This window comes from Phoxinus phoxinus, assembly GCF_949152265.1.
Source record: "Phoxinus phoxinus genome assembly, chromosome: 4".
NCBI lineage: Eukaryota > Metazoa > Chordata > Actinopteri > Cypriniformes > Leuciscidae > Phoxinus > Phoxinus phoxinus.
Window position 1 is genome coordinate 30,820,379 of NC_136879.1, and position 232,171 is coordinate 31,052,549.

A 232,171-nucleotide genomic window follows, 5' to 3' on the forward strand; every position below is an offset into this window, starting at 1 on the left:
CAACTTAATTAAAATCGTTCAAAATTGAGTTGGCCCAACTTAATTTTGGAAAATTAAAATACAAATATTATTTATTGAGTAGGGCCAACTTAATTTTGAACGATTTAAATTGAGTTGGGCCAACTTAATTTTGGAAAATTTAAATTCTAAATATTAATTATTGAGTTGGGCCAACTTAATTTAAATCGTTCAAAATTAAGTTGGCCCAACTTAATTTTGGAAAATTTTAATTCCAAATATTATTTATTGAGTAGGGCCAACTTAATTTAAATTGTTCAAAATTGAGTTGGGCCAACTTAATTTTGGAAAATTTTAATTCTAAATATTAATTATTGAGTTGGGCCAACTTAATTTAAATCGTTCAAAATTGAGTTGGCCCAACTTAATTTTGGAATTTTTTAATTCTAAATATTATTTATTGAGTAGGGCCAACTTAATTTAAATTGTTCAAAATTGAGTTGGGCCAACTTAATTTTGGAACATTTTAATTCCAAATATTAATTATTGAGTTTGGCCAACTTAATTTAAATCGTTCAAAATTGAGTTGGCCCAACTTAATTTTGGAAAATTAAAATACAAATATTATTTATTGAGTAGGGCCAACTTAATTTTGAACGATTTAAATTGAGTTGGGCCAACTTAATTTTGGAAAATTTATAATTCTGATTATTAATTATTGAGTTGGCCCAACTTAAATTTGGAAAATTAAAATACAAATATTATTTATTGAGTTGGGCCAACTTAATTTGAACAATTTAAATTCTAAAAAATAATTATTGAGTTGTGCCAAATTAATTTTAACAACTTAAATTGAGTTGGGCCAACTTAATTTTGGAAAATCAAAATTCTGAATATTCATTATAGAGTTGGGTCAACTTAATTGAGTTTAGCCAACTTAATTGAATTGAGTTAGGCCAAATTAATTTTGGAAAATTTAAATTCTAAAAAATAATTATTGAGTTGGGTCAACTTAATTTAATTGAGTCAGGCCAACTTAATTTAAATTGTTCAAAATTAAGTTGGCCCAACTCAAATATTAATATTTAGAATTTAAATATTCCAAAATTAGAGGACTCCATTCAGAAGACTGGAGTAATGATGTTAAAAATTCAGCTTTGCCATCACATGAATAAATTATTTTTTTATTCTTTATCAAATAAATAGCCTTGGTGATGTGCATAAGAGACATCTTACCAACCACAAACTTTTGAACTGTTGTTTTTCATGTTAACATATGTCTTGCTGTGAACGTGCCTTTAGTTAGGAAATAAATCATCACTCTTCTTCACCCTGTAAAAGCATATCTGGTTTTCCTTTGTAGCAAATACAGCAGTATATTTTGCAAAGCACATAATCGGAGACTCAGATAACAGGGTACAATTGATCTGTTTAATAAAAGCTGTATTTCTACAGTTTCAGACAACATAGATGCCCTTGGTAAAACACACATTGATTAAAACATTTTGTCACTGAAAGTCAAGGGATCATGAACCTTCAGGCTGCATCGAACGTGATCATATCGTGTTGGGCTGTGATAGGCTGGTTTATTAGGAGAGGGAAAGTTGCAAATGGAAGGGCAAGTACATTCTAATGTTCCACAGGTACATGTGCTCTTTCCTAGTCTTCTCTAATGGATCATCTGTACACAATTCTGCTCACACCTGGATAAGGGAGTCCTACAACTACAGATAGGCATGGATTTTGTATAACAAAGTGGCAGGAAGGACATCAGCCTTCTCTTTCTGTACAGTAAAAGGCTTTGTAGGCTCACAGGGGGCCGTTATTAAAAATAAAAACACAGGCAGAGTGCAGGAGAGAGGGAGTGAGGTGTTCAAAACATGTACAAGGGAAAGTAGACTACCCGAAGTCATGCTTTCAGTTCTTCAGTATCCTGAAACTGGCCACTGCATCTGGGAAGAGCAGTTACACAAACATTGTCCTGAGCACAGTGGACGAATGGGGAAAAGCAGAGCCTGGCAGTGGGCCGCACTCTCTCCCATTTACCTGCAACATCCACGTCCCGCACAGTCAATGTATTGTCGTACACAAGATATTCATGGGCGTTAGTCAAGAGCTGCCATGCAAAGTGAGGTCTCGAGTCTTACGCGAGACCTCGAAGAACCTGTGGAAGATGTCCTATTACCTCACAACAAAAAACTAAATAAAAAAAAACTAAAAACTAAAAACAAGGAAATCTTGTGCTCTTCATTTGAGAGGCAGGGATGGCGGCGGCAGCATCTACCTTCTTCAATCAAGCTGTGCTCGCTCGCATTCACTCCAAAATAAAAACACACATGTAGAATGTACAAGTATTTACAGCTCACGCACGTCAGTTAAAAAAAGCTACAGTATTAATATGAACATAAAAACGTTTCAGTACGGCTGAATCAAAAGGTAAGTAACGACTCAAGTATTTTGACCATTATGTCTGATTCACCATGAGGCTGTTATGAGACGCCACTGTCCGACCTGATGCTCACGGGCCTTCCAGACACTCATTTTCAGAGGATTATAGATATGGAAATGAGAAGGACCTGGAGCCGCACACTGATCTTGGAGACGGATGGAAGGATCATTATCTCCACCTTCTCCCAGATGTTCTAGGACAAGTGTCTTCCACATCTGCCTCAATAAAGTGCATTTGCTTCAAAACTGATTTTGTAAATACTACAGATTCCTCTTAAGTTCAACCATGGGACTGTGTATGTGTGGTACCAGTAATTACAGTCCAACATTGGGCTGCACATCCGCCCCATGTCGTCTTTCAACACTATCATCAATAACACTAAAACCAATAAATAATCAGAGCAATAGAGTGCAGTATAAAACAATAAGATGAACTGATTTGCATCGACGTTCATTGCTGGGCCTTTGAAGATTCCCAGTCCAAAATGCTTTCGGTTTATGTAAAAAAGAGAAGTGATAAAACCAGAAGATGGATCTCAATGCAGGTCCAACGGCTTTTTTTTATACTATAAAGTCTCTGTTTAGTTTTCATCTTTGGTAGTGAACTTGTGCATGTCCTTCTCAAAATGTTGTCTGCAAAAAAAAACTTAATACTTGGTCTGTTGCTTGTGATTGAAAGGAATCAAAAGGAACTGAAAGTGCTTTGACTGCTACAAAACAAAAACAAGGGATTTGTTTAGTCTTTTTTGTAGTTTGAGAAGATGATGGTCCCTGGAGTGAAAGTCTTTATTCGTACAGGGTAACGGTGCAGTAACACAAAGCTGAGATCCTCCGGTCCACACTTGCCTTGTCTGTGCAAAGGAAACACAAAGAGAAAAGATGTAAGAAGCAGTAAACAAAGACACACAAACGACATGTTTTAACAATTCTGGATCTAAAGGATTCCAGCAGTGTTGTTTTAGTATTATTTATATACTATTACGAATCGGTGTGTGTTTAATATAAATATATATTTTTTATAATATCAGTTTGCATTTGAATTTCCAGTTCCTTATCAATCCTATTAACGATTCTTTCAGAACTTTTGACAAACCGCCAGCCTATATTTGATCTAAACTGTATGCTAAACAAAAATAATAAATACAAATAGTAGTGTAACAATAAAACAAAATGTATTACAAAAATACTCTGTTCTTGAAGTGTCTCTTTTAGTATTCATTGTCATTTGAACATCCAGTTAGAAGTTCAACTTGTTAGGTTACACTTTGTTGTTCAATTCCAACAGTTAATTTCAAGTCTTTTTGACCAATTCATTAAACTAGAATCATAAGAGAACCAGATCATAAGAGTAATTTGAAAGTGAATCAAACTATATTGGTCACGTCAGCAAAAAAAAAAAAAAAACTATCATAATGAAATGGACATCATCAAATTCATTAGATTTTTTTTTTAACCCTCTGGTGCTGTTTGCTCATTTTGACTGAAAAATGTTATGTATAAAAAAAAATAAAGTTTACTTCATTGGAATGGTACGAAACTTGGTAAAGGTTTTGGTACATGCTATGTGAAGACACACAAAACAAATAGAAATGAATAGGAGACGAATTTCATCTAGTGGAAACATTTGGTACTGCACACAAACAGTCTTACTGAAAGCTCTCTTTCTATATAAAGCTCAAATATGGAACACAACTTGTTTAGATTTATGGCTTTGATTTTTGAGTAAAACAGAGTAAAACATGTTTTGTAAAATATACATTTCATATAAAAATGTTTTTTGCATTTTTCATAATAATAAACTTACACTTCTATAACTTCATTTTATTTTAACTTTTTTTTTTTTTTTCACTTCAGCAATAATCTGCCAAGCGTCTTCTTTAAAAAGAGACCAAACTTAAGTCAATGTGCTCCAAAGCATTCAGGTCTTTAATTTTCAGGTCTATGCTCAAAAAGTGGTTAACAGGTAATAAATGGATCATAACAATTCCATAAATATAATTTAGTACCATGAAATCCCCTAAAAATACAAAGTATGAAATAAAAAACTTTATTGAACTAAAATGTAGTACATTAATTTCATTAAAAAAAAAACCCTGTCATTTTTGACAGTCACATGAGCAGCACCAGAGGATTAAACCGGATTTTTACATTCACTCACATTTGATGACGTTCTCTACATCAGCTGGGTCCTGGAGGATCTTGGAAAGGCCTTCCAGCAGCATGGATGCCTTGTTGTAGCGATATGCGATGTCCTCTGTCTGCTGAAACATCTCGTCTAGTGCGGCCGACTGCACCTGTAACACACACAAACACAAACATGACACCAATGTTAGCCACTCATAAAATCACGCAGCAAAACTCAAAGTAAGGATGCCATGACCGTCCTCACTCACCAACTCTACAGCGTGGTTATAAATGAGCTTCTCAGCTGTAACGCTGTTGATCTCGTCCACAAATCGCTGCTTGTCAGAGAAGAAGTGGTTGAGTTTGTCCGTGAGGCGGCGGCAGAGGGAAATGCAGCTCTTGTAGCGCTCGTTCAGACTCTTGACCACTGAAGTTCAGAGAGAAGGTACGTTATTCGTTACATCAGTGATTCTCAACCTTTTTGACTCACAACATTTGAAGGTCCCCCAAGATATTTCTGGTGCTTCTGCTGTAACAACAAATCTGCTCATTTTCAAACTTTATTTACAGAAACTAGCAGTCACAATATATTTACATAATAAAAAAAAATAATAAAAAAAATAATAATATATATATATATATATATATATATATATATATATATATATATATATAAATATACGTACATTTCGTAACTCCAGAAGTTTCAATAACAATGGTCTTTTACTCAAGACTTTCGTTTTTTACTGACAAATAGCCATTTTTACCCCCAAAAAATATTCTAGAGCTTGATATAACTAGAACATTTTATATCAATTTTAAAAATGCCCATGACTTCTTAGGATTTGATTCATTTTCATGACTTTCATGGTCCTTAAATAAATGACAGTTGCTAAAAATACGATGTTAAATATTGATTGGTATTGTTTTTAACTTATTCATATTTTAGTTTTGTCTTATTTTAAATCATCCATTAAAATCATTTTAACTAAATATCATAAATTTTACTACACAGTTTTCACTATTTTTATATTTACTATTGTTTTAAAATCCATTAGTCCACTACCCTGGAAATCCAGAGTTTTATCAAAGAACAGAAGACGGCGCTCGAATCGTTCCTTTGCAAGAAGGATGTTTTTACGTTGTGTTATCCAATTGCGTGCAGTGAAATGCATGCTTGGTGCCGCCCCTCGAGTTGGGGCGATTTTCATTACTCGATGCCAGATTTTTTTGATAATGAGAGCCCTGCACACCCAAGTCCTAATAATAATTTTAGGGCTCAGGGAAAGTGTTTGAGTCTGTAACAATTCAACCTCACGTATACATACACACTTTTTGTCATCCGAGTCATGAGATGTATCAGCTCACCTTGTTTGACGGCCGAGGAAGGATTGAGCTTGGCAGACTTGATCTGAGCTTTGGCCAGGTGCAGCGAGGAGGCCAGCAGCTGTGCGGCTTTCATATACAACACCAGCTGCTCCACCTGCCTGTGTGAGATGATGATCAAAACATTATATACTGTCTCATTGTTAAAGGTCCCGTGTGTTTGTGCGCACTGCTCTTACCCCCACTCTTTACTGAGCTGACTGATCTGGTCCACCACCACGCTGTCCTGAGGAGGATAGAGAGAGGCGGCGGACGCACCCAGATCAGGTCCTCCGGCCCGTAGAGAAGCGATCTCCAGCACACAATCCGTAAAGGACAGCATCATCCGCAGGTGCATCAGGGTGTCTGTGTGCTCACGCTGCCAAACACACACATAAACCTGTTAGTGTTTCCCAAGAAAAGCTTTATCCCGTACAGACTGTTCTCTGTGTGTAACAGGATGAATTGATGTGCTTTAACTCAAACCCTGAGCTATGTGACCAGTATACAGGATTGAGCAACTAGATCACCAGTGTTATTTTAGTATTATTAATATACTATTATATTTTTTTTATTTTTATATTTTCAGTTTTTATTTTAATTTTATTTTAAGTTTTAGTAATTTTGCTTTACACTTACCTTTTTTTTTTTATTACTTATTTCTATTTAGCTTTTATTTTTTACTTCAGTTTTAGTTGAGTGATTTTAGCGCTTGAACTTACACCATATTTTATTGCAAACTTGTTTTCCAATCAAATATTTATATATATATTTTTTCATCTTTGTTTTAATAGTTTTAGTTAACAATAACAACACTGCTAGGTGACGTGTCTGGTCTGAGTAACCTAGTCACAGGACTTTAGTTGGCCAATATTAGAGTTTTTATTTAAAAAAAATATTTATTGGTATTGGCCAAATATTGAAAATATAATTGTTCATTCTCATTTCCCTTATTTTAATATTTTGATTACCCTTACAAATCTAACACTCATTTAAAGTTCATTATTTAGTTAACACTGGTTCACCCAAAAATTAAAAAAACATAATAAATTACTCACTCTCGTGTCGTTCCAAACCCAAAAGACTTTTGTTTATCTTCACAACACAAATGAAGATATTTGAATGAAATAGGAGCGATTTCTGTCCCACTATTGACCGCTACGCAACTACCACTTTCATGCTGTAAAAAGTTCATAAAAAGATCTTAAAACTAATCCAAATTTTCTGAAGAGAATCGATCGCATTATATGATGAACAGATTTAATTTAATCTTTTGTTCACATTTAAACATGGATCAGCAAAGATAAACAGAAGCTCATCCGTACTTGCTTGAAGTGCGAGAACAAACCTCATTGGTTCTTGTGGAAGCTCAAACGTGCTGCGAAACATGGTTCTTGCACATCAAACAAACATGCTTAAACCATTACATTCATATGGATTAGTTTTACGATCTCTTTATGAACTTCTTGAAGTTGTGCAATGGAGGGATAGGAAAGATCTTCATTTGTGTTTCGAAGATGAACAAAAGTCTTGTTGCAGGTTTTGAATGAGGGTGAGTAATTTTCATTTTTGGGTGACTTATCCATTTAAATGTAATATTTAGCGAACCTCAAAATTAATATCCGTTTTTCATAATCCACATTACAATGTTGTGATGCCTAAATTCACTTGTAGTTTAAAAAAATAACAAATTTTTAGCTTTTATTTGTAATTTATTTAGAAAAAATAGTGTCGAATTATAATATTTGGTCTTGGTCCTTTCCCAGTCCCACTATCCTCTCTTTGCCCCGCTAATGTTCTCTTAAAATAAAGGCAAAAAAAGCCCACAGCATAATTTGAATATATGAGATTTATCAGTTATTGGTCATTACATGAAAACCATTATTAGATTATCTGTATTTTAATATCTGTGCATATGAGATCTGATATATTATGAGTCAATGTCTTTGAATTTGAATACACAGTGGTGCGAGCCCTACTCTACATGTTAGCGTTCTCACCTCCATCAGCGTCTCCTCCGGCAGTTCTGGCGCTTCAAAGGTGATGAATCCATCCAAGCTGGGCGGGGAGGTGCCGTAAGGGACGTAGCGCAGGCTGCTGGGAGCCGCGTCCACTCCTGGCGACGAGCTGCCGATGGTCATGCCTGGGGGAGAACCCATGTACACCTTACCGCTGGTGGAGCACAGCGAGCCGGCAGAGCTGTTGGAACCTACTGCGGACACATAGACACAGAAATCAGCTTTAGCGACTACTTGAGTTAAGAGTCTATTAGCTTTAGGTTAAACTTTGAAAACAGGGGCAGTGACACGGCATTAAACATGTAGTGAGGCAGCTGAAGCAGTGGTGTATGGGGGCGGGTTTACGAGGCGAAGCCCCTCACCTGAGGTGGTGCGCGGGCGGGAGGCGAGATGGCTGCAGGTGGGAGGGGTGCTGCTGTTTGGGGGCGAGCCCACAGTGAACACAACGTTGCGGGGACTCGCCCCGCCCGCTGCCAAACCGCATATCCCTGCCGGGGCTGGGAAGGGATGCACACACAGGGGTCACTCACAGACTAACACATACAAACACTGGCAGCCAATCACAGCACTTCATGCAAGCCAGAAGCTTTCAGGAGAAGCTCAAATGATGTCAATGGGGTTGCATTTAGCAGAAATAATATTGGTATGAAAAACTGGACTAATAAAAAACTATAACAAAACGAGAAAAGGCGGCCACCTGTGTCCATTGGCCTCTCTGTGTTCAGGCTGTCTGTGCTGCCCTTGTACGGCTGTCCTCCCAAAGTGATCCGTACCGGCTGCTCAGACAGTCTGCCAGCACTTACAGACCTGAGGAAACAAACAAGTTCAGCTTGATTTCAAATGCATATGGAACTTATAATACAGGAGTCAATGACATGACACTTCTTTCTTGTCCAAATCTATTCCTTTTCAAATACATAAAAAATGCAAACAATGATGACATCAATACAATCCTTCTTTGATTGTTTATTCATTTTTGTTTTGTGATATTTGTGTGGGGCATAAAGTCATAAATGTCAGTGTCCTGATATATAATAATGTTATGATAAGTACTGTTATGAAATTTAAAAAGCCTGAAACGAAAAATATTAATTATTATGTATGTTTCTTTAAAAAAAGAATAAATAAGCAGTAGTTCTGGTGAAATATTATAAATGATAAATAAACACAGCAAATAAAATTCATGTGGTGTGACCAACATGCAGGGGGAAAAAACATAAAACAGGGAATGATATCATAGAAAGGAGATTTTCTAGGTCAATAAGTCTATAAAATCAATACATTTTTGTGACAAGGCAAGGTCAGAAGTTGTAAAATGTTGTACACAAGTTGTACACGAATGTTTAAAATATAGGGTCAGTGTTTTTGAGAGAAGGCTCTTATACTCACAATTATTTGATTAAAATAGTAAAACAGTAACTACAGTAAAAACTGTAATATTGTGAAATATTAGAATTTAAAATGACTGTTTTCTGTTTTATTTTATTCTGTTTTATTTAAAATTGTATTTTATTTCTGTGATGGCAAATCATTTCAGCATCATTACTCCAGTCTTCAGTGTCACATGATCCTTCAGAAATCATTATAATACGCTGATTTGCAGCTCAAGAAACTTTTCATTATCAATGTTGAAAACAGTTGTGAGTTGTGTCAATTTTTTTCAGAATTATTTGATAATTAGAAAGTTGAAAATATACTTGCTGAATAACAGTATTAATTTCTATAAAAATAAAAACAATTTAACTGACCCCAAACTTTTGAACAGTAGAGTATATTATTATGCATATTTTTATGCATTATGCATCAACTGTTGTAAAATATATCAAAACTTTTGCCAACCTGCCAAAGGAAGTCTTGCTGGCCTCTGGAGCAGGCTGATGGCTGCTGGGATACGCCGAGCAGTGATGAGCACAGAGGTCACGTCCATCCATCAGCATCCTGATTGGTGCGGGGCTGTCGGCTATACCCTGCTGTGAGGCCAGAGCCAGGAGGTTGCACGACGCTTGAGTTTTAGGGATTTTGAATGGAGCGCTCACCTAAATGAGAAGAAATGTGATTAGTAATGTCAAAAGCTCTTGATCTAGACCAAAAAGATTACCAGACACCTCCTGCAGCTTACCTTAGTGGGCGAGCCGATGATGGTGGGCAGCGGCGACTTTGTTAGCCAGTCAGAGGTGCGAGGGGAGGAGCCAAGGTGCTTAGTTGGGGAGGTGCCTAGGTTGCCGGGACGCCCGAGCTGAGGGGAGTGGCTGGTGGGGTAGGCGGATGAGGTGGGGTGGACTGGGTCAGACATCTGCTTGTGTAGCTTCTGCTTGTTCTGATAGATGTCAGTCAGTGTGGGCGCACTCTGAAGACGAGTGCCCAGTAACTGAGAGGATGGCACAGGGGAACCTAAAACATAAAAAGTGTCCTTGTTTTAAAAAACATCATTTAAAGTCGCAATGAATGAAATTAACAACAGATCTTTTCTTCCACATAGTGACATACATACGAGTGTAACGGACCATCGAAAAATAAATAAATGTAGGGCGGGATTATTTCCATCAGCTAATGATTGGATTTTGAGATGTGGGCATTGCACTCAAAATTGAAGGCAGATGAACCTTTAGAGAAAGGGGCGGGGTTAAAGCAGACTAAATGATTGGAGAAGACCTGTATACATCACCAGAGAGAAGTCTGTTGCATTCACCACAAGGTCCAGTTTTTAGGTTTCTCTTTAAGGTATAAGGTATATGTAATTGCGCATTTAGGTGCCGAGTAATATTAATTAACAACATGTACTTAAGGTTAGGGTTTGATTTAGGTTAGTTGCATGTGATTATGCATTATTTACTGTTATTATAATAGAAACTACATGCAACGTGTAACAAGAACAGTGTAAAACACCATTTTTAAAAATGAAAAATACGTATGGATGAATTTAGCTTACAATGAGATCTATAACATTCATTTCTGAAATAGATAGGGTGAATTTTCATTATAACATTTTGCTTCTGGCTCATCAGATGCTACATGATTCAACCACTAGGTGCCACTGCAGTTTATATATTTAAGATGTGCGCCATGAGACTTCAGTGAACTGAAAGAATAAAACAAGGTCAGTGAGTTTGTCTGCAGTTTAGACACGATCATTGAGTTCACAGTTTTGATGGTTTATAGGTCTGAAGAGGTTTCACACAAAAGCTCACGAGTCGAACAGTTTGTTACTACAACATGCATTGTTCCTGATGGCTTGTTGAGTTCTCAGCCATAACGACCAGCTGTCTCCATGGAGATTAAAATAACAGACATGCTGTGACCCACCGGGAGAAAGCCACTGTGGCTACTGCTTGTGGGACTGTTAATGGTGCCACTTTGAAGAGGAAACAGCAGTGCTGTGAGTTTTTTGGTGTCCACCTTTGACATATAAACTCACCGCCCGAGGAGCTGCGACTGCGGGCCTCGTGGCTCTGGGGGTGTCCGCAGCAGCAGTGGCCAAGCTGCTCAGGAATAGTGCCCACTGGGGAACAATTACACAGAAACAGACAGACACACATTAAATGGGCACGTCTGGATACGTCAGACTTTAAAAATACAGTTTCCCAGTAAACATTAAACTGGAATGACAGCGGCAACTTACCCAGTGGAGAGGGAGAGTAGGGCCGGGAACTGCCCGTAGAGAGACGTCGCCCAACAGTTTGGACCGTATCTGCAGGGCTTGGTGACCCAGACACCATTTTAGGGAAGCCCATGGGGCTTGTGTTGGAGCGCCGCACTGTGCCTGACCTGTAGAAATAAAAAAATAAAAACATGGTAACACTTTCGTTTAGGGTCCAATTCTCGCTATTAACTAGTTGCTTATTATCATGCATATTACTAGGACATTGGCTGTTTATTAGTACTTATAAAGCACATAGTAATGTCCTGACAATATTCTACATCCCTCAATCCTTCCCAATACTAAACTTAACTACCTAATTAACTATTAATAAGCAGAAATTAGGAGTTTATTAAGGCAAACTTCGTAGTTAATAGTTTGTTAATATAATTGAATAGAATGAGAATTGGATCCAAAGTGTGGCCAAAAACATCATACTGTAGTAGTATTTGACAACCGTACAATTGTATTTCACTGAAACCTTTTCTTAGCACAAATGACACTTTTCATAACCAACAATTATGCAATCATGTTAAACCAACTGGCCTCGATGTGATTTTATTGGATATAAGGTGTAGTTTATCACATTAACTATGAATTAAGTTGATCAAAAGTGACAGTAGAGACAGAAGATTTCTATTTCAAATACATGCTGTTCTTTGAACTTTAAATTCATCAAAGGATCCTGAAACTAAGGTCTAAGAACTGTTTCTTAAGCAGCAAATCAGCATATTAGAATGTTTTCTTAAGGATCATGTGACACTTAAGACTAGGAGTAATGATGCTTAAAAATGTCAGCTTTGCCATCACAGGAATAAATTACATTTTAAAATAAAATAAAATGTATTTAAAATTGCAATAATATTTCACAATATTACTGTTTTTACTGTATTTTTGATCAAATAAATACAGCATAAAATAATTCTTACTTAAATCTTTAAAGCACAAATAATCTATAAAAATAACATTGTTATTTTTGTTTCGGTAACACTTTACAATAAGGTTTCATTAGTTAACATTAGTTATTATTAATAAATGCAGCTTTGTTGAGCAAAATAGACTTGTTTTACCAAACCCAAACATTTCATGCATTTTACTTTTTTACAATTTGCAGGACGTTCTGTCATCAGCGTTGTTAGGGTAAGAGTTCCTCGCATTTCCTTTAACTTAAAGTGAGATACTCAATATTCAAATTGAATTGAATTGACCTAAACAATTCATAAATGAGCTTAGTGACACAGAAAATCACTCCTGTCAAAATTTGGTAAGCTCAAAAATGTTAAATAGTTCAGTGCACTGGCACCTGGAAGACAGTTATGACTCAACGATCAGGTCTGAATTGGTGCCCGGGGCCACTTCACCATCACCGTGCCGGAGCTGACTAACAGGGTAGTATAATGTGAACCAGCCTGGCCCTGGGCACAAGGACAGCAAGGCTGCTGTGATGAGATTAATCACTTTTTGAGACCCAGGGCAGGTCAGAGTGAAGTAGTCTAAGCAGCTGCTGAGGTCTGGCGTGACTAATAGGGGACAAGCAACAGTCAAAATCTCCAGACTCTACTAAACACCTGCCTGAAGACCCTAAACCCATCTGTTCTCAAAGACCACTTAGAAAATTCTCAGCTATACAAGTGAGCAAGTTTAGGAAACAGATGCAAATTCGAGAGTGACAAGAAATCTTTACATAGCATCATAAAGACATGAATATGCCGCATACAGTAAGTAGCAGAGTTAAACATTCCCGTTGTTGTTCGTCTTACCTGGGAGAGCCATAGAGTGTTGTGGTTGGGCTGCTGGAGAGGTTCTGTTTGATCCGCTGGTAGTTTCGTACCTGTGTGGGCACAGGTATTGGCGTGGTCTCGCTTCGTGGCGACACCATTGGCGTATGTCCGGTGGATGGCTGGGGTGGCCTGAGAAACCCAGAAAACAAGGTTTCAATCCAGTCAGAATGCTTTTCCAAACCCATTTAGGCCATAAAACCTCGACAAAATCCTCAAGATCAAAGTCTCATTCAACATGCGATCGCTAAATGTAAAGTGCGAGACGTTTCCAAATTTGTGAAACGAGTTCAGCAAAAGCAGTTTCTGCTCAAAGGGCATGGCCGAACCACATGGGGCGGAGCTACAGTGTAAACACAAAGCCCTGACCAATCAGTAAGGAGGAGGGAGGAGTCGTGGGCGGTGCTTTTTAGGCAGTGACACGTGCTTGGTCCACCTACCTTCACCAGTCACAGACAAAGAAAACAAAACAGCTCGTTCTTATTTTATCAGGAACACAATGTTTTTTTCACAGATGTCATGACTGGGTCAAGTGCGCGCACTGTGCAAAGGTCTGATAAGAAGGAAGGGGAGCTAAAAGGGAGAAAGGAAGCTGCACATTTCTGTTTGAGCTCCAGTCTCCTCCTGGATTATGTAATGAGGGAGGGAGGAGTGTGGGCTACACGTGAGCAGTTAACCAGGCAGCACAACTGCACACAAAGAGAGTTTCTTTGTTTGACTCAGAGTCAGTTCAGCATGGCACAACAAACCAAACAGGACATAAATGATGAGGCTATATACGATAATATATCTATATGTATTATATATAACACTACTGTTCAAAAGTTTGGGGTCAGCAAGGAATTGAATACAGACAAAAATTAGACTTTTTAAATTGGTCAAAAGTGACAGTAAAGACATTTATAATGTTACAAAAATGTATATTTAAAAAAAATAATGCTGTTCTTTTGAATTTTCTATTCATTAAATAATCCTGAAAAAAAATCTATCACTGTTTCCACAAAAATATTAAGCAGCACAACTGTTTTCAACATTGCCAATAGATTGATTTCTGAAGGATTGTGTGACACTGAAGACTGGACTAATGATGCTGAAAATTCAGCTTTGCCATATATACAAATTGAATAAATACAAATTGTAAACATATTAAAACAATTATTTTAAATTGTGACAATATTTACCAGTATTACTGTTTTTACTGTATTTTTTTAGTGTTTTATTTTTTAATTTATTTAAACAAAATAGTATGAATTTTAATATTTGCCATTTATTGGTTATCTGTTTTTATTTGGGTGCACCTCTAATATAATTTTTTTTTTTAAAGAAGAAGTTAGTGTATATGTGTGAAAAAGAATAAGCAGACAGAGAGGAGACGGTGAAGGTGGAGTACGCCTCGCTTGTACAAGAGAGGGAAACAGAAAAGCCACAGAGCAGAAGGAAGTGACTCGGAGGAGATGCACCGACTCTCACAACAGCAAAACAGCTTCTGTTTTACATGAGGTAACAGACAAAAAATGAACAGCATATGAATGTTTTAACTGTCAACTGAATGATCCACTGCATAACTGCACAATAACAAGGGTCAAGTCACAAAACAGCCGATGCGATGGATGTTTATTTCTGCACCTCTGGACAAAAATAGAGGTCGGTTCACAAGTAAACGGTGTGGAAAGAGTTTTAGATCACATGCAGATGGTAAGAAATGACAACAGGGTGTCTATTCTTAGGGCAGGAGCACAAACACACACACATTCGCTCCCACAGGACTCATTCACTAGCCATGTGATTCACCTCTCAGCTTCCTCCTGCAATAACAGATACACCACCCAGAGTCACACAACCGTGAACTCGCCCTGGCTTTCACCTCCATGATTAAATAGTTTGGGAGTAGAAGGCACCAAAAATATCTCCAATGACATCAACGAAACAAACAGATCAGTGTGCTAATGCGTAACTCCATATTTCCATGATGCAAACAGCCAAAAAGGATCAAGATTATTTAACCATTGTCAATATTCCTGTCCGCATGTCGGACTTGACAGTGAACTGTGTATCTTTGGCCTACTAAACCTTGTTTAACATTTGACGCAAGTAAACATGCATGTGTGAAGGTTTGAGGTTTGAAAGCATTGTAATGCATTGTGCGTGAACCATATCAGTGATGTCACACTCACCCTCCACACAGAAGGAATTCACTGGACGGCCTGCGGCCCACTGCCCCCATTGGAAGGTCATCTAAGGAGAAGAGAAAGAAAGTCATGAGAACTACAAATACACACAGTCTCACAAACACCAGCAAATCACAGCTTGTGAGAACGCGAATCAGCGCTGGAAGGCTTTCATAGCGCTGACTCAGCAGACGCCTCTCTATACTCTAAAACACACACGCAAACAGCTCCAGCAGCTGCTCAAATCTAGTGTGTGTGTGTGGTTCAGGTATATGTTATGGGGACAAAATGCCCTCGCAAAGCTGGCAATTGCCAAAATCCTTGTCTTTGTGGAGACATTTTTTGGTCGCCATGAGGAAAACAACTTACAAAATAACACTAAATTATGTTAAAAAAAATTTTTTTAAAAAGGCTGATATTTCTCTGATATCAAATATTTCTTGAATATTTTTATATTTTGTACGATTTATTAAAAAAGGCTTATTTCTGAAACGTTTTCCAGTTAAAACATTTTTTACATACTAAACCATTCTTAAAATAACTGTTTTTAGATTTACTTTCAGAAAATATGTGTTTTTCTTGTTTTCACCTTAAAACTCAAATTTAGCTAGATTTAGGATTCAAATTACATTTACAACATTTTTAAAGTATATTGTTTTACTTATAGAAGAAAAATAAATTTTAATTATATTATCTCACATTAATGGTCAATACAGTTGAAAAAAAACTTTTTGCTTCTCAAATAAATTGATCTTGTTTTAAGTATGTTTTGATTTTTGAACAGAAAAAAAGAGACATGTGCTGATTATTAAATGATTTTTGCCGTGTAAGCGTGTGACATGTTCTGTGAAGTAATGTGACTCACAGGACTGCTCCCCGGAGAGATGTGGCACCAGCACAAAGTCGTCCGTGTCACAGGAGGAGTTCTTGCTGCTGGTGCTGCCGCCCGACTCTTTGGACAGCTGCAGGTAGTTGGGAGGGCCGAGAGGTGGAGAGGACAGCACGTCCTCAGGGAGAGTCTGCATGTCTGGCAGGGACTGCAAAACAGAGGTGGAGGTAAACGCTGGATTACCTTGAGCTGAGTCAGTGCTATTAAACTTCTCAATGCTGCAATCATCTCATGCAACACCCTAGTTTAGCATTCAGCACTGACAAAGTAAGGTGCTTACCGGAGGAGACACGTAACGACAGGAAGGAGAGCTGCCACACGTGCTGTCTGAGACCAAGCCAGAGCACGTTGGCACTGGCACAGGGCATGCTGGGTAAAAAATAAAAATAAAAAATGGTTTAGTGTCCAGCCACCCCTTATTCACTAAATTTGCTCATCAAATGTTCTTACTTACATTTTTTTATAGTTGATGTCGGTTCCAAGAAAGGATGACTGAAGAAAGTGTCTGCAGACAGACAAATATGAGAATGAGGAAAGGGAACAACAAGGTGGAAATCCTCCCACAATGCACTGCAACAACAGAAATACACTGACCAAAATCCATACGATCCTTCTGGTTCCTCTGGAGCAGCCCCAGCAGCAGATCTTCCAGTGAAGGAGACGTCTCCCTCGGGATGCTGTGAACAGAAAGCTTAATTATTCAGTAAATAGTGATTAGTCTAATGATTGGCCATATCGAGATTATTGGCTGAATAATAAAATATAATCAAAAATCTGTTTTCATTTTTCAGTGAATTTTCAGTAAAGATTCAGTAGCCATTATTTGAATATTCAGTGTCACATGATCCTTCAGAAATCATTCTAATGCTGTGTTCACACTGCAAGTGACTTTTGGCTATTTATCTGCAGCGAAAGTGCAAGCGCCGGTCTATCTGGGTTTACGTTGGAGTCAGCACAGAGATATATAATAAATTCAAGGAAAGTTGCTGACCACTAACAAAACTTTTCCTCAATCATAACAGTCCACTACAGGATCTATTGATGGATCTTTTCCTCAATTACACCTGACTTCACTCCTTCTGGTTGTCGCTCCTGAAAGTTGCTCTTCATTTGCACAGTTAAACATACAGGTAGGTCCATATAAATTTGGACCTAACTGTATCTCAACTTTGTCGCATTGCTAGACAAACCTACATTCTACATTCGTTTATGTCCCTGGAAATCGCCAGCTCTCCATTGAATTCATGTCGCTTTGTCGCTGCGTGTCGCTGGCAGTGTGAACTCAGCTTAATATGCTGATTTGGTGCTCAAGAAACATTTCTCATTTATTATAAATTTTAAAAACTGTTGTGCTGCTTAATATTTTTGGGGAAAACAACAATCTTGAGCATTATGACACATATGAAACACAACAAAAGACAAAAACAAAAATAGTCAAGTGCTCTTACTTTGGCACCAAAGTCTTGTTCTTCTCATAGAACATCCTCAAGTCCTGGGGACTGTTAGCCTGGTCATACATTATATACACACAAAACACCATTAAAACATCATCACAACAACAACAAAAAACAGCAAAGACTTCAAATCAGATAATTAGCTACTATATGATCTCAGTTTAGCCTCATTGTCATGAACGTCACCTGAAAAGGTGGCTTTCCCACGAGGCACTGGTAAATGACAGTCCCAATGCTCCACAGGTCAGCTTTGGCATCATAGTTCTGGGACATGATCACCTCTGGGGCCTGCGAAGAGAGGTGATAGATTACAAATGATGAGAACATGATGCTGCAAAAGTCTCACACTGCTGATGTATTTCACAAATCTGAGACAGTGAGACAGAATTTAGTACGTGACTACTGACCATGTACATTGGGGATCCACATAATGTGGCCGCCATCATGTTGCTCTGGAGATATCTTGCAAAACCAAAGTCAGCTGTTAAACAAAGAGAGCACCGGTGTTATTAATAGTAACATACTGCTGTCTGAGAGTCACGACTTATAACTTCTGCACAGACTGAGACAATGGAAACAAAGAACAGGCTGTGAGAGATCAAAGGCAAGAAAGAGTATGATGCTATTATATAGACTGTTGGGTGCATACACAGTGGACTACAAACGTCTTGAGGTATTTATTTTAATTTTGGATACCAGATTTGTTATGTGGTCTCAGGCATTTGAATTATACTGTAGATATAATAAGGTATAATTAGTAATATTAGCAACAAATCATTATGTAGAGTGTTACCAATCTTGATGCGTATGCCGCTGATGCTGGACTTCTTGCGTCCCGTGTAGGACAGCAGGATGTTCTGAGGTTTGAGGTCTCTGTGAATGATCCCCTTGCTGTTGAGGATGCGCATAGCTGCCGCAATCTGCTGTAGAAAGACCCTCAGTGTGTCCTCTCGCAGAGTGCCCTTGGCTGGAAGAGCAAAGACATTGTACCGCTGAGAAACATGGCTATACACTCCATTAAGACATCCTCAAAACCTCATCTAACCAGATAGCCTTGCAGCTGATATAACCGCTTACACACATCATACAATGTTTCATTTGCTGAAATTGAAAAGTGGCTTTATGTGTCAAGAAACCTAAGATTTACTAGTTTTGAAGAGCAAAATCTTTAAGGTGTGGTCACATTTACCATTGTTTGGCAAATTTTGAGCAAAACAAAAGTAATTTCAATAGGAGTCCACAAGATTGTAAAATTCCTGACGCAGATTTTGCATCGAGTTAAAGTGGGTCGCAACTTCGCTGTGTTGACCAACAGAAAGCTGCTTGGCTTGAAAGTGACTTCAATGTGAGCTTTGCTTCATAAATCGCTATTGACTATAGACAATGACCCCCGGTTGACAGACTAGGCTTAAGCCTAGTCCCAGACTTAAATGCATGTTTGAGCAGTTTTAACTGAAATCAACTTGCACTAACATATCTTAAAATATGTCAGTAACATTGTTTTGTCTCAAGATGCAAACCAGTAATGTTTTTTTTCTAAGGTACATTTATAAAAGCTACTTAAATGCCCTAATTGAACTAAAGCCTAATCCTGGCTTAATCTAAGCCCTGTCTGTGAAACCGGGCCTGGAAGTTTTTTGCCCCTTAAAGTTCAACGAAATTTTGCTAATGTGACCATTATGTCTGTTTTAAGCGATAAAACAAACAAAATGTTGTGAGTAATTTATATCAAAAGAAATACGGTAGAACTGAGCATACCTAGAAAAATGTAGATTGACTATTGAAATGTCCATGACCTTTTAAGGTTTTATTAATTTCCATGATTTTTCATCACACTTGGCTGGCCCAGTAATACATTATAATTTGTAAAAAATTAGCAATAATAGCTAAAAACTATTATAATTACACAAGAAACGCCAATAAATTGGAAAATGGCAAAGATGTCAAAACATTACTGATTGGTTTGTCATATTCAACCCATTCATACTGATAGATAAAAGTTTAAAAAGTTGACAAGCGGAATTCCAAATCATTAAGTTTGCATAACAATTGAAAAAAGAAAAGAAGTGACAGTTCCGTCAACTAGATCTCAACAATCTCTGTCACTGGCCTAGGGCAACAGCCCACCCTAATTGTTGTGGAGCGATGAAGTGAGAATTCATTGTGGATGAACTATCCCTTTAAATAAGGATGTACACTGCACTGAGCTAATCCAAGACCATCAGAGTCATGTTCTCTAGGCCCCTGATTGGTGAGAATGTTAAAATCAGAAGCTGCTCAGGGATTTTACATGGAGTGATGGCGCTCCAGGTCCCCTGTTAGAGCAAAACTGGTGTAATCCACTGAGCTGTTAAGAGGATTCCCTTCACTCAATCTGCTCTGTAAACAAAGCAATTATGATCACAATGAACCTCGTACTGATCCCAAAACAGTATTTGGCATAGCTGTGAGGTTGTATAACTACTGTAAGAAACGGTTGCATAATTAAACAAGGGAGAAGGGTAAGAGGACAAGAGCATGGTTACACAAAGATAACAATCTGTCTGAACATAACAAGAGGTAACAGTCCAGCCAACATCACTCACACAAAGTAAATGGCACCAGAGTAATCTCTATTATGCCCTCTGCGTCACACACTCAGTGAAAACTTGGTTTATAGACCAATCAGATTCCTCTGACGGAACAAAGATTGCTCGTAAACAACAAACTGAAGTACACAGACTTCAGTTTATTCACAGTGGGTATGTGGACAAACCTCTGTGAGCTGTAAATTTATATGATAATGGAGGCAGCAGTGACTCTCTGAGAGTGTTGGTGGTAAGTGTGCTTTGAGATTGAGCCCTGGAGACAGACACTTCAACTCTAGCTCGCAGAGGAGAAATACATCCTTGTTTAATGTGCAAAGAAACTTTAGAAACCCATTTATAGGTGGACTTCCCTAAAATGTGCTGTAAAAACAATGCTCTTTTTATTTGAGCAGCCTGACCAAATGATGTGTTTAGCTCAAAAGCTGCTTACCTTGCAAATAGTCGGCCAGGTCTCCTCCATTGCAGTACTTGAAGAGGAAACAAACAGAGAAAATAAAACTCAACTTTGAAACCAATACTGAACAATAAAAAAAACTATGTCGAGGCTCGAGGATATTTCATGGGCTACAGGAGGAGGAAGGCCGGTTTAGTGACACACACATCAATGAATCTGATGAAGTGATGCAGCATTATGGGATTGTCAGCATGTATTGGTGGCCAGTAAATTTCCACATCATTGATGGCATGAGAGAAATAGCCCTGAGCATACTGGGTGTTGAGTACAGAGATAATACACTACAGTTAACATAACATCTATAAAACTCTGACTGAACATTAGGACCTTTATTGAAGGCTTTTTAAAATAAAAAAACAAACAAATATTACTTCTGGCTTGCAAGAAAGATTTATTCTACAGAATGAATCAAAAACAGCAATTTTTTAATGCTTTTAGTTTTGGTTAATCGAAGAAAACCTGTGAAGACCTCTAGTTTGAGCCAAACTCTAGCTGCAAACCCCCTCTCAGGTCACACAGACAGGTCCCAATAAATTATACTCAGAAAGCCAGCAGGTTGCATTATCAGAAGCTACTGTACATACATGAGAAGGGTTGGACTGATACACACTACTAAATATAGTTAATATTAAAGCTCTGGAAATTGTTTTTGAGAGCAGCTTTCCCTGAACAGATATTTTTAGTTTGGCCCCTTGATGTGTTTGTTTCTCCTTCAGACTCGAGACTGCAGTGTTGGACAATACTAGAAAGAATAGCCATGAAACATTAGGCACACTGTGGCCTCATGACTAAAACAAGAGCATGTGGAAGACAGAAACAAGAGAGGGGGAGAGATATAGGGGGTAATATATGCTTTACACTCACCTCCATAACCAGGAATACAGAACTTGGCGTTTCCTGAAAGAAAGAAAAACAAAATTTTACTCAGAAACAGCCCATAACAGCAAACATCCATCACCGACACGGATTTGTTTGCACACAGGTCCATGTCCTCCAGCAACCACGTGGTTGTGGAAATACAGGCACGTGCGTAAGTGAAGACGACTCACGTTTCAAATCCTGGCATGCAAACATCCTGGTGCTGAAACCATTAGACACACCAGCCTCATAACAGCTATTAGGACTGCTGGGTCAATACTGAAAGAATTAGATGCGGAATGCTGGCCAAATAAAAAGCACAAGACCCTTTGGTTTTTTCCAAGGAAGTGGGGTGTTACAGTAATAAAGACAAGCCACCAATCTATAGAACTTCCTCCACAATCTGATCTGAAAGTTTTATGATTCCTGGTATCTTTCAGTGAATTGATGTTGGCAGCCCATTAATGCAGCTGTGATGGACTGGTCCATTAACAAGGAAAGTGCGGCCATTTTATGTGCTGCTCATAAGTGCTTGCCTGTGGAGAGTGTGTGTGGGGAGAGTTTGTAATAGCGGCCAACACTCCATCTGCCCACATCACCTCTCATTCCTCCTCACTATATCTCACTACCTCACCTATTCAAGATGACTAAATATTCAAAATATCTACTTTTTAAATACAAAATAATCCTGAATGTTTTTTTGTGTGTGCTTATGTCCATTATTTTAACATTAAGATTACCTTTCCCATCAGGTAACACACACTTAAAGTTAATCCTTAATACCTAGTGATGCACCAAAATTTCAGCAACTGAAAAAATTTGGCTAAAGTAATTTTCCCTTTTTTCCCCAGCCCAGAATTGTTTTAAAGGACTGAAATCATTGACCAAAACAGTGACTTTTAATCAGTGCTTCTCAAAAATGTGTTTTGACTTTATCAATGTCTATTTTATGCACACATGGATAAGCTTCATCAATGATCAAAAATGAAGAGTAGCGATTTGTAAAAAAAAAATGGTTTGAATTAAATATTGAGAGGTGGCTCATTTGACTAGAACTGGTTTAATTCATCTCCTGAAAACACAAAACCCTGATTAGCATAATTAGTTCAGTTAGCCAAATTTAATTACTGAAACTGTATTTTTTATTTTTGTTTCACTAATAATTTAAAGCTGCAGTCCGGCACTTTTTTGGGTTTAAAAATATCAAAAAATACATTTTTGAAAAAAAACGTAACCAGACAGTGTTCAAAACGATCTGCTTGCCTTACCTCGATTCAAAACGGTAAGCTTGTAATAATGATTTTAATTCTAGTGGTACTGGTGGATTTCCGCGGGAATTTCGAGCATGTCTTTGCGTCATTACGTCACTTCTGTACACATAGAGAAGGAGTCTCGGCTAGTCGGCTATTATAGCGTGTGTGGATGATGGTGGAGATTTAGCTTAGCACTTGGTATGGCGGATCCCGAAAGTTTAAAGCGACAATCACCAGTGACAACTGGAGATTCACCAGTTGTAAAACCCAAAGACTTCGGACTTCAGAAAAAATATATTTTTCACGTTTTGACGTGATATAAGCAATCGTTAGATTTAATCAGCATGCTATAGCCTACTGCAATGCTTCCCCCCACCCCCCGAATTTGGTCAGAACAAAAGTGAATGTTACTTACTTGTTCAGATGACATTTTTCGATGAAAATTCTAATGTTGACACTTTCAAAAAGTATACTCTGAGATTGCTGATGACAGTACAGTATCCACAACGACGCGGCAGCGACAGGTTCTCCTCAATACATTGTGTTCATCCGCGCTGTTTCATGCCGATTTACTACCCACGCACAGTTAATAATTCCGCGAATAACTGCAATTGCAGATTTCGAACAGAGATGGCGACAAAGAGGAAAAACGACGGACTGCAGCTTTAAATGTCACTTCAATAAACACGAAGAATGAACACACATTACACAGTGATGATGATGAGCACTAAACTAAGGGCTTAAGTACACAGATAATACAATCAACAGAACAAGGAACAGGTGCAAGACTAATTAGACATTATGGTAACAAACAATGAACTAAAACTCAGGCTAAACAGTGACAGAAAAAAAAAAGAAACAGGGCATGATCATAACATTAATAATACTGCATAATAATTCATGTAAATCTCAAAATGAAAATCCATTTTCATACTGTACATTATGATGTTTTGATGTCTGAATTCCCTTGTAGCATTTAAATTGATTGATTTTAGTTTTTAGTGTTTAGTGTGGACAAAATAGTATACAATTTGTATTTAGAATTATATCCCTAGTCTATGTTATGCTGAAGAAAAAAAGTGTTTGTCTTCATAATCTTGATAAAAATGTATGAGCAGCTCAAGGGGTCATGACTTGACATTCTGCAAGCAAGATACTTCCTTCTCTGTAATCTGATCCCAGACAAGCCCACCTCCCCAATTCTGCTGTAGATCTGGTTATGGGATCTGGGATCAATGCAGCCATACGGGCCACAAGGGGCACAACCTCTGGTTGTCAGTCTGATTGCATATAGGGCTGATCTGAGCTGTCTGTGGTGGGGGATAGGAAGGAGAAAGGAAATGGGACAGCTCCGGCTGGGTGGAGCGGTCGATCAACTCAAGGACGTCATTAACCATCCCATTTCAGTAATTTCTTGAACTTGACCATCTGTGAGTTCATCTGAAGCCAACTGGCTCTGAGCATGATACACACACACAAACAAACACACAGGCCATTCGATGAGAGGCACAAGAGGAACCGTTGACCAAGTGCGGGCAGGAAAAGAAAAACAAACAGCTTTGGATCAAGAACTACATGTCCAAACACGCAAGTCCCGCCCTGATCTTCTTCTGCCAATGTTTTCCTTGCTTCTTGGCAAGAGATGAGATTCCACTTGGAATCTTTCCTAACAATATGCATCATGATTTTAAGCACAGTTGTTATATCATTTATATGTGTCATGTGAACAAGGATAAAAAAAGGTCAGTTGCCAAAGACTGGACTCTGGACAAACGGCTAGAATACCTGAACTGCCATCATTTTGAAACGTACAGTACCTCAGTACAATTTGCTGCTACTTAGATAAATTCAGTGGGAAAGTAACATTAGTTACTGCATGTTTAGAGCAAGTTAGAATATTTGGCAGCTGGGCAGCATGCCTGGTTATAAATGGAAATGGAGAATAATGTGATATATTGGCACCATGTTGGTAGTCAGCCAATATCAATTATTTATTAGAGTTAACAACAAACTAGAAATGCATTGGAATTTTGGCAAACGGAATATTCGGCTAAAATATTTGTGCACACAACATGAATAAGCTACAACAGGTAAACATGTCATGCACAAACTTGACTCTGACCTAAAAGGATGCAAGAGTCGCAATATGTAAAATTTGTTCGGCTGAAATATCGAGAGCCAGCTCATTGCCTAAGAACTTTACAATGACTGGTTTAAATCACCTGAGAACACGACAGCATAAAAAGTTAAACTAACCAATTTAATCACTAAAATGTTATTTTCAGTTTAAGTTTTCACCTAAAATTTTAGTACAAAATTAATTTCGGTGCAACAGCAGACATCAAGAGTTGGCCAATTTTGACTGTAAAATATTGGTTTAAATTTTAAACCAATTTAATCACTAAAATGTTATTTTCAGTTTAAGTTTTTACCTAAAATTTTAGTACAAAATTAATTTCGGTGCAACAGCAGACATCAAGAGTTGGCCAATTTTGACTGTAAAATATTGGTTTAAATTTTAAACCAATTTAATCACTAAAATGTTATTTTCAGTTTAAGTTTTCACCTAAAATTTTAGTACAAAATTAATTTCGGTGCAACAGCAGACATCAAGAGTTGGCCAATTTTGACTGTAAAATTTTGGTATCGGGTCAACCCTACAACAAAGCACCATTGACAAAAAACAAAGCTAGAGCTAGGCTGCATTCCAATCATATCTCCAGAGCTAACATGAGCTTCAAAACATCAGAAAATACAGGCATGACATGAAGTCAAAAGGCAGCATGCTCCAGCCAGGCAGGAGAGTACTGCATCATAACTAGAAGTGTTGGATTACAAAATGCTGAATCCAGCCAAAGCAGCGCTTTAAATTCTAGGAATATTTGAGAAACACCACATGTGCAACCAATTGCGAGAGATTGATGTGTCCTTCTTAGAAACTCAACCGGTTTCTAGTAATCTACATGATAAGGGGACACAACATTCTAGGGATGTAAGGTATACTCAAGGTGTCGTGAGTCTAAAGACACAGACTGTCCTTTCAGACGAGATTGTTTCTAAAGCAATGTCCCTGGAACCCTGATTGACACACTTGTGTATCGTTATCAGCAAGAACAGGTAGTGAAGAACAACAGCACATCATTTTGCCTGAGGCAAGGCCATGAATCTTCACAGTTGTAAGATAGAGAAAGACAAAAATAAACATGCTTTCTTGTGTCTACAGCCCACGAAGGGCTGGTAAATAAACAGACAGCCTCCACTTGGTGACATGTTGGTGGTAAGAAATGAGAAATGAGAAACAATCCTTAAAGGTGGACATTTAGAGAACACTACTACGCTGTAATGTGAATGAATAGATGTATCGCTTAATGGCAAAGTGGTATCATCCACCATAGTGAACACAACTTATTAACTGAACACTTATTAGTTCCTGCAGGCAGCTCTCGAGGAAAACGTTAACAGTTTCCATATGTTCCCATGTTCTTTTCCTGCACCCACCACTCATTGCTCACAGTCTTAATTTGAAATAATTCCTCCCCTCCTTCTCAGAAAACTGAAGACAACAAGTCAATCCGTCCTCCACTGGGACACGCTGTTCTCTAACAGGAAGTTCAAATTCTGTTTTGATACATAGATTGTCTCATGCATACTAACCTGGCTCCTCCCACCCCGACTCAAAACCCCAGCCACTCCTCCCTTCCAGCCCTTATATTTCCCTTTCCTTAAAATGTACATGCTTTTTGCACATTTGAACAACACTTCTCTGTTTATTTTAAGGGATTGTTTGAAGAATGTAAAAAAAAAAAAAAAATCCATGCAAAAAAAATTGTGTTGTCCGAAACAGCCCTATTGACTTTTGCTGCATTGCATTTAAAAAAAAAATATATATCTTCTTTTGTGTTGTACATAAAATATAAAGGCATACAGGTGTGGAACCCTATGAGGGTAGGACTGCAATTCATTTAAAATGTTTTCAGATTTATGATTTTTTCCTTTGCTTGTTTGTAGGGCTGCACAATTAGGTCAGAATTGATATTTTATGTATATCGTTATAACTATGAAATAATTATAATATTATTATATAATTATATTAAATAATGTTATTATCTAGCAAATATTACTATTGTGATATTTCATTAAAAAAATTGCATTCAATAGCTAAATATATAATAAAATGTAAAATTACAATACTAATATTTATGCCTGTTTCAAATACTTTTTTAACATTAAAGCATAAAGCTTTTATTTAGGCAGAAATCCGCAAGGAGCCATTAAAGCTTCTCTTTTGATGCCTGTTTATAAGCACTTTTAAAGTCGGCATGAAATCAAAATTGACCCTATTTACTTTGTTAGCGGATATTACTAGTCTTGTGGTGAACAATTAATCCGTGCAAGTTAATACACAGAAAAAAATAGTTTGCCGTGGTTATCTTTAATCAAAGTCTGAAAAGTTACTTCCGGGTCTGGAATGGTTCTTTTTCTGATTACGTAGGCTTGACGGCTTGGGTTGGTTAAACGCTTAACCACTCCCCTCAAACCGTTACTCTGCTATGGGCGAGAGATGGAGGAGCGCTAAAGTAAAACCCTGCCCTCTGTTCAATATTCCGTTTCACTCGGAAATGCATCACAACACTTGAGAAAAGTCGTTTGCAACTTCCGGTTCACGCGGACTTTAATTACAAGTTTGGAAAGATGATTTGCCACATGTTGCATTCCCAAATATACCTGTACATTATAAGCGAGGTAAACTTATAGCGTGTGCGGAGATGATTTTGTCTGGACTGTGGAGCACCGTTTACTGTGAACCGAGCCACTCTGAGACACTGGATCATCAGCTCTTCACGTTTAAAGGAACACTGTGGTATATTTTACTCATCAAAATTCATATTTTAATCGAATTAAATCGTAGACTTTGCGATTTGATAATCGCACTAAGCCATATTGCTAGCCTATTTTGTTTTGATTAATTGTGCAGCTCTACACAGTTTTTGGGTGCAGTTTTTGGGTGACCTATCCCTTTAAAGGCAAAGCACAAGTACACTCATTCAGGCAGAAGAAAGAGTCACCACCCTGTTATTACAGCAGGTCTCCAGCCTCCTCCGCCAGAGCAGGAACACCACTGAAAAGCATTTGACTGGAGCTGCTCAGCTCTCACCGCAAGCCTGTAATTAAACAGCTATGCCGATATCTTCAGCTCCATCTGTACAGATCCCCATTGAGAAAAAGCTCAAAAACGCTCTGACGTCTCTATGTGTTCTAAGCAAGCACGCACGTGTGAACTGGCACTGACGTTGGCATTAATCACAAGCAGCCTTCATTCACACTTCTTCATCATGTGGGATGAGATCGTTATCAGAGCTGCAGGTCTGGGCCGGAGTGCTACCGCGCTGCATATGCTCCGTGTGGCTTAGTGGGATCTGAGGGCCACCTCTCACAGCACAGCTGAAATATGAAAGGGCAAAGGCTCCCTGTTGCTATGCTTTAACTAGACACCTCTGGCTGGGTACAAAAAAGTCAATCCTCCTAACATCTTTAATGACAGTGGATTGTAAACAGTCCAAAGTAGCGTAATTGGGCTTGGAAGGGAACGCCATTACTATTCCCCAGGGCCTCTGTGCTGCCATCAAGAGAAGTGTGGTGGATAAAGGTCACGTTCTTCTGTAGTGTGCGGCTCACGGTGCCTGCTGAGGTAAACGGCCATTTATTTCATTTGAGAAGCAATCAAGCAGGTATCCACTTGCTTTGCGTTTACAGTGCAATAAGTTAGTGAAAGTGACAGGTCCGCAAAGTGATAGTGAAATCGAGAAGAAGCAATAAAATACTTTCAGGCATCCAAACTAATTTTGCGAGCACTCAAGAAGACCATCACAAAGAAAAGTGTGACTGCCACTGGGGAACGAAGTACTTTAGTATAATTAGAAAAGTATAATTGCAGCTATTATACAACAAAGTTATGACAACATAAGGTATAAACTGAAAAATGATTCTGTTACATTCTGTTATATTCACTGACTAAAAAGGTGCCAGAGACCTAGTCAATATAATTAGTGTTTAGGGTGCATATCATTTATAGTCGAATTACTAACTATTCAAATGTCCTACTCCTACCTGCAAAAGCCCATGTGAGTATTCAACATGATTCAGATATCTGGGTCTTTTCCCAGAAAAAAACCCTTAACTATAGTGCGGGAGCAGGGGGGATGACTTGAATCTTCCAGGATAAAATAAGATCAACTTCTACCTCCGTCAGACTGACCTCGTGATTGAGAAAACAAGAGTTAGCAGGAAGCAGGTCTCAGCGATGCACAGATGTATTTATGGTCATCTGACTGAATGAGCGACGCAGCATGCAAGTCTCCAGAAACAGCTGATGAACAGCTACAGTACGTCACAACTGACACCCCACTTCTCCATTTCAGGGCAGAGAGGAACAACACACCTCGGGCCAAGCGGGACAGATTTTGGTGCTAACTGTCACAGCCGAGACAAAATGCTATAATTTCTCACACCAACAACAACAAAAAAAGTTATTTGATGGAGATGAACAGTGTCTCCTCAAGAACGATCTGCCTTAGAGAGATCAGTGAGATGAATGTAAACAGCTTGTAGTGTGTACTCAGACCTTTTGCCCTTGGAGCAGAGATAGATTACACATAAAATCACTCTTCTTCTCAAGTGTCTTCCTGAAGAAGACCAAAAATGTTGCACCGTTCAGCACAAAAAACTGATGCAGAAAAGCATGCTTATCTAAAGGATGAGGGGTCTAAGGGCCCCCATCAGCACTGCAGGTGTGTGTCGGGTGGGAGTGTTATATAAGCACATGCTGCGTTGGAAGTGCAGGATATTTAACGACTCACCTCACTATACTGGGAAGCATTACATGTCAAAGGTGTGTAGGGGACTGAGTCATAACAGCCTAATTAAACCTACAGCTTTTCGCAGTTTGATCCTGCCGTAGACATCAACATCCTTTCAGAACAGTGCCTGCTCTGTCAGCCGAGGGTTTGGACCAATGAAATGGTGTTTAAACAGCCCACACCATTCCAGAGTAGGCAAACCCTCCCCCTATATGATACCGCTGGTGGGATGCAGAAAGGAGGAAGGCAGGGTATTGATGGATGAATTAGCCTGCTAACAGAACTGGCTGACATTTTCACCATAGTATGCAGTATTCAGCCCAAAATGCTGAGAAATAATCTTACTTCCTCCTGGCCAGTGACATTATTCTCTAATGTACCCTGTAAGACACTTATAAAGGGCTGCACAGTGCACACAATGTATTTTTTTGCATTAATAGCTATAGAATGACAATTAACGTCCTCTTTAATGACTTTATAGCATTGGAGAATAATGTGTGTGATATTTTCAAAGAGGTCTCATGCAATGTACAGCGAGGCTTAGTCTAGGATGGGTCATGTGACTTGTCATGTGAAGGGTGGTGTTATATAAGAACTGGGCCAGTCCTGTAGGCCCTCACAGCTCTTAGTGGATAGTAGAGCACTGACAGCTCTAGGCAAATCTGCTCAGAGTTAGTGAGGACAGAGCATTCAGAGATTATAGTAATAAATGAGTAAAAAGCCATTACCTGGACATCATAGAGTGCCACAATGTTCTCATGCTGGAGTTCCTATAAACAAAAAATAAACACAGTCTATAATTAACACTGTATAATAATAAACATAAATACATATAATAATATAAGACAAATACTTTTTATATTATTTAAAATAATACAAACAATAATAATTGAACAAAATAATATACAATGGCATTCAAATTTTGAGTTTGGTAAGATTTTTTTAATGTTTTTGAAATAAGTCTCTTATGCTCACCAAGGCTACATTTATTTGCTTAAAAATACAGTACAATACAGTTTGCAATAAAAATATACAAAAACATAAATTTTTTGTATATTTTAAATTGTAATTTATTCTGTGATGTCAAAGCTGATTTTTCAGCATCATTACTTCAGTCTTCAGTGTCACACGATCCTTTAGAAATCATTCTAATATCAATGTTGAAAACAGTTGTGCTGCTTAATATTTTTAATAAGTAGCCTAAACCGTGACAAAAAAAATTCGTGGATGAATGGAAAGTTCAAAAGGACAGGATTTATTTGAAACATCAATCTTTTGTAACATTCTAAATGTCTTTACTGTCACTTTTGATCAACTTAATGTGTCCTTGCTGAATTAAAGTATTCATTTATTTTACCACACACACACACACACACACACACACAACAATGAAAAACACAACAACTCACCTTTAAAATTTTAATTTCTTTTCCAAGCAGAATCTGGGATTTGGAGAGATTCTTTTTGTTAATACTCTTGATTGCGACCTCCCAATCAGTCTTCTGCAAAATAGCACAGAGAGAGCAATTGTGGGATGGCGGAGAGAGGTTACATGTGCCAAATTACATTAATATGAATCTTACAAAACATTTACTTTTTAATTTTTGAGTGGTAGTAACTGTTTATTCCTGTAAGTGAGAGTATTTTGTTGAGGACACAAACATTTGCTTCAAAAGGCCATTCTTTTCAGCATGCTGCATCTATCTCTCAACTTGTGACCTGGAACCACATAAAGCTGATAGTATAATTGGGATTTTAGCCTTTGGGAGAGGCACTTGTGCAAGGTGGGACTCCATAGGGCCGCACACCAGCTTTTAAGAAACTGTGTCCCCAACGCAGAGTGGAAATCCATGAATAGAACGATGCTTTTCATGTAAATGTAGGTTAATAAGAGATGTTCCTGCGGCACACTGTGCCATAGCAAAGTGCTGGCAGCACGCAAGAGCGGTTGCGTTCATCTGGCCTCACTGAAAACCGACTCGGCCAAGCGTGGTAAAGGCATCCCCGAGCAAACGCTGTTAGCTTTTATATTGACCCCATTTACTAGATGAGCATTGAAAAGGAATGAAGAGACTTAAATGCTCAAGCTTTACTGAAAAAACAACCGAAATGTCATATATGCAGCTAAATTATGTCTGCATGCATGACATCATCTTCAAGCTAGAATGCATCATAAGCATGTGTGATGATGAACACCTTTATATGTTTGTAGGATGAAAATAAAACTGTCTCACTGGTTGAATCGAGTCAGCTGCTTTGGATGAGGCAGGTGATCATAAATATGTATCGAATTACTCCTGCTATATATAGCTGATGTTGTACTACATGCTGTGCATACACTGAGCATTTCCACACACACACAAACATATGAGATAGCTCTTATAATGATGCACAATAAATCAATATCAGCATTTGATCTGATAAGACCAGGGTTCAACAAAACTGAACAGTTAACAATTTTTTCAACTGTAAATTTAAGGTTTTGATTCCTGATTTTCACTCTACATTCAAGAGAGATTGAAACGCTTTTAAAGTGGCAGGAAATGGAAATCTATTTTCTAAATGCTATTGATTGTGAATTAATTCATGCATATGTTACAGTTAAAACATTTTAGAATAAATATTTAATCAAAATGAAACAACAGACTTCTCTTTGGTGATGCAGGCCAGATTTCTCCAATCATTTCGTCCCCTTAACCCCAATAATCCGTTGCACTCGGATATCACAATACATTGAAAATATCTCTCGCTACTTCCGTTAGCCTACAACTAAAAAAATAGAAAACTTTATTACTGCCATCATCATATCGCTTATTGATCATAATAACATAAAAATAATGATCAGCTCAGCTGAAAAACATTTATATACAGATATTCCCTTATATCCGGATATCTTAATTGTTTCTCCTAGACACCAATGAGATTACATGGAAAGAAACTGGAGATGTTGCCTGCTTCTCAGATGTTTCACCTCAGCCCAGTAATCTCACATGTGTCTCCACTAGAGATTCAGAAGAGATCTTAATAAAGTCTCAAATCTCAAACCTCAAATCAAAGTCTCCGATCAAAACCCCAACAGTAGTAGGCCTAGGCAATTCATTCCAGATTATCTACAACTATTTATAAAACAAAGTATCTATCCCAATTTGTTTATATTACAATTTATTTCAGATAACTATTTCAGAATATAAGGTTACACTTTATTTTAAGGTGTCATTGTTACAGTATAATTGTATATTTAAGTACTGAGTAATATTAACAACTACTTACTATAGGGGTAGGGTTTGGGTGAGGGTTAGTTGCATGTAATTTTGCCTAATTTACAGTTATTACTATGGTAAGTACATGTAACATATGTAACAAGGACACTGTAAAGTGTTATAGAATCTAATGACTAGCTACTAAAATAAAAATGATGCTAGTTGATACTGGACTAGTCATTTAAAAAACACTACATAAAAAATAGATACCTAGGTTTAGGCAATAATGTTAAAACGGCTTGCCATTTTCTCATTACACAAGTCAATGCGTTTGTATTTGGGCAATGTAAAATCTAAATAAAGCAGAAATCATAACTGTCTTTCCGCCCAAAGTAGACCGGTCAGTCGTATTGACGTCAGAGACGGCTTATTCGCGGAGGCTGTTTTATGAATGAATGACTCCAGCAGTATGTGACCTATTCTAGCACACCTTACATAAAAACAACCCACGGTTTCTAATCAAGGATTGCCATGGCTCCTACAAGACCTGAAAAGCACAATGCATATATATTTGTATATCTTAGAAAACATTTATTCTATGCAAATTTGACATTTAAATAGGCTACCTCACTTTAAATGGGATGCATAACAAGCATGGCCCAGATTTGCAGTCCGAGTGAACAGATGCTTAGCGTTTATTTACCTTTTTATGTCTTCCCTTGAAGACGACCGCAAAGGCTCCGTGTCCGACGAGATCTTTTCGGCTGTATTCAAAGTCTCCCACCGTCTCCATTTTTTTTGTCAAGTGTCCTGCTGTGATACACTACAGCTTGTGATGGAGAGGCTGTCAAGTTCTTCAAACTCTCGTTAATCCAGACGACAGTCTGTTCAAGAATCCTGTCATCCCCAAATTATCAAGGCGACGGACGATTTAGTACACTTGAGAGTTGACTAACAACTGTCTGGCTTAAGTAAGAATCAAAACAAAGGAATAGCTAAATGTGAAGTTTCATATATGCGCAGGATGTTTCGCTGTTACTCTCTGACCCAGTTAACAAGCCATTTCGCAAAATAGCTCGATGAAATGGCTATTAATCAAACTCAAACCTCTCGAGCTACATGATGTCAGTTCAGTTTAAAAGCAAAGAAAGGGGTTGAAAACCCCCTCTCCCTTTTATGGTGCCTCGTTAGCTCAATAACGGCGCGGTGGGTCATTGAGTTGCCCATCGCGAGCTGGCTAAAATGACAGCCAGATATTTGCATTTGCAATGTAACGTTAGCAGGTTTTTATAATTACAATTTAGCAGAAAATCGAAATAAATAATATCTAGATGTGTTACGACATCGATTTTACATTTTAGACTAGCAGTATCGCCTGAATAATAGCAGGTCAGTTCACAAAATAACTGTTCCGTTTAATGCCGTTCTTCTTCAACGATATTGTGCTCCTCTTTAGATCCATATGATAGCTGTGTACACCATTTCTTCAGTTCACCCCTCTGTCCTGCTTTCGATTTCGCGGGACAACGGAGGAAAACATCAGCGCTTCACTTTTAAAGAAACGCAGGAAAAGACGTTAAAAGCAAGATCCGTTAGGTGAGGGGAGTTTAAGGTTTATCTTCAGTTCGTTCGGAGAAGTTGACCGTGATTACGGCTTGCTTTGCTGCATTACAATGACACAGAGCTCTTACAGGAGAAGGCTGTCATATTGTGTTCCTCCGCGCACGCGAGTGCGTCGTCCTCCGCCGCGAAGGATAGTCCCGTTAGCTCACGAAAACAAAGCCTGAGCTCTGCAAGAAATCAGAGCATGCAAACGAGAAGAATATTTTAAGGACGCTGTAAAAAGAAAAAAATTGAACAATGTTAATTTTCCACCAGAAAAAGAAAGAAAGAAAGAAAGAAAGAAAGAAAGAAAGAAAGAAAGAAAGAAAGAAAGAAAGAAAGAAAGAAAGAAAGAAAGAAAGATTAAAGGGAAATATAACTCATATGACCAAGAAAAATACGCACTTAATGTTTGTCGAATAAGACTGATAATTACAAAGTTTGTTTCTAGGGTGCTGCTAATAATGTTTCTTCAATGGTACAAAACAAATATGACAGCGCTTGGTGCTCCCCCTGGCGGCGGTGACCTGTATGAACAATACAAACCTAAAGATATTTACCTTGGACAATAAAGAACTCACTGGCAACCTCTGGTGGTAAAAGTCTGCAAACATATTTGTGTCTTGTTTTCTATTTCAAATATTTATTCGAATATATTTATGGGGTAAGTGTTTACAATATAGACCTATTAGTTAACATTGGTTAAAGGGATAGTTCAACCAGAAATGAACAATTTTAAGTTTGGAACAATTTGAGGGTGAGTAAATAAAGACAGAATTTTTCATTTTTGGGTGAACTATCCCTTTAATGCATTAACTAACATTAACTAGCAATCAATACATTTGTTACAGTATTTATTAATCTTTGTAAAGGTTATAGTTAACAAAATACAACTGTTCATTGTTAGTTCATGTTAGCTCAGGTCCATTAAATAATATTAACGGACACAACTTTTAATTTTAATAATCTATTAGTAAATGTTGGAATTAACTGTTGAAATTTATATTAAGATTAATAATTAATTTAAATTTATTTTTCATTGTTAGCTTGTGTTAACTAATTGTTAACAAATGGAACCTGCCCTATATGCTTAAAACAAGAAAATATCTGAACATTATTTTAAACGAATCACTTTGAATAAAAATTTTCTTACACACCATTGACATGTTTTCTTATTTTAAGCATACACTCAATTTTTTCAGACAAGACTTAATATATTTAGTGATTTTGCCTCTCAAGTAAATGCATCTTGATTTAAGAATGTTTAGACATACTGGAAAACAAGACAAACATATTGAGTGACAAATTCATTTTTGCAATGCAGCATCTCCAGATTTTTCGAGTGCAAGATAAATGATAATACTGTAAATCATACATTTTAACATATGCTTTGCTGACTAATCACATGCTGAGTGACAGTGAACATGTCTCAACATGCCTTTCACATATGATGCGTCAAACTAAAAGGGCTGAGGCTAACAGGCATGGATGAGCCCTTCTCCAGTGTCACTCTGGTCACTTTAGCGTTGGAGAACAGCATGATTGTGGTTGTCAGTTTCCATAAGTTGTCATGATGTGATTTAATGGGAATGCTAGCCTACCTCTAGGTACAGTAATAAGGTTCAAGCACCATTTATTCACTTATATGCAATACTCCACAGACATGATGTCCTTCATTAACAGCTTGCTTTGGCTAGAGTAGACTTTCAATAATCCAACTCTGCATTTTCTATTCTTGTTTTTATGTAGCCTATCAGAGTTTACACACCATAGGGATGAAGCTTGAACTAGAGCAGAGGCTGAATATCACAACAGCGGATATTTGATTAGATTTAAATAGTTCTAGTAATTGAATGTGAAAGCAGAAATATATTGCTATGAGAAATGATTAGCCAACAAACACTACACTGATACCACAGTATTTTATCAGAGGAAAATGCATGGTAGGCAGCCTACTTTGTGAGACTAAATGATTACTATATACTAATATATTAAATAGGCCTATAAAACAATAATAAATAACATAGGCTATAATAAACAATAATATACATGATATACCCATATAGAATACAGATCTACTCGGAAAATTACATCCAACATAGTTGGCGATAAAACATGTCTCCTTATAAGGGAAAGTCTAGTTAATGTAATAGTTTTATTATTGATATTCCTAAATTATTAGGCCACAATAACAAACAGCCGACCTTATTAGATATTTTAAATTAATTAGCTATCCAAACATGTCATATGACGCTACCGGTGTTGTTGTTTTTTTTGTTTTTTATAGTAAAGAGAAGGCTACGTTTAGTACACTGTGGGGCTTGATGGCGTGCAGTGTCTGAAACGTCAATAACAGCCAGCGAAACAGTATGGCAATCAGGGGGTAATTAATAAAAAAATAAAATAATGCAACAATAACAAATACAAAAAACAGGACAATAATACACAATACTAAACAATACAAAGGGTTACATTACAAAAAAACATAAAGAATAATAAACTAGCTTAAATGATTGGCACTTCCGGAAGGGAAAGCCATAAATATGATCAGGTGCATGTCGATGAGCATGATATGATATATAAAAGTGGGCGGGCAGGTATATGTTCTAAATGTACGTTTTCTCTTTCTCTCATATATTTCACTCGTCGTAATATATACTTTAATTTAAAGTCCGTTACTCAACGTCATTTCCTGGTGTAAAACTTATTTAAATATATGCCGCATCTGAGCCAGATCGTACACATCGTTGTCACGTGGTACCTGGTACTTTTATCAGCGCTGTATGACAGGCTAAGTAGATGGACCAATCATAAACGTTTGTAATTAGTAGATAGAAAGAAATCTTGTAATTGTTTTACAGAGGTCGTCGTGCCGATGTCCAATATCATCTCATGCACATGCAGTTCCTTGGAACTCGTGAAATTAAACGATACTCTTTAGAATACCTATATCTGGTGCCAGACACAAAACACGAATCTGTGGGCTCCCTGAGCTTCCATGCGCCTCTGCAGGTAACGTAGTGCGTGTAACATGTGACTCCCAATGACCCCGACGCAAAATGATGATGTGATTTTATGTTGACGTCTCAGCGTTCAGGTAATCCAGTGTTGCCAGACGTACGATAATTATCGTATTTGTACGATAATTTTGACCTCTGTACGATGTACGATCAATAATGAAAAAAATCCCATAAGGTACGATAATTTCAGAATTGCCCGCAAATTAGTTAAAAAATCTCCCGGAATCTAGATCGAGCAAGCAAGAGCGCGCATGTGTAGCGCGTGCACAGCAGAGAAAGGAGACCTTGCGTGTGTGTGCTAGACTAGTGTCATTACTGTATATGGCTAGTGTGCGTGTGTGCCTCACGAAGCGCATGTAAGGACCAATTTTTTGTTAGAGTCTATGGTAAGGACCCAACCAAGCAAATTATTCAGACCCCCCCCCCCCCCCCCCCCCCCAACCCCCAACCCCCAACCCCCTCCCCCGTTGGAGAATTCTGCGCATGTTTTCATCGTGTACGATAATTTTCTTCCAAATACGATAATTCTGAGCTTCTGGTACGATACTTGGACATTTCCAATCTGGCAACACTGAGGTAATCTGTACGTTAGTTAGTTTCAGAGATAATTCCCTGCAAATTTAGCATCGCACAATCTTGCTGATAATCATTATCGTACGGTTCAGTTCGAATGTTTCAGTCGTCATGCACACTTGCGCAACCACAAGTGTGGTTACTGAGTCAACTTTACAGGAGAAGAATAAACATATTTTACAACCTTAGGCCTATAGCCTAGTAAAATAGTTATAAAATTGATTTGTTTTTGAACTCAAGCGTTTCCTAGAGCTTAAAAAAAAAAGATTTAGAATGTTCTCTTTGATGCACATAACTTTGTAAAGCAGCAGGTTTACATAATCACAATTTTCTTAATGTGCTGGTTATGTAACGCTGTACATCAGATGTTAACTGAACTAATTATTCAGACTATTTGTTGTCATGTTTATTCTATTGCTGTAATTGAAGTCATGCCCAGCAGTTGACAAGACAACTGATAAAACTGATTGAAATGATTCGATTCATCGTGGTGAATCAAAATCATAACTAGCACTGCAAACAATTACCCACCTTCAGGAATTATGTAAGAGATCCTCCTCCTAAAAAATCTAATTAGAAAAGACGAATTAGCGACAACATTGCAATTGAAATAAACTAAAAAAAATTATTGTAAGTTTTTCAACAAAAGTGTACACATTTCTGCTTATAAACCTTCCGGCTTTCTTGCCTGTGGCTTCTGTTGTCAGTGTATTACCCTAAATGCATTTGGCGGACAAAGGCTAAATTCTGTTCTCTGTTAATTACCTCAGAGTTATGTATGTTTGTTTAAGTTAAGTATTTAAAAAAAAAATCATGATAACCTACAAAGTGAACTATAGTACTTGAGTAAAGTAAAACTTTCCCAAACTTATAAACTATAGCTATGATACTATACAACCCTGGGCATCAGCTATCAAAAGTAACAGGTGTGAAATTTAAATCTTTCAGGTAAATTTCATAGGAAATTAGGAATTCCTAATGTAAAAGGGGTTTAAAACGTTTTCCTTTTTTTCACTATTCTGTCCCCAATTCTTTCAATGCTTCTAACCTGTTCAACTTTGTTTTGTGAATTATTTCTCCTCATAGACTCACAGTCTAGACTGACTTTCTAGAATGTCTCGAGAACAGCTGGCCGTTCAGCAGGCCAGAAAGGCTTTCTTGACTGGAGGATCTAAACCCCTGGAGTACAGAATTAAGCAACTTAAAAACCTAAATCGATTCATTACAGAAAGAGCAACAGACATTACTAATGCCCTGAGAAAAGACCTCTATAAGGTGAATCAAAATTGCAATCTCTGCTTGTTTTATTTGGATTAATCTTTGTATTGAACGTAATGGCTGTGTTTTTATAGAGTGAAAATGCAACACAGATGTTTGAGATTATTGGCTTGGAGGGAGAAATCAATCTGGCTGTCAGCAATCTGACTGAGTGGGCAGCTCCTCGTCCTGTGAATAAAACCCTTCTCACCATCTCAGATGAAGTGTTCATACAGCCAGAACCTCTTGGTGTCGTGCTCATCATTGGGGCATGGAACTATCCAATAGCAGTTACCCTGCAACCTCTTGTGGGTGCCATCGCTGCAGGTAAAACATAAATCCACCTTTTTTTGACATTATCTTCAGTGTCGTGATTATTGGTCTCCCTGTAGTTTTCCACCAAAATAAAAGATCTATTGATTCTATTATTAATATAGTATGTAGTCATTTTCAATGGGGAATGAGGTTTTTCTTCTATTGTCATTAGCTTATATGCTGTGTGGAGATCAGTCCCAACCATTCACTAATATTCTCTTTCTCATCGGATCTGTAAACTGGCTCTGAAATGTTTGATTCTGTAGGTAATGCTGCAGTGGTGAAACCATCAGAAGTGAGCTCTCACACAGCCAAAGTTATGGAGCTCCTGTCTCTCTACCTGGACCCTGTAATGCTTCATTCAGTGACTCCTTTAAAATATCTTGTTTTAATTTTACTTGCTTAATTTACTCTCTCTATTAATGTGTTCAGGAGATGTATCAAGTGGTGACAGGAGGGGTTCCAGAGACCCAGGAGCTGCTGAAGCAGCGTTTCGACCACATCTTCTACACTGGGAACAGCACTGTGGGGAAACTGGTTATGGAAGCGGCAGCTCGTCATCTCACACCAGTGACTCTAGAACTGGGTGGGAAAAGCCCTTGTTATATTGACAAGAACTGTGACATCAGAATTGCCTGCCGGTGAGTTTTCCATGAGTTATATAAAGTTAAGTAATTATATAGTATTTTAGAAAAAGCCAAGGTGAGCTTGAGAATAGTCAAGTTTGATCCCTACTTGGTGTATGTGATAACTAATTAAGAAATAATAATCAACAAATTTATTCAACTATATTCTTACACCATTAGTCGCATTACTTGGGGAAAGTATATAAACTGTGGCCAGACCTGCATTGCACCGGATTACATCCTCTGTGAATCCAGTATCCAAGACAAAGTGATTAATGAGATCCAAAAATGCATCCAGGTATGTATGTAGATGCTATTGCTCTTTTGACAATGTTATGTATGCTTACATGCGCACATTTTTGTCAGTCCGAAGGAATCCAATCTGATATCAGATTCTCAGTTGTTTACATGTGCCCTAAACTTTGATAAACTCATATTCGTTTACATGTATTTCAAACAAAACTTCCGCGCAGTCAGTGCCCAGTCAATAGCGTTCAGAACTGGAAAAAAACGTTGCGATAATGTCACTGAAGCTTCTGTGAGCATAACTGCCATTTTTGCCTTAATGACATTTGTGTTAGACAAGCTTTTTTAGTAAATTCAGATCTTCAATCTCCCCTGACCAATTCATAAAACGAAGGAGGAAATAAACATTTGCCCGTGTGTAAGATGTAAAAACGAATGCAAACATGCGCATCACTGCACAGTTGAATCTGAGAAAATGGTTCCGTTTACATGCAGCCAAATAATCTGTTAGTAATCAGTAACTACTGTCTCATTTACTTGCAGGAGTTTTATACGAAAGACCCCAAGACCTTTGCAGACTACGGACGGATTATTAATCAACGGCATTTTAAGAGGATAATGGCACTTCTTGAGGGTAGCACAGTGGTAATTGGAGGAGACAGTGATGAATCGGAATGTTATATCGGTATGTACCCATTTAGCAGAAGCTAAGGAAATATGTTATGCTGTCATGACCATGCGTTTATTTTTCCCGTGTGCTTCAGCTCCTACTGTTTTGAGGGATGTGGCGTCAGGATCCAAAGTGATGCAGGAAGAGATCTTTGGGCCAATTCTGCCCATCATCACTGTCAATGGTTTAAATGAAGCCATTCAGTTCATCAACGAACGAGAAAAGCCATTAGCGCTCTATGTTTTTTCTTCCAGTAGTAAGGTAGGAAGAGGGATGCATTATTTCCACCTCCTGTAAAACGGCAAACAAACAATTTATATTTTCTCACAGGTCATTAAACGGATGATATCAGAGACGTCTAGTGGAGCGCTCTTAGCCAATGACTGTCTGGTGCATTTTACCATAAGTGATTTGCCTTTTGGTGGGGTTGGTGAGTATCTTTATTCATTTTCATGGTTCAAGTCAGCTGTAAAAATGTACACAGGCAATGGATTTATTGTGTAATTGTAACAGGGAATAGTGGAACTGGTCGTTACCATGGCAAATATAGTTTTGATCAGCTGAGTCACCTTCGCAGCTGTCTTATTAAGAAGCTGAACATGGAGGGAGTGAATCAGATGCGCTACCCACCCCATACAACGGAGAAGTTACGCTGGGCCCGTGTTTTTCTCTTAAAGCAAGTAAATCTGGCTCGGTGGCGTCAGATTGCGCAGGTTGCTATGCTTGCTGCGCTGGCGGCCTTTGTGATGAAGGTGAGATTATCTCTATCTCTCTCTCTCTCTCTCTCTCTCTCTATCTATTGTAAAGGATTTTTTCCCTAAACTTAACTATCCTAAAATATTTATACTCTGGCGTGTCTCCTGTCGGCCAAGTCTAACCCTATACCCTAGCGTGTCTCCTGTCGACATCGGCTGGGTGCTACCTATACTCCAGCGAGTCTCCAGTCGACTACAGCTGAGTTCCCTATCTGTACTATAACTTCCCTAAACTGACCTGCTGTGCAGCAGTAATAACAGACAGACTTTCAGCAAATGCCTTTATTAGCAGCCGGGAGAGTCTTCGAGCAGTTCTCAGAGAAACTCTCCCAAGAAGAATCAAGGCCGGGAGTATCTCAGACAAATTCCATTGAGAAAGACCCACAGTACACAAGATTACAACAGTTTTTATAGTATAGAGGTATGGCATAAATGTCATGCTGCATTACATAATTTCCCCACTATTTGATTGGTTCTTCATATGCAAACCCTTCTGTTACTAGTTAAAGCAAACTTTGTTTTAAAGATTACTTCATTGTTAATCACAAGTTCTAACTTCGTCATCTGTCTAGTTTCAGTTCCCATATTCGTTATGTAGTCACACATACATTCAGCCTAAGTAGAGAACGTCTTAGTACATTGTGTTTCAGAGTGTTAGCTTTATTAGGCCTGAAAAGTAGTGTAATGTTAGATGTTAGTTAATATTAGTTCCCCATTGTCAGATCACTACGAGTGAGTCAGAGTGATTTTGACGAATGGGGATCTCTTGCGAGCCTATCTACTTCGAGTGAAACTAAACGAGCCAATGCAGATTGGCATGCGATAATTGCACCAGCTGCTGTGCATCGCGACGCGAGCATATAACGGTGCGTCGCATCCTTATCTTTCGCTTCGGAGCCAAATGAGTGCATGCTGTTCCTGTTCCTAAAGCATCGTTGGACATTTGAGTGTTGCTGTTCGAGTCTCTGCTGGAAGCTGCCTCCACGAGCTGGTGTTGGGGTGAAGGCGCATGCAGTGACGGTCGCGATTCTCCGAGAGTGTGCGCCTTGGATGAGAAAAAGCACCAGAGAGCAAATTCCTAAAAGAGCTTACACGATCTGACCCTGCGTCTTTTTCAATATGTCATTCAGATCGTGTGTTTCCGGATGTGGCCAATGTTTGACGGCCGACGGGCATGATCGCTGTATCGCGTGTTTGGGCTATAGGCACACTGAAATGGCGCTCATGGATGACTCATGTTCTCATTGCGGGAACATGACCGTAGCGGTCGAGACTCCGTTACCTCGAAAGAGGTGAAGCCCTTTCGCTTATTCCCCGATCTAGTCCTTCTGCTGACCAGCAGAAGAAGCCTACTTCGGTTAATCGCCTTAGTGATCAGTGAGACGTAACCCGCTAAGCCCCTTACTACTCAATAAAGGCCCCTTACTCCTCAATAAAGCTGCCCCCGGAGCCTCCAAAAGAGTCCCCTGCGGTCCCAGTCAGTTGCTGCATTGTAGGGTGAGCTAATGTCCTCTGGGGATGAAGACTCTGCTGCGCTGCCTCATCGGGTGCGCCAGCGTTGTCAGACCCAGGACGAGGAGCAGGTCTTGTTAGTTGCGCCATATTGGCCCAACCGGACCTGGTTCCCAGAATTCATGCTCCGAGTCGCGACAGTACCTCCTTGGCCCATTCCTCTGAGGAAGGACTTGCTTTCTCAGAGACGGGGCACTCTATGGCACCCACGTCCAGACCTCTGGAAACTCCATGTCTGGTCCCTGGACGGGTCGCGGAGGTTCTAGGTGACCTACCCCAGGCGGTGGTAGACACCATCACTTCTGCTAGAGCCCCCTCAACGAGGCGCCTCTATGCTCTGAATTGGAACCTGTTCGTTGTATGGTGTTCTTCCCACCGGGAAGACCCCTGAAGATGTCCGATCAGGGTCGTACTTTCTTTTCTGCAAGATGGGTTGGAGCGAAGGCTGTCTCCCTCCGCCCTCAAAGTCTATGTTGCCGCTATTGCCGCACATCACGATGCAGTTGAAAGGAAGTCACTGGGAAAGCAGGTTCCTGAGGGGAACGAGGAGACTGAATCGGCCTCGGCCTCTATATTATATATATATATATATAAACGGTAGTCAACATTGGATCAAAAAAGTTAAAGTTGAGAATGGGTATTGTTAGAAATTCATGTATAACTTTGAACGTTTTTGATCCATTTTAAATATTTATTATGTAATGTTGTAAAATATATTTTACAATTTAAATTAATGGTTTTCGATTTGAATATACTTTCAAATAAAAAGTTTGAATTTACAAAGCTGAATTGTCATCAGCCATTACTTCATTCTTCAGTGTCACACGATCCTTCAGAAATCATTCTAATATGCTGATTTATTATCAATGTTGGAAACAGTTGTGCTGCTAATATTTTTTTATAACCTGTGATACTTTTTTGGGATTATTTGATGAATACAATTTTTAATTGAAAATTGCAGCATAGTGACTTTTTTTGATGTTTTTATTCTTAGTTAATAATGGCCTTCAAATAATGGTTTTATTTTTCTTAAGCAGATTGTAAAATAGAGACACTTGCTCTTTAGTCATGAATGTCATGCCTTGAATTGTCTTCTTAATTTCACATAAATTTTTTTACAATATTTCATTTGTTTTGTGCTTTGCAGAGGTTCTTAAGATGACGAATGAAGGACAACCTAAAGATTGTCTTTTTGACCCGGGGATGTTGTTGATGAATACATTTTTCCATGTTAGTTTATCTATCACTTACAACTTCGACAGAAGAGCATAATATTGTAGGCCTACGCCCTTTCCAGATAATTCATTTTTACTTGGAGTTCTGTTAATAAGTAAGCAATCATAATTGTGTAAAATACTATTGTCAGTGTTTCATACTAGCTTTGATTTAATTGGTGATAAGCATTATGTAATAAAGGAAAAAGCCTAAATCAGAGTTCTATGCCTTGTGTAACCATCTGAATTATTTACATTTTTAATAATTAAAGTTGCAATATTGCCCCACGTTCTCCTGTTAATAGTAGCCTAAAATGTTGTGCGTCATGTTGAATAAACACAATTGAAACCGTTACAACCACTTTTGTAGCCATTCTTTAAAAGAGGTGGTGATTTTTCCAAGTGGGCGTGTGTCGCGTGGGGTTAGCCGCACCGATGCGCCGCCCTCTGATGTAATGAACATTGGTGATCATATAAATGCGGTTGTTTTGATAATATGATAGTCTCCCTCGACGTCACTGCACCGGAGCCGATTCAGCACCGTTACGAACGATTGTATGTAAGTATTAGACAGATATGAAGTTGGTTTATCTTTCCCGAATGTTGGCATGACCTTTACAAACAGATTCTCCAATGTTTTGTACATTTAAATTACTGTATGCACGCGATCGACCGTATAAATGTGAAAAAAATATGCTTTTAGTCGAGTTTGTATCTACGTAAACACGCAGCGAACTTTAAATCCTTTAAATTCCACCGGTAACGTTTGTGACTAACTTTACTTGTGAGTTTGAGGAGTCTAAAAAGAGGTGTTAAACCTTGCATGACCAGAGCTGTTTGCCAACGATTTGTAAAAGCTCCATAAAGCATGTCGCTACTACACAAATTCGTCCATATCATATACTTAAAGGCTCTTTTTTAATATATATTTTTTAGAATAACTATTATCAGTCAGGATCACAATACAGAAGAAAATAAGTTACGCTTGTCCGTACGCTTGTGAACCATCATTGTTGCCACACACACACATAGGGCTACTACATATATCAGTGTGGTGGTGGTGGTTTAAACTGAGGAAAAGTCCTCACATTTTAACCCTGGGCAAACTTGTGTGAATAAGTAAGCAAAATATGGGGAAAGGAGATTGGTTTTAAATATTAAAAAGGAAATAATCATTTATTTTTAAACTTCCCAGGTGAAAAGGAAATATATTTAAATTGTGCTTATTGATATAGCCTACTTAATGTATTTTAAGTGTATTGTGTTAAATTTGTTATTTCGAGACAACTTCAAGTATACTAAGTGTAGCCTAGGCTACTTTTAAGTAAGCATTAAGGTACGAGAGGCTGTGCATATCGTGAATAAGTCACGGCTGAAGGGCGTTGTTAGGCACAATGCGAACCCTGTCATGTTACAGCGGTTAACGTCAGTATTCCACGTGCAAGTCATATTAGCAAATGCATAGCAGACCTATCCACCTAGGAAAAAAACTAAACAGTGAGCTATTTATTTATAGCCTGGTTCTACCAGACTCTCATACATTTCATACATAGAGTCTGGCCTCTCTCCATTGACAAGCGTTAACTTCCTTGAAGATGGGTCCTCTGTTGAAGTTTAAAACTATTGGATCTGCCCAGAGCCACTTTGTATCTGCCATAACCAATCGCTAACGTTTGGTTGTGACGTATGACGACTCAAACTAGCGCACAACCTCAACGTCATCGTTCTCAGCCACTCCCTCTGTTCGCTGATTGGACCGGTTAAAAATTGACTGGAGAAAACCCATAGACAGTCACAGTATATAAGATGGACACAGCGACCCCATAGATTTCAACGGAGAAAAGTGAAGCCCATTTGAAGCACTCACTTCCTGATCACCAGGCGAACTGCGCAGACTCAAACTGAGCTTGACGACGCAGATGTGACGTGGGTCTTCTAGTAGCTGTGCCGAGGGAAATCTGAATCATTCCCTTCCGAATCTCGCAGAGACGGAGAGCGTGATTATTAGTTGTCAATGAGCTAGCAGCATGAGCAACTTTATGAATCTCTATGTGCTTCTCCCTTGACTTTATGCCTCCACGTCCCCCCGATTGCTTGCGAGCTTCTCCGCCTGTCTATACGGTAATTTCTCTACAGTGCGACAGAGAGTCGCGTGGGTATGACGCAATCGTTAGCCTATTTTTTACAATAACGGCTTCTACGAAGTCATAACGTAAGCTACAAAGTAATGGAGCCTTTTATACATTGTCGTGTTTCTTTATAAATAAATAATGGACAAATGGAGTCTTTGGACGCTTCAGATGTAAAGTTATTCGCTGTCAAAGTGACGCAAAAATGAATGGGAGTCAGTGGAGTGCTAACAGCAGGTGAAGTTCTGCTACAATGGCGGCGCCCGCGGAGGCTTCAGTTTCCGGCGGATGGATTACCCCCTTGAGAAAACCCAAGAATACACCACAATCCCAGACGTAGTTCTGAAGGAAAATGAAAATTGAGCGGAAGCACGTAGAGGGTGGAGCCAGGCTAATTTATTTATGCAAACAGCAATTAAAACTTACCAGTAACTTCTGAGGCAGTATCTTCATCTCTTCGAGTCTGCTTCGACAGTTTTAAAAAAAAATGCATTATTGAAAAGCTTGGCTCTGATTGGTCAAATTGAATGTAGCTGAACTGAAAAAGACGTGATGACTTTGTGCCAAAAATACGACTCTGGCAAAGACAAGTAGCGTTAATTAAAAGGGGTGGTAAAATGCCATTTTCACAAGATGTAAAATAAATCTCTGATGTCCCCAGTACACTGGCATTCATCCATCATGCTGCTATGAGCTTTCATTTTTCATGAAAAAGTTCCTTGGTTCTTTCAATACAATACAGCCGAAATTAAATAGTAAAATGCACATAGAAATAGAGAGACTGGATCTTGTGAAACTGTAGATTTCAATTAGGTATGTCTGATAATGTGGACACTGTGGTGACTTTAATTAATTTAAAAATACAGTAAAAAATGCACTTCATACATATAATAGAAGATTTGTACATCTTCTTTGATAAGCATGTTGTTATGTTCTGAATTTAAATTCGTTTTGACAAGTTTTCAGTTTTTAGTTGAAAACGTGTTAAAGGGGTGGTAAAATGCCCTTTTCACAAGATGTCAAATAAATCTCTGTCCCCAGTGTGTGTGTGTGTGTGTGTGTGAAGTTTTAGCACAAAATACCCTACAGATATTTTGATATAGCATGTTAAAGTTGTCACTTTTTGAGGGTTTGCAAAAACGCACCATTTGTGCCTGGCCCTTTAAATGCAAATGAGCTGCCTTTAATGTTAAAACGGAGTCAGACAAAGATGGAGAGACTCAAGAAGTGACAACATCTGTCTGTCTGTCTGTCTGTCTGTCTGCAATATTGCTCAATATACCTCGCTCTTACATTTAACCAGTATAATCAGTACTTTCACTGGACCTGTTTGAGATCACAAGCTTCCATTACCCCATGACTTTAGGAGCACTGAAACTTAACCTAGGGGAAAGTCATATGGAGGTTGTCTTTGCCTCTCTCCAACATTCCAGTGCTTTTCCTTTAACCAGAGCCTGAAACCCAAAGCTACAACAGAAGCAGTTCCTCTATCCGTCACATATTAAGACCAGTCCTCCCTCCGTTTCAGTGTAACTCATTGCCCATCCCTTCTAAGAGACAAGATGATAGACTTTGGACCTCACTGGCAATGCAGTCTGTGGTTCCACATAATATTGAAATAGTAGGTGGTGCAGTTGATGAGGATTGTGGTGCGGATAGAGTGAGACTTAGCTGATGCATCTTATATAACAAGATTTTGGTATTTTTGCATCCTCCAGTAGCCATCTTTGACACAAACCAAAATGTACAAAATTTTGTCAAATCAAATGCGAGCCAGATTGTCCTTTTGAAGAGCTTAGGCTGTTGGGAAATATTTGAAATATCGCCACGGTGAACCTCGTAGGCAGAGCAGGAGCAAAGGATGCACCAGCAAACACACACAACAATGACAAAGTTAATGTTATGCGGTACTATTTCCTGCTTCCCAAGCCAAGAATTCACCCCAGTTTGGAGCTTCTCTTTATACAGTCCCGCTTTATTCAGTGCTGGTCTTAGATGTGGCACCAATTGTGGTTTCTTGATGCACTTTCCCCGACAATCAACAGGAACAAGAAGGTGTTGTCCTTGTTCATTTGCACGATATTCTAATTTTTCGAGTTTCACCTATTGCACTTCCCTGTTGGATGTTTATTGATTTTAAAGGGGGGGTACAATGGTGTTTCATATATTCAGAGTTGTTTACAGTGTTAAAGAGATAGATTCTCATGCTAATAATGGCCAAAGTTTGAAAAGTTATTTTGAACGAATAACAGAGAATTTCTGTGCTGAAAATCATACTTCCGGGTTGCAACACGTTTCGGCTGGTTTTTTTCTATCGTAGATCTAATGACGTAGACCAGAGTGGAACTCCTTATATGAGCATTGCTCTCGGAAAAGCGCGTTCACGCACACGTCGACCAGAGGAGAGAAAGACCGCGCTCATCGACGCGCTACTACCGGAAATCATCATCAGCAGCGCTAAATAGGAATGGTTGATGTCAAGAATGTCTCCAAAAAAGTGTGTTTTGGGATGTGAGGGAAAGTTTACCTTGTTCAGCTTCCTAAGAACCCAGTGTTACTGGAACAGTGGATGCAGTTTGTATGTTGTGGATGCTCCCGCTTGACTCTATAGCTCCGCCCACGCCCCGAATCAAGGACCTCGGCTTTTTCCGGATAGAATCGGAAAGCTGTATTTTTATTTTATAAATATAATGAAACTAAAGACTTTTTGGAGATATGAAGGACACACTATTACTCTATAGGTACTCAAGATTAACATGAGATTGACTGAAACTAAGTATTTTACCCCCCCTTTAAGTAAGTTGGTATTTAATCCTGTGTGTCTTATGCAAAGTTTAAAAATTAATGATTATTATTTCCTTCTTAATATTTAAACCCAATCTCATTTCCCCACATTTTGCTTACTTATTCAGTTTACCCAGGCTTAAAATGTGAGGACTTTTCCTCATTTTAAACCACCACACACCACTGAAATATATATATATATATATATATATATATATATATATATATATATATGTTATATGTAAACGTTATATATATATAACGTTTACAATCACTTCTCAAAGTCCTCTTGAAACCACAGAACCTTATATTTTGCAGCCTTCTACACAGCCCCTGTAGGAGAAACTAGCCAATGGAGATAATTTTGCCAGTGTGTCTATCTGAGGAGTAAAATACCTTTATTTCTGAACTGAAATGGCCAATGAAAACTCCACAAAAAAAACTTATTTAATGTTGACACTTTTATCAGCTTTGGAAGAATCCTGCTTTATATAGATTATCAGAATTGGCTATCCTCTATAATGCAAATCATATGTATTCTCTTTTCCCATTGCAATTTAGTTGACTTAAAGGGATACTTCACCGATTAGCATTAACCTTTGTATCAGTAAACCCGGTAGTATTTTCGAATGACCGTGCTCCCCTCGCTCATGTCCCCCTGAGACGTGAGATTTATGTATTTTTTGTCTGGAAAAAATCCTCAGATGACGCAAAAATTGTCATTTTGCGTCATCAGAGTTTTTTCTGGCCAGAGGCTAAAAACTACAGCCAGTAGTAGGAGCTAGTTCCACGTGTTTTCAACCCGCCCATAGAGGGTGGGATCTCACTCACAGAATGTACAAATAGTGTCAGACATCTTTTTTTTAAAGCTAAGCTAACAGGCCCTTTGCTCTGTGAAGAAAGAGTAGTAGGGGTGACCATACGTCCTCTTTTCCCCGGACATGTCCGGCCGTGACCTCGAGACCGCCCAAAATGTCCACTGTCGCCATTCACCATGCCTGCATGCACACCTTTTGTTTTAATCGGACTGAATTCATTCCGATTGGTGAATCTGAATGTAGTGTTTACATGAACGCTAAACAAGTGATCGGTTGATGTGCGTTTTAGAATTGCTAAGAAAATTCCTGTGTTTTCGTCTCGGTCGGGATCCGTGAGAAGCAGAATGCATGACCTGCATAGCTGTCACGTATGTGTCAGTGTCAAACAATAATGTAAACATAATGAATGACGACTGCAGAAAAAAAAGCCGAATCCCGAACACGCAGGGCGATCCCGAAATCACGACCGATAGCTACCTGTACGAGCCAATACAGCGAGGAACAGTTATGGATGATGGAGGAACAAGAGGCGGCCGGAGCAGATGCTGCAGCAGAAGAGGAAGAGCCCGGGCAGACTCGAGCTGGGGCGGACTAACTTGTCACGGAGATTCACGATAAAACGGCGTCTTTTCAGTTTCGAGTCAACTAGTAGCCTATTTGTATCAATTCTTCCGATACTGCCCTCTGTAACCGGTAGGCGTGGCTTGTGAGTGGCCTCGTAGGGCAGCGAAGCAAATGCATTCTGGGAGTTGTTGTCTTTCATCCGCATGAGCCAAAAATAAATTTTCTGGCTTTTCTCAGTCTAGAAGGCACCAACCTCTAAAAAAAATTCACATTTCTACTACATAAACGACCCAATTTAAATACACTTTCATCTTTCCAGCAGTGAAGTATCCCTTTAAAAAAAACTTTGCTCAAACCTATAGGAAAAGTGTAATTCAGGCCTGTACAAATGGAGAAGCAGGTTGTGGATGGGTTGAGGGAGGTCTTCCAGTCGGGCAGATCCAGACCCCTGCAGTACAGGAAACAGCAACTCAGAGCCCTACACAGGTTCATCACTGAACACCAAGCAGACATTGAACAATCTCTAAAACAAGACCTCCACAGGGTACAGCAGCCATCCTGAATTATCAATGTTTCCTTAAACTATAAAAATCATCCCTTTTAGGAACACTTTTAATCCTTATTGTCACTGTCATCAAACAGGATATATATACCACTTCAATCTTTGAGCTGATCGGCATTGAGAATGACATCAAGTTGGCAGAGAGTGACATGGCAGACTGGGCAGCTCCTCAGCATGTGAAGAAGAATCTCAACAGCGCACTTGATGAGGTGTACATAAAGCCAGAACCTTTGGGTGTTGTGCTGATAATTGGAACCTGGAACTACCCTTGGGCCATGATCCTGCAGCCCCTCGTCGGAGCCATTGCAGCTGGTACTAGGAGCTATTCTTATTACAGCCAACATGAAACTTTGTGTTCAGCCGTGCTACTTCCACAATGTAAACCACTTACAAAAAACAGAAGAAAATACTGGGCGAGACTTGATTTGGTCTATTGAGAATTAAGATAAAGAAAGTTCAGTCATGACAACTTTAATTGATAAGAATGGAGGTATAGGATTGATCTTGGAGGATTAGATATGCTCTGTTGCTACTGGCATGAGCTAAGTTTACTGCTGAAACTTACCCAGAATTACAGGGATTAGTATACATTCGTTTGCTGCTGTGAGGTAAAGTAGGGAGAACCCCCCGTTACAGATCTAGACAGGTGGTTCTGGGGAGGAGGAGGGCTAAAGGAAATTCTTATGGCCACAATACTGAGCTGGACGAGGTCGGGACGGAAATTAAAAAGGTTGCATAGATAGGAAAGAGAGACTGGAGCAAGTTACAATATTACATTTTGAAGGAAGATTCAAGATTATGCATGTGCATTTAGAAAGTAAATGGTGTCAGTTTTGATTTCATTATGACTTTTAATCTCTTTTAGCTCATTGAGAAGAATCACCAACACCAAATGAGATTCCACCCCCCACACAGTTTTCAATTTCTTCTTGTTATTTAGGCAATGCAGCTGTGGTGAAACCATCAGAGATGAGTGAGCACTCTGCTAGACTTATGAAAGAACTGCTTCCTCTTTATCTAGATAAGGTTTATAAACTCATTATGTTTTTATACCTTCAGTCTCATGTTTGTTGTAACTTCTTTGAGAACAGCATGACAAATTTTTGAATCATTTTAGGAGATGTATCAAGTGGTGACAGGAGGGGTTCCAGAGACCCAGGAGCTGCTGAAGCAGCGTTTCGACCACATCTTCTACACTGGGAACAGCACTGTGGGGAAACTGGTTATGGAAGTGGCAGCTCGTCATCTCACACCAGTGACTCTAGAACTGGGTGGGAAAAGCCCTTGTTATATTGACAAGAACTGTGACATTGCCGTGGCATGCCGGTATTATACAGTTTTATGTTAAAGGGATAGTTCAGCAAAAATACAAATTCTGTCATTTAGTCACCTTCATGTCATTTTAAACCTGTTTGAATTTTTGTTTCTATTCTGTGCAATACAAAATATTTTGAAAAATGTCAATAGGGTCCAGTTTTGTTTTGGACCCTATTGACTTTCATTTGAATTCTTCATGAGGGTGAGTAAATGATGACAGTATTTTTATTTTTACTTGCTCTTTAAATTCTAAGTAATTTAAAGCTTTTGGGAAACAGATAATCAGTTAAAATAACAGCTTTCCAAATGTCCACCTTTATATCAGACGAATAACCTGGGGGAAGTTTGCAAATTGTGGTCAGACATGCCTTGCACCTGACTACATTCTGTGTGAGCCAAGCATCCAGGATAGGATAGTTAAAGAGATTCAAAAAACACTGCAGGTGTGTACTTTTCTTTCTTTTGTATTAAATTGTGTTACATTGCCAAGATGGTAGTTAGACATGATCTAGAAACTTAACTCATTTCAGGAGTTCTACAAAGAGGACCCTAAAAGCTCCCCAGATTATTGCAGAATCATTAACACACGTCACTTCGACAGAGTATTATCTCTGATGAACGAATGTACAATTGCTCTTGGAGGAGAGAATGATCGCTCACAGTGTTACATAGGTAAGGGCAACTTTTGTTGCCGGTAATAAAAGATGGAAATTACTTATAAGTTGACTTTGATCAAGAAAATGTTTTAACTTTTTTTTCTTCCCCACCAGCTCCTACAGTTCTAAAGGATGTTTTGCCCCATTTCAAAATCATGCAAGAAGAAATCTTTGGACCGCTGCTGCCCATTATCACTGTTAATGACTTGAGTGAGGCCATCAATTTTATCAACAAAAGGGAAAAGCCTTTGGCGGTCTATGTGTTTTCCTCTGATAAAACGGTATTATTTTGATTACCAATGTTTTTTGGAAGGCAGACATTCACATTTCAAGTCAATTTCAATATCTCCAAGTTCATCTTTGTTCCATTTAGGCGATCAAACGAATGTTAACAGAAACCAGCAGTGGAGGAGTTACTGTTAATGATGTCTTGATGCATTATACTGTCAATAGCTTACCTTTTGGAGGTGTGGGTAAGCAAACCAATTACAAATCACTCAAGAAAAGTAATAATGGTAAAATAATGGTAAGGATGAATTTTGGATATACAACTGATTTAGAAACCATAATTTAAATTATATGTTATATATAATTAAGTGGTAAGATAATACATTTTTATTTTCTTATAATAAACATCTTAATGATTATATCTGTATGTAGGCTATAAGAAATCACTTACTGGCAGATATAAGAATATATTAAAATATAAGAAATTAGAAATCACTTATATCACTCAATTTTGGATAAAGATCAATGGAATATAGGCTACAACTATTGAATTAATTAAAAAAGAAACTATGTAGGTTAGGTTTATATATATATATATATATATATATATATATATATATATATAAAGAGAGAGAGAGACAGTGTTTAATTTCTTTTTAATGATATATTGACCTGTTTGTTTCAACCTCTCAACTTTTTTTCACTCTTTCTCTCCAAGGAAACAGTGGAATGGGCAAATATCATGGGAAACACACGTTTGACCAACTGAGTCACCATCGTTCCTGTGTCATCAGGTCTTTTGCTATGGAGAGTTTGAATGACGCCCGTTACCCTCCACTAACAGCAGCCCGACTGAGCAAGGCCAAGTTTTTCTTGCAGCATCAATTGTGCAGTTGTAATGGCGTGTGTGTGTGGGCTGTCATCGCCACCATATTGGCAATTGGCCTGCTTGTTGGCTTAATAGTTGTGCTGATTTAGGTAAAATGTTTTATAGCTTATACCATAGCATTGTTGAATTCTTGAATCTTATATGTTAACACACTTTCACGGGTGTTCATTAGGCTACTGTTTGAATTGCACCTACATTACAAGCATTTCTAAGCAATTAGATATTTATTTAGCGGAGGTTATTACACCAAAGAGCATAAACATGTTCCTATTTTGGGGGCCTGAAAACGCAAACTTTTAAAAACGGGATTCAGAAGTGCAAGTTTTTGTCAATGATACTGTTTTCGTCTCTGTGTAAACAAAACACATGAATTTGTGCGCATGCGTATTACAGTACGTGTTAAGTCTATAATTGCGTGGTGTTTCTTTACAATTTGACATCGCCAACTACTGGCCTGGCAGCATAATTAGTCATTTTCACAAATCCGTGTGAACGCTGGATCGTTTTGACAACGTTGTCGTCTGTACGCGAAAAACGCAAAGGAAAAGTTTTTAGTACATCGTTGTTGTGTAGGCTAGGCCTAAATGTACCCTTATTATTGAACATTTAAAAGACATCCATGGTTACAATTTTTGTATCACCATTTTGGGTATCTATACAGTTAGGCCTATATGTCATGGTCCATTGTCATTTATTATTCATGCATTCTTGTGGTTTTGTACAGTTTGTTCAGAAATGGTACGCGATTGAACTCTCTGTCACGGTTTGTCTATTCGGTTAATGAGTAGCCTATTTTCCAACAGACTGCCGTTTGGATCACGCTTTGCTTAATTACTGAATATTATTCCATTGCTCTAACAATGCGTCATTGTTTATAGTCAATGTTCCTTTCTACTTCCACAGAAGACTCCAGTTTGAAGCAATGGATCCCTCTGCATGCACTGCTGTTTATTTTGTCACTTCTGAATCATTTTGATAACTAATAGAACACTTTTATCGTTTTTATCATTTGTACAAATATTGAATATTTGTATCATTCTCATACAAAAGTGTTTAACTTGTACATTTACTTCCTATTTATCGATTTAAACAAACATTTTTAAATACTCTAAAAACACAAACTACATTTTAATCTTCTAAAATAAGTAATGAGATTTGTCTATATGGCTTTTTCTACTTCTGTTCAGAATTTGTGCTGTTGAACTGCTGAATTGTACAGAATCTGCACAGTTGCATCTTCTAAATGGGCAAGTTAGCGTTATTTCTGTCATGCAGCAGTACAATGCTTGCATTGTTCTCATTGTTCTCCAGCTTATCTTCTTTATGCAGTGGACGTTATGGAGAGCTTTAGCACATGAGCTTCCATGTTTATTTATTTCAATAAGCTTTTACTCAAAATGATGTCAACAAAGAAAATATTGTTTATTAACAAAAATGTTGATTGTATGTGATTCAGTGATGTTGCAAAACTGTTTTCTTAATGCTTTATTATAGTCTTGGAACAAATGTAACAGGCTTTCATAAAATTCAGAGCAAAATGCCAATGAATGATTATTGCTAATGCTACTGCTTTCCACTAAGCCACTGGTATTGGTAACACAGGAGTTAGTAGAAGTATTTGACCGGTACAAACTCCATGAACACAGATGTAAGATGCAAACAGTGTCTTTCTTTATTGTGCTCCAAATGAATAAACAATTAGCTTCCTGTGTCGTCTCATTCTTTCAAGTTGACACCAACAAATGAAGTCCAACCTTGCAGATAGCACACACATTGTCCATAGTCCATATTGTTCCTTGAACATTTACAAAAACTGTGCTTCCCAAAACATACATCTCCTTAAACAGGGGCCCTTAAAGGATTAATTCACTTCAGAATTGAAATTTTCTGATAATTTACTCACTCCCATGTCATCCATGATGCTCATAGCCTACATGTAATATATATTTTTTTGGTTGTTATGTGTGAATAAAGACTATTTCGTTGTTTCAGTTCGTTATTTGACTAATCAATGACAATAAAGTGTTTAGTATTAAACAAGTTTTTGACAGATTCCTAAAATATTTGTGTTTTCTCTTTATTATTACAGGTGGGCTAATAAATTTGTTAAGCATTGTATTAGAATATAAGGTATATATATGAGATATAAGGCCATTTATTTGTTACAAAATTTCTCTGTTTAGTCTAAAACAATGAATATCATAAATCTACCATAATAGTCGATGGTGTGATCTCTGGTTAATGTGAAATAGAGAATGACCAATTATTTAAAATATATTAGAGCATTTAAAGTTATTATATCTTGTGGATTTATTATTATTTATTTTTGTATTTGATGTTGATTTAATTTTATAGGTGAAATTCATTCAGCCCGATACATTTGACCTCTTTTTTCAACTCGATTTCAATACAATTGTCTTCAATATTCAGCAGATGGCGCTCTCATACAGTTTAACATGGCTTGTAAAACAAGAGGATGACTGTATTTTTACACCAGAAAGATGTTGGGTTAATTAAATCAACAATTCAAAGCCGTTTTCATCAGTCTGATTATTATTAGTCATACTGCTGCACCACATGCTTCTTCCTTGCAGTCATAATCAACATGTTACTTATAGCAACGTGTCAAACACTCCACAATAATACAGTGGATTACACTTTCCGTGAAATTAGGGCTTTTTAAATGAATGAGCTAATTACTAGTTTCATTTAATTTAAACATAATAATGCAACCCCAAGTCTGTATTTCCTTAGGTTTGGTGTGACATATTCTTCCTGAGGAGTCAAACCATCACACAATTCTCCATTTGTCCATTTTTTTTAGCATTACATTTGGTGTTACACAATCTATCTGACTTAAAGCTAATACATATTTCATTCACATACTGTAGCTGACAGCAAATACACATCTGCTTTAGTTTGTCAAGCTGGATGATGGATTACTTCTTAGAATAGGCAGAATTTCTCAGTAAATAAAACTATTGCTGTTGAAGGAATGTTAAGATTAACAAAATTCCACATAATTGATAATAGCGTGACAGTAGGATTTACTGTATTTAGCAGGGTTGTCCAGGTTTTATGACAAATTCCATGCATTACTGCCTGAAGGGGCGTTCAAAATGACGGAGATTTAAATGTTGGAGGTCATCAACCCACTGTACTGCAGTATGCATTCCTACGTGACTACAATCCAACAGTGAGCTGTGTGCATTCCCTTTAGAAGCAGTATGAAGGCCGTGTTTTGTTTGAATATTCTATTTATCAAAGAATCCTGGGGAAAAATGTATCACTGTTTCCACAAAAATATTAAGCAGCAATCTGGTGATTGTTATTAAACAGCTTTCAATATTGATAATGTGGAAGAAATTTAATATGTTCTATATGTTTTCATTTTCTTATAATCTAACATGATGGTAAAGGTAGTAAAAGGCACGAGGATTGCATGTGGAGTCCCATGATTCTCTGCCACATTTATAGAATAAAGTTATTAACCCTTATGAATGTATGCATGTATGTATGTATGTATGTATGTATGTATGTATGTATGTATGTATGTATGTATGTATGTATGACCTTGTAAACGTGACTTGACAAAAAGTAATGTGTGGCTGATGTATACGACCAAGACAGAGGGCCTCCACTCAAGGGTAGCACGATAAGCAAATCTAACGAAGTGTTAGTGGCTGAAACATATCTTCATTTGGCCTAGAGAAATAACCTTGGTTATTACCCCACTCTGTATGACTGTATGATTGCTGACCTTTGCTTGCAAGGGAATAAATCATTTTTAACGACAATACATGTTTGTCTCTTAATCAGTAAAAGAGAATTGTTTGCCACCACGATAATAATAATAATAAATGTATTATGATCACCACATCAGCATATTAGAACGATTTATGGAGTTATGACTTGAAAATTTTACATGCAGGAATAGTAAAATATATTAAAAAAGAAAACAGTTATTTTAAATGTTTATAAAATTTCACAATGTTACTGTTTTTGGTAACACTGGGCAATAAGGTCTCATTTGTTAAGATTAATGAATGCATTGGCTAACATAAAATAACAATGAGCAATATGTTTTTAAAGCATTTATAAATCTTTAAAGGTAGGGTATGCAATTTGCTTTATAAACACATTTGGTTATAGGCTACTGGTTTAAACTCTCTTCAACTTCTGATATAAATAAATAATAAAAGTGGTCTAAATGTTAAAACATGTACATATATATTATTTGGAAGATATGGATAAAAAAATATTCGTCCAATCATTGCATTCGGGTCCGAAACTGCCGATTTGCATACCTCTGCGACTCTGCCGCGCACCCTGCTCGCGCAGATATCACACATCATCAGCACGTTCTGTAAGGCTATGCAGAGTTGTAGACACTACAGACAGACAGTCACCGAGCGCCACACAGCACAGCAGCCGCCTTTTACAGTTCCTCCTGTCTTGAACCAAAACAACTAGCCTATTCTGCATTTACGCCATGTCATAACCGTAATTACTTGATGGAAACCTGTGACGTTCTACACAGAGCTGTTCAGTTCAAAGCTTTTTTTTTTTTTTGCCAGCCACCAAAAATTACATGGCCCCCAGAATATTTTGTTGTATGAATATCTTTTTTTGGTACTATACGTTTATCCGGACCACACGATGGCCTACCCCTAACCCTGCCCCTCAACCTACCCGTCACTGGGGTTAAGACCAATCATATGATGGCCTACCCCTAACCCTGCCCCCGAAACCTACCCGTCACTGGGGTTAAGACCAATCATATGATGGCCTACCCCTAACCCTGCCCCCGAAACCTACCCGTCACTGGGGTTAAGACCAATCATATGATGGCCTACCCCTAACCCCGCCCCTAAAGCTACCCGTCACTGGGGTTAAGACCAATCATATGATGGCCTACCCCTAACCCCGCCCCTAAAGCTACCCGTCACTGGGGTTAAGACCAATCATACGATGGCCTACCCCTAACCCCGCCCCTAAACCTACCCGTCACTGGGGTTAAGACCAATCAAACGATGGCCTACCCCTAACCCCGCCCCTAAACCTACCCGTCACTGGGGTTAAGACCAATCAGGGATGACTATATGGACTGTACAGGACTAAAAGACACACGTGTGGTCCGGATAACCGTACAGTTCCCTTTTTTTTTGTCAACACTTGAATGTGGGTAAGTTTAATAAAAAAGCAACATTTTGAGCAAAAAGCTGAGAAAATCAAGTTTCTGTCAAAGGATACACCCATATCGGGTTCAGAATGATCAAACATATGGAGTAAATCGAGTCCATCAACACCCCTAATGCTTGCACTGTCCAATATAGCTCATCCTGGGTCGACATTTCATTCAGTAACATTAGGCAGTTTTGATTTATGCTTTTTAATGTTGATGATCGCGTTATTTTACATATGCCTATGATTAAATGAGATCGTTTGTTTCTGCATTTTCTTCGCATGTGCTTTGATCAGGAGTATCAGTAGCACTCTTTCATAAGATGTGTCATAGCGCCCACTAGCGTATAAAGTTCACACCACACAGACGAGTGTGTTGGCACTCAGAGAAGTTGGCTTTTGGATTTAGAATTTTATGAAAAAAACTATCACGTTCACACTGAACATGTGAACAGACACCACACCCCACCACAGCAGACACCGACAGATGCTAATTCAACATGTTCAGTCGGGTGGAAACCAACCCAGACTAAGCCAACAGACACCGAACACACTGATCAGACAAAACCTAACAAACATGTGTGTTGGCGTTTGTCTGTGAGGTGTGAGAAAAAAGCCAATGGAAACACCGAAATTTCTGTGTCTGGTAAGGAAGCTTTTTCTTACAAATAATGGAAAATTCTGTGTTTGGAGGGAAAATGTTTAAAAGAGCGCTCTGAAGGGTGGGTGGGATCTTATGCTTTTAAAGCTAGCTTGCTATTGCTAGCCTGTCCGAAATTGTAATTGCAAATTGGAAAAATGTTAACAAGTAAAAGTAAAAGTAAATGTTTAAAGGTAATATGTAATGATTTTTTTCTTACCCTAATTCAGCCTATTGTAAGTGTTTATATTTTAGACCGTGTGGTATGGTTTTCGCAGAAATTGCGTACATGTCACTTGCCCATGCATGTCACGCCACGTCATGTGTAAATAGCGTCTATGGTGAGGGAGTGGCAGGTTAGTTGTCTCAATGTTGACATGGAGCACATCTTGAACCTCTGGTGAATTACCCGTTTAAAAAAAAACAGAGTCTGCTGTCAAAAGGAGAATGCGACAACTTGCAACAAAACAAGAATCAACGATGGCGCAAACTGAGGGATTTGAAATTGTAAAAGCGACTTGAAGATGGAGATTTTATTATAGGCCTACCCGTTTTTATTTACCACATAAAATGCCATATGTAGCTTTACTCCAACAGTTCTTTGTAAAGCATTACCAAACAGGGGGGAACAGAATCCGGCGGCAAACAAAATAGCTGTCGGAATCCGTTCCCCCACCCTCATTATGAGAGGTTTTGATGAAATGGCTTAAAAAAAGGCTGATTAATTTTTTTTATGTGGATGGAGCTTAAAAACATTTAAAAATCTTAATAACCCCAATGGTAGTGAATCTACTTGAATTAGGGAAGAATCCTACTCATCATAAGCCACCTCTGTTTTATCATAATAACCACTACTGGTTAAGCCACTACAGAATATCATAATAACTGCATTAAAATTATGACCCTGGTCCTGAAGTTTTGCTAAATCTTCATCTAGGTTGCTATGTTTTAGCAATCATGTCTCCTCTTCTGGATCTGTATCACTTTCTGTCATCTGTCCTCTCATCTCGACTGAAAAAAGAAAGAAAGAAATCGAAGGCAAATCTCTCCTCAGTCTCACGGCTCCAGTGTTTCAGTTTCCATGGAAACACATTAACCCCTAACCTTGGCATGTTAGGTGGCTATGAATGTGAACGCTAAGTGACTGTTCCTCCCACGCCATGCCCGCTTTTTTCCCTTCACGACTCCGTTCAAACGCACTTTTACCCTCAGTGTTTGCTTTATCGTCTCCGCCAACAGATTGCTGGGAGCCAAATGACTAATCGACTGACCCTAAATGTAAAATCTTGTAGGCTATGTAATGTTTTCATCACACAAGTTCAGATGACCTTTGGCATCCCAGATATTCCAATGCAGTTGCTTCTCAACAGGTCGCTCTTCATGTACTCAGATTTTACATTCGACATAAAGAGAAACACAATTAGAATTAAGGCATTGAAAAAATGCTATCCTCGTAACTATGCATTAACATTTCCCCAACTGTGGTCTTCAGAACAGACCTGCTCTGTACCAATTGAATTGTATGTACCAATACTGTTTAGCCCAATTAAAACACCTTAGCTGCACAGACTGAAGAATTTCATCTTACTTTGATTATTATTGAGAGGAATCACATGCTGCTTAGATGGCTGTGAAGGCCCAGCTGGTCCAGGTTACTTCCGCCTCATGTCCTCTTGCTGCAAACTGCTTTCTCATGCAGTCCTGTTGTAGTATGTAAGCAGAGCTTTATTTAAAAGAATTAAGGATTGAGTTTCCCTGTAAACAAGCAGGAATTTAATGTATTTGAGGAGTTGTGTCCAAAGGCATTCCCTCCCTAGCCCACTTTAAATCACTTTCATGAGGAATTAGTGAAAAATCCAGTGTATTTCTCTAGTCTCTCGATCTCAATCTCTATCTTGTTCTTCTGACTAACCTTCCACTGCTCTGTGGAGGCTTTGCGCAAGGGATAGTGTCCTGATGACCCTTTCAGGGTTTGTTTTGCCATAATGCCTGACTTAAAATCACCATGAAGTGATTTTTTTAAATTGAGTATTCCTATTATTATAAATTATTCATACGTGCACATCATTATTATTTTTTTATTCATGTGCCCTCGTCATCTTTAATTAAAATAACGTATCCACCCTCTTGCAGAGACATCTCTTCTCAATTGATGTGCTTATTGGTGTTATAGGACAACCTGTCACTCACATGAGATCACAGCAATAGAGTGCAATAGAGTTTTTTCCATAGAGATTTAAAATAAAGTCTTCATTAAAGAGTTAAAAGCCATGAACCAAGCCAACAAGCAATGAGGTCAATCACAACACTACAAACTTTGATTGTTCACACTTGGCAGGTTTGGTTAGATTAAAACGAACCCTGGTGCAATTGCGGTTAATTTGAATAAGTGTAAACGCTATACCATCCGAACCCTGGTGCACACCAAAAAAGCGGACGGGTCTCGAATGGGTCTCGGTCCACTTCCAAACGAACTACGGTGTGGTTCGATTGAAATATGAACGCAACACAGACATGTAAACTAACCAAAAACAGGAGATGATGTCACATTATGCGACCCTAAATAGGACAGAATGCTCAAGCATACCTGTTTTTTCTCAGCAAAGTCGCGATGTTGCCCATTACAGTTCGGTACTGGCATCAGAATAAAATATTAAAAGCTGACCAATCAGGTTGTGAACGTATCCCAATGCCTTTAGGTTCGGTATCTTTGGGTTCTGTGTTAGCTAAGCGGACCAGGACTAAATGTTTTTATTTTGGTCCGGACCAAACGAACAAGCAAACCAAACTGTGTGAACACACCCTTACTAACGATAACTGTTTTGACACACATTTTTGCATATGAAAAGAAAGGGAATGAGTAACAAGTGATAGGTGAATAACACTGATATAGAAGCACCTAACCCTGGTTGTAAGCCTAAACATGACATAAACTGTAACCTTGTCCCTCAAATAATTTTCCACCTCAAGAAAGCCAAAAAAGAAAACCTCTCTCATGCTTGTCTGCATTTCACCCCTCGCTCTACAACAGACCTTTAGCTTCATGATGCAGCGATTGAAGTATCTATGGCAAGAGCTCTCAGGGCTGCTGACAAAGGCTAGGGAAGCATAAGAGCGCCCCTTGTCCTTCGCCTGAATTATAAGGATTTCTGCACAAATTTGCTGCCTCTCAAGCCTTCAAATCATTATTGAGGGCTTTGTTTTGACGCAGTGTAGGCGCAGCAGTTTTTTTGCGCTGTCCCAGTGACAAGGGGGTGGGGGGTAGATCTAACCAGTGCTGAGCAGGTTTTCAGGGGGAGAGGGATTTTTTTTTTGTCAGGCTGAAAATAAGTTGCTGTGTGGATGCTCAGCAGGAAGCCTCTACCAGGCCAAGTCATGTGCAGTTCGCTCCTCAGATAGCTTTGATACTGAGGCTTTAGACAATGAGCAGTGCTTTAATGTAAGATGTCAGACAGAGAATATGGGTTTACAATAATTTTCTCACTGATTAGGGAGAAAAACAAACGGCAGAATTTAGTGATACATCAAGCTTTCTCTATTTAGACTCAAGAAGTCTGTTATTCTTCAGATATTTAAAAGAACGTACAAAATTGTTTCTCAGAATTAGTACAGGATGAGAAAGATCACTCATCTACATCTACAAATGAATGTGAAACTGCAAGACTGAAAATGGCAACTGTTTAAAACGGAAGTCTCGCCTCTTAGCAAAAATCTATTTAGATTGAAATTTAAATATGTTTCATCTTAACTGTTTTGGGGATTTTTAGTAGATAAGACCTAACTAAATCCCCTTTGCTAATCTCCGCCCCCTTCGTTACTGTTGCCAATTCAAAAAAGCTTTCTAGAATATCCCAGAGGAATGAACAGGACATATCCGTTAACAGTAAGATTTTCAGTCAAATGCACTTATAAATTGCAAAGCATTTTTATCTGCTACATTTCTTTAAAGAAATCATTGAATTACACATTAACATGATTAAAAACTAGAGAGACTCTGAATCAAAATCAGGCAGAACTTTTCCGATAATGTTTCAATAAAATGACACCGCGTCCCTATCCACATATTTCCACCCTAAATATTATTCAAGATTTCTAATCTCAAATACTATTGTATACTACGCAAATTGAGTATTTACGAGTTGGCTATTGCGCATTTACAAGTTTAATGTGCATGAACTTTAAAGTCATTGGTTTTCCTCAAGACCTTAAGTTTTCGAGTTGGGTGTATGTCCGTGAGAAAACCTTGCGGATACAATGGATTCAGCATGAAGTTGATAATAGACCCTCAGTTCATCTTCATTCATCTTTTTGTAGAAGTAGTATTGAAAAATCATGCTGTAAAAAATTGTCGTCTTGCTCCGACCAAACAGTTGTGATTACGTCTTCACAATGCACAATAGAACGTTAGGCTATATTATAAACGCTAGATAAATCTTTGATAACTCCCATGCTGTTGCTAAAATATGTATGTTTTTGATTAAAATGACTGCTTTTACTTAAGCTTTCAATTAAATCGCTGTGCTATGGGGCTCAGCTGTGTCTGTGTGTGCATGCTATATCTTCCTCTTCCCACTGGGTATGTTGTGCTGAAGCTGTCAGTTAGCAGCAGTCTTCTGCCACTGTTACAGTGATGTTGTATAGTCTCACTGCTGTGCTCTGCTTTTCAAAACACTCTTGACCTCATACAGTATGACCAGAAACTGCTCAGGGGCCACCAGAGAAAAAACAGTTTCCAGTTTCAACACTGATATTGAAACACTTCTTCTTTGCATATTTTGCTGAGTCAAAACTGAACACAGATGCTCATAGACAGATGCTGGGTCAGATGTACATATTTATTCACTTGTTTATGAGTTCAACGGGTCCAGGTGTAGTGTCTATAATAGTATCTCCATCACTTAAATCTTAAAAGAGATCATTCACCCAAAAATTCTAATTAAAATTCTGTCATTATTTATTCATGATGTCATTCAAACTCTGTGTGACCTTATTTTTTCTGTCAAACTTAAAGGGATACTCCACTTTTTTTGGAAATAGGCTCATTTTACAACTCCCCCAGAGTTAAACAGTTGAGTTTTACCGCCGAACTCCGGGTCTGACGGTACCACTTTTAGCATAGCTTAGCATAGATCATTGATTCTGATGAGTCCAGTAGCATTTCTTTCAAAATGACCAACGAGTTTCAATATTTTTCCTATTTAAAACTTGACTCTTCTGTAGTTAAACCGTGTACTAACTACTAAGATCGACAGAAAATGAAAAGTTGCGATTTTCCAAGCCTATATGGCTAGGAACTACTCTCATTCCGGCGTAAGAATCAAGGAACTGTGCGGCCGTACCATGGGTGCAGCAGGCATAATGATATGACGAAGCACCTGAAAATAGTCCCCAGCTCGGTAACTTCCAACATGACCGGGACTAAGTTTGTGTAGATTTTAGGCGGCAAATTAGGTTTCCAAATAAATACGGTTCGGGATCAGCACCAAAGTAAATGTCATCTAAATCGTCTCTCACAAATGTCTCCATGCTACAAGGCACGCTCCCTGTGCAAGCAGGTTGTCATGTTAGTTTGTTGACGGCAAGTGCTTCGTCATATCATTACGCCTGCTGCCGGCCGCACAGTTCCTATAGTTCCTAGCCATATAGGTTTGGAAAATCGCAACTTTTCATTTTCCGTCGATCTTAGTACACGGTTTAACTACAGAAGAGTCAAGTTTTAAATAGGAAAAATATTGAAACTCGTTGGTAATTTTGAAAGAAATGCTACTGGACTCTATTACTAATGCTACTGGATTATTTTGCTAAGAATTTACAGCCAATTTTTAACAGTACTTTACTGTATTTAAGTAATATGTTTTTTTTTTACTGTTTACAATGCATTATGGGCTGTGTTAAATTACAGTAAAATGCAGTATTTTTTAATTTGGTGTTGGAGAGCGATTACAAGTTTGGTCAAAGTGTGTTACTGTTTTGTCAGTTAGGTTCATTTTCAATTTTCGAGCATCCAAAATCATTTTCAGTCGGGTAGGCCTACTTTTGATGAAATTTTTTCACAATCGTCGTCAATTGTAGCGCACTTTTTCCCCCGACAACCGTTCGAAGGACATCCGCTTTTCATCGCCATTTGCCATCCGTAGTCCTGTATCTGCATGCACCCACCTCCAAATTACATGGTAATTAAAACATTTTCTTATATTTCTTCTCACTATTTTCAGATAGTATTACCATGAAGTAATAATGTTTGAAATCGATGCTCAGCAATCTGTCGAGCTAGTGAGTGTGTTGTTTTAAAATATCTCTTCAGCGCTGAAATGTGAATCATTCAAACATAAGTTACACACGCATTTTACAGTCACCAGGTTTTATCAGTTTTAAAATGTCTATTCAATGCTGAAATGAGAAAAATTCAAATTTATGTATTCATACGCATTTCACAGTCACCAGGTATTTCATGTTTACCGTTAAATATTTTCACAGTATGCATACTGTAAAATTACAGTGCGGTACATTATTCTGGGTTTGGGTCAAATTCCGAGCTCGGAGCCCTCCCCTCGGACAGCATGCCAAATATGCATATTATACTATATCTGATTATGTAAGTGCAAACTCGTGAAACAATGGAGGCCATGGTCACAAAAATGGTTTGGTTATCACCATTATTCAAGATATCTTTTCTTTTCTGCAGATGAGACGTCATACTGGTTTAGAAAGACATGAGGGTGTGTAATGATATAATCAAAAAAATTAATGTGATAAGTGTTACATTCAATAGTTGCCTCCAGCAATCTAAATGAGGCTTATGACTGAAAATGGGCTAGTAAATGTCCCGTTTTAGGGTAGCTTTGTTTTGGAATATGGTAGCTGGTTTCTGGTCTAAGCCGGTCTAACCAGCTACAATGTTCCAAAGCATCTTTAGCTGGATATTCTTGCAGATAACATAAACCTGATTCTGATAGATGAAGGCTAAAATAGAATTGTATTTTTAAGGTCAACCTTGCGTCAACCTTGCTTGAACGCAATTAATGAATTCTTGAGAAATCCCAAAATGGCTATGCTAAATTAGAAGCAGATATGATCATCTCAGGGAATAACGTTGAACATTTGGTCATTTCCAGCTGACATCTGGCTTCAGTTTGATCTGGCACAGAAGTTCAAATATTTAGATATATTGCTGCAGCCCCACTTTCCAGTTTGTCATTTGTTTTCATTGAGCATTTCCTTTTTCTGGTGCCATCTCGGGCTTAATGTCAATGTTGAGATGGAAATATGGATTTCAGATAAGTAAGCACCTTTCACCACTGCAATTATACCCAAACTCACATGTTGATATTTCCAGACAGTATTGATCTAGTTTCCAACTGGGGGTGTCCATTTACGTAATATTATCAATGTGAGAAGGTGCCATTTGTGCTTTCTGTTTATCTAAGTGCTTAATTACCTTTCCTCTAGGCTGTAAACAATGCTGTTTCCATTACGTCTAACTAATGTCTACTCTTGTTTAAACAGAAATTAGCCTTTATGGATGATATCAATGAGTAAACTGTGGGATTCCCAGAATGAAATAAAAACATTTAAAAAGAGCAGCTGTCTAAATACATAGTGGTTTCAATATGAAAATTAACCTGTGTTCTTCCATAGTTTTTTAGTAGTACTGTCTGTCAAAGACCAAAAGCAATAAAGGGGTACATTCAAAGAGTAATACTGTGGAATTTAATTGTATCCCTTATAACTCATCTTTGATCACCAAAATTACATAAAAAATAAATAAATACAAATTCCTGGGAATTTTTCCCAGAGTTAAAAAAAACCCCAGAGTTGGATGTATGAAGGCGAATTTCTGTGTTAAATACATAACTGTATTGGTTGTGAGGGAAAGATAACCTTGTTCAGCTTTCTAAAGAACCCAGTGTTAAGGGAACAGTGGATGCAGTTTGTTATTTCCGGGCAGCAATGGAGTTGTGCAAGTGTGTTTGTTTGTTCCCGGAATTTCAGCGACGAATGTTTTATAAACAAAGCCCAGTTCGACGCTGGATTTGCAGATCGTTTGATCAGAGAGGTCCAAGCGTTAAAAGATCCCTGTCATGAGTCAGAACCACAGGCGATAAGTAAAACTGCATCAAATGTCTGTTTTGTTGGCAATCGGCGCGCAAGTGCATATAATGTAGACATAATGCAAACATCCATGAAGAATCATAACTCAAATCATAGCTGGGTAGGTGTATTTTTCAAGTGCTGATATGGTCAAGACTAGCATGGTGTCATAGACTACATTTCCCATAATCTTCCCTGCCCAACCAAGCACACCTGGAACTCATCTAGCCCTCATCACCAGCACTTTATATAATTTTAGAGCACAAACACTCCCTCAGTCATTGGCTGTATCCGAAATCGCATACTTCCCTGCTATATTGTAGGCGAAAAACTGTGTGTGACAAAAGTAGTATGTCTGAATTCACAGAAATTCAAACTCAGAGTAGGCAAAAAGTACCTGGATGAACTACTTCCGGCGAGATTCTGCATATTATGGACACTTTACAACCCATGAGGCCATGGGAGAGGATTTATGAATGGCAGTGAAGCTACGTAACTGACGCTGGTCACGTGATAATGACAGCATGGCGAATGCAGTACGTTCGGATTACATTCATATACTTTTTAGCAATCGTGAAGTAATTACTAATAAGTACCTCAAGAGAGTTTGCCATTGTCTGACCTCATCTTATGTTACAGACTACTTACCTTGTTACTTTCCTGCTTCAGTTCCTTGCTAACCACTGCTGTTACATCATCCAAGTCATCTTCCAGTCATCCTTTGTGTATGTGTGTGTTTGCATGCTCTAACAGTTCTCTAAGCCAAAGACTCTCAGTTACCATTTGAAGTCTATCTCAGCTAACTATCTCCAGTATCAACACTTACCTGTTCATGCATTGTGTTCCTGCCATATCTGCAAATAAACCTACCTGTTTGAGTTTTACTTCAGCTTGGTCATTGCATCCAAGCCAGAGCATGGCACATGGCAGTTCCAGATTTATTAAGTTCTACATTAACGCTCAGGCTCTGTTAAAAAAATGGGAAAAAGTACATGCGCTGGCATTGTTTTTATGTCCTCATCGAGTTGGTGTTCAAAAATGCAGACTCAGGCAGACACAGATGAGTGTTCATGCATCACTGAGACGTGTATGGACAGAAGCGGTGTGGGTTCCAGTCTTCCTCATTAAAACTATGCCAACTTTCATCAAAGACCCCTTAGGCAGCATGAAGCAGAAAGGAGAACATTTCTTTCACTGAGGTCAGATTCCAGGCCTGCAGATATTTACTCTTGAGAATCTAGTGGATGGTTCTGTAGATCCCCTGTGGTTAACAGTTTTTGGGCCAGTTCCATTTTAAACTAAACTGTTCAGCAGCCACACTGAAGAAATGCGGCCCTAGATATGTATTGAGAATTTTCAATTAATGAACTAAAGAGGTAGTACTGAATTTGAACAAGCCGAAACTTGAAAAAAATAGTTAAACAAGGGGTGTTAATTCAAGTCCCCCTGTAGTAGTCGATCATTTAATCCCTTAAAACTTATCTTTGATCACCTGGTTTTTAAGGCTGTCTTTGGTTCACTGCAGTTTTGAGGAGAAAATACTCAGCAATGGTGTTGACTGATGAATTTACACATGGTCTGTCTTGGAGTATATTAAAACACCATATAAACAATATTAAAACTGTCCTTTTCACCACAGGGGGACTTTAACGTTAATTTATGTAACTTTGCATAAGGTTAAAATGTGTTAGTATATATGGAAATTTCCATTAACCTTGATTAAATGCTCTATATTGTTGTTCATTACCTAATGCATTAACCAAACTAATGTTAACTCATTCATACTTGTGCCATCTCAGCAGCCAGATGATCCCACTGGCTTTGTGCCGCTGAGTGCAGATGGCGTTGAGACAGTGTAACCAGAGTCCACTGGAGAAGAGCAATGATGGGCTTTTGTACAAAGTGACAAATCCCCTTTCCCTGGGTGGCAGAGCCTGGGACTGCAGGACCCTGCACAGCAGGGGATTGTGGATACAGCAGACACTGAGACTGCAGATACTATAGCACATACCAGACGAGAGAGTGCTATTGTCCTCGATACTGACCAGCAGAATGCCTGACCTTGCACATTTACGAAGTCTCCAGATCCGTCTCGGCCCTTGATTGGTCTCATATTTCGCCACACAGGCATCGGCTGAAGCAATGAATCCTTCGGTCGTTCATAAATTGAGGAAGAAAGACAATTGTGTGTCAAATCTTATTAAAGAACTTATCTGTTGCTTTTCATTAGCCAAATGCAGAGTGTGTTTGCAGCATGAGATTTCAGATAAATTCCCATTTGCACTCCATTTTTTTTGCTTAGGCAAAGAACGGTGGAAGTACAAATCTTGAGTGTGTATGTGTTGTTTGCTACTTCGCACTACACTTCTGTGTCCGTGTCTGAGGATAATAGACTAGACACCATAACCACATGTAATAACAGAGCCATAATATAGTTGCACAAGGCTTGTAAAAAGCGTTTGGCTTTTGATTGATTCTACAAAAGCAATGCCTGTTTAATTCAAGCTTATATGCCTGTGATATGAGGATCACAAAACTACCTTGTAATCAATCATGGGTGCGTTTCCCGTACAATGACGTAACTTGCTGCTTAACTACTATAGTACTATGCATCATTGAATAAATCAACTTGCGAGTCACGACTGTTTCCCGAAACCGAATTGTCGCGAAGTGGTCGTTCATCCATGTTGGTTTATGACGTATCGAGATTAAGAGATTGAGATCGAATTAAAGGTCCTGTTCTTCGTGATCCCATTTTTTTTGCTATAGTGTGTAATGTTGCTGTAAGAGCATAAATAATACCTGTAAAATTATAAAGCTCAAAGTTCAATGCCAAGCGAGATATTTTATTTAACAGAAGTCCCCTTTCAAAGCCTATACAGCGAACGGACGGTTTGGACTACATCCCTCTACTTCCTGCTTTAATGACGTCACTAGAACAGTTTTTTGACTAACCTCCGCCCACAGGCATACACAAAAAAAAGGGGGGGGCGTGGTCTTGTTGCGCTCCTACAGAGAAGAGTTGCGAAGTGTGTTTGTCACCATGTCGTCGAGACGCTGTTATTTTCATCCCGTTTTTACTATTAAGTTTTAACTATAACTATTATAAGTTATTTTGCTCTATTTCCAGATTCAATCATAGGCTCGTTCTTACTTATAGAGCTATTTTAAAACTTTACTCAGAAAAGATTGGAAAGATATTTTTTTCATACTAAAGACGTGAACATTGTTTAAGTCGTGTCTGTAGCTAACTATTAAAACATACTATTTTTAATTTAATGATTGGTCCTATTTACTTCCATTGGTCTTATTTACTTTCATGTCCTCACTGCATCAGATAATTTTTTCAAGTGGTAATTAATTTGTTGTAATCAACATTATGCCACAACAATGTTGTCGATTGAGCTTAACTTGTACTGAACCCCCAGACCTCTTTAAATGTCAGATTAGCAGACTTGTCCTGACTATGACCCAATTGGTATAAAGGAAGGAGATAAACACATTCACAAGTAGGTTGCTTATGAGATTAGGGTTTTTTTCAACAATAGTTTTTGGACAATAAAACACTGTCAGATAATAACACACCACCATACAGTATTTCATCATTGCAGCAACTTACAAGGGATGTTTAAACAAGTGCTGGATGGTGGGTGGATGACGAGGTTGCTGTTTGAGATGCATTGTTTTTGTTTGTGTGTTGCACAGCTAGAAGAAAGGAGATGAAGAATATCTCTGAGGCTCTGACAGCCGCTCTCTTGCCAGCAGCGGTATTAGCTTTGAATTACTGTAGCTCTGCTCACTTTAATGAATCAGGCTTGGCGTTTATTTGCTCTATAACAAGTAAGGCTTTATTTGACTATGCAGAGAGTCTATTCTGCCAGGCCTAAGGTCACCAAATCTTTTTATGAACTGTGAGCCGCAGAAAATATCCGTTGTTGGTTTCTCTGTCAGCCTCACTGATTTACTATTTCTGCACTGGCATCCTTCACAGGCTTGAGTTGATTTTTTAATGGAAATATGAACTGTATAGTTTAATTAAATGTGCTTGTTTTTTTCAAGAAAATAAAATCAAACCATTTTTGATGTTTAAATCAAGGGGGTAGGATTTGGCTGGTTGGCTTTTTGGCCGCAACAATCATCTTTCTCCATTGACGGCTATCGAAAATCAGCATTCTGTTTAAATACAATAATTTGGTAGCAATATTAAGCTATACAACAGGAGCACAGTCGTCGAATTTGATTGGCCGATTTGTGAATGCATGGCAGTTAAGCGACACAACTGACGCTGGTAGGCTGTGAAGTGAAGTACTGATTTATTCAAAATAAGTACCTACTCGACAGAGTTTGCGATTTCGGATGCAGCCATTGACTTATGAGTGTGTCATGAATCATTCCATCAACCAATTTGTTCAACACCTGATTCATTCAATTGCTTAGAAATGATTCCGTTAAAAATAAACAAAATAACTCACAATATATCATGTCTATAATATAATATGAGTTAAATGTTGGGAAAAAAACTGTTGTGCAGCAACAACCGCACTTTTGCTCATGTAACATTGCTTGAATATATAATATTTCAATATATTATAGATGTTGTACCCGTGGCAGATTTATTTTCAGAAGCTCTTAAAAGCGTGAAACAGACTGTATTTTTTTTCTCCCAATCTGCAGCCTTTCATGCCAAAATTCAGTTATTAATGTAGGTTTTGGGGATTGTGCGTTTTTCTGTGGTGGAGGGGCGCTCAGGTAACCGGTGCCTCCATGACATCATTGTCTTGCCCCAGATATGTTAGGACTCAGATAATTGGCTCAAAAAGTTCTGCAGTACTACTGTTCATTTCAAAGATATGACATGAAGAGTTGCTGTTTAGCAAATGAGGTATGATGAAAAGAAAATTTCAAAAAAAAATTGAAGAGAAAAAAACTAAATAAAGAGGAACCATAGGAATATCAGGGGAATGTATGTTTGTTCGGTAATAGCAAGCAACTAATGAACATTCACACACACACACACACACACACACACACGCACGCACGCACGCAGGCACACACACACACACACACACGCACAGTACACCTTGTAACTGAAAATAATTAGCGTGAGACTCAGAAACAGTTTATTTGCAGAGAAGGGTTTCAGAGAACAGTCAGGAAGCTGTGGTATGATGCAAATGTTCCTCCTTTTTGGAAACATGAAACCTTCCTCTTGTAAATCTTTGGTCTATTGCCTTTAAAGTGCTCTCTGCTCCTAACCCTGCAGAAGTATAAGGAGGTCAGAGGTCCCGTGTCTGGATGCCTCTTGAAAGGATGCCCTCTCAGTTTCAGAAGGACCCAGTGGAATGCACAATGCAGTAGTAAGGCCACGGGTCTCCTGACTCTCAGATATGTTCCACCGCCCACTGGTTAAGATATATGGTCATGCAGTGAGGTAGTGTTACCACACAAGCTGAATAATGCAACATTCTTCGATGTCTTCCGATCCTGCATGCTGTGATCTCATTATCTGTGTTTCTGAAGACTCAATGCGAAAAGGAACAATGTAGGTACCACCTAAAATGTCAATTTCATGGTCATCATTTTGTCAGACAACTTATTTCAACCCAATTAACTCCTGCTAAACATTAACATATCAGCAGACGCTGTACAGTGTGTGCTTAGTGGCAGTGACCTCGACGGGGCTATTTGTTCACTTTTCTGCCTGACTGAATGTTAAACAAATGAAGGACCGATTTTCTTCTCCTTCGCGCATAGTTGGCTGTATGGGCCGGATACAGCCGTTTCCTGCAGCCGTGTCCGGCATGCGCTGTCCCACTAACCCCCCACTTAGAGAGCCCAGTCTCTGCTGCTGCTCCCGGTAAAGGCTAAATCCCTTAAAGGCATCAGAAAACTAAATGCTTTAGAGCGATAAATTAGGGAGGACAATCTGCCAGTTCACAGGACTTTTTTTACACACTAAAAAAAGCAATTACATTTTATTATTATTATATTCATTATTACTTTGAATACATTACATGTTAGACTAACAATATTTCCCCGAATGTTGTTCCAACTAGCTTATATGTTATGCGAATAAACAACTTCATATTGAACAATCCAGATTTGTGAGCTACAGTGCATTGCAGCACATAGATGAGTTATGCTGTTATTGATGTTGTATTTAATTCTTTGATAATAATAATAAGGTTCAATAAGGTAAAGTTCAAAAGAACTGCATGCTTGTCTTTTGTAACATTATTAATGTCTTAACTGTCACTTTCTTTTGATCAATTTAATGCATCCTTGCTGCAAAAAAATAAATAAATTCTTCCTCCATTACATGGGAATTGAACCTATGACTTGATGTTGCTAGCCTTGCACCATGCTCTACATATTGAGCTACAGGAATGCAGAAATGTCAAGTTGCCTTGTTTCTTCAACCAACTTTTATCAACAGTTTGTTTACACTGCAATCCCACCTATTGACCCTGACTAAATCATTCCAGCTGTGAAAGCATGTAAGTAAGCCCTGATGACACAACATCCATGTAAGCGGTATCTTTTACTTAAGAAACACCACTCCTGCTATACAGCTCAGGGCATACAGCATGCAACGTATTCATTGTAACTGTCTATGGCTACGTTGCTTTACCTCTAAATCCCACTAGATGTATACCATCTGCCTCAGGATCATATCCCTAAACAGTGGCCAATGAAAATCAGCTTAGTTAAAAATCAGACCAGGCTCCCTGCCAAGCCCGATTCACCTCAATTAAACTGCGTGGACAAGCCTGCTAATTCGGTGCATATATAACATTCACAACTGAGCTATACACAAACTAAAGACTAGCTTACAGTCAGGCCAGCTGGACGCCACTGGTAAATTGTGTTAGAGCACTTGCCGTTTATTAATAAACAGTGGTATAAGTGCTTTAAAAACAGTTATGGAACCACATCTAGAAGCAAGGCAGCACATTATTCTTTCTTAAAAAAAAAAAAAAAAGTGCAAAATCTGGAGGAAAAACTTTACTAGCCTTCCCAAAACGCCAACCTGAACCCTATTAGGCACTTCTGGTATGAATTGAAATGCAGATTGCTAGCCAGACCCCGTTGCACAACATCAGAGCTTGACCTCACTGATATATTTGTGTCTGAATGGGAGCAAATCCCAGCATCCGTGTTCCAGCATCTACTGGAATGCCTTCACAGAAAAGTGGAAGCAGTTATAGCAGAATGTGGAGTAACTATCTATTAATGCTCACGGATTTTGCAAATAAGTGTCCAAAGACAAATTGGCGTACATTTGGCCATATTTGCACAAACTTCTACGGCTGTTAGCGGTGCTCTCTCACAAACTGAGACAGTTTAATCAAATAATTGGTGTAAAACAGAGAACTGTTTTTTTTTTTTTTTACTCTTGTGGGTACCCTTGAGTATGAACAGGCGCATTATCTGGGCCAAGCACTTCATCACCCTCCCCTTTGTCCCCCAATCTTCTGTTTTTGGCAGAGCTTGAAGGCTTTCACCTAATCAAGCCAGACACTGTGTGACTGATTAAGAATTTGATTGCAGGAGAGGAGGATGAGGACAGAAAGCTCACGCATGCACATTCATCCACATCCATCCACATCCACTCTTTTGTTTCAAAAATTACAGGGCACATCACAAATAATCAAAACTTTTTACACAATGTATACTTCCAAATGGTTCCAAATACTTCAAAATCTGTGGTTTCTTGTAACATGTGTTTCCAATAAAGTATTGCCATTAACAACCTGAAGCTTACTGTCTGCAGACACATGGTCCTTTTCTTTCAATGCGTCTTGGGAAACGAGAGCCAACCAGTTTTGTTATATTATCAAACCTCTTTTGGAGACCTCAATGGGCAACGTAATGGTTTTAATTAAGAATGAGGTCGTGTGCTTGTGCTTTTAAACTTGTTCACTGGTATGACTGAGGATCTGAATGGGACTGTGGATTCCAACCACTGCTGCTAAGATCAGACCTGACAGAAAAGCTGTGCGGCGATGTGATTCATCTTCTTAAGCCCAGTGTTTTTTGTTTCTCTGACAACAGCTAGCACAGTAATTTAGATTTTACGGTCAAGTCGGTCGGAAACTTTAAATAGATCTCAAAAAATTTCTAAGGATTATTTTGAGGTTCTGGAAAGTAAAGGGATAGTTCACATAAAAATGTAAATTCTGTCATCATTTATTGATCTTTATGTTGTTCCAAACCTGCATGACTTTATTTTTGTTCTGTGGAACATAAAAGAAGATATATTGTAGAATAGAACGTTTCGTAGAACTGTTTTACCAATACAATGGCAGTCAGGGGGGTCCAAAATGACATCGACCACATTGACTTGTATTTTTTGGACAAAAAAAAAACTTCTTTTGTGTTTCAGCGAAGAAAGAAAGTCATGCAAGTTTGAAACGACATGAGGGTGAGTAACTAATGACAGAATATTCCTTTTTAAGTGAACTTTAAACCAGTGGTTCTCAACCAGGTGGGCCACAAGATGACTTGAAAGTTTTTACATTAGTACATTATTTTTATTTCAAAAACAACAATTCGGTCATCAATTATTTACCCTCATACCACTCCAAACCTGTTTGACCTTCTTTCTTCTGTAGAACACTAAGGAGATATTTTGAAGAATGTAACTTAACAGTTTTTTTTGTTGCCATTGATTTTCATTGTATGATTGAAAAATATCATGGAATTTAAATGTTACCACTAATGAGAACCACTGCTTTAAACTGTACTGGCCGCATTGTTTGCATGATGTCGACAAGAAACCACAGAAAGTAGTTTAAAATGTACATACAATTAACTTAATTAATTAAAACGTATCCCTCAATTTATAGTCAATTAGTTTCTGTGGTAAATGACAGAAAGCCATCTATTTATTTTTTATTTATTCTAATTTTTTTTTTTTTTTTTTTTCATGCAGGATGTTTATTCAGCAAATGCTTTTAAATTCAAGGCAGCTTTCAGTTTTCAGTTTATGTGCAAATTACAGGGTACATCACATTTGAACATCCAGGATTCAGTGTCTTTCTCTAGTCTAGTGCAAAGATTCATTCCACCAAAGCTGTATGTGTTTAGAATGCAGCGAGTGTTTATGCAAGCAACCACATGAAGCAAAATGCACAGATGAGTTCACACTCGGGGGTGACCCTTTTTTTCTGCCCCGGAGCCTGTCCCACTGCAGATTTGAACAGGCCCATACGGCGACACACTATGTTGCACCACACAGGCTGTGATTTCCTGCCATTCTCTCAGGACCCATCTGTTCCCACACTTTGGTGTGCTTTCTCAGCACCATCCATTTCACTCTCCGGGGACATATTGTTAAAGATGCCATTTCTGACCCACCTGCTTGTTAGTCATTATATAGCGGTCATATTTTTGTCATCTTTCACAGATGATATTTGAATAGCCGGAGCTACAGACCAGGAAAATGGCCCCCAGGGGGAATGTGACTTTTGTTTGATTGTCATCTCACTGTAAAGGATGGTGAGAATGATTTTTCACAACTGTTGAGAGCTTCCTACTGAAGTGAACATATGGAAAAATCATAATTAAGCTTGTAAATTCCAAGTTGTGGAATCTAATGATCTGTGCTTTTTGGATACCGGTTTACGAGTCATTTGCAGTGACCAAGATCCGACTGGGTCTATAATTTATAACTAATACAAGATATATTTTACGCTCACAGGTACAGAAGAGCCTCTGTTCAAAGAGATCTGACCGTGATGTATCAATTTAAAAGGGACAAGAGGAAAAAGACTATGATCCACCTTGAAGTGCTGTCCATAATAATATAGTATAATATAATATTTCAAATTAAAGAGTTGTCTGTTGTAGCATTAAAATATCCCATGTATTTTTATGTATACAAGACTAGTGGCACAAATGGGTGTGCTGAATATGTAAAAAATATAAATAAAAATCCCTCTTTTGAAGAATGTCAGCTTCACATCTACAGTGCATTTGACCACCGCATTAGTAAGAAACATGAAACATGGGTTGAGAAACTATGGTGATGGGAGCTTTTAGGGGCTCAAAATATCTTGGGTCTGGAGAAGCTGAGTGCTCTGTTTTCATGTTATGGTCTATTAGTGCAGTAATGGCTGTCAAATTCAACTTATTCTGCATGAAGCTTATTGCCAGTAATGCTGCATGCGTTTCAACCAGGTTTCAACTCGGGAAGTAGAGTTTCCAAATTTCTACAAGGAACAGTGGAATAATGTCACCTGAAGCTGGACTTCCAACTTGAAAAGGGGCTCAGAAATAGGAAATTTTATGTCATGCAAATATGGTGGTGCTCAAGGAGTAGCACTATTTAGCTGATAATGAACACTAACTATTGAGCAACATTTAAACTTGTATTTCAGTTCAAATGTGTCTATTCGAGAGAAAAAAGCGTCATGAATATAGGCTAATTCTAAAATAAAAGAGATGCATGTTTTTTTTTTAGAATTATGTTTTAGTTTCTATACAAAGAAATTAGGCTATTTAAAGTGTATAATATTTTACTCTGTTAATGTCAGCGATATTTACTGGAATACCGACTTTCCATAATAATAAACAATAATAATATTGTAAATCTTTAGTTTATCAGCACAATATCCCATTTTATATGCGCTTTCCCTTTAAGAACCCCGTAGCACCACGGTACTCCCTTGCAAAACACAACCAAAGAGGGCGGGGTTAAAGCAAACTTCGTGCATTAACCTATAGCATACGTCGAAACACCCACGTCAAATCGACTCTGGGCCAATCAGAGTGTTGCTATTATTATTTTTTTCTTCAGACAGTGAACCAGTAATAGTGTTGCCTGTGAGATAAAAGCTCCTCACGAAGGAGAGTGGTATGTATGCGGAGAGGAGATTTACTCTCAGTAATTTATATATAAAAAATACATTCCAAATAATCAGTTCAAGAGAATCCAACGACATTCAGGTCGTGCTTGTTTGAGATAGTGAACAAATAAATAGGCTACCTCTATGTGAAGTTTAAGCGATATAATGGGCATCTGGCAACCCAGTGGAGGTGACGAGCTTTCGATGTGATACAGTTGTGGTGAGTGCAGCGTCGAGACGTCCAGAGTGTCGCATTTTAAAGCGGTGAATGGAACAGCTGAAGCGAATGGCTCGTCTGTGCGTTGGTCCCCGACTACAAAGAGTTCGTGTGTAACCCAGTAATCGTCTATTGCGGCGGATCTACCAAACCAGGTACGTCTCTTTAAATATAACCCCAAAGTGTTGCAGCGTTACAATGTATTTACAACAACACCCGTAGCCTACTAACCGCATATCAATCCACTTTCCTTCGGCGAGAACTAAAACACCTCTTTTCCTTATTTTAGACCGCCTTAAGTTTTTGAGTCTATAAAAAACTGGTCTTGCCTCTCGTGTGTTTTGAAGTGGGGGAAAATGATGCGGACTTGGCACGTGCCAGCGAATTGAACTGTATAGGACGGCAGTCGAGCTGTCATTCAACTGCTTAGTCTGTATCAAACCCTGATGATGATGATGATGTGCATGTCAAAGGAAATAAAAACAAAACATAGCCTATATAATGCGCCTGTAGTTAGACACGAGATTTATAGTGGATTGTTTTATATAAGCTCTTCCACTGATTTTTGTCGTGAAGAACATGTTAAGTGTGACAAAATTAAAAGATTCCTTTCAGAAATGTATCTGTTTATTGGGAGTATGTTCTCTTTAGGTTGTATTGAATAGAGCTGTCTGTAGTCTCATAGCCTGGTAGTCCCTTCAGCCAAATTCATAATTTATGGCCAGACAGCCCCCTTGAGATTCAAAAGATTATTTTGGACAATAGAAATACCTTTCATTGAATGAGGTTGTGCTCTGGCCAAACATTAGTCCAATGAGAATGCCCACTGACTGAGTGATTTCTTGTCAGACCTGAGAGAGAGAACCTGATGTATACTAACTGTTAGATGTGATACGTAACACAGAAATTAATCTCTCTCTCTCTCTCTCTCTCTCTCTCTCTCTCTCTCTCTCTCTCTCTCTCTCTCTCTCTCTCTCTCTCTCTCTCTCTCTATGTATGTATTTTTTTATATATTTATGTATGTAGGCCTATATGTCTCTGTTTATTGACTTCACTGGGTTCTCGACTGAGTTTTAGACGCATAACTGCTGTAAACATCTGTGAGATCCATGAAGTTGACTAGTTTCATAGACTTTTGAAAAGTTTTTCAAATGCATTTTTATTTGTTTAATTTATATATTTTAGTTGTATAGGCTGAAAAAGCACAACATTTCATAGTTAAGTACTTAGTTTTTTTTTAAATTATTATTATTAAGAATTCAGCATTAGATTAGGATTGTACTAGTGTTCCCTGTCTGCTTAAACAACTGATATCTGTTTGATAGACAGTCTTTTTCTGATAACACTTCTGATCTGCTGTAACACTTACTTCTCTTGTGGTTTCATCTAACAAGCGCAACACTTGTGTATTGATCTGTCCTTGCATTTTGCGCAATGAGTACAGAGACCTGAAATGTGGACTTTCAAAATGCTTGGAAGCAGAAAGGTGTCTCCTGTGGTGTCGTGTCCCTTTTTTAGAGGCTAAAACCTACTTTCATGGCCACATTGATGGATCATATATTTAATCCTGATTAATTTTGTGTTTCTTATGTAGTTCTGACCCAGCCAGTAGAAGGCAGTGAGGATTGAGATGCTTTTACTCCGAGATTGTCAGCCAATTCTGAACCACGGAGAAATTACTCTGGAGGTTTTGTGCTTGTGAGCTGATTGAATTGCCACTTCAGATCAGTTTTAGCACTGCAACACTGCACTTTGGGCATCTTAGATGAAACACTCTAGTTGGTACATCTGAATATTAGATTAGGCCCCTTCGTTCTCAAGTCGACATTGTCATAGATCATTTTAAATGTGCTGCAAAATGTGTTCGGTATTGCACGATTTATTCAAGCTCATTCAAGAACCTAAAAGCTTCTCTCGAAATGTAGAATATTGCTGTCAACATGTGGATGAAGTAATGTGATCTTAAAAGGCTTTCTACAGAATGCCTTGGGGTCAGAGGTCGTAAAAAAATAAGACCATCAGAGATTAGCGAGTGTCATAATGCCACTCTGTGTCCCATCCCTGAGTGACTGAAGAATCAGGTTTAACCAATGTTTCAGTGAAACATCTTTGGATTTCCTATATGTTAGGGATGTCCAGATATTACCTTTCTGATACCAATAATTGGATGCTACGGCTGTTATTACAATTCTGTACTGTTTATACAAAAATAATTATTAGTGTTTTTAAAGATTAGCTGTAAGTGAGGATTAGATGAAGAGCCTAACTACCATTACTGGTAACAAAAATAATCTAAATAATAATACCAATACTAACTAATATAAAAAAACACTAATATTACCTGGTTATCGAGATGGTACAGATAAATTGTGCATTTCTACTATACCTAAAACTGTAATTTCTAACTGCTTTTTGTGCAAACTGAAATGGTTGCATAATTGCATTGAACAGGTAGAAAGTGGTTGCATGTGATTGATTGTTAAAGGAATGGTTGAGATGTGACCGGAGCACTCCTTTTGTGTCTTTTGTGATCGCTCATAAATGCCATCAACACGCGGCTGTCAAATTCGAGAATGATAGCGTGGATCTGCTCATGGAGCACTTTTTTCATCAAATATTCACAGAACATGCCTCGCTCTTTGAACAGAAAGACTTCATACTGTATCTCAAATGAAAAGTATCCTGCTCACTTTGTCTGTTGTGCATTCACTGGTGCTGAATTTCATTTCCAGAGGTTTCTTTTCTGAAGGGTTTTGTTCAAGTGGTCCAGACTGAACCTCCTTAGGAAGGATCAGTGTTGTATGAAAGGGAAGATTACCGAGTTTGATCTTTTCTCATGTCTGAATTAGACTTTCTTTAGTGTAAGAAACCCCCTTTCTCAGGCTTTCTAAACATCCAATCTTAGTTTTTAAGGGAACAAATTTAAGGATGCACCGCCACCGATATTTGTGAGTGAAACCTATAAGCCAATAATGAATTATTTTCATGTTATGACCGATAACTCAATAAGCAATAAACATCAAAATGATATACTGTATTTTGTGTAGAAAAAAATAAATACAAAATAATTATAATTAATACGAAAAATAACAATTGCATTTAAATTAATCTCTAATATGGTTGAAAGCTGATACATTTACTGTGTGGGGTTGGTAAGAGTTTTATTTTTTATTTTATAGAAAGTCTCATACTCAATAAGGTGCCATTTATTTGAGAAAAAAACAGTAAAAATATACAATATTATTAAGTGTAATATAAAAAAAATCTATGTTGATATATTTTAAAATGTAATTTTAATAAATCTGAAAGGGAACTTAGGTGCCAAAGCTGAATTTTTAGCATAATTTCTTCAGTCTTCAGCGTCACATGATCCTTCAGAAATCATTCTCATATGCTGATTTGCTGCTCAATGAACATTTCTAACCATTATCAATGTTGAAAACAGTTGTTCTACTACCTATTCTTTTGTGGAAACTGCAATATATTTTTCAGCATTCTGTTAGAGTAGAAAGTTCATAAGAACAGCATTTTTATTTGAAATGGATACCTTTTGTAACATTATGCATGTCTTTATAGTCATTTTTTTTTTACCTATTTAATGTGTCCTTGCTAAATAAAAGTATTAAAGGGATAGCCTAGTTCACCCCAAAATTTAAATGATCCCATAATTTACTCACCCTCAAGCCAGCGTATATTACTTTCTTTTTTCAGCCAAACACATTCAGAGTTGTTTAAAAATATCCGGACTCTTCCAAGCTTTAAAATGAGAGTGAATGGTACCTTTAGATTTTGAAGCCCAAAGAAGTGCATCCATCCATCATAAAAGTAATCCATACGGCTCCAGGGTGTTAATATGGCCTTCTGAAGTGATGCGATGTTTTTTTGTCAGAAAGATATCTATTTTTATAACTTTATAAACCATTATCACTTTCTTCCGGGAATTGCCATACGTGAGTCTAGTTCCGGTGGAAGAATAACCTCTGACCCTGACGCATGACGTATTGGCGAACAGAGAATAGAGCAAAACAAAACAACAGTCACAAATTAGAAGTACAAAACGAGAAATGTAGGAGGATTTCGATATGAGAAAAGAGGAGTTTGAATTTGTTGCCCAGCCCTATTAGTTTGAACCGCAGGAGACCACCCTGCTGCTCCTACATCCAACGTGTCGGGTCAGAGGTCACTTGACTCGCGTTCGGCTGTTTCCGGCAGACAGTAGTTTATAAGGTTATAAATAAAAAACCCATCGCTTCACTTTAAAAGGCCTTTTGGGATAAATTAAGTAATTATGGGATAATTTTAAATTTCAGGGGAAGTAACCCTTTAATTTAATTCATTCATTCAAAAAAGCTCATCATTGAGGAAAGGTGTAGCCAAGACAAGAAGGACACTTCATTCCAGAAGCTAAAATGCAACCCCCCCCCCACCATTGTTTTGTTAAAGAAGAATGAGACACCCTTCATGTTTTGTTAAAGAAATGTTTCTCAGACTCTTCGTCTTATTAAGTGGTGCTGTGGTCTGGTTTCAGCACAAGCCTGTGGAGGATTCCCAAACAGATCAATGTCAAATCCAGTGGAGGATATCCATAACAGAAGTGTGGAAGCTCTATTAATTTAATACCAACACCTTCTTGATTTCTCTTTCACAAATGTGAAACTCGAGAACAAACATTGCTTCACCACAATAGTAAATCAGCTAAGAGGTTGTTCCTTTGTGGTGTGGAGTGATTTACATCCACATGATGCTGCCTTTAAAATGTCTGTAAATGACTAAGCATCCATGCTTTCCATTTGTTCAATGATTTCTTTATGATCAGTAATGTGTCTGTCTTATACTCTTTACTTGTCTGAACTCTGCAACGTCCCACTCAGCTTGTGTCTTCGCCAAAAATTGAGATCCGCTTCTTCTCTGTGGAATGAACTGGAGTGGGTTTCTAACATATGAACATTTTACAAGTGAGCTTGAACCTAAAACAAACAAGGAAGAGGATGAAACCGTGACTCATCCTGTGACACATTTCAGGGAAGATGTTCCTGAACAACATCGCCTCTTCCTGTGGAGAGTCTCATCCATTACACTGAGGATTCTGGGTGTGGAATTCCTGTTTACCATCTGTCAGCACTAACAGCCTGTGGCCAAGAAATCCATCACGAGCAAGGCCCTCTCCATCAAAGTAAATCTGCACAGACCTTGAAAGAGAGCTTTAAGTTCCTAGCACTTATCAGAGGCGGCTGGTGTTCATAAGATGTCGCGGTTCTGACGTTCATCTAAGCGTATGATTAACGGCGTAAGATAGACGTCAAGAACAACATCGACATGGAATTTAGGGTTTGTTTTTCAGAGCAGTTTTATTTCTGTCAGGAATAGGCTACAGAAAGAAAGTGACTAACCGTATATAGATGACGAATTAGGATAAGAATGTGAACTGTATGAAATAATGGATCATTTAGTATGTTTGACGACTACCAAAGAGAAACACAATGTTAGTATGTAAGAGATTGAGGTCAAACATGAGACATGGTATGTGAAAAAAAAAAATCAAGTTAAATATCTTACCATGCCATCAAACTTGTGAGCATTATGTTATTGTGCGTCGTTTCATATTTAGAACACATAAAATGCTAGCCTAATGTAATTAAAATGTAATTTCCCTCATTGTCATTTCCACCATGCTGTTAAACATAATGCGTATTTGTGAGGCTGTGTAAATGATACTGTTGTTGTTGGAATGTTGTTGAGTGACATTATGCGTGTTTAACATTGTTAGGTGCCTTCACACAGAATGCATTTTTTCATTCCAATGCACTGCTTTTCCGTTGTATTTTCATGAACTGCCAAGTTGTTGTCTTTTCATGCTGCTGCACTGCTTTTCCGTAGTTTTTGTATGGAAACGTTCTCGACAGATGTGCTTGACCGTTGCACTCTTTTGCACAATTTTGTTTTTCATTCCACTGCCCTGCGTCTCAGATTTTTAAGCCCAAAAACATGTTTTGTGTGAATGGCCTTTTAGTAAACAAATTCAATTGTGACAGTTTATTTTCTAAATTCAGCTTGCTTATGCTGCATCGTCCTTGAGTATGTGAACTCCTCCCAGCTGTCAACTGCCAGTGAACAATAATCACTCACTCTCTATTTCTCTCTGTCCCTCCTTTTTATTGTAGAACAATCATCAAAATGTTAAACCAATTTATTATATTATATTAAACCAATATATCATTAAACCAATTTTATTGCCACCCAATTAACATCCATAATTTCCTGACATAATTGATCTCTTGATAATTGAACACACTGTATAATGTGTTTAAGCACAGTGGACGTCTGAATTGTCCAATCAGCATCCAGGATCGGAACTATCCGTTTTATAAGGGAAACCGCAGCCTTAGTGATCCATATTAGTTCCCTGCAGCCTCAAGACAAGAGGTTCCCTAATGGCATCTGAATCTGTCTATGTGCACAAGTACCTGTGTGGGGCTATAGGGGATTCTCATCATATGTAAGGTAATGCAATATTGGTTATTTAAGAATTTCTTGACTATAATGAATAATGGTGATCACAGATAATCTCCTTTGTGTGGACAGAGATGAAGAGCTGTGTCAATTAAGGGTCACTTTACCATCACTAGCATCCTGGAATAGATTCCCAGCGGTTCTAGGCTCAGGTGTCTCACGAAACTCAATTGGCTGGGTTCCCTGGTGGGTCATTGTGGGTAACCTCCTTCGGATGTCTTGAGAGGGTCTCGCAGGACTGCTTTGAGCGAAGTGGCTTAATGCCTTCACACACCTTTTGTTCCCTTGATGAGACCTGTAAGTAATGTAATGAAGATTACGACTGATCTCGTTTCAAATGGTTGTCTTTGAAATATGGAAATTAGCCTATTGGAGCACATTTTTGAACTGTGTTTGACAGTCGTAATAGTTTTTAGGTTTGCAGTAAAAGAGGTAGAATAAACTAAGAAAACAACAATTACAGCTCATTGATTTATTTTGTTTTAAAATAGGCCGCCAAGGCCAATGTTGTACTTCCACTTGTAAGTTATCAAAACAGTGCCAAGACATTAAATAAGGCCTGCATAATCTTGGCCAAATAAAATCACAGTATGATTATTTTGACAAATATTATGGTTGCCGTTTAATTGGCAATATACTGCAAACATTTAAGGTTATTGCAGAAGCTAAGGTATCATGAGTCGGGATGTGCTGATAACCAATAAATTGGTAAAATTCATCAATTATCATCTATCCCTATCATTTTTCCACAGGGATTCTCCCTTGCCATTAACCCTTTGCCAGCATGTTTATGTAGTGCAGTGCTGACACAGGCCAACTTGTGCTACAGTTTGGTCAAAGAATAGCAAAAAACCTTGCAAAAAAAACAACAACGTGCCTGAGCCAGAACAGTGTGGTCAAGTTTTATGTGCACTGCTTGTTGTGTCGAGTTGGACACCCACTCCTTATGGTTGTGTAGCGCACTGTGCAAATTAAAGACTGCAAGGTCATGCATCTTGTTGCTGGTGGAGATGTGTTGGAGAGTGGGTGGAAACATGAGTCAATCTTAAGATATCCGACCAGATCTGTCTCTTATTTCAGACCACTATATCTTGCTAGTATTGCTTTCCAAAATCCAATTGTGCTTATCGTCCAATACTTTGAAGTCTGATATATTTTTGTCCTCGCTAGCATTTTTTGTTTAGTCCATTTGCTTTGTTAAAAGCTTCTTTCTTTTCAGTTTATTTTGAGGCCATTTTTTGGTTGAACAGGGCAAATAGTGGGATTAATTTAGTTTTTTCAAGTATGATTCCAAATGCAGCATTTGTCTTTGATCTATAATTAATAGGTCCTTTTACTCACATGTTCATAATCGTTATCCATTGGGGCGCAGCTGATTGGTTCCTGCCGTACCAGTTGCCAATGAGCTTGCTACTCAATCTTCAAATACTTTGGTAGCATTTGCCTTAGCAGTGCATCACGCTTTCAGAAATCCTCTGAAATTCTATGTCTAAGATAAGTGCATGGGTTTTTACTCTATATCTGTGTTTTGTGTAGTCTGCTTAATCAATTCCTTATGAACTAACCATTTCATGAGGTTTAAATCATGTGTCTTTCATGTCAACAGTCCTAATTTAATGCTTAGACTAAATTACTAGTATTAGCAGCTAGAGAATATGCATTTTACATGTATGCAGCAGCAAGCAGGCAATGTAAAGTTCAATGTCATTCATTGAATAAGTGTTCATGCCATGGTGAGGACAGACAGTCGGTTGCAGGCTGCGAAGTTCAGAAGTGACATGTGGGATTCACTCTCAAATTGTGTTGTTGGCATAACCATTGCATGGGACAGATATGAAATGGCAAGTAGTAATGCATTAGCAATGTAACTCCGACAATAGATAAATAGAATATCGGCTCAAATATTTGAGTTCTTTTCCAAATATCGTAAAATAATGACTCGTAAGTATATTGTTTGCGGTACATCACAAAATTTTGGGAACTATGGGTTCCAGAACCGGGATGGGCATTAACGTTTAAATATGAAACTTTGCTTAATCTACGAAACATCAAACAATGCCTTTATTTGTTTAAGAAAGGTGTTTTACAATCTTGCATTTGATGCAGGAGTAAAATACTAGCATACAACAGCAGAGATGCTTATTAAGAGACAGCAGCAGCAAGCCTTTTACATAAGGTTACTGCGACTAAAGTTTAGTGGACATGAGAAAATGCTTATTACTTCTTGGACTACAAATTTATAAAATGTAAAATCTAGGTTCCAATGATTGGATTAGCATCTATGCATTTGAATGACATTGTTATGCTGATGAGATCAGGGCTGGGGAAATTCAGGTAATGAGCTGACTCATGTACTTCCTTTACATGCTTTGTTTAGAGTGTCTCCACCTCTATGTAAATCCCTCCCCCTTGAAAGGTATATAAACTACAATGAACACTGTCTTAGTTAGACATGAAGACTGCAGCTACCGACAGCTCGTGTTCTTAATAAAGAATCCTGCTGAAGATACAACCAAGTCTCCTGGTATTCGCTTCTGAGTTTCCAACATAATTTATTTACAAACTTCTAACAACACTTTTCAAAGCTGATGTTTTCATTTACTTGTGCGTGTTTGGGCTTGGTCAGCTGAATACATGTTAGTCATACTCCATTATTCATCCGTTTTTCAAATGAGTAAAGAGGGTTTGACAATGACGATTATCAAACGATGTTAAATAATCATACTATTTGCTCAGGTGGTCGTGGGGAGTTTCTTTTCTCATCTCTATTAGCCTGCAACGTGTTACCATTTGTTAAAGCCACTCATAATGCACTTTCTAATTGGACATGTTTGAGATTTCGGCTCAGGCACACATAGTCATAGGCCACTAGATTTAAGCCATTCGGCAAAGCAGGCCCTGGCACACATAGTTTAATAGGCCACTAGAGCCAAGCATTACGTCCCAAACTACTTAGTTTAGTGGCACGCATACACTGGTATATAGGCACATATGTAGAATACCACATTGATAAGTCAATAGGGCAACACTGCGAGATGCTTCATACGCTTTATATGCACCTCATGGCAGCTCACATGTCTAACGGCTTGATCTGCTTGGGCTCTAGTCAGATCAGATCTAGTCCACCAAGACCAAGCATATGCCCCATTTCTCATATCTCAAATCTAAAGGGCCAGGCACACATAGATAGCATACACACGTTCCTATGGCTCTTCGGAGCAGCAGCAGTACATATGTGTTGGCGGTAGATCTGCTGGGGGTGGGGAATTTTCTGACGTACAGTACACTCGGTTTGTATTGTACCGGTTGCCAATGAGCTTGATACTCAACCTTCAAATACTTGGGTAGCATTTGCCTTAACAGTGCAGCACGCTTTCAGAAACCCTCCATCTTCCCCAGCTCCACCTGTAAAGACCTGCTACGGGTAATTCATGTATGGTATATTGTACAGCAGCAGCATGTCTTCTTGTATGTATTGGCAGTACCAAGTCCTGTACTTGCTCTGTCGCAGCAGCAGCAATAACCTACAGGAGCAGCAGCAATAAAAGCATCAGCAGCAGTGTAGCAGATCTATTCTGCCATGAACTTTAGAATCAAAAGTTCGATTCACACTTGCGGTCTTTACGCCCACTTAAACACTTGGGCCACATACAGGAAATACGTAATGTAAGTAGACAAGTGGTCCGGTGCAAGATCGCAAGTGTGGGTGTTTGGACAGGCCCAAAGTGTACACTTCTAATAACTTGACACTAGGCTTGCTGCGGTAGTTTGTTAACGGTGTGACACTGTTACATTACCAATTACTTTACTTGCTCACCGCGGAACAGCCCCCACTGTCGTTTTGCCTTTTTATAGAAATAAAAACAGTTGGACAACAGACGCTACAATATAAACTGAAAGTTTCTGCACAGTGCAGCAGGAGTCAGATTTTACATGAGAGTAAGGAGAGATGACATTAATAACAATATGAGATGACAAGACGATAGCAGAGGATTTGGTAGCAAAACGGAAAGAAAAATTAAGCTCAACAGATCCTGAACGTCATTGACAAAATATATTTTCTTATATAATATATGGTCAGTACCACCACTCCCTATAAACAGAGTAGGGAGTCTGCGTAGAGCAACAACTTCCAGCACCACTGATCAAGATTGCAAATTCAAATGTGAAAAGGCAGCTTAAGTTTATTAAGTGGTGGACATTTTTTCTTACCATGATATCCTTACATGCCACATGTTTAAACTACAGTTTCCTAAGGCTGTTACCTTTACCATGGTCATGCATAATAGTAATTGACAAACAAATGCTGCAATTATATGAGGAGGCTAATCTGTTCTATTGTGTGTTTCAGGCCTGATGGATTCAGGTACTCAACGAGAGCTGCGTACAGCAGATCCCAGCCTCCACTTGCTCCGTCACGGCCAGTCCTGAGTATCGGGCGCTCACATCTACGCACTTTGCCCGACCTCACCATCCCTTTTATCTGCTTCTTCCCCATCCCACTCCTCCACTGGATCCTCTACCGGCCCTCCCACTCGTCCCCGAGATGATCGGCAAGCTGAAGCAGAACTTGCTAGTGGCCTGCCTGGTCATCAGCTCCGTCACGGTCTTCTACTTGGGTAGGCATGCCATGGAGTGCCACCACCGGATAGAGGAGCGCAGCCAGCCACTGGTGAGTAGCCTGCGTACCACTCTGCGTACGGGCCAGAACCTTAGCAACCCCTTCATCTACAATAAAGACATGCCTCTTATATTTATCGGCGGTGTCCCTCGCAGTGGCACCACTCTTATGAGGGCAATGTTGGACGCTCACCCCGATGTACGCTGTGGGGAAGAGACACGCGTTATCCCACGCATCCTGGCCATGAAGCAGATGTGGAGCCGCTCTGGGCGGGAGAAAATGCGTCTAGATGAAGCTGGAGTGACGGATGAGGTCTTGGACTCAGCCATGCAAGCTTTCCTACTGGAGATTATCGTAAAACACGGAGAACCTGCCAACTTCCTATGTAATAAAGATCCCTTTGCTCTTAAATCACTCACTTATCTGGCTAAGATCTTCCCTCATGCTAAGTTCATCCTCATGGTCCGCGACGGCAGGGCCTCCGTCCACTCTATGATCTCCCGTAAGGTCACCATTGCTGGCTTTGACTTGAGCAGCTACCGGGACTGCCTAACAAAGTGGAACCGGGCCATTGAGACAATGTACACACAGTGCCTGGAGGCAGCGGACAAGTGCCTTCCTATGCACTACGAACAGCTCGTTCTTCACCCAGAAAAGTGGATGAGGACGCTTCTGAAATTCCTGAACATTCCTTGGAATGATGCAGTTCTCCATCACGAGGAGCTCATTGGAAAAGTAGGAGGTGTTTCACTCTCCAAGTAAGTGCCATTGACTTGTGTGAGGGTACTGAATGCTTCAACAGTTCTTGTTTACCTTGTGTGGGGTCAGGGGTTTCCTGTCTGATTTAAACAAGTTATATTTGTTTTCTTGTAAAAGCCAAAGCAGGGTTTTGAGCTTAGTATTCCAGCATGAGTATCTTGGGTTTGTGAGTCATCTGGATAAATTAAGCTCGGTTCAGTTATCTTACCTAGTTAATGTCACCAGCCATTTGTGTCTCACAGGCTATGTTTGGCATACTAGCGTACTGCTTACGGCATACTTCACAGTATGCTGTGTACTGCCTATTATTTAAACAAGTGTGTTAAACAGCATGTGACGTATTATGACGTTTCAAATAGTAATACACTACATTGCTTTTACATGACTTCCTTGTTTCATTAATTTAGAAACTGTGGAACAGTGTGTGATGAACATTGCTGTCACATTGTATTGTTCTGCAAGTCATAGTATTGATATTTTAGCATTATTTATAGAATTTATTAATATTTTGAATATATTTATATATATATATTATTTTATTGCAATTAGTTGCCAAGGAAACATGTCTTATATTCATTCATTTGTTTGTTTGTTTAAGTTTTTTTATTACATTTTTATTTTATTTCAGCTTTTAAAAAAACAAATTAAAAAGTAATTAGTCAAGAAAAAGCTATAAAATATCTTTATTGGTAATTACTTCCGTTTATTCGCCACCATGGAAATAGATGGTAAAGTCAAGTGCAAGGCATTAGATCACCTGGGTATTCCATGCATGCAGAAAGTTAATATACTGTGCATACTATGCATACTATTATATATGCTCCAGAAATAATCAGACTAGTATGTAGTGTGCTATTCCAAACATAAACAACACTTTGTGTATGCGGCGACCGTGATAATTTTTTTGCAGATGTGTGTGGGCGTTTTTCTCTCTGTCAGACTCAGACTATAACTGTTGAATTTCTCACTGACCAGGGATACGTTATTCTCAGATAACAACTTGATCATCCCTTGGGTGCAATTGTGTTCAGGATCAGTTTGACCACAATATGTTGTGTTGCAGCTTTTAGGGTATGTTCGTGAATCTAATGAATGAGTTCTCTGCACAGTTCATGCCCTGAATAGACCAAATGAAGGGGTGTAGTTCACCGGCACATTCTTGCTGCAATAAAACACGTAGTTGCATGTTGGAACATGAGTCCCACATTTTTTTTTTCAGTAGGAAAAATTGATGTATAATGTAAAGACTGCCATCTGATGTCATAGTTGGTTAAATTCGTGCCTTTTTTCTTTTCTTTTTTTGTAAATGCAACCTTGTTTTGTCAGATGCTTTTCAGATGTAATTTGTTTCTGCACTTTAGGGAGCTACATATTCAAGAACAGAACAAGGTTAGTCGCTTTTTCATTAATCACTAGAAAAATCCCAACTACAAAGTGCTGGTCACATGGTGTGGCTGTGGTTTAAGGCATTTTAGATATACACATGGCCTGCAGAAGTTATCGAAATCTCCAAAGCACAAAGGGTCACCGCCATTGACGCATGAATCAACTGAGCCCTTTTATGTCCCATGAAGAAATTTGGCTTCTGTCTAGTGTCTATTTTTAGAAATGAAAAGCTTATGGTCAGAGTGGACCCACACATTCTTTTTCTTTTTTTATTTGGAATTTGGATGCTGGAGCATATCTCTTCGTTCCCCTCTTTGTTCTCAAAGCATCTCAGGTCTGTCTTTCATGTTCAAATATCTGTGAGCTGAATGAACCGCAAACTTGTTCTGACCTTGTTCTATCCTCTCTCCTCATCAGTTCTTTTCATTTCCTTTAGATTAGAGCTAGGCAATATTATAATGACAACAAAAACACAACTTGTTTTTTTTGCACTATTTCACATAGAATGTTTATGTACAGTACTCTTATTTATTTTAAAAGGATGATTTCAAAATTAGATTTTCATGCAAGAAGTAAAATAAACTGAAAAATCATATTAAAATATTAACATATTATTGCAAATAAACAATATGTAACTCTTTTTATTTCTTAGTACCTTACCTGCAAATGTATTTACTAAAATATTTAGATGCAAATACATTTGTATATTTAGTATTTGCTTTTAAATGGCTTAAAAACATGTTTAAATATTTGCAACGAAATTAATGCAATGAACTTAAAAATAGATAAATAAACATTTTTATTTACTATATGCTCTGTATACAGGGATAAACCAGATATACAGTGATAGTACATATATTTTCACAATTTTTAAAGCAAATAAATTGAAACCTCTGTGAAAATTGACTGATTTTGTTAAATTGTGTGAATCAATGCAATGATTTTTCTAAAATTTAAATTAGAGACGTTAATTCTCAGGAGTCATGACACAAGGAGGAGGTGTATAACTTGTTTACTGGCAGGGTTTTAGAAAACTTAATGGCAACATGAAAACGTGTTAAATTGCGTCTCAAGATTAATTTTACATTGCCAACAAGTTAACACTAAAGTTTAATTAATAATTTATAATAATAGCCTAATACTGAAGTGAAGTCTTACATAAAGCAGACTAAATCTAAAGCTATATGAGGTCAAAATCTCTGTGTATTAAAGGTGAACTATGCAGGTTTCTTTACCTTAACTGAACCGCTTCGGAGTCATTGGAATGGTGATATAACTGTTTTCGGGTTGAATGTTGGTTGTCTCGTACACTCTTATCGTTTGTGAGCGGAAAAACCCACCCTTGCAACTTTGGTTAACCCCGCCAGCCGCAGCGTCAGGAAGTATGCTCTGTATACTTGTGATATCAGGTCTCGCGATGTAACGAATTGCTTTATGGCAAAAAAATCTGCCATGGACAAGTGGATTTTTGTGCCATGACACTGATGGATTCAACCTTAAGGGATTCGTTTTCACAATAAATTGAATTACTAGGAATTTGACTGCCAAGTTTCCTAGAAAAGCTTCTCATATTTAAGATCATTATCCAAAAAAACTGCCGTAGTTTTTTTTTTTACACCATTGTGGAACTTTTTTTTTGTTTAGTTGTTATGGACATTTTCCAAAATCCCAAACCTATAAGTTATTGTACTTGAGTGTAAATTAAATGATGTGGTTTGTTAAAGGGTTAGTTCACCCAAAAATGAAAATAATGTCATGAATGACTCACCCTCATGTCGTTCTAAGCCCGTAAGACCTCCGTTCATCTTCGGAACACAGTTTAAGATATTTTAGTCCGAGAGCTTACCGAGAGAATACAATGCTGAATAAAGTCTTATTTTGTGTTATTTTTGGACCAAAAAGTATTTTCGATGCTTCAAAAACTTCTAACTAACCCACTGATGTCACATGGACTACTTTGATGATGTTTTTATTACCTTTATGGACATGGACAGTATACTGTATATACAGTTTCAATGGACGGACAGAAAGCTCTCGGACTAAATCTAAAATATCTTAAACTGTGTTCCGAAGATGAACGGAGGTCTTACGGGCTTAGAACGACATGAGGGTGAGTCATTCATGACATTATTTTCATTTTTGGGTGAACTTACCCTTTAAGGTTAGGTGTGCTATTACATTTCTAAATGACTAGGTGTGTCTGAAACCACATAGGTGCTACGTTTAATGAGGAACCATTTAAAAAACGTTTAAAAAAGTATGTTCTGAATAGCATGAATGTATTTAGTATGAATGCAATCCGGACACACCACACCTGGGATGGTAAAGTGTCTTTTGGATGTGCACTTCACAATCTCTGTGAAATTACTAGGTCATCTTGGTACTTTAGGCATATTTTTTATTAGTATGAATTTGGTAATGCTAGTTTTTATTTTATTTTATTTTTTTAACCCACTATATAGTAGGAAAGTAGGCATATTTGTACATAGGGACTGAGGAGGGCAATTTTGGACTATAAAACAAGAAAAACCATAGGCTTACACGGAAGGAAACTTAAGTCATAAATGGTCCAAAACACTAGCAGGGGTCACCAAACTCGGTCCTGGAGGTCCGTTGTCCTGAGTTTAGCTCCAACCATCTCCAACACACCTGCTTGAAAGTTTCTAGTATGCCTAGTGAGACCCTGATTATCTGGTTCAGGTGTTGGAGCAAAACTCGGCAGGACAGCCGCCCTCCAGGACCGAGTTTGGTGACGCCTGCACTATAGCATCATGAAGGCGAGGTTTGCATGAGCAAGCATCAACAAATTAGTATTATTTATTTTTTCCAGAAAATAGAGTAGGACTATATAGTCTTTTTGTGTGTGCGTGCGTGCGTGCGTGCGTGCGTGCGTGCGTGCGTGCGTGCGTGCGTGCGTTGCGCGCATTGTTGCAGCTTCCCAGCTCTCCTTTCTGGCAGTTTTTATACCAATACCATTGCAAAACTCATAATTCCTCTTACGGTTGCTTGATCAGGCTTTCCAGGCTTAATGGGGATTTCTGGAGATTTATGTGGTGCTGTAGGAAGAATCTCAAAGGAGGATCTGTGGTGACTTCAACAGGTATTTTACTGTTGTTGTTATTCTGCACCCATATCCCATGTGTCCTGAGGCAAGACTTGAGTGCTCCTGGTGTCTGCTTCAGTGAGTCCATCCCAGGCTCTGTTATTTTAAGTCCTTCTACTGACAAGATCCCTATTCCTGTACTTTCGTGGGCTCTTTGAAGGGTTGTCTGGCTGCTTTGGATATCCATAAAAATCCTTAATGAATGCTAAGTGACCGGTACTGCTGTTTTTCACGTCTCAGTGACAGTAGGCTTGAGAGACTAGGGTCCTAACCTATCCCTTAGGAGAGAGATGGAGAAAGGATGGGTGGATAATAGCACATGCATTCTTCAGAACACCGTCTACATACGCTAATATGTATTTAAAAGGGGGACATTATATGTAGATTGTTTGCAGATGCATTATGGACATATTTTGTCCAAGACACTTTTCAGTCAGTGAGTTGAACTGGATCAACATGATTATTGCCATCCTCAAAGAATTGTTGCGAGGCCAAAAAACATGGTATGAACTTAAGATACCGACACCATAGTTACCATAGATATAATAATGTTTACAGCTGCAGATAAAGCCTTGGGAGCTGGAACCCAATTATGGTAAGGGGCATTACATTTCCAACACACACACTCTAAGCATTTGACCAATCACAACAGACTGAAATTTGGAAGGGGGCTTTAAAGAGACAGGAATTTAAATTGAGCGTTTCAGGCAGAGGGTTAAAAACAGGTGCTGCAGCAATGATAATTTTTTTCAACTTTAAATTATGTAAATGTATTATAGCAGACCCTAAAAATAAAATAATAAACTTAAGCATAATATGGGGCACTTTAAAATATGCAAAAAAATATTCTCTGAAACACTAATACGGCAAGTAGGTATAACGATTTCATGTCTGTTGTGTAACATTTGATCTAAAGGTCTCCGATAAATTAGCATTGTGCACACATTCATGAATATTTCATCAGTCAGAAGCAACAACACCTCTCAGACATGATGTTGCAGCCCTTCAGAGGAGCTCTCCTGTAGGATTCGGCCAAAGAGGCGCCTCTGCTCTCCTTGGAGGCATCAGAAAAAAGCATGCCAGCTCAAGCCTTCATGGTTCTGCAGTTCTTGAGGGGAACGAAACCACCATAGCTCATTTCAGAGAAGGCACTGATATGATGTTAGGCAGAGGGGAGCCTTTAGGGACCTAATGGTTGGCGATAAAACACTGAACCTCGCCCTTCATCCCAGAGGGGACGTACAAATACAAGTCCATTAAATTTGGCCCACAATACCTACCTGGGGAGCGGCTCTCTGCACTTAGGTTTGGTAGAGACGGGTCTCTATCTGTTTTTGTTTTGTTTTTTTTGCTATTGATCAGTGGCTCACCACCTCTGACTCTGTCTCTGACTAACGTATGGGCCACCAGACATGAGCCTGCCAATTAACATCAATTCTGAGTACATGATTTAAGTGACTGGTAGGAGAGACATGGCCATTAGCACGAGTGGCCCATGTAGCTCAGGGCTCTGTTATTTGGATTTAGTACTACACCATCATGCAAAAAGCTCTAGCGCCCTCCATGAATAATTGACAAACAGCCAGAGACCATTAAGCCACTCTTCCAGAAGGTAGCACCGCGTGACCTTACAAACGCGTATGCGTGTGTTTGTGTACTCGCAATAAGGCGAGAAAAGGGCAGCATATTTGTTTGAGAGCTGCAAAAATCAAGTGGATTGCCACCATCAGTATCATGATATATGCAGCGTCTGCTGTCATATAGCTCCTGCTGAGGAGTAACGGATGTAGCAGTAGCGAAGTTAAATTATATCTTTCATCTCTCTAACTCCGGCGCTTATGGACAGCATAGTGATTTGTGTTGGTATTGGAGCAGTTACTGTACTGTACAACTGGGCCGTGGGTGGTGAACACACACTGAAGATACTCACCTTTTATGGGAAATATGGGAATATAAGAATATTTTTCATGGCTAAATGTGTCGTTGAAGGGGAACGTGGTCTAGCGGCTGGCACATGTGCTCCTACACAAGTGGGTGACACGAGTTTGGATCTGGCTTTCATCCTGTTCCTCTTCTCTTTCCATCATCTATTCTCCTTTTTACACTTTTCTCTGTTAAATTGAGTGGCCAAAAATCAAATAGTCACATTTAAAATAAATAGGGCTGTCAATTTAACTTTTTAACTTTTTTTGAAAGTGTTAAATCACTATTTAAATCCAGTCCCATGACCTGTATGTCAAAGCTAATATAATAAATTATTGTATTGGTTGATATTGGATATTTATTTGTTAATTCTCATGATTTCATATCAAACATTTCTTACTGTGTAAATTAAAATTGGCATGTCAGAGTGACATTATACTATTTATTTATTTATTCAGTTATTAAATAAACAAGTTTGTGTTGAGCGCCACCTCGAGGAGCCATGAATAGTGACGCTGGGAGCAGGGAAATCGATTTGGAGCGCCTTATATTATTAATTAAAATATCAATATTTGACGCCAGCATATCGATTCTCGTATCGCACAAAGAAGTACAACGATATATTGATATTTTGTCCCACCCCTAGTCCATAATGGCCATGAAAATGATCATGTCAATCATCTTATATTTGTGCTTTTACAAAGCTTACAGATGCAAATCTCACCTCAGAGGGTGTCAGCTCTGCATCATAAAGAGATTCATACCAATGAGCGTCAGTGCTGACTGTGTGTTTGGCATGTGTTGGCCATAGCAACTGCGGAACAGAGGATGTTATTTTCTAGAGAATAGCATGACGCATCCACTGCCAGCCTGTCAGAAATGGCTTTTCCTCCTGTCCACGCTTACTTGTGCTTGCTTTTTCTGTTTTTTAATGAATGATTTGAAGTTTTCCACTGAGGAAAATAACTGCAGCAAAGAAAGAAACCGGTCCTTTCTGTCCTGGGAAAGAGTAAATCTATTAATCATGTTGCAGCCGAAGTGCAATTCCAATGTAAATGGATTAGAGAAGTGAAGGACTGCGTCGGCCAGGGACTTGAACAATGAAATGTACAGCGGAGCGGCTTGCCAGTATAAATGGACTTTGTGGTGCCTGGGGAGAGAGGCAGGTCTCTAACACTGAGGCTGAGGTCGGGGAGGGTGTGATGGGAAGGTGAATTCAATAACTCACAGACCGCTGTGTTCTTGCATTCCAGGAATAAGAGGAGACAAGGACTAGATCTATTTTTTTTCTCTTTAAATTGTTTAGATTGTCATACACACACTTCAGAATATTCGACATTACGATTGTATTCATGAAGAGTATGGCAGCTCATGACTGTCTCCAGTCACGGCCCTGTGAGTGATGTTTGAGGAGGCATGACGAGGCAGGTTGTCAGAGTGACTTCTGGGTCGTTTGCTTGGTTGCACACATGCACACACAAAGCATGCCAGCATGAGTCTTGCTGCTGGTTTTGTGTCATTGTTTGCTGTATTGAGGGATTATAGGCTCAGGGTGTTCACGGGCTGTTTTGCACTGGATTCACACAGCACTCTGATGTGGAGCTGACGATCCCCCGTGTCTTGGCTGCAGATGGGGATTGAGTATAATAATCTGTTTCCCATCTGGAGCCAGTGTTTTTTATGAGGGACGAAATAATAAAACGGGGAATATGGCCTCAATGACTCTATCCGACTCCAACTGCAGTCATCTCAGCCCAAAAAAGAAGCAGCATTGAAAGTTGGGAAAACAGAGAGTGAGAATTTAATTTTAATTTAAATAATTATTTCTATTTTTCAATTCAATTCACACATACTTCACTTCAATTCACACACACTTCACTTCACTTATCTTCTTCCACCAAAAAGTATACAAAAAGTATCATTATTGTAATAGCCTACACTTTACTTTTTAAAATAAAAATTAGCAAATTAAAAATATAATACAGATAGTAAAATTATGTATAATGACTTATTTTAATATATTATAATAATGAGATGGAGGGAATAATGTTCTTAATTTTCAGGGGTAATATGACCCACGCATGTTCTAGACAGGCTTTGTGAGATTGACCCAATATTTGCTGTTCCCATCTGCTGTCATAGGAGATGGGTGTTTAGTTTGGTCCAGTTTTCTTGGAAAAAAGGTTTATTTAATCTCTGTGCAAATATTAGTGATATCTGTAACCTATATCCTCCTAGGCTAGGCAAGGCAAGTTTATTTACATAGAACATTTCAAACTATGGTAATTCAAAGTTCTTTACACAGAAATGAATTAAAATAATCACAAAATAAAAACAAGGGAAATTAAAACCGATATAAAAGGAATTAAAAGAGATATAAATATGATTGTTATAAAAGGAATTAAGAGTAAAAAGATTAAACATAGATAAACTTCTCATCTGGCAAAACACCGGTTTATCATATTTTTCACAGCTCCCAGTTTTACTCTGAGATTTTGCAATGGTGATTAGACTGTGTCTATGGTGTTCTTTCGGCGTGCTTAAGAAATCTATTGGTCGTCTCCAATAGACCCGATTTCCCCTAAAATCGTACAGGAGGAGCTCTAGGACTGACTCACGGGGTAACCTCTGGTTCACTGCCCCACCAGTCCGCACCCCAAATATTTGTTCAGAAGCTTTAGGAATGGAATCGATCCAGTCCACACCCCACAGAATCTCAAGTTTAATTACACGTCAAACTCATTACTACACCACAGACCCAGGTCATCATCATGGTTTCATCTCTCAATTTCCCCAATAAGTCATTTATGTTTGTCTCTTACCCAATTCTCACTGCCACTTGAGTTCAGTTTAGAATCAAAAAGAGGATGCAGAAATAAAATGCAGTGCAATCAGTCGGACGTACAGTGGATACAGTTAAAAAGAGTAAAAAGATTATACATAGATAAACTTCTCTGGCAAAACGCCGGTGTATCATATTTGCACAGCTGCTTGTTTTACTGTGAGGTTTGCCCATGTTGATCTGTGTCTGTCTGTGGTGTTCTTTCGGCACACCTAAGAAATCTAATCCTAATGAGTAAGCCACTCCTAGTTCTCTCTAAACAAAAATCTGGCATCCTCTGGTTTATCCATGGGTTTGTAAATATTTAATTTCAGACATATGAATAATTTACCCAGGGTGTGACATAATGCCCGATTCATTTTTAATATCTCTGCAAATTTGAATCCACATATTTTATGGTGCAGTGACAGAATTGGCTTATTTAGCAGGTTCTGCTGTTAGAAAGTAGGATATGCTCTACAGTAAGCTGTAAAAACTATAATTATTTATTAGGGTTCATTAAGACCAGTGAGCTATTTCACTGCAGCATAAAGCCATTGAAACTCTGCCAGGTTGTGCTGAAACTTACACATCTAGACTAGCAAATCAAGAAACATTCATCAATGTCATTGGTACCTTAATCAAATATAAGGATAGTGTGGAATATGAAATGAGATACATTTGGGAGATGGTCTTGGAGAATGAAAGGCCATTCATTTGAAGCATTACACACAGCATAGTGCTTTCTTTAATTGTATTGCTTGATCTAATCAGACCCATTACTGTGGTAAGATTCAATTCACATTTATTTGTATAGCGGGCTTCACAATACACATCATTTCAAAGCAGCTTTACAGAAAGTGCATGAGTCCATATTACAATTTATGGTGATCTGTTATCAGAGGTAACTGTCCAAGTTATTTATTTCAGAAATGTACATGTACAAAATCACAGTTGGCTAAAAATGTATTAATATAAACAATGTAATAATTAATGCAGAAACAATGAGCTCATTGAAGTAATGAATACTTGTTGAAGTAAGACAATACAGTGAGACTGTAAAGCACCTGTGTATGTGTTCCCGCTCCAATGACACACATCTTTTTCTGTACAGGGTAGAGAGATCTACAGACCAGGTGATCAAGCCTGTCAACGTGGAGGCCTTATCCAAGTGGGTGGGTAAGATCCCCCCGGATGTGCTTCGGGACATGCCTGTCATCGCCCCAATGCTGGCCAGGCTTGGCTATGATCCCCACGCCAACCCTCCCAACTACGGCCGGCCCGACCCCCTTGTCCTGGACAACACTAGAAGGGTGAGCATCGCTACACACTATCTCCTGTGGTGACACACACTATCTCCTTTTTTTCAATTGTACCTTAAAGCACCTCGACCTCATTTTCCTCCATCCGCTGCTACTAAATCATCTCGCTGCTATTATTAGATCAGACGTACGCATTTGACACATTGCCAAGTATGCGGGTTAAAAGTGTTCCTCAAGCTGGGCTATATGTTATGAGACTGGGATCAGAGGATTGGGTATCGCTTAGCTTAATTTGTGCTCAGTATTTGTTTTTTACTTTCTAATCCAAGTATTAAAAGCCATTTACATTCCACACATCCTGCAGGCGCGAGCATCTCCATGTGTGAAACGGGTACTTAGGTGTGAGTTGCACCTCTGGGATTAGCGGAGATCGGTTATGCAGATTGGATGTGTGTGTGTGTGTGTGTGTGTGTAAAATGTATATCTTTTTTTATTTTGCTATATTGTCTAGAAAGCTAGACGCTAGCAATAACCTATCTCAAAAAAGACAAGTCTTAAATTAAGTACAAATACGGTTAAACATTGGCCATTTTGTTTTATGTTGATAGAGTTGTGTTTCAGAGACTTACAATATGAAGATGAAGTGGGTGTTCTTTATAAAGAACCAAACATTGATTGACAGTTGAATCCATTTTGTCATCATCATTTCTCTGAGATTATTGATTGCTAATGATTCATGGTTCACTGGTAGATATAGACCCAGCTTACTGCCTGCTATTTATTAAACCTTAATAAATGTACATTCTATTATGAGCCGAGCTTGTCGATTGTACATTCCGTCATTACATTAGCATTATTTTCTATTCATTTCACTTCATTATGTGTCATTTCTTTCTAATGTGAAGCTTACATAATATGGATATGTTGCAAAACTATCTCAAGTTTCAAACCGTCTCAACCTTCTTTACAGCGCTAAAGATTAGACCAATTTGGAGGCTAATTTAGTCTATGACAGTTCAAGAATAGTTGTAGCTGCTAGCATCACTTTATCATCAATAGCTCAGAATCATCATAGACATGACGGAAACATTACCTCGGAGTGTCCCTTTCTTCTCGCTCTGACTGGAAGTCTTTTTTTGGTAAAGAGAACTTGGGCTCAGTTCTTACATTAGCAGTATTACACCACACTCCCTCACAGCTGCTATCCATTTGCAGCGGTTTATGACGAAATCAAATGCTAAACTATCAAAAATGTGCCTTCAAGGTTTTGAGGTGCTGTGATTTACAGTTGTGCCTGGTTGTTGCACTGTCCATGTGCCATACTAAATAATGGATACCATGCCACTCAAGCTGGGCTAGGTGGTTTTGTCAGAATTCACTATTCTGACAACTTGGCCAGGATACATTTTCGTTGAATCAACACAAAACTTAGGAAAATGGCATGACTTGATGGAGTGCTGACTGTGGTGGAAAGCATTTTTATGCTACTTGAGCAGTGAACCACAGTCACGGTGTAGAGTGGGTTGTTGTTTTTTTGTCCCCTTCAAGGTCTGAGAGAGGCCCCTGTCAAGCTCTATCAGTGTCGGAGGGATTGATGGGAAAGCTGTGTCAGATTCCTATCCTTGGGAAATTATCAGTGGCATTGAAATGGCTGGGCAATGTTTTCTGGCCACATCTTCATCCCGGCTTCTTTGCTGTAGGAACACGATGGTGATCGGACAGTCTCAAAATCCAATGTGAATGTTTTTAAAGGGATAGCTCACCCGAAAATGAAATTGTAACTACCGTATTTACTCACCTTCATGGCATGTAGAAAAATGTCTCTGTGTTTTTGTCAATACAATCAAACAACATTGGACCCCATTGATTATATTGCCATAAAACATTCTTCAAAATATCTTCTTTTGTGTTCCTCAGAAGAAAGTAAGTCATCCAGGTTTTGAACAACTTGAGGATGAGTTTTTGGTGAACTGTCCCTTTAATACTCCATCTCTGCGAAAACAATCTGAAGCGGTTGTCAACCTTGAACTATTTTGTAGTTGCGCTCTGCTTTGTCATGACAGTTGTTCCCTTTTTCCCACACAGTGAAGATTCCTTTGAGTTGAGCAATTGCTTTGTTTTCTTTTTTTTTGGACATATCATTCTCAGCGATTCAATTGGTGCCAATCTCTGTCAGTTCCATATGTTTCTTATGATGAGTAAATCTCATTCTGTTCTTACCGAAATACTGTGAGCTTCAAAGCCCTGTTTTCTTTGAAAAGGAGTTCGACTAACAAATTGGAAAATGGAAAGCTTTTACAGTTTTCTACGCACATGGGCAAAATCGTGAATGTTTATTGTTTTGCTCGAAAATTGAGGGGTGGGGGTTTAAAACTGGTCACAGGAGTGTGCTGTTTGTTTGTAATTGTTTTGTCTTTCATCTTTTATTTGTTTGTTTGTGTTTTTATTTTGGCTGGTTTTGTGCATGCTTGTGCCCCTCGAAGCAGTCCAGATTTCATTCAGCATTCTTTTGAAAAGCTATTGTTGTAGTCCCTCTCCTTCAACAGCCAGATCCATCTTTCTGACTCGAGGTTTTGTGTGTGTGAGAGAGAGAGACATTGGGAGAAGCACATCTGCAGCGCATTAATGTGTATTTCCCCTGGATCAAACACAGCTGCATGGATCAGTCGTTAAGCCCCCCCCTTCCCTCCTTCGACATGGAGTACGACACACACACAACAGCGAAGATCTAAGATCTGCTCACAAGGTGTGCAGTGCAGACAGACCGTAACACAGAACGAGTGCAGTAAAATTTGTGAACTGTGGTGCGACTATTTTTGAAGTCGAAGAAGCAAGCTGAGCTTCAGAGGGCAAAGAATATGAGCCGTTTTATTTCGAGTCGTTTTAACATCCATTCAATTCAGAGTTTTTTTGTGCTTGAAATATTGCAGTGCTTTCAGGATAGATCAGTAGGCCTCTCATTTGCTCGTATTGTATTCTCAGGCCTTGGTGTGCTGAAATCAATGCAAACTAAACATGTAGGTCAGTGACCAATATGTGCCTTGAAATGTACTCTGAGTACATGCATGTTGGATTCATACGATTTGAAAAACTTTTCTACCATTTTCAAGAATTTTAATTTAATGACTAAAAATGTCATGTAGTGTAACCATCAGCTATAAGTAATAACATATTTGTTATATGATTAAATCGTTTTAATCATTATTAAAAAATATTTGAAATTGAAATGTATAACATTCAAAAGTTTGGAGTTGTTAAGATATTTTAATGTTTTTAAAATAAGTCTCTCATTCTCACCAAAGCTTCATGGATTTGATCTAAAATATAAATATAAAAGTGTAACATTTAAAAAAAACATACTGACCCCAAACTTTTGAACATTAATGTAAAAAGTTTTACAAGTATCATGAAATAATTCATACATATTAAGATTTTGGGGGGTCACACCACATGACATTTTACTACCAAACCTACACCTTGTCATAAAATAAATGAAATTTGATATTTGAATAAATGAATAGATCCAGACAAAACATGAGCGTCGTATCCTTGCTAGTTGACTGACAGAACACCACTCGAATTCCTTGCAAATTGACTTTTTTACTGCCGTAGTAGGCAACAATAAAATATACTTTCACATTGAATCTCATCCAAATCTCATGAGTACAGCAGAATACAGTTGGTGACATTGTGGATACAGTATTGAAGTGATGAGAGGTGATGGGTTGTACCCACAGGAGCATCCAAGTGTGGCAGTATTTTGATTCGTATTGGTATATTTAGATCTCGTTAGAGTCCCACCGGATGAGGATCTGCTTATATTGTGGAAAGAAAGTGAGAAGTGCACGAGAAACTGTCGCTTGTCAGACTGGTTAGCAATCATACGCAAAAGGCTCTGACTTTCACCATGCATCACCTCTTTTTCTGAATTAGCATGTGAAATTCTAAAAATGTGATGTCTTTAAATATAAAAGAAGTTAGATACATCATGTATGTTTTAATTTCCAATAAATTGCTCATTCTGAGTGTCAGAGCACTCGACTATAAAATCACTCAAAATATGTGTCCTATTGCAAACATCTGCATATAAAATAACTGCCTGGAATAATTCAAAATGAAAACATTCAGTGTAAGTGGAGCGTTAAGGCTTGTATGTACATTATTTGAATTCTTGGTTTTCTCACAGCGACCGTCTGTTTTTGATCTATTTGGCCGTCTCCTTCACATGATGTCCTTGCTGTAAGCTCTGAATGCAAGTCTTTTTGCCATTTCTGTACAGTATCTGGATAGCTGTAGAAATGGCTTTGAAGTCGCAAGCCTCTAAATAACGAGGTTTCCTTGGTAACAGGGGCGAACTGCAAGACTCCAGCTCATCAGAGGAAAAAAGCTGCAATGTTGCAGAGTCATGGTGCTGGTCTGTAGAAGAGACCTCAACTCGAGCACAGGGCCACAGCTGAGGTCTGGTTAGATCTGATGGCTTTCGCAGCTGCGCTTCCTTAACATGTCGGGGTTTTGTCTGCCTTGTTTTTAAGGGGGATTCGGGGCAAACCAGCTATTTGTGTTGCATTTCACTTAAACGATTTCTCAGTGTTGCATCGATTACATTATCAAATTCCTTTCTTTGCATTTTTATTAACACTTAATTGTTTTCATAAAGTCTCTTGTTAAGACCTGATGAAATCAAATTGAGAGTTTTGTGGCTTTTAGTCTGTTAGCTCTGAGGGCATCTTGATAGTGTACTCACAAAGAAAATTTACATTTATTATGTAATATTTAAAAAAAACTCAACTTCCAATTTGTGAAGTGACCGAGGCTTTACAATTTTAATTAAATTTGATAAATTAAACGGCCAATAAACATACATTATCAGTACAACTTTTTAAATAACCCATTAAACATGAAATGATTAATAATTTAAGACATTTCTGCTCAAAATTAATTAAAAAATGAACTATCCCTTTATTATCCCTTTAAATTGAATCTTTTTGGCATAACGGGTTCTTTAAAACTTAATCAAGAACCCTACAGTTCTACATTGAACCCCATTGAACTATTATTTTTCTTAGGGTGTATGACTTTACTACTTCTTGTGGAACATAAAAGAAGATATTTAGAAATTGTTTCTCTTTCTGTCTGTACAATAAAAGTTGATTTTTTTTAACACATTGTTTTCCGTTCTATAGACAAAAAAAATCGTATAAAATATATTTTGCGATTCATTCAGCAAAATAAATAGCTTATGTGTTTGGAACAATATGAGGGTGAGTATATTTTGTGTACATAAAAGGGATAGTTCAAACAAAATGTATTTAGTATTTTCCTTAAGAACCCTTTTTCTTCTATAAAACATCAGTAACAGGTTATTGGAAAAACTACAGTGTTTTTACAGCCCGAAAACTATTGACATCCATTCTGAATAAATATCATTGCACTTTTTCAATGCTTGTGTCCTGTGGTAATTAAACTGGGACCTAATTTCTTGTGGCAGTAATGCACCATTTCTGCAATTAAGTATTGTGGCTTTAGTTGGTAATATTGATCTGAGCACTCCAGACTAAATGGGCATAATGAAGGTAGCACTATCACATGTCCAGTTGCTTACAATTTAGTGAAAAATAAGCAGATTAGCGTAATTCAATGCTTGCAAGGTAAAAGGAACACTTGAGTGTTCAAATGGTCATACTGTGTCTACTGAAGCCGTGAATTTAGGTCCTGTTGACGTTTTTACCAGGTCATGGCAATCTTGACCTGTGCAGTCATGCCATGAGTAAGCTAGAAATGAGGAAAAACAGCCGTTAAAGACACTATACAATACACTTAATGGTATAGACATGGACTAAATGCAATACAATCCTGTCAAACTGCTTCTATAGCTATCTCATGTATCGTGCTTAGCTGGTGATTTTTGCTTATCTGACTTTCATCTGGTTTGTTTATGCAGATTCAACATGATCCACCCAAACTATGTAGGACACCGGTAACACGAGGACGGATGTACTGTATATAGTTGTCCAGGTTTCAGTGACATTATCTTATCAAGACATCTGTTAGTTTCTGTGTTTTTTGACAACAGATTGACTCTTCCTGGTCCATATTGTTGCACTTCACAGAGACTTTTATATAATGCAGAGAATAAGTGACAGTAATTTGCTTCTCCACCCTTTAATTGTCTGTCATCGGTCTCCTGTGAATTAGTACATTTTGAATCCTGTCCAAAGCCACAATCGATACCTATGAAGTGACTTTGCAGCTTCGTCATGATTCGTGTTGGGAAATTGATATTATGATCAATAAGTCGGTCTCAACTGCGCTGCTAGTAGCATCATGTGTGTTTAGCTGTACTGGAGGCTTGGCAGCAACATGCCAAATATGGCAGTTTGTTGACCAGAAAAGGAGGTCATGTGGATTAGAAGTTTGATTCAGTTTTGTGTAATACTTTACTAAACTAGATTTTCTGGAAAAACAAAAAACATGATTCCCTGCATGTCCATTTAATAAAAAAAAGTATAAATGAATGAATAGTTTGTTTTAGCTCACGATAACAACACTGGTTATTCATGTTCATTGCACAAACAGTGCGGATTATGGTAAGTGAGTTACACGCTGAAGCTTAATACTTAAGCTATTATAACTTTTAACCCATAGTTGATACAGTGTGTAATAATGCTAAACGTCCCTTTTCTGCGTGTCTAGTGCTGCCCAAGGTAAAAATAGGTGTGAAAGAGTCATGGTACCGGGGTAAAAACCCTCTTCGTCCGGTGTGTGTGCTAACACATTGAGTCAGCAGTGTCGTCTTGCATTAGAAGAGCTGTTGGTGTGTGACTGTCCTACCACAGTTTAATTCATCTTTGATGAATCGCTTTTGCTATTTCTGTGATATGGAACAGTGAGCACCAGCTTTCTGCTACGCTCCACTGCGTCTGTCTTCAGAGGCTACAGCAGGTGATTCTGGATGTAGTGGTTCTGGGAGATCAGGGCCGACGGTTCCTCTACCCGAGGCTGAGACGCAGTCAGCTGCACAAATCTGTCAACATCCCTGTCTGCTCGCCAACTCGCATTTGAAGCCCTTTGGGGATTAACCAGACCACCCTAATGTGTCTAAGCCATTACACTATAAGATCAGATCTGTACGCTAGTCTGTACATAAGGGGAAAGGAAAGACAATTTCCCTTGCTGTTACCTTTTACCCCGATATATTAGTTAATCTAATTAATCACACGTTAAATTTGGCTGAGAAATTACCCCCAAAAGATGGTCATTATTGTGTTAAATGAGAAAAGCATCAAATAGACATTACAAAAATAGCTTTAGAAAGAAATGTTTTATTTGATTCAATATAGAATTTTTTACACAAACTTCAGAAGATGCATCTTAATTGGTATGTAGATGCCAATAATAGGTTGCCATTATTCTTCAAAATATTGTATTTTATGTTCCTCAAAAAAAAAAAAAAAATGACATGATGGTAAGTAAATAAAAATTTGTAATTTCTGGGTAAACCAGAAGGTTAATGTCTAAATTAACATTAAGAGGTGGCGGCAAATGTCTAAATGAGTGATTCATTGAGTCATTCGATTTGTTCAAACAGCTGATTTATTCAGGAATTAAATAAATGACTCTCTATATGATTGGGCCATTGAATCATTGGTTCACCTGATTGAAATGCCACTGTGTTGAGATTCAAAACAGTTCTGTTTTGGTAATAAAAGCATTGATTTCTTTAAAAACAAAATCATTCTGAACCCTAACTTTTAAACGGCAGTGTACCTTGGACTTGACTGACTTCGGTGGAATGCAAAAGGTTGTTAAAAGAAAATATGTTAGGCATAGTGCGTCCTGTTAGGCGCTCCGTTCCTAACATAAAGCTATCAAAAGGCTTCAGCTGGGTTGTAATATAGTGAACAAATCATATGGACTGCTTTTATGGCTTTTTTGTTTTAGTTTTACAGAAAGGCATATGGGTCTTAAAACAACATACGGTATTTTTTTACTTCTACATTTTGTTATTATGTCATTATTTTGTTCCTTTTTGTATTGGAGCAAGAAAATTAACCATTGGAATTATGTAATAATTGGCCATGTATTTATAGAAGTGAAACCTACTGTTCAGTAAGCAGTCCATGCTGAAAGCTACAGGAGGGCTGAATGTAAACATTCCAGTCGAGAATATTCCCCTGCTGGGCCGCACAGTCAGTTTTTCCACCGCCGCCTCCCTGGAGCTCCGAAACTGTGAGGATCTGAAGAATTTGGCTTATGAAGGTCTCAATCGCACGCGCCCTCAGTTACCCGCAGGTTTCGTCAAATTATTCTCTATACTAACAGCTTTTGCTTGGTAGCGAGCCGAACAAATGTCATACGAGGTCCTGATTGTGTTACTGAAATAGAGAACCAGATACGTCATTGCAGCCAACACAGACCTGCTTATCAGACGCTTGTTGTGGAGATGTGAAGGAGTGTTTGGGATTGGATAAGATATTGACTTTTTTGGGACGTCTACAAATCCTACTCGTTCATTTGTTATCCACACTAACAAAGTGAATGAATCTGAACCAGTCACAGCCAAGGCATGTGATCAGGACTTTCTTTTTTAACCATCGACTGTCCTCCAGCCATGGGGATGTGACTTACGAATTAAAAGGATTTAGTGCGGGTAACAGTCTTGGATGAGCAAAAGGTTGTTACAAAATGTAACCCAGGAAATGGGAAACATGCATGTCTGGCTAGCCAACTTGACTCAAACGAACCCCGACCGAACTCGCTTACTTCTACACCCACCGGCTGAACCCCCGCCTCTTGACCCACCAGTGATACCAGCTCTCTTTAACCAGCAGCCCGGAAACTCCTCTCTGTAATTGGGTCTGAAGTCTTGCGTAAGAGCCACATATCCCACAGTTCAGCTGACTGATGGGGAGAGCGAGCCAAATTCACTCAGTTCTCCTCTACCAGAAACCCCAAGCACTCTCAGAAAAAGGGATGTGCAAAGATTTAGTCTCTAAACCCCTCCTTTCTGCAAGCATACTCTGCTCTGATTGGTCAGACGGCCCAGTCTATTGGTCTGCAGCTTACAGCATGTGTCAGCGCTTGGTACACAGTGATACGTACAGTAACGATTGCTGGCATTGGTTTTTCTGTATCAATTCCAGCGTGAGTCCTCATCCTTTTTAAGTGCATGCAAAGTGGATTCACAGCGTTCTCTAACTTTCGTTCTATCGTTCGGTCCTTCGATCAATCTATCTCTCATTCTATCATTTGGTCCTCCTATCGTCCTATCTATCTTTCATTCAGTTCTTCTATCTATCAATATATCTATCTTTAATTATATCGTTCTTTCTGTCCTATCTATTGTTCTATCTATCTTTCTGTCCTTCTATCTATTGTTCAATCTTTCATTCGGTCCCATCTATCTTTTGTTCTATCGTTTGGTCCTAATTATCATTTTATCGTTCAGTCCTTCTATCTATCATTCTATGTTACGTTCTATCTATCTATCTTTCGTACTATCTATGTGCTGTATCGTTCTATCTATCTTTCGTTCTATGTGCTGTATCATTCTATTTATCTATCTTTCGTACTATCGTTCTATCTATCGTTCTATCTTTTTTATGTATGAGGATAAGCAAGACAGGACTTGATCACTTTTTAGGATCTTTGCCTCTCATGCATCTAGTTTTTGTCTCCTGCCCGAATGAAATGGGTTGTTTATAAGAAAAAGGCCTTCATAAAGCTCCAATAACTGACAGCCCCACTAGCGGAGTAAAGAGCGAGAGCTTCAGGTTTCTCACAGCCTAGAAAGTGTTTTCAAATAGTGACTCCATCGCCAAGTTGTCTAGCTTCCTGTCAGGTCAGCGCTTCTTTCCTGTGGCTCCCCAAACACTTGCACGATTCTCTGTGCTCCTCATTCCCAATTTCCTCAGCTTGGAAACGAAAGCCAGGAAATGAGATCAGCTGGACGTGTCTTAATTGGAGATTGTCGTCCTCTCTGGAGCAGACACACTGGCTGCTTCTCATACCAGCATTCAGTCTGGCTCTCTTTCATTCTCTCACAGTCTTTCGCTCTTTCTTTCATCCCTGGATAGAGCTTGTGAATTTTGTGAAGTTAGACACCCTGGGAATTGACACACAATATCCTCCTAGCGGCGCGAGAGAGCGGTTCACATAAGAGGACTCTGTTATCCGGTCAGCGCCAGACTTTTCATTTGGCCATTACTGCTTTCTGGAGGCACATACAACCGTTTGTATTGATGCTGTTCAGAAGGATGTTTTTTTAGAGATTAAAATAACTTCAGGTAGAGAAATAAAAACTGATTTTGAAGTTTGAACTGTGTAATGAGTGAGCAGTGCTCTTTGTGGAAAGACTGTAGATCCTGTGTTCGCACAGTGTGACAGCCTCTAAAATCAGCTCTCTGTTTTTCCAGGTCTTTAAGGGTGAATTTCAGCTACCTGATTTTCTTAAAGAACAGACACAGGTATGGTAGATATTCTGCCTGTCCTTAAGCTCTTCATAAATGGCTTTTTTATATTGATTTTCTTCTTCCTTTTTTGTTTGTTACAGTATGCCCACCTCTAGTAAATAAAATGATGGTCATTAGAGATCTTCACTTCCCATCTGCTTCCACTCACTCTGATTCTTTGCTCTTCACGTAATTTCTGATCATAATGTTAGTTAATAAGGTGTCTTGATCTCCTCCAGCCTGCGCTCTTCTGATCTCATGGTTAATTTTTTTTTTTATCTGATCACATTAGCTGCTAGAAATGTGTGTGGCCTCATTTTGTGTGCATAGATAGATTTGTGTGCTTTCTAGATAGAAGGCTTATACCGCCCCCTCTTGGACAGATGATGGGAAACGATTTTGCATTTTAGTTTTGCTCAAAATGGCAAAAAATTATTGGGAAAACAAACAAATCCTGTTAGATTTGCAGTGCCATTAAGGTTACTCTGGGGGTTTCAAGACAAAATTGTGTGGGAATACAAAACATAATATAAAAAATTATATATATAATTATATAAATTTGTGTATATATTTCAATTTAAGGCACAATATGTAAGATTTTTTTATAATTTAAATAAAATATCCAAAAACCACTAAAACAATGTTATTTATTATGTTGACTTGTGTTTAACCATGTTTAAATCCAGAGAAATCAGCCATTTTAACCAGTGTAGCGGCCCATGCCATTGTGTTGCCTGTCAATGACGTCAGATCCGCCTTACCCTTGATTTCCTGGTTGTACTTCCGTAACCATGGAAACACCAAAAATGCTTTAATATATTATGCGTTTTATTAGACATGTGAGCAACTGTTTTCAACCTTTATCGACAGAAAATTAATCCTTGTTAAAAAGCTCAACATGGTTAGTCATTGTTTGGATCTCGTTTTCTTGATTTACCGCGAGTGCCGTGTTTGTACCATGCCTCAGAGACAACACTGTTTTGTCAAGTAACTAACATAGCATAACCAGAAAGAGCTTTATTTGTAGTAACAGTAATTACTGCATTTTCTCCACCATACAATATATTTTTAAATTAACTGCATGCCATTTAACAACACAAGTCATCCAGATTTTATTCAAATATTCTAATATCGATCTAGCTTACTGCAATGAGCAACAATTGTCTCATAGTAGCCACTGAGCGAACGCACATGGTAATAACAACTTTTAACACACTCAAGTGTATTTAGTATGATTGTTTTGACTTTACTTTGGAGATAAAGACGGCAACTCCCATGATTCCGTGCTTATTCACAGCATCATCAAGCGACGCCTTTGTTCCAAAAAAGTGACATTTGGCGGCGAAACTTGCGTACTGTGCCTTCAATATTTATTTATTTTTTATTTTGGATTTAGTATAATGATAATATAAAAACCATTGATTTTATTTTGCAATCAAAATTCTGTCTCTCTATATTATGTTTATTATTTCCCCTCAATATTTATAGTTAATATTTAGCTGCCTTTATAGTTTGGGCTCCTTTGCAAGAAGATCATCGTATTTTGGGGTCCTTGGCATCAAAAAAAGAAAAGAAAACCCCCGGATTAGATTGTGTTGAGAAGTTCAAGAGGGACGGAGGTCGCTGTAATTCAAAATCTGTGACTAATGAATATGAATCATATTCACAAATGAATATCGTAGCACATACACTTTCATCAGATCTGCTCCTCTGTATATAAAAATGATCTAAATAGGAAATGAAAACTATATTGTGAAGTGCACTAACATGATTGCTCAGAACAATACAATACACTGAAACTGTTCATTCACACATTATACTGTACAGTATTGTGTCCACACATGTGTAACAGATGTTTGTCTTATAACAGCTTCAGAAGTCTCCAGAAAAGCCAAACCCAAGTTAGGAGGAGAAGACGAGAGCTTTTTCAACAGAAGTGAGTTATTTTCTATACTGGAAAACTTTTATTCCTCTTTGGATCAGATGGTGTTTTGTATTATTAATGTGCCTTTTGAGATTTACTGTATGCGTGTTAAAACTGCCATTTGTGCTAGAAGAATGAATACATTTTTGCTTTGTTCCTGGTACTTTTATTATATAAATATCATATATATATTAAATGTATACTATTTATTATTATTATTCAAACAAATAAATTGATAATTTATTGCTATTATTATTTTTATTATTATAATACCTTTAATTATTTATAATAATAATACTTTATTATTAATAATAGTTTACTAATAATAATAATAATTGTTATTATTATGCATTTAATTTTTCATTTTTATTATATGAATATATTATACTCTATTAAATATATAATAAAATGTATTCTTTTTCTTCTTCTTCTTCTTCTTCTTCTTCTTATTATTATTATTATTATTATTATTATTATTATTATAAACAATTGAATAAATTGTTTATTATAAACAATTGAATAGATAGTGTATTGTTGTTGTTATGAACAATTAAGTATTATCTATTTAATTATTTATAATGATCATTTATTAATACATTTTAATAATAATAATTATTATTATTATTATATATTACATTTTTAATAAATAATTAGATACAAAACAATAATTATTTTTGCACTGTTTTTATTACTATTATATTAATATATTATACTTTTAAATATAAAATATAATTTGTTTTATATATTTAATTGTTTATAATAATAATAATGTTTATTTTTATAATTATTGAAAACAAATACGTAAAATAAATTAATTTATTCTCCATTTAATTATTTATAATTAGAATTAGTTATTAATAAGTTTATTTATTATTATTATTATCATCATCTATTTAATCTATTTAAGATACAAAACAACAACTAATAATATTGTTATTATTGCACAACATGATATTATTTAATTACTATCAGTATTCTTGTGCTTTGTGCCAAGCACAATAAATCACTGATTTATTTTCCCGTAGAATGAACCTCTGTCTATCCTTTAAATATGCCAGGAATATCAAATAATTTCACAGCATAATTATGTTGATCAGAGACAGATAATCAGACATTTTATGTTTTAAATAACAATTCCCATTACCCATTACCATTAAAGTTGTATGGTACTGAATAGACACATTAATATTCTGATAAAAGAATAATGTGACAGTATTCTGTTAATTTGATCAGTTGTGTAGTAGATCATGGCGGCTCAGGCCTCTGATGTCAGCAGTGACTGGTGATGACGCTGGCGTAGAGACGTAGCGCACTGTATGCTAAACACAGTTGGCCTTTTACTCCGCTGACGGGCTCTTGCTGTGTTTCAGGGCTGAGTAGAAGCAGATGCCGTGGGACCATGATGGACTTGCGTCACCCCCGCTATGCTGGGACCTCCATGCATGGAAACACACACACACACACACACACACACACACACACACACACACACACACACACACACACACACACACACACACACACACACACACACACACACACACACACACACACACACAGGCCTCTGGACTCAGAACACTCTTTGTAGGACAGTTTTGGCCTTTGATGTTGTACTGTAACAATTGTGGCCTAAGAATGTCATTGCTGTTCTGAATTTTGTGTTTTCTTCTTTTCTGTTTTCCCAAACTTTTAATTTCCGTTAATTTTCCTGGCTTCCTAAACCTGTGATTCTGTTATAAGAAAATACAGTGGATTTAATTAGCAGCAAGGAAATATTTATGGAGGAGCTTTGGCTTTAAAAGACGCAATTTTAATGTTGGTTTTTTATTTTCATGCCTTCATAATGTGCAATTCCTTGGGTACTGAATGATGTGCAAGAATTCAATCTTGTGTAGAGATAGACATGCATTTTGTTCTCTGCGTTCGCATTGGAGTGACCTTATGTACTTTGAGAAGAGCTGTAATAAATGAGCTGCCAGTGTTGAACGGAAGAGGCTCATTGACATTTTCTCCATTGGCAGAGAAACGCACATCGGTGATGTTGTTTTTACGATTGTTATTTTTGTACTTGTGTAAATCATAATTATGTACTCTTATTTCTTTCAATGAAATAAACCCCTAAGCGCTGTTGGCAGCCAATTTGCTGACAATAGTCAGATTCTTGTATTAGCAGCAGGAAACAAGGTTTTCACTTACAGTAGCCTATCTGTGGAAGTATAATATGGTAGAAGTAATATGTATGGCTCCCTCTAGTGGATACACTGCACACATGCTCTTCTCTTCTTTCATTTATACAATACTGTACAGTACTGTACAATGGGCCTACCGTTTAAAATGTTTGTGAAGTCTCTAATGCTCAACCAGGCTGCGTTTATTTGATCAAAATACAGTGATATTGTGAAATATGATTACAATTTAAAATAGTGATGGGACGGTTAATAACGGGGCTCCGACTCAGTTTTCAAAGCACTATTGTCACACACTTTTTTGAATTTGAATCTGAATTTAGTTAACTGTCTGTATCCCAGATTGATTCCACTCTTCTATGTCCTTCCGAAACTTTGCTTGGTCACGTGCTTTCTCTGCTCTGCCGTGATTTGTTAGATATGGAGAAAACAAGTCTGACCACCAGATGTCGCTAATGCGCATTGTGTTAAAAGCTTCGATTGTCGCCACAATTTGATTGAGTTTAGGTAGACATCATTACTCCAGTCTTCAGTGTCACATGACTCTTCAGAAATCATTATAATATGCTGATTTGCTGCTCAAGAAACATTTCTTATCATCAATGGTGTTCTGCTTTATATTTTTATGAAAAAAAAATCAGGATTCTTTGAAGAATAGAAAGTTCGAAAGAACTTCATTAGAAACTTTGTGTCATTTCTGATCAATTTAATGCATAAATTTAATTGACTAAATTTCTTTATTTTTTTATCACTGACCCCTAACTTTTCAACGGTATGTAACATTTGTAATGTTTAAAATATAATTCTTTGTTTTTTTTAACCGTGAACTTATTTTTTCAAATGTATTGTTATTGCCCTAACTTATTAACTTAAAATTCAAGGGTTTATGTCAAGAAAATATATTTGGTCAATATAAAATATAAAAGTTGGGGAATCCCTGCATTGCATGTAAATATGAAATGAAATGAATTTGTACATTTTAATGTGTTTGATAGACAAAAACCTAAACACAGTAATGGTTAAATTACTAATTGATCAGAGTGATAAATCAAATAATGAATGAGAATGCATAACATGTAATCATAGTCTGATTATGAGTATGTAATATAATATATTACAAGTAATTTTAGGAATCTGATTACGCCTTCCAGATTATGTAATCGGTTACCGTTTGAACTTCCAATACAAGCGATTCAGAATTTAAAAGCCACAGTTTTTCTGCATATGAAAATGTTTTAATTGGAAGGAACAACTTTTTGTCATTATACATGTACATTCAAGATTAATGATACATCTGTTACAATACATACTTCATTCTGATGTTGGCGTCCAAACAAAAAAAATGTACATATATATTTTTTAAACGATTAGAAACCAGTGCACAATGTTGAGAAGGGACATAACAGTAAACAAGTAACAAAGGTTTCCCACATTCAAATTGTACAGCTCTCCAGTCTCTAAACTGAAGTAAAAAATAGAGTCTGAAATACAGCCGACAGTAGTGTCCTCATAGAAATCCAGGGCTTTTTCTTTATGTACAGTGCAATAATACACATGGAACGGAGGATAATAAATGTGTCACAGTAGAAACAAAAAAAATTATTTGCCTTTTATGCACCTATCAACAGTCTTTGAGTTTAACATTGCACATGTGTTTGACAAAGATGATGATGTTTTAGAGACTTTGGTACATGAGCTCCTGTCAGAAGTCAACCTTTCATAAGGGCTGAAAAACATCCCTCGCATTCAACCGGAACCAAAATAAAGGAATTGGCAAGATGTGAGGCAGTGAGCAATAGTCACATCATAAGAACGCTTCTCCCATAATCTCTGTCAGCTGTTATAAAAGTACAGTTGCTTTGGACTGGGACTGATTTAGGCTGTTCAGAATAGCATTTTACCGTACTGCAGTATAAAGTATGCATACTATGCACAATGTGTGAATTTTCCATGTGCATGAATTACCCTGATGACCAAATGTACAGTATATTTAACCATCCATTTCCAATGATATAATTGATTAATTTGACCAGCATGCCAAAAGTGGACATTTTTACTATAAATAACTATTTCCAAAAATACACTGTATACTATTCATGAACAAATAGTTTTACTGTATGAAGTATGTATTCAGTCAGCTCCATTTTGAACAGCCTTAAGCATCAAATACTTGGAAAATGGGGAAGACAGTATGGAAGTGAATTATACTTGAAAATGTGCAACCAGTATGCAATGTGTCTAACAAGAGCAATGAGACACGTTAGATGAAATACAACCATAACGTGCTGAAAAGCAGGTCAAATTTAGTGACATTTGTCATTTAAAATAAACATTTTTGAAATGCGTTTGAACAGTCGGATCAGATTTATTCAAGTAGTTGTTTTTCATGATTCGGGACATAATGCGAGTTCCTCACTTGCAAGTGTGAATGATCATGAAGACTGGATGTGAAAATAGGGACAGGATTTGTGTTAACTTCCGTTTAATAGTTTGGGGTTGGTGAGATCTTTGTAATTGTAATTGTTTGAATTTCCAAGGATCAGCATTCTCCCTTAAAAGTGATCGGGCAGAACAAACTGTAAGTCTCAGATACTTTTTTAAGGGATGGTAGTACCCTCCCTGTCTACAACGTCACCAAGGCTCGTCCCAACCGGCCTGATGGTGGCGCTACAGTGATAAAAAAATATGTAATACTGTAGCTCATAACTTCTAAACAATTCATCGCAGGCTCAAGTGTAAATGGTTTGGTTTGGAATTCACATTTTGGATTCGGAGTCACCCGTCATTGCAAAATTTTCGTGTATTTGGGATTTTTCGACTACTTTTGCGAACTAGTCCTTTGGTTTTCGCCCAATTGGAACCAAACCAGTGCAGAAAGATTCTCTCGCAGAGTTAATAGTTAAAAAAAACAAAAACATGACTGGACACCAACATGTTCGAAGTGGGCGTGGCCACTTTTACTATAGCAGTTATCCCTCTTGAATTGAATGAGATAATTTCACCAAACTCGTTACACCCATGTATGGCCTTGATCTGTGGTCATGTGAAAAAGGATGCGGCGACTGGTCACTTGGTGGTGCTATAAAATGAAAAAAACAACAACATGAAAACAGCTATAGCAACACAACAGTCGATTGACTTGAAAACTGGTGCCGCGATTGAGGACATTCGCATATCTCTATCTTCTTGTTATTATCATCAATGTTAAAAAAGTTGTGCTTTTGATGAATAGAACAGAATTTATTTGATATTTTGTAACATTGTAAATACATTTACTGTCACCTTTGACCAATTTAATGTGTCCTTGCTGAATAAAAGTACTATTTTTTTTATTTTATTTTTTATCTGTCTGACCCCAAACTTTTAAACAGTAGTGTACAGTATGTGCAGACTGAACAAAGCATGTAGGTAGTAGATAAAGACAACCAGCATCTAAAATGGGACACGCTAAAGACTGAATAGTCTCGTCACACTCTTTCCATCGTGCGGAAGCAGTTTGCTGACCCGTGGAAGAGTCTGGACCCTTTCCAGACATTAGGACACTAAGGGAAGTGTAGTGAGCACCTCAGCCCCTTCACTTCCTGTCATAGAGGAGCATCACAGGTGTCACAGAGCGACAGATTCAAAGTGCAAAAGTATGGACACAGGTGGTGAAACGTGTTACAAAGGCAATGTCAACTACTTTTATTCCGAGATCATCGTCGTCATCACCATCAACGAATCGTACAGAAGAAAAGGGGCAATAAAGACGCTAAACAATACTAATACAAGGTTATTGGCACAGTCCTTTTGGTCACACACTGTTTGGACGACTTCTTCGTGGCTTAGTTATTAAGGGAGCTAACGCAGGCTCGTTTGAGGATTAAAAACTGTGCTCAGCTAAACTGTCCAACGGCATGTTTTATTCGAGGCAGACAATATCGTCGTCTCCATTAAGAGTGGAATAATAACAATTTGTCGGCCGTCAGGGAAGGGAAACGGCTTCTCGTGTCTAACAAAAGCAGATCTAAAAGGACCTGATTGGTGCGGCGTGTGCTGGAGGCGTTTACAGCAAGAAATGGAAAAGAAAAAAACCTCAGTCACAGTGTGCTCAAACACCACGAGCATGCAGACAACGCCAGGGTCTGACACAACGGCATTCTGTGGCAGGCAAACGATATAAAGTGTCAAGACGTCGAGGCAGATCCCGGGCAGTCTCGAGCCTTGGGCTGTTGGGAAGGAGAGAAGGAGATTTGGCGAGGTGGGCAGCAGCCTACTCTTGTTCTCACTTGTTCTCGATAAGGGTCTGCACCTTGTGTACCAGCTCCCGCGCTATTCGGAGGATGTGCTGCACGTCGTGGCGCTCGGCCATCTCTGTTAGAGAGGAACACAAAGAATACAGTGATTCAGAAGAGGGACATTTTCACATTGCTTATATCACATTGCACATTTCACTCTGTTGTGCCATCAAATTTAAAGCTGAATTTTGTCTCTTTTTTGAGGTTACACTTTATGTGTTTATGTTTATTAACTGCAAGAGATCTTAAAATTAAAGAGCTAGGGGGTCAGCGAACATTATGGGGGAAAAAAACTAATTATTTTTTAAGGTACATCAAAGTTAAGGTGATAATGTAAGTTTTCTGTTTGTAATACATTTAATGCAATCTTAAAGGGGTGGTATAATGCCCTTTTCACAAGATGTAAAACAAGTCTCTTATCGCCACAGAGTGTGTGTATGTGAAGTTTTAGCTCAAAGTATCCCACAGATATTTTTATATAGCATGTTAAAATTGTCACTTTTTGAGGGTGAGCAAAAACGCACCGTTTTGTGTCTGTCCCTTTAAATGCAAATGAGCTGCTGGTCCTGGCACAGGGGGCGGAGCTACAACAGCTTGTGTCCTTTTACCTCACACAAACATGCACTGAAAATTGCGAAAACTTTTAGCCTTTTATGTTCCAACCGGAGTCAGACAATGATGGAGAGACTCAAGAAGAAGTGACAACATGTAGAATGCAACAGGACATTTCTGAATGGTTAGTTGATGAATTTATGTAGCTTATAGTTATCTTCTAGTATCTAGTTATCATAACTTCACATACACACTCTGGGGACAACAGAGACTTATTTTACATATTATAAAAAAAGGGGCAATTATACCAAATTATACCACCCCTTTAAACATTGACAATAATAAGAAATGTTTATTGAGCATCAAATCAGCATATTAGAATGATTTCTGAAGGATCATGTGAAGACAATGTAATGTAATGAGTGAAGACAATGTAATGTAATGAGTAATGATGCTGAAAATTCGTCTTGGCCATAAATTACATATTAAAACATATTAAAATTTAAACCAGTTATTTTAACTTATAGTAATATTTCACAATATTGTTGTTTTTACTGTATTTTGGATCAAATAAATGCAGTCTTGGTGAGCATAAGAGACTTTTTACTCACAAACTTTTGAAATGGTAGTGTATGTTGTTAACTAAATTATTTATTTTGTCAGAACACACTACTAATTTTGATTAGCCGTCAATGGAGAAAGATTCCACAGAATGTAGTTGGCTCCACCAATTGTGCTAGTTTGGGGTGATGCTATCTATTTTAGTGATCAATGAAAGACGAGGAAGTGTTTGGAAAATCTGTTTGAATTTTTGCAATTTCATTTAGCAATGCTAGTGGCGCACAAATGACACGCTTCAGCTTTAAAGCTGTCCTCTGTTCAGTTCACTCACCATTAAAGAACTTGATGATATCAGTGAAGTCCATGTTGTTGTCTAGGATAATGTCTCTGTACACCTCCACCAAGGCCAATGCAATGAACAGGACAAAGTGCTTGGAGGAGATGCGAGGGGCGACCCAGATAACCTCCCATACTGCAAACACATCCTCATAGAGAAGCTCTGACGCAGACACACAAAATAAACAGCAAGTTAGACAATGAGGGTACAATAACTTCACAGAGTTTGATAACATACAGGCTCCATTTGAGTGTCTGTGTGCCGCTACCTCTTTTAAAGTCCAGGAGGAACCAGCGGTAGCAGAAGTAGAAATGGGTGTAATCTCCATTCTGATGCATGAGCTCAAACAACTCTGAGTCAAGGATCTGAAGAAAAATCATCAAGTTAAGAGCTCATAATGTCACAGATTGCATCAGAGGAACAGACAAATCACAGCGTGACTCAGACAGGAAGAGGGAGAAAGGTCATGTGTCATGTTACCTGAATCAGTGACCTCATATTGGCGAAATGAGTGTCCATGGCTCCTCCGGTAGGGAAATTCTGACTCATCCTTTTCATCAGCTGAGTGAAACAGCTGTAGGCCAAGTACTCTTTAGAGGGGGTTAAAAAGAAGAGAATATGGTTATAAAAATGTTATATTTTATATATAATTTTAATCTAAAATTTTGTTGAAAAAATATCATTTGAACTTAAAATCTTATTTTCAAAGTTTAAATAGTAAATAGTATAGTATAAATAAATTATATATACACATAATGTATATATGTATATATATATATATGTATATATATATATATATTATATATATATATACATTATTTATATATATATATATATATATATAAAATGTATATATATATACACACACATATATATATATATATATATATATATATATATATATATATAAATAATGTATATATATATATATATATATAATATATATTAAATATATATTTAATATATATATATATATGTATATGTATATACAGTATATATATAATTTATTTATACTATACTATTTACTATTTAAACTTTGGAAATATATATATAAATAATCATATTAGGGGTTAATGAGAAGGGAATATAATGATAATAATAATAAATAAAAATAATACATATTATATATAAATTTACCTAAAATTTTAATATTGAAAAAAGATTACAATATATAATATACAAATATTATAAAATGGTATCATGTTGGTATTATGTTTTATATAAATTTACTTTCAAAATTTTGATTTTGAGAAAAAGTTTACAATACGCCATTTGAAAATATTACAAAATGTTATGTAAAATAATAATATTATATTTGTTAAAAAATTGTTTTTTTATATATACATATATATATAAACTTTTTTTACAGTATGCGTGTGTAAGTGCATTAAGTGGTGTGTGAAGGCTGGTGTGTCTTCAGCTGCTTCTTGAAAGTTGTGATCGAGTCAGCAGTCTCGAGTGGATTTCATAAAATTGCTTGTATGATAAACATGATAGACAGATGTTTTACGTCATCGACTTGTACATTTATGTCTCACTCACCATCATCCAGAATGACCATCAGAGGGGCTAGAAGGTCACACATGCCTTGCACATAGCCAATCTCCAGATGTTCCCACACGTAACTGATAATAAAACAGGGACAAAGACATGAGAGACCGAGTTAGACTGAGCGTCAGTTCAGCTGATTTAGAAAATTAGTTACGGTCTAATGATTTATGTTTCAATTAATCTAACAGACTGACTGATTTGAAATTCAATGAGCTGCTATTCTGAGAGAGACACAAAGCAGATCACAGAGATCAACACTGTCCTTTACTGACCTGCACATGATGTTGCGCAGTTTCTCCAGGTTGCTGGGAGTGAAGTAATAGTAGTTGCGATCGCAGCGCTGGACATCTTTGTCTATTCTGTGCAAGTTCAGCGCCACCTTGTCCAACAGCTCAATCTGCTCACAAGCACAGCATTGGATTCAAAACCGCTTTTGATAGCTAGATCTGACCAATTGACAATATTTATGAAATATCTGTAACGTATTATCTGCATGACATGTACCGTATAGGAGGAGAAAGATGGTGTAGAGCCCTCAGTGGTGGTTGCGAGCTTGTCCAGCTGACTGCAGAGTTTGTCCTCACTCAAAGAGTCCCGTCCACTCTGCTCCTCCAATACCCCAGTGGGTGTAGTGTCCTCCTCCATGCTCTGTCCGTCTTCGATGCTGGACATGATTTGGGAATGCCCGGAGGCTACGGAGTAGTTTCTGGAGGAGGGCAGGCCTGAGTCTGGAGAGTCAAACTCCACCAGAGGCCTCTCATCTGGGGCTAACATGGCCGGGGTGACCACAGTGGTTAAGGTGGGAGTACTTCCTCCCTCACATGAGGTGTCGTGACCGCCTGCATCAGGCTCATCCACCGACATGAATACCTAAAGAGAAAGTAGAGATGGGATGCATGGGATATGACGACGCTACAGAATGCTTCTTAGAATCCTAGATGATAAATGAACATACATTTCATTCCATGCGCAAACATATTGAAACAAAAACATTATTTTACCCAAAATTTGCGAGTACCACATTTGTTAATGCTTATTAAAAGGACTGAACCGTTAGCTTAGCAACATGCTAACACCAAATTATAAATATACATTTCATTAATACTCAAATGTTTTGAAATGCATCAAAAACAAACTATTTTACCCAATATTTGTGCGTGCCAAATGTTTATGCTTATTAAAATACCGAACAGTTAGATTAGCAACATGCTAAAACTACATGATATATATAAATTTCATTCAATATTCAAAAGTATCAAAACAAACTATTTTACCTCATATTTGTGTGCCACACGTTTATGCTTACTGAACACTTAATATGCTAATGGCAAACTAGATTGAAATCAATTGCAAGTTGAGGTGGAACGCCATTTTATTTACTGTATACAAGTGCTGCATAGTAATACTGTCCCAAACCATTCAATTGTGAAGTTATATGAGCATTAGTTGCTGCCTATGTAGACAGCGGTTTTGAAACAGAAGGTGTGTTCCATTCGACCGTAAGTGGACTGTGAAGTGGACTTCACAGGTCCGCCATCTTAAGTGATATTCTAATCCGAAGGAAGCATTGAGAACGGCATAGGGAATAAGGGAGCATCGTTACACTTCACAGGAAGTGGAGAGCGAAATCACCCAACTGTCATTGTGCATCACCAGCAGGTTCTGCGATGGAGTTTATGGATGCGTTTGAGTATTCATAAATATTTTGTTGTTATTATACAAACTGGAATATTTATGAATAGTTATGGCGATGAATGTTACATTTGCATATTCTATTCTATAAGTGTTCAGAAGCAGCTAATGCGCTGTCATGATAATGTGCACAAGATGATAATGTTACAATTATTAAGAACACATTTATACATAGTTAACCAAATCAAAATTTATTTTCATAGTTACAGTACAGCTTCAAATCTGTTGAGTCAATTTTAATAGCTGTAATAGTCAATTAAATACAAGCAACCTATGTAATCAACATGGTTTAATTATATTTATTAGATGCATAATGTGTGTTTTTTATATGAATAGGCCTATTATATGATTTTAAATTTGCAAGTAAAGTAAATTACAATATTTTTGTAATTTCTTATACTGCGCGACCCCGTTGTTGCCTTTCTTTGATGAAGGTGTAGGGAGTCCCAAATGAGTGATTATTGTCAGCGAAGTCCATTTCAAAGGATATCCCATGCTCAGGGAGTAGGGAGCTGTGAACACCGTGTAGGGACCCTGTCAACTGGAACGCACCTAGAGTTTATGAGTTATTAGCATTCTCTTGCTCAGACAGAGCCTGTGACTGACCTCGTTGCTAATAGTGGAGTCCCTATGGATGAGCCTGAGGACGTGGCTGTCTATACTGCTCCCTGATGACAACTTAGCAAAGATGGCCGACTGCATCTCTTTCTCCCGCTGCTTCACAATGACCTCACATGCCTTCCACTCCCGCATCACCTGCTGATACCTTGCAGTGATCTTCTCATCAATCTAGAAAGCACACAAGGGCACATCAGACAAGACTTTATCACACCAGTGCAATTTACCCTTCTGAAAAAGAATTGTGCTTAACCGTTTTAAATGTGCACTTGTAGTGTACTTCAGATCTTAAAAGTATACAACTGTATTTGAGATAATATAATAAAAAATAAAAGGACTTAAAGAGAGTATACTTTCATGAATATGTGTCTTAACTCACTTAAGTACATAGAAGTGCACTTTGTAATAATGGCACATTTAAAAGCTTTACTTTAAACTAAATTTTACTTTTTTTGTCATGCTTTGAAATACACTTATTTTGACGTGTTGTCTAAAGTACAATTAGTAACACACTAAAGTACAGGGTACATGCAAAGTACTTGATTATACTTTTAACTGTAGTGTGTTTTTCGATATTACATTTGAAGTTAATATATTTTAAATGTACTAAACTTCAACTTAACAAGTTTCAATAGAAATTACATGAAATTATATTTTAGTTTACAATAAATGCTTGTCAGTACATTCAGCAGTACACTTTACCATACTTCAAAAACAATAAAGTAATTATGAAATTAATTATAAAGATGTACTTAAGTCATACTTAAGTGAGCCAGAAAAAGCTATCTAAAAATCAACTAACTGAATGTAAACTATAATACATTTACATTAAATTGCAATTAACAATTATTATTAAAGAATAATGCATTTACATGTAAGTGACTGAAAACATGACATCCAGCTCACACTCAATGTTTATTCTTTTGTACCTGTATTTTTGAAGGTATGCCAAAGTGTACTTCTTTTTCACAAGGGTGGTCAAAAGCCATGTACACACTACAAAGTTTTAGGAACTTCTTTACCTGAGCCATGTCTTTCTTGACCATCCCGAACTTGTAGTGTCCCAGCAGAAACGGCCACACCTCCTTCCTGATCTCATGCTCCACCCCTCCATAGTAAACCAACCTCAGCAGTTCCAGCTCCTTATAATTCTGGCAAGAGAGAATACGGGACAGATGGAGACAGTGGGACTACGGCAACCTACGGTACGTGACACTGACCGCTAGTACCCTCTAGTGACTGGAGCTGAAGAGTACTAGGCTAACCTTACAATCTTTCTGATATTTACTCCACACATCTTTGCTGAGCCCTCCAGAGGCTTCACAGGGCTTTTCTGGAGGGACAATGTTGTGGTTGACCAGTGCTGAAAGGTGCGTCCTCACAGTGGACAGGTGCCGACAGTAGGCCAGCCCTACAAACGGGAAAGTGGCAAAACGAGCATTAAAGCATTTTATGCACAGCTGAGGGTTTATTATATTAATTCATATGAATGATTACACAGATTATTTTGGACTTACAGCCATAAAACGCTCGAGACACAATCTGTCTCTTCATATTTTGGCACAGCATCTTCAATGGAATACTAGACACAGAAGGAAAATATCCATTACATCTTTCAATACAGGAACACTAGTCAGATGATTTTGCAAAAATATATGCAAGCCAAAATACAATCTGTATTTCTTTCTTGACAACCCTCTGAGTGTTTGGCATGGTAATGGGAATGTCAATGTTGATATGTTTGGTCTTGGCGGAATAGACATGCTGCTGATGCAGAGCAAGTACAGGACTTGCAACTGCCAACACATACACGACACGCTGCAGTACAATATCCATGAATTACCCGTAGCAGATCTATACAGGTGGAGCTGGGGAAGGTCTAGGGTTTCTGAAAGTGTGCTGCAATGATAAGGCAAATGCTAACCAAGTATTCGAGCTCATTGACTACTGAAATGGCAGAAACCAATCAGCTGTACCCTATAGATAACAATGTAATTGCAATCAGATTGAGTTAAGGACATATTAGCTAGCGCCATCTAGCGTTTCATGACAGACTTTGTATATATTATGCACTCATTAACATTTTTTTTATTTTTTATTATAGTCATAATTTGTTTTTGCTACTTTTCAAATGCTGTTTATGTATTAATTTTATATTATCTTAAAATATGAAAATCTATTGACAATCATAACAGAGTGAAATAAACAAACAAATTTTTTTTTTACTGTGTCATTTATATCAATCTTTCTTTACACAAATCGACTGTCTGTCAGTTGTGGCATCATTCTCATTACAATCAACAATATTACCGCTAATATAGTTTTCACTAAGTGTCAGTAAAAATCTTAAGATGAAAAATGAGACATGAAGAAACAAAGAAAAAACATGAAAAATTACACTTTATTGTGTGTCATTTCCAGTAAAAATATTATATAAAGTGTGAAAAAAATTTACATGCATAAAATGCTAAGACAAAGTTGTCTGCCATTTTATTCCAAAAATGTTTCACGGTTTCCACAATAAATATTAAGCTGCACAACTGTTTTCAACATTGATAATACTAAGAAATGTTTTTTTGAGCACCAAATCAGCATATCAGAATGATTTCTGAAGGATCATGTGACTATGAAGTAATGATGCTGAAAATGCAGCTTTGACATCACAGGAATAAATGACCCGCAGGGCCAGAAGTGTAAAAGGTCTCTCACTCACCGGTCATGCATGCAGGTGCAGCTCGCTGGAAGCTCGACGGAAGTGTTGCTGCCCCCAGTGGAGCAGGACAGACAAGATGACATATGACTGGTGTACTCGCCCTGCTGCCATGACAACGGGCTGCCGCCAAAACCCTGCATCTCCATCATGTCCCCGTGGTCTACAAGGGCGTGGGAGCGGAACAGACAGAAAAGAGGCAGAGCAAGAGAAAGAGAGACAGGAAATGAGAGATGAATAAGCAACCATGAAACCTGCTCTAGTACCTGCATTTGAAGATATATTAGTATTAATATGACTAGAATCATTGAATATAGATATTTTCTTTCCTCTCAGGGCTACTCTACAATTTGAAGCTGTTGTACGGAGGAAAGATGCCATACGGGAATTCACTTCACATCCCAGAAATTAAGCTCTTAAAACACCATATTCAGCTCAAAAGCCTCAGATTCACTGAATTACAGGCCTCAGCTCAACCATGAGATAATTAAGGAAGAGTTAAATGCATCCTAAACTGCATTTAAATATATCTGATTTGAATGTTTTATATATTTATAATTTTTTTTACATTTTGGATGGTATTTAGATTAGGGCTGTCAATCAAATATTCATTACATGAATTCGTTAAATTATATACTGATTAATGAAACCAAAATAAATGCAATTATTCACATATTCACTTCGATTGAGAAATCTTCCCCTAATTATAATTCATTAAAGATATTAAATGATTGTGGCAGATGAGTAAATAGGTTTTTAAGAAACATTATAAAAAGTGTCGATATAATGTTTATTTTCATATCATTGGGCATAAGTCTTTCCGATTATATGTTGGGGCTGTTTACACAAGACTTTTTTTATGTACAAACTCACGCCAGTAGAGTAAAGTCTCGCTGTTTTTTTCCCAGCATCTCACGCCATGAGCACTACGTTTTTAAGACAGCATCTCTAGTTTACTATAATTCAGCGTGTCTCGATAATGATATCCATTTATTCCCTTCATAGACATATTTTTGCTTTATTTTAAATATTTAACATGTTTAATTGACAGCCCCAATTTTCTTTACAGATATTTCTTCCTGTCAGAATAAATGACATTAAACACAGATAATGAAATCAAAGCAAACCTGAAGTATAAGGATATCAAAAAAAACATGCATCTATGAATGAACAGAAGGAAAAGGTGTAAAACGATGCGGGGATGCCATGCCAGGAGACCTGCCAATCAATCGATCAATCAATCACAGTGTCACAAATCAAGCCAGGCACTGGTAGAGCTTGGAGAGGAATATATAGAAGGACAGACAGTAACCATTCCTACCATGCTGGATGCATCAGATTGAACCATGACAAAAATAAAGACAAATAAAGAAGAGAAATGTATACTGTGCGTAGTTGTATAAAACGTGATAGTGGACCAACTGAACCAAAAGAGTCGATAGTAAACGTAAATGCTCTTCACCTTAATTCTTCAGGTTGGAGCTGGTGACCTGCTATACACAGTAACTTCCCTGGTTGTAACCAAAATAACAAAAGTGGACGGAGAGCACGTATTCAATATCTGTCCCTAGAAGTCTCACGTGAGCTATAGGACTTTGATAAGGCTATGATCGAATGGGCGACGCGTTCACAGAACGATTCGTGTGTCTACTACACCAGAACCCCACAGGACCTAACTGATATAATGAAAGGTGACTGCAGTTAGTGAAGAATTACAGTGAACAGCATTGCAGAAAACCGGCTCAACACAGGAGGAACATCAAAACAACAACAACGACGACAACGACAACAACTCAAACCAAAGAGGAAAAGAGAGAATTAATAAAGGGAAGGAGACACAGTTCTGACAAGTAAGCAGTGGAGCACATTCGCTGCAAAGATAAAAAAAAGAAAAAAGAAAACATAAGACACGACGTGTGCAAATTCGACATGCAAAGCCCTTGAGCGTTTGGCAGTGAAACCAAATAAAGATACAGAACCCAAAAATAACCAAGACTTCTCATAAGAACTTACTCATGTCAACCAAAGAGTGCAAAAGGAAAAATAGAGCAAATCATTGGAAGCATTGCTGCCTGGCCACCACAGTCAGGCCCAACAGTGCAGAGAGGAGGACAGAGTCTGTACTCCACAACCGCCAAAAATATACCTCAGGTCAGTCAGGTTGTGTCTGTGTATGTGTGAGAAGGAAAAAGGACAAGGACAGAGTAGTAGTGTGACAACGTGGCAGGGCAGTGGAAGCTCTCCTGAGTGTGAAAAGGGTTAGAGTCGGTAACCCACGGCAACGGAGGCGTGGAGGGAAAAGAGTGGAGGAGAGTGAGTCAAGGGGAGAGATGTGCACTGTACTGACCTCACACACATACGTGTACACTCATGGAAAAATAAGGTATATTCATCTTACTTAATAATACTAATAATATTATTAATAATGATATAATATACAATATAATACAACCACAACCCTATATAGCACAAGCTGTTCGAAAAATAATGAATTCTATATAATATAATATAATTTTTTGAATTAAATTATGTTAAAACTTTGTCTACCTGCAGTTATTTCAGGTTAGAACAACATACATTTTAGTTAAATAGATGTGTGATGCATGGATTGTACTTTTACATTCATATTATGTAAATTAAATCACAATAATTAGAATTATTAGTAATTTAAGTTAGAACTATAGACATTTAAAAAATATATAAATATATATAATTCAATAAAATAGGCTTGCAGGTGAGCAGTGAAATGTTTAAATGCTTATAATACGCAACATAGGAGGTCATGGCATTTCTTGATGTATTAGTCTGACCCAACACTGCCATACTATCTTACTACACACTTTCCCATCACTAGCACAGTATAATCTTGTGGTGTTTATCTACTTTTCATTTAGCTAACATCTATTTAAAGTACTACATTTTTACTTTTTGCATATTTTATATCAATGGAATGCATGTGTGCTACACACACTCAGGGGCTCGTGCGACTTGACCTAGCTTTTGTCCTAGCCGCAATTATTACCATGGTTACAAGCATACAGATCAGGCCAACAACTTAAAGAGGAAACCATGACGCCCGCTGTGTCTCAATCTGCCCTCACTGACCGACAACCGGCCGCACTGCTGGGTTGCTCCTTGTGGGGACCAGGTAACAATTGGGATGGAAAGAAAAGTGGGAGGAGAGGATGTATGAAAGGAGGAAGGGAGAATGAAGTGGGCCACTGGTGATAAAAACCTTTCATGACATTAGGATCTGTGAGGTTCCGTGAGCAGATCATAGAGATCATAGCGTGAAGTCTATCTTCCTCCTCCTCATCGTCGTCCAGAGAGGGCGCACGACTGCCCGTGGTGTGGTGGTAGTTTATAGTGACTGCTTGGGCAATAAAAGAACACAGTTTAGCACCCGCCTCTGAAGCAAAGTCACATTCCACTCACACACACTGCAAAAACATGTTTCGATCGGTACTTTTGTCTTATTTTGAAGTAAAATATCGAAACATCCTTAAAACAAGTGAAATCGCATAAGATAAGACTTTAAAACTGATTGTCAGAGAACACATCTTGAATTGAAATGTATTTTTATAAGGGTGTTTGCCTTGTTTTAAGCCTAATTTTAAGCTTTTAAATGACAATTCTTGTTTTATTATGGAATGTTTCAGTATTTATTATAAATTATTTATTCATGCACATAATTTTTTTATTCATGTGACTCATAATCTTTAATCAAAATAACTTCCCCTCCCTCTTGAAGCGTCATCTCTTCTCTTCTCTGATGATGTGTTTACTGGCAACCTGTCACTCACATGAGATCAACCAATAGCAAACCACAACCATCCAATAGACAAAATCAAGTCCCACTCTACATTTTTTCTCGTTTCTTGTAATTACATTTTTTAAAATTATTTATTTGATGGAATTAAATATGTTCTCTGCAAACAAATCTTAATAACTCTTTGATTCTCAAGTAAATGGATCTTGATGCTTCGATATTTTAAATGGAAAACAAGACAAAAACACTGACTTTTTTTGCAGTGCGAACATACACAGATATACAAAGGAGTCATCCCAAGAACAGTTGAAAATCTAAAGGCTGCGTTGAATACCCACGTCCCTCCCAGCAGCCTCCACAACGGCTGTTATGTTCCAGAAAAAAGTGAGAACAAAACACACAGACAACAATGATATGCGGGGATGGTGTCTGATACAGCCCTCTTCAGTGTTCACACATCCAGGAAATCAGGTCTGGCTGAACAGGATGCGTGAGTACTTAAAAAGTTGAATTATAATGCAAAACGATTCATGCATTTTTATGCATGGCTTTTAAGTGTTTAATGCTTTTGGGGGTCACTGTAGTTGGATGTACATACAGATGTGAACAGGTCAGGCACATTTTGTCTGAAACTCACTTGAGTCGTGACGGTGCCCTGGGTAAACGATGCGAAACACATAGTCTGCAGCGATTTGCTCCTCTCCCTCCACGTCTTGATCTACTAAACGGGCCGTGCTGTTCTTCTTACGAAGCTTAGGGAAGACTTTGCCCTGTTAAGCAAACACACAGAGCCGTATTCAAACTAAACTCGGGTTCCAAATAAAGATCATGGAATAAATTTGCAATGCGTCAACGAGCAAAAAGCTATAAAGCAGAAAACGGCAGAATGAATGATTCTAGAATGTTCAAATGCTGCTGACGCATCTAAACATTCCCGGTTACATGATGTTTTTAGACCTGCTGCAGTAAAACGCTCACCTTACCCCTCTGGGACCAGAGGGGGGGCTCCAGCTGACCCCGGGGCAGTAGACCCGTCTCCAAACAGGACAGGAACGACAGCAGGTGGCCCCCAGGAGGGAAGTGCAGAGGAGGACGCTGGATCCCATCCTGACTTACTAACACCAGAGTACCACCACAGTCCGCTAAGAGAAATTCACATGAATATTTTTTTTAAAGAATATAATATATAAAATATAATACACCAGCAACCCTACATAGCACAAGCGGTTTAAAAATGTATAATATAATATAATATAATATAATATAATATAATATAATATAATATAATATAATATAATATAATATAATATAATATAATATAATATAATATAATATAATATAATATAATATAATGCCAAAGGTGTAGGAAGGGGACTCACGGCGCTGGTGACAATGAATGCAGACGATCTGTCTTAAAGGCACAGTCAAAGCGTAGTCCCAATAAATACTAAAGTGGGATGGAGGTTGATTTAAAAGAAATAGAAAAATAAGAAACAGAGAGAAAGAGGCAGAGAGTGAAAATTCTCCCTTATTCTATTAAAATAGATCATAATCTAAATAGTATTTTTCATAAAATCAACAAGGTTGCTTTGCTAATCTCATTCCTGATACCACACATTCAGGTGTCTATTTCTCCTTCACAAACATATCAACCTTATCATTAAAAACCAGCAATCAGCATATACCAGGACAATAATCTAATGCTTTTCCTGTAAATCCTCTGTGAAAGTAATTTCTCTGCCCGACCTAACAATCTCAGACCAATCAAATCAGTTTATACCGAGGAGGGGTACAATTTTTTGATTGGCAATCTCAAATAATTTCAAGCTTTTGTGGCCCGTTTTACCTGATTTCCCCCTGTGTGTGTGTGTGTGTGTGTGTGTGTGTGTGTGTGTGTGTGTGTGTGTGTGTGTGTGTGTGTGTGTGTGTGTGTGTACAGTATATTTGACCTCTTCTCCAGGTCACAGTCTCCCAGAGTGCCATTGATCAGCTGATTGGGCGTCCACTTCAGCGTCAGTGTTTCTGCCGTCTGGTGAAGGGACAGGTAACCACGCAGCACCTCCATGTCCTTCTTCTGCAAAGAACAAAGTCTATTCAATAAAACACCGCGGCTTCCCCGATTCCTCTTACAGGAAGTCTAAAAATAACTCGTAAAATCAGCCGCCTTACACATTTTTCTCTGTTTACAAGTTCACAAGAAAATGAGAAAAAAAAGTTGTGAGATCACAGAATGAAAGAAAAGAGAGTGAGATAAGCAACAGAGTGACACAAATCAAATGTCTCTGACGATTTACTGCGATGATGAGAACTGCGAAATGCATCAGGTTTCACACAGAAATCTAATTAGGCCTGAATCACTGCAATCCTTTTGGCAAGGGACGTTTACACTATTGATTTCTACAAGTCCTCGCCAGACCCAGCACTCTCTGTGCCCAGTTACATCAGTCACTGTTGCAAATCTCACAGACACTCTCATGCACACATCCAGTCCGTGCCTGACTCATTTGATGACAAATCTAATGTGGTGTAATGGCTAATCCAGTCTGCCTTTTCCAGTTCACAACTATCAGCCAGGAAGTCAGCAGAGCTAAAAACACCAGGGATAAAGGGAGCCGGATCCATATGACCATTCATTACACAAGGGAAGAACAAATTTTGACCAGTAGATCAATGATCTTTTCTAACTACAGTACACCACTGTGGCTCTCTTCCTATAACCAGCTGTCTTTGAGCTCCACTGTATTGATTAGATGAGATACACTGATCTACAATCGACCAGTTTTGTTATAACCATCAAAAGAAATGTAGATGCAAATTTAACTAGTTTTCTTGTAAGTGCATTTGTGTGTGTACCGCCTTACCGGTTGAACGAGTACATTGTTCTTTCCGTAGAGCAAGTGAACGCGTGAGTTTTGGTGCAGGGATTCGACATACTCTCTCGCCGAGGCTGCAAACTTATCCTCAGACATGCTTCCTGAGGACTGACGCTTTCGGATCTGAGGAAAGCACCATGAATATGAGATATTTATGCAGTTTACTCTTATATTGAACTACTAAAACAAAACATACTGAACAATCACCCCCATATATGTATGATATTCTCACCCCAAGTGCAGGCCTGCGTCCCGGCGACACCTCCTGGCCCCTGTGGGCCCCGTGGATGCGATGCCTCTGGACCAGCTCATTGGCCGACGGGTCCGTCCAGAAATGATCTGACGTCTTAAGCTTACTGTACTCTAGAGCGCAAGGCCCAACTATAGATGAAAAACAAATTGTAATGTGATACAACAGTGAATCATAATAAAATAATGAAAATGCTGACAACATTTTAATGCTTTAATATTTTATATATATTTTCAATTAACAAGTTTAACAAAACTCACCCAGAAGTGCCGCTAGTATAGGGCCGAACACAGAGTCGTGTATGAGGGCCTCCCTTTCATAATACTTGCTACAAACACACACCAACAGCAAACACACATCATGTGTATGTCAATAACCAGTGACCTCTTTCAGAAGCTGAACAAATAACCCATTATTATTTCAATGAGCTCCATATGGCAGTCCAAACAATCACTATGGACAAAAAAAGAAATGCCTAGCCTTAATCTTAACAAATAATAATATGAGTAAGAAAGAGGAACAATGCATTATATGCAATGCATGCTATGCGCCCACAATTATTTACAAAAAAAACTGATTAGCATTTACAGATATTAAAACTCTGGCTGATATCAATAAGCTGATAATTATATTAATATTATGGTCAATAACCGTGGGCACGATTTACTAATTAGTTCTCTCGTTTGATTTAAATCGTAACCACGAATTAAGAATTTGTTCCTATGACTTAATTGGCTACGTTGTCCTAATTCGTTCTCTTGTTTTGATTGTACTAAAACAAGGGACCAAATTATTACAACATGGCCACATTTTAGTAAAACAATGGAACGAATTAGGCCACACTTTAGATTAGGGTCAAATTCTCACTTTTAACCAACTATTAATTATGACTTTGCATCAGTACATTCCTAATTATTGTGTATTAATAGTTAATAAGGCAGTTGTTAAATTTAGGTATTGGTAGGATTGAGGGATAATAAATCATCATGGGAACGAATTGTTAATTTGTGGCCGAATATGCATATTTTTTTCCTGCATGTCATGTGCGTGGCTCCGTAATATACTGGATATACCTGAGAATATTCTGTCTCGCTGAATTCGGAAACGCATACTATTCTTACTATTTCTTTCTATGGCAGGAATATTTAGGCAGGACAGATTATTTTTATTAAAACCAATAAAACACACAAAACGATGTCTTCTATATCTTATAAATGACGAAGCAGCTGTTATGCCAATAGGTAAAGACAAATCATATCCAAACAGTATTAAAGGGTATCGAAATATAGGCACACTTTGTTTGATGGAGGGCCTGTGCCCCGGGACTGATTAAAAGATAAAAGCCCCTGCCCTGATCACAATATTATAATATACAGTACAAAAAAATAGATATTAAATTTGAATCCAAAAAAAGAAAGCATAATAAGTTGAATTTAAATACAGGAAGTTCTGATGCTAATTATTACCTTGCGTTATCCACAATAAACTGCACAACTTTGTCCAGGACTTTCTCGAAGAGGGCCGTGCGGACCCATATGTGCTTGATGGCCTGTGCGGAGAGAGGCTGAGGTGCTCGTCCGGCAGAGGAGCCCTGTCTCCTGAGAGCCTCCTGTCCTGTGCTCTGAGTCCTCCTGTGAGAGAGACGAGCAATGACAAACACACAAGATCAAAAGTGAATATGACAAATGCTCACTTAACATAAGAACATATACAGTCAAGTCTGATGTGACCAGATGAAATAATAGCATTGATTTGCACACATTTTTGCACACCAATTTGCAATTTTTCTTGGACATTCTCCCAAAACATTTCATAAATTTAAGACAAAAGTCTCGAAAAAAGTTACAAAGACTTGTCGTGACTAGACACAAGACCTCATTTTGTGCTTCTGTTTATCCTCATATAACCTTCTAAAAATCCCTTACATTGTCTGGTCTTAGGAACGAAGCAAGAGACACACAAGGGATCATGACCGAGCCTGTCAGTGTTTCGAAGTGTTTGTGCATCTATATACTTCTCCATACAGCATCTCAAAAGGATGACCAGGCTGCTCATCTACAACAGAGCAGGAAGGCCAGCGGCAGTCACAAAGCCCACTCGAACCCGCCAGGCCATTCAGCCAGTGAAGACAACATGCACACGTTTACACAATGACAGGGGCAGAGCATGTGTCATCCCAAAAGACTCACCTCAGCGTATTAAACAAGATCAATCTCACAGATAAAAGACTGAGTAACACGAGAGCCGGAACATCTAAGATTAGAGTTACTGCATCATCTGTCAGAGTCATGCAGACCACTCAACCCATCAACAACAGTATTTCCTCTTATTCCTGAAAAGTATTTTTGGGCAAAATCCGTGCAATATAACTACTATTCAAAAAGTTGGGGTCAGTAAGATTAAATTTTTTTCAAAAGAAATTAATACTTTTATTCAGCAAGGGCGTATTGAATTGACCTAAAGTGAAAGTAAATGCATTTCTGTCATGACAAGTTTTCTATGGTAATGAATATGACAATGTTAATGTGTTTGGTCACTATGCTGTTGTTATTGCTCCTGCTGTTGATTATAGCTGTTGCACGCAGAGCAAGTACAGGACTTGCCACTGCCAATACACACATGACGCTATTGTGAGCAAGACATGCTGCTGCTGTACAAGCATACATGAAAGATTGGGGAAATTGTGGAGGGTTTCTGAAAGCACACTGCAAACTGCTAAGCAAACGATAGGCAATATTTGAATGTTGAGCAGCAAGCTCATTGGCTGCTGATACAGCGGGAACCAATCAGCTGTTCGGTTCCCCATCGAGAATGATGTGATTGCAAACAGATCAGCTGGTGACATTTAGAGTTTTATGACAGAACTTTGCATTTAGAATGTTACAAAAGATTTCTATTTCAAATAAAATGCTCTTTTTTTTACTTTTATTCATCAAAAAAAGGGTTTCTCAATAATAATAATAATAAAAAAATAATAATAACATTGATGATAAGAAATGTTTCTTGAGCAGCAAATCAGCATATTAGAATGAATTCTGAAGGATTGTGTGACACTGAAGACTGAGTAATGATGCTGAAAATTCAGCTTTGCAATCACAGGAATAAATTATATTTTAAAATATATTCAAATAGAAAATAGTTATTTTAAATTGTAATATAAAGTTCTTTGTTTATTGTATTTTTGAACAAATAAAATCAGCGTGAGCATAAGAAGTCTCTCTGATAAAATGAAATAAATCTTACCAACTCCAAACTTTTGAATGCTACTGTATGCTTTGGCTGAGATTACATCACAGTATTCAGTAAGCACTGTTAGTTTTCACTAAAGAAACAAACACCAGCTCTAGGGTGACAGAGAGTCTTTGCTGCACCTGGAGAAAATAAAGAAATCACAGAAAAAGAAAAAAACATCTTGCTTTAGGGCACTGTCAAGTTAGAGCAGAAAGCTAAGATTGAATAGAGCTGTTCAGGAAAAATAAAAGAGAAAAATGAGGAAAACCCCTAGTGGAGATCAGCATGTTTGAGGAGGAGTTACAAAAATATTTCTGAACTATTTTGGAACACAAAAGAAAATATTTTGTCTTCTATTTCTTTCTATATATATATATATATATATATATATATATATATATATATATATATATATATATATATATATATATATATTTATTTTTAGTATTATTTTTATTGCTGTTTTTGGACCCCATTGACTTCCATTGTATAGAGAAAAGCAGTTCTTCAATTATTGTTTTATGTTTAACGAAAGGCAGAAAATCATACAAGTTTTGTATCAACATGACGGTGAGTAAAAGAATAATTTTAGGGTGAACTATCTCTTCATCACTTAAACTATTACTAAATAACCACAGTTTCTGTGACTAAGCCAGCCATTCTGAGATCCGTTCGGAGGCTGTGGAGAGCTGGGAAGACTGCTGTAATGTTGAGGGAGTCCATCATGGGGTGTAAGCCAATAACACCCCGCAGCCATCAATCTCCCTCCAGCCCGGACATCACACTACACCACAGCTGCAGGCACACCAGAGATGGATGAGTCTGCTGTCTATGCAACAGCGCCCTCATCTTCTCTGATTTACATAAGCATTGATCCCATAATGGCCTGGCACTTACACTGTATGTGTGAGTGTTGGCCACAGCGGTGGACATTCAGTATAAACAAGCAAATAAATCCATGCACCTGAGATGAGCTATGCAGATGCTCTGGAGATGAAACTGCGTTTCTGATCCAACAAAAGCAATCATGCAGAGCATAGAGCAGCTTCAGAGGCTATTAATAAAGTGAATCCATATCGAATCCACAAATTGCACATATTTTTGTATAACGTCAGCTAAACTGTATATTTAACCATTGTTCATGCCAAAATGTATTTCATAGTACTCTTGCAACTTTCTGATAGATGACTACAAGCTCAGGAGTCTCCATTTTATAAAGCAAGAAAACAAACACATTGAAAAACAACAAACTTGTAAGAGACACACAGATATGTTAGCTAAAGAAAAAGAAAACAATTGAAAAATTAACCTAAATTGCAAAATGTAATATTGTTACAGTGTTTGTCTTGTTGCTTGGCCGATTAGCTTTAAGCTAATTGACATAATATCCATGTTTTTAATAGGTATGAGCAACAAATCAACTAGTATTTTATATATATAATAAACATATGATTCTATAATGTAAGTTTTTTTATTTCCAATTTGAGATCTCCAGGCTGCAGCTATACCCTTATCACCGTTGTACAGCAAATCTATTTGTCCTTTATGTCAGAAGTTGCGCAAACATTTGGAGTACGTCAGAAATATAATGGGAATATAATGAAATATAACAGTTAACTGTTGGGAATTCCACATCCAGTGTAGACAGCATCATTGATTATTATGGGTTCTTTTCGTCTTTGTCGCGTCACGACGTTCGTGTCACATCTAGACACGTTGTTTTGATAGTTTTGACATTAAGTAGATTCATCGCCTGCTTTACGCTTACCTGGCACTGGCAGTCCTTTTACAAACTTTTCCATGCATCATTTTTTTATACGTTTACATGGCTTCTAGCAATACTCAATTCTGATTCTTCACGTAGCAGTCTGCAACCGCTACAACTGAACAGACCACTCAAGCTGGTATTGTAAGCCATCTTGAGGTAATAAAATGGCAAATTAATATTTTGTGTTCAATTATTTACTTATGTGGCAAGTAGCCACATGATAAGCGGGATCATTTTGCAGTGGGGTCTTGTATCACCCTGAGGAGGTTTCTTTTATATAACAATCTGCTGACTGTACACTATTCCTTAGCCTTGCCATGCCTGCCTTTTTATAACTCTGGCACCCCCTCCCCGCGGGGTCTACCCCCCATTGAAGTACAAATGTGTTTAGAGTGCAATATAAGAAATTAATGACATGCAGTTGCTTTATTAGATTTGAGTTTGAGCCCTGAATCACTGCGGTAGAGGTATTCAATAACCACCGAGCATCTTGTTGCTCTAGCAATGGTGACACCATGGTGTTGCTGTGGCAACGCGAGTAACCGAGTGTGTGCGGTGGGGGAGGGGTGGTTAAAATGGACAGGCAGAGAACACCGCAGATCATGTGAGTGTGTGTGTGTGTGTGTGGCTATTGTACTGACACACCAAAGTGGCTTAGACTAATCTGACCACATCACCTGGAGATTGTGGCTATTAGACCAGAGAGGTCCACTCTTGAGTGACACATTGGCCATGTGGCTCTGCTAATGGAGAGTTAATTGGAAAATAAGAAGCTGACCGAAGCCCTGGAGCATCCGCCCAAACCATCCCTCATTTAGAGTGCTGCAGAGCCAGTCAACGCAGCAAATCATCCCTCTCCACACACCAGATGTGATCTGCTTCCTGCTTTCATCATTGTCTCAACAGCTTATCAGTCATAAAGCATTGCTTATATCACTAATATGATCAGTTCCAGTTTATGGCTTACTCAACTTACAGTTCATAATAATAAGCAGAATAAGAGACTGTTAAAAGTAAGTATATCATTGCTGTATGTTGGGACAGCCTAATATGCTGATTCATAATTGGCTAATTTTGCACCATCTAAACTGTTATTGAACCTAACCAAATCAACACTGAACTGACTTCAGATGAATGACACAATTGTCTTTTTTAGAGCTGATTTACAGCAGAGTTGAATTCTGTTTGCATCATTAATTTTTATTTTCCTGTTTATAACTGTAAAGCTGCATTGGAACAATATGTATTGTATAAGGTGCTAAAGGTTTGAGTCACTTGACATTATTTCCATAAACTATTACATTATTCATTGGTAACCAGATTTTAGAAAGGCTGGAGTACCTAGTCAAAAGCAAAAGCTATGAGGCTATTGGCTATGATAGTGATTCCCAAACTGGGAGGCACAACCCCTAGGGGGGCCCCGCAGTTATAAAAAGGGGGACCCGACAAGGGTAAAGCCCAAAGCATACTTCGGTTTTTGTGAGGGTCCGCGTACCGTTTTGTGTGACACAAAATCTTGTCGCCAGAATATTACACTATGCGCGCCACACAATTTTCACTAATCAGTTGTTCCACAAGGTAGCAACCCTGGCCGAGGCCGTTCTTTCACAGTAGAAAACGAAACTAAAAAGACGGAACAACAACAACAAATGTTGTATGAGGGGCTAATGAGATAGTTCCCAGAAAGGTAATTTTTAGCTTAAAAGAATACAAAGGCATTTGTATCGGTCATAACTTACGGAGAAAAATAGCGTAGACTCTAGACGAAGATGAAACTTCACCTAGAGCACGTGTCGACCGTCTTCATCAAATGGAGTATACTTTCAAAATGATACGTGTTCGACTGTGCGCATATGCTAGAGTACGTGTAAAGAACTAAATATTATTTGGACTTAAAGGGTTGGTTCACCCAAAAATGACAATTCTGTCATTAATTACTCACCCTCATGTCGTTTAAGACCCGTAAGACCTTTGTTCAACTTCGGAACACAAATGAAGATATTTGATGAAATCCGAGAGCTTTCTGACACATAGACTGCAACGCAATCACCACTTCCTAGGCCCAGAAAGGTAATAATAATAATAATTTGTTACATTTATATAGCGCTTTCCTCTGCACTCAAATCGCTTTACATGGTAAGGGGGGAATCTCCTCAACCACCACCAATGTGCAATGCAGCATCCACCTGGATGATGCGACGGCAGCCATAGTGCACCAGAACACCTACCTCACACCAGCTTATTGGTGGAGAGGAGACAGACTGATGAAGCCAATAAGAATATATGGGGATGACTAAGAGGCCATGATGATGGACACAGGCCAATTTGCCAGGGTTAAACCCCCACACTTTTTCGAAGGACATCCTGGGATTTTAAAGGACCAAAGAGAGTCAGGACCTCGGTTTAACGTCTCACCTGAAGGACGGTGCTTTTTGACAGTATAGTGTCCCCGTCACTCTACTGGGGCGTTAGGAACCACACAGACCACAGGGTGAGCACCCCTACTGGTCTTACAAACACCTCTTCCAGCAGCAACCTAGTTTTCCCAGGAGGTCTCCCATCTGTACTGACCAGGCTCAACCCTGCTTAGCTTCAGTGGGCAACCAGTCATTTGTCACGGTGTGGTGCAGGGAGGGAGAATTAAAAGTTCCAATGCAAGCAAGCAAGCAAGCAAGCAAGCAAGCAAGCAAACAAACAAACAAACAAACAAACAAACAAACAAACAAACAAACAAACAAACAAACAAACAAACAAACAAACAAACAAACAAACAAACAAACAAACAGGCAGAAGGTTCACACACTTAGTAGGATGGAGATCGGACAATGAACAAGGTTAAAGGTTTAAATACATGGGGAAACAGATTAGGAAAACGAGACACAGCTGACAAGACTAACGAGGTAAACAGGTGTGGCAGGTGAACTACTGAGGGTTACCAAGGAAACAGATCGCGGGAAAACAGAACAAAGGAAGACATGTGACTATGAAAATACAAACAAACACTGACACGTGACAGATATGGCCGCTGGTAGTAAAGACATCGTTAAAATAGTCCATGCGACTACAGTCGCTCAACCTTAATTTTACGAATTGACGAGAATACTTTGAAAGTGGTGATTACGTTGCAGTCTATGGAGGAGTCAGAAAGCTCTGAGATTTCATCAAAAATATCTTCATTTGAGTTCCGAAGATGAACGACGGTCTTATGGGTTTGGAATGACGTGAGGGTGAGTAATTAATGACAGAGTTTTCATTTTTGGGTGAACTCTCCCTTTAAGAGATAGTGTACACTATGATTATGTGTGATATCAGCTGAAAAGAAAATTGTTTCAGAGGCAGAGTTTAATTAAATGAAAAGATTAATAAAATAATAATCATTTCAATTAGATTGGGCATAGTTTGCACACAATAAGAAGTCAGACCTGGTGATTTCGGCCTGCTGCTGTAGCTGTTCTTGAACCTTGCGACAGATATCACTCGCCGTGGTGTTCACCTTGCCGATCTTGGTGAAGAGGGCGGCGATCTTATCGCTGCGGAGGAATCCGGCCGCTCTTCGCTTCAGCAGGTGACTTAAGCAAGCCTCAATGGAGCCTGCAGGAACATATAGGGAGGAGTTGATAAGGGGTATGCAGGCAAAGATCAAACAGAACACTGAATAAACTTAAGCAATTAGCATCTTATTATTTCCAACTGCTTCCTGAATTCCTTTAATAACAGCCATTTGTTCTCACAAGTCAAGTTTTTAATTCCATTTCTTTCCCAATGGGCTTCGCTGTCTATGAACTCGCATGATGCAAGGGAAAATCTTATTGCAGAAGTAATTGTGTTCTGCCTCATACTCATTCTCCTTTTGTGAGGTAAACAGCCATGACGGGAGCACAATTGCAACTGGGAACGAGATTTACCGCTGGTTCCTGGAGCACAGCTAAATATTTCAGTAAGTCAGGGCGAACTACCTGTTACCGCGCCTGGGATTTAACCGCCTCAAGCGCTGTGGGCTCACTTCAAAAACAAATAAACAACGGCAACAGTTCCCCAGCCCCCTAATCTCACTGATGAAGGATGGAGAGGATGTTCATATTGGCGCAAAAGCACGACTAATGCGTTCGTCCATCTTTCTTGACAAGTAGCCAAGTGCTTGTGCACCAAGAACAACATAAATCAAGATACATGAGGAGAGTTGCCCAGCAAAGAAACTAAAATACTTTTTTTTTACATGATCGCAATGAAAGGCCAGTTATGAGATTTGCATCTGCCGTGACAGCTGAGTAAAGTCAACCTATCGACTCGGTCTGTGATTGATGCTATCAATATCTCAGCGCAACCGAGGTCCTTTCGCTGCTACATAATCGACTGCATTTGTGGAAGCAATCAGATGTTTATGGCAGTAATAGCACTTTTATTGCTCGGCTTGTGCCACCGGGGGCAGCGGCTTGAGCATTCTCAGCTTCAAGTTTTTCCCTTTAACAGCCTTTATGATACATTTCGACAGCTAAAATGCACATTCATGAAGGGAAAATGCATGCAGACAGGGATTACATAGGACTATTTCCTGGGGGCTCACAAAAAAAGCAGAACAGCAGGGCCAATCACTGCATTGAGTTTGAGTCAACTACTATGGCACTAGCTTTAAATAAGATTTTACCTTCTTTTTTCTTACTCATTCTTTTAAGATGTGCAGCCATGCAGAAAGAGACTTTAACAACAAGCTGCAAATATGTTGCTAATCTACACGTCTAATTTCAGAGCATACAATGAGATGAATCATCTAAGTGGCTGTTAAGTACTTCCCCCTTGAGACCCAGAACGATAACCGTCCTCTCCCAAAAGCAGCTCTGATCTGAACAGTGATGCCCTGAGAGGCACTATCAGAAATGGCACTTCCCGTGTTTCTCGGATCCATCATCCAGTGAGCAACAAATGTGCAGACAAAGCGCTGTGCATTTGAGAAACAAGCTGATCGCTCGTGAAGATGTATTTACATAATCTCTCTGTGCCTGCTGGTTTGCACTACTTTCTGTGTGCATCCATACACCCACAAGCTACTCTGGTCTCATGCTCGAAGCGCACGTTTGAATGCACACAACCATTTTAGGAAAAAATAATGCCTACTAAACTCTTAAAACACACTTTTCACACTCTCACTAGTTTGTTCATTTTTTCTATTCATTCTGACAATATACATTTTACTCATATCTCATATGGGTGAGATGCTTTGTGCATTTAACTGAAGAAAGCTTTGAAACAATGCACATGGGAGATCAGTATCCCATCACAGAGACATTAAAATGGTCCATCTGGTTCAAGGGTGAACTGCATTAGAAGAGCATCTGACAGACCACATGGAGATTTAATGAACAACAGATTAGACGTATTACCTCTATAAATCATTTGCTGCAGTTGCTATTCTTAATGGGGCATTAATGACTGAAAGACACTATGTAATTTCTGCAATGTAGAGCTATGTAATTTTTAAATACTTCTATCCAAGTTTATACAACTATACAGTAGCCTATATACGCCATCCAAAGATTCCTTTCCTATGTGACAAATTTTGATTTTGGTCTTTGTGGTGCTATCTAAACATTTATCTGGCAAAATTACTACAGGAAAAATTGTTTTTTTCATGCACTGGTCAATTTCATGAGCTTGGTCTATTTAGCCTCCATAACATGTTTTCTTTCAGACTGGAATTAAAATGTCCTAAATACACATTTACTGTATTTTTTACGTCATCTGCTTGCATCTGCATTTATTTATTCAGCATATGCAAATCCAAAGCGACAACAAGCAATTGTAGATTTCAATTACAATACAGTTTGTTTTCTCAAATGAGTTTTCCTCATGCATTGAGCCAGAAATCTCCACTTCAGAAGCACTTACATACACTAAATGCTCGAGTTTAATTTATATATTCAGGTTTTTGCTGGGGGTTTGTTCATATATCATTCACCTGGTTTATACATAAATGTATTGCTAAAAATATTTCTGGCTGTTGAAAGTTGTTTTTTCTCTCTCTGATTTATAGAGTGATAGATTGCCTGGCTTGTCTTAAGTACTTGAAAGAGTTGTGCTGAAACAATTATCCAGTTTCTTAAAGAATAATATTTTAGATAAATTTCAGTCTGGTTTTAGGGGTGGACACAGCACATTATCAGCCCTTTTAAGGGTTTTTAATAATCTTATTTTAATTAGGGATGCAGGTAATCATGCAGCATTCATTTTATTGAATTTGTCAGCAGCTTTTGACACCATCGATCACCGGATCCTTCTGACTCGTTTAAAGCAGTTTGTTGGTATTCAGGGAACAGTCTTAAAATGGTTTTCTACTTATTTTTAGTGAAGATTGGTAACTATTTCTCTGCTCCAGCACCTATTCACTGGTAATACAAGGGTATTACCAGTGAGGGTCCATTTTGGGTCCAGACCTGTTTTCATTATACATGCTCCCTTTGGGAAGGATTTTTAAGATGTATGGTATTTCGTAACATCGGTATGCAGATGACACTTAGTAAGTCTACTTGCTGTCAGACCCAGTAGTAAGGATTCCAATGCCATACCTCTTAAGTGTCTGGAGGAAGGAAGGGCCGAAAACCTTATCAATTGAATGAAAACAAAACAGAAATGATTGTTTTTGGTCGCACAGCTTGTAGCTTAAATTAAATGATTAACTTAGGCCCATGGAAGGGGTACCTGCAGGATCAAGTAAAGAACTTAGGAGTTATTTTTGACGATCCATCATATTTAATCGATAGATAAAGATGGTGGTTTGTAAACGCTTCTTCTATATAAGGAATATAGACAAATTGTAACCAATTTGGAAAAATTTCTCCATGCTTATATTTTTTCCCGTCTAGATTAGCTATTGTAAAATTGAAGGGTGATTGTTCTTTCTCTGTCGCTGGTGTGGAATAATCTGCCATTGGATGTTAGATCTTCCTTAACTCTTAAAGTTTTTAAGAATCATTTAAAATCTTATTTGGGATTTTAGTACATTAGTACACATAGATGTTTTTATGTTTTGACCTGTTGTTCTTTTGCTTTCTATTGTAATTTACAGCACTTTGGAACTACTGTGTAGCCTGTAGGTGCTATATAAATAAATAAATGACGAACGAACGAACGAACGAACGATAAAAAGAGATATGAAAAAAACTCTCTAGAAAAATCTTTACAAAGAAAAAAAAGCATTTAGAACCTGGCTTTATCCAATATTCAGAGTTCTGTTCTGGGAATGTTTTTTAAATATTTGTGCATATTTGCATATTCAAACATAACATTGCAGAAAACCACAATATGTGGTGTCTTGCCTTATCTGTGGCTAAGTGGCACATTTTTATAAAGCAGTCTCAGACTGACCATGTTGACAGAAAACAGTAGACCATGTATTAGTCATATATTGATGCACATCGCTATTGAGATCAGCTTTTGATGCGCTGACATCACACACGTGAACGCGCTCACAACCAACTATACACATTGATCGATGGCTGTAATCAGAGCTACTATAGTATCTGAGAGCGGTTGGGGGCTGGATGCAGGCAATCGCTGCCGTCCGTAGGGGAACACACCTGTGACTGTGCAGTCAAGCTGTGAGTCACAGTAATAGACAGTAATGAACTGCATTACAGAGGTATTCGGCAGCTGCACAGAGCGTAGGAGGCGAGGGAGGACCATAGACAAGGACTGAAAATGAGGGGCAGAGAAAGGCAGGCCAGAAGAAAGCCAGAGTTAAAGTGATGAAGAGTGAGGAAATGAGAGAGGCGAGAGCGTGAGAGAAACTACAGACCCAAAAGAGGAGATTAATAGAGTAGAAGAAAGGGGAAGAAAGAAAATGGCAGAGGCTCAGTGACTCACTGCTCTCTGGCATTGCTGTACGTATTAATCAGCCTGATCTTTGTCCCTCAGTCTGGACTGGGCTCTGTCTTCAAGCGCTGGCCTTATGGATAAGAGCATGTTCAGATTGTTCGGACACCTGAATACCAATGACGACCAGTTAAGATGAGAATTTCCACTGGACAGTGCTATGTGGAACTGATCATTCCCACAGGGAAGTGTTAGTTAAGAAAATGTGGGTATTCGATTCAATATGATTCAGTTCAATACATTTTTGATTAAATACTGAATTAATTCAATTGCACAGGTTGAAATACTTATAAACCTTTACCCAAAGACACTACCAATGTCGTTACTGTTAACTATAGCCTATTATTTTAAATAAAATAATAATTTAGCTAAATAGAAAAACTAAAAAACAGAACTTATAAAGATGACAAAGGCACATATAATTACTAGAACTTACACTTTTTTTTTTTTGCCAACCTTGAAGGCTTGCCTTAAAGTGGATTTAATTTAGTTTAAAAAATTGATATCAATGGGGGAGAGGCTTCACTATGTTGAATAAACTGCTTTTTTTGACAGCCTGTTGGCTAATATTGAACATGTTTGTCATTAAACAGTTTTGGATTGAGACCATTTTGATTCAGTTTATGACACTTCCCATTATTTCTATGTACAGTATATATCTATACATCTATCCACAAACAGTGATTGAATTTCTGTCAGAGTTGCGCGAAAATCAATGACATGATCCAAGTTGACCATTACGCAGAGGTTGGTCTCTCCCAATCGCCCCTCTGTTGCAGATCTGGTAGTCTATTTGCTTGAAAGCACATCACTTCTGACTTTTAAACTGCCATGACACTGTCACACTTTCATCTGAATGACCCGAATATTCTCCAGAGGAAAAGATTATCTGTCAACAGTGTAAATTTCAGTCTGCTTCTCATTCAAAGCTCAAGTATGGCTCTGATGATGTTTGGTCCTTTTACTCACCCTTCTGTTGTTCAAAACCTGTATGAAAAAAGAGAACAAAAAAAGAAGATATTTTTTAAGAATGATGGTATTCAAACACTTTTGGTTACCACTGACTTCCATTTTACGCACCACGGAAAATAAAAAGACATTGCCTCAAAATATCTTCTTTTATGTTCTCCACAGAAGAAAAGGTCATACAGGTTTGGAACGACATGAGGGTGAGTATACCTTTAAGTTCATAATTAGGCTAGTTGGTTCTGAGACTGCAAGGAAAAGCTTCATAAGATGGTCAATAGGATGAGGAAGAAACCTTGGGAGGTATAGTAACACGCAGAAGGTATCTTCATCGTGATGACAAACTATTGTGCTCAACAGATGTTGCTCTCAAAAGAAAAAGTTATTTTTGCCATGCTATTTATGAGGTGAGAATGAGCCGAGTTTAAACAGTTAGACACCTCTATTAATACAGGCATCCGTAGTTTTTTGTGAAAGGAAGGAGTTAAGTGTGAACACAACCCATTCCTGTCACCAGGAAGCCTTGCAAAATGGCAGAAAACATTTTTCTCTCTCACTCACACACACACACACAGTTTATGATGTATTCACCCCATCCCTGCTCTCAAGACACCTGAGACTCCTGCTTTCATGATACTAATAACTGCTATGTGTCTCCTCCCAAACCAGTGACTCTCAGCCAAACAAACCTCACATGGCTGGATTCATCTGTCTTTGTATGAAATCCAAAAGACTGAGGCCACACTGAAAAGAAAAAAATTTGAGAAAAAAAAAGAAAAAAAAAGATAACATTTGTATTACTGGTAATGATAAAATAAAATAAATAGTATTACATAAAATTAAAAATTAATATTTTTAAATTTGGAATTATTTCTTGGTCCTTGAATAAATATATGTGACATTGATCATCTGACTTTCATACAGATGCTTTTGTTTCCAGTGAAGCTCAAGATGCTCTTTGGATCTTAAATCAATGCTGGAGACACAAACTTGTGTCTGAACGTCTGCATGAACTTGAATAGCCTACTATCCCCCCCCCCCCCCCCCCCCAAAAAAAAAGATGGATGAATCAAATGCATTCTCATATGGAAAAAGTCTCTCTTAGTTTTGTTTATGCTGATAATACCTTTGCTTGCATTTTTGCATAAATTAAACTTTTATTGATAAAATAATTATAGATGTATAAATTAACATGCTGAGACCTTAAATCTGACACAGATACGGTTCAAATGTGACTCCATTTCCCATGGCGTTGCAGATCATCCTCTCATACCAGGTGATTAAATATTGATTCACTCTAACGGTCCAGCAATCTAGTCTCTGAGAATTACAGCGGTGATCACAAGCTTGAGTTTTATCTAATCTCTCTGGACAAAGACTTGCAGGTTGAATAGATATCTATCCACCTCTATCCACCGTGTGAAAGAGAGAGTTTACTTCATCAACGCTCTATTTGTCTAAGCACCTACGAAACAGAGATGCTTTGATCCGCTGAGGGATGCGCAGCGCTCAGCCACAGCTGCTGGCACTATGGAGAAGAGTAGAGCGGTGACCAAACACCTGTTCCAGAGACAGGAAAACATGACAATGCTGCATTCACTTGACAGAAACACCCACTGAGACTCATAGAGAGAGCATTCCCTGATACCGCTGTCAGAGACAGCACTGTTTTTTTAGGGACTATTATTAAAAAACAAATGCAAGTACACTTTGTTTTTGGTATTTTTGAAACCGACACGGGATAACACATAATGAGAAAGAGTTTTGGACTGGTTGAATATGTCGTCTCGTCAATGTTGTCTAGCTAACATCACGATAGTGGTTTGTGAATTTTCAGTCTTAAACATGGTTTGTTTGTTTGTGAACTGTATTGTACACTCAAACAAATTAATTCAATGATGTCTGCCTTGTTCAATTTAAGTAACACGATTTTGTCACAACTTAATTTCATTGTGTTCAATCGACCTAATGTATTTAAAACTGAAGTTTATTTAATTCTTTTGTTTTGGGACCACATTAATAATTTTTGTTGACAACTAACTGGGCGGTGGACCTGTAGTTCCCAGCAATGCTCTGCAAGGGACTGCATTTGGAGAATAACAAAAATTGAACCTTTCATTGAAGTTTAATAATTTAAATTGTGGGGAAAATCACATTCCATTTGAAATGTTTTTCACCAAAACACGTTGGCCATAATTATCGGCAACCTTTTATTACATACTATTGCAGCCTCATTTTCCCAAGATATAACAGCTCTGAGTTCTCTCATTTAATGCCTGATGAGTTTGAGGAACATCTGACAAGAGATCAGAGATCATTCCTCCATACAGAATCTTGCCAGATCCTTCAGATTCCCAAATCCATGTTGTCACTTCTCTTTAGTTTAACCCACTCATTTTTTATAGGGTTTAGGTCAGGGAACTGGGACGGCCATTTTGTGCTCAGGCAGGGACACATTTTTGTGTTGATTTTGATGTTTGTTTTGGATCGTCATCCTGATGAAAGATCCAACCATGGCCCATTATAAGATTTCTAGCAGAGAGCGTCAGGTTTAGATTTTTTATTTGTTGGTATTTGCTAGTATTCATGATACCATGTATCTGAACAAGATGTCCAGACAATTTCATGTTCCTAATTACCCTGGTGTGCTACATTTTTTTAATATAAATGTAAATATATGCAGATATATTTTACTCATAAAAAATTCTAGGGGTGCAAATAACTGTGGCCAACGTGTTTTGTAGAAAAACATTTAGGCCCATTTCATAATGTAATGAACGAACATTTGATCATATTTACCAGGGGTGCCAATAATTCTGACCTCAACAATATATATACTATATTTCAAACTAGTTCATAGAATCAAATGAACTGAACGAATATGACCAACAGTGTACTCCTAAGTGGAAACTCTCCATTATAGAGTTAGATTATAAGCACACTTCCTTTACCTACATTATTCAGTGACATTGCTGTGATTGCTTCAGTCATTACAAGCACATATACATCCTCTAGAGGCTCATCTCTTTTCCTCAGTCTTTTATTCAGAACAGCATTTCATAGATACCATGGAAAGCATGATGAGGGTATGATTGGGGGCCCATATTGACTTTCAAATTTTCTAAACATCTGTTCTGAATGTGCCTAGCATGTGATAACTATTCACAGAGCTATCAGTCTTTGAACTAGAAATATATCTACATGCCCCCAAAATTAAATCCATAGCATTTTAGGCCAAAATTTAAGTGCAACCATAACAAATATAATGACGGAATGTGAAAAAAACTAATGGGGTTAATTATTTAGTGCTATCAAGTCTGATTATTTTACAGCACCCTTTCCCTCTTCATTTCTATCCTTTATATTCTTGATCACAAGACAAGGAGAATTTTGTGCACTTCAGTTTCCACGCTCCACAGGAAATGGACATGCGCTAAAGCTTCTCAATCCCAAATAAGCATGTCTCCCACTGGGGAGTCACTCCTACGCACTACCTCTCTCGATTCTAATGAAGGGAAACAACATCAACTAGTCCGGCCCCGGCATGGAGACACTGGGAGAACAAGAACAACAGTTGATATCATACTGTCATAGGTAAATGTCTTAAGGAATGCTGAGGAGCATCAGCTAGGGATTGTGGGATTTGAGGAGGGTTTAGAGAAGTCAGTGGGACATCATTTAGGCTAACACAATGTTGGTACAGATGGGATCAAGCCAGATTATTTGAGAACCTGATTGTTTGCAAATAGGTATGAATGAGGATTGAAATGTGTCTCTGTTTGTTTGTTTGTTTGTTTCCAAGTCATAAACTTAACCAACCAACTCAAAGATGAATCCACACAATATAAACTTTGACTTGAAGCAAAGAAAGTAAGACTGCGGTACAAGAAGAAAAAAAAAGACTGTACTTACAGTAATCTTATTTCAGTAAAAATATAATCATTTTAAAACAATTATTATTAGAAATTATATTCAGAAATATATGTGACAAGTGTCAGAGAATATAACAACATCATCTCCAATTCTTTGTCAGAATTGAATTTAGAATGCCTTTTAAAATCAATTTGAAGAATTTGAATTGAGGTAGCAAACAGGAAATAGAATTGCAATACAAATTTGATATAAAAAAGCAACAGTAAATAGACAATTATGAAGAAATTCAACTAATGTTTTATGATTACTGTTTTTATTAAGACAAATTCTAAACAGTGGCTTGACAGACAGACAGATGTTCTACAGATCTAACAGTCTCATTGTCCAATCAGTGAAGAGATAACAACAGGCCATCAGAGACCCTCATCAACCTAAGCAGCGCTCCCTACAGTCATCCAGTCACACACCAGCACACACACACACATCATTTCAACAGGTGCGCTGATCACGACTGAACGACTGGTGAAAATCAGCCACAAACCCCAAATGGCAACACATAAATAACATCCCATCTAGACTGCCAATCATCAACAACAAAAACAGGTCTTCCCATCAACCCCAGCGGACAGCTTCAGGAAAGTCCATGTCATTCAACATAAAGCGTCTCTCAGTGCACTCTCGTGGCTGATAAAACCGACAGGAATATGACACCGGCCCTGTCCTCGTGAGCAGAGCGAACTGTACAACTTTAGTGGAGTTCAAGCTGTGAAGGTCAGATGCCACCTGGTCCCCAGAGCGCAGTCCCCCGCAGACAGCATCAGAGCGATAGCGTGCAGGGGGCTTGTGAGCTCCTCAGTACCGTGCCAGGGATAATCTTATCCGGTGTTATTTATCAGCCTAGCACCTGTATCATACTGTGAGGAAGCAGGCATGGTGCATGAAGAGTGCACTTTTACTACAAATCTGGAGGGCGATCAGTGCCCGAGATGCCAGCTGTGGCCACCCTCACGGTCACTTCAGGGCGTAGCACATTGTCTTCAGAAATAACCCCAAAGAAGACCACCGACCGAGGGGGTTACATAACCGGTGTGTTTGTTTCAGCAAATGTGTGTGTAATAGCCTCTGACATGGCCGAATCCCTGTATAGAAACTGTGTTGTCATGGAGATAGACCATAATTAGTGAAATACTAGAGTCTTCTGCAGCATCTGTGGTCTCCCTAAATGATGCACAAGCACATATGTGGAGATACAGGACTGACTGCCAAAAGGGAAAGCTAGACTAATGATGTGTCAGCCGATGTTTAACCGTTTTGACAGTATCAGCATCTAGGGGCATAAGAAGAAATATTCAAATGTAGAGTGGATTGTTATAAATCTGATCAGCCTCTCTTCATGAGTATGACATCATTTTTGAATTCCTAGTTTCCATGGATACACTCACATGAGTTAATATATGAAACCTTAAAACAAAACATTCCAGAAAAGTCAGGTATTTTAAACTTTTTCACATAGAACTTTAATAATCAGAACTTTAATTTTACACGGAAAACTATATGCACAAAAAAAAAAAATTCAAACAGAGGGTCCACTGCAGTATTACTGGTGGTTTTCCTTTTCTATACATCATAACCTTGAAAATACGGAAAAAAATTAAAATAAACAGAACAACTGTTTTCTGTAACGTTCAGTTTCGTTTTCATGGACTTTTACAGTGCGTCCGAAATCGCTTACTGTCTGAGTAGGTACTACATTTGTATTTGAACTAACTTTGTGACAGTTAAAAAGGTCTATATAGTATGAATGTGTGTAGTATGAATGTAATCGGACATACTAAATCCGCCATGTTGTCATTATCATGTGACCTACCAGTGTCAATTGCGTCGCTTTAATGCCATTTATATATCCTGTAAAGTGTCCATCGAATGCACAGGAAGAAGTAGGTCACTGTTTTTTTCGCCTACTGTTTGTCGCTATATAGTAGGGAAGTATTCGATTTCGGACGCAGCGTATAGAAAGTAGATAATTTCCTTGGTTTCTAAGTCTTTAGATTTAGTCATTTAGCAGACACTAAATTAATATTTTGCAGTATACCTCCTTTTGTGAGCCTTTGAAAATCTTACCGGTCTCAAACTTTTAAAATGTAGTGAAATATCAACCAACATTAAAATTATTATAATTATTTTGATGTTATGTAAATAACTGTTCAATGACTGATTTTAAAATGTTATACTATTTCGTCAAAATTAATTAAAATAAAACGCTAAAAACTCAAATAAATTTGAGATTGCAAAGGTAATTTAAATGTACAAATAGGGGAAATGAGTCGTGCACAATTAAATATCCAGTATCAAATCATTTAAATGTTTCTAATATCGATTATATATGGTACCAATATATTGTGCATCCCTAATGTAAATGCATAAATATGATGCCATAGACATGTTGTTATAGGCCACACTTAAAATGCCCATTCAGATGGTCTAAAATCTGAAAAAGTCTGACACATGCTTTAAAATATGATCAACTCCCATTTCCCAGTTTCTAAAGTGGACGTGGCATGTAAATTTGACACTAAAAACATATCGGTTGATCAATAAATTACCAGTTTAATCTACCCACATGTAGCCTGTTCTAGTGATTCAAATAAAGACAGAAAAGCTGTTTCACGTACAGATGTTATTAGCCTCTTAAGCATGCGTGTCCTACAATCTCAACTCACGCCCATTAAGAAAATAACCCTACTCTGTCTGCTTTCTTGTTAAATTAAAAACCTGCAGTTGCAGCGACAAAACATCTCTATGACTCCCGCGATGTTGAGTCAATGGGTAAAGGAGCATCCGATCTGGAAAAATTCACTACCTGTTCTGCATTCGACTTGGCCATATCCGAGCGAACAGCTGTGCGCTTCACAAATAAAGTCTGCTCACAGTCTAATTTAAATCTGGGTCTCAAGTAAGACTCATTCACAAGATGCTTCATTGTGAGCATCATCCTAGGTGGGTAAACAGACATGACTCACAACTCTATTCATTCACTCATTAACATCTAATTAGCTCACAGTAGAGCAGGTGTTCGAGAGAAAATCTGCAAAGTTCTGTTTCAGCTCCTTATGACGTTAAGGGACTTAAAAATGCAGCACAGAGGAAGTTAGACGGTGAAGTGAAAAGACTGGTATTTTTCCACAGGAAAATAGGAAACAACACCGTGATTTACTTCCTTGAGTAGCCTTCTGGTATTGTTAGCATTCCATGAATCAGGAAGTATCAGAGATCCCATGATGTGACCTAATGCCCTAAGTCATTCCTCTCAAGTCTCTGACTTAAAGGTGCTGTAAGCATACAAATACCATAATATGTTTGCAGAGATTAAGGAAACTATGTTTCTAAGTTGCTAAATACTTGTTTCTCCGAAAAACAATGCTACAACAAACTCTGTTATGACAAGATTTTTAGCATGGTAATGGATAAGACAATGTTAATGTATTTGGTCTCGACTACGCTGCTGCTGATATTAGTTGTTGTTGTTGTAGATTATCGCTGCTGCTCCTGCAGAGCAAGTACAGGGACTTGTACTTTCCAATACAAACACTGATACGCTGCTGTGACATGCAAGACATACTGCTGCTGCACAAACAGCATATATAAAATGACCTGTAGCAGATCTATACAGGTGGAGCTCGGGAAGGTGGAGGGTTTCAACCCTGAAGAGTGCTGCAAACTGATATAGTAAATTAATTCTAACCAGCTATTTTAACGTTGAGCAGCAAATTCATTGGCTGCAGATGCGACAGGAACCAATCAGCTTGTGCCATAGTAAACAATAGAAATGTCGTCAGGTAGCATTAAGGAACCATCAACCTGCGGCATCTAGAGTTTCATGACAGAACTTGGTATATTTTCCGTGTCAGAATGTCTGTTTTTGTTTTTGTCTGTGTGATCCAACCCACTGCCAATTTATCCAATAGTATTTTGACACCCTCGGTGCCAGTTGTTGGAAAACACAGCGTATCACAGCCATGGAAGCGAACAAATGAACTGGGCCAGAAATCGCAGATTCTGCCCGAGCTAAAAAGCCTTGGCAACAAAAATGTTGCAAACATATAATACATTAGCTGATCAGTTTACAGTGTAAAGCTTATCGCTTTCCATTGTCAATTGTGCGTGTTCCTATTGTGTGTCCTTAATCTGACAACCAGCATGAGCGCCAAGTCTGAGGAGAAACAACTCTCTCCAATATTTAGAATTTGGACTGCATTACCCATTTCAACCGCTAGCTGTCCATTTTACATAGTGCACCTTTAAAGGGACAGTTAATCCAGAAATCATTCTGTTAGGCTGCCTAGTATATTTCCTAATATACTGTATAGTAGGTGAAAAACAGAAGTATGAATTCACAGTACTCATAAAAGAGTAGGTAAAAAGTCCCTGGATGACCTACTTCTTCCGGTGAGATTCTGAAGTGTGCATACGATAGAAGTGTGCATACGATAGACACTTTACTATCCCATGAGGCCACGGGAACGGATTTATGAATGGCAGTGAAGCGATGTAACTGATGCTGGTAGGTCACATGATAATGACAATATGATGAATATAGTACGTCCAGATTACATTCATACTCTATAGAACGTATCGTATTAGCGGCCGTGAAGTAATTGCTTATTCAAATCAAAATAAGTACTTACTCAAGACAGTATGTCGGACTCAGCCATAATTTAGTCACCCTCATGTCATTCTAAACCTGTATGACTTTTTCTTTTTTCTGCGGATCATAAAATAAATATTTTGAGAAATGTCTCTCCAAAAATGTACTTGTGTGTAAAGTCACCGATTTGTAACGGCATGGATTTTCATATTAGGGTAGACTGTGACAGATAATAATCCGATTTGAATCAATCGCTCAAATTGAAGTCGCTTTTAGGGATGTCAATATAATGTGTAAACTTTTAACATGACAACAACTTGGGGGTTGCATTGATTTTAACTGATGCAGTTTTGCGAATGCATACGACAGCAGAAAATCAGCATCTTAGAGGATTTGACTGATTATCTCTGTTTCTATTCTGTAATTTGGTGGCATTAATGAATAATACAATGTAGTCCAAACACAATTCAAAAACTTTTTAATTCATATTAAATTCGTAAATAGCAATTTGGGCTCTGACCCTCTTCTGGTGACCCCGCCCACACTCAGCTCTGGTTCGAAACACAGCCTGAAGGATTTACAAGGTCTGTTTTTCTTTCCATTGATCAGCCAGTGGGCTAACACAGCCTGGAGCCAACTGACCCTCGACACAACCCACTGCTTGTTAATATGCAGAGGACAAAAAACTTTTAGAACATGCTAGCCAAACTCTTCTGAGGCAAAATCAGCACAGTGATGGACATACATGTATGCTTGCTGTCTTTAAGTCTTAAGTCAAAATGGTTACATGTATATTTGCAAGATGAACACCAGCACAATGTCGAACCTACCCATGGGAAACTAGTAGGACATTCCTTTCATGCTGGACGTGAGTAAATGAATGAATCATGTAAGGAATGTTGATACTGTTGATAATTAAGATTATAGTATTTGTATATGTTTTACGTTGCATAGATTAAAAAAAGCAGCTATAAAACTCGTCTAAATATGCCCTGATTCCAAAACTTAGGTTTGTCCTGAAATCAGTTTCAGAAGCCTAATCTTGAGTCACAAGTTAGCCAGGACTCACCTGTGAGTATAATCACAAACAGAAATTGTTTTAATCTGAGAAAGTAGCACTTATCCAATATCCATTTATTGTCAAACCATAAATATATTATTTATGATTTCAGTCACTTTAACTATGTTTGACTGTAACAAATTGTGTGACAAACATTCACTATGGTAATTCTGGTAAGACTTTACAATATGGTCTAATTTGTTAACATAATAAAGATTTATCATAGAGAATTCATACCTAATTTTATGAATTATGAATAAAATTTGAACAGCTTTTATTCATCTACATTAATGCTAAATTTGAATTCTTCTATTAGCGCCAATTCATGTTTGTTCATAATACATAAAAAAATTACGTTTTAATAATCTATACAACTTGAAATGTTAATCAATTTAATTTGAAATTTACACTACAATAAAGACATTTATAATGTGACAAAGGATTTCTATTTCAAATAAATGCTGTTCTCTTGAACTTTCTACACAAATAAAAACTTTTAAATGGTATCTGTACATGTAAATATTAACCCTATGAACATGTTCCTTTGCAACGAAAAAAATGTTAACAGAACTTTATTGTAAGCTAAAAGCCTTAAAATTCACTGTATGATTTGAAAGACTGTATGATTTTATCATGATTAAGTGTGATTTTATTTTTTACACTAAATACACAGAGAGATCTGCGAGTGCACACACCCATGTAATTCTCAAACAGGCATTAGCAGTGGCAGCATCAGGACAGAGGTTATTATGCAGCTCTGCTGTGCCTAATGGCTTGGCATGTCCGTACAGTGTGTGCTCTGCATTATGGGGAGGCAGCAGGGTACAGGCACATGATCAGACAGCAACACCAATATCAAACACACTGAAAAAGACGTCATTGGGATCAAAGCATCTGACAGATGCTTTCTGGGAAACCCAGTTTTAGGCTTTTGACTCATCTCATTTCTGAAGAGAAGCCAAAGAAGTGGCCAATTTAGGAAATAAATAACAGCTCAAAAAGAGAGTTCTTTGTGACTTTGCACATAAACATGTTTGAGTTTTTTCAATGCTATGACTATATCAGTTTTCTGAGAATAATACAGCCAGATCAATTTTTTCAGACACTGCACTGCTATATTTTGGGATCAGTAAAAAAATATTTTTAGAAATACTTTTCTTCAGCAAGAACAAATTATTCTTTCTATATTCATCAAAGAATCTGAAAAAGGTTGCTGTATTTCTGTACTAAAGCATAATATGTTTGCAGATATTTAGGAAACATGTTAAGTTCAAATACTTATTTCTCCAGTTTTTCTACTTTAGAATGTGCATTTCCGTGTCAGAATGTCTGTTTTTGTTTAGGTCTGTGTGATCCCGCCCACTGCCAATTTTCCCAATAGTATTTCGACACCCCGGGTTGCCAGTTGTTGGAAAACACAGTTAATTACGGCCATTGAAGCCAGCAAACGAACTAGGTCAAGAATCGCAGATTGTACCCAACCTAAAAAGCAATAAAAAAAAAATGCAAACATATACATTAGCTGATTAACTTAGTGTAAGGATCGTTGCTCCCCAATATCAATTGCACATGTTATTGTTGCGTGTCCTCAACCTGGCAACCCGCGTGAGCGCAGAGTCTGAAGAGAAACAAATCTCTCCAATATTTTGAACTTGGACTGCAGTACCCATTTCAACCAATATGTGCATTACATACTGCACCTTTAAGCAGTATTTTCATCATTAATAATAATAATAAGTAGTAGTAATGTTTCTTGAGCAGCAAATCAGCTCATCTTTAAAAAAAGGGTCCAAATCGACCCTTTCGTTTGTAAATTTAAAACAAATTCCATATGATTTTTCTTTTTTGCTGCAGACTACAAACTACTTCATGGATATGAGTCAAATATGCCAAAAAATGATTTGATTGTCTGAGGAGAGCGGTCAAGGTTTGGTTGGTTGGCATCATGGCACAGTCCAGCCAGGCAACTGCCACTGAGATGAAATGCTAACGGACAGCTTTCTCCTTCTAGATCAGAACAAAGCCTTATGTTGCTCAAATGCAACATGCCGCCTCCATAACACGCACACCGTTCAACCCAGCCTACGTTGCACAGGCACAATTCCTTTTGATTTATTCCCCTGAAACATAATTTAGCTGGGAAGTGCATTGTCACAAGCTGGTGTGACGTGGGTGAGTGCGTGCTCCAGGATGAAGGTGAGGGGGTGGCCGGCTGCGTGGGGAATCCGTGCCCGACGACTGCCTGGAAAACAGGGGATCTGCTCTGCTTTTTGGTAGTGATGACAGACTGGCAACACTCCCAGACCACCCCTCCCCACACACAAACCAGCATTTATACTGAAACCTCATCACCCCGCTCACGGTCACGAGTCACGACTCAGATGCTCTTATCCTCAGTCACCCAAACACACTCCAAATCATCATGTAAAACGCCTGCAATGCGTGTGAGAGTGTGAAAACCAGAGTGAGAGGAGGAGAGTCTTCGAAGAAACAAACAAAAATCAGCCTCTTTCTTTGCCACTCGAAATAAAAGAAATGAAAAGAACTACAAACTACTCAAGAATGTGAGTCCTACACTTCTCAATAAATCCAAATAGACATTTGTTTAGAATTACATATGCATAAATACAGTATTAATATATATGCAATAATATATATATATATATATATATATATATATATATATATATATGCCTATTAGAATTATTTCTGAAGGATCATGTGACACTGAAGACTGAATGGCTTTTCATCACAGAAATAAATTGTATTTGAAAGTATATTACAATAGAAAATCATTATTTTAAATTGTAATAATATTTCACAATATTACGTTTTTTCTGTATTTTAAATGCATGCTTGATGAGCATAAGAGATTTTTATCAAAAACATAAAAAAATTGTATTTTAAACTTTTGACCGGTACTATACACGCATTTATATATAGGCATATTAATAGAGGCCTATATATTGATATTGGCATGACCCTGATTGGTATCCAAATTGTGTAGTTTTCTTTCACTGTATTATATTTGTGCCACTGTTCACCTGATTAACATATTGAAAGGTTCCCGTGAACCACAGGGTTTCACATAAGCTGAGTGCAAACACATTATCTCAAAGGACTAATATTAAGCATTAAGAATGTTAGATCTGCTAGTCATGGAGTTAAACAGCTATTGCTATAGCATTTACACAGCAAATCTCATATTCCAACTCCTTGCCATTTAGAGCTAATGAAAAGGAGCGCCGAATGAAGATATACTCATTACGGTATCCCAAAAAAAAAGTGCCTGAGTATCAGAAGTAATAATTCTAATTTATCACCAGATGTTCCACAATTAAAAAGCGCTAACCGGCAAACGGAAGGACAGAGATGAGTCACAGCCTAGCCGAGGGCTGACATCACTGCTTGTTATCGTGTGACCTTTAACCTCGACACACAGAAGCTGTTCCATTTAAGTCTTTTAAATGAGAGCAGTCATGGAAAATAACATGAGTTTGGATAAATTTAGCATTTTGTATAAATATAGCAGCACGGCATATATAAAAAGAGTTCAGGCCACTCACGCAAGCATGGACATGGTGATTTTTGATTTGTAGTGACATGTCCTGATGTCTTGTACACTGTGTTTAGATCGTAGCCTAATGCTCTTCTGTGGTTTGGAAATTCACACAACACAACAACTGAGCCTCGAAGCAAAAGCTGGCACGCCATATTGGATGAAAAGAGACACAAACTGTAAATATCAACAAGCTCATGAATATCTGCTATGTGTGAAATACAGATTGACCATAAATTATAATTATAAAATGAATTCATATTTGCATAAACGCACAGATCAAGTGCTTTCTGGTGGTAAATACACTGTTTACTGTAACACAAAGGAGCATGTCAATGGTAACAAAGCTGTGTAATACAGTAGTATACATTACTGTACTATTCCTTTCCCTGTTCTTATTCCTATATTTGTATTTCCATTCATATACTAACAGCATTTACACTTCTGCATTGATGAAACTTGACTAAGCAATATCTCTGGTGCCACGCAGCACTGGTGTTTCACTGACGTAACGAGGCTGGGTTAATGTTCTGGCCTGTCTCTGTGTCACTGGAGTAAAGAGTGTGAGTCACACACACACACACATTCCCAGTAATCCGCACTGGACAAATTAACCTTATTGTTGGCAGCGATCCAAAACTCTGGAACTATCATGCCATGGAGCCCCAGCAATTGCCTCTGGAGTCGTTCCTGCTCAACATTGTGTTTTTTTTTCTGCTGGTCCTGGATCAGTTTAGTGCCTGCCATGCCAGTATTTTCACTGGCCACATTGCAAAAATATTTATTATTAATATTATATTTTCAGCAAACATAATTTTATATGTCTGAAGGATATTTTTCATTAAATGCCAAGTTGTCTTTTACAATATATATATATATATATATATATAAATATATATAGGGTGAATTGCCCTAATGTGGGACATTTTCTGCACTTCAGACTTCTGTGGCATATTGCGATGTGTAACCAAAACATTAAATCCACACCCAATACTTTTTTAAAAACCCCAGTATGTTTCCTAATCAAATCAAAAGAGAAAATTCAGATAACCCATTCATAAGAGAAATTATAGACATATTAGTGCTCTTATTGCAAGTCGTCTGAGACAATCTGCAGCTTTCCTAATGTGGGACAGTTGTGTTCCCAATATGGGACACTTAAAAATCTATGATAAAAGACCAAAAATCACATTGATATATGTAGAATAGTAAAATCTTATTTTATTTTAGATTCTCTCTTATATCTTAGTTAATAATTTTCTTGGTTATGGATGGATGAAACATGGATAACTGAACATCATCAGACCGATAATACATCTTATTATCTAGTTCGGTTTACTTAACAACTTATCCTTTCCCTGCTTCTGCCTTTCTTTCTGCATCTGACAATCTGTCCCTGTCTTTCTCACCTTTGCCATTGTGATCTGAAATACATTTCATTGAATTAATCAGATGCATAAAATAAAGTGGAATGGCTTTATTGGTTTTCTACTGCGTTTTTAAATTAAATTCAGCGCTATTTTTCCTTTTAAGTCAACTACCTACCTTTTACACACACACACACACACACACACACACACACACACACACACACACACACACACACACACACACACACACACACACACACACACACACACACACACACACACACACACACACACACACACACACACACACACACACACACACACACACACACACACACACACACACACACACACACACACACAGAGAGAGAGAGAGAGATAGAGAGAGAGACACACACACACACACACACACACACACAAAGGAAAAAATAATAAATAAATAAACATGCCTGTACAAATCTGCATTAACAGTATTCAAATATTGCATTACAAGACTAAAACCATGTAAATAACCATGTTTGTCCCACAAATCATGCCCCACCACACATTTTTGACTCATTGAAGTACTGTCCCACATTAGGCTGATCATGCTGTCCCGGATTTGGAAACCACATTTCCTAATGTGGGCACTAGGAAATTTTATAAAAATATAAAATATATAGATTATGCACACAAAGTTCCACTATTTTTTGATGGACAAATATTTCATAAGCATATTAGGCTATAAAGTAGCAGGATTGCTTTGTTTAAAATGTATTTAACTCCTTAATATCAAATTTGTTAAAACTCTATGTCATTAACCTTCGGATGGTCTTCACACAAGGTGTCTCCTGTTTGATGATTGCTCCACCCTCAAATATGATTGGACATTTGATAGGTCATGTGATTTTGATAACATGACACCACAGCTTTTTCTAACCCATAGTTTCACTGTCATTCATGTATTTGTGTGGGATCTACAAACACTAGAGCTTAGGTGTCCCACATTAGGCAGTGTCCCACATTAGGGCAATTCACCCTATATATATATATATATATATATATATATATATATATTAATTATTAGTTAATCATTTATTCTGTAATATGAATTTGCAATTACAGCTGGGAAACTAATCATTTCATTCACAATGGGAAATTGAGCAGCTAATTTTTTATTAAATATATATATATATATATAATACATTTCTTAGTAGTTATTAGGCTTTCTTTCTAAAAAAAAAATGATACTGAATGCAAATTAATTTCTCTAATTCATTCATTCATTCTGCAGCTGTAGTTTAATTCATGACATTTTGACCTTATGATTAAATTCATAAACCCACTTTTACTATGATTATCAACCAACTAATGATTTCAACGAATGCTGTTGATTATTTTTAACCAATTCTAAAAGATCCTTGAAAGACCACCACAAATTATTCATACAATTTCAAACCTTACGTTAACCAGCCAAATAACATGCTGACATTCGAATCAGCGCGATCAACAACATTCCGTATGTCACAGAAAAGCAAATGCTTATGTTTGCAAGGCATAAACACATCAGCATCATTATGATCACACCTTGTAATAACTGCTTTAATGAGCTCATTGTTTCTGCCTAAATGAATACATGATGTTAGCTATCTGCATTTCCTTAGAACTGTACATTTCTAACATATGGACATATTATTTTTTGTACCTCTGATAAAGGATTACTCTACAGAAAATGTATATTTATACATTACAATTTAAAGCAGCATCGAAACAATGTGCATTGTGAAAAGTGCTATCCAAATAAATGAGAATTGAATTGAACTGGATTGAATCAGCCATGTGATTCAAAACACTCCTTGAGTTTGAGTTTGAGTTTATTCACAAATACCACAGCATTGCAATAATAATACAGTCGTAGTTGTACATTCATTTGGGTAAATGCGAACGGGTCCCCCAATGAAGCTACAAAAGCTTATAATTTGGGGCCCATAATTTACATGAAGTAAAATAATTCAAGTAAGGCAACAGTCATCACCAATAACCAAATGATTGATGAAAGTGCACGCAAAACGCACCAAGACATACATATAATACATACCATACACTCATGCACATACAATCATACTCACACATCCCAGTACTCCATTGATTTGTACTCACTGCAAAGTGCAATAATGTGGCTGCTGTCTTCATGTACAAACTTCTTGGTCACCGCCTCCTCCATAATCTGCTTCACCTAGACATGGAAAGACATGTAATTAGGAGCCGGTCGAAAAACAATGGCAAGTCAAACTTCTTTCTGCACATTGGAATCGGGTGCTCAAAAGCAACTAATTAATCATGACAGCGGAACCACAAATGCTTTAATTAGCATCATTCAATTGATAAGGTTTCCTGGGAGTGCAAGGAACGGTGTAGAAAGAGGCTTTGTCACATTTTTCTCCTCCAACTGTCAGTACTACAGCAAATCCCAGACTAATTAATCACAATCCTTGCAGGCGGCTTTATACTGTTTGTGTAATTTGAAGAACAGAAGGGTAATTGTAGCAATAGGAAGGCGTAAATTATGGGCATCTTCTGATTACGGGCATGATTTGTGTGCACCCTATGGTATGAGATTTGCCACAAGGCCAACAGACAACAAAAGGAGGATGATTTAAAGGCTGATATCAAGTGTTTTGGCCAGTTGTCCTTGGGATTAAAAATAAAACAAAATTAGCTTGTGGAACCAGTTAACTACAGTAGCCATGATGCATTACATAACACGCATCGAAAGACTCAAGAACGGTTGGACGCTCGAATAGCACACACAAAATTGTAAATGTTTATTGTAACCCAGTACAAATGCTCCAAAATCCACAGTGGTTCAAAGGAGAACAATGGCATTACAACCCATTTCCAGCCAAGCTGCCAGTGGAAACAATATAGTCATTATTATTCAAGGATTTTTTACAGCTGAAATAAGGGGGCAATCAGAGCTTGTCAGTACACACACACACACACACACACACACACACACACACACACACACACACACACACACACACACACACACACACACACACACACACACACACACACACACACAAATTCAATGAGCTCTGGCATCCTCTTTCAAATTTAAAGGGATAGTTCACCCAAAATTGAAAATGTTGTCATCATTTACTCACCCTCATGTTGTTCCAAACATGTATGACTTTCTTTCTTCTGCTGAACACAAATTAAGATATTTTGAAGAATGTTGGTAACCAGACAGTTGATGGACCCCATTGACTTCCATAGTATCTTTTTTTTTTTTTTTTTTTTTCTACTATGGAAGACAGTCAATGGCTACCGTCAACTATTTGATTAACAACATTCTTCAGAATATCTAAATCGGAATAAAGAAACTTACAGATTTGGAACAACTTGAGGGCGAGTAAATAATGACAGCATTTTCATTTTTGGGTGAACTATCCCTTTAAGAGGATATAGTGAACACCTGGGTTGCAGTCAAACACAGCTATAAAAATAAAAATCAGTTGCACTTTATTTTACAGTATGTGCACTTTCAATGTACTTACTGTATACTTACCTACGGAAAAAATTAGTAAAGTAAGGTAGCAACATGGGTTAAGGTTAGGTTTAGGGGTAGGTTCAGGCTTAATACCTAATTATTACCCAGTTAGTGTCATTACCAAGTACATGTATGCGAAACAGGACTGTAAAATAAAGTGCAACTGAAGCGTCTTGACAGAAAATCTGACAAACCTCAATAAAAAAATTGGGGATGTATTTCTGAAGATGCTGAAGTATTCAGTAACTATTAAATAGATAATTGCAACATGGTGCAACCAATAAATATTGATGGGGGGAAAAGCAGAGAGCAGGAAAACAAAACTAAGTTGTTTTGCTCTTGTGGGAGCCATTTGTGACGATCCCTGCTTCATGCAGCTGTATTAATCGTCCACTGATGCAATTTAACTTCTTAGGTAGCTGCTGATGCTTTCAGTTCCTAGGCAACCAGAAGACGGCTGACTTAGGCTTAAAGCGACAGAGACATGGGATGTTACACAAAGAAAGTCAATGGAGGAAAAATATATATAATTCTGTGTATTGCAGTGGGCCTGTAATTTCCTGTAAAACGGCACATTTATTTCCTTACTATATGTATATTATATTGTTAGATTTTTTTTTTTTACAGCTGAAAACAAATAACAAAAATATATATGTTTAACCCAACGAATGTCTTTTGAAGTGAAATATATAATTTTAAATAGCATGTACTTCTATGCCCCAAGTGAAGAAAGAAATGTAATTGTGGAAGTAACTGGAGGAGAAACACTGTGTTAAATCAGTGGAAATTGTTGTTGTTGTCGTTTTGTTTTGTTGGTGAAAAGAGTCCAGGACATCTCTGTAGAGGAGGTAACTCATTTTAGATGCAAAAATAGGAGATTTAAGTGAATATGACGCACAAAAGTTCTTTAAAACTAGATGACCGAGATGTTAAAAATGTATTTCCTTATTAACCCAGGCCACTGGGCCACATGAGGCCAGACACCATAAGAATTACTGCTGCTCACATGCATGATTTTTGGCCTTTATTAGACATGCCCTTAAATATCATGAGAAATGATGCCTGCCAGGATTGGGCATTAAGTTGAAGAGGCTGAATCAGCTTTGGACACAGTCTGTTCTGACACATGAGACATCCTGGTACCAATTTAGGAGATCTATTCTTTGCAGCAATTCATTCAAGATTTCTATTATTCATGAGGGCTGAGTTTAAAACTAGCGTTCCCTGCACTGTAAGGGAAAAGATAAGAATTAATTATACTGATATAAAATAATGTAACAGCCTCTTCCACTATACAGTTCCTGGAGTGAAAACATTTGAAACTCAATGCAAATGTGAAGTCTTATCAAATAATTAATACAAAAATATGCTCAAGAGTGCATTCATATTATCTCAGTGCATGTTCTTATTTTGAAGTGGTATAAAATGGTTAGCACATAAAAAATAGATATTGTTTACACATTTTTTTTTTTTTTTGGTTAAGATCTTAACCTAAAATTGGATCGGATGAATCCGTTTTCCAAAACTATTAAGGCTCATGGAACTGATTGGTCAATCATATAATATTTTGTATAATGATCACTAAACCTTTTCACCACTGAGATGTTCATATATTGTTTTCTGTACTGTAATGGACTATTGGTCAAGTATTATTAGTAGTTCTAAGCCAGCATAAAGGTCAATTAACACTATGATTTCAAATAAATGTCATGTTTTATCAATTCGCCGGCAATTATAGCAAAATAAACCCGTGATTTATTACATTATACACTTCACATACATTATCCCTTAGGCTACTTAATTTAATCTAGTGGTGAAATTAAACGGTTTTTTAATAATGAGTTTGAAGCTACAATACAAAAAGTAGGCTATGCCTGGGTTCAACCTGTAGCGTTAACCAACAACCAATAACCTACCGCATATTATGCAGATATTAATTTGACTAATCCCCTCACATAAAATAAAAAACTTAGATAATTGAAAGTGTAAACAGCTCGAAAAATTTGGTTACTGTTGAATTTCCGACACGAGAAAGTTTTTTTTAACTAGTCTCTGCCTGCGATAAAAATAAAACAAGCCCAGATCAAAAACACAATTCGGTCAAATAATAAAGTGGCGCTCTTTCTCTTGCAGTCGCGTTATAAATAAACCTCGCGTGCTCTGAGCGCCCAGCCTCTCAATCGGTCAATGGGAATTCGGTGTCGGCTCGTTTTTGTTTACATTGCAAGACTAGGAGCATACTCGACACTAAAAACGTATTCGTCCATGCGGTTGAGGATGTATTTAGCCATTTGCAAAGAATCTGATCACCGCAGAACCCATTGATTAAAGCATGTGTCCCATAGCCATATACGCGGATGAGGAAGGGTATCCGAACCCTTCAGCTCTACAGGTAAAATGTGAATCTATAAGAGATATTATAGTCTACCGGGAGCTCGACACGTAAAAGGGTTTGAATGTGAATCTATAAGAGATATTATAGCCAACCTGGAGACTCACAACTGTGACTTGTTATAGTAAGCTAAATTGATTCACTGTAACCATCAGAATCAACATCTGAAACTTCCATATGCATGCACTTAATTCGGATGCACATTGCAACAACAAAGCTTGCAAGATAGTAGTGCAAGCGTGTTTTCAGCATGCAATCAAAACTAAGAGAATGTATAAGTGAATTATACTTACTTCTCTTTTGACGTTCCATAGTAATTTCTCTTTAAATTCTTCATCTGTAGTCGAACCCATTGTCCCTGACTGTTAAACAACCCAAGTGCAGCATAAACTGGCTGGAGACATAAATCTGAACGACTCGCCTGCCTTTTCCCCAATGTTTTTTTTTTATCCTTCCTCCCTTTTCATATAAACGTGTGTACTGACAGCTGAGCGTTGACGCATCTAAGCACTGCCGAAGCGCATCGTGAAGCCATCTTCGGTTCCTTTATGACGCAATCGCCGCTGACCCCGCCCCCTCGTCATTGTTGATCAATGGGATAAATCTCTTCACGCGCCGTACGCTGTTCAAGGCAGTGACTGCGATTTATTTTTAGCTCCCCTCCACATTTGACAGCTCAGATGGAGGCGCTTGCGGGGGTTCAACTAATCAGGCATTGTCATTAGGCGTTCATCAAGACATGATGTTCATAAGCCCTATTGGATGAAAAGATGCGTGATAGTTAGTCTCACAGTTAGTCTTAGTCTATTATGGAAGGCACAGCTAGCTATTACCTATAAAAGGCACAGGTGCATCCAAAATGAAACCAAAATAATGAAACTATTGAGTTGATACAGAATATTTAGAAGCCGTTTAAGGGCTTTGAGGGACAATTGACATACCAAACCTGTAACAAAAATGAAACGAACATAAGATATTTAGATTTTTATTTTTTTTGTCAATACATTGTCAAAGAGGTCCAGTGTTGTTTTGGGCAAAAACATTCTTCAAAATATCTTCTCTTATGTTCTAATTTTCGGATGAACTATCGCTTTAAGTTAATATAGAAATTGTTCATGAGTGTTAAATAATTAGAGCAGGAAACTTCTAGGGCACACTCATTCATTATTTAGGCATTAAAAGCACATTTCTTATCACACTAGACAAAACACTACAACCTAATTTCCCCAAATGCAACACCCCAAGTCCATATGCATAATTTGTTTTCAAATCTATTTCCTATATTAATCATCTTAAATCACAGTATGGATGATTAACGTAGGCATAAGGCAAGATTGTAACAGAATATATGATCCTGTATGGTTAGCAGAAACATATTGATGTACTGTGTTTGGCAGATTTATCTTGGCAAGATGTTATAAAAACATTCTATGATTAGATTAGTAATTACTATTTAAAAACATAGCGTTTTCCTCATAAAATAACAATAAATTAAAATATAGGAATTGATGCTAATTCAAGATCAACCGTTTTGTGTTCCGTTCACATTAATGTTCAAGGCAGATTTCATTCAAAACACTGATTGTCAAGCCCCCTACAAAACAAAAAGAAAGCAGCAATCTGTACCGGCAGCAAATTACAAAGTGGTTAAAGGGTGCTGGTAGTTTAGTGTTCTCCACAGACAATGTGAAAACTGAGGCACTAGTTGGAAGGATATAGTGTCTTGGAAGCCTCAATTCACAGTTAGGCTAATGTCCAAGCGGTCTGTCATCATAAGTGCTGTATCTTTTAACGTGGACACGACGCACTCGCTCCCTCAGCTCCACGGCCTCCTCCTCTTCACTGTGTGAGCAACAATTGTTCCGTCTGCAGGTGGCCTCCAACAAGGAGTTATCTGGGACCGGGAGAGTCTCGTAAAGCAGGGCATTTAGTGTCTCCTCGTAGATCCGTGCTTCTGGAAACTCAACCTGAGAGCATTACAAGAGTCCTTCTTTGATACAATTGAACAGGCTATGAAAGAGTCTCTGCAAATATCTACTCAAACGAGAGTTACCTTAATCTGCTTCTTCTCAGTAGCATAAACAATGGACGTGCAGCAGACTTCTGCTAGTTTACGCTTCTGTCCGTAAAAAGACCAGCAGCAGATCTCGTCTCCAATGACATCTTTAATGAAGAGTACACGACCGCTGTAGCTCAGGGACAGCTTCTCAAACAACTCGATATTCTTGAGTAGGTTGTCATCCGAGTTGCTTTTGAGGAAGATAAAACCAATCAGAAAGACAAGTGTTGACAGTAGAAGCTATGCGAATCTCTCAAAAAGTTAAATCACCTTGAATGCTAAAGGAGGATAAAACGCTTGTATTTACCTTGTATAGGAATATTTGTTGTTACCTCGGTTGTAAAGTAGTTTCACAACAGGCTGTAAGTGAGAAAAGAATAATGCCAGGAGACTTGTTTTTGTGTGAACAATGAACATAGACACCAAAAGACGGGGAATATTTGCATCGCAGGATAGACTCACCCTTACGCAGCCTTGTATCAGTCTCTCCTCCTCTTTAGGAGATGTTATGAATGGGATAACACACAGAGCCTTCTCTTCATTATCCTACAAAACAAACAAGCAAATACATACCAATATATGAATAAAATAAAAATAGATCAACAAACAAATATCTAAAAAAGACTAAAATATCTGGGTCTCATTTCAACTAATAAAAAAATACTTTTTGCTTAATGCATACTACTTTAAAATATATACATATATTACATACATTTTTCACAGGCTCACTACCATGAAATCTTAATGAATAATACAAATGTGCTTAACTTACATGTCCCAATAAAAAAAATAAAAAAAACGAATTTCTTTATTTTTTTTGACAGGCTTCAAGAGATTAACACAAAAGCAAGAAAACACAAGTGAGTGCACAACTTCCTTTCATTATTCTAAACCAGGGATAGGCAACTTCGGTCCTGGAGGGCCACTGTCCTGCAGAGTTTAGCTTCAGCCCTGATAAAAACTCACATGCCTGTATCTATCTATCTAGTAATCCTGAAAACATTGATTGCCTTGTCCAGGTGTGTTTAAATAGGGTTGGAGCTAAACTCTGCAGGACAGTGGCCCTCCAGGACCGGAGTTGCCTATCCCTGTTCTAAACCAACCTGCAGGTCCTCCTGGCACAAATCTATCAAGCCCTGGATCAGGTAATACTTGGCTTCTGCTAGGAGCTCCATGATACCCTGTCTGCTCTTGGGCAAAGTCACAAATCCATCTCGGAGATAGCTGAGAATCAAACCGAAGTGTTTCCCACAGCGATCTATTAGGATCCAACCTGAAGTAAAAAAATAACAGAGAATTCACTTTGACAACATCAGGACTGAGTCAAGGTTAAAGAGGTCTTATCTCTGCAATGTCTAAATAACTTACCTTCCTTATCGGTGAGCACTTCCTTTTTGCCGCTAAACATGGATCTCAGCAGGGTGTCCTGTCGGGTGAGCACTTGCAGTGTGGAATAGTAAAGATTTCCACCAACATTGAGCTGTACATACTTGTTGCCGGTGACACCGCGGTAGGTGCAGGTGTTAGTCTTGGGGCAGGCCACTGGAGAGACCGACACAATGGGCCCAGTTTGCGGTTGAAGCTGGTGCAGGCAGCTCTCTCCTGACATGTCCCGCTGTAGGTAGATAACCACCCTGCACACGATGGGTCTGAGTTCCCCCGCCGTGGTGAATGTTGCTGGGCAGGCTGCTTGTGATGCCAAACCTCATCACCTAAAACACATGTATACATCTTACATGTATAATACAAGACTATAATATATATCAATTTAATATTACAGTAAAACGACTAAGTTAGCTCTGATATTTATTTACAAGTAGGATATTTAAGGCATAACGACAGCAAATAAGAACTTGTACTATAAACAAAAGATAGAAAGAGATATACATAGGCTATGTGTGAGTGTTCTAATATATGCTTTATATACACAGTACTGGTCAAAAGTTTTATATTTTAGAAAAAAGTCTCTTATGCTCATCAAGCCTGCATTTATTTGATTAAAAATACAGAAAAAAACTGTAATATTGTGAAATATTATTATTTCTGTGGTGAATTTTCAGCATCATTACTCCAGTCTTCAATGTCACACGATCCTTCAGAAATCATTCTAATATGCCGATTTATTATCAATGTTGGAAACAATTGTGCTGCTTAATAGTTTTTATAACCTCTGATACTTTTTTTCAGGATTCTTCGATGAATGAAAGTTAAAAAAGAACAGCATTTATTTAAAATATAAATCTTTTGTAACAATACCGTTCAAAAGTTTGGGGTCAGTTTTTTATTCTACTTAATTTTTTTAAAAGAAATTAATACAATTCAACAATGATGTGTTAAATTGCTAAAACAGTTATAGTAAAGATTAAAATTTTAAATCAATGCTGTTCTTTTTAGTTATCAATGTATCCTGAAAAAAAGTATCAAAGGTTCCAAAAAAATATTAAGCAGCACAACTGTTTCCAACGTTGATATGATTTCTGAAGGATCACGTGACACTGAAGACTGGAGCAACGATACTGAAAATGAAGCTTTGCATCACAGAAATAAATTATATTAAAATAGAAAACCATTAATTTGAGTTGTAATAATATTTCACAATATTACTGTTTTTATGCATTTTTTTATCAAAGAAATGCAGGCTTGATGAGCATACGACATCAAAACAGTTAATGTTAACCGTTAATGACTCACACTCTCACTCTCTCTCTCTCATATGTGTGTAGTGTGTGTATATATGTATATACATGATATATACATATATATGCAAGTGTAAATATATAATAAAAATAATTCATTATAGCCTATAATAACACAAACACTAGCAAAGCCTCATATACTTGTGTTTATAAACTGGCGATTCCTAATAAAAGTGTTTGGTCGCTTAATCTAACGACTCACACCTTTTCTAGACTTTAGAAGATTAATGCTAAACTAAAAGTGGTTTAGTTTGTTTAATTCAAAACACTGAAATGTTAAGGCAAGTTTGCCATCATGAAACTGTTCATAATCTAACGTTAGAAAACTCACCCACCCTGCTGCGGTAAGTTGTGGGCGTTGAACTGAACCCGTAGACTTGATTAGTTCGACAGTTTTACTTCGAGCATATTTTATAAGGAAAAAGTAAACAGGTCTATCTGAAGACTTAGAAAAGGAAAACACTTTTTAACTTCAAACTTCAGTAGTAATACAAAGGTGTTTTTCTTCTTCTTTGAAAAAACAACAGCAACAGGTTAAACCGTGATAATGATATACTGCCACCCATTGGCTAGTGCAGGGATTGTCAACCCAATTGCACAATCTTATATTTCATAATAAATAACATTTACAAAACCGAGTTTTTCAGTCGACTGTCCTACCTTTATATCCATTTCCATGACCTGAAATCATGTTTAATTATGTATGGCATAATTTTAACCGTTACAAAACCTCTCAGCCAAACCACTTTGTAACTAGTAGGGGTAACTTTAATTCAAAACATGATTAACTAACATTTGTGTTACTTTATTTTTTTTCGTCTGTTTTTGCTTAACATTAAATAACGACATATCTTCTTCGTTTTGTTTAGTTAATATATCTTTAATATCGGTTTTTATATCTATATTATATTCACAAGTTGGATATTTAATTTCACAAGTAATGAAGTACTTTTATTTTGAAATTTATCCATTTCACAGTGAATGTTCTAGATTTGTTGAAATATAACGCTAGAATGTAAGTCTCCATTATTCTAAGACTTCTACATGGTAGCCATCTATTTATCTATTTGTATTATTAAAGCAGGCATTGCATTTAATTATGCTATTTGTAGTTTGTGGGAACTTTTTTTTTTTTTTTTTTTATTGCTTAAAACAATACACAAGCAATAACAAAAAACAACAGAATACAAAAACAACAAAAACACAAAATAAAACAATGGGGGAAATAATACAAGATTAAACTAACAAATTAGGAGAACTACATGACACAGAAGAAAGGAAAAGATTTACAAACAGATAATGTTTTTAAGGCTTTTTTGTTCTCAGACAACTTAATTGAAACAAGGTATTTTTTAAGTTCTTTCACAAATATAAGAAAGAGAGGTTTAGCATTTAGATATTTAGATTTATGAATATGGAATTTTGCTAGTAACAAGATCAGATTAATCACAGTTTGTGGGAACTTTTAGCTGCTTTTGAGGGTGACAGTGACGACATTCTAAGAACCGCCTTCGCGGCGCAGTTCATATGTTCGATTGGCTCTCTCTGCCTGCCAATCACGACAGACGTAACCAATCAAAATCGTTTGTCCTTTCCACTCGCGCTCCGGGTAGTAGCTGCATCATATTCAAGATGTCTGCGGTGTCTATGTATCCCATGTGTGTCCGGGCGAGCCGGGGCCTCCTCCGACTGAGGCAGGGGGCCAACGGATCCATAACCCCTGCGGTGCTGGATGTTGTCCGGTCACTCTCCGCTGACACATCTAGTAGTAGTGCTACAGGTGGACTGGCCCAAGCAATACTGCAAGAAAGGCTTCAGCAACAGAAAAGCCAGGTGAGCGCTATGACCGCCTGACATTCCTACATGACAGGGTATTAGACAGCCAATTATTGCTTTTTGGAAAAAATACTTACATTCTTACATGTTAATACTGAGGTGTTGTGTAAGTCGATGCACAAACGACCAGACATTGTCAAATACTTTGGTCTGGTTAGTAAAGGTTGACAGGTGGTGGTTTGAATGAATTCAGACACAGCAGGGAATGTGTTATGTGTGATAGACCAAGGACATTGGTTACATGTTCACATCATCAGTAGAAATCAATGAAGGTTATAACCTTTAGTCTTAAATATGTAGCATTATGAATGGCTGTAAAGGACTATACAAAGAGCTAGATTACATATACTAATTGTATGAAGATACTACGTTTCTGTAAAGCCTGACAGCTTTTTTTTTTTTTATAGTAAGAAAAAAAATCTGATTATTTAAATGGAACTGTTAGAAAACAACATCTTAAAAAGGTTGGCATGTGTGTTTTATGTTTTGTATCATACTTGATGCATCAACATTTGTGGCTCATATTGTATGATATATGGGGAAAAGACCTCAATTTTACTTTGAGACTAAGATAAAATTCTGATGGCTTGTAACCTAAATCAATGAGATTTGCAACCGTACAGCAGACTACATGCATAAAATGTACATGCATATCAGTTGTATCTGCCAATAATATGTCTCAGTAAAATATTTAAATTCTTAGTTTTATGATCAAAGCTCTGAAGTTTTGGTTGTTGGGGGCAAAACATAAACATTCCTTAAAAACCTGTTGTATCATATTTCATACTTGCATTTTAACATGTAGAAATAGCAACAACATGTACATTTTATTCTTACGTTTACTTTTAAAAAATCACTAAAGATTTCACAACAAAAAGACCACGTGTCTAAAGGCATGTAGAATATGGTGTGCATACAGTAGACTTTATAGGGTTAAACTTAGTTTGTTTTTGTTATATCCTTAAATTACAATTGAATGTGGTTTAAAATGACATTTGAATGACTTTCACATTGGAGCTGTATCATGCAAGGTCAGGAATCCTCTTTTGACTGTTGAATACAGGTAAGGGCTGAGGGCTGAATGTCTGTCAAAGGACACTGAGTTTCATTGAGTGACAGTGACAGCTGTTCAGAAAAATGTAATTTGTGCACATTACAGGAATGATTAAAACTGGCTGCTGTGTAACGTTCCAGGTTGAAGAGTTGGCAGTTCTCAAGACTTGTTGAGAAATTGACTTGAATCTCATGGTTTGTAATGACGGCAGTTATAAAGTGGGATGCTTTTGACACGTTGTTTTCAGGACCAGCCTCCTAAAGAGGGTGATGACTCCGCTCACAAGAAAGATGAACAGGGTGAGGACAAGAAACAGAAAGAGAACACGGCATACGCTAAGAAGATGGTCCTTCGGTTAGCAGGAATTATGGGTCTTGGAGGCACAGTCGGAATCATATACATATTCGGTGAGTTTGCCTGTTGCTTTCTTATGCCAAGGTTGGGCACTAGAGGATTGGAATTTTATAAGCTTGAAGATTTTCTTTCAACATTGTTGGATTATTCAAAGTTTTTGTGACTGGCATGGTTTGGATTATTTTTTATATTATTGGATTATTGTTTGGATTATTCTGGATCATCATGAAGACAGTGGGATGCCATTGTTCCGGTAATTTGTATGAATCATCATATATGTGATCAACATATATGGGCTACTATGGTGATTATTTTTTTTAAATACTTGTTGTATTGGAAGATTAAGTTGTGGTAATGGCAAAAATGTATTTAACTTGCATAGTTATACTTATTACCAGTGTTGGGAGTAACTAATTTTGAAGTAGGCTAATTCATTACTGTAATTTAAATACTTTCCCCTTAAAAGTAAAATAAGGGATTATCCTAAATTGTTCTGTATTTAATTAGTTACTTCTGATGTAACTGCATTAAATACTGTATAGACTATTGAACAATTCTATATAAAACATAAACATTTAGTGTCTAATGTTAAAATGTATGTTTTTAATGAAACCTGCTCCATTTAAATGCTTTGGTTAGTTCAAGAATAATTTATGCAATTTTATATACTTTATTTAAAAGAATTAAGAGCAGTTTCATATCTGCCTTGCCCTTGTATTGTTCAACTGGTCGAGGTTGATATGGTATTTAGAAAGTAATTAATAATAACCAATGTAATACTTTTTAGAGAGAGTAATTAATTAGTAAAGTAATTGTTCTGTTGAAGATGTAATTAGCTTAATCACTTTTTTTTTTTTAGAGTAACGGATCCAACACTGCGTATTACCATTTAACATGTTTGTTTTTTTTGCATGCAAGTTCAATAATAATGTATTGTCTTTGTTTAGATAAAATAATTAATTTATATGTGGATACAAGTGTGTGTAAAATATTAGACATTTTATTATGTAAATGTAAAAAAAATGTGTATCGTAAACATCTAAAATAAATTCCTAATATCTATTAGATATTTATTATCTCATTTAATTTGTTTACTTTTTTTGTTGCTTGCATAAACTCTCAAAGGTTTGAAATCATGTGACTAAAATTATGCGTGTTTCTGGTCTCTAGGTAGCAATTCTGTGGATGAACAAGGAAATAAGGTAAGCATGAACTGTCACAAAAGCAGGTTTTATAGTTTTTTTTGTTTGTTTTTTGGCCCTTGTTCGTATTAAAGGGTTAGTTCACCCAAAACATAAATTTCTGTCATAGATTACTCGCCCTCATGTCGTTCCAAACCTGTAAGACCTTCGTTCATCTTCAGAACACAAATGCAGATATTTTTGATGAAATCCGAGAGCTTTTTGACCCCACATAGACCGCAAGCAATGTTTTTACCACTTTCAAGGCCCAAACAGCTAGTAAAGACATTGTTGAAATAGTCCATGTGACTGCAGTGGTTCAACCTTAATGTTATGAAGCGACGAGAATACTTTCTGTGTGCAAAAAAATAACAATATTCCTTTAAGGAGTTTGACAAGGAATCAGTGAGCAGTGTTTCAACATTTGTTTTGACATCACCCATACATTTTCTATACACATTCTAATAAGCTATGAATTTCACCACCTTTCAAAGAAAGTGAAAAGAGTTAATATCAGATTAGTTGAATAGATTAAGTTAGCAGTCTAAAAGTGTCTTAATGGTGTCCCATCGTTTCCCTCCATTTTTTTTCTAATATGGTAATTTTAACAAGCTCTAACGCCGCGCTATTTCCCGTGGCACACTTTCTCACCTGCACTCCCCCACCAGTCTCTTTCTATTGAAGCTACAATGGCTTCTGGCTTACAGGCAGTTCAATCAGGTGTCGGTGTGAAGATTTTCGCTCTGTAGGGCACACTTCTCAGTGCTGTGAATTTCCTTTATTCAGGGAGCAGACTTCTAGCACCTCTCGAGGTGGCCCACTTCAAACAACTCGCTTTACAAAGCCAGTCTCTATAAAATGTGTTTTGCTTGTTGGTGTTGCGTTTTGTACCTCTCTCTCCCCTGTGTGGAAGACCTGTGCTACTGTAATTGGAGCTTGACTTTGATATTGTGATGAGGGCCAATATTTTGTATTTTTGATGCCTCTTTTGCATTTAGTATGTAATTCTCAGAAGAGATTCTTTCTATAAATCCAGTGCCATATTTCCAATGTCATAGTGAACTATCATTATATAAATGTGATCAGTAAAATTTTGTCATCCATTTACTTACCATCATGTGTTGATTCAAACTGGTATGATTTGATTTCATCTGTGGAACACAAATAGAGATTTTGGGTGAACTCTCTTTTTAAAGGGACAGTGTGTAGGAATTACTCCCATCTAGCGGTGAAATTGTAATTTGCATTCAAACGAATAGTGCTCTCTTGCTCCTCGCTTTTTCAAACGCGTGTTGCAACTACGGTAGCCGTTATGTACCAAGAAGCTATGACAACAATTATAGCCCTTCGTCGAGTTTAACTATACGTTACATGTTCTACTGTTATTCTGCCTATATAATGAATTACACAACCAAGGAATTAAAAAAAAGCTTGTAACATTGACTTACCCGTCGAGAAGAAAGCAGGCAACTTCATTAGCCCTTTCCAACTGTGTAAATTAGGGCTGAACGATACATCGAATTTTCATCGTCATCGCGATATGAACTCCCGCGATGAACACATCGCAACAGACAGCCTGACACGATGAATAATGCCTGGTTCAGATTACACGTTTTTGACTCCTAAAATCTTGTCGTGTCGTGAACAAGAAACATGTCAGACTGCACGTTGCTTTCCGACCAGTCATCGCGTGCCGTCACACACACACATTCACTCGCAAACATTCACTCGCACGCACAGACACACACACACACACACACACACTCATGTCCCTCGCTCACTCACTCGCGCTCGCTCGCTCGCTCGCTCACTCACTCACTCACTCGCGCACACACACACGCTCACTGGCGCACACACACACTCACTGTTGCACTCTCACTCACTCTCGTCTCGCTCACATATTCAACCCGTCGTGGAGGACCGTTAAAGAATTAAACATGCTATGTCTTTCTGTCGTGAAGCATCGCGGACGCGACGTAGGTTGTCGCCCACTATGACACACTATACAAGATGAAACGATCGAATCTTGCGTCCCGACGCCTGTTGTCGTTATTACGAATCTCCACGACACCCGTCAAACGGATCGTGCCAAAATCGCGCTAAAATCGTGTATTCTGAACCAGGCAGGTAATAAACGTTTGACCTATCACGCAAAGAACCTATTAAAGCACTGAGACATGGGAACAGTATAGTTAACAATCACATTTATCGCAAGTCATATCGTCATCGCAATATTAAACAATGTTATCGCACATCGCAGCTTTTCCTCATATCGTGCAGCCCTAGTGTAAATGCCGTTATTTACCCTCGGTTTTTGAATTCGCCGGTCACGTTTCCTTTTAAATTCAATTTTGGCATTTCTCCTTTGGCTCGGCATAAGTATGATCCTGAATTATGAAGTACCGTGCAGTGCAACCGTTCAAATTTACCGGGGCAGTGACACGCATTACGCCTCTCTCATTGTCCGCTTCAGCTGGTGTCAGTCACGTTACGCTGGCTCTGAACGAAAACGCGTTGAGGTAGCCTGGTGCTTTTTGTCCCTCTCTGCTATTATAATTTTTCAAGATGGAGGAACGACATGGAAGCCTCTGTGAAGTTGCCTGTCCCATGTAAATAAAGATAAGAAATTCTTCGCGTACGAGGATAAGTCGAATCATTGGGAGAGGTAATTGTACATCATTGAGGACATATTTATGAATAAAGACATTGATTTTAGTTAATAAAATACTTTAAAAAACTACACATTGTCCCTTTCAGGCATTAAAGGCCTTAGAGCTCGTAAATGAGCAGTAATGCCTGTTTGGCTTCTTAAAGATCAAATTAGCATGGTTACTTTAATGTTTCTGGAAGCCACCCACTGTTTCCCACCCTTAAAGGGGCACACTTCACAAGTAGATGCTAAATGCAGCTAGTCTAGAGGCATGTGCCAGAGGTATGAGGTGTGTATTAAGGAAGGTGGTCACTTTAAAGAGCACACCTCCACCGTTGTTAGACATCCTGTTTTGTTACCTACTTAATTAGAGCCCACTTGTAAGGGCACACTTCACAGGTCAGTGTGACCTCACATGAGTTCAGAGGGCCATTGGTGCCTGATCACACACCTCATCCGTTAGATTGGATGGGTTTTACTGTTCTCAGCTCTTGTGATCTTATTGTGTGCACGAGACCTTCGTCCTGTTCCCGTACTGTAAATTTTTTCCCGTCTCAGAAGATCTTACGAGACCGGCTTTATGATCGGTCTCGCACGCTTCTGTCTTCTTGCCCTTATTGTAAATCAGAAGGAGAACAGTATTATGAAACTTTTATAGCAGAAATAATTGTACATTTATATACACCGCAGTTTAAAAATTTGGGGTTGGTAAGTCTCATGTGCTCACCAAGGCTGCATTTATTTGATCAAAAATACTATGGGGTGGGCAACGTGATTTTTCGTCTTATTTCACTATACAAGACTTTTTTTCACGATAACGATATATATCACAATATAGTTTGTTTTATTTATGTTTTTGTGACTAAAAGAACAAAGGAAATTACAAACCAAAAAAAATGTCTTGAAGTTAAATTAATTTAAAGTTTTTTTTATTTTTGATTATTTTTATTTTTTTCAAATAAATATTATTGTCATTAGGTACAGTAGTTATATTTAACATGTAGTAAGAAATGCTACAGAAACTGAATCAAATGTAAAAATAACTTTGCATTGTTGACTTTCTCTTCAACCGACTGTGTTTAAGTAGATAAATACTCCAGATGATGCTCTATAAGTTGTGAAAGAGAACTGAATTTGGGATCGCATCGTGTCTGGAGAGGCGTCTTTTTGTGCGCTTGCTTTGGATGCGTCGGTCAGCATTCATTTTTCAAGACTTATTGCGCTTAACTCTTATGCATGTCCCACTCTTTATTGCTCATTTATTCAGGTTTCTTTATCAGTCTAAAGTGTCAAGAACTTTAAGTAGTGCTGTGCTATGCGGATATATTTACTAACCGCAATCTATCTAGCGATAAGACACTTTACATCATCATCATGATAAATATCGTCATACCCTCCAGCCCTAAAAAAAATGCAGTAAAAGCTGTAATGTATTGAAATTTTATTACTATTTACAATAAATTTTCCATTTTATTTTTAAATGTAATTTTTCCTGTGATGGCAGAGCTGGATTTTCAGCATAATTACTCAAGCCTTCAGTCACATAATCCTTCAGAAATCATTCTAATATGCGGATTTGTGGCTCAATAAATATTTCTTATTATTACCAATGTTGAACGGTTGTGCTGCTTTATATTTTTGTGTAACCCGTGATACAGGATTATTTGATGAATTGAAAGTTCAAAAGAACGGCATTTATTTAAAATAATATATATTATTATATATACTTCTATTATATATACTTATAATATTATTTTATAATATTATAAGTCTTTACTGTCATCTGTAATATATTTAATATCTTTAACATCTTTGTTTAATACATTTGTTTAACATATTTCTGAGCTTTATATATAATTATATGCCTTAGTTTGATTATTCTTTCTGATAGCTCTTAAAACAAAGTATGTATGATATACACAAAATGGACTATAAAATTGTTTTGCATTGATGAATTATGAGCAGCATTACAGTAACCTAAATGTAGTGTTGATATTAGTTAGTAAAACTTTAAGATATTTTATAAAACTTTAAATAAGAATTTGTTAAAATCAGGGCTTGACATTAACTTTTTGAGGCACTTGTCCTTCGGACAAGTAAATTTATGTTTCACTTTATGTTGCACAAAAGTCACTTGTCTGGGTACAGATTTATAATTTGATCATTTATTTTTTATAAATGCCACTTTCTACCTGGCAGAGGCTGATTTACCAAGGGATACTTTAAAACGTGATGCTACTTTACATCTGAACATTAGCTAATATTTAACTATGTACATTTAACCAATACAAATGCTGGTAATGCTTGTTTACAGTACACGGCTGCCGACGCTAGCTAGCTAACGTCACTTACTTGTCAGCCGGGTTGGGTTCCCCCCGACAGACTCCACAGACCATTTCTACATCTTCATAAATAACCCAGTCAAATTAATTTCCATTTGGTTTTAATTCGTATGGTGCTGTTGGTGTAACTGTAAGGTGACTTGTTTTTGGAGCTTTTCCTGGCGCTTTGAGGCAGGTAAAAATGTTTCAACTTGGACCGACTTCTGATTGGCCAATTAAAGCATTCTGAGTTGGACGCTGGTTTGACAGATTGTGGGGAAAAAAATTTGTTCGTTTCAAATCGGTAAAATAAAATCTGTAAAATAGACGTAATGAGAGGCACATAACGTGAAGTAAATTGGCATTTTATTTTGTTTGAAATTTAACTTGTCCAGTGGGACAACTCATTTTCACTTCCACTTGTCCTACAAAAAAATCCACTTGTCCCGGACAAGCGGACAAACCTTAATGTCGAGCCCTGAATATCCCCATGTAGTAATAAATCCTTTTTTCCCTTAAAACTCATCTTTGATCACGAAAAGGACATATTTAAACGTTTTTTTCCTGTGAAAAATAAAATAGCTTGAATGTAACTACACCCTTGCTTCATTTAGTATATGTGGTTCTATGAATATGCAAATTAGCCCCACCTCCATTCACTCACTCCAGCTCAGAGATGCACTCGGTCAACTTACTGTAGTAAATGCTGCACAATGGTATCGCTCTCTACAATGTCGGACACATATACAGCTAATAATGTGTTGCTAATGTTACACAAACTGTTTTCACGTTCGCAATCTCAGTCTGTTTTCTAAAAATGAGCATCCGTAGAAATGCTTTGCACATTATAGAATGTCAGTGGAGAAAAGCATAGTTCATCATAATATACATCATATATAAAATTCAACCACTATATTGCTATCAAGCTAGTTTGTGGTGTAAGAAACAGCAGCGATTTCAAACCGTGTTTTTGAGGCTGTCATTGGTCCACTGCCGTTTTAAGGAGAAAATACTCAGCAATGGTGCACAACATTAATCTAGGTTAATTTCAGTTTATATACCATTTATCATTTCTGTTTCATGTTCGTTAAACATAATACATTCGTGTAAATTTATAGAATTTATTTTAAGGTTTTAAAATGAATTGGCATATGCAGTTTAACATTACAATTTAATATAGGTTAATGTTAATTAATGCTGTAGTGTTCATTGTTAGTTCATGATACCTGCTGCATTAAAGAGGAAGTTATTAAAGAGGAAGTCAAAATTAAACACTTCATTGTTGTTAATTTAAAAAAGACCAAAATATCAATAATATCATCATTTTAACTAGCATGTAAGGAGTTTAACTGTTTAGTTATCACTACTCAAAGTAGTAGTACTAGTAGTAGTAGTAGATAGTTGGCAAATATGCACTCCTTTGAATATCTAAATGCTTAATTTAAGCCAATTAAAAAGTGACTCTCTTTGGTGAACTACAAGTTTGATTAAAGCTCACAAGAGGACAATCATTTTGCACCAAATCTAGTTGAGACTACTATGATCTTTAAAATCTTGGTCTTCTATCTACATTCACTTTGTGACCCCAGATAGTTTTTGGAAAATTAAGCTATACCTAGAAATGTATGAATGCCACTTCATAATTGGGTACAAAATAGTAAAGCCAGTGGTGCTTATTTAGAAGGAAGTTATAGCTGAAGTCATGGTAGTATTTTTTTCATATCTAGTTTGGTCACTGCAAAGTAGATTGGCTGAAGGATCAAATGGTATTAAAGGTAATTACTTCTATTATTAAAACTACATTTGTAAACACCGTATTGGTCTTGATCTTGGAAAATGTTGATTTCAGAAGGATTTCCAGCTCTCCTACTGTGGGATTTAGACACCACATGTTTGGGTGTTCATTATCAGACTTCTTTGGTTTAGGGTCCGCTGCACAGACACACTTCTCACAGCACTCGGGGTGAGATCATGAGTGTCACCTCATTGCTGCTTGCTCTATAAACCACACACTTTTCAAGCTCTCTTTAAACTGTGGCATGTGCTGGGCTAAGGTGTGTGCATGGGAAAATCTTGTTTGCTGGTGCCACCTCTCCTGGTCTGCTTCCTTCACTTTTTTCAAAGGGCACACTTTAACATATGTTTGCAACCACATAGGAGACAAATGCGAAGTGTGCCAGATCTTTGCTTGTAAAAATTGTCACCTCTGTCCACTCCAATTGGATGTCAATTGTGTGGGACTGGGAACCTCGCTCTCTTCCCATGGGCACTTTTTTTTTTTTTTTGCCAGCTGGACATTTAAGAACCATTTACCTTTAAATTTAGGACAGCAAATTATTAGTTTGGTACCATTTTATTTTCAAATTGCTTTGAATTTTTTTGTCTTCTGTGCCTAAGGCTCAAGCAAACACTTTTTTTTTTTGACAGAATTTTTTTTGACAGAATTTTGAACTTTTTTGAATTTTTAGAATCCATATCAGTGTTACTGTTAATTAAAAATGAGAAATACATATTAGCGTCCACACAGCTGTCATGTTATCAAGCTTATCCAAAATGTGCGCAAAATAGACCCTGACACAGTCCAAATGCGTAATCGGAGCAACCCTAAATAAATGTCACTGTTTTGGTCTAAATACATTTTGACCAAATTTTGTTGTTTGAAATTCCCCGGTTCTGGTTAGAGATGTACCGATTGCAAAAAAAAAGCATTCTGGATTCTGAATGTCAGGATTCTGGAAATCAGAATCGGCCAAGAAAATTGCAAGTGTGACGTGCCAATACCGATGTTTGCATATTCCGATTTTCTTTCAAATAATTATAATGGACAGCATATACAAGCAAATATTCATTGCCACTCATTTTGGTACTTGTGACTCACAAGCTGCTTGAGACAGAGCCGGCTTGTGCGCTCCACTTATATAGATAAGTGGTGTGCGCTTTTTGTGTGAGCGCGAAACCTGCGGGAATTAGTAAAATTATGCACAATACAAACAACTATTTAACTGGAGCAAAAGAGACGAGTGAGGGAGAGGAGGCGGGTGTGTGTCAGAGAGAAGAGAGTGAGAACGCGCAGCTGACGTTATTGCCTGTGCCGCTGGAAACAAAACAGACCGGCTCAGAATCGGAAAGACGTGAGACTGACGTCGCCCGATTCCGGTCCCTGGCCGGTCAGTCGGTGCATCTCTAGTCCTGGTCATATGCTTCTGACATCAGCAGTCATTTTAATATAGTACAGTAGTTTCCAGCCTCGTAAGAAGTTTTAGATGATCTATCCCTTTAAAGGGTTAACCTTCACATCAGGTTGTTATGTGTAAATTAGGGATGCACCGATACTGGTATTGGAATTGGGTCTGGTAATGGGCTTGTATACTCGTACTCCTAAAATGCTCCAATACCAAAAAACAATACCACACAGTGTGTGTACAGTGTTTGTTTCAAGACAAAGAAACACGACAACAGAACAAACAGAGATATGGAGACATCAGAGATTAAAAATGTCTATGAAGTTAATCTATCTAATCAGGGATGCACCGAAATGAAAATTCTGGTCCGAAACCAAAAATTCAGGATGCACTTGGCCTAAAACTGAAAATAGATAATTTTAAAAAATCAATAATCAATCAATTAATCAAACTTTGCATGCCTTGTTGATTATTTAAAAAGTTAAAGTTAGTCCCAGACTAAAATGCATGTTTGAACTGTTTTAATTGAAAGTAACCGACACATCTTAAATTATGCCAGTGCCATTGTTTAGTTTTTTTCTAAGGCACATTTATAAAAGCTACTTAAATTTCCTAATTGAACTAACGGCTAATCCTGGCTAAATCTAAGCCCTGTTTGTGAAACCAGGCCTCAAATAGCTAAAACTGAGTTGTACAAAAATATTAAAGTGCGCCAAAACAACATTTATTGTTTGAATTTCTGAATTTTGAATACATGAATAAAATTAACAGTGTTTTATAGTTGTCTTTGCTTCATATTTCTAATATTTCACATCCCTTTCTCACAGACATTGCTGAAAAGTTAGTTAGGTCAGATTTGGATACGTCAATAGCAAAAAAAGAAAGCTGTGCACCCATTACCATGTTACTTAAAGGTCACTCAAGAGAGAGAAAACAAAAGCGTCAGTTGTAAGTAAAAACATTACAACTGTTACATGATTTATGTATAATGAGTGGTTCCCTATATTATCACAGGAAGACATCGTGTGAGCACTGTGCCGCTGCAATGGAGAAGCTCTAAAGCTGCAATGTGCTATTAAATTATAGATTGAATACGATGGACACTAAAAAAATAAGTTGCTGCCTTATTTTTAAGTACAATCAACTTGAATGTTTAAGTCATTTCAACTTAAATTACATTAAACAGACTTAAAAATGAGCTGAATCTTGTATAACTTAAAAAGTTGACAATTGCTTAACTTATTTTGATCAGTTAAAGCAATATAAAAACGTCATAACGTATTGATCATATCGTTTTTTACAGCGTATCAGTAGAATGAACAGTGAAAAGTAATAGAAGCTTGTACAATACATGTTAACAGTCATAATTAAATCTTAAAATCACTATTTGCTAAATTAAGTTTCATGCCAACTATGATTCCTATACTGTGGTTTAAATTACAATTGCAATCACTCAGTAATCTGCGATTACCGAAAATAAAATTGCAGTGTATCCCTAGTAAAAAGGCTTGAGGTGTTTCCTCGGGAAGATTGCTACCTCAAAGCTTGTGTTCCTGTAGGCTGTGAATGGGCACACTTCGCAGATAGTTGAGATGTCATGAGACTTGTGAATGGAGTGTGCCTGGCCTTTCACAGATGAGTCACGCGTCTCATGCACAAGACACAGAGCAAGACTTCACTCATTAGACAGAAGGTCTTGTCACACTGCCAGAGTGTTTTCGCACCTCAGTCATTTAGTTGTCGAACGTTTCAAAAGAACATCCAACCAGTTTAACCTGTAACAGGAAAGTGTTTGGGAAAGCACGCTGTACGTGCATTGCATCATCACCCACTGTTTCACTTTTGACAATAGCACACATTTTACTTGATTAATGTGTTTACAAAAACACAATGTGCTTGGTTGTTATCATTTCCTGCAAGCAGGAACAAATTCTACGCTACAGTTTAGCTCAAGGACTATTTTGAAATGAGGAACCTTCAGGAAAGCGTAGCCTTCATACAGATTGTTTGTCCTGCGAATTAAACCTTTGATTGATGTCCCACAGAAACAAGTGACTTGAAGGACAGACTTGGCACAATGTGGGAATGTTTGTTGCCGACACTTATTTGGTATATTGACCCTTTTGGGCTGGTGGTCTCCTAACAGGGCACACTTCACATGTAGTTGAGGCCTTTTGGGAGATGTGTGGAGTGTGCCAGGCTTTTTGGGTGACATTTTTCACAACCCAAGGTCTTAATTGAAGGGCACTAAAGCGAAGTGACAGCGTGAGACCAAAGGCTGAATCCTCTTCTCATAGAACACAATCGAATCTTCATTGGTTCATATAATGGCAACAGTGGCTTTAAAATGTAATGTATTCCTGTGATGGTAAAGCTGAATTTTCAGCATCATTACAGTGTCACATGATCCTTCAGAAATCAGTCAATGCTGATTTTTCACCCAAGAAACATTTATTATTATTATCAATGTTTAAAACGGTTGTGCTGCTTAATATTTTAGTGAAAACTTGAAACCGTGCTTCATTTTTTCAGAGTTAAACATTGTCTTTGTCACTTTTGATCAATTTAAAGTGCTGAATAAAAAATTGTATTTCTTAAAAAAAGAAAAACTTTTTATGTTGAACAGCAGTGTGTTTGTGGGTAGATAAGAGTACAGTAGTTACACAGCTTCCATATTCAGTGTTTGTGGGTTTTTTTATGATAAAAATTCATAGCTCAGTCATGGCAAATAAATACAAAAACAGATCTGGTCTTTTTTTGCTTGCTTGCTCACTTGGCATTGACAGTTGGCACTTGCATATGCTGCACAGAGTCCTGTGTGTTAGTTCCATAACTCTATATGGATATAATTATCCATATGGCTATAATAATATAAACGGCAATCTCTCTCATTGTATTATCGGGCTTCTTTATCTTTTTATAATTTAGCCAAAAGTTTAGATTTTTTTTCCCCCCAAACACTAAAGAGAATATTTTGAACCATTGTATGGACAAAACAATACTGAGACGTTTCTCAAAATAGTTTTTTGCTATACAGAAAAAAAGTCATACATGTTTGAAATGACATGGTGAGCAAATGATGACAGAATTCTCATTTTTGGGTGAAGTGTCCCTTTAACAAATCTGCTAAATCAAGCAGTGTTCCTGGTTTTCTTCACATCTGACAAAGTGCAAAAATATAGTTCACCAGCAGGAGGCAGAGTATATATTTTTCATTCTCAACAAGGTGTTGATGCTTTTATGAATTCTTATTTATGTATACTGCCTATTTTCACTTAATAATTATAATTGAGTGACTTTTGTCTGTGATAAACCAGAAAGTTGGAGCTTGAGTGTTCAATTTTCCCCTTCAGCCCAAAATACCTCTTAGCCCTTTTTCTCAGCACACTGTCTGTGTGCTGTTTTGTCCAGTGGAGGGCGCCAAAGCGGTTCCAGTACAATGTATGATTGCAGTAGTAGGAGAATGACAGTGGTTTTAAACAGGCCCTCTGCCCCCTGTTGTGCTGTGAGGGGTCCCAACGGGCAGCATGTGGTGATCCTGGATCCCAAGTGGGCCAGAACATGCTGACAGATGCAGCTGAATATTCATTGGTTTGGTGCTTATTGGTGTACTGGCATATTGCTATTAAAAGACCAATATATTATTACTTTTTACAATAATGTCTAACAGTACTATGCCAAAAAAGGTATTTATCTAAGCACGCACTGCAGGTTTGTCGTCTGCCACTTTAAATGCTCGAGCTCTTTAGTGTGTGTGTGTGTGTGTGTGTGTGTGTGTGTGTGTGTGTGTGTGTGTGTGTGTGTGTGTGTGTGTGTGTGTGTGTGTGTGTGTGTGTGTGTGTGTGTGTGTGTGTGTGTGTGTGTGTGTGTGTGTGTGTGTGTGTGTGTGTGTGTGTGTGTGTGAGAGAGAGAGAAAAACATTTCCTTACGGTTCTTTGGAATTCAAGAAACATCAAAGAATAACACAATTTTTACATGTTGTCTGAAGGCTTCCATCCATTTAACCCTGTCAGTCTAAAAGACTCAAACTTTCAAGTTTTACTGTTCATTTGGTGTGGGTGTCTAGTCATGCTATTGTCTCTTTCTAGTTTGTATAAATGCACTTTTTATACAAACTCTCCTCATACCCACATGTGGTACAAACACAACTTGATATACCAGTGTGCATGAACAACATGTCTACTTGTATCTTAACTCTCTCTCTCTCTTTTTTTTTTTTTTTTTTCAGATTCCAGATGAGTTTGATAACGGTAAGTCCTCCCCTTATCTAAACGCATGTAAGGCACTTTGTTTTTTTAAACGATTTGGACACGATCCAACTAGGCTGTTTTAAATAACTGTAAATGATCTATATATTAGCCTAAACTGGGGCCAGTTGTGGTGGGCATTTTATTCCTACACGCAGTAATCTAATGTCTTACAGATTTTCACCGAATTGATAAGACTAAGAAAGAATTTAGTTTCACTTTGTTTAAAGGCTGTGAAAGGCATAGATCAAAGCTCAGGAAGAAGTTAAAATGCCAGAAAAGTAGAGAACTTTATTATTGTAGACCTTTGGTCTACAAGCATGAAATGCTGTTATTCCCCGTTCTTTTGAATGCAGAGTATTGTTGTTCGTTCCCTTGTGCGGTCCCTTTTAGCAGATGAGGACCCTTCTGGCCTGCTTGTTGTGTGTTTGTTCACCTGTCAGGTTAGCAAGGCTCATGATGGATTTCTGGTGCCATGCAGCACTCTTTACACCAGTGCCAGCGGGTTTCAACCCACTTCACAGCCAAATGTTTCATGGGACCGATCCCCTGCACATAACCCCTGCAAGCATCAATCTCTCTCTCACATACCCTGATTGGCCCTTAACCAGTGGCCTGTGGCACATGTGCCATTCACATTGGCAATTGTCTCATTGCTTTCTTTCATGCTGCATTGACTCTTAATTGCGGGTTGTTGAATTATGAGGCGTGTGCCTCTTTTTTGTCTGTTTGAAAGGGTTAGTTTACAGAAAAATAGAAAATCAGTCACCATTTTGTAACCTTTTTGTCATTGCAAACCTGTATGGCTTTCTTTCATCCTTGAAACACACATTGATATTTTTTTAAAGAATATCATGACTGTTTTATTTTTATTTTTTTACATAAAATTAACATTTGACATCATTATTTTGGAGCTTGAAACCCTGTGTCCTCCTTCACTTCATGTTATATGGAAAAATACACCATTGTTCAAAAGTTTGGGTTTTTAAGATGCATTTAATGTTTTTGATAAGTCTCTTATGCTTATCAAGCCTGTATTTGTTTGCTCAAAAATACAGCAAAAACTGTGAAATATAATTACAATTTAAAAACTATTGTTTAATTTATATTTGACTGATTTTTCAAAGCAGCCATTACTCCAGTCTTCAGTGTAACATTCAGAAATCATTCTAATTTGCTGGGTTTGTGCAACATTTCTTAATAATGCTAAAAATAGTTGTACTGCTTAATACTTTCTGTGAAAACATGACACGTTTTTTCCAAGATTCTTTGATGAATAGAAAGTTCAAAAGAACCTTAAGCCTTTGAACGGTAGTGTACATGCTTGATAGTTTTTCATGATTTGTCTTCCAAAGAACTAAATGAGGGTGAGTAAATGACGGCAGAATTGTATACTGTTTCTTTAAGTTTGGCCTCCTGCCAATGAAATGGCTTGGTTTTTATGGTGATTTGACTGACGTCTTTATAGCACCATCAACTACAGATATGCTGTCTTCGAAGCATGCATTATCATTAATAGAGTAAAGGTAGAGACGCCACGCACCAGATAAAGCAGACCACCTGCGCTTTTCATTCACCTCTGATGCCAATCGAGATAACAGGCTGCTTTCGCTTTCTCTATGCAATCATTCGGTCTCATAATAATTACGTAATTAATTCCACACATTCCCTGAAGTGTCCTTTTCTCCCCCCCACCTCGATTTATTACCTCCGAGCCCGGAGCGCTGCTGTCCAACACTAATGCTCTTATAGCTTTTAATGCCATAACGAAGGGCCATGATTACTTTAGGGACCGAGGTGAAACGCCTACTCCCTCATGGGAGTGGAGAAGCAGGTTTTCTGCCTCCTGGGCCTATGATCACCCTGCCTAAAATAGCAGAAGGCCAGTGTGGGGATGAAGAGTGGACCCTTGATAAGCGGCATCCTCAGGGAGAAGGGAAAGAGGCGCGACTGCAAAAAAAAAAAAAAAACCTTTTCTGCCGTGCCAAGTGAAGGCATTCAATGGAAGACGCATACATGCACATCTTGTGCCAGCCCGCCGCCTCATAAAAAGCTGCATCATTAAATTTGTACAGGATGACAACTGGCCAGTGCCATAATTAATAGAGTCACAGGAATTATTTTTGTTATGAGATCATAGAGACCAAAAATGAGTTGTGTTTGTTTGTTTAAAACCTTGGAAACCGCATGGTTTCATACTTGTGTTACTGGTATTTTTGGAGTGGAATTTAACGACAGATTCCCCCATCACTTGGGTCTGATATCTGAAATGACAAGTGTAGTCTTGTTTGAGATGGTACAGTGAATTGAAATATGTCAAGGTATTGTTTGGCTTGAGTTTATACATACAAAGATTTAATCTCCAACCAATTGCAACAACAATACACTGGAAATAAAAAAAAGATGGTTTGTGTAACATGCTCAGATGCGAAAGCTCAATTTTTGTTTAAGGAATTGCACCGTTTTATTCTGTTATCCATTTAAAAAAAAACAAATGTCTGCATCTCAGAAACTTAAACTTAAAAAGTCTGTAACTAATGGTAACTATATAGCGTCCACACCAATAGATGATAATGTTCTGTTTCCTTCAGAAATCATTGTAATATGCTGCTCTAGAAACATTTATTATTATTATTATTATTATTAAATACAGTAATATTATTATACAGGACTTTTTTATATATATATATATATATATATATATAGGACAGCTTTTAGGTGAAATGGAAATCATTTGTAACACTATAATTTTTATTTTATTTTATAAATTTTTTTGTCAGTTACTCCAATGTCCAGAAGCATACAAATACAGCCTCAAACTTAAAATGAGGGACAAAAGGGAGAAAAAGAAATACAAAAAAAATCACTTCAGGCAGACCGGTAAATATACACAGTACAGTAGGTATTTAACATGGTGCCAAAGAGGTGTCCATACCTGCCAAAAGTATTTAGACTTTTGAAGTGTATCATAAGTGAGATTCTTGAGTGGTAGTAATGCAGATATATTTATGGCATCCACATTTTGAAAAAAGGCACCTGAGGGGATGACCACAGTAACAATATATATTTATTTGCCAGTTAACCAAAATTAAAAACATGTTTAGCATGAGAGTCAAACATCTCCACTCCGATTGACAACAGATACAATTCTAAAGAGAAACAAAATTGCAACTTGAGCTCTTGTAGAAAGTTCTGTATTTTTGGTCCAGAAAGGGATGATTTTATCACAGTACCAAAAGCCGTGAATTTTATAATTAAAACCGAGACCAGAAGAGTTTCTGTCAATTTTCTTCAGACGTAATGGTGTGAGATAGATCCTATTAATGAATTTATAATTAAGTTTGTGAACCCCCAATGAAGTAAACTTAAGATAAAAATTTTTTGCATACAGCAGACCAATCTGCATTATCAATTCCATGACCTAAATTATTTTCCAAAATTCTCTAAAGAGGAAGTACATGTGTCAGACAAAACATCATACAGTATTTAGCTGATATTACTTACCGATACTGTCACTTTTGATCAATTAAATGCATCCTTGCTTTAAGAAAAGTGTCTATTTCTTAATCTTACTGACTCCAAACGAATTGTGCTTAAAAAAAAAAAAATCTGAATAAAGCTGCTTTGAAACTATATTGATTGTGAAAAGCACTTTACAATTTTTTACAAGTTACATTTAAACATGTAACATACCTCTGACAGTCTACACATTGAACAGTTGTATATGGTTCTTTTATATATGATCCTATTTATCTTAATAAATCAGTAAGGCTTTGACGATATATTGGTCAACTATTAATTGTGATTATTTCAGTTTGCCATCAAGAATGATTCAAAAATCTCCGGTAATATTGTAGCGGTATGGTTATATGGAGCAAAATATTAGATTTGTTTTTATTTTTTGTGGTTTTTCTTGTTTACATTAACATTGTGTTTAGAGAACCTCCAGTTCTAATAGCAAACAAACAGCGAGCTGTAGATCATCCAGGAAAATTTAGCACAGGCCTGGTACTCTATCCTCAGAACAGTCCCAATATGACAGCAACGAGAGAGGGGCCGGACCTAAAGACCACTTTTCACAGATGCAGAAAGGAGCGATTGACAGAGAAGAAAAAAGCAAGAGGCTCCCAAAGAAAGGGATGGAAGAAAGGCAATTGAGTAATGGCCTTTGGCAAACTAGCGAAGCATATGCTAACCCCAGTGCAGGATTAAAGGAGGCCTTTGTTGTGTCCAGAGGCCTAGCCATCGATCTTCCTCTCCCTCCCTCCTCGCCTGAGACTCAGTGGACATCCCTCCAGAGAGACACAGGCCCTCTGTGAAGCAACAATGGGACTCCTCGCCATTTACACTGACAAACAAGGTTAGCAGAAGAGACTCTTCAAAGCGCGCCCAGTTGTTCCCCGCTTCTCCGGTGTCGTCTTGGATCAGTCTTGGTAACGGTTCTTGCAACTGTTCACCCTTTGTATTGATCTTGGACTTGTGGAGATGGAAGGACTTCTGCCGGGACAGATGTGTGCCAGTTTGGATGGAGTTAAACAGACGACTGAGGTCGATGTGAAGAGGATAAACTTTCTCTAAACACTCCTTTAGAAAACACTACAAGGAATACTGACAAGCCCATTCAAAGGTTTGGGGTCAGAATTTTTGTTTTTTGGGAGGGGAAAAAAATTATTACTTTAATTCAGCACCTTCTGTCATTATTAACTCTCCTTCATGTTATTCTACTTTTCTTTGACAAAAGAGACATTCCATCTCCCATTTTTGGTTGTGCCACAAAGTCAGAAAAGCACAATAAAAGCAGCCCTATAAATAATATATTTATCTATCTCTGAAAGATATACGGTTGATTGTTATAAGCGCATTGAAATTTAAGTCATTATTCACTCTCAAATAATGTGATTCATACACCTCAGATGCCATGTTTGATTTGAGATCTGCATAATGACGTGCTTGTGGCGTTTTCATTCAACAAATCTATCGTATGGCTTCAGAAGCACTTTTACGGAGCTACTATACCTTGTTCAACAGGTGTTTTGTCTAACACAGCTACATTTCTTCATTGATCCATTACTTTTCAGAAACAAAGCTGTGATGCTGATATCATGTAAATGGAACCTACTAACACCATCGCTGTCTCTCTTCAACATAAGTATGATAAGGAGACGTCCATCTCGTCTCGCTCATTAGCCTCAAGGGAAAGCTTATTCCATTGGAGGCTGCCAACAGGCACATGCTCTCTCAAAGAGCGCAAACACTCCCCCTCCAAACTAATCCAACAGGAGAAAAGGAGGGATAGGGCTGGAGGAGAGGGTGTTTAAGCAGTTTGTATCGTCCCTCCCCCAATCAACCTCCTTCCTCATGCCCTGATGTTGTTGATGGGCCCCTTGGCGGGCTGGCTGCCTTAACAGACGCACAGCGAGCCAGGCAGGAGGCGCATGGAACCTGTGTGCCGCCACTTTATCTGTCCATTCTGCCGCTTGAGGTGGCATATGGCATGTGGCGATTGGAGGGAGCTAAAGCCATGAAAATGGGGCTAATCACTTTAGTTTGAATGATGTGGGGATGTTGTATAGTGTCTTGAAGTGACCATTAGAATTTGATGTGTTGACGTAGTTGTTATCAGTAAGCCCTAAACCATTTAAAATGACTTAAAGGGATAGTTTACTTCAAAATGAAAATTCTGTTATCATTTACCGGTACCCACCCTCAAGTTGTTTCAAACCTGTATGAATTTCTTTCTTCTGCTGAACACAAAGGAAGATTTTTTGAAGAATGTCAGTAACCAAACAGTTAACTGGTCCCATTGACTTCCATAGTAGGAAAAAAGAAATACTATGGAAGTCAATGGGACCAGTTAACTGTTTGGTTCATAGAAATTCATTCAGGTTTGAAACAACTTGAGGGTGAGTATATGATGTCAGAATTTTCATTTTTAAGTGAACTATCCCTTTAAAGAAACTATTTTTACTGTTAATCATGAATAATATTTAATCGATCTGGCTACACCAGTTTATAATTATTATTATTCTTTTGTCTTTTAGATGTTCCCGTCATCCAGCAGCTCAGAAGAACCTTCAAATATTTCAAAGATTACCGACAGGTTAGAGGATACAGAAAATAATCCCCATTTATATCCTCATAAGAAAGAATCTGAGGTACCAAATGTTCTCTTTCTGCTTCTCTGTAGATGATCATCGAGCCCACAAGCCCAAAGCTTCTGCCAGACCCACTGAGAGAACCCTATTACCAGCCTCCATACACTCTAGTGCTGGAGCTCACCGATGTCCTCCTCCATCCAGAGTGGTCGGTAGGTGTCACAGCTCAAATAATGTAACCAAGAGAACATCTGCATTTGAGGATCAAGTAAGGACCAATGTACACTACTGTCACTTTTGATCTTTTGCACTACTGTCACTTTTGCACCTGAGCTCCAAACTTTCTACTTATCAAAGAATGAAATAAAATATATCATGGTTTCCACAAACATATTAAGCAGCAGAACAGTTTTCAACATTTATTATAAAAAAAGGTTTTCTTAAGCAGAAAATCAGAATATCAGAATGATTTCTGAATGAAATCGGATCATGTGACACCGAAGACTGGAGTAATGATGCTGAAAAAGCTTTACCATCACAGGAATAATTACACTTCAGAATATATTAAAATATATAATATTGCTGGAACTGACTATTTGTTTTCCAATCGATTCATCTATCGATTATTTTTCGATTAATTAGAAAAATCTATCTTTTTTTCACACTATCACATAAATACCTTTATCTTGTTCTATGTTTTAGATAATGATTATAAAATAATTGAAATGCTGCTTAAATAGTTATTAGAATGTCTACTGCCCATCTAAATGTGCTACTTTGAGCTGTGGGACATTGACTTTGCATTCTCAGATCTCGATTTAACATGAAATGATTCTTGAATCTAGATTGTTTCAGTCTGCTTGATGCAAGTTCATATCATTAGACTCTGAAAAAAGTTGCTCCTATTTGCAGGCCTATTGCTGTTCCAATCTAAACACAGCTGCGAACACTCTATTTTCTACATGCTCTCTCTCTACGTGCTGTGCTGTAAAGTGTGTATATTTGTGCACTCAGTTATCTGCAATAAAGTCTCTTATTTGATTTGATTAACGACCTTTTGTCACTTATCAGTTTATTTCCTTATCAATTCCTGTTAATCACACAAGGCCATCTGGAATGCTGTTTTGGGCGAACCACCTGTCGCCTCTCTTACCTGGCCAGCTGTGAGGGAAGGGCCACACACAGGTGACAGGTGGAGCATAGCCTACCTGTAATCGGACACATCTCAGCAGACTGTTACCGTGGCGCACGGCACAGTGATTTTAGTTGAACCTCAAGTGAAGCTTTGTCTTTGACTGTACTCTTCTTTTTGGCTTTGTTTGACATGTATACTCCGATATAGGAGTTCAGTGCCAGATAAAAGCACAATTAAAGTATCTGTTACTCTAAGTGATACAAAAGTAAGAATACTATCGAAGTAAAGAAGAATTAGTTGAGTTTGATGGTAAAATGCAACTTCAGTGACTAAAGGCATGTAATTGATGTAAAATGCTGCTTTCTGCTATGCCTTCTTTGTACTTTCTAATGATCGGAATAGTCATACTTCCAGTAAATTATTGAGAGACTTTCTAACTGCTTGTTCATTTATAAATGTATTCCAGATGGGCCGTCTAAAGATGTTTCAGTTCAAATAGCAATACTCGCGTATAGGCAAAACATGTCGTAAATGTTATGAGAAGACCAGCAGTTGGCTGCTTTAGCAGACTAGAAAATCTGTTACATATTTCCTTTTTTATTATTTTTTTCCCCCTCACTTTAGCAAGGAACTGATTGCATTAAAAAAAATGCAAGGAACTGGGTCGTTAAAAAAAAAAAGCTATTCAAAGCTGCATTTATTTGATCAAAAATACAATAAAACCGTTAATATTGTGAAATATTATTACAAATTAAAAAAAGTGTTTTCTATTTTAATATTCTATAAAATTGAATTTATTCCTGTGATGCAAATCTAAATGTTCAGTTTTTAACTCCAGTTTTCAGTATCACATGATCCTTCAGAAATCATTCTGATATGCTGATTTGCTTATCATCAATGCTGAACGGTTGTGCTGCTTAATATTTTTTGGAAACTGATGCTTTTTTTTTTTTTTTAAGGATTTTTTGATGAAACTATTTATTTGAAACGGAAGTCTTTTTGTAACATTATCACTTTTGGTCAGTTTAATGCAACCTTAGCTGGATAAAAGTATTCTTTTGTTTCAAAGAAACAAACTTTTGAATGATTGTGTATATTTGGATGGAAATTGTCTAGTTAAAAATAATTGTAATTAACTATAAAAAAAATTCACTCTTTTATGTTAAATTATTCTAAACCCCTATTGTTAGTCCTAATAAATATGTAAAAACATTGGACCTTTTTTTTTAGTTTTAATGTTTTTTGGATCTCCTCTGCCGCCTCTAGTTGGCCACAGGCTGGCGTTTTAAGAAGAGGCCTGGCATAGACTATCTGTTCCAGCAACTGGCCCCGCTCTACGAGATAGTCATCTTCACATCAGAGACCGGCATGGTGAGTCTCAGAGGTGGTGAGGACTATTTACCACAATAATGCCATTGCGATTGGCTTGTTATTTGTTTTTGCATACACCATTTCAGTTGAAAGGAAAAGTGTCTTGAACCATGCTTGGCATTGAACCCACTTACAATGGATGCTATTTTGGATACAGTGGCACACCTACGCGTTTGTTGATTCTACAAACACGTCGTCTTGTGCTCAAATAGAACGTTTCCTAAATTATGCCATTAGTGGGACCTTTATGCTAAGCTTCAGTCTGCAAGTGTTTGTGTGTGTCTGTTGTTTTGTTGGTGTGGCACACTTGTAAAGTCATGCAAATGAGCCTTGTTTTGATTAAACAGCCTTTTGCTGCTGGTGTTTTGTTTTATTCTAATGCATGCGAAAGTCAATTCAGCTTTTCAGCAGTGTAAAAAACAACAACATATGAAGCACTTGATGCTTCACAAATTTTAGAACAACTAGCATTTGTAATGTGCACTTTTTATGGGTAACTGATGATATTTAACTTCACTTAAAGACAATCTCTCACTGTAAAACATAAAACCGATTCCTGAATGCAACAATGTGTGTTTGTGTGTGGGCAGACGGCGTACCCCTTGATTGACAGTATAGATCCTCAAGGATTCGTGATGTACCGGCTCTTTCGGGATGCCACGCGCTACATGGAGGGCCACCATGTTAAGGTAAACTTCAGTCTGCTTGCCTATAGGTCTGCTTCTCAGTATCATGCTTTGTTGGTGACGTGCGCAAACTCTCTCAATATTTAGGACACTTCTCTGTTCTTGTAAACAGTGTCCGCCACTTACCGTAAAATCCAGCTGCCTTGTATTTCACCCCTACAAGTTGTTTGAGTCACATCAAAATCATCAGAGATAAGCCATATGTTGCAAAACAATGGGATATTTGTATCGCCTTTCAAAAGAAGCTGCTATTTTTGCAAGATGTTGTGTTTTCTTGTACAGATGTTAATGGTTTGATCTCTACAAAGACAACACGTCTTGGGGAAATCCATTCATAGTTTCCAAATATGTTTGCTTTCATGCTGCAATACAGATTTAGTGATACATTTGCTAATTTCCTCATTTGTCACAGCTCCTCGATCTGACCGTAATACAGTATGGTCTGCTCTTATTGCTCAAGATCCCTGCCCCATGGGCCCCCTCTCCTGAGTGACCCGGGCAACATTATGGCGCGATGCCCCCCGTGTCTCTGCTGCATGCCGTCCTTCTGTTCGCCCATTGATTTCCCCACTGCTATGTCCTTATTCTTTTTTTCTTTTCTCAACAGCCCAAGACAATAGCAGTTTCTTCCCCTCCTTCTCTCCTCCTCCTCCCTTCTCTCTTCTCAGGCCTCATTAACCTTCTCCCCCCTCCTTTTTCCTTCGTTAGGCCGTCCGCCGTTACCTAAACTCTCTCCTCATTAGGCTTATGAATGGTGCACATCTAACGCTTAAGATCAAATTTACAATTGCATTAGTGCACAAATTCAATCAGTTTTTAGCATCCATGGTTATATTAGTGTGACGTGTTGTTGGAGGGTATTATAGAATTATTTTATTCTTTATACACAAAAGTTTCAGGTCTTTAAAAAAAAAAGAATTTAATACTTTTATTCAGCGATGACGCATTAAATTGTTCGAAAGTTACAGTAAAGACATTTATAATGTAACAAAATAAATGCTGTTCTTTCAAACTTTCGATTTTACTTTTAAAACGAACTTTTAAACGGTAGTGTATAAAACATTCAAAATGTATTGATTTAACATATTGTTAAAATACTATTATTAATCTCAAGATTTTACGTTTCAACTCGTATAACATGTTTGGAATGTTCCATCTTTTCTAATTTTCATTTTCTAAAATGTTATTCAGTGGGGATGCCTTAAATTGTTCTAAAATGACGTTTATAATGTAACTAAATGAATGCTGTTCTTTCGAACTTTCTATTTATCAAAAAATAAAAATAAGCAGCACAACTGTTTTCAGCATTGATAATAAGAAGAAATGTTTCTTGTGCAGCAAATCAGCATATTTGATTAATTTCTGAAGGATCATGTGACACTGGAGACTGGAGTAATGATGCTGTAACTACATGTATTAAAATCATATATTAAAATATGTATAAATAGAAAACAAATATTTAAAATTTTGATCAAATGACTGCAGCCGTGGTGAGCATAAGAGACTTCTATTAAATCTTACCAACCTCAAACTTTTAAACGGTAGTGTATAAAACATTCGAGATGTATTAATTTAACTCTGTTTTCTTGATTACATATTGTTAAAATACTATTATTAATCTTAAGACTTTACATTTAAACATGTTTGGATTGAAACAAATTAGAGCAAACGTCTTTTCTAATTTTCATTTACTCTTTTATCTAAATAAAACAAATAAATAGATAATTCGCCATAGTTAATTTAAGTATCTCAATATAATAATGTGCAGTCATGAAAAATAGATGTTCATTGTGAGATTTGCTGAAGATTGCATTTAACAGTGTTTTTAAAGATTTATAAAAAAAAATTAAAAAGTGAACATTACATAACGGCAAAGTTACCCAGCCTTAATTGTTAATGTGCTGAATTGAAACAATTTTCTATTCTTACAGTCACGCTACTTGGTAGCTGCTTAGTGCTCGTACAGAAGTAGACATGAGTGAGTGCATGCGTATTTGTGCAATAGGTCTTCACTCCGGTCACATTTCACCACTGCCTGTCTGGCCTTGTCCACCAGACCTCCATCAGCACTCTCTCTCCATCCACCTTCTGCCAACACACGTTTATTTCACTCTGCTTCACCCTCCTCTCCTCTCCTCTCTCTCCCCTCCCTCACTTCCCATCTGGCCCTCAGAAGCGGGTGGGGGGAGGACAAAACAAATGCAGTCGAATGAGTTTCCTTCTGAAGAATTAAGAAGGAAAAACTTTAAAAGTTGCAGATGAACAAGAATGAATGACTAAAACAGTTAGTTACAAAAATGTGAAATGAGAATAAAACTGGTGACATGACAATAATGACACTGAAAGCAAATTCTACAGCGCCATGATGCATTTTGGGCCAGCATGAACTTGATCGCTTTGAGTGATGCATGAAGGAAGAGTTCCTTGGTATTTATATGAAACTCAAGAATGTGTTCAGTTTCCCAGGATAGCCTTTCTGTAGGGCAGACTGAATTGCGCAATATCATGGAATGTGGCAAATTATGGATGAATAAATAAAAAAGTAGGGCTGTAAACAAATTGCGATATGGACTAGTGTGTGTCATACGACTGCTATTTAATTATGAAATCTGTATGCTGTCTGAATGAGTGGCGCAGTTTCATCAACAACATGTACCGTATTTTCCGGACTATAAGCACACAAAATCGAGTATGCATACATGCACACAAATACATGTGAAAAACAATTCAGTTCTAGCATAGTTGCCACTAGTGTGGCCGAAACTACATACTTCACCTTTAATGAAATGAAGACTAAACAAACTCGTTGCCCTGAGCTGGAGGAGAAAGCTTGGCTTGGCATTTATAATAAAAATTGTTTATATAAACACCACTAATTTAGGTTATGTACTACTATTTTACATTATTTCTGAATGTAATAAAATGCGACTTCTCTGTTCTTTTTTACAACGCGATTTTGTGTTTTATGAATTTAGTTAATTTGACATGCTTTTCGATTAATACAATTTAAAGGTACACTATGTAACTTTTGGTTTACAAAAACACAACTGCATGCATTTTGCGGAAGAACATTGTTTTGGTTGTGCTTCAGCTCTGTGACTGTGCGGATGAATATGGTTATCCTACTGCTCATAAAACATGCACTACTAGACTTAAAAGATATAACCAGTTTAGATGGAAAGGATCTCAAGCTGACTAGCTGAAGACGTTACTGTAGCAATACCCTCGATTCTCACTATCTCTAAAAAACGAGTGTTGATTCTCGATTTTTTACGAGTTCTGTGACTTGCTTTCTCATTTACCAGAAAACTCTATTCTGCATTTTTTTTTCTTAAAACGGGTGATTTCTCGGAGGTTCGAGATTTAGCATCTTACACGATACATGCGTCAAAGTATCCGGAGCGCATGTATGCCATTTCCCACAAAAAACAAATCCGCCCGGTCAAAAATATAAAGTTAATAGACTTACACAATCAGGGTCAGACAAAAACACATTTTGGAAGGATTGATAATGTATTGACACGTTATTTAAATATGGTTAATTTCGAACAAAAAAAAAGTTAAAATGGAAGAAACTGAATTTATGAAAAAATATAACTGATTTGATTGGGCCCTACCTTTCTGTGAACTGTTTCATACAGATATGACACCAGTAGATGCTGCCCCCCTCCCCCAGCCGAGGTCCTCAGCACAGATGGGGGGGCGAGCTGGGCTTTGATTGGCAGGTGCATAGCGTGGCACGTGCGTATAGTCAGCGGCACGCTTCCTCCGGCTCGTGCTCCAATGTTTTACCTGGGGAATTGAAGAGGCTGTTTGACTCGGCAACATGACACTCTTATGCCCAGCTGCGTTACACAGCTCTGCTCACACACCCACACTGAAGATCAAATACACACTAGCTTCATAAAACATACTAATTATCGTTCAGTTTCACATTTTGAATGCGATTTGGGCGCCATTAAGCTAGCCTGTTGCTATAATCCATAAAAATCTCATTATTTATACATGCACGCTCATACACTCAATAACAAATACACTGAAACACACACTCGCACTCCCGGTGGGGTTTGGGCGTGTCTCATAGGGAAAGCAGATGCGGGTAATTTATTGTAAATGCTACGGAGTGTGCCGCCGTCAAGAGGGCTTTCCTTTCGGGGCCCCTCCATCTCTCTCGCGCACGCAACTTTTTCAGTCTCTCTGGGGGATGCTGATGACCTCGTGATAGAGAGAGTGCAGCGTCCCTGTCCATCTGCTCTGTAGGACCACCACTGAGACAGCTGGCCCGGATAGAGTGTGTGTGCGTGTGTGAGCGAGAGAGCGAGCACTGGGGGCAATGGGCTGGTGTTAAGTCTTTGCACCCCTCCACAAATGCATAGGTGTAAATATGGTTCACATCAGTGTCACACAAACGTTCGGGGGTGTGAGAGGTCACATTTAACCTCAATTTGTATGTATAGCTGTGATAAGTAGACTCACACTGGACCTATTTTTCTAGATGTCAGGCCTCTTGAAGCAATAAGCGGCAAGAGGTCAAGAGTTACAGTGATTTTACCATTGGTAAGGGGTGTTTTTGGGAATTTAAGTTACAGTACCACACAGCCTCGTGTTTTCTTTTTAAACGTTAACAACAGCAATTTGATTAAAGAATGCAATGTTCAGCATATATAGAGATGGATAAAAAATATAAAATTGTACAAATTTTAAATAGGCAAATGCTTAAGAGTCTATGATTGGGTCATTATTGCAGTGATTATGTTTCTAGCATGTTATATTTTGGCAACAGTTCTTCTAACCCTAAAGCACCTTTTCACACTGAGAGCATTTAAACGGCGCAAACAATAGATCCCTATGGAGCTATTCACTCTGGGCGCGATCAAAGCGAGATTTTCCTTTTCTCAACCAGTGTCGATTTTTCTTTCTCGTCGCCCCGCGTAAATGAGCTGTCCAATTAGATTTGAGCTTACCCAAGCTCCTGCTGCTGTAGTACCAAACTTTTTTTATCTTATTGTACTGTTGTATGTTGTGCAGCGGATGAGGTTAAAGCCAAATGGGAAACCTACGTGATAGATACATGTGGAAAAATGTATTCTCGGTCAGCGTCATCCATCGCGTTCAGTGTGAAAGCTCAGTTCATTGGCGATTTTGCTTAGCTTTATCGAGTCACGCTCTGTGTGAAAGGTCCTTGATTGATGGAGTGTGTAGTTTTTTTTTCTTTCTTTTTTTCTTAAACTACGTAGGAAGACACATCATGGCCCTATTCCAGGATGACAATGTCAAGATTCATCAGGCTCAAATAGTGAAAGAATGGTTGGGAGGGAGCATGAAGAATCATTTTCATACATGAATTGGCACCTGAGTCCAGACCATAAATTCACCTCTTGATGGAAATGTTATTTCCATCAAGAAGTGCATCAGTTTTTGGTCAAGATCTTGTATTGACAATGCAAGAGTCAAGCACTCTGTAAGGTCTACTCAAGCACATCCCAAAGAAATTAAAGATAATGATATTCACTAATGACTCTGTTTGTCTTGCAGGACGTGTCTTGTTTGAACAGAGATACCTCCAAAGTCATTGTGGTGGACTGTAAGCGAGAGGCCTTCGGTCTACAGCCTTTCAACGGGTTGGCGCTGTGCAAGTGGGACGGCAACTCAGAGGATCGCACGCTCTATGACTTGGCTGCCTTCCTTAAAAGTGAGCATGGATGTGTGAGGCAAATAGATGTTGTCAGGTTATATTGTATTGTTAATTTGTACAACTCAATTGACCTTGTATATTGTGTGTAGCTATTGCCATCAGCGGAGTGGATGATGTGCGTTCAGTATTAGAGAACTACGCTCTTGAGGAAGACCCCATTGAAGCTTTCAAAAGAAGGCAAGCACAGCTTGCACAGGTACTTATCACATTTTCTTTTTCCTTGTCAGATGTCATATTTAGTGGTGTTTGCTAATATTGCATGAATATTTTTGCACATACAGGAAGAAGAGCAGAGACTTTCAGAGCTTGCGCAACAGAAGAAACAGGGAATTTCATTAGGTACCATCGCAGGTCGTTTCTGGTCTCGTAAGCAGCAGTGAGGACTCGTCCTGCTCACACCCACCTTAAACGGTCCCACCTCGAGTGTGACCCGCCATTGAGATGAAGGTCATAGTCAGACAGGTGGACGGTGTATGTGGGCGGGAGGGGAGAATGGGAGCAGAAGGGCATGTGTGGAAAGAACATCCAATCGGCTACACTGCAGGGATGCTACCTTGTTACAGGGCTTTGGATAGGAGCGAGCGACTCCAAAAGACGTTTCATTCCTGTGGAAGATAGCACTTCCTGGACAGCAGACACAGATATGGTGCCCTCATTTATGATCTCACTGATTAGAAATTGTTTCAGGGTTGTTGGACTTGTTCTTGTCCATTTCTATGGCTCTCTCATCTCTGCAAGAGCAAAGAACTGCATATCACCACATGAACTGAAGAACTGATCTTGTTTCCATCATGTAGGCCCCATTTCAAACCCATAACTGATGCAGTAGGCAATAGCCTGATATTAGACTCCCATACGTTCTGATCATCACACGGCACATGAAGCAAAACCTTGGATTTGTGTTCATGCTGCCAGCAAGGCTGTCTTTGTCATGGTGATTGTTGCAGTGTGTTGAGGAGAACCTCTCAAATAAATCGAGCTCAATCTGGTGCTATTTCAGAAATGGCTCATCATGTCTAAGTATGTGCTTTGTATTCCTTATGTTGTGAAACACCCAGAATATCTCCAATAAACAAACCATAACAATGTGTGTGTGATGTGTGATGTCATTGTATTTTATTTTCAATGCTGAAAGGTCTGATCCAGAGCAAATCTGCTTTCATCCCCTTTAATTGTGTTGCTTTAAATGACAAACTTGTACTGTAGTTTATCATAAATCATAATTTGTTATATTTATTCATGGCAGGTAGTTAAATGTGGTCCTGAAGTAAACAAATAATGTAATGTAAACAAAAATAAACACATTTTATGGTTTTATTTATTATTACTGTCCTTTTTTTATTATTAAAAGTGCACTCTTTTAGGCCTGTTATGTTTGTAAATAAAAAATAACACAATTGCAGAGACATTAATGTGAATTGTTGATATAATTGAGTGGCTGCAGTATTCATTTCAGGAAAAAAAATGTTGAGATGGCCATTTTCAAATACTGTTCTGTGCAAAGATCTTTGATACAAAAAAAAATTGTGATATTTCAAATTGCTTTAAAAATATAATCCGACTTAAAATAATTAGATGGTTGAATGTAACTAATGGATTTGTTGCACTTATTACAAAATCATACCCCACTGTAGGCCTATGTAAACAAAAAAGTCGTTTTATTTGTGACCTTGTGTCCTTTTTCTTGTGTGAATTAGAATCCAGTTCTAAATCAGTTTCTTCTACCATTAACTTCAACACTCTAACTCGATCTTAGTGCACTTAAAACAACACCCAGTCACCCACATAATGTGGACAACCTCTCTGACCGACCGATGTCCTGGCAGCACGCTTCACAACACGAGTCAATTGAAAGACAGAATGTGAGGTGTTAAACTTTTGTCAGTGTCACACCTTTGCGTTTGACAGACGAACACGTGCCAATTATGCCTTTATGGTAATCACTGAATTGTACGAAACTTTTGTCTGACCTCTGCCAGAGTAAACTAGTGAGTAAAACAAAAAAAAACAAAAAAATGAGGGAACATTTAATTCATTTGTATTTACAAACAGGTGAACAAACTTATCTTTAAATAGGCTACACGTTGTCATAATGACATAACTGCAAAGTCTGAAGTCTACATTCGTAATTTAGAGTCGAACATGACAAAAGAAGTAACTTTAGTAAGATAAATTAATTCAGTAATCTCTCTGGGTGTTTTTTATTCATTTTAATTGAACCGGCTCGTAGGAGTCATTCGTTTGAGAACCTGATTCATTTAAAAGAAACGATTCATTAAAGCCATTCGCCTGGAATTCGAACTGCACTGTTCACTTAAAAGACCCGACTCATGTTTGGAAATCGCACTGAATTTTTGATTGACTAAAAAGAATCAGCCGACAAGTTATTCGTTCGCGAATTTGAGTTCATTCATAGTAGGCCTATAGCTTACTGATTCGTCTGCACCGTGCGCTATGAACCGAAAGTCATACAAATCGCTCGGTTCAAGTAGCCTATTTTTTAATTGAAAGGGTTCTGAACTCGGTTTTCGGAAAGTTTGTGCAAATGTTGCACAACTGTTTTCCCTGACCAATGAAATTAAGTCGCCAGTTGCAGAATAGACTTTCCCAAAGGTGTGAACAAATGACATACGAATAAAATCACACTTCCGAGCATCATGCACGTGCAGGGAGCCTGGGAACCGGTCTGCGTCGGGCACCGCGTGTCGCACTTCACACCTTGGAAAAGGGGCACCAATTCACATTTATGGACGCGCCTTCTGCCACTGGCTAACACCTCACCATAACTGTCGCCATGTGTCATTTCACCCCCATGTGCCAATCCTTCCCCTCCCGCCAGAATTCACTAGCACCCACAGGCACGCTTTATCCCAGCAAACGCGACGACTCTCGCACCGTTTGGATGTTAGACACGTGGATGGGAAAGTGTTAAACACGGGCTCGCAAAAGCAAAACATATAGCGCTTCATTGTGTAAGTCGCAAAAGCTGGCGATGAAACTTTTATAGTGGTGACTTTGTTACACGTATTAATGTACCCGGGGGAAAGGGGGTTGGTGAAAGTTTGATCTGTTCACCTATATCAGGAAACATCATGCAGCATGCGCGTCTTCGATTGAGCCAGATGGCTATTGATTTTGTGACTTTTCCCCGCTTTCCCCTCATCACTCTCTTTGTCGAATGAACATAATGGGCACACACGACACCTATTTTGCTGAACATGTACCCCATAGCGCGCATCAATAAGTGCTTGGGCACGCGCACGTATCTCAGAATGGGGCCAGGTCAAAAAATGTTTTCTTATTTTACTTTTTTTACTCTTAAGTTACTTTTAAAAAATATTTTTTTAAAGACCTGTCAAATTTGACTATTTACCTTAAAATGTATATCCATATCCCAAAATGAACTAAAAATATTAACATGCTAAAATGATTGTTAGACTACATAGGCCATATGTTTGTAGCCTATTATTGCATTTAAAATTATACATTGCCTTGAAATTTATGGAGGAAGAACATTAAAATATGACCATTTTAATTTGGTTTTCAATTTGAATAGCTCGAATAGGTTGGTAAAGGCTATTAACATTATATTGTCTAATGACATATCATATATATATATTGCATTAAACCACACTGTGGATAAAGTGTGCTATTCAACCAAGAGCCATGATTCGCCAATCCAAGTTGTTTACTTGCTTTTATTGTTTACACAGATAATAACTATTGTTTACGTATTCATCCTTGTGTTCATCAGAAGCCAAGAAACCAGACTGTCTTAATAATTGTCCGACAATAAATTAACAATAGAGGTCCTTCTTAACCCCCTAATCATGGTGCCGTCCAGTAGGCAAAGCGTGCCTGGGGTAAAGATGGGGCCAGCGGAGGCACGCGCTGCTCTCATTAGAATCACAATAGAAAATCACTAAAGCACGAGCAACAGTTTGGAACGCGGCGCATTGTCCGCGTGTCTCCTCTGTTTACCCTTAACACGAGCGACAGAACCTTTCATACTCTGAAGTTAATGAATTCGCAAAAAATTTTACCTGCAGAACTTTTGTGTTTCTGCTCGCAGGAATAACTTGCTGTTGCATGCATGCATATTGTAGCCCATTCAAGTAGCTAAACTTTGATATCATGAATGCCAGTTGGGGTTATTTAAATAAACTTAATGCAAATAAATAGATTAGTAAAGAAGACGGTTAAACATATAGTTTAATTTCGTGCGTGTGTTTATAAATGAAGAAAGCGAAGCGCAAACAGTGCGCAGGTGCAAGGATTATCATACAGCTGTAGTGAGCGAGTGCCCCCCTCCCAGCGCACGTACGCACACTCTTACTGCAGAAAGCAATTATCTGCAATCTTAAATGCTCTGCGCACCCCCCACCATTTCGCCCTCTTTACCAAAGACCTACAATCCAAACCCAAGATAACAAAAGAGCCCTCCGGATCTTTCCAGGGCACAATAAAGCGCTTGCCGGTTTAACGACTCACACGCGTCAGAACAATTACAGATTTTAGGGCTGAATAAAATGGGATGTGTAGATCACCCCCAACCACCCCCTTCCGCGATCGGTGACGAACATTAATTCTTAAGACGAAAACAAGCTTTTGGAGAATTGCCTGGCACGCGCGGCATCGAAAAATAATAAAATATGCGTATTAAAGACAATATTAGGCATTAATTAGATATTTTCCTCCACATCCTTAAAACTATGGCAAAGGGCACAGGTTTAATAACACTCCAGACAATTGTTTATAAAAAGAAATGTTTTAAAGGGGTTTAGAATTTAGGATATTCCTATAGGCCTAGCCTAACTTTTAGGAACACAGTGTGGAGCATTACAAAAAAAGTGATTTGGCGTTTGAAAACATTTACAAACCAGTGCAGTGTAAATATTTAGTTAATAGCCTAGTTAATATTTAATTTGCTGCCAACATTAGCCTACTTTTTTAAAGTTTCCAAACGCCTGTGCTATTTACAGTTTATGTTGTTCTGTAATAGGCCCTGTCTATTTTACTATGAAAGGAAAAGAAAACGTCATGATGTACATTTTAAAGCATGTTTTATGAGTTTTTCCTGATAAGCCACGCCTTCTCGGCTCACTATTTAAACCCCACGCGCACTCCACACTCCACGATAGGTAACTGACGGGTCCAAAGTCTCCTGGAGCAAGAAATCTGTTTCTCTTTGCTTTGTAAGCTCCAACAGAGACGACATTAAGATTTTTAAAAAAAATAGTTTTTCTGATATTTTTTCAACTAGCCTACTTTTTTTCCTTAAATCGTGGATACCACTACAAACATTCATATCGGACTACTCTTGCAGTCTGCTATCGTTCAGTAGCAGACAAGAAGATCCAAAATGGCTTGTGTTTTATTAACGTGTTTTTTAATTTTGATATCAGCGCACCAGGTGAGTATTTTACATGTAGGATTTGAATGTAAGCCGCTTCTTTTGACCAGTGTTTTAACAGTGCTAATCTTATCCTGTTTTTTATTTCCATAGGCTGAATCAGCCGGTGTGTTTGAGTTGAAAGTGCACTCTTTCACAAGCACAAGCAGTGTGTGTAAACGGTCCAGCGACTGCCAGATCTTTTTCCGCGTTTGCCTGAAGCATTCACAAGACGTCATACTACCCGAGCCGCCGTGCACTTACGGCACTGGGATGACAGACATATTCAGCGCGGACTCCATCTCCAGCAGTGCGCATATTCGCGTGCCTTTTAATTTCAAGTGGCCGGTGAGTAGCTCAAAATCACCCTTAAACGTTTCACTATCACATCTTATGTATGCGTATGCATGCATGTATAATACATATTTAACAGAGTTTTCTGTCATTACAGGGGAATGTCTCGCTGATAATCGAAGCCTGGAACGCAGAATCCTCTGACCAGTCAACAGGTATGCGCCCTCACCTGTTTTTTGTTTTTGTTTGTTTTTTAACAAACTTTTATTTGATACGCCTACTTCTGTATTTAACACATATCTTACATGCATTTCAGAGAATATCAATAACATGATCAGCCGTTTGGCTACCAAACGGCGACTCGCTATCGGCGAGGACTGGTCCCAGGACGTGCATCACGGAGAGAAAAGCCAACTGAACTTTTCTTATCGCGTCGTGTGCGATGAATTCTACCACGGCGAGGAATGCTCGGATTTCTGCCGCCCACGGAATGATGCGTTCGGACACTTCAACTGTGACGCCGCTGGAAACAGAATTTGCCTGCCGGGATGGAAAGGCGAATATTGCGCAGAACGTAAGTGTATTCAAAAACAGAACGTAAGTGTTTTTTTCGAATGTTGTGCATTATTATGTGCACCGTAGAGATAATGAAGAAGAAAAAGAAGAAAAATCACGGGCAAGTTCAACGGTTTCTTACGGCCACATACAACTTCTAAGTTAGCTTTTGTTCACTGTAACAATGGAAGCAAAGAGCATAATTTAACAAGGACACGCGTAGAAACCTAATATGCTCTGCCTTCCGTGAAAAAGGCGGCATGTGTTTCTTTTGTGTATCCCCCAGCTGCTTAGTTTAGTACTTAACAAATACTTGATGTGCCTGATCCTCTAGAAGGGGGGTTGTTTTATGATGCCAGTCATTCTAATGTCCCCCTTTTTCTCCCTCTCCCTTTTAAACAGCCATCTGCTCGTCTGGCTGTAGCGAGGAGCACGGTTATTGTGAGGCCCCGGGTGAGTGCAAGTGCCGCCTCGGGTGGGACGGCCCCCTCTGCGACGAGTGCAAGCGATACCCGGGGTGCCTGCATGGCACCTGCAACCAGCCATTTCAGTGCACTTGCAAGGAAGGCTGGGGCGGCCTGTTCTGCAACGAGGATCTGAACTTCTGCACCAATCACAAGCCCTGCATGAACGATGCCACCTGTACCAACACCGGCCAGGGCAGCTACACCTGCATCTGCAAGCCAGGCTTCAGTGGCAAAAACTGCGAGATCGAGACCAACGAGTGCGACAGCAATCCGTGCAAGAACGGAGGCAGTTGCAACGTAAGCAGCCGTTCACGACACTATACGCTTGAGTTTTGCCCCTTCTTGTCTTTGGTTGGAGCTCGAACGTTAATGGCTTTTTCTTTTTCTTCTCAGGACCTGGTGAACGATTACACCTGCACATGCCCTCAAGGCTTTTATGGGAAGAACTGCGAGGTCAGCGCTATGACCTGTGCCGATGGACCCTGCTTCAATGGAGGAACCTGTACAGAAAAGGGGACCGGTGGCTACTCCTGCCGCTGTCTTGCCGGTTACATGGGCTCCAACTGTGAGAAGAAAATCGACCGGTGCAGCAGTGACCCCTGTGCCAATGGTAAGCACATTTTCATCTTATCTTTAGTCCTAAATGCAAAACAAGAATTTACAAGTCAGACTCAAAATGAGCCAAGAACGGGATCCTCGGAGATTGAGTGCGTGCGACTGATGGCATGAAAAGTAAGTTACTAATGCCGAATTTTAGGGATTTATTATTGTAAATGAAAATCATATTTAGGTCACGACTGTCAGTTGTTTGTAAATTAAATTCTGCTGTAAAAGGTGAGGTGTTTAAGCCCATAGTATTAAATGCTTGAATGAAAGCAGTACAATGTATAAATTTGCTAAATAAATATACATTCATCAAACAGTACTTTTTAATACTTAAGTACCTTAAAATTCCAGTACTTTTGAACTTTTACTCAAGTGAAATTGAAAAGAAGAACTTAATACTTAAGCAAAAGTACAGTTACACAAATAAAAGGTTGCTTAAGTACTCTATTTGTGTACTTCGTCCACCACAGCATTCCATCGTCCTCCGCCTCAGGCAACTTGCTGATCCTTCAGTTTTTTTAGTTTTTTTTTAGATGCATCCAGAGCATGACGTACTACTCATGCATGATAGAAAAGACGCCAGTGAGGCTCTTACACTGATATGAATGGCGAGATAGAGCTGTCATAAAGCAATAGACCTTTATTAGTCTAAAAAATGTACCATTGCATTCCCAGGGGTTATAATTTCTCGGGTTTACTCCCTTGCCCTTATTCAGTTCACCTTCCCTTATTTTTAGGCTAATACGTTAACGTAGTTTGTGATTTTAACATCCTCTTTGTTTTGTTTTTTAAAGGTGGCCAATGTCTTGATTTGGGTAGCAGACTGAGGTGCAGATGCCGCCCCGGCTTCACAGGCTCACGTTGCGAAATAAACATAGACGACTGCGCAAGTAACCCCTGCCAAAACGCAGGCACCTGCGTGGACGGCATCAACGGCTACACCTGCTCATGCACGCTTGGCTTCTCGGGCAAACACTGCAGCGTCCGCTCTGACGCCTGCAGCCATATGCCCTGTGAGAACGGAGGGACCTGCTACACCCACTTCTCCGGGCCCGTCTGCGAGTGCCCACCAGGTTTCATGGGAACACGATGCGAGTATAACGAGAAGCCCCCTGTGACCAGCTCTTCTCTTCCAGCGGCCATGGTGGTCTCGTTTACTCTAGGCCTCATCACTCTCACTCTTGTCATCTGCGCCGCCATCGTGGTGTTGAGACAGATGCGACAAGACTGCAAAGTCACCTCGACCACCGTGCGCAACGACCTGGAGTCCATCAATAACCGGGTCTCCTTGAACCCGTCTTCGACATTAGGTAGAGAGAAGGAGGCCTTCCTCATTCCTGGTGGTCCGTTTAAAGTGTCCAATAAGGATGTGGCATTCAGATCTACCACCGTGGACACTCAATCACATTACAAGCAGAAGATGGTGGACTACAATCTGAGCATTGACGAAAAACCTACAAACAACAAGCTAGACATGTAAGTTCGTGTTCATGTTTTCCGGCTTTTACTTGACACCAAATGTGCAAATCTAACGTTGATGCGTTCTTCATTTCAGGAAAAACTCTGAATCTACATTGTTAGTTCCACCTTTGAACTATCCGAAAGAGGGAGTGTATCACCCCGTGTACATCATCCCTGAACACATAGAACAATGTGTATTTGCTACTGAGGTAAGCATCTCCAGACATTTTTCTCAGTTTATTTACGATTTCAGTGTGACGCTTTCAAAGAACGTACGTTAATGGTTTCCTTATCTTTTCGTTCTTCCTCAGGTTTAACAGTATTTTTCTATCCGGAGTCCCTTAATCACCAGAGGGCCCGACCCCCAAAATGTTTACAGTCTTAAAGGACAAAAGGAAGACGTGAAGAGAGTATATATTATATCTGCATTATATTATTTATTTATTCATGCTGCTCAGTAAAAGGACTACGTTTCGATATGGACATTTTGCGAAGACAAAGCAAGAGACTTGAAGACTTGCATTATTTGCACTACTTTCTTTTCCTCTTTTTTCTTTTTTTTAATGACCCAAATAGAATTTATATATATTTCATCATATTTAAAATGTACATAAAGAACAAGAACTCTCTGGAAGAGCTGAGAAGAAACAAGGATTCGTTAATCACAGAAGCCTTGAAAAGGAAGAAAACAGACATCCTGAAGTTCATCTCTCTATAAATCACATGAAGCCCAGTCAATCAGCCTTATGGGCGAAGGAGGTGCAACTGAAGGATCTGGAACTGTGACCATGGAGTATTTTATAATTTATATTTTTTCGGATATGGTTCGAAATGCTATTTATAAATGGATCTGTGATGATAAGCAATCAAAGTTGTCGAAACAAGCGGTTTCGGCTGTGAACAAATGTCTTGGGGAATCTACGGTTTATTATGGCTGTGATTTTTACTTAGTGCCTACAATGGATTTGACTATCAGTGATGTTCACTCAAACCAAACCTAATCTTGATTAAGTGCCTCGTCTTTTAATGTGTTGTAGCTCAATGAAGAAGGTACTCCTTAGAAACACTAAAAGAACTAACTTTTTTTAACTACAGGAGTATGTTATTCAACGAGAAAATGACTTGGGTTCAAATTGTTTAAACAGCAGTGCGTGATGGATGTTGTTGTGTACAGCTTTCATCCTGTCAACGTTCACTGCTGCTAAGCTATTTCCGACATTCCCAGGGCTCGAAAGGACCAGTGGGTTCAAACTGATAGCCTCATCATTGTCAAGATTTCCTGGTTTTGTGAACCTCTGCATTAGGGTCTTTTTCAAAAACAAAAATGTATCAAGAGTAGAATTTTTTTTTTCTTTTCTTAATTCCTTTTTTCTTTTTTTTTTTGTATGTGGCATTTGTTTCTGAATATTTTTTTAAAAACCAAAATAGATACTTTTATATTTTATATTGTCATTCTTAATTTAACAATGCAATATTGTACAAAATATTCGTACTATTTAATTGGACTGTAAATAATTTGTATTTATAAAAGATAAATGTATATATGTTTATGTATTGTGCCTTTTGTCACAAGGCCAGAAATATATATTTTTTCATACAATAAATCCTGAAATAATTTACTTTGCATCATGACTTGTTTTTCTTCATATGAAACTGATATCGGTTATTCCAGAATGGATCTGTTCAGCTTTTAGTTTGAATCAGATTAGACTTGTTTTACCACCTAGAAATGCAACATCCAAAGAACTTATAAATGTATGTTATACCCTGTATGATTCAAGGTTTGATCACTATTAGAAAAGGAAATTATCTAGACAGCTGTTGTGTACAATTTTCTAGTCAAATTAATCAGAAAGCATTCTAATATTCACTTGACTAATTCATATAATGTAATTATTGTGTTGTATAACTAGTTTGGCAGCCAGATCTCTGGTCAGAGCAGTGCAGATGAAGGCAGTGAACATTGTGAAGGGTTATTAATGGTCCTCAGACAGGATCACCTGCCATTCGCCATTCTTCTTCCTCCATTCAAAGAGAGAAGCAGAGGCTTGAAAGGGGGGAGGGAGGATTGAGCCGCTCTCGCTCTCCCTGGGGAGCGTTGACATGTGGGCCCAGCCTGGTCTGACACCTGTCCTCACCACCAGCCCACAGATATGTCTCTGTACAGAGACCCACCATTACCGATTTTCTATTTATCACCCCAAAACTCTCACAAATACACAGAATTATAAAATCATCCTGAGGTAACTGCTATTGCAAACTCTATGGTTTGAAAGTTGGTGGTCAGTAAGATTTTTCTTTAAAGAAATAAATACTTTAATTCAGAAAGGACGAATTAAATAAATATGTGTATGAAGATTTTTTAAATTTCAAATTAATGCTGTTCTTTTGAACTTTCTATTCATCAAACAAACATTATGCAGCACAACATTGATAATGGTAAGAAATTATTCTTGAGCATCAAATCAGCATATTAGAATGATTCCTGAAGGATCATGTGACACTGACTGAAGACAGAGTAATGATGCTTAAAATTCAGCTTTGCCATTTATAATAAAATAGAAAACAGTTGTTTTAAATTGTAATAATATTTCACAAAACTACTGTTTTTACAGTATTTGATTGGCTTAAGAGACATCTTTCAAAAACTTTTTTTTACCAAACCTTTTTAAATGATAGTGTAAGTGATAAACATATACATGCTTTCTTGTATTTTCATTTAAAGGGCTAGTTCACCCAAAAATGTTGTAACCCAAACCCAAACCCGTAAGAACTTTGTTCATCTTCGGAACACAGGAGACTCTTCTGTGTCAGTCTCCTATGTTGTAACCACAGTGCAGCACTTCTGGGTTCTACGTCAGAACGCCGATTGCCGACGCTGTTCACATGAGCACCATGACGCATGTGTGTGATGCATAGACAGTATATAAGATGGACACAGCGACCCCATAGACTTCAACGGAGAAAAGTGAAGCCCATTTGAAGCACTCACTTCCTGATCGCCAGGCGAACTGCGCAGGCTCAAACTGAGCTTGAACACGTGAGCAACGTGTCTGACAGCTGTCAGTCTTCTAGTAGCTGTGTGTGCGGAGAGAAATCTGAATCATTCCCTTCCGAATCTCGCAGAGACGGAGAGCGTGAGTATTAGCTGTCCATGAGCTAGCAACAGGAGCAACTTTATCACTCTCTGTGGGCTACTCCCTTCACATTATCGGACTTAATGCCTCCACGTCCCCCCGATTGCCTGCGAGCTTCTACGCCGGTCTATACGGTAATTTCTCTACGGTGCGACAGAGAGTCGCGTGAGTTATGACGCAATCGTTAGCCTATTTTTACAAAAACGGCTTCTACGGGGCCATAACGTAAGGTACAAGGTAATGGAGCCTTTTATACATTGTCGAGTTTCTTTAGAAATAAATAATGGATAAATGGAGTCTTTGGACGCCTCAGATGTAAAGTTATTCGCTGTCAAAGTGACGCAAAAATGAATGGGAGTCAATGGAATGCTAACAGCAGGTGAAGTTCTGCTACAATGGCGGCGCCCGCGGAGGCTTCAGTTTCCGGCGGATGGATTACCCCCTTGGTGTGATGCTGACGCAGGAGCTGGCCAATACAAAACCGCCATTCTGACGTAGAACCCGGAAGCGCTGCAGTGTGTTTACTACTTCAATAGCGTAGGAGACTGACACAGAAGAGAAGAAATTCTTCAATAAAGTCGTAGCACAAAAAGTATCCGCGCCGCTTCATAACATTAAGGTTGAACCACTGTAGTCACATGGACTATTTTAACGATGTCTTTACTACCTTTCTGGACCTTGAAAGTGGTCGTTGTGTTGCTGTCTATGGACTTGAGTCGTCTGAAATCTCTCAGATTTCATCGAAATTATCTTTGTTTCTGTTCTGAAGATGAACGAAGGTCTTACGGGTTTGGAACAACATGAGGGTGAGTAATTAATTAATGACATAATTTTAATTTTGGAGTGAACTAACCCCTTAATCTCCCATTAGCTTCAAGTAGCATAGCATTGTAGCCTATTCCTGTAAATGGCGTGTGTTAGCACTCACTTATGATTACAGTCTGCTTGATTTTTAAACTGATAATAAAGCCTCGATGGGAAAGTTTACACCCCTTTCATACTCTTCATTCCACCTGTCTGCTCGTCAGTCTTGTTTTCTTTGCGGGAGTCTTAAAATATTTTCCCTGCAGTTCTCTGTGCCTCTCAGATAAGCAGGCACCTGCGGCTAAGCTAATTGGTCACAGTGACGTTAGCTGCACCATGAGAAGAATATGTTGGTCAATGGTCATAGATGTGTAACGCTGAGTTTCCCTAACATTTCATATCAAACTGAAAGAAAAAGAAAAGGGAAGGTCATTGAATGCAGTGATAAGGATCTTTACACTGAACATCACCATCAATGTTTTATTTTTAAACCGGTTTTATTTTCTCTTTCAGGCTTTATATTGTCAGGAAGTCTGTCAATGTGTGAACCTATACGCCCTGCTAATGATATTGCAATAGTGCTAAGGCTGCATGATTAACTGGTTGGCATTCTTATGTCATGATGTATTAGAAGCCTACCATGTTCGTAATGTCCAACTTTGGTCACTTAGCACTGTTGTGTTGTTTAAACTTTTTGAACGATAACCAGCAAATTTGAACTGGCTATATGGTAGGCCAAAACAGGATGTTTTTGTATACACAGAGCTGGGAGTGGCTTCTAACTGGCTAAAAAGAGGTTATATGCTACCAAGGTTTGTTGTTTGGTAAGAGAAAGCCATTTTTTAGAATAAAAACAATTCACACTAAGAACAGTTTTTATAACTAACTATAAAGATAACAATAACAAGCTTCCACATGAACGCTCTTTAAAGTCTGTGGATTCTAAAAAACAATAATTCTTCAAATGATTTAAAAAAAATTGTTCCTCTGTGTGGTTTTTTTATTGTTGTTGTGGTGTGAACTTCCCTATTCTCATAGAATTAGAATGATTATTAAAATTAGTTAGTTATTGGTGTGAACAGGCCTTAAGTAGTGCGAGTATTGTTTTCACACAGCAAGTTCACACAGAAAAATGCACAAACAGATAAAAATGAAGTGTGTAATGTTGTACACTGTATTACAGCCTTCCCTAAATGGTGGATGGGGGCGGGGCTATTAAGGCTAAACATGCTAAAGCTAACAGCAACACATCATGGGCATTTGGGCATGGGCATCAAATGGAACAGCAAATGTTCCTGTATGGAAAAAACGATAAGTGTTTTTAAATAAGTGACAAAAATTCATACACTATAGGGCAGTGTACATGGCGTAAAGTGTTAGATCAATGACTACAAGCAAGTGCGTTTGAGCTGCCGTTGACCATATTTGATGTGCTTTATGTAATGTGAGTTGATGTTTATGTGAATAAAAGTCGAAGTTAAACCGGTTCATCATATAAAGCGAACGTGTCTCTTCTGAAGACTTAGAATAAATCGTTCAGTTCATATGTATTACTTTCACCATGTTTCTATTAACTTTTTGTCAAAGTAGAAGGAACTCTTAATGTAGGTTTCATTAAAATATCTTCCATTGTGTTTCGAAGGTGATCGAAAGTCTTTTAGTTTTTGGGTGAACTGTCTCTTAAACCCGTGAAATGTAGTGCAGATTTGCAACTAGACGTTTAGCTAGTGCTAATAGTCCAGCAAACTGTGACATCTGCACTTCTTAAAAAAACAAGCTGTGGTTGATAAACAATGGGGATTCCATCATATTTCCCTTTTCTTGACTGTAGAGTGGGGGATGTCAGGGTTGTCTCTGTGAACGTATTGAGTGAGAAATAGTAAAACACAGGTAAATATGTGCTTGAAAACTCTAGCATGCATTCTGTGTATCCCTGCAGGGCGAACGACTACATACCATCACTGTCCCAAACATTGCACTGAGACATTTCCAAGTGAATCGGTTAGTTTAATATTCAAACAGTTCAAAAGAACATGATGTCATAAAACCAACATAATTTACTACTGTAATCACTTCCTTTTTAGAGACTGGTTATGGTAACAGAACATCAGCTTCCAGTCATAACTATGAGTGAATTTAATTATCCACTGTAATTACTGTAAAATGTAAATAAGAAAGGAGGACGGAAGCAACAAATGACGATGGAGATAAAAGAAAGAAATGAAGACAGAAGAAAGGAGGAAAAGGACTAAGCAGTAAAAGGGAGAAACCCACATAGATTAAAGACACACCTGTCATCACTACATCACTGCTGATTTCACCCCTCTTCCTTCTTTTCACGACCCTAAGAACCCCGTCTGGAGTCCATCCTGTGAAAGAGAGAGAGGAAATGTATGATTCACGCACATGTTCTAAAAGGACAGTTGCCAATCCCAGCTAAACTTTCTTTTTGATGGGCAGTGACAGAGATTTACACATGGTGATTTGATGGTCTTAGTTCATTATTTCAAATTGGTTTGTGAGTACATGTGCAACTTTAAACCATTAGGTGCATATGAGACAAAAATATGGTGGAAACCATGATACATTTTATTTTAGAATTCTTTGATGAATAGAAAGTTAAAAATATAAATCTTTTGTAATATTATTTATAATTTCTTTACTGTCACCTTTTATAAATTTAATGCATCCTTGCTAAATAAAAGTCTTATAAAGTCTGAACTTTCATATTGTTAAGCCCAGCATAACAACATTGGCTAAACCAATAGTGTCAGTTTGTGGGCGGGGCTATCTGTACGTCTAGCCAACGACAGATGAGGTGACTGTTTAAGTAACTTACATTTACAATTAATCATTTAGCTGATGCTTTTATCCAAAGCGAATTAAAAACAAGAATAGAAGCAATAAAACCAACAAAAGGTTAATAATATGCAAGTGCTGTGACTAGTTCCAGTTAATCTAGCACAGTACATGTAGCAATGTGTTTTTTTAATAGAAATATAGAATAGTAAGTGATATTATTAATGGGTCAAGAAAAAACATTTCCTGAAAATGGCTAAAGACTCAGCAGCCCGGGTTGAGTTAGGCAGGTCATTCCACCAGCAACAGTCAAGGTAATGGCCCGTGAAAGTGATTTTGTGACTCTTTGGGATGGCACCACAAGGCATAGTTCACTTGCAGAACGCAAGCTTCTGGAGGTAACATAGGTCTGAAGTAGTGAGGTATAGGGGTGCAGAGCCAGTGGTTGTTCTGTAGGCAAACATCAGTGCCTTGAATTTGATGCGAGCGTCAATTGCCAACCAGTGCAGATCCTAGTGATGACATGTAGAAGAGAAGTGGTACAAGCACTGAGCCCTGAGGCACCTCAGTAGTTAGATGTTGTGACTTAGACACCTCAACCATCCACGACACCCTGAAGGACCTACCTGAGGGGTAAGACTTGAACCATTGGAGTGTGGTTTCAGAGATACCTTCATCATGAGGGTTGACTGGATGATCTGGTGGTTAAAGGAGAACTCCGGTCAATTTTAACATTGAGCTAAATTTTTTGTAAAATTGGAGTGCTATCAATACAGAGAACAACGACAAAAATCTATCCTATTTTTAAAATTTGCACCCTATTGACTTGAATGGGGTCTAATTTTAAACCTGCTTTTATTTCTCTTATCATCCTTGATGTGTCATACAAGTGCCCAGCCATGTTGAGTGATTCCTTCAGAGTGAACACGAGTGAATCTGACTGCAGTAGATGTGAAAGATATGAATAAAAATGATGTTATATCAGCCAGCGCACATACCTGTATTTAGTTCCTGTTTTCGGTCGAAGTCCAAAGTAGTCGATTGTCGAGTTCAGGCGCGTGATCATAGGTAACTAAACCTATGCGCGTGAACTCGACATTCAAGACCCCATTCAAGTCAATAGGGTGCAAATTTTAAAAAGAGGATAACACGGTGTAGGCAACACCGATTTTTGTCGTTGTTCTCTGTATTGACATCACTCCAAATTTACAAAAAAATAAGCTCAATGTTAAAATTGACCGAAGTTCTCCTTTAACTGTGTCAAAGCAGCAGACAGATCCAGCAAGATGAGTACAGAGGATTTGGAAGGTGAACATTACATCACATTACTTCAGTAATTCAAAGTTCAAGTATTGAAAAGTTGATTTTATATGACTTTATATGAATTTAATTTAATATAATGTGGTATCTTAGTACTTCAGTGAAGCTGGAGAATATATTAATGTGTGGGGGTTTATCTGTGGGGGTTTGAGAGCTCTCTAAGGGTCATTGTGTGAACATTTTTATGGCTTTTTGAATGTATTTTTACAGCTTGGAATGAATTTATGAATTCAAGAGCATTGAGCTTCCAGTAATTATGCATTTAAATTTCCCACATCTGGGGAATTTGCCAACTGGATTTTAATGGCTCAGCTTCATTGTAAATTAATTGCTTTCTTGGTTGTGGTAAGTTGATGACAATAAAACTTTGCAGTATAGCTCTTTGACCCATTACCACACATCAACATGTCATGGTAAGAATGACACTCCACCTGCTCCTCCACTTACAAGTCTGATAAATATCAGCTACACCCTGATCTAACTGCCTTCTTTCATTTTACTATAAACCTTCTGTCAAAAGATATGCATGATTGAGAACTTCAAGGAAACACTTTATGTGTGCTTTGGTACATGTTCGTATAAAATTATTGGTAAGGTCGAGGGAAATATATGGGGGAGTTTGTCTATCTAGGATTCAAATTTGCCCACAATTCCTTCCCTCCTAGCTTCCTGTTTTTGGGGTATTTATAGGTCTTGACATGGGAAGGGAAGTGGACCTTATTCTGGCACACTCATCACTCCTAGGCCCCATTCTTCCCTTTAGCGTGAGGAGGAAACGTGCATCTTCCTGACCACACACCCTTGATCGCACATGTTCACTCATATACAAACAGTCAAAAGAAAAGAAGTCAAGAAAAGTCTTAATTCAGTTACACTAAAAATGTCATGTGGTCTAACCATCAAGTAAAAAGCATATAAATTGAACATAAAAAGTGACATGTTTTTCTTACACAATTAATCATTATTGGAACACTTTTTTCAAGGTAAAAAATTTTTTTTCCCTAAATTTAATTAATAACAAATACAAAAAATTTGGAGAGACGCATGAAATTTTACAACCGAAACTATCCTTGCTTTGTCATGAAAAGGGTCAAATTATCTGATATTTTTAGAGACATATTGATGAAATAATATTAAACAGGAAATTAATAAGAATATGGTTTTCTTTTCAAGAATTGCATTCTTTTAAAAATCTAAATGTAATTTTTATTCAGAAACTAATAATGTGTTTATCACAGAAGAGGTGTATTCAAGTCCCTGTTTGTATTAATTGTATTTATGATTATCGTTCAAAAGTTCTTTCTTCAACAAGGACACATTAAATTAATAAAAAGTGATATTTCTATTTCAAATAGATGCAGTTATTTTTAACTTTTTTTAAATCCTGAAAAAAGTATCAGTTTCCACAAAATATCATATTAACATATTAAACACATATTAAGCAGCACGTTTTCAACACTGATGATAAAATATATTAATTTAGAAAACAGTTACTTCACATTTTAATCTTTTTAAAATAAAAATAAAACAATATTACAGTTTTTACTGTATTTTTTAATCAAATAAATGCAGCCTTATTGAGCAGCATAAGAGACTTCTTTCAAAAACATTTAAAAAATCTTCTAAACTTCAAACTTTTCAGCAGTAGTGTATTTTTAATAAAGTAATTGATACGGACAAAAAAACCTGAGCATTATGTCATTGACCCATCAACAGGAGATTTCACAATGTAAAACATTACTTCGTCATGTTGGGAAAGTGGTTGGAGTGTTGTCTGTACTGAGACATCGTGAGGTCAGGGTTTGACACCACCCTCCACGGTTCAGCTGCCTGGCCTCTGAAAGTCAAAGGTCAGAACGAATAGGAAGTGCCCAACACAAATATAGGCCCTACTGACGGAGTGGATTTTTCGGATGGGATGTGGAGGGAGGAAAGAGAATGCGGTAGGGGTGGGTGCTGTCACAGCGGGCAATAACAAAACAGAGGAAAAAAAAACATGCCAGAGCAAGAGTCAACAAACCTAATTTCAAAAGAAAACAAGAGACCCTTCCTTCTCACTGTAATTAGTGCCACAATCTCAATGTGCACTTACAGAGCAGAAACACGGCGAAACAAGTGCATTGTCTCACTTTAAACTCAAAGAAGAAGAAAAAACTAACTGAACGGTCACTAGATTTCCTGCTATTGTCTCTGAGGGAAACAACCTCGAAGGTGCTTGTGCGCTTATGTTTGAGGAATCTAAAGGTGAGCAGATATCAACCAAAACATAATTGGACCTCACTGACTTTCATTATATACAAGAGAAATAAAACCCTGAGACATTACAGGAAAGTACATGAGGGTGAATAAATGATGACAGAATTAAAATTTTGGGGTGAATTATTCCTTTAAGTGTCTAAACATGCTTGTTCGTGCTAATGTTGTCTTTTTTCACTGTTGTTGTTCCCCTTTCTAGCGAAGAACAGATGGAGGCTTTTTGTCTGCTTTGCAAGCCCGAGAAAAAGCAGCGGCAACATTAACTCCCACACATAAATAAAAACAAGAACAGTGGGATACAGACCGAGAACATTATCCCCCCACGTGCCTCCCCTCCAAACCCCGTCCCAAGAGAGGAACTTTAGCTGAGGATGGTGTGGGGCTCGTAAATCAGCGATTGCCAGTGTTGAGATTGAGACTGTCTCTTTACATTCTCCCAGAAGAATTATGAGCTCTCATGCTTTTTCTTTACTGCCTCATATGAAGAAGGTTTTTGAAGACTCAAATCTTGATCTGGAATTAAGACTTTAGCAATATTTGTGTGCGTGTTTGTATATGAGGTCTGAGAGCTCTCGAACAGGTCATTATTTAATGACCCTAAAGAGGCAGAAGATCTATGATTAAAGGGTTCTAGTCTGGTATTTCTAAGTGTATCAGAGAGAAATGGCTTCTGCTGGACATTTGCAATGGCTTTGGCTAGAGAGTTTTAGGGGTGATCTTAAGGGTGATCTGAAAGCCCAGTGTTTGGTGGAGGCTGTCTTAAGGGAGGCCTGTATCCGGCAGGCAGCTCCCCTCTGACCCCGGGCAGCGTGGGAAAGAGAATACAGGGAACTGGCGTGACCAGGGACATTAACACAGATGACTCTAGCAGACCTGGCCGACCACCTGTCCACCTCCTCTCTACCTCAGACATCAGTCAGTGGAGCTTCGCCAAACCCCATTTCTCCCAAAGAGATGGGGAGGAAGACTGAACATATCCAAGAAATCAAAGTGGCAAAAGGTACATGACATGAAGGCCACGTAGAGTAACCCATACTCGGAATTTGTCCTCTGCACTCAACCCATCCAAGATAGTGCACATACAGTACATTAGGAGAAGTGAGTAGTGAACACACACACACACACTGCAAACCGTGGACACACACCCAGCGCAGCGGGCAGCCATTCACTGTGGCGCCCGGGGAGCGATTGGGGGTTAGGTGTCTTTCTCAAGGGCAAACCATTTCTGCAAACCATTTCCTGCAATCGTACCCGCAACCTTCGTGATCACAGGGAGAGAATGCCTGATTATATAAATGATAAATTATTTTTATTATTTTGTATTATTTTAAACTTTCCGCTCAAATTGTTTTGCGCAATAGACCATTTGTATTAAATTTGAAAATGAATAGAACCATTTTCACTATAGATCTCAAGACTTCCGTATGTCACTGTAAGTGGCAGACTTATGGAAGCTAAACCAATAGAAATAAATCGGGCATTCTTGAATCTCGATCATGTATTTCTCTCCCTGTGATCATGAAGAATGAGGACAGGACTCCAGCCAAGTATGAATGTGGAGGTTAAAGCTTTGGGAAACTGCATGCTTCCGTTGCATCATTTTGGTTATTAACCGATCACTTGAAAACAAACAAGAAAATACATCAAGGTGGAATATATCGTCATTTGTTGTATATTACTTCTGCCTCACTGAATACTTTTTGACTGTGAGGTCAGCAATATCTTGTACATTATCTTCAAAACTGCTGACCAAGTCTAAGAGGAACTCATTGTTACAGTGTAAGTTCTCATAACTCCGACAGCTCCATTAACTGCACAATGGAGTCCCATGTGGGAAAGGAGGTAGAGGAAGGAAGCGGGTTTCAGTCTCACTCTGAGAGAGAGAGAGAACTACGATAAGAATCTACTGAGTGGAGCAGGAAGCTTTTCCGTGGGGGAAACACGTTGAAGGACATCTTGGACTGACCCCTGTGCTGGATCCTGAAACTGGGTTTTCCAGTCTGACCAACCCACTGACCGACGATACAGTTCAGGAGAAACGTGCTCATCTTATCTGCCGTGTTAGCGATTTGCTAACTAGCTTGACAGCAGCAGCTCAGTTGTAAAGAAAAAAGTCACTTTTCCAGTAACAAGCTACTTTCCATATGAGTATAACTTAGCAACTTTAATTAGCAGAGTGAAGAAATCAGACTTGCCTAAAAAATCTACTCTTCCTCTTTATGAGTCATTGGGAATCAGATTCATTTTAGTGATGGGTCGTTCGCAAATGAGCCGGATCTAAGAGCCGGCTCTTGTAGGTGAACGTCGGGAGCTGGCTCGCATATCTGAAGAGCCGACCCTATTTAGAAAAATATAGCCAATAGAAATTAAATCATTATGTAATAAAGAAATAATGAATGATTTTAATTTTATTTAAAATATTTGACAAATTCAAAGAACAACAAAAAAATAATTAGGCTATATAGGCCTAAAGGCGCACACACATTCGTTTCGACTGTCTGATAGTGATGGGGAATCCGGCTCTTTTTCGTGAGCCGGCTCATTTGACTCAGCTCACTGAAGTCGCAATGAGCTGGCTCATTTCGTAGTGCGTCGAGCAGTGATGATATAGTATTATAATATAGTATAGTCAGAGAATGAGATTTTGAGAATGAGTATTCATAGTGCGTCTGCCCTCTCCGCCCTCACATTGTTTTTTTTAAAGAGCCGTTTGTGAGTCAAAAGAGCCGGCTCATTTCAGTGAACTGAGTCAAATGAGCCGGATTGCCCATCACTTAATTAATTTTATTGAATCAATTGTTGAATGATTCCTTTGGGTCCCTACACACTCAGATCCATGTGCAGCATTTTACATCTTGTTTTTTAGCGATATACAACATTTTATTACAATAACTTTACAAAATAATGTACTGTTTGGTTATACTGTTATGACTTAGGAATGTGACTTACTATGTAATGTAATGACTTACTATGTGAGTAGAGGGATAGTTCACCCAAAAATTCATTTATTCACCCTCAAATTGTTTGGTTACCCATTTTATTTAAAATATCTTCTTTTGTGTTAATTCATACAGGTTTGGAACAACTTGGGTTTTTGGGGGGTAAAGTATCCCTTTCATTTACATAAATGATGGTGTTTTATAAGTGTAAAAGCTTGAGCCAAAGCTTGCTTCATTTAATTTAGTCTTAGTCATTTTTATTAGTTCTTTAATTTATTTATTAGTGATTTTTAGTCATTTAGTACTTCAACTTCATTGTTGATTGCCAAAGCCAAGGCAATATTTTCAAGTTTTCCATTTAATATTTATATTTTATTTCAGGTTTATTTCAATAAACAAAAACATTTGAATAGCTTTAGTTTAAGTTTTAGTAAACAATTACAATACTGTTCCGAGATGGGCATGTGAACTTAAACTAATTAACCTGCTTAATAAACTCAACACAAATAAAAGTGGAAGGCCTGAAAGTAAATAAATGGTAAAAACGCATGGCAGAACTTTAGCCAAAAACAAGCCTAAATTCTGCTAAAACACGGGTAAAGGATATACATTGCTTATCAATTCAGGCTACATTTCCTCTTTGCTTTCCAGGTTCCTATTTACTGATTCCACAGTATGAGAAGGCCACCTCCAACATACATTAGAGTCAGAGGTCACTTCCATTGCAAACAAGCATCAGCTGAGTCTTTCTTTGAGATTAGAGGGGTGACGAAAAGCCATTCTCTGACAACAAACACCATACTCCAGAAACACCATCTTGTTTTCATAGATTTCTGATGTTATGCTTGTCACATGCAGACACAGTTTCAGGATTGGTTTTATGAGTTGCAGAAACAGCCATGGGAAGTCTTGGAAGTATAGCTGTTCTCCCCATATCTTTCAGTTTTTCTTCCTCTCATTTCTTCTAGGACTATTCCTTTTTGTCCCATTATTATGTAATCCCTATTAATTCCTTTATATGTTAAAGAAATCAGTAGCCTATACTTCAAATATATGCGGTTCTTCTAAATTTTCTACTAAGACTGGAGTAACGATACTGACAATTCAGCTTTGCATTACAGGAATAACTTATATTTAAAAAAATATTCAAATCGAAAACAGTTATTTTACATCAATATTTCACAAAATAACAGTTTTTTACTGTATTTATTTTGACCAAAAAGACTTCTTTCAAAAACATAAAAAAATCTTAGCGATCCCAAACGGAAGTAAGTAATTCCTATTGTGTTCCCACGCAATTACCAAATGCTACTAAGCTCCTTCTGTGTAAGAGTCGCCATACAAATTGCTCTTGTGAATATACTAAGCTTATCTAGTAGATGCTTGCCTGAGTCAGATCACATCATAGCAAAGCGTGTCATTAGGGATGCCGATTCGATCAGACCAGATGTCTTTATTGTGCTTCAAATCAAAGTGAAGGCCAGTTCCCTCATTTCATCACAGTGACGTACATGTGCATAGGCACCCATGGGGGTTGGTAGAGGTCTCGTCTTTACTATATTTGGGTAAGAGGGCAGCTAACCTTTACAGACACTTTGTCTGTCTAGAAAAGACTGTTCCCATGAACATGAAAGCCCAAACTGGGAATGAGGGGGTTTGGGCTGTGGGTCTAAAGTAATTTCCCGTAGTGGTGGCTCTCTCTTTCCTCCTTTTAGTCACACCTCAGGAGAGGTGTAAGGAAAGTGTGCCGGCTAGGTTACCCAGACATCAAAGAGTCTGTCCCAGCATCTGGGTCTAAACCTTACCTTCACTTTTCTCTCTATTAGCCAAACATGTGTCAGGATTTTCCCAAGAATATGATCATGTTGCAATCTCAAGGACCTTATCGCACTTTTCCTGTTAAATCTGTGTTACTTTGGAAATCTGACTCTAACGTAGGCTACTTGTATTTCTTTTACATTTTCATGTGTTGAGTGACTCCTCTCCACTTCAACATGATTAAAATCTCAGAGAGAGGATCATTTGGATTTGCTCAGGTCGGAGGCTACAGTATTTCCCAATTTCCCTCTATTGTTCTGCAACTTCTCACAAACTTTAAATAACATCTCTAAGCATTTTTTTTAAAGTAGGGGCTAACCCTTCTCATAGAAACATTCCTGAAAAATTACCTCCCATTCAGAAACACACGTTCTGTAAATGAACAACAAAACTATTGCTATGTATGATCAAGAAACATCTGAGTAATAGTCTTTGCAGAATTCTTGTGAAAGAGCCTGCCATTCGGAAGGATTCAGCACAGACATGTGCAAGAAAGTGTGCAACTGTCAACACTTGGTTGCTTACAAGCTCATGTACAGTCTCTTGGAGGGGATGGTGGAAGGGGGCGGGTTGCAAAGGTGAGGAAGATGGGAGTGGACCACCTCATTCTTCCTGAAGGATCAAAGGCTTCATTTGTCAATTTCCCAGGTCAACACATCTCATTTATAGAGGAAAGAGTGGTTAAAATTCATTATGGGGATGCGTGGGAGAGAATTAAAGGTACAGACTGATCAAAGTGAATGAGACTGTACACACTATCAGTCAAAAGTTTGTAATAATGTTTTTTTAAATGCTTTGGGGGGAGGGGCAATCAAATCACAAATTGATAAAAATTGTATAGAAAAAGTTTATGTTTATTATATTTTAAAATTTAATTTATTCCTGATGCAAAGCTGAATTTCAGCATCAAGTCTTCAGTGCATGATTCTTCAGAAATCATTCTAATATGCTGATTTGCTGCTCAAGAAACATTTCTTACTATTAATTTTTTTTTAATAATACTTTTATTTAGCAAAAATGCATCAAATTGATCAAAAGTGACAGCAAAGAAGAAGATTTAATAAAAATACTGTTATTTTGAGCTTTCTATTCATTCCTGAATAAATCTTTTTTTTTAAAGCAGCAAAATCCATTTTCAACATCGAAAATAATAAGAACCCTTATTAATAATTGAGCATCAATAATAACTGACAACAATTTCAGCCTCAAATCAGCATATTAGAATGATTTCTGAAGGATCATGTGACCCTGAAGACTGGAGTAATAATGCTGAAATTTCAGTTTTACCATCAGAGGAATAAATTAGGCTACATTCAAATAGAAAACAGTTCTTTTCTAAATCGTAATCATTCTTTCAATGTTACTGTTTTGACTGTATTTTTGATCAAATAAATGCAACCTTTGTAAGACCTCGGTTGCATAACTAGCCTTCAGGTGAAAGTGCACATGCTCTCATGGCAGCTGACACTTCACCCAACAGGAAAGGCTTGTATTTTCAGACAGAACAGATAAGAACAATGTGCTGATAAGTCAAAACTCTACAATATATATATATATATATATATATATATATATATATATATATATATATT

At 37.9% G+C, this 232,171-nt stretch overlaps 8 protein-coding genes across 23 annotated transcripts; 5 read left to right on the forward strand and 3 right to left on the reverse strand.

Annotated features, from left to right (window-relative positions):
* Positions 1-1,375: 1,375 nt before the first annotated feature.
* ulk2 (unc-51 like autophagy activating kinase 2) lies at positions 1,376-34,885 on the reverse strand. Of its 3 annotated transcripts, none has more exons than XM_079610576.1 (27): positions 33,753-34,885; positions 31,259-31,351; positions 30,578-30,619; positions 21,746-21,778; positions 20,858-20,894; positions 18,633-18,806; positions 18,247-18,320; positions 18,026-18,127; positions 17,834-17,892; positions 16,980-17,062; positions 16,840-16,890; positions 16,666-16,754; positions 16,362-16,533; positions 15,503-15,563; positions 13,311-13,460; positions 11,533-11,678; positions 11,329-11,412; positions 10,033-10,304; positions 9,753-9,949; positions 8,611-8,720; positions 8,276-8,410; positions 7,896-8,104; positions 6,096-6,274; positions 5,899-6,017; positions 4,800-4,957; positions 4,565-4,700; positions 1,376-3,257 (listed from the first exon to the last, which is right to left on the reverse strand). In XM_079610576.1, exons 1-27 carry the CDS (start codon positions 33,840-33,842, stop codon positions 3,193-3,195), a joined length of 3,120 nt encoding a protein of 1,039 aa, XP_079466702.1. In that variant the 5' UTR covers positions 33,843-34,885; the 3' UTR covers positions 1,376-3,192. The 3 variants fall into 3 exon arrangements, with proteins under 3 accessions (XP_079466702.1, XP_079466701.1, XP_079466703.1); XM_079610575.1 differs by having other exon boundaries at positions 7,896-8,107; XM_079610577.1 differs by lacking the exon at positions 8,276-8,410 and having other exon boundaries at positions 7,896-8,107.
* Positions 34,886-37,166: 2,281 nt separating this feature from the next.
* On the forward strand, positions 37,167-45,398 carry aldh3a2a (aldehyde dehydrogenase 3 family, member A2a). 9 transcript variants are annotated; one of them, XM_079610581.1, is made up of 11 exons: positions 37,167-37,248; positions 39,331-39,519; positions 39,597-39,828; positions 40,083-40,165; positions 40,249-40,457; positions 40,623-40,740; positions 41,232-41,373; positions 41,453-41,619; positions 41,689-41,788; positions 41,872-42,110; positions 44,773-45,398. In XM_079610581.1, exons 2-11 carry the CDS (start codon positions 39,358-39,360, stop codon positions 44,785-44,787), a joined length of 1,467 nt encoding a protein of 488 aa, XP_079466707.1. In that variant the 5' UTR covers positions 37,167-37,248; positions 39,331-39,357; the 3' UTR covers positions 44,788-45,398. The 9 variants fall into 9 exon arrangements, 5 of the variants coding, with proteins under 5 accessions (XP_079466707.1, XP_079466709.1, XP_079466705.1 ...); XR_013797348.1 differs by having other exon boundaries at positions 37,217-37,263; positions 41,936-42,110; positions 44,773-45,199; XR_013797349.1 differs by having other exon boundaries at positions 37,217-37,248; positions 41,936-42,110; positions 44,773-45,194.
* Positions 45,244-56,493, forward strand: aldh3a1 (aldehyde dehydrogenase 3 family, member A1). Its single transcript, XM_079610578.1, has 11 exons — positions 45,244-45,398; positions 51,497-51,678; positions 51,777-52,008; positions 52,637-52,722; positions 52,814-53,022; positions 53,339-53,456; positions 53,544-53,685; positions 53,784-53,950; positions 54,043-54,142; positions 54,616-54,875; positions 55,690-56,493. The coding sequence occupies exons 2-10, from the start codon at positions 51,523-51,525 to the stop codon at positions 54,873-54,875; spliced, it is 1,470 nt and encodes a 489-aa protein (XP_079466704.1). The 5' UTR covers positions 45,244-45,398; positions 51,497-51,522; the 3' UTR covers positions 55,690-56,493.
* A 23,002-nt stretch (positions 56,494-79,495) lies between these two features.
* Positions 79,496-116,935, forward strand: tpst1 (tyrosylprotein sulfotransferase 1). 2 transcript variants are annotated; one of them, XM_079610879.1, is made up of 6 exons: positions 79,513-79,923; positions 90,630-91,657; positions 102,006-102,204; positions 112,569-112,619; positions 114,475-114,540; positions 115,899-116,906. In XM_079610879.1, exons 2-5 carry the CDS (start codon positions 90,825-90,827, stop codon positions 114,508-114,510), a joined length of 1,119 nt encoding a protein of 372 aa, XP_079467005.1. In that variant the 5' UTR covers positions 79,513-79,923; positions 90,630-90,824; the 3' UTR covers positions 114,511-114,540; positions 115,899-116,906. The 2 variants fall into 2 exon arrangements, with proteins under 2 accessions (XP_079467006.1, XP_079467005.1); XM_079610880.1 differs by lacking the exon at positions 112,569-112,619 and having other exon boundaries at positions 79,496-79,923; positions 115,899-116,935.
* A 999-nt stretch (positions 116,936-117,934) lies between these two features.
* On the reverse strand, positions 117,935-170,731 carry sgsm2 (small G protein signaling modulator 2). 3 transcript variants are annotated; one of them, XM_079610876.1, is made up of 24 exons: positions 170,463-170,731; positions 166,382-166,457; positions 144,326-144,494; positions 137,371-137,535; positions 136,165-136,232; positions 135,887-136,035; positions 135,643-135,777; positions 134,731-134,855; positions 134,161-134,228; positions 133,760-133,923; positions 133,419-133,551; positions 132,248-132,382; positions 129,016-129,175; positions 127,820-127,884; positions 127,568-127,713; positions 127,325-127,453; positions 126,291-126,473; positions 124,497-124,862; positions 124,265-124,389; positions 123,984-124,066; positions 122,922-123,031; positions 122,710-122,806; positions 122,436-122,603; positions 117,935-121,067 (listed from the first exon to the last, which is right to left on the reverse strand). In XM_079610876.1, the coding sequence occupies exons 1-24, from the start codon at positions 170,520-170,522 to the stop codon at positions 120,979-120,981; spliced, it is 3,168 nt and encodes a 1,055-aa protein (XP_079467002.1). In that variant the 5' UTR covers positions 170,523-170,731; the 3' UTR covers positions 117,935-120,978. The 3 variants fall into 3 exon arrangements, with proteins under 3 accessions (XP_079467002.1, XP_079467001.1, XP_079467003.1); XM_079610875.1 differs by having other exon boundaries at positions 132,248-132,385; XM_079610877.1 differs by lacking the exon at positions 132,248-132,382.
* A 38-nt stretch (positions 170,732-170,769) lies between these two features.
* tnfaip1 (tumor necrosis factor, alpha-induced protein 1 (endothelial)) lies at positions 170,770-175,666 on the reverse strand. Of its 3 annotated transcripts, XM_079610883.1 has the most exons (8): positions 175,585-175,666; positions 175,256-175,369; positions 173,597-173,940; positions 173,332-173,501; positions 172,691-172,774; positions 172,536-172,588; positions 172,223-172,418; positions 171,115-172,136 (listed from the first exon to the last, which is right to left on the reverse strand). In XM_079610883.1, exons 3-8 carry the CDS (start codon positions 173,835-173,837, stop codon positions 171,918-171,920), a joined length of 963 nt encoding a protein of 320 aa, XP_079467009.1. In that variant the 5' UTR covers positions 173,838-173,940; positions 175,256-175,369; positions 175,585-175,666; the 3' UTR covers positions 171,115-171,917. The 3 variants fall into 3 exon arrangements, with proteins under 3 accessions (XP_079467007.1, XP_079467008.1, XP_079467009.1); XM_079610881.1 differs by lacking the exon at positions 175,585-175,666 and having other exon boundaries at positions 170,770-172,136; positions 175,256-175,560; XM_079610882.1 differs by lacking the exon at positions 175,585-175,666 and having other exon boundaries at positions 171,054-172,136; positions 175,260-175,490.
* Positions 175,667-176,384: 718 nt separating this feature from the next.
* Positions 176,385-208,047, forward strand: timm50 (translocase of inner mitochondrial membrane 50 homolog). The gene is made up of 11 exons (XM_079610878.1): positions 176,385-176,757; positions 178,062-178,221; positions 179,339-179,370; positions 191,731-191,752; positions 197,791-197,849; positions 197,937-198,056; positions 200,246-200,350; positions 200,941-201,039; positions 206,572-206,728; positions 206,821-206,927; positions 207,013-208,047. Exons 1-11 carry the CDS (start codon positions 176,452-176,454, stop codon positions 207,109-207,111), a joined length of 1,266 nt encoding a protein of 421 aa, XP_079467004.1. The 5' UTR covers positions 176,385-176,451; the 3' UTR covers positions 207,112-208,047.
* A 3,818-nt stretch (positions 208,048-211,865) lies between these two features.
* dlc (deltaC) lies at positions 211,866-217,131 on the forward strand. Its single transcript, XM_079609656.1, has 9 exons — positions 211,866-212,144; positions 212,238-212,471; positions 212,575-212,632; positions 212,734-212,991; positions 213,375-213,736; positions 213,833-214,049; positions 214,840-215,521; positions 215,601-215,715; positions 215,818-217,131. The coding sequence occupies exons 1-9, from the start codon at positions 212,094-212,096 to the stop codon at positions 215,821-215,823; spliced, it is 1,983 nt and encodes a 660-aa protein (XP_079465782.1). The 5' UTR covers positions 211,866-212,093; the 3' UTR covers positions 215,824-217,131.
* The last annotated feature ends 15,040 nt before the right edge of the window (positions 217,132-232,171 follow it).

What these genes read in the sequence shown, in the direction of transcription:
- ulk2 (XM_079610575.1), bottom strand. Translation starts at nt 33,842, where the DNA reads ATGGAGACGGTGGGAGACTTTGAATACAGCCGAAAAGATCTCGTCGGA. An exon ending in TCATCGGCTCGCCCACTAAG is followed by an intron (nt 9,950 to 10,032) that starts GTAAGCTGCAGG and finishes CTTCTCATTTAG; the next exon opens with GTGAGCGCTCCATTCAAAAT. An exon ending in ATAACCACGCTGTAGAGTTG is followed by an intron (nt 4,701 to 4,799) that starts GTGAGTGAGGAC and finishes TGTGTGTTACAG; the next exon opens with GTGCAGTCGGCCGCACTAGA.
- aldh3a2a (XM_079610581.1), top strand. Translation starts at nt 39,358, where the DNA reads ATGTCTCGAGAACAGCTGGCCGTTCAGCAGGCCAGAAAGGCTTTCTTG. An exon ending in TGTGGGTGCCATCGCTGCAG is followed by an intron (nt 39,829 to 40,082) that starts GTAAAACATAAA and finishes TTGATTCTGTAG; the next exon opens with GTAATGCTGCAGTGGTGAAA. An exon ending in TTTGCCTTTTGGTGGGGTTG is followed by an intron (nt 41,789 to 41,871) that starts GTGAGTATCTTT and finishes TAATTGTAACAG; the next exon opens with GGAATAGTGGAACTGGTCGT.
- aldh3a1 (XM_079610578.1), top strand. Translation starts at nt 51,523, where the DNA reads ATGGAGAAGCAGGTTGTGGATGGGTTGAGGGAGGTCTTCCAGTCGGGC. An exon ending in TAAAACAAGACCTCCACAGG is followed by an intron (nt 51,679 to 51,776) that starts GTACAGCAGCCA and finishes GTCATCAAACAG; the next exon opens with GATATATATACCACTTCAAT. An exon ending in TGTTTTCCTCTGATAAAACG is followed by an intron (nt 53,951 to 54,042) that starts GTATTATTTTGA and finishes TGTTCCATTTAG; the next exon opens with GCGATCAAACGAATGTTAAC.
- tpst1 (XM_079610879.1), top strand. Translation starts at nt 90,825, where the DNA reads ATGATCGGCAAGCTGAAGCAGAACTTGCTAGTGGCCTGCCTGGTCATC. An exon ending in GGAGGTGTTTCACTCTCCAA is followed by an intron (nt 91,658 to 102,005) that starts GTAAGTGCCATT and finishes TTTTCTGTACAG; the next exon opens with GGTAGAGAGATCTACAGACC. An exon ending in TTCTTAAAGAACAGACACAG is followed by an intron (nt 112,620 to 114,474) that starts GTATGGTAGATA and finishes GTCTTATAACAG; the next exon opens with CTTCAGAAGTCTCCAGAAAA.
- sgsm2 (XM_079610875.1), bottom strand. Translation starts at nt 170,522, where the DNA reads ATGGGTTCGACTACAGATGAAGAATTTAAAGAGAAATTACTATGGAAC. An exon ending in TATACTAGCGGCACTTCTGG is followed by an intron (nt 136,036 to 136,164) that starts GTGAGTTTTGTT and finishes TTTCATCTATAG; the next exon opens with TTGGGCCTTGCGCTCTAGAG. An exon ending in TGCACCTGCATGCATGACCG is followed by an intron (nt 127,885 to 129,015) that starts GTGAGTGAGAGA and finishes TTCTGTGTCTAG; the next exon opens with TATTCCATTGAAGATGCTGT.
- tnfaip1 (XM_079610881.1), bottom strand. Translation starts at nt 173,837, where the DNA reads ATGTCAGGAGAGAGCTGCCTGCACCAGCTTCAACCGCAAACTGGGCCC. An exon ending in AGTGCTCACCGATAAGGAAG is followed by an intron (nt 173,502 to 173,596) that starts GTAAGTTATTTA and finishes TTTTTACTTCAG; the next exon opens with GTTGGATCCTAATAGATCGC. An exon ending in TGATACAAGGCTGCGTAAGG is followed by an intron (nt 172,589 to 172,690) that starts GTGAGTCTATCC and finishes TCTCACTTACAG; the next exon opens with CCTGTTGTGAAACTACTTTA.
- timm50 (XM_079610878.1), top strand. Translation starts at nt 176,452, where the DNA reads ATGTTCGATTGGCTCTCTCTGCCTGCCAATCACGACAGACGTAACCAA. An exon ending in TGGATGAACAAGGAAATAAG is followed by an intron (nt 179,371 to 191,730) that starts GTAAGCATGAAC and finishes TTTTTTTTTCAG; the next exon opens with ATTCCAGATGAGTTTGATAA. An exon ending in TCCAGATGAGTTTGATAACG is followed by an intron (nt 191,753 to 197,790) that starts GTAAGTCCTCCC and finishes TTTGTCTTTTAG; the next exon opens with ATGTTCCCGTCATCCAGCAG.
- dlc (XM_079609656.1), top strand. Translation starts at nt 212,094, where the DNA reads ATGGCTTGTGTTTTATTAACGTGTTTTTTAATTTTGATATCAGCGCAC. An exon ending in TTTTGATATCAGCGCACCAG is followed by an intron (nt 212,145 to 212,237) that starts GTGAGTATTTTA and finishes TTATTTCCATAG; the next exon opens with GCTGAATCAGCCGGTGTGTT. An exon ending in CTTTTAATTTCAAGTGGCCG is followed by an intron (nt 212,472 to 212,574) that starts GTGAGTAGCTCA and finishes CTGTCATTACAG; the next exon opens with GGGAATGTCTCGCTGATAAT.